The sequence below is a fragment of the Colius striatus genome, chromosome 4 (genome assembly GCF_028858725.1).
Source record: "Colius striatus isolate bColStr4 chromosome 4, bColStr4.1.hap1, whole genome shotgun sequence".
NCBI classification, from domain to species: domain Eukaryota; kingdom Metazoa; phylum Chordata; class Aves; order Coliiformes; family Coliidae; genus Colius; species Colius striatus.
Window position 1 is genome coordinate 62160438 of NC_084762.1, and position 288358 is coordinate 62448795.

The following is a 288358-nucleotide window of genomic DNA, read 5'->3' on the forward strand; positions in this document are numbered from 1 at the left end:
ATCTATAAAATGAAATAAGGATTGTAGCAAAGCACAATATAGAGACTATATTTTACTCCTAGTGCTCAGTTGCTCACACAAAAAAACTGGTGACAGTAATATAAATTTATGCATGTCCCAATCAGTAATTTTAATGCAAGAGATTTTTTTTTAATCTGTGATGCTTTTCCACTAAAAAGAAAGTTCATTTTAAAGGACCTGTATTAACACCATTTTTTTAAAACTAACTTAAAATATCTTAATTATATATATTTTTTAAAAAAAGTTAGCCCTTAACAACCGAGAGGACATAGAAAGGACATAACTATCTGTGCTCATTTGAAAATCATGGGTACTCATTGATAGCTACCTTATTGTAGCTTGTCTACAGTGAAGTTCCTTTTCCCACTCTATCATATTGCAGAGCCTATGCTCCCTGCAGGAGTCACCTGCACTCCCATGCTTCAGTACTCAGACAGCTCTCTGTCAGGGAGTTGCTGAGGACCTTCAAATAGGAACCAATAACACAAAACTCTTGGTAAGGAACTGTTCATGCTCATGTGTCCCTAAATCTTTATCAAAGGATAATCTGTCAGTTAAGTGTTACTGTGGGATTACAAAATGCATCTCTTCAGAAAGCTGATTCTGCATTCGGCCCTGAAAGCTTTCCCAGCCACAGCAGGACTGCTAGTGTGTCTCTGGAAAGCCTAGATTTTATGTCCAGGTGAGAATTCAGAGAGGGGAAAGGAGATCTAACGAAACAGGCAGCAACAATGAAAACAGATACCAGAAAGATCCAGCATCCTCAGAGACATTAAAAAGCCATTTGGAAATGGTGCTCAGCAACTAGCTCTAGGTGATCCTGCTGTAGTAGCAAGGACGTTGAACTGGACCCTTCCAACCTCAACCACTCTGTGATTCTGTGGGAGAAAACTAAAGACCACAACCAAACCCCTAACACTGAGAATTTAGGATCTAGCTAACTGCAAAACATGCAACCATGGAAAGTTCTGCTATCTTTAAAACCTCCTTTAATAAGGTTTGTTTTCCTATGTGTGTTGCTGATAGCCTCGTTGCTTTCCTTCAGTCCTCTTACTGTTCTACATAGAGAAGTGACAGCTTGTAGGTCCTGGTGTGGTCAGGTCCCAGCAGGTCTGGAAGTACTGCTGCTTTGAAACGTCAGGCTGTGTAGGGCTATAGAAACATATGTTCTCATTTTTGGATCATGGGAGGGAAGCATCATTTTGCAAAATAGAAGACTTTTATCTATCAGAGCAGTCTGGGTTCTGGTGAGATTTGTGAAATTTTACAAACATCCTCATCTGATGGGAATCATTAGAGCCAGAGAACCTGCATCACTGGCAATTACCCTTATGATTGTATGATCCTCATTAGGCTGATTAAACTAGCTTAGCACTGTATTATTTAAGTGGCACCAGGCAAAACAGCTGTACTTTGCTGAAGATGATATGCTAAAACTCTGAGCTGAATATTAGAAGACTACCAACACGGTAAAAATAAAAATTAAAGAAGTCCACTTTTTAGTGGCTACTACAGAAAATAAACACTCTGCCTCACTGAGCAGTAAAACTCAGCACATTCCAGCAAAACCATGCAAGAATTCTACAAGCTATTGCTTATGTTACATACTGCATTGTAAACTCTATAATACACTTACACCTGACATCCTAGGTAGAAGCATGAGTTTTCAGGTCAGTAAAGAGGACTTTGAAGTCAAACAACAGTCAATGACTGTGGGAGCAGAACTCGTGATCTTCTGACTCCTGACAAAATTCATCTTCTAATGGTTTCTGAATCGGGAGAAGCCTGTGCTCTTGCCTTTGCAGAACACTGCTTGCTTGGGAATAGGCATCCCAGTTCAGTAGATGTGCTGAATATTCACAATATTCTTCAAACCTGTTTTGTGCCTTAAAAAAAAAAAAATGTTATAAAACAATAAGATAGGTCTTTTTGAGTTTTTGTTTGTTTTTAAACAGGTGAATGCTGGTACAGTAGATTGCAGAACAACAGAAGCATCAGACCCTGAGAAGAATGTTTTTGTTTGTTCTTCTCTAAAGGGAGAGAGAGAAAAAAAGCTAGTTATGACCCCGCTTCCAGAAAAGGTGGCAAACTAATTACTTGAAGTGGAGAAAGAATAAATACTTCTTTGAGCCTTTAACTTAATACTCCCTGAACCCAGATGGAAGGTTTTCATTTACTACACTGGGTTTTGGAAAAGAGTCATTGGCTGTTGAAGGTAACTCAGCACAGCCTGCGACCAGGATGCACCTACATTGCTACTCGAACGATTGCATTATGATGCTACCATAAGAAAGGTAACATTTTAAGACTTGAAAAGAATGTTAATAAAAATTAAGGAAAAGCGCTGTCCGTGGGCCCTACAGCTCCACTCCCTGCCGGCCGAGCGACTCTTTTTCTCTCCCCCGCGACTCTCCACCAGGCGAAGTTTCCGAGTGCCGGTCAGGTCCCTCAAGCCGAGCGGTCCGCGGGGTCTCTCGCCCGCCCGGGTGGCCTCGGGCTACGGGAAAGGAGCCAGGCGGGGGCTCTGGCAAAACGCCAAAGCTGGAACTCGTCGCTGCCGGGGGAAGAAGCCCGTCCCTGGCAGGGCAGGGGAGACTCGGCAGAGGAAAGGAGGCAGACCAGCCCCCGCCTCCGCCCGCTCTCCTCCCCCTCCCCTCGCTCCCGCCTTTTGTGCGCCGGAGCCGAAGGCGTCAACGGGCGCCAGCGGCCGCGGCGCTGGCAGGAGCCCCCGGCCGTAGGATTCGGGAACGGCGCTGTCGTGCAGGCGGCAGCTCGAGACGCGGTTTTTCCCGTAACCAAGGCGCTGCCAGGCACCGGCGCGCGTACACAGGCACAGAGCGTGGAGCGGCTCGGGGGCCGCCTTTGCGGCTCTACCGCCTGTACCATGCTCCGCTCCAGGCAGCGCCCGCCCGCTGCTCTCTGAGGACAGACAGCTCGCCGCCGCCCCGCTCCCACTTAGGCAGGCGACTGGCACCCGGGGAACCCCTCGCCCTTCGGTTACCTGAGTTAGCTCCGTCCCGGGGACTTGGGGCTGCCTCCCCTTCGCAGAGCCTACCCCCGCTCCCCCTGTGGCAGCCCAAGCTTGGGCGACGGGGGAACGAGCCGCGAGCAGCCGGAGGGACTACAGCCGCCGCCGCCGGGGAAGAGGAGCTCCAGCCCCCGCCTCCGGAGCTCTTCATGGCGTCTCACCAGCAGACCAGGATCCAAGCCTACCTGGAGAAGAATAAGATCGGTCCCCTGTTCGAGGTAAGGCGCGCTCTTGCTGGCCGGCTCCCTCGCGGTGGGGGCGGGGGTGTCCCCACGATGGCCGCGGCTCCCCGCGCAGCACAGGTGAGCGCGGGGGCGAGGGCGCGTTCGATGCGCCGCATGGATGTCTGCCCGGCCGGGGAGGGGAGACCAGCGCCGGCACCCCCTTTCCTGCCGCCCCGTACCACGCGTGTGCACTCGCTTCCCTCCCTCACGCCTCTCCGAGCGTCGGAGCTCCGCGCAGCCCTCCATTCCCGGCTGTCCCGCGGGTATGCCCCACTTCTTCGCCCCGCCACGGACGCGGTCATGATTACAGGTGCCCCTTCGCCCTCGCACCCGCTGCTCCGGTCCCTGGAGGTGCCTCGGTGGTCGCCCTGCTGAGCGGTGGTGGGACGGCGGCGCGGCCCCGGCGGCGCGGTTCCCCTTTCGTGTTCTGCGAGGGGGAGGCGAGGCTCCGCGGGACACCCCCAGGGCGTCTCCAGGGCGGCAGCGCTGAGCGGCGGCCGCGGGGGCGGGCGCCGCACGGCCCACGGGCGAGCCCCGAGGAGCTGTCCCTCTGTGACCGGTTAGCGAGGAGCCAGAGGTAGATGCTTCCCCACTGGGAAACCCGCCCGCTGGACCGGGCGCTCGGAGGGAAACCTGTCCAGCGAAAAGTCCGTGTCGGTGGTGTTTTCTGAAATTTTTATCTGCAGTCATACACCGGGGAGCCGTATTTCTGTTATAGATCTTCCCTGGTCTCACAAAGATGCACTTCCTGGGATTTGTAGATGCACAGATGTGCATATTTTACTATTTCTGTGCATAAGCTATGAATACTTAGAATTTAAAAGGGTACTAGAGCAATCATGATTATTAACATTTTATCATCCTGTTTCTCATAGAGCTCTTACATCTAAATGCACATATATTATACACCGGCAGTATTATCCCAAGGCATGTCTCCCTTATTCAGTATTTAACTTGTTCTCAATCAAGCTTACTATGTATGAAATCTCTTTTCTTCTGGTGTTTTGGATGCCTTGTCTTCAGTGTATGTTTTGGCTAGCATTTGCCAGCCCTTAAAAGAAGAATTCAAATATTGTTAGAAAACTGTTCACCAAGGGTCAGTTTTTAATATTTTGCACGAGCTGAGACCGTTGTGACAGCTTATGTTGGGTTGGTGCCAGTGGTGTTAGATATTTTCTTTCTGCAGTAAATAAAAGCCCATTTGATGAAACAGGAAAAGAGTACTAGGAAATAGCAGGTGATTTTTCTACTTCTAGAGTTCACAGAAACTGTAACATTTGTGTCATTCAATTTCTAAATAAAATACTTGAATCAACACAATCACCAGGGCTACACACAGAACAGGCTCCTGTGTGTTTCAATGGGAATTAAATGCCTTGGGTTGCTGAGGAGTTAGGCTGTCATTTTATTTCAGATTTTCGTAACTGATTGTTTTACACATTAAAATTCAAACAAACTAATGTGTATCACTGTTGCGAGTCACTGTTTTACCATAGTTTCTCAGTAGTGTAAGATGTTAATCTCTGTTGTTTAAATAGCAGGATGTTTTAGTTATTAGTAGTGGAGGAAACACCCAAATAAGTTGTATTTGTTACAGTGTTTCATATATCACTAAATATTTCACTGATCCCTATAATGTAGGAATGTCATTGTGATAGAAAAAATCTTTGGAAGGCTCTTAGCATCACCTTTTAGGCTGCCTACAGGTTGTTAGTTCACTCCTATATACCACAAAGAGGTATTTGCATGAAATCCACTTAGACATGAATACTAGGGAATGGATTTAAGATATGTAGTATTCATGTAGCTGTGTAAAGTTATTTTAATCCATAACACTAGAAGGAAGAGGATTGTAGTTCTTATCGCCTCCATTTCCTGATTAGCCATTTAAACTCTACTTACATATTTCATTCTGGTGATGTGTTTTTATTCTCAACAGTTTTTTGAAGATCTACAACCTGTGCTTGATCTTGTAGTCCTTAGTAAGAGGAAGACATGTATTTGAGCTTGACAGAATTGATCAAAGATTGTGCATAGGGTGAAGGTTATACTCTGTACTAGTGTTCCCGTGCATTGTAGTGTATGAAGAATACCATGGGCTCACAGTCAGATGTATTCACTAATGCATCAGTTTTTCATGTCTGTAAAAGTTCTGACAAACAGAAGAGAGATCTGCTCTTTGCCTTTCATTCAGGACAAGCTAGCATTTTCTTACACCACTTCTGCTTTTCATGCTAATTAATAACCACTTGTCGTGGATGACAGACATCTCTTTTTCTTTTTTCTTTTTTTTTTTGCAGTGAGTACTAATTTTCTAATACCAAGTCAGAACAGAGTGGATTTGGATGCAGTTTTCTGCGGTGTTGTTTGCTGAGCAGGTTTGTGACTATAATTGCTCAATAGATGCTTCAAGCAAACATTTTAGGGAACACATAAAATAATATTGGGTAATTGAGGGCAGGAAAGGAGAAAGCGGAGAGGGGACATGCAGACATTCTGAGATAAAAGCAGATCCAATGATGTATAAACATTATAGAATCACAGAATAGAATAATTTCAACTGGAAGAGACCTTTAAGATCATGGACTCCAGCCTTTGTCTTAGCTCTGTCAACTACTAGACCATTTCCCTAAGTGCAACATCCAATCTTCTTTATTGTATTGCATAGTTGCGTAATGAATGATCGATGACCAGGAGGACTTTGCACCATAGACCATAGACAGTGATACAGGCACAGTTAGCTGATGGCTGGAACAGTCATTGGTGTCCTGATGATGAAGTACAGTCAAGAGCAGTAGATGCTATTAGTTGCTAATTGGTCATTCTATTCCAGTTGCTTGCAGTTATCCTGGTAGTGTCTCTTTTCACTGTTCTGGCCTGTATTTGTGGCAGTGCATGCTGCATATGCAGATGAGTTCTCTTTGATTTCTTTGCTGAAGTTTTGTATGGTTTGACAGAATCACAGAATGATAGGGGTTGGAAGGGACTTCTCAAGATCATCTAGTCCAACCTCGCTGCTAAAGCAGGTCCACCTAGATCAGGTCACACAGGAACATGTCCAGGTGGGTTTTGAAAACCTCCAGAGGAGACTCCACACACTCCCTGAGCAGCCTGTGCCAGCGTTCCATCACTCTTACAGTAAGGAAGTTTTTCCTTAAGTTTAAGTGAATTTTTTTGTGTTCCAACTTTTGTCTTATTACCCCTCGTCCTATCACTGGACACTGCAGAAAAAAGTGTTGCCTCATCCTCCTGACATCCACCATTTGTATACTTGTAAATATTAATGAGATCCCCCCTCAGTCTCCTCCTCTCTAGACTAAACAGCCCCAGTTCCCACAGCCTTTCCTCATAAGGAAGATACTCCAGTTCCCTGTTCATCTTGGTAGCCCTGTGCTGGACTCTCCCGAGAAATTCTCTCTCCCTCTTGAGCTGAGGAGCCCAGAACTGGACACAGGACTCCAGATGAGGCCTCACTAGGGCAGAGTAGAGGGAGAGAAGAACCTCCCTTGACCTGCTGGCCACACTTTTCATGATGCATCCCAGGATGCCAGTGGCCTTCTTGGCCTTCATGGCTAGTTTATTATCAAACAGGACTCTCAGGTATTTCTCTGCAGAGCTGCTCTCTAGCGGGTCAACCCCCAGCCTGTACTGGTGCATGGGGTTGTTTCTTCCCGGATGCAGGACTCTGCACTTGTATTTATTGAACCTCATGAGGTTCTTCTCTGCCCAACTCTCAAGCGAGTCAATATACAGCTCAATGACAGCACAGCCTTCTGGGGAATCAGCCAGTCCTCCCAGATTGGTGTCACCAGTGAACTTGCTGAGGGTACACTCTGTCCCCTCATCCAAGTCATTGATGAAGATGTTGAACAAGACTGGCTCCGGAACCAATTCCTGTGGAACTCCATTGGCCAACTCAACTCAGCTCTGTTGATCACCACCCTCTGGGCTTTATCATTCAGCCAGTTCTTGACCCACTTCACCATCCAGTCATCCAACCCACACTGCTTGAGCTTTCCTATGAGGATGTTTTGGGAAATGGTGTCAAAAACCTCGCTGAAGTCAAGGTAGATGACATCTACTGCTCTCCTCTCATCTAGCCAGCCAGTTATGCACTCACAGAAGTCTATCAGGTTGGTCGAGTACGATTTCTCCTTGTTGAAGCCATGTTGACTCCCTTTTGACTCCCCCTGATAATCATCTTTTCCTTCATGTTTTGAGATGGCATCCAGGATGAGCTCTTCCATCACCTTTCCAGGGATGGAGGTGAAGCTGACTGGCCTGTAGTTTCCCAGGTCCTCCTTCTTGCCTTTTTTGAAGACTGGAGTGACATTGGCCTTTCTCCAGTCCTCAGGCACCTCACCGGTCCTCCGTGATTGTTCACAAGCGATAGACAGAGGCTTAGCAATCACATCAGCCAGCTCCCTCAGCACTCATGAGTGCATCCCATCATGTCCCATAGATTTATGAGTGTGCAGCTTGCTCATTGGGTCTCTAACCCCGTCCTCATCCACCAAGGGAAAACCTTCAATTCTCTAGATTATCCTACTATCCTCTAGGAACTGGGCTTCCCGAGGGCTGGCCTTGGCAGAGAAGACTGAAGCAAAGGTGGCATTCAGTAGTTCTGCCTTCCCTACATCCTCTCTCACCCAGGATATCCTCTGTGTTGTCAGTGGGTTCACATTCTCCCTAATCTTGCTTTTGCTGCTGATGTATTTGAAAAAGCCCTTCTTGTTTTCCTTTACTTCCTTAGTCAGGTTTAATTCCAAAAGGGCTTTGGCCTTCCTGGTTTTGTCCCTGCATAGTATGGCAATGTTCCTTTACTCTTCCCAGGCAACCAGACTCTTTTTCTACTTTACGTAGCTTACTTTCTTCTCCTTAAGTAGTCCCAGTAGTTCTTTTTTCATCCATGTAGACCTCTTGTGTCCTTTTCCTGATTTTCTATCTTGGGGACACACTGATCTGGGGCTTGAGGGAAGTGGTCTTTGAAGATTGACCAGCTTTCTTGGGTACTTCTATCATCTAGAATCCTGTCCCATGAGATTCTTCCAAGTAGGTCTTTGAAGAGGCCAAAGTCAGCTTGCCTGAAGTTCAGGATCACAAGCCAGCTTGGTGTCCTGCTTCTTCCACCGAGGATCTTGAAACCTACCATCTCAGGGTCACTGCAGCCAAGGTTGCCTCCAACCTCACATCCCCAACCAGACCTTTATTTGTCAGCACAAGGTCCAGCAGCACAGCTCCCCTTGTTGGCTCCTCAACCACTTATGACAGGAAGTTGTCATCAACATTCTGTAGGAATCTTGAATTATCTGTAGGACACTTGAATTACCTTTCTAATTTGTGTGAAAGAGAGCTATTCAAGGTAAGTGCTGATGTAGACCCAGGGAGACTGTAGGACCTCCCTTAGTTAAAAAGTTGTTTCCATCTCTATAAAGAAAGTTTAGAGTAACCTTCTGCAGAAAAAAAAAAAAAAAGAGTTTAGACTGAGTCAGCAGGCATAATTCTTCTACTGACTACCATTACCTGCTAATGGATAGTAGGAAGTCCTATCCACTGAGCTATGAATGGTGACACACAGATTCACTTCATTCCAAACATTTTTACTAGTTAAATTCTTATTTATGGCTTAGAAGTGGGAAGGAAGGTGGGTGGGAATTAGGATGTACATCTGAGACTGTCAATTTTGAGATTTAAGACAGATTGCAGAACAGCTTTGATACTTCAGCCTCATTTCCCCCTATTAAATGTAGGTCCTCAAACAACGTTTTTTTTCCAAAACTGTTACTTCTCTGCCATTTCACATTACAGGTGGCTAAGGATTTTGCAGATAAAATTCCTGTGAACCTATAGGTCAATTTCTAAATGCCTTAGGCCATGCAGGTGTTGTTAGTGCTGACAGTAAGGTCTTAAATTAGCCCCTTACATTCTGTCTGGTTTCATGAACTGGTTTCTCCTGTTGTGTGTAGGTTTTGTGAATTGTGGTTTTGATGTTTTGCTGTTTTGGATTTTTTTCTTTGCTTTTGGAAGCGTAGACATCCTTCTGTTTGAGATTATTGACATCTGTGAATGCTGTTAGACACCAAGTTTAGATTTGAGGGATGCCCTTTAAAAACGCCTCTCTACTGGGATTTTTGTGGTAACACATAACATAGCACTACCTGATTTTTTTTTACATTTAACTTGGAATGCAACAAGAATTCTAAATGTGAATTATTTCTGCAATGAAGCTTCGCTGTTGGTTTTTTTTTTTTCTGTCTTTCTAAAATGTGAACAGGAGGTGTGTGCTTAAAATTGGCTGGGACAGAGTATTCAGAATCAGCACCCACTCATTTCTGTCTGAGTGAAGTACTGACCCACTTTATGTTTCAAGCATCCAATCCAACAGATTCTTTTTGTGTGCTAATAATCTGAATGAATAATTGTGCTGCCTGTGAGTATCCATACATCTAGACTTCTGTATGACTATATCTTTTCAGCATCCAGTTGTGTTCTTATTTGGGCAACCTGACAGTTTCTGTGAATTTGAAAGCTGGATCAGCACTCTTTAAGAACAGATTGCAATAAATCTTCAAGAGCTCCAAGATAAATTTACTGTTTTAGAATTTTCTTATTTATGGAACTACTGCTAAAAAGCATCCAGCAGGTACATTGTTGTTATGCAAACCAGAAGATGGTAATTTCTTTGAGTTAAGCCAAAATAGCTCTTCTCAAAATAAACATACCAAACCCCTGCTAACCTAAGATTTTTTTTTTCAAAGTAATGTGGATTTAGAGCTGTAATTTTTATTTTAAACAACATAGAGGCTGTGTTTATATTGCTACACTTCCTTTGTTTTCTTTTGGCAGCCAAAATTCCTGAAGCAAATATAGTAGGAAATTATTTTTTTTTAAGTTACAGTATTTTTGGTTTTTTTAGTAAATGAGATGGTATTATTGGTGTATATTATGAACTGTCTTCTAATATTGAATTTAAATAAAATAACTGTGCTTCTGACTTAAACCTTAGCACGTCCGAATGCAGTGGTTTGGTGACTAACAGTACTTATAGTGCACCTTGTGACTGAGTCAAAGTTCAGGGATGAATTTTGGAGTTTGGACCATATTCTGAAGCTGTATTTCTCCTCACTTCTTAAATACACAAATGTAGACATAATCAACCCGAGTGTGTCATTTACCAGTTTAAGATTCCTCACAGTATCAAATTTTGTTTTAAACTGCATTGTATGCATTGTGAATGTTAGAGATGCTCTCAAAGAATTGTTTTCTTTTGATCTTGTTCAAATCATCTTTTATTTTAGTGTTAGGCTTAATTGGTTAGATTCTGTTGCTAGCATGAAAGGGTCTGTATTCTGGATGATGTAAGTTTACATAGCATTTAATTTCAGACAACTAGATGGAGCTTTTGGAAGACCAAGTTTTCTAGTACCTGGACATCATGTACATCGTTTTAGCTACTGACTACCCAGTGACATTGTTTTATCCTGACAGTCCCTCTTTCAGAGCAGCAAATATTAGCTGTCTTTCAAAGGATGTGTGGAAACCAGCAGTTATCTAGAAATGCTGCAATGTTGCACAGTGGGGGGTAGGGGATCACCTACGAGTTCTAATTTTTTTCTGTGGCTTGCTACAGTAGGACTTTGTGGTAGCCTTGATGTGCACCGAAGTAAAAGACCTGCTTAAGGGGAATGAAAGTCAAATGGGAAAAAATGGTGCAGATATCTTCTTTGCTTTTTGGAGAATTCACCATGCATTCTGATAGCTGCTTTTAAAGTTATCTTTAAGGGAAAACAAATGAAAAACTTGAATTAGAACTATAGGCAGATCCTTTTCCATTGACAAACAGTTCTGTGAGCAATGGCTTTATGTTTTTTTGCTTGACTGTCAGAAATTTCCCTGTGGATGAGACATGCATAATTCTTCTCCCCTATGGAACTGGGGTTTAAGAAAAGAACTTGTACCAGAGTGAGGAAAAATCACATGTTTCGTTGTGGTACCTGGCTAATTAATCTCTGAACATTTGAAATAACTTGCTTTTCTGTGATGTCTACTGCTCTGGAAATTTGTCTGAAATTAGTTGAAGGTTTAAAAAGTACTGGAAAGAGACAGTGAAAGAGGTCACACATATTGGTATGCATTTATGTGGTCACAAACATATGATCACGTAAATCTTGTTTCCTCAGTGTCAAAGACATTACTTTCCTGAAAGGGAAATGTGGGCTTTCTTAATGTTTGTTTTGTTGTTTTTTTTTTTTTTAATAAATTCCTTCTGGGCACAAGACACATAAAGAAATAAAAATCAAAGGTAAGTTATCTGTCTAATTGTAATTAAATTTGAAGAACTGTATCTAAAATATGGAATGATAAAATTAAGGAGTCATAATAACTTCCTTTTGTTACATTAACTTTTAATGTTTTAAACTCTCAAAATAACAATTACTTTGCTTTTTGAGAGGAGGAGCAGAAGATATAACTAGCTTGTCATAAAAAATAGTAGGGAAATGAGAAGTAGTTCTCAGTTGAGTTGCTCTTGCTATCACGTGCCAGCAGAGCCTTGCTGCTCAATGGTAGCGTCTAGAGCTAGCAGATGTTCCTGTTTAAAATGAAATAAAACGCCATGAGTCTAATGTCTTTGCTCTAGGACATTCACTAGGACAATGGTGATTTTGATTTTTTCTCTGGCAACCCCTGTAGTAATGCATCAAAAAAAAAAAAAAAGAGTGCATTGCTACTGCTATTTTTCCTTTGTGATTTAGTGCATTATGAAGTCTCATCCAAGTTTTGGGTCATATTTAGAGCATGGTGTTAATTAAACCTGGAGTAAGCTCTTCAACAGTTCTGTTTCTTTTGATCAATCCAGTCTTTTGATCCAAAGGACAAATGTCAAATATTAAATAAGGAACTGTGATGGCTTTAGCTCCATCTTTAATTTTTTTCATTCTTTGCTGTTACTGATTTATGCTTTTCCAAGTGAACTAGATGCTATCAAAAGTCAGCACAGACTCAGCCTTACAGTTGTTTTGGAGCTTTTGAGAGGGAAGACAGCAGCTACTACTTAAATGGGCCTTTCTGCCATCTGTGATGTGCTTCTTTACTATTCTGGAGAAAGTAGGTGTCCTAGCTTCTTTATCTTGGCTTGACTAAAAAGACACACCTAGACTTACTTATTTTAAAAGTTTTACTTTGTAAACAGAAGCATTAAAAACTTGAATTAGAAACATTTTTGTTTGCATTTAATTTTGAAGGTCTAATCAGTACTTTTTTCCCTTCTCACTTGGTACTTTCCATTTTCTGTCTTGTTTATGTAACTGAAGACTTGGGGACCAATAATTTCTCATTTTCTTTTGTCTAGTGATTGATGAGTTTTTTGTCTACTGTTTTTTGTTTAGGTTTTTTTTGTTTACCTTTCACTTTCCCAAAGACTTAAAATTTCACGTATATTTGTATGAGTGAGGGGTAAATGAACTTCAGAGGTGGCTTCTGGCATTGCTATGTTCACCAACTTTTGGAACGAAGACTACAGAAACCTCTTAATGTCTGTAATATCAGACATCAATAAAATGAGATGTTCTTGACTATATTCTGTGTTGTCCCTCTTGCTTAGTTGCATACTTTCTTATTCTTCTAGCCGTGAATCGTGATATATCTTCTGTGTTAAGAGAAGATGCTTCTTTACCTGAAACCAGGGGAAACAGTTAAAACCCAGATGAAAATTGTTTTCAAATAGAATTATCATGAAGCTGTTGACTCCCTGACTAAGGCAGTGTGCTGTTTCGGACATTACTGATGCTGATGAAAAGCAGCACTCATTTGATAGGAGGAACAAGAATTCATGAATTTAATTCAAGGATGTAGCAAAAGAATATGATCACTTGAAATGCACATGTCTGCCTTTGCCAAGACAATCCAGCATCCATATCTGCTCTCAGTATAGAGGGTAATATCCTTTCAAAAAGCTTGCAACAGACACGATTTTGATGGACTTAACTTTTATGTCAAGTACCATAGGCCATGCTCTGTTAATTTCTCCTTTGGCTGCTCAGTTTCACTCAATACCTATTTTAAATTCCATCCTGGAATGTTCAGGCAGAGCTGTTAGGCTGTGATACCCCTTGGTTTTGCACTTCTGATGGTTTGGGTGGTTCTCTATCCCTGTTTACATAAAATTCAAGTATTATCTTTGTATTAATCATAGAGTTTCCAGTGAAAAAGCTCAGTTTTGAACAGAACTTTGCATAGCACCATGAGGAAATGGGCTACAATTATTGAAAATGCTCAAACAAAATAAAGAATGCATGTGAACTTGCTTACCTGTGGTAAGTACAAGGCTATTTTACATAGCCAACTCTTATAAAATTTCTATCCATTTGGAGAGTAGAAATTGTTACCTTTGTGTGTATTTACATTGAGTATTCTTTCTCTCTCCTCGTTTTGCCAGCTCCCTGTAATATTCAATGAGTAAAGTCACTCTATTCATGCACCAGATTTCTCTCTAGTAGCTGGAACAATATGCTTATCAAGCTCTTGTATTGTATTTTAGAATAATTGGTTTTTGGGTGCAGGAATCATGAGAGTTTGAGTCTTTCAGCTGCATTGGAGCTCTTTTAACTGAATCATTCCTCTTCTCATAGCTTATTTTCCTCTGGTGGTTCAGTATTCAGAACAGCAGGTTGCGAGGCTGATCTTCTAATAGCCATTTACTGCAGATCCTGTTCATCTTCATTGCTAGCTGTGCATTCTTACTGTCCTTGTTCCTGGCATTTGTCCCATACTACAGTTACCCAGTTTGGGAAAATGAAATAAAACTAAACAAGTCTGCAAAGAAGTAAGAAATATTCAGTTGGTTTAGCTTGATGGGTCACTGTGTAGTCTGATGAGATGCATGGGTTTTCTCAGGAGAGAAAATGTAGGTGGCCAGAGGTTGAGGGTAAGGAGAGGATCACAGATGCCTTTTTCTCCAGTACCAAGCTACTAGATGGGCATAAGTGATCTCCAAATCACTCAATGAGTTCTGACTGCTTAGCCCCACATATGAGGAGCTGGTGTGCTCAAGTTAGCTTCATATGGATCTTGCCTTTTAAATGTACAAGGATAATGTCATGGAGCCTTCTGTGAAGGAGCAGGAGAGGGAGTTGAATAATTGGGGAGGATGACCTAATGAATTAGAAGGAAATGGACCATATGAATACAGTGAGTTTGAAAATGAGAATGGATAGGAAATGGAAAGGGGCAAGATGACAAAGATTAATGCTACATTGCTAATGCATTCTTTTTTTGTTGTTGTTTTGTTTTTTTCTTTGTATAATCTCAGTGCCTGTAGTTAAATGGTTACCTGGGATCTATACTTTCTTTTTTAAAGAAAGGTTTCAGTGCTTGTGGTTGCTGAGAGTGTGACTGAAGGGTGAGAAACACATTGCAAATACAAGAAAATCTAACATCATTTAAATAAATGTGCATGTTTTCCAGTGTCTGACTCGTATTTCTAGTACTTCATCTTGGCAATACTGCTTGGGTATAGATTTACCAGAGTTAGAAGTTTCTTTAGCACTACTATTAACATTGGTTCTGTGCCACAAACTCACTGATCAAGATTGCATTACACTCCAATTTGTGTTGTGACTCTACTGACATTTGTTTGAGTAGAGAAGTAAACTGATGACTCTGAAGGATTCTTCTGGTCAGGTATCTGTCTCCAAGACAGGAATTCTGAACGGTAAGCTTTGTATTTCTTTTGGTAGACTAGTGCAGAAATGCTGCTCTGTATTGTCGATAGCAGAATTTGTCCTAAAAGCCTAAATAAGTGAAATCTGTCTCTTATGGAAACCTGGGAGGCAGTTTGTAGAGCTGAAAAGGAAGGGTAATTTCATCAATAGATGACCTTAAGAAAGAGCTTATGGAAGCAATTATGGATAGGGCAGTCAGGAAGAAAAAAATGAGGCTGATTATCGGATAGTTTTCTAGAGCTGGAATGGAGGGAGATAGATGTTGGTAAGGCTATAGTTTCTTTTGAATGAGAAGAAAAGAGAGATACAGAATAAGGTTAGTGGTTTTCTGTGGCTGGATTTACTGGGATTTCACCAACTGAAGTGTGTAGGCATGTGTGCCTGCTATGCAATGTATATAGGCACTCTGAAGCATTGAGCCACACAGAGAATCCTCTGTGCTTTAGACAGAAATCCTTCCTAAATGCAGAAGTGCTGTATATTCCCATTCAGACACGTTGTATTAACTCACATGTCCAGGCCAGCTGGGCAGGAGAGCAGGCTCCATACACCAGATGTGACCTGGGTATTTGCCTTCCTAAGCATTTTGAAGAATCTTGTCCTTCTTGCCTAATGAGGGCAAAGTGGAGATGTCCAGGGAAACACAAGCTGAGAACAAGGTTTGCAGATGCAGAAATTCCTCTGGGTGTGCCGTCACAAAACACCACCCATAACTGTGCTGTGGACAAACCCTGCACAGGACTAACCTTGGAGACACGACCGGCTCGAACTCACTGAGTTCAATACGTAGCCTCTTGGATGGTGTTGAGCTCACAGAAGAAAATAAAACAACCAAAACCAACAAAAACAAAACCCAAGTGTTTCAAATCTCCTCCCAAGTTGTTCAGAGGAATGCCAGTAGATAATAGTGCCTGTAGTCTAATACGAAGTGGAAGATCATGAAGCTATTTGGAGACAAAGGCTGAATGGAGTCTTACCAAGGCTAAATTGCTAAAGTAACAGATTAAAACTCAATTTCTTATCCTGTGAAGAAGGAATACCTGGAAGTAAAAAACAGCAGGGGAGAAAAATGAACAAAGGTAAATAAGAAACTCAAGAGAATTTATTTAATTCTGTTTCCCTATGATAACAGAAAAAAAGATTAGAAGAATAAAGTTAGCTAAAATGAAGATCGGTTTAACATTTACTTAAACAGAGAAGAAAAAGTTAAGAAGTCAGGAAAGGAAATATAATATAATATACTATCATGGTTTTGCCCAACCAGCAATGAAGCACAACAGTCTCTTGCTTGGCGCCCTTCATCCACCCCCACCCTTGTTAGGATGGCAGAGGCTCCAACAAGATGGGAGGAAAAAAGATGACCAAAGTTGTTGTGGATCGAGAGAAGGGCAGGGAGGGCTTGCTGCCAATTATGGTTCCAAGCAAAATAGACTCCAGTACTCGACTTAGAGAGGAAAGTAGGAAAGTTTATTCTACTACCTACAAGAAACAGATTGAAAGCAAAACGGGAGTAGGATGATGAGAAAATGAAAACCAACACTTTAAGATCTCTGTCTCCCATCCCTCCTTTCTTCCCAGGCTCAGCTCACTGCTCCCAATATCCCTACCTCCTCCCCCCTCAATGGCTCAGGGAGGCAGGGAGTGGATGATGTGGTCAGTCTCTCACAGATGAGAACAGCTCTGCTGCTTCTGTCTCCTCAGATGAGGATGACTACTTGCATTCTTCCCCTGCTCTGATATGAGGTCCCTCCAACAGTTTTAGGTGTGATTCAATTATCTGTCCTGAAAAATTACCATTACTACTCATTTAAAGTTTTCAATCACTAGTACTGCAGTACTTATTTAAATGTCCACTATAGGCTCTAGCTTTCTTTTAAAATATACTTGTTTAGTCCTTTATTTGAAAACCTAGACCAAAGGACAGCTCGTGAATGTTGCAGGTCATGTCCTGGGTGGGTTAGCAAGGTCGTGCTGACTAGATCTGCTGTGACAGTTTACATGGAGGAGATAATCAAAGTGCAAAGGACAGTTTTTAGAAATATACCAGTTTTGTGTATGTGTTGAAGTTACCTTGTTTGGGCTAGAAAAAAAATAAGTTGATCTATATGGTGTAATTATTAGAACTCATGTTTTTTGAGGACTTCTTTTAAAGCCATTTTCTGTGCTGTTTTTTTCTTGGAAAAATATTTATTCATTATCTTGTATTTTTTGTTACATAGATACCAATATTAATATTTTTTCTTATTTCATATTTATGCTTTGCCTAATATAGAAATGGCTTTAATATTGCAATCACATATCCCAGAATCACAGAATCACGTATATTAACTTAGCTAATCTATAACTTAGAGTAGAAAGTGTATCCTGCTTATATAAGATGATATTTACTTAGCTGCCCCCATTATCTCAGACCGACTCTATTTGTGGGCATGATATGATAAGTGTCAGCCTTAAGCATTTGTCCTCCCAGAGGCCAAGCAGAAGTGTCCAACATCCTCTCATTTCAGAGACTTGTTTTTCAGCTTGGTGTTGACGTAGTTCTCAGTTTTCATCTGCTATTCAAAGCTAGTGTGAGAGAAGTTTTTCGTATTACTTAGGTGGAGATTCTGTAAGGATATGGGCATAAAGTAACTTTTTAATGGAACAAATAATGAGTAATCCATGTGACAGAGCATAAAGGTAATCTATATACATGCTTCTACTCTTTTCCAGTAGCATTTCATATGAGTCTGCGTTTGAATGAATTTCACTTTCAGCCGTAAATGACAGTATTGTACTGAGAGATTTAAAAGAAAGAGATCAAAAACTATGATTAATAGTAGTCGGGCCACTTATATTGTAGCTTAAATCCTACATATAACCTACATTCAGTGGAACATTGAATTTATTTCTTCTAGCTTTCTATGATATCAAAATATGTAGTGACCTGCTGTGTATCAATAACATAACGTGTATGAATTTTTGGGAAAGGGAAATGCTTTCTATGCCTTCAAACTGATGGATGATTTTCACATTTGATCTGATACTTGAGTATTCTTTGTATTTTATACAAAAGCCATTCAAATAATGACATTAAAGTTGAAAGCCAAGCTGAAAGAGTGTTGTAGAATGTGCTTTTAAAGGTCTGTGTTATTACTGTGATATATGTGAACCACGATATGTCTATATGAGCAATTATAAACCAAACTTTCAAGTGTTTGTGGTGTTTTTTTTACTTTAAAATATACTTTTATTTTAACATAGGAAATGAGATTTGAAAAACAAACAGAAAATTTATCCAAATTATAAAGGAAAAGGGCAAAACCCAGTTATGTGTTATCTACTCCAGGGACAGTTACAGCCCCAGCTCAATTTGTTGTTCATCTTCAATAGGCTCTGTATTCTTCTGGGTTCAGACCTCAGCCTTCAGGTCTGTCTATATTCACACCTTGCCACTGAAGGGCCTACTTTTCAGGAGCAACCCAGATGACAGTCTTGAGCCATTTTTAGGTGGAGACAGAGGTAGTGACTGTACCTTCTCAGAGATCAGGCGGAGAAATGAACATGGTAGTGCCAGAAGCAAGCACTTTGGGAACCCTGGATGGAAGGTGGCTGGAGACAAGTAGACTGTGGGTAGTTCTGTGGTCAGTGTTAACCTTTCCATCTCACTGCAATTTTGTTACTGTGTCTCATACCTGATACTTCGTGGTTCATGCTGCACTCTAAACCTGAGTACTTCAAGTCTGCACTCTTTAGGTCAAAATGGACCTGCATGTCTTTTTCCCTATGTGTTGGGAAGTCTTCAAGTTGTTTTTCAGTTTGACTATGATGGGATAGTAATTTTCAGGATTCTCAGTTTCTCTGCTTTGAGCATCAGAAGTATCTATTTTAATTTGACTTGAAATAAAGAAAGGACAGAGAATGTTAGAAATCTGTCAGAAATTTGAAAACAATATTAAGAGTAAGAGGAATTTCTTTATCATCTTGCCTAATGATAGGAAAAATCATATAAGTATTTTGGCTTAACCGATGAATGGTAAAAATGCATATGGCAGAAATTGCAGGTGGATTTTACCTCCAACTGAACCAGAACTATTGATTTCCAGTTAGAGTTGAAGTTAAATTCGGATACACTGATGCCCAACAGAAATAAACCAGTTGCCAGTATGGTGTGGTGGCATGTAATAGGTGGTAATACTCAAAATTCTTTAAGATCCCCTAAGCTATAGGGGTCAGTATTGACTTTTTATTAGTTGACACAGTCATGGACTGATGGCTTCTGCATGGCAAAAGAGCCCTATATTCTCACATTAAAAGAGACCAATTATTTTCATTTTGATTTTGTTGTTGGCTTTGCTTATTTATTTATTTTAAGCAGCAAAGTTTAAATATATATATTATTAAGAAAAAACTCCATCAACCCCTAAATGAAGACAGGTTAAAACAACTGCTAGTAGAAAAGCGTTACTTGTAATAGTAAGCAAGGCTTTTATAATTTTGACTTGCAGCTAGAAAAGCAATGAGGATGAGCTAAATGTGACTGTGTGTTCTCAAAAGCCTTTGAAAGCTATCAGGTGTCTGCTTGCAGATAGTATGCAGTAGCTTTGGTGATTATTCTGACAAGACACTGTGCATCTTGTATTACCTGTGAAAAGCAAATCGGTGTGACCTTTCTTGTGGGGAGAAAAAACGGATACAAATAGCTTTAAGTCAATGAAGCAACAGCTTAAATACAAAATAACCTTTTGTCTTCTTAAAATGCTATATGAAAACTACTCATTAGTATTATATAAGGAGTTCCAAACACATTTGCAGTATAGAAATTGCACAGATATGAAAGTACCCATTGTATATTGTTGTGATGAAAATGAATTTCTAGATTTTTCTGTGGTAAAAAATTCTGACCTTTCCATTTTAGAAATCTCTGTTGTATTGGAGCATATTAAACATTTAGTTCTATTTAAGAAGCTGATTACAACATTGGTATGAAGTCTTATGAGACCAAGTCAATCTCTCAGAGGTAAATAAAAGGAAATTAAGATGCATATCTGAATAGATAGATATTCATCTATTAAAAGTGAATGAATAAAACTTATAATTAGAGTGAGTATTACCAACAATTATTTAGCTGCTGTACTAAAGGAACATCTCCAAATAACATAATTTAAGTAAATTCTAGCAGTCAGGGAGCATCTGTTAGCTTCATTGGAATTTGTTTAGTGATCATTACTTGGGCAAATTTAGGGTTAATTTATGTAGGCAGATAAAGTCAGGATAATTAAATCTGTGTTAGAACTTCCCTAGTCTGGACTCCGGTAACTGAGTCATGGCACTCTAATTGTTGGTTATCATTTCAACTTCTATGTGAATAGTTTTAAATTCTTGGTCAAGATTTAAAATATACAAAAGCAATTTTAATGATTATTTTAAACCATAGAATTGATACTGAATATTTAATAACTTTGGTTATACACACTGAACAGCAGAACTTTCTAACTTATTTGCCTTTTGCAAATAATGCAAGATACACAGTGCCTTGTTCCAAAAACTGTGTGCCTGCTGATGGACACCTGATAGCTCAGAGTTTTAATTTTTCTGCTAACGTGGATTTTACTGTCTGCAGTTTCATCATGTATATTATCATGGGGTTGGTATGTTAAATGTTAGTTGCATGCACTGGTGAAACTTGTGGAAGACATTGAAGTGGTCGTTTCCAGAGGCAAACTTCAAATTGTGGAATGAATATCAGACTAGGGTTCTCTTGAAAATAAGGCTTTGGTGTCTGAATGGAATTTTGTTGTATGAAAGTGATGCTAACTTAAAGGTTCCCTAATGTGATTCCAATGATGAGATTTTTCAAGGCCTCCTTTTTAAAGACGGCCAACAAAGTAAAAATCATTGAGGATGTGATCCAAGGAATGATGTGCATTCAGTTACAAGCCTCAGTAAGGTCTGGGATTTGTTACTCACATTGTTAGATACAATGGTAATCCAGAAACCCCACATACTAAGCAATAACTCATCCATAGTGCTAAATGCCAAAGCACAAAGCAGTGTTTGAAATATTAGCCAGATCTAGAATGTCAAGCTGGAGTAGAAAGCAGATGTGAACTGTGGAGTGTTTCAGAGATACTGATTCCTTGCTCTTGCTTCAAGTGTGACTAGAAGTGAGGGAGCTCACCACTGTATCAAAAGACCGTCTATATTTTAGCATCCATGTTACAAAGCTCCACAACTGTTTACATCCAAAGACGCTATTACATGGACAGACAATCCAATAGTGGCCTTATAAAGCCAGTATTCTAAATTACTTTTTGTGTCATTACATCTTCAACTTTAAATGTGAAATTTAAACATGGTAGATGTATTTTGTAGATATGCTGAATAGATCTCTAATCTATATGAATCCAATTCTATTCAGAAATCCAATGCCATTGTTACCTCTCTCTTCCTATAATTGAGACTGCTTGCCACAACTTTGTATGCAACAGAGGTATGGACTTTGTTCACATTAACCTAATGTTCATAAGGAACTTCCCAACTGCAATTTCACTTGGCCCAACATTGCCTTTTCATGGTTGTTATTTTCATGATACTTGATAGCATTTTATCCACATTATATTTGCATGTAGAAACACCATCCAAAACCTTAATTAAGAAGGCAAACCCCTTTTTACTCAGATTGTTTGGTGGTTTTATTTTTGGTTTTTATTTTAAAGCGCTCAGCTCACTCTGGAAGAATGGTGTTTTTCTAAAGCATACTGATCAAGACTTGCATTTTGAATCTAAAATGTGATCAGAAGAGATTGTCATAGAATCCCTCTTGTATTCACTTGCTCAGGGACTGTGAGATCCCACCTTCAGTATCCTATTCAGCCTACAGGGATTATACTCATGTCTCCCAGCTCCTTCCAGGTCAGTGTCAGCAAGCTGTAGCATAGCTATTCAGGCAGCTACATTATCAATACATTATTGAGTATATGAATTACTGTTTACCTCAGTTGTCACTACCATGATGTATATTGAGTATATGCAAAACACTAGAAGATATTTTTTCATTCTTTTACATGTATACTCATAATAATAGTAACAATAATAATAATAACAGGAATATATTCGGTATTTCCAGGTATGTGTGTTTTGCCCCTTTATCTATGTATTTTTTCTGCATGAGACCAGATATCCAATTCTAAATAGGAATTTAAGTTATTGTATTTAAGGCCTATTTTTAAGTTACCTGTTTATATATAACTGATTTATATATGAAATATTTCACTGACCATTTTCTGAGTTAGCCTGATACTTTCAGGATTTTCAATACTGTTGAAATTCAGCAGTGTGGAAACTCGTGGTGTTAGAAAAAAGTCTTTACCTGTGCTATTAATTTATTTGGGGTGTGGCTGAGCCCTAAGTTTTCTTGACATTGGCTTTTTTCAATTTCTTGTGCTCTTGGCAGCATTTCAGCAGCTGATGTGAACTACAAGTTTGTGGGAGCAACTGAAGGCACAGACTGTAGTTCAAGCATATTAGATTCATGCTGCCACTAGGTATTTTGGGATTATCTACAAAAACATACTCACCTTATTCACTTGTATATCCCTTATGTCTGCAATAGATAGAGGAGTATTAGTGAGCCATGTAAAATGGGGAAGAGAGAGGAGCACAGCACCAGTCTATCAAAATTATGTCTTACTATAAAAATTGGTTTGACAATGCTTTCTTTGGAGCTACGCCACCGTTGATGAAACAAACCTCAACACGCACTTTGTAGCTGCCAGTGCAATGAAGCAAGCAGGGGCATTAGAGGATGTTGCTTCTGCACTATCGCCAAAACTGTTCTTTGCCAATTTTAACATGGTTTCAGGTAATGAGTGGGATGGATGTGCACCTTGCTGTAGCATTTAGGTAGGACTAGGATTTTCACCAACTTTACACTAAATCATCATTTGACCAGTTCCAGATTTAGGGTCTTCTCTTTTCTGTTGGAAACTGTGTTGCAATCTGGGATTTTAAATACCAAGAAATTAGGAGATTTAATTCCTAGGCCAAATTTATCAATATTGTGATTCTGGTATTGTGCTTTTAGATATTATAATGTGACTGTAATTGAAAAAAAGTATAAAATCATGTCTAAGTAATTTTAAAGTAATTTAATAAAAGTAATTTTATTTAACCACTGACAAATCAGTTTGATTGCCCTAAAGTATGAGAACAGAAACTAGAAAAAAGCATGACAAATGATAAATATGCAATGTGTATTTTTTTTTCTGGTAATATATCAGTAGTACATCATATATATGATCTAATTTGGGTACATGTGTTTACATTTTTTAACTGTACTGGGATAAGTGATCTGGGACAGGGTGGGTAAGAAAGAAAAGCACTTGACAGGTGTGATTGGTTGCTGCACACATTTTGAAAATGTGTGTTGTGCAGGTTTTCCATGGGATGCAATTGAAAGGATTCCCATCAGTCTTCAAAACATTTGCATAGCAAATTTGCATTTTTAAAAAATGTTTTTTTGGATAGGGTCTTGGAAGGAAGGAAATGCATGTAATTCTGCAGTCACAGCAGTGATCTAATTCATCAAGGCATTTTAAGCATGCACCTGGCTTTATCATTATTTACTTCTCATGCATAAAAAATACCTAGGCTTAAGTGCTTTGCTAAGTCAATCCCTTAATGTACCAATTGTTTTTTTCCTGTACAGTCGTCTTCTGATCGCCACGCATAAACACTTAATAACCATACTGTAGTGCTACTGTACTGAGTCTGGTTGGGATGGAGTTGATTTCCTTGATAGAAGCCCATATGGTGCTATGTTTAACATTTGTGACTAAAACAGTGTTTGTACATGTTCCCCATACCTGCAGGGTGATGATGGAAAACTCAGAGGGTATAGCAAAAGAGAATTTTATTTTTACAGAGTAAATATGAATAGTGGAATTGGAAATGTATTTCATATACAGTTTCAGTCAGGATAAGAATATAGATTTTCTGTTTTATTAGGCAATGGGTTAGAGGAGCACCTTATGATATTAGTACTGTAGCTACTACTTATTGAATTAACAGTATAAAGCTAGCTTATTTTATAGAGCATACTTATTTCATAGAGGAAGATGTTACTCACTCATATCACAGACAGTGGGCAATTCTCTTTCTCTCAATTCCGGAGGGTAACCTTGGGGGCATCCTTGCTCAAGAGGGAAGATTTTCAGACACACTCCAAAGGAGGGTATGCAGAAATCCTCTCACACCCCACAGAAATGGGACTGGACTTTTACAGAATAAAGTGATTGAGTCTCAGTCATCTTCTTGTTGAATTTACATCTCTATAGAGGTAGCAAGGACGTCTAGTTTCCAGCAACAGCATTATCTCTGAGATGTCTCTTTCAATGCCCACTAGCCAGGATTTTTCTCATTCTACCAAGTTATTCTTTGAGATAGTCAGGCTGATCTGTAATGACCTTTGCCACTAGAAAGCAGCATGACCTTCAGCTTTAATCTTTTCACTGGGGAGAGTGCCCTGGTACAATACACCAGTTCTTTAGGTATTGCTGAGCAGTCCTTGCACACCGTCAGAGCCTTCTCCTTTGTTCCCTCTGCCGACCAGTGAGCAGGCTGGGGGTAGGCAAAGGCTGGCAGTCGACATAGCTGAGACAACTGACCCAACCTGAGAAAAGTGATATTCCTTAACACATAATGTTGACCTCAGCTGTAAAAGCTGGGGGCTAAATTTTCTGAAGTACCCCTTGCCTGGGGACTGGCTGGGCAGCAGGAGAGGGTGAATGATTGCCTTGGCATCCCTTGTTTGTTTTGATTGTTTTGGGGTTTTTTTTTGTGTTTTCTCTTCACTTTGATTATTAAAACTGTCTTTATCTTGACCCATGAGATTTTATTGGTTTTGCTCTTCCTATTTTCTTCCCCATCCTGCTGGGAGTGGGAGCGAGTGAGCGGCTGGTGAGTGCTTAGCTGCAGGCTGAGGTCACCTTATCAGAGATAACCACAAAAATATCTACTGCTTTAGTTCCTAGTATCACCCTCCCTCTGAACAAAATTTTGTGCCAAGTAGATAGAAGTGAAGTCAGTGAAGTTTAAACTGGAAATGTGATGTCATTTTTTTAACAGTTGCAGTAATAAATCATTGAACAAAGAGGAGCAAGTGGCTTCTCCTTAGACCTTGAAATTGGAGTATGATTACTTAAACTGATCAAAGATCAGCTCTAGCCTGTTGATTTAGCTTTTAAGCAAGGCAGTGATGTGCAGTCAGTGTTGTTTTATGGCTGTAATTTAAGGAAATCAGTCCAGCTTGTAATAGCCTTTCCTAGCCTCTATCTATGAGTATTCTTTTTGATGTAGATCCTACAGGCCTTTCAGAAAACCAGTAGTTTTAATTTTTACTCTTGGTTGAACTGTGATGTACCTCGCCTTCAGGGTAGAATTTCCACTGGTTGATAGAGTGAGTGGAAACAGAAGATTTCTGAATTACACTTTAGGGAAACTGTGCAGTGTTTCTGCCATAACATGAACTACCCTCGTTTAATAACTCCTTGTAGAGTTCAGATAATGATATGGTAGGTATAATTCTACAAGTATGAGATTGTTATGCAGAGATGCAGGATTGCTGAAAGAAATATAAGCTATTTTAAAAAATCTTTGTGATTTGAAAACCATGGGAGAGATCGTGATAACTATTGACATGCTTGACGTATCAGAGAGCATGTCTTTAACCTTTTTTCTTTTACTGAGAATTAATATTTTAGAGTAATTTAGTACCAGTGTCCTTCCTTTTGACAACATTCTTGTGTGAAATGATTGAAGGAGAGAAAGAAAGTATTTCAATTATAAAGTCAAAGAGCAAAGACATTTGAAACAGTTTTGTGAACTCAGAAGTGGTCTAATACATTTGGAACAATGATATTTTAAATGTCAAGAATAAAATAAGAAGGAAAACACTCTCAAAGGGTACATGAGTGAAAAAATATAGCAAGAAGTGCATTTATGATGTGCATGATGAAGTTTGATAAACTGTCATGAGCTCACTCAGTGAAACTTTGGAGTCGTCTACCAGACCTCCTCTATTGAAAATGGTTTTGTTTCTGGATGACTTAAGAAGAGTCACAACACATATTTTTAGCAACTATTAAAAACATTAATTGTATTTATATCAGAGCTAGTTAATCCAGCTCAGGAAACTGATAATGTGATTTGCAAAAGGTTTGTTGTGGAAAGAGTATGTTGTTCCATTCTGCTCTTCAGTCTCCCTAAACATATGGTTAGAAATACAGCCCCCTGTTATTCTGTTATTTAATTGGTACAGATGTTTAATAGATAAACATTTAAAGAGTACTGCTAGCTATTCAATGATGTTTGTTTTCAACAATCATTATTATTATTATTGTATGAACCAGAAGTTTGCTTTTTTCATGTATCAGAGTTATTTATCGTCCTGATTGGAGATGTGAAAAAACCAGTTTGAAGCTTCCAGAGGTGGTAGTCTGCGTCTGAAAATGTTACCTGTCTCACTGGTCCCATTTTAGGTTTTGCTACCAGTGCCACCTTTAGGGGAATCACCATATCAGGACCACTGTATCATCTTTGTGCTTTCTCTTCAGTGTATTTCCAAAGTAATTTCTTTGTGGGGTGTGTTCCATGCTGTGTACTGCAGTTCTGTGATGCTAAATTTAGCTGCACAAGTAGCTTAGAAGTTGGGAATGAGTAGTGTTTAGGCTTTGAACAAAGAAAAGAGCTAGTTGAATTTTTTTCAGTGAAAGAATAATATTGAAATATACTTTTATTTTTATTAATTTATTTGGTCTATTCTTGCAGAAATCGGAAGGGAATACTAAAGAAAAAAAAGGATCAGTGGAACCTGTATGAAGTGCTTAGCAAACCTAAATTTAGATATCTGCCTGTGTTCTAAGTGTTCGTGCTCCATCGTAGTCAATGGTTATATAGCTAATACAGTTAATGGAGCCTGGAGAGCAATTCTTCTTATCTTGAGTTGACATATACAGGCTAGCCTAAGCTCCCTTGACTTACTCATTGACAAGATCCCCATTGACATCAATGTGAAGACTACTGTATTAAATTGCCTTAATTTGTAATTGCTTGCCATCAAAACCTTGTAGTTTAAGCTAAGGCACTTAATCTGTTTGTGTGGTCAGGAAAGAGATAGACATCTTCTGAGGGTGACTTTAATCATATAATTTAAACCATGAAATGAGAGCATAATACAGCCAAAATCTGTGCACACTCTGCCATCGTCTGTAGAAGTCTATATAGTTAAAAACAAACCTGAGATTATCGTGTAGTTACTGTTATCAATTACAGGGCAAGATAGGATGTCTCTTAATTAACTTAATAACCTGATAGGTAAGTTTAGACAGAAATAATTAGAGCTTTCTTGTAATTGGGCCTATGATTAATAGACTGTGAAGACTGTTTCATTTGTATTAAATGCATGGACAGTCACAAGGAAATTAAAATTTGATCCTGCATTGAGTAACTAACAGAGGATCTCAGGATTGCAGAATAATGAAAGATTAGTCTCTTTATAAAGAATGTATATCTTTAGTTTTTAGTTCAGATTTGTTTTTTTCAAGATCTTTTGCAGCCTAATCAATATGTGCATGGATCTCTTTCTTGGAAGCACCCACAGAACAACTGTTTTTTAAACCAGTCTATCTTACATAGTTTAATACAACTTGTCAATGTAAAAGCATGTGAGGTACTATTACAGAAGAAAGTAGAAATAACTAATTTAATTTCTGATTTGCACAGTGCAAGGTGAAATCCTTGGAGGAGTTAACTGTCAACTTTTCTGGAGATTCTGTCATCTTTCTGCCTGTTCTTTCTTATTCTGGTCAGGGCAGAACCTAATTTAGGACAATACAGTGAGGTAGCAGAAGAAACAAATGTATTCACCCTAGTGCTCTAGTTTGTAGTAATCATGGAAGTTCCCTGTCACTCCTTTTCCATGCTGCTATGTCTCTTGTGAGTGTACAGGAAATTAATAGTTACATCTGAAGAAGCTTCTTCACTTGTTAGAAAGCTGGAAGGGAGAGACTGAGAGGAGTCCTGTCAACAGAAAAGACAAAAGGACGTAGAGTGAAAGGAAGACATAGCAGTGGAGAGAAGACAGAATGATTATGGGTGGTGAACAGTTCATCTGGCAACATGGAGAACCAACCTGTCATGACTTTTTGTTTGCTGTTATAAGGTAAACTGTGAACAGAAGAACATAGAATCATAGAACATGTTATAAAGATGGCCAAAATTTTTTATTTTTCTTATTTGAATTAGGTGAAATTAAGAACAAGTGGAAACCTTAGAAATTTGAGCTAGAAAGGCAAAAATATAGTTAACATTTTTAAGAGACATATATGTCTTGCATTTATGTTTTTCATGCACAGTTGAAATTTATCTGTTGAATTTTTCATCAAGAAATGAATCTCTGTTTCAATGATCTTGTGCCTTTTTTATTCTGCAGTTAATGCAGAGGTTGCTTCATTGAGACTAGTTGGTCTTTCTCCTTTTCTTTTTCTTGTGAAACCTTACCTACTTAGCACATTGTGAGTCAGATTCAACTGCTGCTAACAAAAAAGGAATTTTATTTTTGTAACTTGTTATACAATCCAGTTTTTCTTAATATCTTCACTTTTGTCATCTTTTTTTTGAAACGTTGCATTGTAAGGGTATATTTAGAGTACCATATAGTATGTTATTCCTGCTGTCTGTTAAGATGTCTGAGCAACAGATGAGAGCAGCAAATAAACTTTGGATATCTTCATTGGAACTTTGAGATAGTTTTACTAGGCAATGGTGCCAGGCATTCATAAGCTGTAATGTCTTTTCACCTTCAGTCAAGTGTGTGTTTTTGCTTGAAAAATGAGCCAAGTGCTCACAAGTACAGTTACTGCCTGTGAGTGGTTTTGCTTCTCTTGTGTGATTTGTGGTTTCGTTTTTTTTGTTTTTTTTTTTTTTTTCTTCCTCCTCCCAGTCCCAAGTGACCGAACACAGGCAGATAACATATTTCCTTGTAATTGCCAATTTTCTGGGGATGACAAGAGTCTCAAAGGAAGAATGAACTTGAAGAGCAAGTGTTGGGGGGTAGGTGCATGGAGTTAGGTTCCATACTGGACTGTGTGGCAGAATTTGGCAGGAGAGCAAAGATGATGAAGATCATGGAGCTGTGATCTTACTCTGGGATCTCTGACAGCTTGTGTCAAGATGATGTGGAAGAACACCTCCTGCACATGAATGTGGATTTATATGCCTGAAGCTGTTATCAGTGCTATTGTTATGGCTGGTAATGCTGGAATGTCTTCTTTGCTCCAGTCTTTCCAACTAAGGCCCACCCGTCTCTAGAGGACAGAGAGAAAATCTGGAGAATGGAAGACCTTCCCTTGATTGAGAAGAATTGGGTTAGGGAAGCTGGATATCCACAGGAAAAGAAGAGTGTAGCCTCAGCAGGTTTGCTGATGACACCAAATTGGGAGGACAGGCTGATTCCCGAGAAGGCTGTGCTGCCATTCAGCGAGATTGGACCTGCTTCTGCAAGGGGGTTGGACTAGATGATTTCTAAAGGTCCCTTCCAGCCCTTACCATTCTATGATTCTATGAGATCTCGATTGGCTTGAGAGTTGGGCAGAAAGGAAACTCATGAGATTCAACACGGACAAGTGCAGAGTCCTGAATTTGGGAAGGAACAACCCCATGCACCAGTACAGGCTGGGGATTGACCCACTAGAGAGCAGCTCTGCAGAGAGAGACCTGAGAGTTCTAGTTCTGATGGACAGCAAACTAAATATGAGCCAGCAATGTGCCCTCGTAGATAACAAAGCCAATGGTATCCTGGGGTTCATTAAAAAAAGTGTGTCCAGCAGGTTGAGAGAAGTTCTCCACCTCCTCTACTCTGCCCTGGTAAGGCTACCTATAGAGTTTTGCATTCAATTCTGTGCTTTCCAGTTCAGGAGAGAGAGGGAACCTCTGGAGAGAGTCTGGTGCAGGGCTACCAAAATGACTACAGGACTGGAACATCTTTCTTATGAGGAAAGGCTGTGAGACCTGGGGCTGTTTACCCTGGAGAAGAGAAGATTGAGGGGAGACCTTATCAATGTTTATAAATACCTTAAGAGTGGGTGTTGAGAGAATGGGTTGAATTTTTTTCTGTAGCATGACAGGACAACGGATAGACACAAACTGGAACACAGGAAGTTCCACTGGAACATGAGGAAAAACTTGTTTTCTTGTGAAGCTGAGGAAGCACTGGCAGAAGCTACCCAGGCAGACTCAGAAGCCTCTTTTTCTGGAGGTTTTCAAAACTACCTAGACATGTTCCTGTGCAACTTGATTGATGTGAACCTGCCTTAGCAGAGGTTTCAGACTAGATGATCTAGTCTAAGAGATCCTTTCCAACCCCTACCATTTTGTGATTCTGTGGTTGGGGTGGAGGTGTTCTTTGCAAACTTTGCAGACTTTGGGGACCCATCTGTGGGAAGCTGGAGACCGCTTTCACACCTTGCTTTGAACAGCTTGTTAAACAAATCTCTAAAAGCTTCTTCACTTTCCTTTTGCAATAGTATACTCATAATAAGGACTCGTGTCTTCCTTCAGTGGCAGGCTGCATCATCTGAGTCACCTTTGTGTTGGCTTGAAGTTGTATTTGTTTTAATGACATCTCGGAAGGTGCTTTATGCAAATAAGTAGTATTTTTTAATATGCATATTATTTACAGTTTATGAGGATTCTAGCAATTCTTTTGTACTTTAAGTGTACAAGCGTACAAGATTGGTAGAGCTCATTTTTAATTTCAAATAGATAAAAGTAATTCTGTAGTTTTTTAAAGTTTACTAATTGCTGTCACAGAATACAACTGATTATGCTCTGGTACAGCACAGATCTCTATAACACTCAGGCCTTATTATCAATGTTGTTACAGTAGATAAAAAAGTTTTCCTTTTGGATAGGAGCTAATTTCACATGACCTCAGAATGGCACTTTTTTTTTAATACTATGTGCAATTATGTAGTTTAGTTTTATTGCTATGTCTCAGAATAAGGTAAAGAATTTTATAATCACCAGTTGTATTTTATTAAGTCTGTTTCTGTTAATTTAAATACTGTTTCTTCCTGCCAGTGATGGCAACAATCAAGTAGCTTTGTCTTACATTGACACGTAGAGATTCTAATTTTTTTTGTCTCTGTGTTATGTTTTTTAATGCTACATTAAATTGATACTGTAATAGATTGTTGCCTGTGCATGTCTTACATTCATTGACACAATTATTTTTTTAATCTCAATTCTTATTTTTTATTTTTTATTAATCTAAGACAGAAAAATCATTTTCAAACCATAATTCAGAGAAATTATTTAAATTACAAAACAGCTATTACAGATTGACACTTCCTTTGATAATAGAATCCTCTGCAGTGGAATTCCTATGGCCATTATGGTCTGTTAAAAGCAAAAGATTACATCTTTCCACTTGTCACTAATTCTGCATTTTAGTAAGGAAAAGAAAGATTTTTTCATTAAGAGCAAACCAAAATATAAATTACTCCAGTTTTTAGATTTTTCTTGTATCATATATCTCAGAGGGTTTCTCCTACCTTGGTGAATGACAGCCTGGATGAATTTATGCTCCATAGCTTTACCATTTCTAAGATTAGTAAGTAGCTTAATTTCTCCATGTGGAGTTCCATTTCAAAACCAAAGACACTTTTATTTTTTGATTCCCTGTAGATAGTTATCAAAAATCATGTTGCAGATGATCATGTCTTCAGAAGACTTGAGATTGGGCATATTTTCTCTGTTTTCAAAGTTAAATTTCTCTTTCTGAAACAGAAAGCTTGTTTCTGTCTCATTTTCACTTGTACCTAATTGTCTATAGAGCTTGTTGAATAAAAAGAAGTCTTGGAGTAGACAAAGAAAACTTGCTATGTCTTAATAATCTTACATGCTGTTACTCATCTTTACTGTTATTTAATTTCTTTCCTCTTAATTATCTTTTTTCAGCACAATTAGCTGATGGTAATACCAATTACCTACCAATGTTTAAAAAAATATTGAATTAAGTGTGTGGAAAAGATGAAGTGGAGATAGACTTAAGTGTGTTGAAGTTATGGTAAAATTTATGCTTTGTGATGGATGAAGAGAGAAAAAACACTCTTAGTAAGTTAATTTTTTTGTCCTTTTGTTCCTGTAATTTTTTTCTTCTAATTCACTTTTATTGTAATTTAATTTTTTACATCCCTTCAATTTTACTTCTGTGGAGCTTTTTCATTTTGCAGTGGCAGACACAGATTTCCTGTGGAACTCTGTGGATTTCAGGGTCACCTTTCACATTATCCATGGATTTCCTCTCACATGCACAGCACAGAGCCACACCTTCATTCTGGATTCCTAATCTGTGCTTGATGTGTAGGGAGCCAGGAAGAACCTTAGCAACAATATGGAGAGTGCTTCTCTTTCTGCAGCCTTGCAAAGCCAGGGTGTGTAACAGCAATTAGACAGAATCAATGCATAGCATAGGAGATTGTTTCCCATTGGTTTTGTATTCATGTCTGCTACAGTGGAATAAAATATTTACTCAAGTTTATACAATAATATTTTTGAGGGCTTGCTTTAAAAAAAATGGCTACCTGTTCTACTAGAACTTGGATTTCCCAGATATGGCATATTCTAGCCAGATCATTGTTCCATGGGTGAAGTTAAAAATGCACCAGCTTTCCTGGTACATAAGTGTCCAATGAGAAGAAGCTTGGATGTATAGGTTAGTAAAGAGCTACTGGTTGCTCTGAAAAGATGCTTGTTATGAATGGCTAAATGAACAGTATTGAGATTGTTTTGGGTAAGTTTCAGCAGGTAACAGAGATGGGGTTGTTTAATCTAAGTTAAATTGGGTAAGTGTTCAGGCATGAACACTTCAAAGGGCAAAGCTAGCGGTACTTTGAGGAGATGGATGTTTCAATTGGTTTCCTTTAAGTTGAAAACAGGCTTTTCCTTTATAAATGCTCCATTACTTTTGGTAAACAGGATGAGTTTAGGTGCAATATCCCACTAATTTTCTGTTTTGTTTTAATTTTCTAAAGGAGTTGATGACCAAGCTGATAACAGAGACACCTGACCAACCAATCCCATTTCTAATTGATCATCTTCAGTCCAAACAGGGGAACCACAGTCAACTTCAGAGAACGTTGTCTGGTTCAGCTGCCCTTTGGGCAGAGAGTGAAACACCAGGTATGTTCTATGTGCTAGAAAGGACTAGTCTCCAGTATGATCTTCCCCCCATCTGTCTGTGATTTCCTTGATGCATGTGTACCTACTGAACAAGTAGTACTCTGTGTTTTTGAGCATGAACAATAAATCCTCTTTGTCTGGTAGATGCTGAATTTAATGTACATTGTTGGCTATCAGCTCAGCTTATGCCTGTATCAGGTGAGTATGGGTCAGAGTTACAGTGTGGAAACAATCCCAGTCTCATGAGAAAAAAGTGCATATAAAGGTCCTTTTATTCCCCTGCTGTCTTTTTTGCTTTCCTTTTCTCTTTGCTTTGTTTTCCTTTTCCCTCCCGTAGTGTATTTTTGCCTGATATTATCCTCTATTGAGATATTTTCTTTAATGATATACATTTTTAATAACCCATCATTCCAACACTTAATGAGAAGATGCTATTACTACTTTATGAACTCCAGTGTGAATAATTTATGATTGTAGATCTTCAGAAGCATTAAAGAAAACCCCTGAAATAGTATCTTCTCTGATTCTAAAGTAGAAATTTTATCTTTGATATTCTGGTACAAGCTACTGTTAGAACATTGATTTTTTTAACTTAAAGACTGGTGGTCTGTTTCAGACTATAATAGATCCCAAATAGTTGCTGATGAGCAAAATGTTAGTTTCCTGACAAATCACCTTTTTATTTCTGTCAAGTTTAAAGTTTTAAGTATAGGCAGCCAAACGTACAAGATGGTAAATGCAGGTTAAGGACTTTTTCATAACAAAAAAATGTTTTTAATGAAAAATGTGTTAATGAATGCCTCCATTTTTATGTTTAGGAAATGGAAAAAATTACAAAACTTTTCATAAATCAGAAATAGCTGAACAAAAGGAGCTGACTTTGGTTTGGACTGATGGAACCTGCTTTTTCTGCATTCATTGTTTATTAACTCTTTGGAAAATGACCCTTCAAATGATTGAATTTCTCGATTCAATTCTTTTAACAGAAAATAAAGGAACAAGGAGAGATTTTAGAAGTTATGATAAACCTTGGCAGGTAAATGCAAAAAAGCCTAAAAAGTCAAAGAGCGACCTTGCTGTATCCAACATTTCTCCACCGTCACCGGAGTCCAAGTCATGTAAGAAAGCTTCACTACATTATTAATTCATGCACACTTCCAAACTCATAGTATATTTTTGTGTTGAATTGGAATTAAAAGGGAAAATAATCTATGAGCAGTTAAAAGGGCTAGAAATACATTAGAAGAGTTTACCTCTTGTTTTACTTTCATTTGAATTATGAATATTTAATAGCAGCCTATGTTGTAATCAATAGATAGAATTCTAGATAGATTAAAAACATAGAGTAATATCTGGGTGCCGTGCCCAATTTAGTGTTCAGATACTGATTAGGGTTTGTAATTTTAGTTTGCACTGCCATTTTGCATGTGTAAAATCTGTTCTGTTGCTATTGATCCTAATAGATTTTTTTTCAGTGGGTTGGGTGATGCAAAACTGTGAATTATGAGCAGATACTGTTCAAGATGTGGGGACAGTGACAGCAGAATAGGTGTACTGGTCTGGGAGTTGCTGAAGCTATCTAAATGTACACTGAAAGAAAAAGCAGAATAGGAATAGATTAACTGAAGATAATATTGTCAATTACCTCTAAAACAGAAGTAGTAAAAATAGAGTCAGTGAGCCTTAATGAAATATAGTGCTTCCTGTGTACTGACTTTGAAAAAATTAAGTTTTTAAGCTTCATTTTAATGGATTTTTTACACAAGTAAATATATTTACAGTATACGTACACACATACATCTAAAGGTACACACATGCACAAGTGTATGTACAAATTTATTCTCCAAAATAAACTGCAATAGTTAGTCTTCTGCTGACTATTGTAGCTTTTTGAAATTTTTACAATAGCCAAATGTTTTTAATAACTTGGAGTGTCATTAGATTCATCAGATGAGTGCAGAGACACATAGCATGCCGCAACAGAAGGGTTGCTCTCTTTCCTGTAAAACAAAATGAAGAAGTGTCGGCTTCAGTGGAATCAAAGAAAAATCTCTCAGTGGCCTCAGTAGGTCAAAGTAAAACACAGCAATGGATAAAGTAAATCACAATAGATTTATGCAATGGAGACACTTTTGAGTAATTAACAGTCTTGTATATTTATGAAACTTTTGGTTGAGAATAAATAACTGTAACAAATGAAAAATAACTGCAAAGGTAGCTGTGTCTAATAGCACAGCTTTTTCTGGGCTGTAGGATCCTAGAAAGATTTATGGATTTTTTTTTTTTTCTGGAAAGGGAACATGTGTCTCTGTTTCTTCTTCATAAAGCATATTCCCTTCTTCAAAAATACTCAAATTAGACCATCAGTACCACTGTAGCTCCCTATGGGCACATGGCTTTTAAGTCAGTCAAAAATAAGCATGTGGATTTTAATTCACCTTCAAGGGTAAATAGAGATGTTTGGGCAAGTGTTCATAATCACTCATAATCTGAGTCTAATCTAACAGTCTTTGCTGGATAACAGCAGCTCATGGAGACACACTGCTAGAAATACTGGCCAAGGGTGTTGTGAGCTGTTTCTGTCATCAAACTGTGTTCTCCTCGCTCCCTGTGCTTGCACTTCAGACTCTGATATGCATCAAGTAACTTCCATTCCATCTTCTAAAGATCTCAAGTTCTCAAGTCTTTATCCTAGGTTAGGATTTGACATCATGTCACTCCCTTGATTTGTGTGCCTACTATAAATTTCATGCTTGTCGATCTCTAGGTTGTCCCTACAAAGAGGAGTCTGGGCTCACTAAAATACCAGTTTACATATCAAGCAAGGAAATAGCTTATATATCCATAATGAGACTATAGTCAAGGATCTATCCATGTGGACTGAAGGGTATCTAATAATGCTCTTCAGTTGGTAAGACTTCCTCTCAAGCTACCTAGGTCCCTAAGTCTGGCAGCAGAGTTTGTGAGAGTGTAGCTTTACCCACAGCAGAGGAATACAGAATTAGGGTGTGCTTAAGAACTAGACGTACATAAATACATGGCACTATATGGGATTCATTCTGAGCATGCTGAAGGAGAAGACTAATGTCATTGCAAGACTGTTCTGTCATCATTAGAAGATTATGATGATTGTGGGAGATTCCTGATGACTAAATAAAGGCAGACATCACATTGATTTTGAGGAAGGGCAAGAAGGAGACTTTGGGGACTACAAGCTGACTATAATAACCTCACTTTCTGGGAAGGCTATTGAAGTTTTCCTGGAAGATGTTCCCAGGTACAAGAAGGAGCAAAATGCAATTGTGAACAGCAAACATGGATTGATGAGATCAGAAGTGCCTGATCAGATCAACCTGATTGCCCCCTTAGATGAAATAACTGGTTGTGTAATGAAAAAAAGCAGTGGATGTTTAATCTCATGACTATAGCAAAGCCTTTGTCAGTCTCCCATGGTATCCTTGTAACTCAGTGAGATGTGGACTGGATATGTGGGAAGTTGGCTTAGCTGTTGGGTTGTGATTGGCATTGCAAAGTCCAGTTGGAAAGCCTATCACTAGTGGTATGATTAAAGGATTGGCATTGAGACCAATATCATTTAAGACTTTCTTAATGTCCTGCATAATGAAGTAGAGCATTCTGTTAGGTTTGCAGGTGAGACCAAATTGTAGGAAGTGTTTGGTGCTCATAGTAGTAGAGCTACTGTTCAGAGGGACCTCCACAGGACTGAGGAATGGGCTGAGAGGAGCCTCCTGAAATTTGACACAGAAAAATGCAGAATCCCTCATCTTGAATGGAATGACCCTGAACAATAGTACAGACTGTGGTCAGAATGGCTAGAAAGTAGCTTTGCAGAAGAAGACCTGTAGTGTTAATGGACAAGAACTTGCATATGAACCAGCTGTGGCTGTGTGCTCTTGCAGCACTGAAGTTGAGCTGTATATTAGGCTGCATTAGCAAGAGTATAGCCAACACTGTTTCTTTCACGCTTTTGAGATGACATCTGGTCTACATCATAATTGACAGTAGTGTACTGAAGCAAGTCCAATGGAAGTTCACCAAGAGCTAGAGCACATGATGGTCAAGGAGAAGCTGAAGGAAGCTGTTCATCCTGAAGAAATAAAAGAAATAAAAGAAATAAAAAAAGGGAGATTTTGTTGTCATCACCAACTAATTACACTGGAGATTGATAGAGAAGACGGAGCCAGATTCTTCCTGAAGGTGTGTAGGAAAAGTACAAGAGGCAACAAAAATTATACTGTGAAGGTGGTCAGACACTTGAACAACTTGTCCAGAGAGGCTCTGGAATCTCAATTCTCGGAGATACTGAAAACTCAACTGGATTAGTCTGAGCAATCAGTTTTGAGCAGCAGATTGGACAAGAAGACTTTCAGAGGTCATTTCCAGCCTCATTATCCTTTGATCCATGGTTTTCTGCTTTCACCCATTCCTACATTTTTGTCCATACTGCTGTTTTAAACCTTAATTCCTCTTTTTATTTTCATGACTTACCCCAGCTCAAAAAGCTACAGACACAAATATTTAAATACCTTGTGTATTTCAGCTACTTTTTTTTTTTTTGTAATTGCTGTCACAGAGGCTGGTTTCAGCCTCAGTTCCTTTTGCCATATCTTGCTTGTCTTATTTTCTGCCAACAACTAAAATAATACTGACCTTTTTTTGACATCTTTTTTCTGAATTTATGCAAAAATCAGTGGCTACTGTATGTCCCATCAGCCACTCAGATCAGCAGAAAGCAAACGTATTCAAAAACCACTTATTACTCTATCTAGTGTGCACAGCATATTCCATTTATTTTGTGCTTTTAACTTGTACCTTTTTAGTTGTCATTCTACACTTTTTTCCAAAGCCTTTCCAAAGGAATAGTAAGGCCTCCTCTGAGAAACAGAATTATTTGGACCTGCTGAGGCCCGAAGATCTACTCTCAGATTTGTGTTTAAAACAAACAAAAAAACCCCCTCACCCAACAACCTAAAATTCACCCAAATCAGACACAAAATTTAATGGAGTCCATCAGCTGTAACTTGTTTTGTTGCAGAACTTTTGTCTTATGAAAATGTTGTTGAAATGATCCCGAACTTTTTAGTTTATTCAGAACTAAGAATTACCATTTCATTGAAATCTTTGGAAAGATCAGGAAGCTGATCTATTTAATTAGGACCCTTTTTTTACCTTCAGCATAGCTGATGTTGATTGAAGTGTGCATGTTATTCCTGCACAGACATGTTTCCCATACGCATTCATTGTTTTACTGGACAGATTCCTCTAGTCCCTCCATCTGCCTCTTACATTCTCAGTAGCACATGAAATAAACACAGAAACGAGAAACACTAAGAAACCTGATGACTTGTTTGGTTTGTGCAAAATCAGAGTTGAGCAAAAGATACTGCTGTTGACTGGCAAGGAAGAGGCTTGAAGCTGGACCTGTGTGTGTGTATGTGTGTGTGTTTGTGTATTTATAAATATATTTAATTAAATGGTTAGATAATCACATTCTGTATTTGACGAATAAATTTAGAAGTTTCTAAAGAGTTTGTGTAACAGGCTTCTTGCTTTCCAGCCCAGTACTTTTAGGGAAAGTAGGTTGGTCACCACCTCCATATTAAATCAGGCCGTGGGTCATCCTTTCACTCTGGTTCAGTTCTCCATTCTCACTGTATCTCATTTACAGTTACAATGTTGTGTTCTTCTATTTGCCTTTGGTCAGTCTAGACCTGTAGGCCATTGTTCTCTTAGCATTTTAGTATCCAGGGATTATGTAAACAAGTTTGGCTATATTATCAAAGAACTCTAATCTGAATGCTCTTGGGAGTTTCAAATACATGAATAATTTTGTGCTTAAATATAACACACAGATTTTTGTTCTTTAAGATGTAAGATAGACATACAATGTAATAATAAAGTGTAGCAACTGATCTGATTCTGTTTGCAAGTCATATCTGGAAAGGACATATACAGGTAGATAAAGACAGTACTAATCGTGTACGAGCATCCAGTAGAAAATAAAGGTCTGTTGATTTGTGTGTTCAGGGCCACCAATATGATCAGAGGACTGGAACATCTTTCATACAAGGAAAGACTATGGGAACTGGGGCTGTTTAGAGAAGAGGAAATTGAGGGGAGATCTTATTAACATTTACAAATATCTAAATGGTGGATGTCAGGAGGTTGGGACATCCCTTTTTTCTATAGTAGCTAGCAACAGGACAAGGGGTAATGGGATGAAGCTGGAACACAAAAAGTTCCATTTAAACATAAGAATAAAATGTTTTATTATGAGGGTGAGGGAGCAGTGGCACAGGCTGCCCAGAGGGGTTGTGGAGTCTCCTTCCTTGGAGGACTTCAAGACCCACCTGGACGTGTTCTTATGTGACCTGATGTAGGTGAACCTGCTTCTGCAGAGGGGTTGGACTAGATGATCTCTAAAGGTCCCTTCCAGCCCCTACTATTCTATGATTCTATGACAGAATTCATACCACATCTGGAAGGAATCTGGTGTGCATTAGTTGGAAGGGTGCACCACTAGAAAATCAAAAAGACTGAAAACTGTCTTTGCAGTCTTCTAAGATGAGATAAAGAAATCTGAGTCCCACAAAGAGATGAAGCTGCAACAGGTAATATGATGAGGGATTAAAAATTACTGATAAAATAATTTTGAGGGATGAGTGAGCATAATAAAGAAGAAGGTCAGAGTATTATGAAAAGATTTTACATAAACTTCATTTGTGAAACACATTTTAATGTTTTCCATATGCATGGACGTGATATATGATGAGCTTCATACATGCAGAAGAAGGTCATGTATTTCAAAAGATTTCAAGGAAGGTTCATGTGTCTTTATACAGTTTTGCGTGCTTCACACAGAGCCATCCATTTGAAAATGACCAGTATTTGTTGATCTAATAGTTGTGAAGGTGTAAGTTTATGTTTTAAAAACATTTTTAAGCAAGCAGAAAATGAACGTTGAAAGGACAGACACATGCCACATGACGTAATGAAGCAGATTTTAGTTTTAACATCCATTCATTAGTTGGAAGAGTAGGTAAGTAAGAAGAACTGACTGTCTTCTCTAGAAGACATAAAAATGTCAATGAATCAAAAATTTCTAATTCTTCTTAACTTCCTTGTCAGTTTTACCCAAACTCATTGTTGAAACAAGTTCTATTGAAACTTGGGAACGTTCCATGTCAGCATATCTGTTTTGATATGTTTTCGCTGAAGTGCAAAATGGTTCACTTAAACACAGTACACTGGCATGCAGAGCAGATTTTCAGCATGTTGTAAGTGGTTTTCCATCATCCATGTAGCAAGAAGCAGTCTGAGCTTCCTGTGTTTGTGGGACATACCTCTGAAACAAGGGACGAGACCATTGTCTCTTGAGCAAGTTTCCCTACTGTCCAAGGATAGAGTCTTGATACTCTCATTTTCCTGGTGCAGGTCGGTCCATATTCTCAGCAGCTGCTGACTCTGGAAGCTCCATAGCTGAGGAGCAGTACTTGCATTTGTTTCATTCACCTTCTGTCCCATGACAAATTTTATTTCAAATTCATATACCTTCTCAAAAATTCTGTCTTTTGGTATTCTGAAAATGTAGTTTGTTTCAAATTGACGTGATATCAAATTGCAGCTTAATGAAATTTTTCTGCAGTCTGGAAGCTCTAAGGTTTTGTCATCTTTGCACATGTTTCTACTATATTAAATTACTGTCTGTTTTTTGGTGGTACTGTGAGATTTCTGTGGTGTGCTGAGTTCAGTATAAATACAGAAAGATAAGTCTGACAAATTGATAGTACACCAGAGTGAAGGGTGCTGTAGAATATAGTGTTAGTACACTTAAGTGAGATGATGAGGTGGTTGAAAAAGTGGGCAGTAAAGGAATATATGATCACAACATAAACTGAAAGTGAATAAAAATAGAAGGACCTCATGATAATATTTCTTTTCTAATTTACTAAATATTTCTATTTACAGTTAGTGAAAGTTTAGAAACAAATACCAGAAGAAACATTTTATTTCCTGTAAATAAGAAAAAGGATGAGAAATACTGAAATTATGCTATGTCATTTAATTGTGCTTGAATCTAAGAATGGCAGCAATTTTTGGTCACTCCAAAGTTTAGAAAACTTTCAATGAACCTAGTAGTTCCTAAACCAGGGAACTGTAAATTAAATGATTGGCATTTAAAAGTATCAACAAAAATTATAAACTGTCCATCTGAGTCAATGGTTGTCATACCATGTTACCTTAAGGCCTGTAACTATTCACTAGGAAACACCATAGCTCATTATTTCCATTTTTCTCAGAAGGAAGTACATGTCTTTTTTGAACACTAAGCAGAACTAGACTTCAGCCTTCCAACTTGCTTCTTTCTTTTCCCTGTTGAAGCTTCCCGTGTCTATGTCCTTCTACTGATCTCTCTATATCCTTTTAATGTCTCCTTTATCTTCTGTCCTTGAGAATGTCTGTAATTGTAGTCTAATGTATTAACTTCCCTAATACTTACCTAAGTTCCTGAATAGGCATAAGAGATCAGAATATCCTCTGGGTTCTAAGACTCTGTATAGATGTTCAGTTTGGAGATTACTTCATTTATGTTAATGGGAAATGGAATCACGTTCTTTGTGACAGAAGGACTTGAACATACCACTGTCCCATTTCTTTACCTGGAAAAGATGGCTATTGACTTAACTTCAACTTTTCCTTTCTGGAGTTGGTCCAAAGTGGAGCAGAGGATCGTCAGCAATGAGGCAAATTTCAATAGCAACAGTTATTTAACACTTTTTCTGATAGCTACCAGGACTTGGAGCTTGAGCATAATTTCCCCATATCATCAGAAAAGCATTCTAAAGTTCCAAATGATCGTAACATACCATTTGTTTTGCATGATCTATAGGAATCTGCAAGTTTCCTTCTTATGTAATGAAAATGAGGTTTGTAAGCATGAATTAGTTAACAGCCCTCAAAGCAGTGAATGAAAATTTCAAAGCCAACCAGGATATATTGGACATTATAGGCATTGTTTCTGAAGTTGTTTTAAGTGAGTAGTTAGTAACTATTGAGAATGTTGACTAGACATCATCGTCTTCAGACTGCCATGTGCAGTTCTCAGCACAGTAGTGCTGTGTTTGGAGATATCCCAACAATTGCATTTGGTTTTAAAGGCAGCAGATTGTGTAGTTCAGAATATTGGCCAAAAAAGCACTTTAAACTGGAGTCCCAGAAACAGCATTTTCCTTTTTACAGATTTTTCAAAATGTTCACGTTGGTCAGTGCAGCTGTGTTCATTGTGACTCCTATGTAACTCAGAAACTCCTTCTTCCCTGTGATTGTAGGTAAAGTTAGCTTGGTAATTGAGAAACTGTTATTTTAAAGCTAAATCAAGCTAAATCAAAGGTTTTAGTAGTAGATATTGAGTAGGAGACTGTAAGCTCAGGACTGTGCTTCCCAAAGATTGAATTTGTTTAAGTATCACACTAAAGATTTTAGCTGTACAATAGCAACATATTTTGTTTTGCTGTTTATATTAACTGTTATCTGCATGTCATGATATATTTTTTTAACTGTATGTACACGTAGTAGTTTTAAAAGTTTTGTTTAAAATACTTATTTTTTCCTTTTGATAAAATGACTAATGAAACTGAAAATACCTGTTGCTCATTTTTATTTCGACATTTTTCCTTCTTACCCCATAGGACAGACAATCATATTTTTATGTAAAAGAAGTCTCTTTGTAGGCAATATTTTTATTGCATTTTTCTGTTATTGCATTATTTTTAGTTTTTGTTGTTAGTTTTTGCTGTTTACTGATTAATTCAATTGCAAGAACCATCCCCAACTATGCATTTGTTCATAGATGTTTTCATTTTTATTTAGCATTAACCAAAGAAAATACTTCCAGCTGTTAAAATAGGAGGATAGTTACATAATTTCCACTCAACGTCCTTGAGCTTGTAAACTCACTGTGCAGCTTTTTTTCTCCTGCAGTAGTCTGAACTACCAAGTCTAAACTTCATCTATATATCTGTGTATATTTAGTGCCAAGGTCAATAGAGCATCCTAAATGGGATTGGAGGACAAAACCGGAGAACCATGATTTTGATGAACTAAATCATATTCTTCAGGAGAGCAAAAAACTTGGAAAAGCCCTTGAGAATCTGTCTCGCAGTAAGTTGATTGATTTTAGATTTTTAATGTAACCATGCAGCCTGAATTGTAATTTGGAAATATATATCAAGGTGGTCTTCTATTCAATGAAGACCAAGTTCATTGACATCAGCAGTTACACTCCTGTTGATGAGGTTTACAGAATGTTTGAGATAGTTTAGCAGCTCTCCTGCTGACTGAAACTACAGAAATCACTCTCTGCACTGCCTTTTTTGGTTACATAAGTTTTCTGCCAGTTTAGTGAGTTGAATAAAGAGACCAACACAATAGTTGAGTTTATGGAAAATTGTGGGGATATGCAGCAGTGATCCTGCTCCTTTGGGTGGTAGCTCCTTTGGTAGTTCTATCGGATTAACTTTTCCTTGTTGATGGAAATCACATCTGTCACTGAAAAACAATTAGGTATTTTTTGTCCTTGACCCCAATCAATTCCTTCCAGTTTTCAAGAGAAATTCAAATAAATATTTTAAAACATCTGAAACAAGTACTGAAAAATATGGTAGCCAATTATGTCATGACAAAACCCAAGTATTATCCCTTAAAAGACATAGTCAAACAGGAGCAGAGTTTAAAAATAGTATGTTTATGTAAGGGGTAGCTCTGAAAATTACTGGCTATGATGAGGAATAGCTTGCTGTTTTGTTTTTTTTTCTTTCTTTCTTTCCTGTACAAAAGAATTTTGAAGTACAAGGGTGGGAGAAAACACTACTAACAATTACCAGGGTATGAAAAGTGCTCTCTGCTATGGTACATGAAAACTAAGTGTGGCGTAGTCTGAGAGACATTTGAATGAGAAATAGTTTCTCCATTCATTAAATTTTATCTACGACATTTCTTGATTCGTTGGAGAAATTGCAGATAGTGAGCTGAATGAAGAATGGACAATCTGGTGGAGAATTTTAAGATTCAGCATTTTCCTAAATTATGTCAAATATCCCAAATTAGTTTGCCCAAATTTCCTCTCTCTGGAGTGTTTTAGGCTGATCACAACAATGAAAATTTTCATATTTCTATTAATTACAGCAGCATAGTTACAGGACTCTCTTCAAATACATTTCTAGTAAATTGATCTCTCTGCCACTAAAGAGCTAAACCATCTTGAGTCAGTCTGTGATTTGCAGCCCCACTATTGCCTGCCCATGCCTGCGATGGGTGTGAGTGTTGTTTTCAAGCCCTTCTTGATAGACTTGTAACCAAGATTAAAGTGGAGACAACCCCCCTCCTATTTTTTTAGTTTCAAAAAGGATTATTTATTCACTGAGAGGAGATACAAACCAATCAGATGTGAGAGTTTGATAATAAAAGACTAAATCCACTCTTCAGTCCTACATCTTTGTTTTTCCCTGTGAAAATCCACTGATCTCTGGCTTCCTTATACCTAAAATACAATTTGAAGCATTCTTTACCTCTCTTTGCCATGGAAATTTTAACTGGAGTGCAAAACATTGCAGATTTTCTAGGTCCTACACTTGAACTGGAAGTGAATGTATCTGGTCATTGTTGTTGCAATCAATTTTTCATGGAGTTCTTCACTGTTTCTTGCTAGTAGTTGATGTTTTCTGATGATTTGTCAAGATAATATGGAATTTTAATCCTATTTCCCAGCGTGCTTTAAATCACATGGAGCCTGATACCAAGTTCACTTTCGTGAATGTGCTCTGTTTCTTCATCCAGATCATTAATGGAAATATTGTCATACATCTTCATGATTCCATTTCAGGTCTGACAACCATCCCTTGAGAGCTACTCAGTAAGTGTGTTTTTCCCACCAGATGTTTATCTACCTTGTGGAGATTTCACTGTAATTCTCTAATTTGTTTACTGGAGTATCACCTAGGACAGTAAACAAAGTCTGGTTCAGCTGAAGTATTCTACATCTACTTCCTTCTCTTATCCACTAGGCAAGTTTCTCAACTGAGAAATCAATTAGACTGATCTGATGGTTCTTATCACCTTTCCTATCCATTAGATTGAGAAATTGTTTATTTAATGATTTTGTAAGATATCCTCGCTGTTGTCAGATTTAGCCTTGCTGGTTCTCCATGTCTTCCCTTTTTCTTTTCTGAAAATATGGTATTTGCCCTTTTCTGCCCTCTCCATTCCTGAAGGACCGTTACTAGGGGATTAGACATTTCTTTGGCTAGTTAGTGAAGTGCTCTAGATGGATTTCACAAGATTCTGCCAACTTGGATGTATCTAAGTCGTCAGAATGTCTTTGAGCTTTCAGTCATCTGGCTTGCCATTTTTTCTCTTAAGATCACTAGCTTTAAGCATCTGGCCACAATTTTTTTTTTTAAAGACTGAAGCAAGGAAAGTATTGAATGCTGTCATTTCTTTATATCATGTGTTATTTGCTTTCCTGCTCTTTGATGTAATATTTCTGTATTTTACTTTGTTCTCTTTTCCTAGTGTAGTTATAGTATCATGTGGCTTTTTTGTTCTTTGATGGTTGTTACTCATGATGCACTTTAGACTTTTTTGGTTGCAGCATTTAAACACTCAAGTCAGGTTAATTCTAATCCATACGTCCTTGTTTCCAGCTTTTGTACTCTTGATTTTCAGGGGATTTCAGGAAATCGGTTCTGTGCTGTGATTTCTTACATGTTAGGATGATATAAAAATAAAATTGAAAAGTAGGCAAAGTTTTTAAAAGAAAGTATAATTTTGAAAATAAATGTGGTTTCATTGTTCTCCAAACTTTCACAGAATCTCAAGGGCTGGAAGGGACCTTGAAAGATCACCTAGTCCAACCCATCTGCCAGAGCAGGACTGCCTAGAGTAGGTCACACAGGAACTCGACCAGGTGGGTTTTGAATGTCTCCAGAGAAGGAGATTCAACAACCCATCTGGGCAGCCTGTTCCAGTGCTCCCTCACTCTCACAGTGAAGAAGTTTTTCCTTGTGTTTCTCTAGAACCTCTTATGTTCCAGTTTATACCCATTGCCTCTTGTCCTATCATTAGGCTTCGAGTCACCCCTCAGTCTCCTCTTCTTCAAGCTGAAGAGCCTCAACCTTTCATCATAAGGGAGATGCTCCATTCCCCTAATTATCTTGGTGGCCCTGCACTGAACTCTTTCCAGCATCTTACTGTCCTTCTTGAACTGAGGGGCTGACATGTAAAACTTATTCTGTGCTGTACGCAAACAGACATCCCATGTGATACATTTTATAAAAGCCATTACAAGGTCCCGTAGCTGCCTTTTCCCGTGTTAATGCTTTTTTTGGGCAGGCTAGTCAGTGCTTTTGATTCTACAAGCACATCTGTGAAGTCTGTGAGAATAATGGTACAACTGATACTAATCTTGTTTCAAAGCAGCATGAGACAGACACCAGGCTCAACAAATAGTTGACTATGCAAATGATCACAACGTACTGTCTTACAGCACCCTCTCATTTAATTATTCTCTATTTTAACAGGAAAGAATAAAACCACATATTTGAAGTTAAATGATTTTTCTGTAAAGTCCTGGAATTCATTTCCATTTTTAAAGTAAGCTTTGGATCTTTTAGTGAGTTATCAGGACTTCATTGCCTGCTATGCAGCTTACATAGCCAGTTAATTAAACACTAGTTTCTGTTACTTCATTCACTATGCAGTCTAGACATCTGCTTTGAGACAAACATGTGCACTTCAGACAAAATTAGAACTGCCTAAAAGCCTTGGAAGGTGAGTGAGGCTCAGGCACTTGGATGTCTGGTCACTCCTACATTCAGTCTTCCTGGTGATTAAAACTGAATTACCTTATAATTGGCTCCTCCCAAGCCCCATGAAGGTAATATGTCAGTAATTCTGTGTTACAGTAGATCTGGGAAACAAGAATTGACTCCATACTCATTGTTAGAATTATGAATTTTGAGAGACTGGTGAAGAGTATTACTGTAATTACAGTCTAAGTGCATTGGAGCTTAGTGGTTTAAGTAGAGCATTTTCCAGAGGCCTACCCATGTAGGAAACCTGTGTTTTATTTGCTTCTCTAATCATCTGTGTGTCATTGAAATGGATTTTGAACTATCAAGTCAACTATTTAGGGGAGATTTTGATTTATGAAGCAACACACAGGAATACATTGCATTTCCCTTGGCCATGTTTCATTTGCTTCCATTGTAAGGCATCTCATCTTTATTGCTGTCATCCTTCTTCCTCAACCAATCATTACGAAGAAAAGTTCCATGCTGTTTCAAATGTCTGGTCTTCTATTTCTCCTTCTGGCTTGTTTGCCATTTAAAGAGAGTTAAATTCTTCGGTATAGTACAGGATCTTACTCATACATATACCTGTCTTCTCTCATTTTCTGAGGATAGAAAAATAGATAAGAGATGGAAAACAGTGAATTTGGAGTGTTTTGAGTGGGATAAAATGAGCACCAAATCAGCAAGAACCTGTAGGTGTGAAGTCCGTCTGCTTTGTCAACAACTTTACATCTTTTAAACGAGCAGCTAAGGTTAGAGTACATATTGAATGTATGTTGGATGTTTCAGTTTACATGTGGTAACAGCATTTGATGACACTTAATATGTTATACTGTGAGACATACTTTTTCATAATTGCACATAGCTTTTCAGTAGAGATAATCAACATTTTGTTAGTAATGTTTGAATTCTTTTAAGACCAGGTGTACACTACAAATAAAAGAGGAGAAAAAACAAATTTATCATACTTTTAATTCGATGAACGTTCTAAGATCAGAAATGCTAGTAAGTTAACATTAATAAAAGCTATTTGTTAACCCATCCAAGTCAATTTATTGGAGGGAATCCTGGAAATAATAATGGTATCTAGCTATAACCAATATGAAAAAAAGTACTGTTTTGTTTCTTAATTTGGAAGAGCACTAATAAATACATCAATCATCAATAAATAACAAAGCCCTCTGCAACGTAGTAGGAAATATTGTTGGAAACAATAAAGAATCGTAGTGTGATTGAAGTTGGAAGGGACTTCTGGAGGTCATCTGGTGCAACTCTCCTGCTAAAACAGGGTCACCTAGAGCCTGTTGTTCAGGACTGTGTGAATGGCTCTTGAATGTCTCCCAGAATTAAACACATCTGAGTCTCTCTATAGTCTCAAACAGATTTTTTTTTTATAATGTTAGAATCAGTTGATGTTATTTATGCATGGCTTAAGACAAGTATGTTCATATCCCTTTAAGAAGATAAACTAGTGAAATGTGAAAGCCTACATTCTCTTTATCTTTTACAGGAAAGAAGATAGGGAACAAGAATAAAACTCTCATAACAATAAGGGTAGAACTAGTTCAAAAAAAGATCAGAATATGTTAGCAAACCACTAAAGTCATGTCCTCAGTTTTGTGGATGAACCTGAGATTATGTGGGATGTGAGAAGTTTAATATATACATCATGAACTACTTCAGTGCATTTAGCAGTCTCTGAAACACATTAGAATGGGATTTTGTTTAGAAGTTTCTACAGTATAGGAAACTATTCATGACTTACGTTGTGATTATGGAAGATGTATTTGAATGGAATGCCACTAACATTTATCAGAGACCTGTGACTTTTCCTGTTGAAAACAGACATTTCTGATGATGATATAACTGAAAATACACATGTGCATAACATGTAACTAGTTTTTTATCAGCCACCTCATGAGAGGCATTAAGAGATAGTGCTACATTTTTTTTTTTCCAGTCATGCAGGGTGTTGATCTGAAATGGACTTTAGTTTGTAAAAATGACTTAATCATGATCAATGGAGTATCTAGCCCTAAATGTGTTCTGCTGATTGAACCACAAAACTAGACATTTGTATTCGGTACAGAATTTTTCCCTTCTTCTGTTCAGGCTGAACTTTAAAATTGCATTATTCTTGTGCAAGATCAATGTTTGTGATTTATTTTGAGATCGACATTTTAGATAAGCTCAATCAAACCTTTAAGGAAGATAATTTTATCTCAGTACTGCAGCTGTTATCCGATACTGCCTTTGCTCATAAAATCCTTTTGCTTTTAGTGTGATGTATGAGTAATAATACAAAATAATGATATTTTCTGAGATTGAAACAGGAAGAATGTGAACATAATTATTGCCATTCAATTATTAAGCATGGCTTATATGGCTGGGAGATCACTGTTACTTCAGTTGTAAGTATCTTTTTCCTTCAGATGTTAAATTTTTAATTACCTTTGTGCAGGTATTTGCCATTCTGACCTGGCCTACTCTAAGTTTCAGTACTAGTGTCTCTTTTTGAGTTACAATGCCCTTCTCTGGAAAAACATTTGACTTGCTAAAAGTTTTCCTAGTGCTGTTGCAGAACTTGGGAAGAACTTGGAGTTTGTGTAACTGTCGTCTCTGATATGATACTTTCTAGTTCTTAGAAGGTAGTAGAAGGGTAAGCTATGGCTCCATCTTTGTCTACTGGCTCTTATGGGCTACTCACCTTAACCAAACTACTGCAGTGTACACCTTTCAAGGTTTCTGAAAGATTCTGCTGCGTTGATTATTCTCTTCTGAGATAACCTTGGCCTAGGAAAATTTCTGGGACATAGTATTTGGTGGATACTATGCATTTTATTCTTCTGTATTTGCCTAATTTGTTACTCACCAAATCTAATTGTGAAACCTGTATTCTCCATTGGAGCCACTTGGATATAGAAATGCTGCAAGTCTGAAACACAGATTTTGATGGAGATTACTTATTTTTATTTTGTTAAAGCCACCATGGGGAGGAAAGATTAAATCCATGTTTCCTAGGTAGTGACTAAACTGATCTATAGTGTGCTGATATGTTAACAAGTGGTGCCTTGGAAAGGACACTGTTTCCCTTGTTCTTATATGGCTAGATCTTGGGAGGAGTATTATCCTAATTCAAGATGGATACCACTACAGAAACTTGATACACAATTGATTAATAATATAAGGACATATGCCCTTCATTGGCAAGAGCTCTGAGGTTTCAATTCAACATGCGTTCACAGAAAATCTCTGAAGTTACTACTAGAGGAAATATGTCTTAATTTTCAAAGTTTTAAGTAAATGAAACAATACGTGAATCTATGAATAGTCAATGGAAAATCTATGATAGTTTCTAAACAGAAGTGACTGAGCTGGTTTGGATGTTGTGTATGTATTTTCAGTGGGAAATGTTTGGTGCAACCAAGAGCAACCATTTTATGTCTCTTATAGTCCAAGGATGGTGTGAAATAATTTCCATTTGCTTTATGTTTAATACCCAGTGCAAACAGGCGTGAGGCTGGAATATACTGTGCTGTCAGCCGCAATTTAGTATGAGGTTTTGCCATGGGAAATGCAAGTACATCTAAGATGGCCTGTCCCAACAATGAGGGAACTTATGCTTCCCCTGATTTGCAATGGATAGGACAATGCATTGTGACAGTTAACTGCTGGGCATCTAGTACATGATATGATATACCTGTTTTCACGCCCAAAGCTACAGTGTAGTGGCCATAACGATAGAATGCTAATGCCATTTCTGTCCTGGAGTTTGTTACAGAGCTTGTGATGCACTATGTGATTGACAGTCCAGGCATCTGCAGGTTCCCTGGTTTGACTGATCTTGAGATTGAATTTTGTCAAGTTAGTCAAAGTTACATTGGGATTGTTTTTGTACGTATAAACTTTTTACGTCAAATGCAGAATACTTTGGCAAGTAGGAAAACTGGCTATTGGGAGCTCTGTGGCCATCTTCTGGATGTTTAGGGAAATGCATAAACTATTTGCTCCCATTGAGCCGATTAATAGTAGTCTGGCATACATTAAAGTAGTAGTGTTTTATTTTCTTATGACTGGATACATATTAGACTTATCACTAGCATGTTGTAAAAAAATGTATTTAAAAATTCTGAATTTTTATTTTGTGTTATCCATTAATATAATTATTTGAGGACCACAAATAATAGCAAAAATGGTAGATGTCTCTGAAGTTTCACAACTTTTGTTCTTACCAGAACATCTATTGTTTAATTTCAGATATGTATAGCATATGAAGATATTGGAAGTTTTTAATCTACTGTAAAGCAATAATGCAGCAGACAGGAACTGTATGACTTGCTGTTTCAAAAAGATCTGAACTTGTACGGTGCCTACTGTTTTGAAAATTAGTTTTGTGCTGTTGAATTGAGAGCACTGAAGTCTAAAAAAATCCCTCTTCAAAAAGGAATGATACCACTAAGTGAAGAGGCATTAGGTACTGGATTAATTGTATTTGTTGCAGGAGAGTAGCAACAAATAAAACTCTTCTACTAAGACCTGCATATGAAAGGGATAGACGTTTTTAAAACTCATGTAATTGTTATTAACAATAATAATTTTTCATTTGAAAGAATGTTCTTTTCCCGTTAAGAAAGAAATTAAGCAGAATATCCCAAGCAGACTCTTGTTTAGAAGATACTAATTCTAGACTCAAATGAGATTTTACTTTGTTAAAACATGGGGCAGTTTTACTTTAGGAAGGGGCTTTTTCATCAAAGAAGATATTATACTGCTGTAATGATCATCACCTTTATCTCTCTATTCTTACCATTGTGCTGCTGCAGATTGCTGTAGGGAACCAGAAATCTAAGATAAGCATATAAAGAATGGGTTTAATAGTCTAAGCTTTTTTTTTAAAAAGGCATGAGAACTGGTTTATTATTTTAGGTATAAAAAACCCATAAGGTACAAAGCTAATACAATGAGATATGTATTTGGACAATCAGCTTAATGTAGGCATGATAATAGTAATTACAATATTATAACTATTAACAAATTGCATTGTTACTATGTTGATAGTCATATTTCATTTAATCCTAGTATGCCAGACCTTTCTTGCAATACCTTGTTCTTCCAGTTCTCTTAAAAAAACAATCTGTTGACAGAATGGAAATGTTCCAGTTGAGAAAGGCTGTGCTAGCATGAACAGCCCCACTCCAGATTTGTTGTTGATCAGAGATGGCAGTAGTTGTGGAAAGGGCTGTGAATACATCTTCGTATCAATTCCTTTATTATTCCAGCACCCTTACAGCGTAGAGGGTCATTACTCTCAAAAGTAGAAACAAGTGCCCTGAATCTGTCTGTGTTATTCACCAGACAGCTGTGTGGGCTGAGTACTTGTGATGCCTGATCAAAATTCAGCACCCTTAATTACTTGTAAAAGAGAGGATTTTTAAAGACATAAAATTGGCAGTTAGATACCTAACTCATTCCCACTGTAAACGTTGTCTGTGAGCCTTAGCTGTTGGTGGCAAGCAAATCTTTCACCCTGTTAGTCACAACACTGACTTTCTCGTTGCAAAAAGTAAGAATGGTATGACTATTGTATAGCTGTCAATCATAGCATGATATAAAAGTATAGCAAATGTTGTCTGTGAGAAAAAGCTACTATGAGAGAAAGAGTAAAGCGTACTTGTTTATTTGTGAAGGATTCACCTTTGACATGAGAAGACCTTACATAACAAAGGCAGGAGAACTTTTCCAACAGTCCTCTTTTTATCCTCTCTGTAGTAACTGGAGTCAGAACAATAATGAAGTAGTCCTAAAACTTCCATTCTGTATGTTCACCATCATGCAGATGGAGGCTGTACATGCTTTAAGCTGAGACAAGTCAGAAACAGTTGTTCTTAGTAATTTATATTCTAACAAAGCCATTGAATTCAAGATTTAACAAACTAGATATGTCAATTTTTCAGGTGCTAGAGTTTTTTGGTGATCAGGATTAAGTTGTGATGAAAAAAGGCTAAATCGTTCGTAAAAAGTTTTTAGTGTATGTACAATTTGACTACACCTATGGATGTTTTGCTTGAAAGAGTAGTTTCATAGAAAGGGCTGCCTCTTTATCTCTAGTATTCTGTGATTTTGCAGTGACATTTTCCTATTTAGAAAATATAAAAAGTATAATTTATATTTCCTTTTTCACTTCATGTAAAAGCCACAGAGAAAAGAATTAAAATAACTATACAAGGTACAGGGGGCACAACCAATTATTTGTTGTCAAATGTATAAAGTAAGTGAAAATTGGGTTCTATTTTTGAAAAACTCTGATCTCTGAAAATTAACAATTACATGAACTGGAGACAGCAACCATTGTTACTATTACTTTGTAGGAATTCAACAATTTAAAAATATCAATGTATTACGTGAAAATAAGGTAGCTGATAGTAACCTGTTTGACTACTGAAAAGTCAAGAGTTTGCTAAGGGCTAAGAGAATACAGAAATCCTGAATACTTCTGCATGATAATTCTAACTGTGTTTAGTTGTGTCCACAAGATTATGTATTAAGGGATTTTGAGGTTTTTTTTTTTTAATGTTGTGGTAAATATGCAATGGGTTTAATTTTTTGAGGAACTACTTTGTCGAAACTGGAGTCCATAGTATTTCATTTGAGGTCTGCACCCAAAGAATGACCCCATTCTTATGATTTTCTGTCTACTTCGTAGAGGATGCAAGTATGCTCTTCTCTCAGCTTCAGCCATGAGAGTTTGTTAGTTTGACAGCTGCAAAAGATAATTCCTGAGTAGGCACACACTGAGTGCATGGTGCATGATGTGTTGGAAGAAATCAAGAAGCTTTTTTGCAATCACATTTTTATGGGTTAATTTATCCTAGTCTCTACTTATGGAGTTGTATAATCAGTGACTAGTGGAGTTTTGTTAATGTCAATGGGACTCCAGCCATGATCCATTTGATGAACAGCACGGTAAATCTCCAGAAGAATCACCATGCAAAGATGAAAAGCTCCTTAAGAAATTTCTTCCTAAGAATCTCTTTTCACTTGATACCCCATCGGAGAGAGAATATAAGAGTTTGCAGCTTTAATTCTGTGATTGTAAAGATAAAAGTTTTCTAAACTTAAAAAAAATTATTTTGGCAAGATGGCCTCAGAAACTGCTATGCCTCTGCATACTTATCTAAGAAATACAGTTAGTTTTGATGTCTTGCTACTCTTTGCAATTTAGTAAAGAAGAAATTTGAGGCATTCTAGTTAATTCAATTACTGAGCTTAGTCTTCTCTAAGTTCAGAGTAAACTTGAAAGTAAATATATTTAATGAGTAAGTCAGCACAGAGAAAAATTGCCCTTGCACTTGCTCCGATATTTCAAAGACCCATTCACAGAGCAGAAGAAAAGGAGACCAACTTCCAGTCAGAGGAAATAAACCCATATAAACCCAAAATCTTAACATTATGGGAAATTGCTGGGAAAAGTTAGTTTGTCTGTTTAGAGAGAATATTTGTGGTTATAAAATTGTTTGACTTTGGTTATGTAAAATGCATCCAATGTGATGGAGAGTTGGTTGATAGAAATCAGGTTGTTAAAGTTGAGATAAAGAGAACCTTGAATTAGTTTTTTAACTTCCTGATTGCTACCTAGTACAGTTATCTTCTCGCTAGTAAATGCCCATTTTGGATTGAAAAAATTCATAACACATTAAAGTCCTGTTGAATGATTCGTGTTGGTGCAACTCACTGCTTATAGTGTGTGGATATTGGGGTAGTGTCTGGGTTAAATAAAAGTCTGAAGCTATTAAAATGGGTTAATTACAGTGAGGGATAAAGTTAGGCAAAATAGATCTTTCTGAATATAATCTGCTTTAGAACTTCTGAATGACTGAAAATATCCTGTTAACTCCTGTCATGTTTCTTGTAAATTTATTAAATCTTTAAAATTATAATTGCAGTTCTCTTGCTACTTCATTGTTTTTTAAACAACAATAGGTACAAGGAAGACATCTAACCTTAGAATTAGCCATATAGAGTTCATGATAAAAAGTACACTAAAAACTCCCAAAATTCACTTAGTTATGATGTACCAAATAGTAAGAAATAGAAATATTATGCAAATAAGCTTATACTGCTGCAATCTTTAGTGGGGTTTTAGAAAGGATAACTCTCCACTCAGCTGATACTAAATATTTTGCAATATTATCTCTTGCATTCCTTAGGAGAAATTGTCTTGATAACATGATATGCATTAGAAGACAGCTTTAAAGTGTATGTTCTTCCTATACATGATTGCTTCTCCGCTTTCATCATCAGGAGATACACATCTTTGATTTTTGAATTGAAATTCTAGCCTGGAAATTTTTCTTATTAAATATTGTAGGAACTGGGAAATATTTGGTTTCCAAATGTATCAGAATTTTCCACATAATAGCATTATATGTATGGTTACTTCATCTCTCAATGTGATATGACTGAGTCATGTAGATGTGTTAAAAATTCTGAGACCAGCTGTGTGTATTTAATGTTCCACAGGATATAAAAGAGATGGCATGAGGGAAGCAAGCATAGCAAAGTCTCAGGCAGGCATCAGCAAAAAGGACAAGAGCAAATAAACAAGTTCTTGTTCAGAGAATTTAGAAAAAGTGGTTTGCATTCTACTGTGAAATTTTCCTTTGAGATTTTCCTCCTTTTAAATTTGATCTGTTTTCATAAAATCATTTCTGCATTGAACCACAGAGAAAGAGAGAAAAGTCATGTCCATGTTGCTCTGTAATTGCAACTTGATGTTATATATACTGGTCAGGGTGAGATTTGCATAATAATATGTCCATATGTAAATATTATGTTGCTGATTTAATTTCAGAAAGCAGGTAGGAGTGCACCTAAGTTCATTGTCACTTTACTGGCACATCGACTGTTTTCATTTCTATAGTTTTTTGAGAACTCATTTTGGTAATATTGCAGCTGAGAAAAGTTAAGAGTATATTGCTTCCAGGCAGTTTCAGTAATTGAAAAAAAAAAGTATGATATGTCATATGGTACATCAATGTGCAGAGAACAATATGTGAACTTACCAGGTTAAACCTTACTTTTACTTGCTGTAGTAAAAAACATTTATAGAAAGAATGTTTCTAAATATTTTTTTTAAAAATCTGTTTTGTTTTCAGGCATTGCTATTTCTGATGAAATTGATAAGGTAAGATTTATTGTGTGCTTAATGAACAGTACAAAAAGACAGTTGATTGTGATAATTTCAGGCAATGAGAGCTGCATCTCCCTGTCCTGGAATACATACTTCAGTTCTGATGAGTTCAGAGGAAGTTTAGTTATGGAAAGCTATATGGGTAAGTACAGTATATGTTGATACATTAAGAGCTTGATCCAGGATGGACTGTCAGCTATGGAAAAAAGGTCTCATTTTAGACTTGCCTGTGCCTAAACTACAAAGTCGAAGAGTCTCTTGGCAAGGCCACGGGAAGGCTTTTGGTCTTAAGGCTTCATGTAATCTGTTGGGTTACTTTGTGTACTTTTGGAAATATTTAGCTTTACGTACCTTTTATTACTGAAGTCATGAATTCTGCATTCTCAGATATGATTTGTGACAATATTTAGGAATCATTTTTGCTTCCTGAATTTGATCAGAAATGCACAGGACATAAAGATCAGTCTTTACTTCCTTGCTCGATGCAAGAAACCTCTTCTGTTTTGGCCTTTTTGATACATTACGCAGTTGACATGAGTTTTAGTTTGAACTGCAATAAACTTTATGCTGAAAGAATAATCAAGCTACTTTTTTCAAAGTTCCAAAAGAAACAACACCTTTATCTTCCTTATTCTCATCAGTGAACAGCAGTATGTTTCTAGTTCCAAGAATCTTGGGTTGTGTTCTTGGTGTCAGAAACCATTACTCTCAGGGAAATAAGATTAAAAGTTATATAAGATGCAGCAATAATGCCTAATATAGGAGAGAGATTTTAAAAAAATAATTTCTTCTGTCAAAATGAGGACACAAGCCTTTCTGACACAAGTGCATATAAAATACCTCCACTGAGTTTTCCAGGAAAGACCAATCGAGACAAGATTGATCACTGTTACCATGTAGTCATGGGCATGAGATACTGCCATTTCAAATCCATGGCCTTTACTTACCATTTTGCCCTTGATCTTGCTTTTTCTTGTTGTTTGTATTAAAACAGTATCTGAATCTTCTTACTGTTTCCTTAACTGCTTAGAAATGATGAGAAACATGATTAGACAGTCCTTCCATTAGAACCCTTACCCTATAGAACACTTACGAAGAACTCCTATTCATTTGGTTTTGCTTGTTGAAAAAAACTGAAATACTGTTTGTGGGATGAAAAAAAGACATTTTGGGCTAGAGCCTGTTATAATGTACTTTTTACATATATTTTTAGCACATACGTCAGTGTTCATTTAAAAAAAAATTATATATTATTGTTCAAAAACATTAATGTTTTTAAAATTTAATTTTTCAGTGTGGAAATTGAGATGGGGAACACCATTGGTAAATTCCCTCAGGATCCAATCTGAGCAAAGAGTTAATTTTCTTTTTGTTACCATATACTTTATTGTTTATGATTTAAAATTGGAATGTAGTGGGTTTTTTAAAAGAAAACTCGGCATTATGTTGGGCACATTCAGTAGTGTACGTTACCTAACACCTTTACAATACTACATCTGCTTTAACATCTGTTTCTGTTGAGGACAGGTAAATTGAATGTTCTCAAAATCAAAAGTTATTTGTGAAATATATAGAAAACCAAACAATAAAACTCTTAACGTGCCTCCTTCATGCAGCGTTACTCAACAGGCTTCTATGATAGATTTACAGAAGAAACTCAGTGTAGTGAACTTAATTTCTATTTCTTGTTATGCCCCTTTAGGATTTTTAATGGACATATATGCCAGTTCTGGTCTAAGAAACTAAGCATAGCCAAGACCATCGTGGTGGAATCCTGCCTCCTAGGAATGACCTGTTACTGGAGATAATTCCTGAAATGTTCCTGTGACTTATTTCTAAGTGTATTACTTAGCCTGGAGCAAAATCAATGAAATATTCCCTGATAATGGTTTAACACTAAACAGAATTCGATTCCATTTCACTTGAGAAAATTCCCATGCAATGTTTATTTTTCAATATAAATGTAGTCAGGTTCATTGTAATTCCTTTCCCATAAATACCCACTGATAGTACATCTTCCTTATCTGGGCTATGGCAGTACTGAATAATTTTTGAAGCCATGTTCATCTGTACTTTGAATTAACCATTTAACCCTTCTGGTGCGTGTCATGGGTCTAATACAGCATACCCAAACTTGGCATTGGATTGTGTTAGAACACTGGCATTTCATAGATGTTGTGAAAGACATAGAACTAAGCACCATAATAAATTCTTCCATATACTTTTCCTTGCTTTATGTTCCTGATCATCAAGGACATTCTTGGGGATTAGGACATAGTCCTGCTGTTTTATCAGTGGTTCAGATTATGAACCCAGAGAGAATATGTGCATATTTCCTTATTTTTGTTTCTCATTATGTAATTTTTTTTTTCCTGTCTGCAGTAACCTCTAGCTGCCTTTGTCAGGGGAGTACTTAAACAGTATTGCTGGTTGATGTAACTCCTCCTCAGAGTAATCCAGTTAATTAGTTAGTTGCTTAGTTACTGAGCATTTGGATTTGGAAAACCAGTTTTCTCTGAATTACAGTAGCTTTTGTGAAAAGGTGTTTAATTTAAACAGATTCTTGTCAAATATCTGCTAGTGTTAGCTTTGTGCCAGTACTTAGGGCTTCAGTCCAAGACAGAGGTAGAGAAAATACAGCCAGGCAAGGTTCAGTCAAAATGCAAGCTTTTGGTTTGACATAATCTAATGAAATTTCTGATTTCATTGGTATCATTACAAAAATAATCCTTAAGATTACTGCAATCAAACCAGATTTGTTTTATAGGTTTAAAATGGATTTATATGGTTGTAGCCATTTAAGTTCTGTGCAAAAAAATGAGTCATGCCCTTTACCTCTTGCCATGGTTGGAAACTGACTAAAATATTGTCATTTTAAAGCAATTTAAAAGAAGATTGGGGATGGTTCATTCCTTTTCTGTCTCTAAAGAACACTTAGTGTTTTCAAGAGTATTGATTTGGGTTTTTTTTACTGAAAATATAGACTGGAAACATTTTCTTTTTGAACAGTGATGTTTTTACATAATCTCGATATTCAATGGATTGGTGCTTTACTTAAGATTTATATAGTGGAGCTCTCACAGATAGTGTGGAGACCTGTCATAACATTGTGGAATTTGTCCAGAATTCACAAGAATGTCTTTCAGTCACTTTAAACATTAGTAATGTGAGACACCCAAGAGGCAGAGATCCAGAATCAGACTCAAGTGAAGATGATCTAATAATTTAAAACAGACTTTTTACCCTCGATGCTAATATTAAAACATTTTTTCTATGGAATATCTAGAGTATGCTATTTATAAAGAGAATTACTACAATGAACACAGGTTATAATAAAATAGAGGAAACAACTACTCTGAGTCATAAAAATAAACATTTTTTTCCTCACCCAAAAGTATTTTTTACTGTGGAGGCTCTCTCAAAATCCATACTGGAAGTTAGGAATTCTGAGCTTTTTAAACTACGCTTAAAAAATGGATAGATACATGTGCTTTCTGGTGGGGTTTGTGCACTGCAACCACATATCAGGCCAATGTGAAGATGAAATTCATCTGTCCTCCAGTCTTTCCTTTCTTCTCCTGGTATCACATAAAGGAAGCTTGAATGTGTAAATTTGGTAGCCTCTGATGTGGCTGATATATGAATGACACCTGGATTGCACCATAGAAGAGTCCTCTAGGTTCATTTAATGCAGTTTTAAATACCTACCTGTTGTGCAAATATTTCTGTGCACAGTAATGTCACTATCAATCTCTTCTGTTATTTATGGGGGAATATAAGTTGGAAATCAGTTAAGAGTCTTGAGATTTATATAAAAAGAACCTAACTATAAAAACTTGTTTGAAAACAGAAGACTTCATGTGAATTTATTGAAGCTGTTGAAATAAGGTGCCAAGTAAACATCCTGATGTTCTTATTAGGGCCCTCTCAGATCCTTCATTTACTATTTTCACTGTGGCTAATTCTATAGTTGAAAGGAGGAAAATAAATTACGTCACTGAAACTGGTATACCAATCTAACAAGATTCAAAAAGGAGAGCAAGCTGATAAAGTGAGGCAAAGCATGACTATGTAATGTAAATTACATTTCTACTAAGTAGAGTGTGAAAGTGCTACTTTGATTCCTAAAATGTCTAGAAGATAAATTGGCATAACAAGGATAGACACAGCATTCATGGTTTGCTTATTTATATGCTGATGGTGCAGTGTACAGTGTCAGGAACGGTACTTAGAAAAGGGCAAATTTTTAGTGCTTTTCATTTTCACTTAAGGGACTGAAAGCTTTTTGCAAGATTGACACTGCACATTGTTGCAGTTTTCACTAGCTCTAGGAACCATTTCTATTATTTTTATAAAATATTCTAGGGAGAAAGGGAAGGGCCAAAAAGGCTTGAGTAGTGGGAATAAACGTTGGAACGGGACAAATGGTTCTTTCTTAAAGAAACTAATGTAAGCACCTTGTGTAATGAGGGCATTGTGGGCGCTGAAATAATCTTCTTTCCTAGCTCATAAACACATGATAGTAGTCACACCTGTGACAGGTTACTCCTGTCAAGTGATCAGAGGCCACTGTCATGTAGTCTGCGTTACCTAACTGTGACACAGAACCAGTCAGATGCACAAAATGTGTGTTTGTTAAGTACATAAAGAAAATATACCAATGGTTAGGTATTCTAAAGCTTCTGCAACCATAGTGTTTTCCTCTCATTTCTCTCTTCTGTATTGGCTGCATTCTGTTTTCAGTGGTCCAACTATGTCACGTCAACCTTGTAGAAAACAGACATCGTTTAAAAAGTGAATTAGTCAAGTGATGGAGAACTATGTAGAGACATGTAGAGACTGAAGTGTGGTAATACACTCACAGGCTCACTGCATAAAGCAGAACAAAAGAATGAAGGTGAATGAGTCTAATCCAGAGCCTGGATCCCATTTTTCTCTGTCAAAATGGAAGCTCTTGGAGTTCTGCTGAGCAAAATTACAGTGTCTAGCCAGAGCAGGGTAAATATATTTATAGGAAAGCAGGTTGCGGCCTTGTTTGTGTCATTTCAGTAGAGTCTTCTACTTCAAACTCTGCGTTTACCATATCTGTGTCAATTAGGAAGAGACTTTAGAAATGGTTTGGTTTTAGGAAGATGAGAAAATATGGTTGCTAGGCAAAGTAATCACTGTGCTGTACTTTCTCCAGATGCTCTTTGTTTGGAAAGCATTGTTTTATGACAGGAATATGTACTGAGACATCGAGCCTAGGTAACGGCCAAGGATTTGTTTTCCTAAAATTTTCTTTTGCTAAAGGGTAGGAATAGAATATATCTCTCCTAATTAGGAAAACAGTATGTGAAATGTCTTTGCTAGCCTAGAAAAGAGTTCAGTTGAAATAAATATTCCCGTCCCATCAGCTCATATTTTTTTCTTTGCATACATGTGTGTTTTTTAGTTTGACTGAACTGTTGTACATACCACATTATCTACATCCATTCTACTAATGTTGAGAACAGAGATATCACTTCAAATGGCTTTTTCGTACAATTTTTAAGGACAATTTGTTTGTCTAATCTAAATTCCTTATATGATGATGCAAATTATGACTATTATTTTGTTCCCGTTGCATTTTGCTTGCTTATAATTATTTCCATCTCTCTGCTTTCAGTAAGTGTTTAAAATATAAGTACTAGTTTCAGAAATGCCTTTTATTAAAATGTTAGTACCATTTTCAGAATTGAAAGATATAGTATGTAAATCCCAGCAGGGTTATTTCTAAAATGCTGAATGTGAATGTACTTATTACTTTTGCATTAATTCATAAAAATGCTGGATGCAGATGAATTTATTACTTGTGCATTAATTCATAATGCAAATAAGAGTGATGCTATTAATCTACAACAGTCTTTTGGTTGGTGTGCTAATTATACAAATGACCTCATCTGTTACTTCTCAGAACTGACATAGTGCCAATTTCAAAAGTTATGCACTTATTAAAAAAAAAAAAACACAATTTTTCAAGATGATACCCCACGTTCCTACAGTTGCCATTGAAAAGTAAAGAGTATGAGAGATTTGAGGTATCAGAGTGGGAAAATCTCTGTAGATTTTTGTTAATAGGAATCTTTTCTTTATTCCACAATTGTTTCTAAGTATTTTGTAGTTCACTAAATTGATAATGTATTGTACTGCTTGTGTGCTTTCTTAGTGAATAGTTTTATTTTCTATATCTTCTTTCCTTTTCCTATTTAAATGTGTGGTTGAGAACAAGCAGTGCAGTATTTCAGTTTTCTTCTAATCTCCTTTCAGGACACAACAGGTTTTAACACTCCCCTTCTCAGACCTCGTGTGATTGGAGAATGGATTGGCCGTGAAGAGAATGATGCAGACCCACTGGCTGCTGAAATGCTGCAGCCACCAATACCAAGAAATAAAAATGAGCAGTGGGACAGTGAGGATAGCAGCAGCCCTGGAGGAAGGTGGGACTTTGGTTTGGACTAGAAATGTAATTTTTGATGCAGAGCTTTGTGAGGCCCCATTTCTGAGAGCAGAGTGTAAGGCTTTTAAATTCCCATGCCATAGTGTGGCAGCATGCAGAATAAATGTAAGACGCTAAAATGTGTCTACTTTCTTCTCATGCTTTTGTATACCATTAACTTTATAATCACTTTCAATCCAATGGTTTTATTCCAATATATAAAGCTAAATGTATTTTGACATGATTTGGGTCCATTGTGTAATAACTTCTTGATATATAGCTTCATTCATTATGAATTTCCATGATTGGTAGTAGCTGTTTGTTAATCTTCTTGACACTTCAGTGATAACTGTGATTTTCTCATTTAAAGGAAAGATAGACAAGGGAAACAATATCTATGTTATTTTAACAGAACTTCCTAAAGTAATCTTCAGTTCTTATACTATGCATCAAAATTCTTTCTCAAAGAGAAAATGATATTCCCTGCAGTAAATAACTTCTGACAATTTATTTGGCTTGGCTGAGGATGGGGGAGTCTGTCTGTTAATGTGCCTCAGCTGCATGAAAGAGATGACGATTTTTACAAGGAGTCAATTTTTCATGATTTAAAGATACCTTTTTATCCCAGATAGTGAAGTATTTACAGCCTTTCTTTAAAAGGGTCTTTCTTTTTTTTTTGAAGTGTAAAGCTTGTGCACTGCCTCTGTTAATTGGCTTAAACACCTACGGTTCTCCCTCAGCCTTGTAGTCTTTCTCCTTGGTTATGACTAGTATTCTGACTGCATCAGACACCTTTTTCTTCCTCTTTTAAGATGGCAGAAGCTCTCTGGTTTCTCTTTGAAAAGGTCTAAGGTATTCCTTCACTATGTCCTCCATGTGCCTTCAACATTGGAATTTACCTCCCTGTTACAAGGAAACCAGCCTGTCACTTGTACTCTTACTCTGTATTTTTTCTCTGCATTTGTTAACTTTCCTCACATGTTGAGAAGTTTTGTTATCCATGAGTAATTCTTTCGTCTTTTAATTAGATTATTGTGGGAGAAGTTGCAAGTACTATTATTTCAAAGAAATACCAGCATGTAGTAATGATCTCTCAGCCAGACATTGGACTGGAACCAACAGAATTCAGACACTGGGTCTTTCCAGTGCAGTTCCTGGGAAAGTGATGGAGTCAGCAACTGGCACTGCAGCTTGATTGTGAGGGACTGGGTTTCTTTTTCCTTATTTAGTAGTTCAATAAAGACACTGAACAAAGATCTGTTCCATGTTTCAGAGCAAACTGAGGGTATTGTATCCCTTCTTTCAATTGGAGGGAACAGAAATAAGCATCTCTGTCTAATCTCTATAAGGGAGCAAAGAGGTTTAGTTCTGAGTAACAAAGATGATTCAAAGCAGCATATTTTTCTCTTTGTAGAGGGTGGTACAAACTATGAGAACTCACAGCTAATGCTATAATTAAAAAAATGTGATTAATGGCTTTGAGAATAGTATTTGAGAAGTCTTGTTGAATATCATGACAAAATCATGTTGCCTAGTGTATGAATTAAGGAGAATAGGGAGTACTTGATGCCAGGAAAGACTCATGGAACACTGAGTCTCTCTAGTTTTTTTTGATGCAGTAAGTGCTGAAGACCTGTTGAAAAATGTGTTGTTAATTGGGAATACTTATTTTCAGTGAAATTGAATAACTACTAAATTATATGCAGCGTATGGTTTTACATTTGGATGACTGATTTTGTGTCTGGGATGATTCTTTGCTTCATTAGCATTTCATCAGCTTTTGTAAGGCTTTTATACAAAGCATAATCATAAAATTACAGAAATTCAAGATAATAGTGATGCTAAAATTGATGCTATGTATATATGTAAGTTTAAAAGACCCCTGTTGATCAAGGTTAATCTGAATGTTTAATAGTAATTCACTAAAAATGGGCACTTTCTTCAAGGTCTGATTCGGTGGTACTGGGAATTAAAGTATGTACTGTTAGCAGAATTTGGAATTGACTATACACCAAATATGAGACAAGTAATAGGTAATAATCATTTAGTTTTAATGTTGCGTATACCTGGTACATCCAAAAGTAGTGGGAATAGTATGGGCTTTATGAGATCAAATGAAACTCTGAAATGACTGAATTTGTAATTGTTTCTAAAGAATTTTTGATTACCTCATCTATATTTCATTCATCTACATCATAGTTAACATAGCCGAAAATAGTGCAGTTACATTTTTACCTGGCAACTGAGAGAAGGAGCATTAACTATTTCAAATTTATTGATCCCTGACTATCAGGATCTATGTGATAAAACATCAAACTCTCAAAATTAATCTTCACTTACAGCATGAGAACAGGAAGTTGAAAACTTCTAGATAATATGTTTTCTTTTACTTATGACTAAACATAAAGAAATGCTACATAAATGAAATCATGTATTCATCCAGTGAATTAGGATTGACAGGTCACTGCAGAGTAATTGGCATAAGTGTCTAGTGACTCCCTCTCTATGTTTTGTTTTCATAGAGCATAGCATACAGGGAGTTTTTGGTGTTTGGTGGAAGGGGAAGCCCTAGGTTTTTACACATTCATAACACTTTGTAGGTGACTGAATATGCTGCAGAGAACGGCATGTGCCTATGGACTGCTGGTCTGTTGATAACAAGCCCATTTTCAGTATTGCTCTTTTCAGCATAAAGTATATCATAGTGAGTATACATACTACATGGTATTTTGGAATCTGAGTTGTCTGCTTTCTATGTCTGCAACCATGAACCTCAGCTTTTGCTCCATTCAGTAGCGGACAGTAGGAAAGAACCACTGCTTCCTTCTTAAAAAAAATACATTCCTGTGAGGATGAGCAACAGAAGAAGATATGTTGTATATCTGAAAGCCAGGCACAGTTCCATTAAAAAAGAAGGAGAATTAACTTTGGACATCTAAAAGGACAAGTTTCACTGCTACTTTGACTGGGAAAGATAGTGTAGCCAGTCTGAGGTAGCTGTATTGGTGATGTCTTGGGAAACTGATGAAAGGTCACCTTTTTGCCCTTGATACTCTGTATTGCTAAAGAGGAAAGACTGTATTTGTTGCTGGTTTCAGGTTGGTCTCTGTTGCTGTCATAAGGGAGTGTGGCAAGGTATTAGTATGTGATAAGGGATGATATAAAAGTGCTGATGGCAATCCTGCTGGTACTGAGCTCATATTTCAGAAATTTGAAGACTGTGAAAATAAGATTTCCAAGTAATTGTTAGTAGTTTCCTACATGAAAAATTTCTTGTAGAAATTCCGAGAAGAAGCAAGGCTCTTAGGAAACTTCTTCAAGGATAATGTATGTACACAGTGGGGAATTGGACTGATTTTTAATATGATGCTCTTGTTTCTTAGAGCCCCAAGTGAAGTAGAGCTTGCAGAGGCCCCATCCATAACCTGATGTCCTAAACTCAAAGCCCTTTCTTCATCTCCAAAGTCCACTTTGTCTTATTAGTGTTTATCTTTGCAGTGGAAAAGAACTGTCCTTGATTATACTAAATTTCATACATTTTCAACAGTTGTGCCTTTCTGCAATAGGCTGTAAGACAGACTAAGGTGTTGCTGATAACCTCGAGTGGGGCACCTGAGGAATGTCTGTTCTGTTGTCTTTATCTTGGAATCAGAAATCACCAAGTCTAATCAAGTCCTGCCTTAGACCTTTCTGCTAACTTCTGTGCAGTTTCAGTTGTCTGTTACTTAGGTTAAGGTCAACAAACCATGAGAACTGTTTAACTATATAGTCCTTAATCCTGTGGGGTCCTGGTAACATAACTACTCAAAGGAGTAGTTCTTTATTTTCAGCTTTGTTGCTGCATGAACAATGCCTTAGCAATACTGATTAGTAATTGGCATCCTGCTGTTCTGTATATGTAACTTATTTAGACTTGATTAATGGCCATAAAGTCAACGGGAAATTTTTCCATCATCCTTCAATTAAAATTTTAGATAGGAATTGAAAATACAAACTGACTTACAACTTCCAATGATCAGGGGATGAACAATAACCAGATGGTTTATGTGTGGTCTGATGGCATTAACCTTCAAATCTGCAGGACGTCTTGGGCTGCAGTAATTTGACAAATGCATGACATGTTTTGTAGAGAGCACCAGTAAGAGAAAGTTGTACTTTCCTTCCTCACAGCTTAAAAATGGAGCCAAAGACCAAAGGACTTAAACAACAACAGCAGCAACATAAGAAACTGCTGGCTGCCATGCTTTCTCAGGACTCCTTTGATTCTGCTCAAAGCACAGCTCCATCTGTAACTGAAGAAGATATTGATAATGAAGATGATGCAATGGAACTGCTGGGTAACTGCAAAAATTATGTGTATTTTCTGATGCTTTTTAGTTGTAGACTAATCTGAAAAGTAATATCTGATCAAAAATAGATTAGTATGAAACAACTCCCTAGGTTTGAAGCTGTGTGGAGGTTCAGTTTCATAGGGTTGAACTTGTTACATTCAGGAGTGGATGTAGTAAAAACAGTCTATGTGTGTGAATAAACTGCCAACTGTACCAAAATCTTGTGAAATAGAAAACGTTTCAGGTGCTTAAAGTAATTAAGTTTATTTCCTACTTAAACCACTTGCAGGTTCTACTTTGAGAATGTGTTTATGTACAAGGATCAGAATCACTTTGACGGGCGTTCATCTGATTCTTCTTTTTCTTAGCTGTATCACAGTTCTAACTTCAGTGGGTTTCATTTGAGACTTAATAGCTACAAATAGCTTATACAATGTGAATTTGTAACCTCTGCAGAGGATTTTATTGTAATTTTCCAGTAGACTGTATTGTGTGTTAGATTGCACTCTAGAAGGCTCTATGCTCACTGCTCCCTCTCTTTCCTAGAGTTATTAGTTGTGAAAGGAGGAAAATTGTTGAAGAAAGATAATTAACAGTCTCTTTTCTGCCATTTTTAAAATCTTCAATATAAGATGCTTAAAAGATTATCATGGATTTTTATGGGAGAATTTTATGTGGGATCAAAGCATAGGAAATATGCGATCTCAGGATACATCAGCATTCTTGCATTTAGAAATTCTATCACAAATTATTTGTTTCAAGTTGGACCTTAATCTAAAAACAAAAAAACACATGATGCTCTACTCTCTTTCTGTTATATTCCTGTTGCTTCTTTTCTACAGTTTTCATAGAATCACAGAATAGTTGAGGTTGGAGGGGACTGCTGGAAGTATGTAGTCCAACCCCTCCCTCAAAACAATCAGCCAGAGCCGGTTGCCGTGAACATTGTTCAGCTCAGTTTTCATTCTCTCCAAAGACAGAGACTACAAGGCCTCTGGCCAACCTGTTGCAGTGCTTGACCATGCTCATGGTAAAAAAGTTTTATGTTATGCTTATATAATTGTGAAATAATATATACTTGATTTTTTTTCCAGTAGTTTTAATTTTGATTCATGTGTTTGTTTTTACAAGAAAGAAGAGATAATGGGCTGGGTCACACAGGTGTCATAGTGAGTCAATTAGTTCTTTGTGATTGGAGTAAGTCACAGTGTATGTGGCTCTGGGCTTACAGTGTTAATGGAATTAATTCGTATTTCCAGAACTAATCCATGGATTCCTGTGAAAGTCATAATTAGTCTATAGCTGTGTTACCTCCTTATTTCCCCCTGCAATTTACAGATCTTTCCAATTTTATCAATGTGGCACAAAAAGAAAGCTGAAGAGGTGTCTTTTGCTGTCATAAACCACAGGACTCCTCTAGGATTCTGTGGCATCTGAAAGGTACAGTAGGTAAGCGTGTGTGTCATGTTATTGGCCTCATTATATATTAAATACAGAGTAGAATCTTTTGTTACCTTCTGTGGAGTTAGTGAGGAAAAAGTGTGCAATAGGTATGTTGGTCCTTCCTTCTAGACACTCGGATCATTGAATTTATTTAGAACCAGAAACATAGCATGAAGAAACTTTTAGTGTCTTGACATTTGGGCAAAATATTACCTGTGTACAAACAAGTGAGTTTTCTTACAACCAAGCGCTTATTAGAAAAATCCATTCATGCAAGACCTGCAACATTTTTCTGTCATGCATTTCATAGGAACTGGCAAAGTTTATACAGAATCAACTTGAAACTCCAAAAGGTCACAAACAAGACCTCTGGTTTGGGTAGAGTGTTTCTGAAACAAAATCATGACATATCTGATGAGCAGTCATGGTTATACTGATTGTAATATAGCCCTATTATAGAAACTACCACTGATGGAAAGTTCAGTGTGAACATCTCAATGTTGAAAGTACTGTGCTTCTGAAAGAGTGGCTTTTGTTTTAATTGTCATTTTGCAATTTGCTGACAAAGGTGTGTTTTATATATGGTATAATGGTTAGGTTCCATCCTGCAGAACTGTTCAAATCTGAGGATATGACAAAGTGTTACACAAGAAGAGTATTTTATTTTCCTTTTAAGGTAACATGAAGAACTTCACTTTCTATCAGCAAACATAAGTATCTTTCATTGCTGTATTTTCCAGATCAGTAACTGCAAGATAGTGATTGATTTTTTTTTTTTTTAATGTACTGCATTAATCCATTAACTGCTTTAGTGCTTTTTACACTGCTTATATGCGGTATAATTAGTTTTCAAATCATGACTTTCTGCCATCACTGAATTGCAGGGCATAAAGTTCAATATTCGTTGCTTATTCACCCCTTTCCTTTAAAAAAATTACAAAACCTCACACTCCTAAGTCTGAATTCTTGAAAAACAAATTATACTCATTATAGCAGATGATTTTAATGCTAACTCTCTTTACAATACAGGTTTTTGCAGAACACAAACTTCCATCTTTATGTGTGTTCAAGACAATTTTTTTCAAGTCTTGGTTGATTTACTTAGGATGTGGACTGTTGGTTTAGTTTCTTAAAAAAAAACCAAACCCAAGTCTCCTAGTAATCACATCAGAATTCTTGAAGGTTCAGCAGGAACCAAACAATTCCAAAGAATCCATTAAAAAAAACCCCAAAACATGAGCAAAGATGAAAAAGTGTTATGGGACTATATTCTGCATAGGAGGAGTCTTAGCACAATGGTAACTTTCTAAGTGTTTTCAGTTATTCAGGTGGCTGAAATGGGTTACTAGTAGATAACATCATAGTGGAAGGGATCTTCCTGACTTTAAAAAGCTCAGGACTGTAACTGTACAATCACATGCATTTGTAAATATAAAAAGGTGATGCAATTGAGGCCTGTGACTGAAAATTACATCAAAAGGTTTGTATTATGTACATTGTAATGCCCAGTATAGTGTTTTGTGATTCTGCGAGGTGAAGTAGTTCTTTGATAAACTCTGAAGTCCTGTTGAAATTCCGTGGCATTTCATCTTAAGCTGTCTTTTGCTTTTGGCTAAGGTCCACTGAGACCTGGGAATCACAGAATGGGAGGGACTGGAAGGGACCTTTAGAGATCATCTAGTCCAACCCCTCTGCAGAAGCAGATCCACCTAGATCAGGTTGCATAGGAACATTTCCAGGAGGGTCTTGAAGACCTCCAAGGAAGGAGACTCCACAACCTCCCTGGGCAGCCTGTTCCAGGACTCCGTCACTCTCACAGTAAAATAGTTTTTTCTTATGTTTAAATGGAACTTTTTGTGTTCCAGTTTCATCCCATTACCCCTTGTCCTGTTGCTAGCTACTATAGAGAAAAGGGATGTCCCAACCTCCTGACATTGACCATTTAGATATTTGTAACTATTAATGAGGTCCCCCCTCAGTCTCCTCTTCTCCAGACTGAACAGCCCCAGTTCCCGTAACCTTTCCTCATAAGGAAGATGCTCCAGTCCCCTGATCACCTTGGTGGCCCTGCACTGGACTCTCTCCAGAAGTTCTCTGTCCTTCTTGAGCTGGGCAGCCCAGAACTGGACACAGGACTCCAGATGAGGCCTCATCAGGGCAGAGTAGAGGGGGAGCAGAACCTCCCTTGACCTGCTGGCCACACTCTTCTTGATGCATCCCAGAATGCCATTGGCCTTCTTGGCAATGAGGGTAAATCATGTCTTCCCTTACTATCTCAGTGACATCCAATGGAGAGGACTGAACTGTGTTTTCCCTGATATTGCTGGGAATATTGATTGAATGGTCACCAAAGCATGACCCATTTGGTTTTAAAAAATCAATTGTTTGATTAAGTGTAAGAATATTTGTTTAAATATATTGCTGTGCAGAAACACACATGTAGTAGAAGCGTAAGAATTTTTCTAGCACTCTTGGACTTATATATATACATTCTTTAGCTTTTAACAAGTAAGGAAGGTGAAAATAAATTCTGCATTATTTTATGCAATGTTGATATAGAGAACAAGACTTATGAGGAGCAGCTGAGGGAACAGGGGTTATTTAGCCTGGAGAAAAGGAGGCTGAGGCAAGACCTTATCACTCTGTACAACTACCTGAAAAGAGGCTGTAGAGAGGTGGTTGTTGACCTCTTCTCTCAAGCAAGAAGTGACAGGATGAAAGAAAGTGGCCTCAGGTTGCACCAGGAGAGATTTAGACTGGGTATTAGGAAACATTTCTTTGCAGAAAGGGTTGTCAAGCATTGTAAGAGGCTGCTCAGGAAAGCACCATCCTTGGATATATTTAAAATACATGTAAATGTGGTGCTTAGGAATGTGGTTTACTGGTGGATTTGACAGTATTAGGTCTTTTCCAGTCTAATGATTCCCTGGTTTGATAATATTTTATTGTAATGCTCTATCACATCTTCTCTTGTTGTCCAATCTTTGTGCATGCTCATAATATTAAAAAAAGTTAACTCCATGTTAACATATACTATGTAGTAGTTAACTATGAAGCACCACTCCAAAGATAAGTGCACCCAGAAAGCTCACATGGGTGTGGTTGAAGTGAAAGGTGGGAGTAATTGAAGTCCATTTATTTCAATTAATGCATGTGCCGGTCTATATGATTCTGAAAAGCCTCCATGATTTCAGTGTAAATAATAATTTATCTAAGCTACAAAAACTTAAAGTTTTAGCAGCATCAGGGCTTGTAAAACAATCTTTTCTCCAGAGCTGGTTTCATAGCAGTATTGCGGGGGTTTTTACTCAATACAGAAATCAATTTCAATATAGAAATGTAGAAATAAGTCTTCTTCTACTCTTTAGTATTTCTTTTTTCCTCAAAAACTTTCTAAATGTTAATTTCTTAATCATTGTAAAAATCCTGAAAGATTGATTGGTGATATGTTTACATTTTATAAACAGAATTTAATGGAGATGTCTCATCCTACAGGCAAAGGCAAATAACTCAGTGATAGTCTATCCCTGATAGTCTATACTTGCTTTTCTGCTGTATCTCAGAGCATTTTAATGAAAGGATGTCAAATCTGCAGTGCTTTCAGTGCATTCATAATTTCTCTGTTTCCTGGAGGTCTTTGGCTATATAGAGGAAACAGTCTCTAGACCTGACAAATTATTCTAATTTTAGCAGCACATTATTTCTCTTTGTTGTCCCTCTGAGCTGAACAAAAACTAATCCTCCATTATACGTCTAGAATACATCATATGCCAGAAGAGAGGACACAAGTCCTTGGGAAAGATGCGACGTGAGTTGTACTACATCTTCAGAAGTTTTCTGGCCTGCAGCCTATTTTGTTGGGGTTTAAGTAGAACTATTGTGTGGGGGAAAGTTGTGTGAATTGCTCATCATGGCCCCTTTTGCTGACTCCTCTTTTTTTGGAAGCTACTGGGAAATCAGCAACATTGCCAGTGAGCATCTGCTATGTAGTACATGCACAGAAGCTGGCACCACTGGGAGACGACAGGCCTGTTCTGCATGCAGAGACCGGATGTACTATACATTGCAAAATTTTCATGGCAGGCGTAATGCAGATGTGCAGATCTCCATTAGAAGGGCACTTGGACTCCATCAGGTATGGATTTAAATAACTTTTTGAGGTGGAAAAAAGGGACAGCATAATCTTACATCCCTTCAAATGCTAAGAACACTACGTTGTGCATCATAGGACAGACCTACAGTTGTGGCATGGTACACTGCACAGATCATGGCATGCTAAGGTCCACCAGAATTAAAGACTTTAGAGATCTTAAAAGTAAGTAATTTAGTTTAGTTTTTCCTGTAAGTAAAGAATTTCTTTCAGCATTTCTGCTGTCAAGCAAAAAGATGTTCACATGGCAATGTGGTGGTGCACTTTTGAGATAACACTATGCTAGTGGTGTAGTTGCTAAATGCCAAGTGGGAGCTGCCTATGACCTTCTCTTTTATGATTAGTGGGCTAGCTGTATCCTGTGGCCAGGTGCTTTGTGCAGCATGGCATAGCACAGCACAGACCTCCATCTACTTGGCTCAGTTGTTGTGTGGATTATGAACTCATTGTATAATGGTCCTCATTATTCAAATCATCAGCAAACAGGAAAGTCAGTGTAGCACAGTATTTTCATGCCCTTGGGAGAAGATAAGTTTTCTATGTAGACAGAAGTATTGATCACTGCTTTAGCCAAAGTCATGGGAAAGTGATAATGCCAAAGTTGTTCATCTTACAGTGTGTATTAAAAAGTCAAGTGAAATGTCTTTGTATGCATGACTTGACCATTTGCATCACTCCTAGTAAAATTTCTGAAAAAAATGTTACTATGTAAATAAATAGATGCAACTTTTTTTAAATGGCAGTAAATCTTCATGCTTCCATTTCTAATGTCTTACAGACAACTTTTATTTTCTGTTTTTTTCTTTTATTTTCTCTTTCCTTCAAATTTCAATATCTGGAAAGAGGAGGCATGCTCTGTATCTAAAAGAGAAAAAAAGCACTGTTTTATTGCTTCTTTTTTTACTTGCATTACCTCTCAAAGTGTGTAAAACATTTACATACTTTTGTTCTCCTTGGTAGTTATTATTGGAGCAAAAGAAGGATTGTAACATACAGACTAGATGCAATATATGAAGAGTTGGGGTTTAACTGATCTGCAAACAATATGGCTAGTATGAGTGAAATATCTTAAGCTTTACTTTTGTGAGATACCCACGACTTTGGAAGTCAATAGTATGTGACATTCAGTGGCTCTCTCTTTACAGTCTGATGTGGAAGATATAGTTCATCCCAGTTCGAACAGATCTATTTGATTTTAGGAAAATTATCAATAACTGCAATTTACTGTTATGACAGTTTCTAAAAGATATGATCTACAGTCTTCCATTTATCTTCCATTTATCTTCAATCTTCTTCTCTCAGTCTGGTAAGCAATTTCTGATAGTCTTGATTACCAGGTACTTTGAAACTCCTGAAAGGTTTAGCATTTGGATAGACAATAAATAGTTCAAGCCAAAAGTTCCAAAACGTGGTTTTTTCCTCTTTGTGCGTTGGCCCAACCAAAAGGTTATATTGACACAATAGAAGGGTTCTTCTGCTCTCTCTGGCATCTCCAGGGACATAATTCTAGTTTCTTTTAGATCGGTGTACAGTTAGATCTCTGGCAACTGTTCTCTAATTTTGCATTGCTATTCACTTGCAGCTTTCTGTTCTCTCTATAGGTATTTCAGACCTGAATTGTGGGCTCCAGAATGTCTTTCACACTTGCCCCACTCTCTTGTGTTCATTGCTTCTGAATTAGTCTTTGTTGTTGCAAAGGACTTAGCATAGCACTGAAAAGTGACCATAGCTGTCACAGAGGTAACAGTTTATGTACCAGCTTTACATACAGTTTTACATACCACTATGAGTGGTGGTATCTGACTGGGATTCCTGGGCAATTGTGTTATGTGTACTGTGAGTGGTAAGGACAGTAAAACCTGTAGACCTCAATAGAGAGCAATTATATTTACTATTCAGACAACTATTGGTATTCTGTGTACTTTCTCTCAGGAGGTTGTTATTTGTGGAGTCTCCTTCCTTGGAGATCTTCAAGACCTGCCTGGATGTATTCCTGTGTAACCTGATCTAAATGGACCTGCTTCTACAGGGGGTTGGACTTGATGATCTCTAAAAGTCCCTTCCAACTCCTATCATTCTATGAATCCTATGATTTGCAGTAACTTTTTTATCTTCTTTTTTAAAATATATATTCTGTTATTCCTTTACTGTAGCTGGTTTTGTGGCATTTACCTGTAAAAATCCATATTCAGGATCTAATCTTGAGAATGTATGGTAAATTTTGAAGTCTAATGGAAAGGGTAGAGCAAAAAGAGCATAAAAAACCCCACCAAGGTTATGAAAAAGAATTTCTTTTTAAAAAATGGGCAATTATGGATAATCAGTACTTTTATCTTCCGGCTCCAGTGATTAGCTTGCTCTGACTCTAGTAAGTCTCATTAAATATATATCTTTTTTGCTTTTAGTGTAAGATATGAATTCTTGTTCTGTGTTTCAAACAATAAAGTAAATGCTGATAATTTTTATGCAAATGTAGTATAGAAATTAGGCCAGGATTGGTAAATCAGTTGGAGGAATTACTTTTACAAAAAAGCTAAGGTGAGAAACAACCTCAAAGCATTTAAAATTTTTTTTATGGCTGTGTGATCTCTGGTGAGCCATCATTCCTACTCAGTTGTGTTTGTCCACAGATGGGGTTTGATACTGTAAATCTCAGGTCTCTGCATAGGACAGGCTTATTGCACACCAGGTATCGAGCCTCATGTGTGGAATAGTAGTTATACAGATCTGAAGTCACTGTCATTGTGATAGGAGAATAAGATAGATGCAGAATTATCAGGACAATTTTAGGAGGTGGCAGCAGTGTGTTTGATCTGCTTTAGTGAATTCCTTGGCTTTCGGGCTCTTTGAAGCTGCTGAGGAGGGACTTTTTATCAAGGTGGTAGTTAGGGAGGGGGCTTATTCAAAGAGACATTTGTGAATTTAATTAATATCAGGAGGCAAGGATGTGAAGGCAAAACATTATATCTAAATACAGCAGAACTTTATTCTTCATGTTAATTTGTGGCTGATTACTGTCATGTTTTTCTGAATTGCTAGAACATCCTTTCCTTTGACCAAATTGTCCTTTTGTTTTATATACAGACAAGTTGCTCACGGGAAGGTAATTACTGCCCGTAAATGCACTCAGGGAAGTAAAAACTTAGCAAAGTTTCTGTGGTTGACAGTATTTATTAATATATTTATTTGCCTATAGCTATCTGAAATAAAACCTATGTTTTATTTCTTTTTTTAATAGTGTATATTTAGTGCAAAAGAATTTCCTAGGCATTACACCCTATCATGGTTTAACCCCAGCCAGAAACTAGGCACCACACAGCCATTCACTCACAATATAAAAATACAAAGTAAGAATTGAAACAAAGTGAACCAAAACAAAACTATGGATGAAACAGAACACATTAATAATAAAAATATATATTTTTTGTTATATTTGTAATCTTATAAACTTAATTTTACTTGACTTTGTGAAATTATATTGGTACTTGTCAAGGCATGAATTTACATCTCTTGTGTGGAGTAATATGTCTCTTTCAGATGGATTTTTTGAGAACTAACTTCTCTTATGTATTAAACTGAGTGCTGAATCTATTTCTTCCTCTGCCATTAAGGAAAAGTAAAAAATGAGAAGAAAAGTGATATTAATATATGTTATATCTTAATGTAGATAAATATCACTTACCTGAGAACTTCTCTTTACGCTACCATGTATTAATGGATTCTGGGAGGGAGCAAAGTGTATTCTGATAAATAATATCCTCAAGTTGTCATAGAGCTCAAGAATCACAGAACTGTGTCCTAGTCTCAAAGACAGAGTCAGCTTTTAGGTAATGAGCCATGAAAAGGCTCAATCTGCTTGAATCTTTTACTTGAAACATCTTGTGAAAGCTATATGTGTGTGAAAACTCAAAAGCAAACAACCAATAGAAATGTGGGTCAAATGGAACATTTAGCTTTCCTGAAGCTCCATCTGCTGCAACAGATCTGGCTCCTTTGATTCATGGGATGTAGAAGTTTTGAGATAAGAAGCAGAGGTGTTGCCCTTTTTTTTGGGGCCTAGGATGGGGTGGGTTGCAGGTGGAGATTCAACCTGTTCTTATGGCTTGTATTTTCATGTTTCCTGAAAAAAAAAACCAAAAAACCCAACAAAAATTAAATTTATGGAGTACTGTCTGGGATAAAAGTTATGGCAGTAAGGAGATTGTGGAAGTTATACTACTGGAAGTCTAGCAGCTAACAGCAGGTTAATATCCCTTTTAAGATTGTCCAGCATCCCTAATTTAAGGGTCCTACCTATGTGGTGGAGCTGAGGGAACTCTGTTCAGAATGGAAAAGCAAAGGCCTCAGGGGAACCTAGGAGCGATAGAGGTTCCTGAGAAGGAGCCAGGCTCTTTGCTGAGGTGCTTAGCAGGAGGATGAACAACACTGTACATAAATTGAAACAGACAGAGTTCTGGTTAGATATGAAGGGGAGAAAAATAATCACAATGTAGATATTTAACTGCAGGAACAGATTTGCCTAGGGAGGTTTTGGAGTCACTGACCTTGGGCATTTTCAAGATTCAGTTAGATAAAACTCTAAGCAACTTTGGGCAGGAAAGCAAGACAGAGACCTCCTGAGGTCTCTCTGAACTTGAATGATTCTCTGAATTGCTAGTGTAGGGAGGGCCCTAAGCTCCTGAAATGTAATTCTGTTGTAGTCTACTTTAAAATACTGAAAATGAGACCATTTAGAAAGTAAATATTGTTCTATATCCAAGTAAACTGCTATGCTACAGAATGTGCAGACTGAGATTCCATCTGGGTTTCAGAAGGATGAAAAAGTGAAATAGACAATGAAATAAACTTTCTGTGTGATAAAAAAGCACACATGAGGGTTTAAAATATTAGATGATTTGGATAACTTGTATAAGGAGTATATCTGTCATGCAAACATCATCTTATTGCATTCATAACATATCTGTATCACTCAATATAAAAACCTAGTTTTAATCTGGAAACAAGTATTACAGGTGCAACCGGTAGCTGATTACTGGTTTGTATATTCAGAAGGGAGATTAATTTACTGATGAGACTTGTATTAGCAATCTGGTGCTGAAAAAATGCTGTCAGAAGAAAATATATTTTCAAGACACATTTTAGAAGTTGATGCATCAAAGTAATTAATACTAAACTTACACAGTCAGAAAGATAAGATAAAACTACCTAGACAGGTAATTACAGCCCATTACAATTGTTGCCCTTCTCTGAGCCCTTAATGTGGACTGAAGTGTCTGAAATTTCTAAATAAGTAGTAGTGAATGGCTTCCAATTCTTTAGTTCTCCTCTGAACAAATAACTTCTAAAAGACAATGACAGCAGGTTTTAAAGGTTAATATGTAACTTTGTAGCTGTAAGAGCAATAACAAGAAATTAAAATGAGAAGTGCTGTGAGTAAAAGGTATTAGAACTAATGAGTTTGACATATTTAGCTCTGAAAACACACCTAACTTTTCGGTTTTTTAGGGAAATAGGAGAATTATAAGATAGATGGAAAAAATTGTTCACTGAGCACAAAGTTGAAGGCATTGCAGTGATTTATTTAGCTGGAAGAAACAAACACTTCTTACGGGTTAGATGGAAGTGTAGTATTAAGACCTAGGCTCTATAGAACAGTCCTAAAGGAGAAATCAAAAGCATCAATGAATAGCCCCGATTCGTAATCCATATGGATTTATTTGGGCATGACTGAAAACTTTGGTAGAATAGGAGGTGATATAGTGTGCGTTCAGTGCAAAGACACGTTACAAAATTATACATGTAAGCAGACAGAATCTGTACAGACAATTGACAAGAACATCACGTCTCAAAAATCTGTGAAGCAGACTATGGACGGTGCACTTAACCATGATACAGGCAACAAGGCAATATTGTTTAAAAATGCAATGAATATAATTATTGCAAAAAGATATGTTGTTGTGACACAAACAAAGCAATCTTGGTTAGTAAATGAGTGATAGATGATGTCTTACAGTAGTATCTTACAGATAGATAAATGTCTTACAGTTAGGTGCACAACACCACTCACTGCTGCAACCTGCAAAGTACAGCATTGACATCTTGGGAAGTGGAAAAAGGAAATTAAAAAAACTAGAAAAATCTAGCGCTAGAAAAAGCATGTAGGAGTCAGCCAGAAACCCCTTGTCCCCTTCTACTGCTACATAGTTTAATGTAGGCTTAATCTTCTGCAGTACTCTTCAGTACTGACTCAGGCTAATAATGCCCTTTAACTATTGTTTTCCCGTTCCAGAAAGAAGTTTCCTGTGATGGACTGGAAATAATAGATAGAATGACTTGGCTTATGGATCACTGAGAGTCTTGAGATGTGACCTCAGATACTTTCTGCGTACAGATATAAACACAATTCCAGAAGGGACTGACAGATTCTGAGTTGGGAAAGTGCTTTTGACATACTAATTCCAGGTGCTGCTCTACATTTACAACTCATTTACATACCATTCTTTGAAAGCGTTATATTTGGGATACTGTGATTGCTGTTTACCCTGAAATTCCAGTGATATCAGTGGGACTTATGTTCAGGTGAAACTTCTGATAACCTTATGTTTTATGTGCATCTGCAATGGAAAAAACCATGCAAGACTAAGCTATGAACAAGCTTAGGCTTTGACCCTGCAAATAGCCTTACTAAAAGAAAGAGACTGCTTCTTAGTGCATCTCCTGTATATGGACTATTTTGTCCGTTTGCATTAGGATTGGATCTTACAGGTTCAGCCTGTCATTGTTGTGTTCTCAGTGTCATTTTGAGTTTGCAACAGTTTTCTACTTATTTGAGAATAACTATCCGACATGATAAATGTGATTTACTAGTTCTAGTTAATTAATGAAGTGGCTGTCTTTTAGACATGTGGCTGAAATGTAGATCTAAGCTCGTTTACAGATTATTCTTCATAAGCATGTGTCACATCCTTTATAGTAAAAATGGACACAAATGTGAACACTTGGGTTAAACAAAAGAACGCTTCTCGTTTACAGATCTACTTCCACAGTGTGTTGTATGATTAGAAAATGCAAATAATATCTATCAAAGAAATTAAATGTAATTATTGATGGAATGTGTGACCTACTCTAGGTGCTCCTGCTCTGGCAGGGGGATTGGACTAGATGTTCTTTCGAGATCCCTTCCAGCGCTTAAGATTCTGTGACTCTGTGAGTGAGTTCTATGTCATGGCTGGGGGGACGCGAAGCCTCTGCGTTGGCAAAAGGAAGCTGAGCCCACCAGGGGGCGCTGGCGCTTTTCTGTAGGGGTTGGTGAAACAGGCGGTGGATAAGATGGATCCGCTGGAAAGGCGAACAAAGTGCTTCACGCTGCCGGAGAAAAATATCATATGTACGGGGGAAATCGGTATACTGTAAACGTGTAATGTTTTCCTTTTCAAAGGCTGTAAAAATAAGAGATGCTTTATTCTTCGAAGAGATGTATGCAAATTCACACTGAAGGCAGTGTGACTGCAAGAGCTGATAAGGAATTTGTAACTAATGTGATGTAGCTTGCTGTTGAAAGCTTTGACAAACTCTTTTTTGTTACATCTTGCTATGAACATGTATCTACAATCACAGGTTTAAAATTCATGTACATAATTTAAAATAAACACGCAGAAGAAATGAGAAACATTTACGGGCTCTCCAGACGGGTTGTAGAGCTGCCTCCTCAGGAGACATTCAAAACTCACCTTGTCTGTGATTCTGTGGTTTCATTCCGGAATTAAAAAGAAATATTTTCAATATGAAGAAGAAAACACCTTATTCTTCTGTACAATCAGGAAATGCTGTAATGTGCAGCAAAAAATTAGGCTTTACAGACCTCCATTGTGGCCTGTGTTAAAGTGGCTATCTTTGAAACTGCCCTTTCAAAATGTTTCTTTTTGCCAAATTTTCCAAGACTAGCTCAGTGATCCTCTTGCATGACTCATTTAATCATTCAAATTGTGACTATCTGCCTTATGTCATCTTGATTAACATAGAGGCAAGTGAACTCAGAGAGCACACTTGTAAAAATGTGGCAGAATCACATCAACAGTTGTTGCTTGTGGAGACTGCTGCAGCCCACTTATAGTTATAATTGTTCCCAAATTTTGGAAACCTTCTAGCAAACAGTTACTTAGGCATAGGGAAGGAAATAAATGTGTAGGGAGAGAATAAATGTGTAGGTAAGATATTCATCTAAGGATGATGAGGTTAAATTTTTGCAAGAATTAACTTTGTTGTTGTTGTTGTGCATTTGAACTTAATTTAATTTTTTAGCATTTGCAATTAACTTAGCATGTAGTTAATGCTAGGTTTACCATTTTCGACATTTAGATGGTGCTGGAAAATGATTTATAGACCTAAATCCTGAAATAGTATATGATATAACTTGCTTAATCAAACATATATTAGCATGTACTACAAAACTACAGTTAATTGTGTCAGAATAAATGAACAAATTTGAGTGGGATGAAGGAGATGTGAAACACAAATTGGTCACCAAATGATAATTTTTAATTCATCCTTCTTCAACAAAATTTAGTGGATTCATCCCTGTTTATCTACAGTCATTATGATATTCTTTTCCTGGATATGAAACTAATGTTATTTCTACCAGATGTTTACCACAGAATAAAGCTTAAAAACATTTTCTGTTTAGAGACCGGAAAAATAAACTCTTTGAAAGAAAATGTAAATTCATAGAATTTTTAAAAATTGGTTCAGTATCTCCAACTTCAGCTGCTTAGAATTTTAATCAATTTGATACTCTCTCATGAAAATGAAATGGTTTTTTGTAGTAACAGGATTTCTGCTCTAATGGTGTCTTCAAAAAATATGCTGCAGAAGGAGCAGTTGGGGTTTTAGTTGTTTGTGGTTTTTGTTTTTTAATTAAATGTAGTGGTGTAGGGGCAACTTCTGTGATTAATTTATAGAGTATATGTTGGTCAATATAAAAATCAACTGTTTTCAACTCCACCTACTGAACTGAATATAAATTGTTTTCTTCTATGATACTGCAGGTTTAATGAAGTTAGAGCACTTCCATCTCTTTGGCAAAGCAAGTTTTTCATTATATATGTATTGCTTTCTCTTTTCAGACTTTACATCACTCTCTTATTTTGTAGCACACCTGGTCCTTTGTTCGAATCATGTGAAAAAATTAATTTTTCTAATCCTACCACTATTTTTCTGGTGAGTTAAGGTGTGATTCTTTTAGCTCCTGGGATTTTTTGTTGTTATTGGATTGGTTTATTATAAAGCTTACCTTAAATAATTGACTGAGTTAACTAGGTCTGTTAAAAGAAGGTAGTTTTCAGGCAACTCATGGTTTAAATGTAAAAAAAAAAAATCTAGTGCTTCCTTTTAGCTTGTAAGGGGAAAAATTGTTTTGAAGATGATTTTATAAATGGAAATGCAGCATTGGAATGTGATCACTTGTTTTTTAAGGGTATCTTTCTACAAAATGTTAATATAACTTTTGACCTATGAATATGGAAGGCTCAAAAGTCTATAGTTTGAAAGCCACTGTTAATAGATTACTTCTGTGTGAGTGATCACTTCATCATGGAAGATTAAAGAACAAGCTCTTGCTATTGAAAAATATGTATTTCTAGAGTATAGGTATAGCCCATCTTCGCTTCGATTAGATGAGATTATATGTCATAAAATGAAGTGTTCGTTATAAACAGGTACAAGCTTGCATAGAAAAAAACTACTGAAAAACATTAGTAGCTTGAATAAGACATTTCTGTAGAGAATAAAGTATTTACCTGATTGTATTGCTGCAATTCAATGGTAATTCCATGGAGAGAAGAGTGCAGAGTGGAGAACTGTGTGAATTATTTTGTCAGGGCATGCCATGTATTAACTGAAGTGAGCTGGAATGTGCAAGAAAAGAATGCAAGAGAAAAGAAAAGCATAATTATAGCTTAACAAGCCAAAATTAAAATGCATTTATAGGAAATTTAATTTCTGACAAAACTATCTACAGAAGTACCTCAAGGAACAATAACTATGAGCTCTACTATTAGTAAGTGGATTATCAAACATATAACCAAAAATAGTAGAAAACTGTGTGTATAAGTAAAACAGCAGGACATTTAATCAGAAATTGAAAAAACTAATCTTAGGTCTTTGTTGTATATGTCCTTTGAAGTTCTTGTGCATGTTACAAGATAATTTTTAGATATATGAGTACATTTTTTTTGTTCTCTGTGCTCATTTCCACCAAGCCTATGCTTCACTTTTCTTTCCATTTTAGTTGCACATCATCTTTTCTTTTTTCTGTGCTGATTGCCAAGCATAGTCACAGTTTTGAGAAAATGTTGACAAGCATCCACCAGAAAAATTGGATTATTGTCCAATACTGGAGTCTTTGGGAAGAATGTATTGTGTAGAGATGTCCATAGTCCCATATAGTATACAAAATAAGATGTTAACCTTAAGAGCTTTTACTAAATGTGGATACATTTGAACATTGGAGATACCTAGAAGGCTACATTAGCTGTGGTTTCCATAGAAGTGTCAATAAGATTCCTGAGAACTATGAAGTTATCATGACTTGCCACAAAATTTTGGTTTTGCTTCATTGTCTGAAGTATATAAACTCCTTGGTGAAACAGATATTTAATTTTGTTAATATGAGCAAACATACTGTTATGTTTCTAACCCTTAGAAATAAAACTATCAAACAATTAAATTCAACAATTAAAAAAAATCCTTTTGAGAGGTACAAGAAGTAAAAAAGTGACCAATTTTTTTTTTGTTACTGTTATGCAACAGTGAAAAATAATTGGATGCTGGAAATTGTTCAATATTTAAAGCATCACAAATGTCTCTATTTTAAATAACTTTTCTAAGGAGAAAGGACTGAGGATCATTCATATTCTGAAGTAATCTGCATAATCATAATCTCTGTTGAGAAAATATATGTAACTTTTTCCACCTGAAGTTCAGTCTATATAGATGAATGACCTCAATCTCCATCATAATAGTCTGTAGTGCACCTATATGTTTGTGTACACACACACGTATGTGTTTATTTCTATGACTATGGGATTTTACAGTTCTGGATGAATGATAATAGGATATTATTCCCCAGGGGAAGGATTGCTCTAACATTTTAAATTTGAAGTGAGAAATTACAGTTTAAGAATGAATATTGCATCGTTCTTGTAGTTTACAGCTAAAAAAAAGGATAGGATATTTCCCATGACAAATAGTTACATGGTTCTCTGTCCCTGTACCCCGGGGACCACTGAAAGAGGCAGATGCCTTTTCAGTGCACTTGTGTTTTTAAATTGCAATGTTTATAATGCACATGGTTATTTAGACATGCCTCAAAGAAAAGTGTGAATATTAGATTGGAATAAGTAGCAGACATGTACTTTTGGTTTCTTTTAAGTTTTGTTACAAATTGGATCGACACAGGATTTTCAATTTTTTCTGTGTCTGAAATGCCCAATTTCCCTGCTGCAGGCTGGTGCAATTAGCATTCCTGTCAGTATCCCTGCTAATAGTAGCTGTGGAATGGTCAAGAATATTGATTTCACAGAGGAGCCCCATGGGGCTTACAAGATCTGTGTCTTGGGGCAGCCACCTCTGTGGATTGTGCAATTACAGACCTGGGCCATCTATGTCAGAATTGACAAGCATAGTGTATGCCCAAACTCTGCAGTTGGTAGACAGTTATAATGACATTTTGACATGTCTGTAGCATGTAAATCTGTTACTGGGTTAGAGCTAGAGTGTCTTTAAACTGCAGACTTCCTTGGAAACTCCAAGGCCTTGTGCCTTGAGAAGCAGATGCTGACTGGTGCCAGATAGGCTTTCTTAGGCTTGTGTGATAGCAACAAGCAGATTCCAACATCACTGTCTCTGAGACAGTTACTGAAATGATTGCTGCTGGATAGGAAAGCTGGAGTAAATCTGTTGTGGATTAGACAGAGGTAAAGAAAGACTGATATTTTTTGAATGAAATATGTTTAAGCTTAATGATGCAATACTGAATATAGCTGAAAGAATTAGCATGGACATCTGAACTTCAGTCATCCACTGTTAGTGTGAAGACATTTATCACTGAACTAGACATTCAACTAGAAAAGATACTAGCATGAAACTTGGATGAAATACAGAACACATAACACCAAAGTTACCTTTTCATTATCAGCTCAGAATTGCTTTTTCTAAAAGATGGGGTGAGGATCTGGAATATTGTTAGTGATCATCAGACTACATTTCTGTTTTCATTGTCCCAAACAGATTCTCAATTCTGAAAAGCTTGTGCTCTTTTCACCTACAGAGATGCATTCCTTAACAAATAGTATAGCAAATACTTCAGTCTGTGGTTTTACTTGTTTTAATAGGATAGGCTCTCAGCTATTGTCCCTTTGCATGTTTCAGTTAACAAAATGAGCTGAAATGTAGATAGAAAATAAATAGTGTGTGTACCCCTAGGCATTGCATTGTTCCTTGAAGGCAGTCAGCCCAATACGAAATAAATGGATCTTGGCTGTGAGATAGAAAATGTTTTCTTGGTGTAATCAGGCTGCATTAAAGAGGAAACTGCTAGGATTTATATAACCATTTTAAACAAGGAAGATTTCTGCTGGCAGAATTGTGAATGTAAGGCAAAACCACATTTTGTTACTTGTATCTTTACCACAGAATTCAATTTCAGAAAATTTGTAACTCTAAAAAGTTAGGCTTTGACTCTTAGTGGTGTAACATTACATTTGTGTGGTATTTCAGGTCACTTGTATGTGAATCATGGAATGGTTTGATTTGGAAGGGTCATTAAAGTTCATCTAGTTCCAACTCCCCTGCCATGGGCAGGGAGACCTTCCACTAGCCCAGGTTACTCAAAGCACCATCCAAGCTGGCCTTGAACACTGCCAGGAATGGGGCATCCACAACCTCTCTTGGGCAATCTGTGCCAGTACCTCACACCCTCAATGTGAAGAATTTCTTCCTTGCATCTAATCCAAATCTACCGTTTTCCAGTTTACAGCCATTACCCGTTTTCCTGTCACTGCATGCCCTTGTAAAAAGTCTCTCTGGCTTTCTTGTCAGCTATAAGATTGAACAATCACAGCTTTCTCTCAGCCCTATCATTCCCTTCATTACCTACAACCTGCTGGATACAGTTGGCTTTCTGGACTGCAAGTGCACATTGCTGGGTCATGTGGAGCTTCTCATCAGCCAACACCCCGAGTCCTTCTCCACAGTGCAGTTCTCAATCCATTCATTGCCCATCCTATGTTTGTGCTTGGGATAGGCCCAAGCCATATGCAGGAGATATTTGGGCTTATTGAGATTCAAGAGGTTAACACGGGCCCATCTCTCAAGCTTGTTCAAGGCTGTGATATGCTGTCATATGACTCTGGTATAGAAGTATTCAGGAGCTTATGAGTGTCTCACTGGGAATAAATAGTCCTGTCCTGTTTTGTTTGGTTGTTAACATCCCCTGAACCACATATTTTATTGACATACATCAGAACACTTATATTGCACTTGCAATTGTCAACAATTGGAAATATGTAAGTATTCTAGCATGTTACTAGCATTAGTTTTGAGACATTGAAAACTACAGGCTTGTTTGTCAGCTTGCATGTAATGTCACAGCGTCATTAATTCCCACTGTCTTTCTACAAATATCTTTAAGTATTACGGAGACCAGCACTTACGTATTAACCAACATCTCATGTAATAAAAATAGAAAATACCCTTTTTTAAAGTAAATGCTTACTTTAAAATAAAGAGAAAAAAAATTACAAGAACATTTGTTTCAAGTGCTATAACTCACTGAAAGAAATGATGCTTAATTTTTTCTATGTTTAGTTTACTTATGCAGTTTGATTAATTTTTAGTTAGGTATTTTGTCCAGTTTTGAGAAAGGCAACATGAAAGACGTTTTTGTATAGCTGTTTCACAGCTTCTGCTGAGTAAGGGATGGTCAGGGTGTGAGCTATAACTTTGCTTCTGAGGTTAATACTGGGCTCAAACACCTAAATATTCATTGCTTTCTCTTTTCTCTTGATAGCTATCAAATCAGCCATTTTAGCAGGGGATTTTTACCCCTTTTTGATGGAAGTGCATAGTGATGCCAAGTTTATCTTTCTCCCTAGAAAGCTATAAAAAGGGGACTGTTATAATGTCTAGGCTTGAGAGCAGCTGTCTTTTCCTTTTGTGTATGTAATTATGATTGTATGAGGGTGTAGGGAAAATATTGCCTAAGGAGTGCCAGTAGGTATGACTTACTTTCCATTAAAAAACCTTTGTCAAAGCCTCTCACAAATGGATACTAAGAAAATATCCACAATGTGAGAAATAAAGTGTTGTTATGGATTACAAGCTACCTGTGTGGCAAAAGAATAATAGTGAAAAATTCACGGTCCTTTGAAATATTTATTATTTTAGCAATCCAGTAGCAGTGGAGTACCTCTGTTAGAATCTTAAAGTTTTATATATTATTGTTTTCCAGATGATAAGTAAAATGCTATTTACAAGATTACACAAAAATATCCAACTTGGTCAGGGTCATAAACAAGTGAAGAATTTTCTAAAAATGAATGTGACAGTAGGTGAATTTTCTGGCTGAAAAATATCAGGGGATATACGATAAAGAATGATTCGAGCTGTAGCAACAATTTTCAGACTGCTAAATTAATGTGAATGAATGTGATGAGGTGTTTCCAGGCCCATAACAGCTATGGAAAATAAAAGGCACCAGTTAGGTTTGGCCCATGCTATTATGTCAAAATGTAACATTGTCTGCACTGTTTGACTTCCCTCAGGTTTCTTTCAGTTGTCGCCATGTGTATCAAGTGAGCTATCTTGGTTTGGTATAAAGGCTTTCCATTCTAGTCACCCTGATCTCAGAGTGGATACAGCAGAAGGGAAACAGATTGGAAAATGTGAGAGGGAAATGATTGGAGACAGACAGAAGTTGAATAGTTTTATACATACCAGTTTGGAGAAGGAATGAAAGGGGCATGCAAAATCATTAGTGAGTATAAATTGGTTCTTGTTTGGTTTTTGACAGACTTGCAGCAGGAGATTGTTGGCTGAAGTTATTTCCACCCTCAGCCATCTGCCTTGCCCTGCACCTGTAATAGATATGGAAGCCTTGAGGGCAGAGACATCTGATCTGCTTGTAAATCAGCTTGTGGATCATTGTTGTTTTCAGCCCAGTGCATTAAGGAAGTCTGTTTCTGCCTAGGAGAGTAGTAATGTCTGTCAGAGGAGGGGAAGATGCTTTGAGTTGATAGCAACATCAGGCAGAATGAGTCTGCCAGAGACCTTATACATTCAGTATTTCAAGGAAAAAGCTTATAAAGCTGTAGCTAGTGAAATATGATAAAAAGGAAAATGCTTATGTGTATTTATATCCAGTGTGTATTTATCTGATGGATAAATATAGTAATGTAGTTGCAAAGCCGTGAGTTTAGTGGGATGTAAACCAGTAGTGATATCTGCTACATAGCATTTTCTGTCTCTGAAGTTTTCAGCCTCTGTTTTCCTGCGAGGCTGGTTTTCTGTGCACTTATAAGATTTTGTAAGGTGTGCCTGTCTGTCTTTGATTTCTAGTCCTAGTAAATTTTAAATCTACTGACCATTTTCAACAGAATTTGACAGGTCTCCAATATGTAAAATTCCTTCCAGTTTACTGGCAATTGGTATCTGGCTAGAAGACAATCTCATTAGTGTCACCCCCGAGGCTTCAGTACTAACTAAAGAGATACTATTGAAGATGATCAGTATTATGGCTCTGAATCAAACAAAGCATTGCTGACTTGCTCAAGCAATTTGAGACAAGCTGTGTAAGTCAATGAAGGAGAGGAAAGGAAAGAAGATGCGAAGAATTACTAGGGAGAGGATACTGTAGGAAATATGCAGGGAAACAGCTGAAATTAACATGAAGGAATTACTGAGATGTAACACAAATCCATAAGAAGTGAAGAGGCATTAGGTTTGCTGTTTACAGAATAAATGCCTCTACTGTTTTTTTTGTTTCTTTTTATGACCTGAGAGAATTTTTTATATTTGTTTCAAGATGAGTGCTCTTATCATTGAACATAATATCAAGTACAACACTGAGTTTAAAAATCATAAGGTAAAGCTAATGTTAAATGCTGCATGAAGTAAATAATACAACACACAGTAAATAACATGAGAAAATGCAAAATTCCTTACCTGTTCTTATTTGAAAAAAGTTGATTCAACATATATTAACGAGCTGTTACTTGGCTAGCCATTTTTTCTAATGATGTTGTGCATGTGAAGAGATTCTGAGAGTGTTCTGTTTTGTAAAAATAATTTTAACTGAAATATTTTTTTTTCCAATGACTGTAATTGCTGAAAGCAAAAAAAGAGGATGGAGGAAGAATAAAAATGGAGAAAAAGGAGTGAAGTAAAAGATCATTTATAGCAAAGTGGAAAGGGAACATATGCTTTTAGAGAAAGGGAACTCTTAATACTTGCAGTATTCAAAATAGTGTTCAGAAAGCCTTAATAAAAATGAGAGCAGAGAGATATTGAAAACAAAAATTAAATAAAAGCACCTCTAAACTGCTCTTTAGCCCACCTACAATTTCAAGTATCCTGTGATTCTATGATTTGTCTACATTGATTTCTGTCTTAGCAAATTACATGACAGAACTTTCATCAGGTAAAATTATGAATACTACAGTAAAAGCTGTGACAGCCCTGCAAACAAAGGATAGCTTCAAACAGTCCAAGTCAGAAACAACTAGCAGTGACAGCTTTTGTCTCGTGTGTGTGTAGGAATTCGAGTGACCAAGAAGCTCCTAACCGGTTGCTATGATTCCCAGGGTTGCTGTGGGACATCATACCTTAAATTTGCAAGTTCAGTGCTAGCTTAGACATATCACTGCAGTATTTATGATTGTGACATCATAAATAGCGCTACCAGCTTCTTTTCTTGTGTTTTTTTTTAATGACCTGGCATTCATGAAGACATAGTTGTTTGTATGGCACTATTACTATACGTAGGACGTTTTGACTACTAATGTAGTGAAGGTGAGAGACTGGCAAAATGTAGTAGAGGCTGTATTGGAAGAGAGGTGGAATCAGAGTCTATGGAGACTGAAAAGAATTCAGGGTATGAGGAATTCAAAACCAGAAATTTTTTTAAGAATGGGTAAATCAGAGATAATCATCAGTTTATAACATCTCACAATAAGAATGATGGAAAATAAAAATAAACCTAAAGCGTGTCTGTCCATTTTCATAAATAGCTACTAGATCCTTTGCATAATTAGTGAAGACTGTGAGAGTGAGGGAAGAGGCAAGAATACATCCAAATACTAAATCTAAAAAAACCTTAGTATGCCTATGTACAAAGATGGGAAAAGAAAGATAAAAGATGCTAGATTTAAATATAAGGATCTGAATTATCTTTCCTTTTAATCATTGGAAGCCTATAGAGCTACAGTAAGTACAAGCTGACCTTGTGTGCAAACCTGTTTTCCAAGTCCTTTCCTTATTGCACTTATTTTTTTTTTCCACATAGTCAGAAGAAGCTTGATATGTATTTTTGGAGGACATTTATATTCTGTTGTCTTTGGAGTTGTGAAAGTTTTGACAATTTCTGTATGTTGTCACTACACATACCTACTACTACAATGATCTCGAGATAACATGTACAATTCCAAAATAAGAGGTGTTAAAATAACTCCTGAAACTAATATCTAATATGTACTGAATATCTCCTCCAATTGTAGCCTACAGGATTTCATCTTCCAAGGGAAATAAAAATAGTGTTTTAAGGTAACATGTTATTGTTGTGTTCTATGAAGATCCTTCCAGGTGGTATCCACTATTTCTGACTTCCATAAGTAGCCATGAGCTTGGCTTAGTTTAACTAGTTTCATATCATCAGACACCGAAATGAATAATATTAAGCTGTATTTTTAAATCAGCTCTTCTGATTGCCTCTTTAAAACAGTCCATGTCTGAACAATAAACCTCAAAGAAGATATGGAAGAGTGAACCAACCCAGCAGAAAAGAGATAACCAAACAGAACTCCTTGGCTCAGCTCATTGTAGGCCACACAAATACTACTACAAGTGTAAGGATGGGAAGTATTAGCTGAAGTAAGAGGCAGGCAAATCTGACTTTTTCAGTGGCAGTACAAACACAGTTTAAGCTTAAAGTAGTTGTGAAAGTGCTCCTTAAATTGCCACTGTCTTGGAACAACAGGCTACTCAGGAGGCACACTTAAAAGAGCTAAATTCTAGTTTCACTGCAGTAAAATATGAATTTGACCCCTGATGCGTATAAAGTCAAGATTTTGCTGGAAAAGGATTTTGATGGGGGAAGAGAGAGGGGGTTGCCTTTGGAGGAATATATAAAAAGGAGGACAGAGATGATTAGCAAAAGATTGAAATATTGAGCAACTGCAAGAGAATGTGATGTTAAATGCATAAAGTGTATCCATTCCTGGACTGAGCAGTTGAGGTTACAATGCACCTTTGTGACACAAAAAGGTTACATTCACTGGCTTACTGTTTTCTGGGTAACATTGATATAACCCAGAGATGGTATATCTTTGAAGTGTCCGATAAAGAAAGAATAAAATAGAAATGAAAAGAATTATAGTAGTTCTATTGTTTTTAATTCTCGTCAGAGAAAGTTTACAGTCCTGGAAATAATTAAATATAAATAAATATGCAAATAAAAAGACTTTTCAGTTTTGGTTTTTAACCAGATGCAAAGAGAGACAAATCCAATTGTGGCTTCAAAAAGGTTTCTTCCCTTACATTATTAAAACCAGAAGTTATAAAGAAATTATTTTCTTTTCAATATGATGAGAATAAAATCTTGGCAGGATGTTGTAAGTGAAACAATAAGAATGCCAAGTTGTTCTTAAAGGCATAGGTCATAATTTAAAAGTGAAATTTGCCTTTTCCACCATAGGTAAAGAACATACTTTTTTTTTCTCCAAAACACTCCTATGTTATTGGAGGATTGCTCAGAAAATGAAAGTATTGTCCAGTATGGTGGAAAATGTAACATTTTAATTATATAAAATTTGCATTAATTGTTATTGTTTATAAATATTTACATTTGGTTTCTGTCACATACAAATTAAGGGTAATTAATTTTGTTCTCATGCATAATCTTTTGCCTAACTGAAATGAACTGAAAGCATAAAGCTTAAACATTGAGATGATAACCCATACATGCCATGTGCACATTTTTATGTAGAATATTCCTCTTGTTGTTTACAGATTTCTGAGCATCTGAACACAAATCAGTTATTTCCTATGTAAACCACTATGGAGGTGGGTGTGTGTCCTGCATATGCCTATAGAAGTTGCCATTCACTGTGGTAGTTCCTTCTTACAGTATCAAAAAAGTAACTGTAACTGAACATGTATTTCCTTCTTCGAACATTGAACTGTGGACCAGAGTCCACATTTTTCTCCCACACTTTGAGAATGTAGTCATTCCTAGTCAATACTTACTTGTGAAATTATTCCCACTTGCTCATCTGCCACTTTTCTAAATGATTACTCCAGTACATCAAAGTCAAATGCTTTTTGGTAATATATGGATTACACTATATTTTATTTAGGTTACTCAGAAGCTGAGGGAACGATTGTAATTTTTGCATATACAAACTTTAAGTATCATTTCATTTCTATTTCTGACTCTCAGTTAGTTAGTTAGTGTGTATATGGCCATAGGCAAATGTGGATTAATGACTGAGAAGAGACGATTCCTCAGAATGTCACAGATTTAATTATTCAGTCACTATCACCTAACTGCAGAAGTACTCTAAGTAATGTTTGGAGTAGAGGAGACTTGGCAAGGTGTCTGACAACAGGTTGCAGAGCTAGTTCTCTTTTTGGCCTTATGGGGAAAATGAGGGGGATTTTATCAAATGTTTTTCATGCTTACTTGGATGCCCTTAGAGAGAAAAGTCGTTTGACATATTTGAGTATTTGTAAGAGGAACTCATTTTCTTGATGTTTTTCAGGAAATGGATAGAAACTGGATTATGTCAGTCACAAGTAATTAGGCTGAAGTTATTGTTGCGGTCTTTTTATGAATACTCACACATTAATCTGATAAAAATAATACTTGTTTTGTGAAATTTGTTCCAATTGTATGTCCAAGTACCAGAGACAAACTGCTGAGCAGCAGTTATTTTTTAATTTTTCAATATTGATTGTCTTTTGATGTGTTCAAAAACACTGGTGAGAAGGCTTGAGTAATGTATTTGCTTAAGGAACCAGACCTCGTGTGTTAGGACTTCCAAATTCTAGAAACATGTTAATTATACCAGCAGTGCTTTGGGAATTATGTTCTGATAACCCATTCTTCCGAATTTGTTTGGATTGCTTTGATTTGATTTGGTTATAGTGGACATAATTTCTAACCTGTAAATGAGCAATAATTTGTCAATATTTCACATTTTATTGAATCTTCGCGTAGATAAATGTTTCATACCTGAAACAGAACACTGGACAGATGGGAGACTTTCATTGATGTGATGGGAAGTTATGTTAGCTGCTATGGACATTTATTCAAGGTTATTGAAACCTTGAATAGGTATGAGTATTATTGAAATGGTTATGAGAAGGTCTACAAAGTAAGCCGCTTAAGTGATGGAGACAAGTAAGAGTTGTCGACATCTGTGACAGCTTCTTGCTCAGGACTGTTTTCAGGTGCTGATCTGAAATAGAACTTTGTAGAGAGGTAATTGAAAATGTCATTTAGGAGCTGAAAAGCAATATTTCTGGGGATTTGATGAGGCATTATCAATTGTTACAAAACTATTTGGTATATTTTTGGAAGGTGAAGGGGCGTTGCATTTGAAGGAATGTGGTTGAATTGATATGACATCATTTTACAGATGAGCAAATGTACCTGTACGTTAGTTTCCGAATAGTATTTCTATCCATGATAATAAAACTGATAAATTACTAAGTTTTGAAAATTTCTTTGAGTATATGGATCACCTCTCTCATTTGTGATAACTTTCAAAGCAACTGCAATTTCATTTTTTTCTTTCAAATATTGGTGGAGCAAGACTCATCCATTAAATCTGTATTCATTTAAAATCTTTATACAGTCATAGCATAATATCCCAATTAATTTAATTCATGTGCATTACCATATTTCAGGAATTCTAAAACAGATGAAGAAAAAGTGATGAGAAGGTAAGACATTGTGTTGATAGCAAAAGATCTTAACATCTGTTTGATTTCTTTCTTCTGAGGCTTTAGTCCTGAAAAAAAGATATTTATATTCTGAGCTGTTAGTATTCCTTAAATAACTGGTGCTTTTACTGCTTAGGGTACAGCTCTGGGAGATGGGCTGATCCTAACTGAATATAATAAATTTCTTTCATTAAAGAAAGGAGTCCTACTTCTTCTTCTGTTGCTTCATGTTGGGCTATGTGCTCCTGCTGTTTCTTTTAAACCGATTTTAATTTTCTACAACCCTTAGTCTGCCAGATGACTAAGTCAGATGCAGAAAATTCCAGCAATAACATAATATTTTTGCCCTAAATGAGCTCATACCTTGGTCAGATAAGAATCAAGCACTGATATCACTAGGAATGGTAGAAAGGAGTAAGAGCACAGAAATAAGTGGGAGTTTCTTTTATCACTGGGAAAAAGCTACTTTTTGGGTTGTTTGACCAGCCTAACCTCCTTCTATGACAAGGTGACCCACTTAGTGGATGAGGGGTAGGCAGTGGATGTGTTCATCCTTGACTTTAGCAAGGCCTTCAGCACAGTCTCCCACAGCATCCTCTGGGAGAAACTGTCTGCCCATGGCTTGGATGGACCTAGTCTGTGATGAATGAAAAACTATCTGCATAGCCAGGCCCAGAGAGTGATGGTGAATGGAGTTAAATCCGGTTGGCAGCCAGTCACCAGTACTGCATTGGAACAGGCTGCCCATGGAGGTAGTGGAGTCACCATGTCTAGAGATATTCGAAAGACATACAGATGAGGTGCTGAGGGATATGGTTTAATTTAGTGACGGGCTTGGCAGTGTGAGTTTAGTGATTGGACTCAATCTTAAAGATCTTTTCCAACTATTAAGATTCTATTCTATGATTACAGAACTGCATCCTTAGTAACTGCTGGTTTACACCTTAGAGTTTGACCTCACTCATCCAACCACCTGAGCCAATAGTATTACAAAGCCAGTGAGCTTTGGTAGGACACTGAAGACTGAAAACCATGAATCACTTAGAGTTTTTGTGTTGACCTAACTTTCCTATTAAGTGCAATGCTTCCTATTTTCTTTTTGCTTGAAATAAATCTCCTCAGCTCTATATTGTTGGAAATGCTTTCAGTTTTCACTTCTTAATTTTTCAAAATCTCTCTCTTCCTCCTGTTCATATGGTTCATACTGCAAGTTTGACCCCGTATCATTTTTAGTTTATCTATCCGTCAAGCTGCCGCACTCTAGGAGTTTAGTATAGATGGTTCTTTTTGAGAAGGAAAAATAGTCTTCTATGTCTTCTATAATAGTCTTCTATAGAAAAATCTGTGGCATGATGTACTCTTTTCTGCTGCTTCCTTCTGGCATATGATGATTGTGCTTCCTAAGGTTTTGTGTTTCTTTTGTCCTTGTTTTTTTACAACTGTTTTGAGGAACATTTCATAAAATCATAGAATCATAGAATGGTAGAGTTGGAAGGGACCTTTAGAGATCATCTAGTCCAACCCCCCTGCAGAAGCAGGTTCACCTAGATCAGGTCGCATAGGAACATGTCCAGGTGGGTCTCGAAGACCTCCAAGGAAGGAGACTCCACAACCCCTCTGGGCAGCCTGTTCCACTGCTCCCTCACCCTCACAGTGAAATAGTTTTTTCTTATATTTAAGTGGAACTCATATGAAAGATGTTCCAATCCCCTGATCATCTTGGTGGCCCTGCACTGGACTCTCTCCAAAAGTTCTCTGTCCCTCTTGAGTTGAGGAGCCCAGAACTGGACACAGGACTCCAGATGAAACCTCACCAGATCAGAGTAGAGGGGGAGAAGAACCTCCATTGACCTACTGGCCACACTCTTCTTGATGCATTCAAGAAGATGTCATTGGCCTTCTTGGCCACAAGGGCACAAATTGCAAATTGCATCTTAGTTCAATAGAGTTGTAATTAATCTTAGCATCCCTTGAAAAGCAGAATTGTTAGCTAGCATTCTCTGATTTGTTTACAAGGTGGTTCTGTAGTTCTGAAATGAGTTCTTCTGGAGAACTGTAGGGTTCTAATTCGTTTCTAGAAGATAAAGTAATGCTGAGTAGAAGCAAGTGTGGTTCTATCATGCATAAGATAGTAAGTTGAACTAACATTTCATGAACTAGCATGCTTGCAACATTGATTTAAGGCAATGATCTTGTCTTGCAATAGTCAGTAAAAGTGTAGCAACCAGGTGTATTGTACGTACCACTAGATTATTTTCCATTTCAGCCAGCTCTCTGCCTTGTGTTGCATTGTACTTGTGCAATCATTGTGGCAAAACCAAAAACCTTCTAATTTGTTCTCATCCTAACTAAAAACATGAGCAAACATAATTTGATAGTGTACTGAACTGGTAGGATACACAAAGCAATCTAACAACCTATACAACACTCCCAAATACACAAGTTTTTCAGTAACCAAAAGTTTCTTTAAAAAGGATTTATTTCTCTTCAGTAAAAACTTTAAAAAATTTGAAAACTGTGGTTTATTTCAAACTTTTTTACCTGGCTAATCTGTTGGATGTGTGGGATGGTTTTGACATACCTGATATTTTTTTCTGCTTGACTGAGCCAGAGAGATAAAATTCTATTTAAAAATTTTGTTCTATCTTCCCTCAAAAGATGTCAGTGGTATGAATCTAATCAATGAATGAGGAAGAGCATATACTGTCAGCTGCGATGCTATTGGTATGCTGATGGTATCCAGCTCAGTGTCTGCCTCTCTGAGCGTAGACAGTGCAGTCTTCCAGATGTCCTAGTGTCTGGCCAAAATAAGGAGAGTGATACAAAACAGATGATCTTGTCTGAGGACAAAGCAGAGTTGATGGAAGCTGATAGAGGAGTGGAACAGAGCTTCACTTGTTGGACACTATCTTATACTCATTCATGTCTTTGATTTGCAGTTAGCAGAGGTAGTAAGGAGGGCAGTTGTCCTTTTGCAGCTAGGCAGAAGTTTGAAGAGAAAAAACAAAGATCCACAGTTTATTTCTTCTAGCTTATTATCTAAGAGTTTTGGTGATATCATGCAATTCCTAATATGTTACTGTCTTAGTCGAGACTTTAATGCACCTAGAGGATAGTAAGAACTTTCATATACAGCATCCTAAGTACCCTTTGCTAGATGTGCCTGTGTGCACAAAGAGTTTTGAGATTTATTTTCTTTCTGCCTGCCTGAACTGTCCAGCTTGAGATCACTTGTATACAAATCCTTAAGTTAACTGGAACTTTGCTAACACAGCTTGGTCTGCAGCTGAGTGCATTTAGGAATAGTGTTTGACTGAAAAACACTTTTTTTTAAAAATGGGAGATGCGCTTGTTTCTCAACAGAAAATTTAAGCTGTAAAGGCATCTTTCTTCTTAGTGTATTTCTGTCTTCATGAAGAAGATTCTCTGAAGGACAAGTAAGGTGTTTGACTACATTTGGAATATGATAATTTTAATTTCAAGAAACAAGGAGTTGGGGAAAGAGAGCTATTCCACCATTGGAATCCTTAACCTAGATAGGTTTGTGGGACAGACCATACAGAAGCTATAGTAACTAACACTCCCAGAAATGTTTGCAATAATAATTTTTCAGAAGAAAGCTGTTGGAAGGTTCACTGTTACTGGAAATGTTTGGTGTAAGATTATTTGTAATATACTTTGTCTCAATTTCCCTTTCAATAAAAGCTATATGAATTTCCACTGATGCCTTAACAAGCCAGCTAAGCTTTATTCTGCCAAGAGGCTGGGCAATTAGGTAGATGCGAGGAAATATGAATGTGCACCTCAATGCAAAAGTTGCTAAACAGTTTAATACTTTCTCTGACTGAAAATTCATGGTAGTTGTTTTATATTTAGTGAGGTGTTTTATTGAATTAAGGAAGTATTGTCCATCTTACCACTTTTGTGTAAGACCTCATATAAACAGCATGCCAATTATCAGCTTCATTCAAAATAAATCTAATAAATAAAAATGTAAATCACAATGTAATATGAAATTTAATTTTTGTAATATATATTGTAAGAAACATCTGTGCTACATTAATGAAATACACTTTAGAAACATTATGGCTATTTCTTCTTTGTTACAAAATAAGAAAACAAAGTGAAAATAAAATCAAAATGAAATCTGTTAAATAGACATTCCTTGCTAATGCTTTAATATTTTTATATTAATGAAAAAATAGTACTGTTTTAAACATGATATAGTCTATTATTATGACAAAGGTTTTTTTGGTCTTTTTATTCAAGAATGCTGAGTTGGACTAAGATCTGAATTGTGTATTCAAATAAATGTAATGATTGTCTAAATAAATGACATCAGATTTGGAGATAGTTAGAAATAACAATCAAAAGTTGATGTTAATTTTAAAAGTTGTTTTACTTAACACTGAAGTGCAGAAAAGAATAAGTTTGCCAAGGAAAAAGACATTCCTTTAGATATCTTCTGAAGTCCAGAATTTCTAGTTGTTTTGTGGATTTTCTCATTACAAACTCTTTGTGGTTCTATGTTATTAGAGCACAAATACTTTTGTGCAATTATGGCAGTTGCATTAATGCATTATAGAATGTGATGTGACAAGTGAAATATTCTAAATTTTTGTTGGAAATGTAGAAATAACTAGTGTGCTCCAATCAATAGTAGATTCCTGTTATTGTAAAAATAGTGTTTGAAATAACTCTTTAGTACTAAATGAAACTACCTAGTTGATAGTTCAGGCCAATGTGTTTGAAATCACTATTGGTGTGATGCAAGAGATAGTCAGTTACTGTTGCTAAACTAGTGGATGAGCAGTGGTTACTTGGTGATATTGTTTGTCCTAGGATTGCCAGAAGGGAATGATAAGACGGTGGTGATGCCAGTTCTTTTTGACTGTGGTTATGGTCTTTCTTGTTTAAATAAAATGAGACTAAAATGTTGCATTTAGTCAGTTGGGATATCCAGGACTTGTTTTATAAACTTAATCTATCTCATATTTCGAGCAAGGATCTGAAGCCCAGGCACTCCATGCTAGAGACATTCTCATCTCCAACAGCATTGTCTGCTCCATGACATCAGTGTCATAGATAAATAAGAAGAAACAAAGCAAGATGTCCTTTAGCCAGTGTGTTGCAGAAGATAACTCCAGTTTTGTTTCTATTTAAGTAAATGATTAAACATAATTTTCAGAATGTTCTAGATTAATTAATTCAAGTGTTCTAGATTAATGATCCTTAATGCAGAAGTTTAATTCCTGGTTGTCCCAAGAGCTCTTTTGGAATTGAGGTGGGATTTTATTGTGCTCTCTTGATGTTGGTAAGAAAACTTATCTAAACCATAGAGGGTTGGTTAATATATTAAGAAACATACAAGCATTGCGTATAAAGAAGCAAAAATTCTTGGAACACAAACAGAACAGCTGTCAGTTGTAGGATTTAATTAATTTGTTGGTTTTTTTAATTCTTGTTACTCTGTTGTTGTTTCTTAAATGAGAGTAATAGAGCATATTGAGAGTCTGTGCTTCAGTCAACAGGCCTTGACAAATCAATGCTATGTACATGGAATACATCTATGTCTATCTTGATGTAAGAATGTTTCCTTGAGAAATTAATTGCTGCAAAGAAAGCTGGATTATTTTACTGGGTCATCAGAACTGACTAGTGGCCTGCAAGAACATAAATCAGAATTCATTATGTGAATTCTGTACTCTCCCATGAAAACGGTTAGTGCTTTTCTTACCTTTAGGCTGATCAGGCAAATTCTGAGCTGATGTCATCTCTCTAAAGATGCACTTTTCCCAGCTTAGCACCTTATACTTTCAAATTACTCATGGGAAAGTACTCCATGTTTTATAATAGAGGCAGTTGAAAGTGAGTGGATCCTATCAAACAATGCAGCAACTAACCTCATTACTGAGCTTTCTGTGCAACTGAACTTTCACTACATTTAATAGGAGTTTTGCAGAAGAGCTCTGTCCTTAAAGTGAATGGTGTGCGAATCTTGTGCGAATCCACACCCTCTCAAGACATTAAGCAAACTTGAACATTTTCTACAACACTTGGCCTTAGCATCCCTTTCCTCCTCCTCCGCCCTTCTTCTCCAAAGAGAAAGGAAGTAAATGATTACAAACAACATCGTATTTAAAAACATTACCTTGTTACTGGGCTACATTCTTGTTTAACTGAAATTGATACCCTTTTTCCCCCTTTGCTTTTTGATGAAACTCATCTATAAAAAAATCACAGAGAATCTAGCTTAGTGCAGCATTATTACTATAACAGAAAACATCTGGTTCTGTGCTATGCCCTATATTACACTGGTGATCTTTATCTCACTTCTAAGTGTTTTCATGTATTGTTGTTATGGCAATGCATGAAGATTGCAGCTGTGTGAATTTATTTTGGTAAATTGCTGATCTGAGAAAAATGTAAGAATGAGATTTTTTTGTTTGTTTTGTAGATAGTTTTTTTTCCTATGGAACATACTTAGTGGAAATTGCTAGATGACCAAGGTGGGGTCTTCACATACCCTATTTGTGTAAAAAATAGCAAAGGATTAACAATAAATCAAAGGAATACAGTACTCAGTCAAACTTTTATAACAAACTTTTACTAAAGTAAGTTAGATTATTTCATTTTCATTAACTTCCAGCCTATCGTTGTACAAAGATAGGTATCAGTTTCTAAGGATGTGAGAAATTTCACAGTATACTTGTCTTCCATCACATAAGCAGACATCAACCTGCCTTCTCTGTCTCTCTTTTCTCAGTGAATTACCTCATTGCTGCTCAATAAAATCACTGAGCTGCCCAGCTGTGTCATCACTAGCTGGTCTAGCAAAGAATACAAAGCGAGATAAAAGATTCAGTGTTCCAGACCCTGTAACTGAATTGACTTCTTAATGAAATCCTTTTTTGCTAAGACTGATTCTTTCCTATTATGTTACATAGAAATATCTGAACCTTTGGAAACCTTTTTTAAAAATTCTGTAAGTGCATTATTGCACTTATAGCTTGTATTTATTCAATAGCATCCTTTTTTATGAACGAAAATTCTGCAAAATACACATCAATTGTTGAACAATATACACACAGAGTTTAGTACTAAAATTACTGTATGATTTATTGTTGGTTTTGTTTAATTAAGGGCCTTCGATAATGAATGTGATCAATCAGGAAGATTGCCAGATGGCATGTTTCCAAATTTATGGCTAATGGGAACCAAGCAGCTTCTCAAAGCCCAGTTGCTTTAGTGAGAAGAATGTGCAATATCTGCACTATGAACTTGAGGCATCTAGAAGAAACTGAAATGAATCAATATTTAGATAGAAGTGCAGTAATCAAAGTTAAATCAAATGCTGTAGTTATTCTTTAGATTTGGTAGATGGGGTTACTTGTCTGTCTAGTTGGACTATTAACAGCTTTTTGTAGCTTGCCATGGATGAATTCCATCCAATAATGAATGAGATCAATGAAAATTCTTTAAGAAAAATTCACAGTTGTTTGTGATATAGGATTTTTCTTTAAATCTGTATTTTAGCATGCATATAACTGCTATTGGTCTACCAATATGTGACAATAATTCCTTACTACCTAATCTTCTGTCCACTTCTCTGTTAGCTACAACTATAATCACCTCTGACATCTATGTTTCCTGCACAAAGTTGCACAAAATTTTCTCTTGAGAGAAAATGTTTATAGCTGACTAAAAATGAAGAAAGGCATTTTTTTTTCTGTACATTTAAAAGGAATGGGCAATTCTATTGACGCACTCTTAGTCTGTCAGAGAGCCAAAAATTAATCAAGCAGAGAACAGTTGAAAACCTCATTTAAAGAAGTCACATTTGTTTAGGGGGGAAAAAACCTGAGGCATATGCTTCAGTTTCATTTAAACTACAATCCATCCAGTGATTTACATCTGTACATTTTCACATCTCTTTAAAGCACTATTAAACTCTATTTACTTTAATACCTAATGTAATATATATTACATGTTATTACGATATATAATACCTTTTCTGAAATGACTCATACATGGCTGAATTGATAATTCCTTAATCATATAGCCTTCCAAGCACTTTGAATTAGTTTGTAAATGAGCCATAGATGAAATTTAAAGAAAAAGATGTGGAAATTGATGCCAGAAATTTCAGTTCAGTGAAACTGTCAGTTTATACCACCAAGCCAATGAATTTAGGGAGAGAGGAGAGTTTTCTTAAACTGTGAAATAAAACATTACAGATAAGAAAATCTAGTTCAAAGACTTAAATCACAAAAGTTTAATTGAACTTTAGTTTTGCTCTTCTTGAATCTTAGTTATTAAAATGGATGTCTCCCAAAAAGAGTATTGTTAACATGACATAATCCTGACAATCTGACTATACTACACAGAATTGGAAACACAGTGGTAAAGTAGTGTCTGTGAACTATAGAGGACAGCCAGAAATATTTCAAGTAATGATTGAGGGGATTGTATCTCAGTCTTTTACGTATAGCGAGGAGCCTGGTACCGTGTATCTATAATGAATACTTGTGTATTTTAAATTCTAATTGAACATTGCCTCTTCTGATTTTAAAGTTGTCTGTGATTTTCCCGAATCTGATGTCAGGATATAAAGTCTGCCTTTATACACTTTGTGTTGCACCCAGATCCTTTAACATAGGATTGCTTTTGTAAACATAAATATATGAAAATACAAGTGTATACTTATCGTATATCACAAGCTACATGCATCAGTCAGTATGTGCAGTGACTGCTGTCTATTTAATAGCTGCTAGTCAGTATTTTGCTTGTTTACCTTTCAGCTAGAACCTAACAAAATTATAAACAAAATCAGGCTTTATGGATACATTAAGTATACAGAATTGGTCTATTTTATGTTAGCAAAAAATGTACAGAACCTCCTGACTGTAAACCATGAGAGTATATTTACAGTCTGAGTTACACTATTCCAGTGTGACCTTGGGCAAAATATTTTCTGAGAGCCTCAGCTGACTTCCTGCAAAATGAGAATGATTTTACAATAGTAGAAAACAGAGTGACTATTATGAATTGCCCAAATATTACAATATGGTAGATATAAGTATGCACATTATGATCTCTTTCAATGTGACATATGTAACTATTTTACATTTTCTGAGTTCAGCAGAGCACTTTAGCAAAGTTTTTTTATGTCATTGCCAAGTGAATAGACAAGGAAGAAAAAATCAGGGGAGAAGCAGGCACTGAAAATAAAGAATTTTCTCTTTGATATGCCTTAAATGGAGCTATTGGACACCACTTCTTGATGACAACTTTTTAATAAATGAATCATAAATAAAGATCAAAAAATATGCAGAATTGTTTGAAGTGGAAACAATCCTAAATATATTTCAAGAAACCCCCCGTAACAGAGTGATAATATAGATTAATAAAAATCCTCTCAGATGTCTTTTTGTGACACAAGTAACTGTTTTTTCTTCCTGATTTTTGAGTTGTTAGCGATTCTACAGGTGAAGCATCCTTATTGCTGCAAAATTTAATCAAGTGTTCATCCATTCTGTCTTCTTGCAGAGGATCTTGATGATCTAAGAATGGAAGGAGTAACAAGTGTGATGTCTTCTGGGAGCAAATTCAATCAAACTCGAAGTGTTCATACAGCTGAGCCTCAAGCAAAAGTCACATTGAATATCTGTGCAAGATGTGCCAGGTAAAAAGCAAACCAAAACCAGATCATGCTAACCAAAACATTCTTTTTCCCATGTTTTCAGCTATGTATTGTGCTTATTTTCCTGGTGATGACCTCTTCTGTGCTAAAGTAAAAATAATTACTTAGCTACTGGCTACCCTATGACCTCTGGCATCTGGGTTGTGCAACTTACATTTAGGCTTGATAAGTCCCATCAACAATGAATGAAAGAACATAGTTAGTTTTAGACCTTACTTCACAGCTTGAAACTATTTTAAGCCTTTCTGTCACTGAGTTTCATTAGTTATTTGAGCTTCTGTGTTTTTTCAGGGGATGAATCAGGGAATTTAAAGGTTCAAATCCAATTTGAAAAGCACCTGTATAAATGGAGATTTAGTTGCACAGGTGCGGTTCGGGATTCAGGATTTCAAATAGTTGCTCCTTAGCACTTTATAATCTCATCCTGTTTCACCTCTGAGAAATAATTTAATCAGGTTGGACCCATTTTGGTTTTGACAGCTGGAAATAATTCTTGCATTTACAGTATGAGGGCCAAATAAACAGGTTGGTATTCCTGTAGCCAAGTCAACTGGAGAATGCAACACTAACAGAAACCCCTTAAATTTCCTAGATGCATTCTTCTATGTAGACAAAAGCTCATTTGGAGAAAGGATTTAAGCCTGTTTAAATGACAAAACTAGCCTTCTCACCCTTCTGTAATGGTTCAGATTAGCAAGAACAATACAGAGGCATGCCAATTTTATCAGCCTGCCTTTGCCAATGCCTGTTCTATTGTGTAGTTTGAGAGGGGATTAGCTGCTTGTAAATAAAAAGCAACCTGTGGTGAAATTAAGTCAAAAGTTTGGCCATATGCCACCCTACAGTTTCTACTTCTTTTTTTCTCCATTTTACTTGTAAATTATTACTTTTAAAGGGCACTTATCTAAGAAGAGAGGCTTCAAAACATTCTCTGATGCTCTGGGAACATAGCTACAGGCATACTGAACCACCCATGGGCTAGCATCTCTATCAGGGTCAAGGAGCCTCAGGGAACTTCGGCTCACAGTATCCTTGGAGCAGCAGTCAGTGGATGGCCCTGTAATTCTAGAGAGTTTTGCTGTCAGCAGTGCGGCCTTATGCTTTAAGAAAAGAGCAAAAATACTAACCATGGGATTCTTCCCAATTTGCTGGAAACAAATTATGTTGTAAAATGTTTCCAAATGACTAGTTACATGAAAGTGTGGCACCTACTTTCAGCTGGCATCAGTTGTCCTCGAATTAACAAGTAGGAAGGTAAGGAAAATAGAACTGTTAAGTTTTCTACATAGTGTTTTTGAACTTACATAAAATCTTGCATGGATTACTATGAAGGTTAATTAAATTTTTAATTCCTTAAAGTATCCACTAACAGCAGGTGCCAAGATACTATATATTCTCTCAATCCTCCACTCCAGGGAATGAACGGCTCAGATCTTGAGCCAAACCTAGCAACCTTGGCTGCTGCTATTGTCCTTTAACTGGCTGTACTATATGACTACGCATTCTGAAATATGAGTTGTGAGAGACTAACCTCATAAAATCCTCTTTTGTCACTTCACATATCAAAGAATGCAGAGCAGGGCTTTATTTCGCCTATACACCTTCGTTTCATTCTGCTCTGTGTAATGAAGTCAGTGAGGAACTGGATGATACCTACTTGACAGTGGTTCTTTTCATTCTTATTGTAGTTCAGCAGTTTCTTTAAACTTTGGAGGACTCAAAAAATATACCATCTCATTAGCAGCAAGAGAGGTCAAAAGAGAAATGGGTATTGCTGTTTTATTCAGTAGGGAGAAAACTAGCATTTATTCTTCAAAATGAAGAAGTCTATTCTTTTGGAGCATTCATTCCTTCTTAATGAGTCTGAGGACACCTTTCCTCTCTTACTTCAAGACAGAGTTATTAATGCAGTTAGCTCTCTCTTTTGATACCTCCACAGTGGATTTGTCTTATTTGCCTTACTGCAGCAATTGAAGTAGTGTGTGACTTCAAGGACATGAAGATAGGACTTTTTTCCTGTTTAATTCCAAGAGCAATGCAATTTTCTGTTACTCAGTGATAGACACAAAAAATTCTGTGCTACAGACTGAGTATTGGGGTCACCTCTATGAAAGTTTCTTAGTGTTGGCATTTATCTCCATTGTTATGACAAAGCCTAGTATTTATTGTAAGGTCATAATACAGAACCAATTAGTGAATTATTTTAGAAATGATATTTTTATTTCTTCATATTCTCTAAATCTTATATGCTGTAGAGTTTATACATAAATACTATGGGATTTGATTCTAGGCACGCTTGAATACAATTGAAAAAGAAATCGGTAGAAGTTATTGTTATGCACACTTTTGGTTACAATTAAATGCGCATCTTTCCTCTTAATTTTACCCACTTTTTGATTGTATAAAGTGATTTGAAATGAATGCAGCTATTTATGGCAGTGAGTGTTCTGTACATAATAGGGCTTGTCAAATCAAATTACCAAATCAGATTTGCTGAAAGTATTTGGACTGTCTGTAGGAGAAATATTACTTTTTACTTGAAATTTGATTGGCAGAGTTCCAAATGTTGGGAAGCATGCTTCTTGGCTCAGACAAAAAAGTTGAATTTTACTCTTCCATTGGCATAATCTAGTTCTTTCATTTTGCTGTATTTTTTTAAAATGCTCTGCTCTGATTACTCTCCAGTCAATTTATCTTCTATGATACCTCCTCCTCAAAGTTCCTCACTTCCGTGGACATGTTGGGACTCTTTTGAGAGGGATTTATTAAACAACTGAAGGTGTTCCTCAGTACTAGCTTTAACTTAATTGGCTTAATTGGAAAGGACAAATGGTCTTATTGAAATTCCACCAACTTCTTCAGTGTGGCAAGTTTTAAACCCTCCTGCTACTAGGATTCCATTTTCTTGCCCTTGATAGAGTTCTGTCATTATTTGAGAATTAGAGAGAACAGATCTGTCACTATCTGTAGGATACTTCAGCCTAAGAGGAGTGCTTGTTTAAATCTGTGTGTCCCCTGAGAGCACCTGCAGAAGAATACAGGGTAGCAACGTCTTATCTCTTCTGTGGCTTCTATAGCTTCCTGCAGATGGGCTAAACATGGGAGTGCAGTGACTTGTGAGGATAATGAACTGAACAAAGTTTCCCCCGTGCTGAGAGATGTGTTTGTGGATGTGCATGAGAAAATCAGGACTTAGATTCTAGAATGCAATTATAGGAGGACAATACTAGCAGCTTCCGTTTTCCCTCTTTCTCTGTCAGTACAGCCTTATTCCTTTGTTTCTGACATTTAGTTCAAGTTAGTATTAAATGTCCTTTGTAGCTGGTTTACTCTGACAGTCACTAGGCTGTTACTCTGCACAGTAATAGTTCTTTCCTTTGAACTCCTCTATTCTATTTCTGATGTAGTGTTTAACAATATCTGAGGCCGAATGGAAGTGACTCTACTTAGAGATAAAAATCTACTTTGCTACAAGACAAATTAAATCCAGTGTATATTGTGAGGGAAACCTGCAATGCTGTTGAGGCACCGCATTTGGCAAAATATTCTCCCTTGCTTTAGATCTCTTAGAGAAAAGAGCTTTTTCGTGAGCTGGCAGAAATGAGACTGAGAATGGACATAATTTTAACTAGAATAAATCCCCCAAACTTCTAACTTTTTCTTATTTTAGAAATTGGTATCTAATCTTCAATACCAATAATCTCACCCATCATCTTCAAATAATTGCTATCACAGCCCAAGTCAGGAATTTTAATAAAAGATGAAGTTTTTCACCCAGATATTTAAGAGGTAAAGATGGAGAATTCTTTCAAACTATCACACCAAGTTGTTTTATTACAACTTATTATTTAAAAAACAAAAAAAATCCCCTTAAAACCAACCAAACCAAACCAACTAACCCCCCCCCCCCAAAAATCAATACCCTTCAAAATCAGAGAGAAATAAAAAAGGGGTTAAATCTCCTGGAGTATAACTTGGTTCGTAGACTGGAATATAGCTGTATGAAACAGAGAGCTTACTGTTTTCTGTATAGATGTTTCACACACGATGAGCGAAATGCAGATGGATAACAGCTTTAAGAGGTTTTACAAATGGGAAAGTAGCTACAGAACAATGTTATTCCCATAGCTGCTCTTGGACTACAGTGCAAGTTAAGCACCATATTAGTCATCTAAATAAAAGGGTGACATCATTCACAAGGTGGAACAAAACAAGGTTTATAGATACAGAAAAAAAAGGCTAAAAGGAAAATGTATTTAGAAGGTTTGCTATTTAATCCAGAAAATTATCAGACACTTTTAGTACAACTGATCTGGATTTAGATCATTTGATCAAAATTACTATGATAAAAATTATGTCTTCATCTAAGGGCACAGCTAATCTGACTGATTTAGAGAATAGACCGACTCATTCTGTAACACGATTTTGTGAATCCTTTCTCATATACATGCAAAAGAAATGAATTTAAAGTTTGGCCAATGCTTCATAAGACACCTTCACATATAAGCAAAACTCATATGGGTTAAAGCTTTAAATGACAATTTGTAACAGCCAACACCACTTCCATATTTTCTTGTGTATTGTGACTTGCACGTTGAGCATTTTGCAAGAATGTAACCAGGCATAAGGTATAATATTAAAGTACTATTGAATGAATTTTAGGGGACTTTCTTTCTTTTTTTTATAAGGACCACCCATTAGCCTTGTATGCCCACTGCCCTGCTCAAAAGTTAAATCTTGTTCTTGTGGAGTCTTGCCAATGCATTCCTGGAAGTAAGAAGCTTTTTGTTTTTAATAGCGCAAGGGCTGCATTCATTCTTCTTAACATCAATAGAATACAAAAAAAAAGGGGTTGCATGTGATTAAAAAAGAAATGGGATTATAGAAAACATACTGTGCCACAAGCTTGAAGGCTTCTGAGCAAGAATGTTGGAAAGAAGCACTCGTCGCATACAAATGTAGGTTTGAGATGCAGTATTTTAGGTAATATTTTAAGATTAGCTAGAGCAAAAGGATTTTTATCATATTAGAGGGATCAAATATATAGATGTATATACAGGTATAAACAAAGTACACCTGTATGTTAAAAAATTAGATGTGGCTTTTCTAACCATCACCACTGCGATGTGGGGTACAGTCCAAGTGTAGTAATTTGTGTGCTTGAGCTGCTAATGTGGAATAAACGAACTGCTGTGTGTGTGCTACTATTTACAGATTCTCTCTTAAAATTTGGAAAAAAAAAATCAGAAATTCTCATGTCAATTTGTCTTGCCTGTAAAATCTTTGTTGTTGCTCTGCTCATTGTATTACTTAAAGATTGTTTGGAAGACAAGATATCTTAAAGTTAGCTTGTCTATTTACCAAGGCCATGAACTTTTCTTTAACCATCTAGATTTTTGCAGTATTTTAGTAAGTTTGGTTTTCTGCAGCGTAGTCTTCACCACTTCTATGTGTAGTGGGAACATAGTTATATAAACTATGTGGTAATTTATAAAAAATTAAGAATCATACGTAGGTTCTCTGACATACATCCCTGGACTTTAAGGAGATACTCATGATGTAGAGCCATGAGGACCATGAAAGTGTAGAGGAGGACACAAGAAAATTGAAGAAACCAGCTATAATTTCTGATCAATTGTAGAATAACAGTGGGAAGAATTTAGCTGTTGTCTGAATTGGCCATGATATATCTCTCTAGAAAAAAACAGAAATTATTTTTTAGGTAAGAGAATTCCATATTATTGATCTAACTTCAACCGTTTTATATTCTGACAAGGAAGAGTTTGTATGGAGATGCTTTATCTGAGTATCACAAAACTATAAGAAAGCTAATGAGACTTGAGGACATTAAGAGGCATTTGTTGGAAAAGTTGATAATGAGCTGTGCATAAAATTGTGTCTGAAACTTAACAAGTGGATCTCATTTGTCTATCAATATCAGAAAAACTGATGACTGTAAATAGAGAACTAAATGCTATTGAACAAGCTATGTTACTGCAGGTACTGTCCATGGGCAACAATATTGAAATTTCAGGCAACAAAAAGAAAAATTCAATTTGTTACTCCTGTGTGTAAGTTCATAAATACTGGCAAAATACTACATTTAAAAAGCAGTTAAAGATGATGGGCTCCTGGAATATTTCCTCAAGTGAAGGAAGGACGCAAACTGAGCTTCCTTAACCTCAACTGTTCACTGAAGTCCTTCCATGGCTAGTCTGCTTTCACTGTCATTGTGTTCCTTGTATGGAACCCATTGGCATGGCAGACTTGTCTTTTGAAATGGGATGGGTTCTCCTCTCTTGTCCAGGCATGTAATCCCAGTCCAGGTCCCCAGCTGGGGATGGGAAAGTGTCAGGTAATGAGTACTGCACTATGCAATTTGGGATAGAGTTTGATCAGGTAGAGTGAAGTAGAGGGGCAACCTCTGAAATCCCATGGAGATGCCATAGATCTTGAAAGAAGGGAAAATGCAGTTTGCTGCTGATGTAGTGACAGGCTTGTGTCTTAAACCTGACCCATAGTTTTGATTCTGATTCTTCTCAGCTTTCTTTGCTACCCCTCAAAATTCTCTGTAAATAAATGCATAGTGAGTATTCTGACAAAGCAAAAGGTCCAGAGCATCTGGATCTTTTACTGTGCTCCCCACTAAGTTTCTTTCTTTTTCTGGTTTCTTTCTTTCTTTCTTTCTTTTTTTTTTTTCTTGACTGCTTGATTTTGAATCATTATGACCCTTTTTCCCCTGCTTATTTTATTCGCCATGGTGAACTGTAGTTAAATTTGTCCTTTTGTGAGTTTTGATTTGTCTAGAGTGAAGCCTTTTACACAGAAATGTAACAAAAAGCATCCTGGATTTGTATTTTGCCTGTTTGTGGGTTTTACAAAAGTTTTAGTGTTTTGCACGTGCAAATACCTTTGAAATATAGGAAACAGCTAATTCCTGTCTAATGCAGCAGAAAAGTAGGAAACAAGATTATATCGTGTCATATAACTTATATTTCTAATTAGCAATATACAGATGAGTCAGAAAGAATAAAGTCTCAAATCCTCCATATAACCCCTGGTTTGGCTCTGTACACTGTAATGGATACAGGTATATGTGTCATTTGGTAGGTGTATTTGCATAAGGAATAGTTTTTGTATGTGTGCCCAGTAGTGGTAAAGCCATCTTAGTGACTCAGTTGTTGGCAGAAACTTCTAGTTTATTAATATTCTTTAAATTCTTTAAATTTTGGAACAAATGACTTCAAAGTATCAAGGAAAAAAAAATGTTTCCCAACTAAAGTGGTTGGTACAGATATTTTTGTGGAAAAATTTTCTGGTTGGAGTTTATGCACAGAATGTTAGGAAATTCAAAACTTTGAATCTTACCAAACCTTTTGATTATATATGCAATTTTTTTTTGCTTCTTGTCTTGCATCTTTCTGTCCATGTGCTATTTCTAAGTGGCTGTTCTTACAGAGGAAAAAGTACTAAATGCTCCAAATGACTGGTGTCACTATTTTTCATTCTTTTTTTTACTTCATGTTCATGTTTTTGGAACCTTAGTTTTATTGGACTTCTTGTTTTAAAGAGCTGAATTTTTATCATGTTTGTTTGTGCTAGTTTCACAGGGTTTGTCCTAAACAAAGTGTTTTACAGCTGAGAGCTGTCACACGGTCAAACTCTGTGGTCCTCATGGAGGACTTCAACCACCTTCATATTTGCAGTCAAGGCCACTCAACCGAGTGCACACTGTTCAGGAGATTCCTGCAGAATGTTGATGACAAGTTCCTATCACAGGTGATTGAGGAACCATCGAGGAGGAGTGTGCTGCTGGACCTTGTCCTGAAAAATGAGGAAAGTCTGGTGGGGGATGTGAAGGCTGCAGGCAACCCTGACTGCAGTGACCATGAGATGGTGGAGTTCAAGACCCTGTGTGGAAGAAGCAGGACACCAAGCTGGGTTGTGACCTCTTCAAAGACGTGCTTTGAGAGATCTCATAGGATAAGATTCTAGATGGTAGGAGTGCCCGAGAGAGCTGGTCACCATTTCACAATCTTCAGGCACCATTTCCTCCAAGCCCAAGATCAGTGTATCTGCATATGTAGAAAAGCAGGAAAAGAAAGCAGGAAGTCTCCATGGATAAGCAAAGAGCTGCTAGGACAACTGAGAGACACATCTATGAGAGGTGGAAACAGGGCCTAATTTCTTGGGAAGAGTATAGGAACATTGTCAGAGCATTCAGAGGTGCAACTAGGAAGGTTAAAGCCCTTTTTAGAATTAAATCTGGCCAGGAAAGTAAAGGAAAACAAGAAGGGTTTTTTTCATGTATCTCAGCAACAAAAGGAAGATGAGGGGGAATGTGGGCCTGCTGCTTAACACAGAGGGTGCTCTGGTTACAGAGGATGCAGAGAAGGATGAACTACTGAATGTCTTCCTTGCTTTGGTCTTTATGGCCAAGGCCGGCCCTCAGGAAGCCCAGACCAGCAAGGATAACAGGATGGCCTGGATAACAGAGGACTTGCCCTTGGTGAAAGAGGAAGAGGTTAAAGACTTGCTGGCCAAGCTTAACGCTTATAAGTCAATGGGACCTGATGGGATGAATCTGAGAGTGCTGAGAGAGCTGGGTGATGTGGTTGCTAAGCCGCTTTCTATCATTTTTGAATGAACATGGAGGACAGGTGAAGTGCCTGAGGACTGGAGAAAGGCCAATGTCACGCCAGTCTTCAAAGAGGGCAAGAAGGACAACCCAGGAAACTACAGATTGGTCAGCCTCACCTCCATCCCTGGAAAAGTGATGGAACAACTCATCCTCAGTGTTGTTACTAAACATATGAAGGAAAAGATGGTTATCAGGGGGAGTCAAAATGACTTCACCAAGGGGAAATCCTGTTTGACCAACCTGGTACCCTTCTATGAATGCATAACCAGCTGGCTAGATGAGAGGATAGCAGTGGATCTTATGTACCTTGACTTCAGCAAGGCTTTTGACACTGTCTCCCATAACATCCTCAGCAGAAAGTTCGGGCAATACAGCTTGGATGAGTGGACGGTGAGGTGGATCGAGAGCTGGCTGAATGACTAAGCCCAGAGTGTGGTGATCAGTGGCACAGAATCTAGTCAGAGGCCTGTGGCCAGTGAAGTTCCACAGGGATCGGTTCTGGGGCCAGTCTTGTTCAATATCTTCATCAATGACCTGGATGAGGGGACAGAGTGTACCCTCAGCAAGCTGGCTGATGACACCAAACTGGGAGGACTGGCTGATTCCCCAGAAGACTGTGCTGCTATTCAGCAGGATCTCGACCAGCTTGAGAGTTGGGCAGAGAGGAACCTCATGAGGTTCTACAAAGACAAGTGCAGAGTCCTGCATCTGGGAATGAACAACCCCATGCACCAGTACAGGCTGGGGATTGACCTGCTGGAGAGCAGCTCTGTGAGAGAGACCTGGAAGTCCTGGTTGATAATAAACTAAGAATGAGCCAGCAATATGCCCTTGTGGCCAAGAGGGCCAGTGGCATCGTGGTGTGCATTAAGAAGAGTGTGTCCAGCAGGTCCTCCTCCCCCTCTCTTCTGCCCTGGTGAGGCCTCATCTGGAGTCCTGTGTCCAGTTCAGGTCTCAGCTCAGGAGGGACAGGGAACTTCTGGAGAGAGTCCAGCACAGGGCCACCAAGATGATCAGGGGACTGGAACATCTTTCATATGAGGAAAGGCTGCGGGAACTGGGGCTGTTTAGTCTCGAGGAGACCACAGGGGGATCTTATTAACATTTACAAATATCTAAAGGGTGGGTGTCAGGAGGTTGGGAAGTCCCTTTTTTTCTGTTGTATCAAGTGACAGGACAAGGAGTAATGGGGTGAACACAAAACGTCCATTTAAACATAAGAAGAAACTTCTTTACTATAAGAGTGATGGAGCACTGGCACAGGCTGCCCAGGGAGTCTACTTTTCTGGAGGTCAACACCTGCCTGGACATGTTCCTATGTGACCTGCTTCTGCTGGGGGTTTGGACTGGATGATTTCTAAACATCCTTTCCAGCCCCTACCATTTTATGATTCTATGATCTTTTTAAGAATGGCAAGTAAGCATATGAAACTCTGTATAGTAGTGCTTTATAAGTCTCCTTTCAGTTCAGAAAATTGTGGAGAAACCTGATATTTTCAGTTTTTCAAATCAGCTTTTGCTGATTTGAACTTCTTGTAAGGTAGAAAATAAAAAAAAACTTCAAGAAAAGAAAATGTGGGCAAAAAAAAAAGAGTAAAAAAATTCTCATTTAGCTTTTTGACTGAGTTGAATGTGGGCAGTGATTAATTTGCTTAGCTTCCATGCGTAAATCGCCACAATACTATCTTCATTTTCTGCTTTCAATTTTTCTGGGTGTTAAATACAGCTAAAATAAGCAAATTTGTCTTTCCTTTTCTGGAGTGGTGAACCACTTATCAATAAACAGGAAAACACTAAAGAAAAAAGAAGTCAGAAAATTTTTTCTTGGTCCGAATTGTTATCAGCAACAGAGAACAAATTTTTAAGAATTAGGAGGTTGATTTGCTAAATTGTTAGAGTAACACACTGGCTTGCATTTTCTTTCACTGATTTATGTTTCTTTTGAATATCTTCCATGACTCACTATATGCAAAATAGAGAATATCTGTGTGATTTCAAATGATCCTTTTTTACTTTGTGTATTTGTTTGACCTCTAAAGCACACAGATATCATTTTTAACCTCAAATCTTAATTAGCTTTATGGCAAACTCCCAATCAATATGTATTTTAAAACAATGGCTAAGATCTCTAGATTTTCAAAATCTTAACCATGTCTTGGGAAGGAACAATATAAGACAGGAGATTTATGTCAAGTGCTGAGATAGAAATCCCAGGAGAATCAGACTTCTTTCCTCGCTCTTTTTTTTATCAGAATTTCTCACTGGATAAGTCCACCAAGAAATAATTTTAGACCTATCAAAATTTCCACCAAAGACTGTGATAATAAAAACATCTTGTGTTATAAAAAATGTGTAAGCTGTGAAAAAAATAGCACTTTCAGATGCAGCATAAATCTCTTTAAAAGGGACAGTGTGTCTGTGTCCTTGCCTTATGCAGTATTTTCAGAGATGAAGCATTTCCCTATAAGTTTGATTTAACAGGCATTTTATTTCCTTAAAGGCTGCATTTGTGAGGTAAACTATTTGTTTTTGACATAAATGTCAGTCATCATAAGAGAAATGGAAGAACTTTGTTTGAAGAAAGATGTGTTTGCATGTTACAGAAAAGAGGCGTACTTGAAATATGTGCACTAGGTACATAAAATTTGCATGTGAAATACATTTTATACATACATACTAGCATTGTTCTCAATGTTAGTAGCTAGGACTGGTTTTAGAAAAGTATCACTTAGTGCACCAAGTTCATCTGGAGATCATCTTACTGTATCTTCACTGACACAATTAATAACTTGTTTTGATTATGAAGGAACAACGCAGTATAAGATACCGTGAATTAATGATTTGTAACTAGAACATCTTTCCTAAGAATTGTTGAATAATAGTTCTTATAATTTTTTTTTTGTTTCAGGCAGATTGTAAAACGACAGAACTGGTATGAGGAGGTAGATACATTTTTTAATATTTTAAAATGCTTTTGAGAAATTCTAAGAGTAGACTCAAAGGATTTTTAAGTTCTTTTGAACATACCACTCTTGATTTGTAATAATGAAAGCAGAAGGAGCATATTTCAAAATTAAATTCATATTACATTGTCTATTCCTGAAATATATTGTACTGTTTCTCAATTTAATAGAGTAACATCTATTTCATCCTGTCCTTCATTTGTAAGTCTTGTCAAAACATCCTTCTCTTTTTCCCTATAAGACACATTTAACCCCCTCAATAATTGAAAAAGACAAGGGTGTTTCAAAGCCTTTCCCCCTTTTCCCTTGCTGTCTTTGATGTGCGCTTTGCAAGCTAATTCTTTATTGCAATGTTTATAGATTCTTTCTGTTTGGTACTACACTGTGATGTATATCAGCAATAGCTGTTGCTTCTGGATGCAAATGATATAGGGAAGAAGCCACGAGATCATGAGCTTAGGGAAACTTGTTGGTCGTAATTTCAGTCTCTGGATAACAGTTTAATATAGCTCTTAAAGACACACATGCAAACACACACACACACACACAACTTTCACAAGTCCTAGAAAAAGTGGTTCACAGGGGAAGAAAGAGTGTCGAGTCTGAAAAGACTGACAAAGACTGTAATTTTTCTCCTGTGAGATAATGGTTTGAAGCCAGCAGCAGATAAAAGATTGCCATAAGAATGGCTTAATTCTCCATCTTGTAAAAGGATTAGATAATTCAGTCTCTTTATGGATCCCTTACTCTGGGAAATATATTTCCACTTTCGGTTCTCCTCAGAAATAGCTAGAGTGTACTTATTTAAATGCACAAAGACTTGCATTCAGACATTTTGAAAAGGCTAACAGCACACAGAAAAGATTATTTTGCAGTCTGTGTCAATGTGTAAATTTTGCTCAGCAAGTGGATATTCTAGTTTTATCAGATGAAACTATTATGGCTATGAATTACATATTGTTGACATGGAAACTTTGCACAAAAATCTTTAAGAGTGATTGGAAAATAACGATTTTAATTTACAAAAAGAAAATAGACTTCAACCAAAATCCATTTTTAACTATATTTTAAATTAATTTTCAAATAATTTGCTGTGTTTTAGTGTGCAAGCACTGAGAAATTGTGTCCTTCAAAATGTGAGTGTGAAAGTAAGAATTAGACCGTGATTCAAATAATATCAGTGAAAATGGATTTATTTTAGATATACTGTACCTTAGATCAGAGTAAAACTCAAAGGATATGATTGCTGTATATCTCACATAAATAGAATTGGCAATGGTAACAACATACTCCTGCCTGAGAGCTTTGCATCACTTCTTTGAAATGGATTTAAAGGAATTATACATTTCTGTTGGGAAGCATGCTGAATGTGTCAGTTTATATTCCTACATTTTATTCAGAAATTTTGTTAAAGATCTGTATTTATTCATGTAGTCTTATAGTTTAATTTTGGAAACATCTGCTTTCCTGGATAGTGTTCTGCAGGATAATCCAATAGTTCTTATGCTTCATTTCTCTTCAATACAAATATTTCCCATATTTTAGTCTATTGTGAAAACAGAGCTACAACAGTGTTTTTTTTTTAATATAACAAGGTGACATGCTTCAGAGCTTTTGCACTATTACTTCAGACTTGGGAGGTGCCAGCCACCCTCTTTTTCTGAATTCACAGCCCTCTGTTCTTTGCCCCCACAGACCCAAGATATTTTTCTATAATTTCTTGATCTGAAATTTGCATGAACTTTTAAAAAAATCTGATCTTCAATAAGAAGCTAGAGTACGTAGCTAAAGCACACACAGAGTTTTACCATCAAAAGAATACTTTTGCCTGTATATTGCTTAATAAGTTCTATTAAAGATATTTTTACGATTATATTGACTAGCATCATCTATGCTGCGAAAATTCTTATCTTTTTGTCTTTGTACCTGTGAATACACTAAGAGTTTTACTGGTACAGTTTTAACATTTTTATTTTTGTAAATGACATTAATTGAACAAATGAAATAGGTGAGAAATTCCTGGCTATTTAGGTGCTGGATAATCTTTGGATTTTACACCATTATAAAGGAGTGCAGCGCTTACAGAGACAGTAAGTCAAGGTGCATGAGATCTGCATGTTTGAAAACAAGGAAATAAACTCACCATGTTATAGGCAAGTTAGGACAAATTATTAAAAGCTTGGAGTACTGTTACTGTTATGGTATTGAGGTTGCTAGGGAAAGGTGCAAGAAAATATTCAATGTAACCTAAAAGCACATAGGGGCTTTCAGGACTTTCATTGTCTGATTTCTTTTGCTATAACTTCCCTGGATTTGTTCTAGGGAAATTATAATTCAGTATTAAAGTTATATCAGAGAGAGATGTTACAAGTGGAAGTAGTGTTTTAAATTGCAGAAAGAACACAGATGATTTGAAAGGGGGGAAGAAAAAGCACCATTAAGTCCAATTTATCTTTCTCCTTATCTCTGACTGAAATTCCTTCTGGTTGCTAAAGAAACATCATCATTATGTTTGTAATGTTTCTTTTGTTAATAAGTTCATGATATTCATTAATCTTACAAAATATATGTTAACAAATTTTCATCCAAATTAATTACCATTTTATTAAAAAGCTAACTGAAGGATTTGTTATGATTTTTTCCAGAGCATAGTTAACCTACTTTGAAATAATGTAGGCAAAATCAGTGATTCAACAAGCCAAAAATCTCTTTAAGATTCTAATGCAAACGTGACAATACCTCTGTTTTGCAGAGTTGCTAACTACTTTTTGTGGTTATAGCTCTAGAAATATACACTGATCTTGAATGAACATGAAAACAGTTTTACTGTTCTTTTTGCTGAAAGATTTAGGGATTCTTTGCTGGACTTTCTCCTACTTCTCAATATGTTTGTCTAAAAGAAGTCAGATGAGTCTTCAGCAAAGCAGGTCAGGAATTTTCCAATGAAGTGTTTCACAGAAACCAAAGTGTTTTTCAGAAATTATTGAGATTCAACAAAATTTAGCTGTTTCAGGGCAGAACAGAAAGAATGGCTGGAGCTGCATTTCTCAGAACTGTAATTTCCCACTTCCTCTTCGGGCTGCCCTTTTCTGTTTTGGATCCTCTAGAGGAATTTTTCTTTATTACTAAAAAGCCAATAGAAGTAATTACATTGTCTTGAAATAACAGATTTTCAGAATTTCTTCTCAAGTGGAATTTAAAAGTTTCTGTTGTTCCAGGAGAACATCAGAATTTGAGCAAATTTATGCAGCTCTAGTTTGCCATGTTTAAAAAAACCCCAAGAAGTCTCATAGTCATTTACTAGAATTTGAAGGCCAGCCATGTGCACAGTAATTATGTAACTCTTGCCTGTTTATTGGGGATTACAGAAGAAGTTGTCAAAGAAAATTATAACTCTTCTTCTGTTTGTTGTTTTTTGTGGGGTTTTTTTTTTTTGATGGTTCATTGTTAGAGGAATAGAATGAGAATTTGATTGAATTGATTGAAATATTATTTTAGAGAGATAGTATTAATCTGAATATAATCCAAATTCATCTCTGTGAGTGAACTATCATCTACCTCTGGAGGTGAACCTTCTCTCCTGATAGTATTTGATTTGACACAAAAAATTTCCTAAAGCACAACCTCTGCTACACACTAGCACAAGGTAATTTGTAATGCACATACTTTGACCTAGTAATCTACGTAAAGGACAAATATTAAGGAGCATATATCTCAGTATTAGGTATCAGAAACATTTCCATTTCTTTGTTTTAAGGATACTTTTTTCCTTCTCATTAGTAAGTACTTATGGTTGTGGTTAAGCGTTTCAAATTATTTTTATGAATCTGAAATAGTCTTTTGAAGGTTTTTTTTTTCCTTCTGATCCATTAATTTTGCAAGAATGATGTTCACCAGTGAGGTTTTTGTTGTTGTTGTTGTATTCTGCTATAATATGACATAGAGAAAAATCATAGTGTCTACATTTAGTGCACTGGAGGAATTCTTAGGTAGGAGTTTGTCCTGCATCTGTACTTTCAGTTATGTATACACTCAGATATAGACATGCCTGTACTTGCCCTCAAAGCAGGACTTTGGTTTACCTTTTTAAAATCCATTTTTCTCAAGTATAAATGTTTCTGTGAATTTCAAATCTGAAAATGCATGTGAAATCATGGAGAAAAAAAACCCCACAAACCAAATACATTTTTAATTCAAATTCCATGATATTTTTTCCTAAGATATAGCTTAATTCCAGTGTCTTATTCTCTAGGAATTCTGCACCTATATGAGAGGTACAGCATTGTTTTAGAGGTGGTACAATTGGAGAAATTGTACGTCCTCCCACTGTAAGCACACTTTAGTAGGTACCCATTATAATGGATCATTTTAGGATGTTGTTAGATGGGTTTTTTTATTCAGATAAGGAATTGGGGTTTTTTTGGGATCATCTTGTTTAGTTCTTTTCAGTTTCTAAGCAAGGTCATCAATTCAACATTTTTTTCTAAAGCAACAATTACCATAAACATCAAGAAGCTGTCTTCTTAATAGCTCATCTGAAATGGATATTGTATCTGAGAGTTTTAGAAACAAGACCACTAGTTTAGCCGTACAAAAAGAATGGAGGAGTGTAATGATATGCTGTGTAACTCATTACAGTAAAGGAGCAATAAACTCAACTGGACTTTGGATATTGCTGACATTTATTTTCTTGTCAAATACATCAAGTTTTGGGAAGGACTGACTTTCAGATTAGGAGTGACAAGCTTCACCACACAGTCTGCTTAAGTAATATCAGTTTGATTAGAAGAAAAGATCACTGAGAAATATGTCTTTGTGAATTGTGTTAGAAAAAGTAGGTGTCATTTCAAAGTTTTAAGTATTGCAGAGAACAGACCTTCCTTATATAAGGGTCCTTTGTTGTGTCTACATCTATATAGCTGTAAGTAGATAAAATTATGTAGTGGCTCTAATTGTAAATTTTTTGACATAATTAAGTAGCACATGTAATAGTATCAGGAATTACTGGTAAATTTCAGAAACTACATGGGAAATGCTCTTAGTTTTTCCAAAGTCATCCAATGGGAAATATATTATGATTATGGAAATACCATTATTAACTGTAAAAAAGCCTTATATTGTGTATTCATTCATGCTACTTATTAATTTCTTCTTTAGTACTAAGACAATACTCTGTGTTATGCAAAAACATGGAGGAATCTGACTCTGTAATCTTATTCAAAGAGACAAGACAATCTAGAAACAAGAAATACGCTGTACGACTGTTCAAGCTCAAAGCAAAGCTTATCTTACAGAATGACTGCTCATACTGTACTAATTTAATTCCAGCTGCTACATTATGCTAGAAGAAAGATCAAGATGCATTCAGTGTTTTCTACTGATAGTAATGATTGGATTGTCACAGGAGTCATGTTGTAGCTTTCCAAACAGGGCAGGAGGATGAAGAGGTTGCTATGAAGGGAAATAGTCCATGAGGCATTTCCTCATTAAGTTGTGCCTTCAGAAAAGTTCAAGAGACTTTAATTGAGTGATAGAATTAGTCTTTCTGGAAGGTCAGGCACAAGACAAGCTTGAGATTTTGTAGCACTTGAGCAGTGCTTTTCCAGGTGGACTCCAAACAGCCACTCAACAAAACTCATCTACCAGTCTGGAAATGCAGATTTGCCCTGAATCCTTAGCCCACCTGCATGATATACAATGTCCCTGTCACTAAATTCATGTTACGGGTACTTGCTGCATCTTTAATCCGTTTAAAATTCCCCTTGAGCATAATGTCATCTTGAAAATGGGAGTAAATTGAAACATCTATGGCCATCAATCTGTGCTATTTCACTTTTTGAACTTTTTTTGGGCAATAAATGGAACTAGAGTAGGAACTAGTTCTGATGTTTCTGTTTGGTATTGCTTCTTGCAACACCCACGGAATGAAATGAGTCAGTGAGTTGTTTTCCACCTCTGTAACCACAGGGATTTACAAGTGTTTCATTAAGACTGTTGGTAATTGTGATACCACAGAACAATGTGTTCTGAGGTGTTGTCAGCCAATGTTGTCAGGGAAATATAGATGATGTTCAAAAAGTGGATGTCATATTAGTCAGAATGGGGTTTAATGTAGGTTATTTCACATAGGTGAGAGATTACGTTATAATCAATCATGAAGCTAACCTCATTTTCATGTTAGTTTAGTAACTGGGATTAATGTGATGGTTTCATCTTAGTATTTTTTCATTTGGTAAAATAAGTGACTTGTGTTGGCTGTAATAGCCTCATCTTGATGACATGCTCTCCTCTCCAACAATCTATGTTTTAAGAGGGAACATCCGAACTGATTGAGTTCAGCAATGCACTTAATGTGAGCATGATTTTAAAGCAAAGAATAATCTATTTAGGTAAATGTGTTACTGAACCAAAATTACAATATGTGTTCCATGTCATGTTTGTGCATGCTGAAGTAATTTTCATTTTTATAATGAAAAAAATAGCTGAACTTTTAGACCAAAACAAACAAGTTGGATTTTTTAGGTAGCTTACTCCTACTTCCTAGTACTGCATCATCACTAAAAGAATAATTAACATAGTAGATAAAGACAACTTACATGGAAATATAAAAACTTTGATAAGGTGATAAATCTTGAACATTAGTAGACATTGCTTATTCAGATATCAAGTCAAGAGGAAATGTTTTCCTAATCTGGATCCTAAGGGAATCAATGTGTTTTCTTTTTGATGACTTTAGTTACTGCCATTTCTTAGGTGACACTGTATGTGCTTGTAGATTGTTCAGGAGTGTGAAAAGACGTTTTAAAGTAATGGATGAACAAAAAGATATCTCTAATTTAAATCTTTATTCTAGTTGCTGTTTCCTTCTTCTGATGAGGTAATATAGGATTTTTATTATACTGTGACTCATTCAAGGAATGTAGATTGTTTTGTCCTCTTTTTGCATAATCTTATAGTATCATATTTTCTAAGTCATAGGGCAGTATGACTGTGTTTCACACAACCACGAGCTTGTTTGTAGTGACAGATCTGGTATAATGCTTTTGTACCCATCTTGTTGAACTCAGTAAAAAAGTCTTTGAGCCTCAAGTCCTTCACAGTTTTCTTGGAACAAGTCTTGTACAATGCATTTTTGGGTCAAAGGAAATTGAAATTGAAATATTTGCCTGGAGGCTGTTTGCCTTTGTAGCTCTTGAAGCTCCAACATGTAGCTGGTTGAATATAACTGAAACAATGACCTCTAAAGAAGAGATCAAACTACAAACATAATGTATATAGAACAAACTTTGGCTATCAGTTGTCAAGTTTAGACTCCCATAAAAATAATTAATAGCTGAAATAATGCTTCAGTTAATAACAGAAATAGTCCATAAAGTGCCTTTTTTAAAAAAAAAAAACAACCCACATTAAAAATAACAGCCAAGATTTTCAAAGCTACCCACCAATTTGAAAAAGTTCAGCTCCTCTTAGATTGCTTTGCAAACAAGATGTGACTCTCGTATACATTCTTCTCATCACCTTTTCCAAAGCAGTGGATGGAAAGTTCCTGGACACTTTGGTTTTGGGTCTTTTGTTTTTTTTTTTTTTGCTAAAGAAATTTCTGTCTGGTGTTTCACAATAAAGTCTGCCTTGGAGTTTACACTTCTGTGTACAACTACTCTGCCAGAAAAATAAGTGGAAATGAAAATGATTTTACAGTACAAGACACCAGATAAGTGGATCTCATAGCTTAGGCTTTCCAACATTAATGATGCTTGCAGCATGGTGCAACACACTTTTCTTGGAAGACATTCAGAAAGAATGAACCAGAGAAGTGATATAAACAAGGATAGATTAGAACAAACATCTCTGATGGTATAATGAGCTTCTGAAGTATTCAGAAGCTTTTCTAGATGCATACTTATTTCTAATATGTCGCTTAAGAATTTTTAACTGTTTTCATTTCACTGTGGAACTGTATTATAAATAGTATTATTATTGAAGAAGAAATTGAAATAGTCCAAGTAACTGAACACTATTGCTCACCAAAAGTATTTGTGACTTTTTTTTGCTGCTTGAGTCACACGAGAATCTAGTCCAGTATGAATCCACATGTAAGAAATATATAAGCTGAAAATTGTGTATGAAAATGAGGTCGAGATATATCAAACATTTTATTCATCCACTCACCTAGTTCACCCAAACATTTCCTCTTACAAAGAGGAATAATATAAATGGCTTTTCTGACTAGATAAATTGAAAAGATTTTTTTTGCATGTTTTTCATGAGGCAATGGGCCACTGAAATATATATAATTTCTAGAATAAGATGAAAATAATTTCAGTTATTCATGTATGGTTTGAGTTTACAAAAGCTCAGAAGGGGAATGTATTATAAAACATTTTTCCTTTTAATTAAACACAAACTAGCAACAGCTTCAGAGAAGAGTACATCACTTCAGATTCTTGCAATTGCATGCATACCCTCATAAGCTTGATCATGTATTTGCATTAAATATGTGTAGGATGACAGGTCAATTTTGATACAAGGGAAAATTATGTGGTTTTTGAGGTCTTCCTTTTTGAGTCGTTATTTCATATGTAATTTTTTTTCTCCCTATTTGAATATGTTTATGATAGTGCTGCAAAGTTATTTGCTTCTATTTGGCTGTTAACTTTAGAAGAGCCTGTTTGACAAGCTAGGCTTTTAAAGAATCGATAACACGTAAAGTATTTATAGAAGTAATTTTCAAAATTAAGTTTACAGGTTCTGAGTTTTACACTGTCATTGCCTTGAAGTTGTGTGTTCGAGGGAACTGCCTTCTCAGGAAAGAGCCATTAGTAATTTACATTGAGCTTCCTGTCATAGATATACCATCCAAAAGGCAATGAAAGGAGATTAATTAATTCTGTGTGTGAGGAGTGGTTTTAAGAAGGTACAAAGAAATAAGAAATATATTATTGGGTAACTGAGAGAACCATGAAATAAGAAATTCAGATAGAGCAGATATGAGGGTTCTGCTTGGTTTCAAAGATTAATTCAAAGTTTAATGTAAAGAAGCTGCAGAGAGAGAGAGAGAGAATACAGAGTGAAAGGAACTATTTTTTTTTAAGAGAGAAGTTATTTCTTTCCCTGAGGATTTACCTCAATACATTTTTATGATTCCTGGGCTTTGCAAAATTGAATTGCATTTTTCTTATTCTTTTTGTGTCTGAATAAATACAAGATAAGATAACCTTTATGTAAGCCAAAGTTATATCACGTTAAGAGCTACAAACTATTTATTCATAGCAGAGTCTGTACTCAGGATTCATAAAAGTCTGAAGAAGGGTAGTGAGACTGTTGGGATGCTTATTTAGAGGAAGAGATACAAGGACTATTTTTGAAAATTGTTTTCAAGGCATTGCAGTCAGCTGCTTCATGGGAAAAGCCTGAAGATAAAGCCTGCCATAATTACTGTAGTTTTCTTTTTAAAAGTAACAAAGGAGGAGAAAATATTCTTGCATGCATTTTCCTGTGGTAGGCTAACCTTGGCTGAGAGCCAGATCCCCACCCAGCTGATCACTCATTGACTGCCCTCAGCAAATGAGAAAATACAATGAAAAAGCCTGTGAATTGAGATAAAACAGGGAAGTTGCTTACCAGTTACTCTTGTGGACAAAGCAGACTTGAATTGGGGAACATGAATTTTCCTAAATCTATTAGCTATAAATGAATGAGAAACAAAAAGAAAAAAAAAATTAAAGCCACTTTTCCTTCCCTCTCTGCCAGGCCAGGCCTAACTTCACTCCTGACTGCCACCCTCTGAGCAGTACATGGGTTGTGGAGAACTGGGAGTTGGTCTTAGTCCATGATGGCTCTTCTCAGCCCCTCCTTCCTTCTATCTCCTCTGGAGTGTAGAGTACCTCCTCTGACCTTGGTGTTTCCTCTGCCATTTCCTGCTCTTTCTAGACCCCACCCTTCTGCCTGTGTAGCATTCTTTACTCCTCCTTAACGACTTTTTCTTCAAGGTTCCACCATTTTGGTGAAAGGCTCAGCTGTGCCCTGCTGTGGGTCTTTTGGAGACAAATGGAATCACTTGTGTACAGCACAGGGCAGCCCCAGCCTCTCCTGACCAAGGCCACACCTGCATCCCAGCCCCCACCAACACTTTGGCATGGACACTCAAAACAGTCATGTTAAATTAAAATATTTTTTAGCAGTGAAAGAAACTCGCAGCTTCATATGCACATGACCCCCCAAAAACCTCACTGTAAAATAAGGCTTACAAAAATACATTCAGTTGGTTGTTTCTTTAAGACTGGTTTTGGTTACTAGACAATCTGTGGTGATGTGATTATACCATGGCTGTTGATTTTCAGAAAAGCTGCGCTTTTAATTAGAACAATGTTTTAAGTAGGGTATGAGTCAGAGATAACACTCTTCCATGTCTTATCTATGGAACATAATAAAAAATGGTTTCATTTTATGTTTCCACAATTTAGATTGCAAGGAGATAATTTAGCAGAAAGGCCAGAAGATGTCTCCATGGTATCTCAAACATCTGAGCCAGCAGTGTTAGACTCTGATGGTAAGTTATATCACTATTTGTTGCTCATAAAAAACCCCTCCAAACAGTAACATTTTGATTTTAACAGTAGAGAGTATGTCTGTAAAAGAAAATTTTAAGAGAATGTTTTTGGGCATTTGAAATCAACCGTTTACACTTCAAATCTGTTAAAAGAGCCCCTAACATGGTTTTTGTCATGGCCAATTAGCACTCCACAATAATTTCTAGGCATGTTTTGGGAGCTGCTTTGGTCCAGGATTCATTCTTAGCAGACAATTAGCATACTAGTTTGGACCAAAGGCAGCTTGATAATATAGACATGAGCTGTCCATTGCCAGTTGGCCTCTATGCCAAAGAACAGTGTTTGAAATAAAACTGCATCCAGAGGATTCAAATAATATACAGTAAAAAATAGTTATAGTATTTTTCCCCGACTTTAAACTATCAGAAGTGCTGCTTTGATCTCCTGAAGCACTACTGACTAGAATTAAAACACAGTAAAAAAGAGTTTATACAGTAGCTCTGAAGAACATTTTTTCTTGTACAAACACAATTGTATGCTGTGCTAATCTGCAGTCAGGACACTCAGCCTTGCTTCAATTTCTGCTCAGATTTTTGAACAGAATAATCCCTGAAGTTTAATGGTAAATGCACTTCCTAAGGGATATCTTGCCAAAGAATGCCCTGCTTTCCTATAAAAGATTAAGATGATGAAGGCTAACTTTATCTTAGCTGTCATTGAAATTGAGGCAGAAAGGAACAGAGGTTTGGACAGGGAAACTTCAAAGATAGGTCTTTCAGTTCATTCCCTTACTTTGGGGCAGAACCAGCTGAGTCTATTAATTGGAGGATTTGGTTTACAGTTTAGTCTTCAGTAGCCATAGACAAGTTAGCTATGTTGCTTAATTAATGCAAAAAACATCAGAACTAACTTTTGTTATTTTTAATTAACCTGCTGCCTGCTATTTAGGGCTATTGTGTGTGCTATTGCATATGATATCAATCTTAACTTTCACTCATTTCTCTTGCCTCATTTGTAAACCACTGTATGTCAGCATTAGTAACTAGTATGTCTTTAAAGATGAATATTTTAAACTGGTTTTGTGGGAAATGCATGGCTTCATGCAGTCATGCCATTTATTTTTCTTTTCATCTGTCATTGATCACTTTATAAAAAAAAATAATAGAAGACTAAGAATCTCAAGATAAGATGTTCTTACAATCTTGATGAAAGATTGTCAGCAAGAAAGACCCAGATTGGTGACAGCACTCAGGCCCCATGAAAGCAAGGCAAAATTCTTCGGTTATGAGAGTAATTCCCAGGAAGGGAGGTGGTAGTGGCTTGTTTGGAATGAGTAAAGGGATATGCAAGCATGAGATTATTGCAGCAGAAATAGGTAGAGGGGTAAGACATACATGTACGAAAAAGTTCTACAGTTCCTGAAGCAATTTACTTTGAACAAATCTCTGCCTTCCTTTTTTCTTCCTGTGTACCCTTGTTCTTGAAAGTGGAAATATGCCCATTTTGCTATATAATTTTCTGAAGCTTTAGGCTTCAGTAAAATAGTAAGCTGTTGCAAAGTGGCAGAGACACCAGGATTAAATGTGAAACTGTCAGAAGGTGCTGGATGCTGTGTAATAATGAAAGTGGATCATTCATGGAGCCCAAGTCTGGTATCGTTATTATAACTTGGACCAACCACATTATATGCTTCTGCATATGCTGTAGTTAGTATGAATATAGAAAAGAGATACATAGGGAGAACACCTTCCCTAAAAAAAGAAGAAATGCTGCAGTAAAAATACAGAGAGCAAAAGTTGGATAGGTATGTAGGGCAGAGACATTCATGTTGTTATAAACACATATATATCATGCCTTTGAATATGCATGAACCTGATAGTTATTATAGCTAGAAAACAGCAAAGCCTCTAGGGCAAAAGGACTGAGGTCAACAGTGAGGTGCTGCCAAATTTCTGTCAAGGGGTACTCTCAGAAGTGTTCAGCCTTTCAAAATACTTCTTTTTCTTAAAATGTTGGCAGTAATACATTTTGATTTGAAAAAAACTGCAGCTGCATTTTACAAGTAGGCACAGACTAGAAACAGACATAGAACTTGGGCAACTGCCCATTCTATCAATTTTTCCTATAAATGCAGCACATTGCTTGTTTTCTGTGCATCTGATATTTGTTTCCAATAAATATTATGTATGAGATGATAAAAGAGACTCCTAAAGATACTGTTAGAAAACCTTGAGTAGTCAATGTATCATGTTGCACTGAATTTTAAATTAAGTCCTCTTAAAAATGCATTGTATCATGAAAAAGTGACTAACATGCTTCACTTACCAGGTTTATTTGAATGTATTATCTGCTCTTACTTATCAGTACCAATAATCTTACTCAAAGAAAACCATGCATTAGGAAGTGCTGATGTAAAGCCTTTGGTTCAAGAATATGCAAGCAAGGTGCTGATGCACAACGAAGTTGAGGGTAGCTTTCTTTAGATAATGATGTGTTTCTGGGTTTGAGGGAAATTGTGAAAATTGTTAGATCTGGAGCATCTCTCTTGTGGATTTCAGATTAACTAGGTTCAGAAGTAACTGGAAGCACATCTGATCAAATGGCCATTATAAATAAGCTGTACTAAAGCAATTCCACCTAATAAAGTCAATGTAATAGCTTATGTAAAAAAGTCATCTGCAACATCAGGCACTGTACGGACTCTACCGGCAATATGGATCTGGTTCTGATTAACCACTACACTGATTTCCCTCTGGTGTAATCCTGCTGAATTGGACAGAGTGGTTTGATGTAAGTACCAAAAATGAGAGATGGGAATCAGGTCTCAAGATCAGAGAACACAAGATGCTTTAATGCTGCAGTTTATTTTTACAGTCCTAGACTATACCTCTCAAAACTTTCCCTTTTCCATTGGACTACTTATAGGAAAGAATTAAGGGAAGAATTTAGTAGCTAGATTCTTGATTTTTATTGGAAGTATCTTCAATGGCCACACAGCAAGATTCCCCTGTAGATGCCAAGTCTATCAGGTTTGTCTCTTGGATCAGTCCTCCATGAACCTTTGCTCTTGTTCTGTACATATAGATGGGGAGAACGTCTGCGACTTCAAAAGACAGACACTGCAGCAGGATTGATTCAGTAAAAATCTGCAGCTGTCAGCCTCCTGTCTGTTTTTCAGGTTACGGGAATTGTAGATGACACCTACTAGTTGTTCTTGTTTTGTTTTCTTTTTTAAATTTGTGTACTGAGAAATAGTATCACTAATAGATAATTGTTTATTTAATCCCAATTGCCTACAAGTACCATAGGACCTTGTTTATCTTGCTTCAGTCCCTTTGGCTGTAAACTACCTTACCCTTTCAGTGAAAGCCATGATATAAGGCAGGAAAATAAGACATTGTTGCAAATAAGGTCTTAGCAGTTAGTGCATACTTTTAGAAGAAAGGTTAAAATACAATAAGTTGTTAGAGTAAACTCTTAATATTGGATAAATACTCTCAACTTCTAAACCACTCCTCAGTTTGTTAGAGAAAAGCTGTTTGAAAAGTGAGTTACTTTGCAGTGTAGTATGCCACTCTATGTTTGAGGTGAGGGCAAAGACTTCTTTCTTTCGTGGCCCTATCTGGAGTAATAAAATTGGACTGAAAATCTTTAAATGATTATATAGTACTATGCAACAGTGTTTATCTGTGGTATTTCCATATCTACTGTGTTATTAGGTCTACAGATCATGCTGTGATATATAATATTTGGTTTGCTAACTAAATTTTACTATGCAAATTTCACGAGTAGTTAATTCCTGTTTAAACAGAGGTCACTGGTTTTTGTTATTGCCATTGGTTAGCTCATGTTTCTATCCAGTAGAAAGACTAGGATGTGTAACAAAAATGGGTGTTTGCCTGTAGAGAAAAAGTTTGAAATTGGGGATGTTTGATAGAAATAAAAAACACATACAGTGCTTTTTGAGATGGAACTACATGACCAGGGTAAAAAAATTAATAAGAATGCAAATATGTGGGAACTAGAATTGAGAACTAGATATGTCAGTGGCAAAAATGTGACATCATCTCCTGAACAATTTTCTGGCAACTTTGCATCGTTGTCACCTTTTTTTCCTCTACTTCCATTTGTATTTGTAATTAACATGATAACATGAGTTGCCATACTTCAGTATGGTTCTGTCTTTTATATCAAGTATAGTCTAAGATGTTTAACAAATCAGGGCACTTTGGAAACATAAGGACCTCCCTGCTAAGTGTCTGAATAACAGCAGAACCTAGGAAATATCAGGGTATCTTGTATTCTTTAGACTGCTTATGAACAGCAGCTGAATGCTACCAAAGTGTCAGGTAAAGAGTGAAACTGCACAGCATGTTACTTGGAAATTGCTTTCTCTGACATAGGTACATAAATTCTGGTTTAAGTCATTACATATGTGTCAAAGAGGCATTCTAGACTTCTCACCAAATCATGTTGTTTTACAAATGTGGCAGTATGGGGAAAAATTATAGGTTACATGGCTTTTAAACATTGCCTTTTAAACATTGCCTTTTAAACATTGCCTAAAGTGACCAGAATGTCTTACTTCAAGGATTTTAATTGTAATTAGTTTAACAGAATTAATTAAATTCAATTTTACTGATTTTATTAAGGCTGAAGATCCACTGCTCACTTGTGTAAAGGATAAACAGTTTTATTAGTAAAAATAATAACCTGTGAGACACCCTAGCAGCTGAAGTAAGCTTGCTTATTACTCTTGTTGTGTTAGAGACAATGATCTACATTGCATTAAGCTTACAAATTAAAATGAGACATAAAGTCAGACATAAATTTAAATCCAATGTAAATTAAAATCCATTGAAGTGTAACTGAAAAGCAGTGCATTTACAGTAGCCACATTTACCATCCCACTAGTTAATTTATAGGCCTTTTATTTTCAAAGTGACTAACACTTACTTAATTAGAGCAATTTACTACTCTTCTATCTCTTTGGAACAGCTCAAGCACCCGAGGTTGAAACATTTACAGAAGATATTGATGAATTTCAGAGTGCCTCTCAAGTCACAGGTTCTGTAAGTATCTTCCCTTATGAATAATACTGTAATTTTTTAAAAATTTTGATAAAAATGAGATTTTGCATAAAGACAGAAGTTATGCTTGCCAGCACTGACATCCTAGAGAGAAAAGTTAATTAACCTAACCTTCCTGAACTTTCAGTTATCTGGCAGATTTAATTTTTTCATTCTAGGAAAGGTGATATTTTTAAATAAATTATTATTATAATATCTGCTGAGACAACTGGCAAGGGTGCTTAGCCACTGCCCATCATTTATCAGCAGTCCTGGCTGACTGGGGATGTCCCATGGGATTGGAAGACATCCAATGTAACACTCATATATAATAAGGGACAGAAGGATGATCCAGGAAGTAACAGGCCTGTCAGTTTGACTTCGGTGCTGAGGATGCTGATGGAGCAGATCATCCTAAGTTCTGTTATGCAGCACATGCAGGACACCCAGGTGATCAGGCCCAGTCAGCATGGATTTATGAAGGGCAGATCCTGTTTAACAAACCTGATCTCCTATTACAGTGACCTGCTGATTGGATGAAGGAAAGGCTGTGGATATTGTCTACCTTGACTTTAGTAAGGCATTTCACAGTTTCCCACAGCATTCTCTTTGAGAAATTGACTGTTCTTGGCTTGGATGGGCAGACACTTTCCTGGGTGAAAAACTGGTTACATGGTCGAGTCCAAAGAGTGGTGGGCTATGGAGTTAAGTCCACTCGGTGACTGGTCACAAGTGGTGTCCCCCAGGGCTCAGTACTGGGGCCACTCCCATTCAACATCTTTATTAGTCATCTGGATGAGGGGACAGAGTGCACACTTAGTAAGTTTGCAGATGACACTAAGTGTCAATCTACTTGAGGGTAGAGAAGCTTTAGGGAGAGATCTAGGTAGGCTGGATGTCTGGACCAAGTCCAATGCCATGACTTTCACTAAGGCCAAGTGCTGGATCCTGCACTTGGGCCACAACAACCCACAGCAGTGCTACAGGCTTGGGGAGGAGTGGCTGGAAAGCTGCCAGGCAGAGAACGACCTGGCAGTCTTGGTTCACAGCAGCTGAACATGAGCCAACCATGTGTCCAGGTGGCCAAGAACTCCAGTAGCATCCTGGCCTGTATTAGGAACAGCGTTGTCAGCACAAGGAGGTAGGTGATCATTTCCCTGTACTTGACTTTGGTGGGGCTGTACCACCTCTGTCCAGTTTTGGACCTCTCTCTACAAGAAGGACATGAAGGTGCTGAACAGGACACAGAGGTGGGCTACCAAACTAGGAAAGGATTTCGAGCATGTCTCATCTGAGGAAAGGCTGAGGGATCTGGGGCTGTTTAGCCTAGAGAAAAGAAGACTCAGGAGAAATCTTATCGCTCTCTACAACTGCCTGAAAGGAAGTTTTAGCAAGGCAGGGGTTGGTCTATTCTTTCTAGTAACAAGCGATAGAACAAGAGGAAGTGGCCTGAAGTTGTGCCAGGGGAGGTTCAGGCTGGATATGAGGAGGAATTTCTTTACTGAAAGGATTGTCAGGCATTGGAGCAGGCTGCCCAGGGAGGTGGTGGAGTCACTGTCCCTGGAGGTGTTTAAGAGATGGTTGGATGTTTCACTTAGGGAAATGGTCTAGTGGTTGATAGGGCTGGGAGAAAGGTTGGACTTGATGATCTTAAAGGTCTCTTCCAGCCAAAGCTATTCTATGATTCTCTCCTGCAAAAAAGTATGTTATTGGACTTATATGTACAGCTATTATTGAAAGTGCAACGATTTAAACTATATATGTATGTTAAATGTAAGTCAAATATCCATTTTAGCATGTAATATTCAAGTTTACAAAACTGAGATAACAAATTAATTAAAACTCTAAATTTCATTATGGAATGTGATGTTATATCTCACCTATAAGAGCTTTTCGGTAACATTTGCTTGGAAACTAACAAACAAGGAGCATCTAAAACATATAGCTATTTTGCTTTTGTGTTTTTACTGCAGTATCGTACTTGGCAATATTTTCATCAATTCTTTTATTTTGAAATTTAAGATAATCTTTACAATTTTACAGTTTGCAGAAAATTTAACCATCAATAAAGTAATTATGGAAAAATTATATAATCAGAATTTTGGCACTAGTTTGTATGTTTTCATATAGAATTCTATATGAAATTTACGTAGAGAATCATAGAATCACTACAGTTGGAAAAGACCTTTAAGATCATTAAGTCCTTATCATCAATTAATTCCCTGGTCCTGCTGACCAAAATATTTCCGATATAAGCCAGGATGCAACTGGCCTTCTTGGCCACTTGGGCAAACTGCTGACTCATATTCAGCTGACTAATGCTTAACATCCCCAAGCCTTTTTCCACCAGGCAGCTTTCCAGACACCCTGCCCCAAGCCTGTATCATTGCATGGGGTTGTTGTGGCCCAAGTGCAACACCTGGCACTTGGCCTTGTTGAGCTTTGTGCAACTGGCCTCAGCCCATTGCTCCAGCTTGTCCAGGTCCCTCTGAAGAGCCTTTTTGTCTTCAAGCAGGTCTATGTACCCATCCACTCAGCAAACTTACTGAGAATGCACTCAATCCTCCCATGTAGATCACTGATAAAGTTAGAAAACAGTACAGGATCCAACACTGATTCCTGAGAAACACCACTGGTGACCAGCCGCCAACTGGATTTAATTCCATTCCCCACTGCTCTCTGGGCCTCACCATCTAGCTGATTTTCCACCCATCTTAGAGTAGGTTTATCCAAGCCGTGGGCAGCCAGTTTCTCCAGAAGGATGCTGTGATAGACTGTCTTTACTAAAGTCCAGGAAGACCACATCCACAACCTTTCCTTTGTCCACTAAGCAGATCACCTTGTCGTAGAAGGAGGTCAGGTTAGTCAAGCAGGATCTGCCCTTCGTAAAGCCATACTGACTGTCCTGTATGTGCCTCACAAAGGTGCTCAGGATGATCTGTTCCATAACCTTCCCTGGTACCAAGGTCACACTGACAGGCCTGTAGTTCCCAGGATCTTCCTTCTGGCCCTTCTTGTAGATGGGTGTCACATTTGCCAACCTCTAGTCTGCTGGGACTGCCCTGGTGAGCTAGGATTCACCAGGATGGAGAGTGGCTTGGTAAGCACTTCCACCAGCTTCCTCAGCACCCTAGAGTGGATCCCATCTAGCCCCGTGGACTTGTGGGGCTTCTTCTGTGGGGCTTCTTCTTCCCCGTGGAGCAGCAATTCACAGCCCCATGGACTAAGGGGGCTTCTTCTGTCCCCCGTCTATGTCTTCTGGCTCAGGGGGAACAAGTGCCCAAGGAATAGCTGTTTTTACCATTGAAGACCGAGGTGAAGAAGGCATGAAGTACCTCAGACTTTTCCTCATCCTTGGTCACTGTGCTTCCCCCTCCATCCATTAAAAGCTGAAGATTCTCCTTAGCGCTCCTTTTGTGACTAATATATTTATAGAAATTTTTCCTATTGTCTTTTACAGCAGTGGCCAGTTTAAGTTCTAAGTGTGCCTTGGACCTTCTAATTTTCTCCCTGCATAATGTCACAACATCCTTGTAGACCTCTTGAGCTGCCTGACCCTTTTTCCAAAAGTCATAAATTCTCTTTTTTCTTCTAAGCTCCACTATAAGATCCGTGTTTAGTTAGGCTGGTCTTCTGCTCTACTGGCTCATCTTCTTGCACATGGGAGCAGCTTGATCCTGTCTACCTTGATCCTGTCTATTTCGTCTACCTCCTCATTCTGGTTGGGCGATCCATAGTAGACTCCTACCATGACATCAGCCTTATTGTTTTTCCCCTGATTCTTACCCATAGACACTCAGTTCTATTCTCACCAACATTGAATTCTGAATAGTTGAGATGCTCCCTAACATAGAAGACTACCCCTCTGCCTCTTTTGCCTTGCCTATCCCTTCCAAAGAGTCTGTAGCCATCCAGTGCAGCATTCCAGTTGTGTGACTCATCCCACCACGTGTCAATAATAGCGACGATGTCACACTGCCCTTGGTGCATAATGGCTTCCAGCTCTTGCTGTGCTGCCTCCAAGATTATCCCCAGCAAGCCTGGTTTTGCCTTTTTTCTCCTTCAAATCTAGCTCAAAGCTCTCTCAGTGATCCTCACTAATACTGAGAACGGAAAATCTTTTTTTATGAGGAAGGGCTGAGAGACCTGGGGCTGTTTAGCCTGAAGAAGAGAAGACTGAGGAGGAACCTTATCAACACTTATAAATACCTAAAAGGTGGATGTCAGGAGGATGGGGCAAGTCTTTTTTTCTATTGTGTCCAGTGATAGGACAAGGAGTAATGGGCACAAGTTGGAATACAAAAAGTTCCACTTAAACATGAGGAAAAACTTTTCTGTGAGAGTGAGGGAGCCCTGGCACAGACTGCACAGGGAGATTGTCAAGTCTCCTTTTCTGGAGGTTTTTCAAATCCACTTGAACTCATTACCATGCAACTGGATTGAGGTGAACTTGCTTTGGCAGGAGATTGGACTTGATCTCTAGAGGTTCCTTCCAATCCCTACCATTCTGTGATTTTGTGATTCTTGGTGTAGTTTGACTCTGTTGGTAGTTAAATGGATCATTATCATAGATTTCTATCTACTCCTGTATATTTGACAGATTTCTTTTAAAATGCCTTGTCTTTCAGAAGAGAATTGTTTTGAGAGAAATTGTGAGACACAGCAGAAAAGAGCTGTGTGGGTTCCTTATTTATGTCCTATGTATAGGTCCACATGTAGGATCTTTGATATGGAAAGTAAAGCAATCTCATTACCAGTACTCAAAAGAGATAGGAAACATCTATGACATGGTTTATGTAATTTATACTATGGTTATATTATGATTTTATTGTAACATTTAATATGTTTACTTTTCTGTTTCTGAAAAATCTTGTAGTTCCTGTAATTAGGCCTTTTTCCTTTAAACTTTTCTTAGTAGGATCTTTTACTACACTTTATTTTTCACAAAGAGAGCTTATATTTGAAAAATTAGAATCATAGAATCATAGAATGGTAGGGGCTGGAAGGGACCTTTAGAGATCATCTAGTCCAACCCCCCTGCAGAAGCAGCGTCATAAGGTCACAAAGGAACATGTCCAGACGGGTCTTGAAGACCTCCAAGGAAGGAGACTCCACAACCCCCCTGGGCAGCCTGTGCCACTGCTCCCTCACCCTCACAGTGAAATAGTTTTTTCTTATGTTTAAGTGGAACTTTTTGTGTTCCAGCTTCATCCCATTACCCCTTGTCCTGTTACTAGCTACTATAGAAAAAAGGGATGTCCCAACCTCCTGACACCCACCCTTTAGATATTTATAAATGTTAATAAGATCAGCCCTCAATCTCCTCTTCTCCAGACTAAACAGCCCCAGTTCTTGCAGCCTTTCCTCATATGAAAGATGTTCCAGTCCCCTGATCATCTTGGTGGCTCTACACTGGACTCTCTCCAGCACTTCCCTGTCCCTCCTGAGCTGAGGAGCCCAGAACTGGACACAGGACTCCAGATGAGGCCTCACCAGGGCAGCGTAGAGGGGGAGAAGAACCCCCCTTGATCTACTGGCCACACTCTTCTTGATGCATCCTAGGATGCCATTGGCCTTCTTGGCCACGAGGGCTCATTGCTGGCTCATATTTAGTTTACTATCAATCAGGACTCCCAGATTTCTCTCTGCAGAGCTGCTCTTCAGCAGTTCGACCCCCAACCTGTACTGGTGCATGGGGTTGTTCCTTCCCAGATGCAGGACTCTGTCCCCTCATCCAGGTCATTGATGAAGATATTGAACAAGACTGGCCCCAGAACCGATCCCTGTGGAACTCCACTGGCCACAGGCCTCCGACTAGATTCTGTGCCATTTATCACCACCCTCTGGGCTTTGTCATTCAGCCAGCTCTTGATCCACCTCACTGTCCACTCACCCAAGCCACACTGCCTGAGCTTTCTGCTAAGGGTGTTATGGGAGACAGTGTCAAAAGGCTTGCTGAAGGCAAGGTAGATGACATCTGCTGCTCTCCCCTCATCTAGCCAGCTGGTTATGCACTCATAGAAGGGTACCAGTTTGGTCAAACAGGATTCCCCTTGGTGAAGCCATGTTGACTCCCCCTGATAACCATCTTATCCTTCATATGTTCAGTGATAACATTGAGGATGAGTTGTTCCATCACTTTTCCAGGGATGGAGGTGAGGGTGACCAGCCTGTAGTTTCCTGGGTCATTCTTCTTGCCCTTTTTGAAGACTGGCGTGACATTGGCCTTTCTCCAGTCCTCAGGCACTTCATCTGTCCTCCATGTTCATTCAAAAATTATAGAAAGCGGCTTAGCAATCACATCGGCCAGCTCCCTCAGCACTCTAGAATGCATCCCATCAGGACCCATTGACTTATGAGCCTTAAGCTTGGCCAACAAGTCTTTAACCTCTTCCTCTTCCACCCAGGGCAAGTCCTCTGCTGTCCTGGCCATCCTGTTATCCTTGCCAGACTGGGCTTCCTGAGGGTTGGCCTTGGTCTTAAAGACTGAAGCAAAGAAGGCATTCAGTACTTTGGCCTTCTCTGCATCCTCAGACACCGGGGCACCCTCAGCATTTAGCAGCTGGCCCACATTATCCCTCGCCATCCTTCTGCTGCTAATGTACTTGAAAAATGCCTTATTGCTGTCCTTAACATCCCTGGCTAAATGTAATTCTAGAAGGGCTCTAGCCTTCCTAGTTGCACCCCTGCATGCCCTGGCAATGTTCCTATACTCTTCCCAAGAAGCCAGCCCCTGTTTCCACCTCTCATAGATGGCTGCTTTCTGCCTGGGTTGCCCCAGCTGATCCTTGCTCATCCATGGAGGCCTCCTACCTCCTTTTCCTCCTTTCTTGTGCATTGGGACACACTGATCCCGGGCTTGGAGGAAGTGGTGCTTGAAGATTGACCAGCTCTCATGGGCACTTCTGTCTTCTAGAATCATATCGCATGAGATCCATCCAAGTAGCTCTTTGAAGAGGCCAAAGTCGGCTCACCTGAAATCCAGGGTCACGGCCCTGCTTTGTGTTCTGCCCCTTCCACGCAGGATCTTGAACGCTACCATCTCATGGTCACTGCAGCTGAGGTTGCCTCCAACCTTCACATCCCCAGCCAGGCCCTCTCTATTCGTCAGCACCAGGTCCAGCAGCACACTCCTCCTTGTTGGTTCCTTGATCATCTGCGACAGGAAGTTGTTGTCAACAATCTGTAGGAACCTCCTGGACTACGTGTGCTTGGCTGTGTGGCTATCCCAGCAAATATCAGGGTGGTTGAAGTCCCCCATGAGGACCAGGGATGTTGATTGTGAGGCAGCTCTCAGCTGTTCCACATCCTCCTCCTGATCAGGTCACCTGTAGCAGACTCCTACAACAATATCACCTGCTTTGCCCTGGCCATAAATTTTTACCCATAAGCACTCTACTCTCTGCCCCACCCACGCACAGTTCAGTACACATTAATTGCCCTCTAACATAGAGAGCAACTCCACCTCCACGCCTTGGCAGTCATGGTGCTCCAGTCATGGCAGCTGTCCCACCACGTCTCTGTGACAGCAATGAGGTCGTAGCCCCACATTCGCACCCACATCTCCAGTTCCTCCTGCTTATTCCCCAGTCTGCGTACATTGGTGTAGAGGCAGTGCAGGGGCTTACTCACACAGGTTTCCCTGGGCAAGTGCAGGAGATTCCTCCCCGGTTTGGCTCTTTCTCAGGGTGGTCAGCCTTCCATATCTCAGCCCAGTGTGCAGATGAAGGGCACTTATCATTGCATTCCCAGTCCTGCCCTGTTTCCCAGCTAGAGGGGACAGCTTGTTCTGTTTTGCTTCTCCCTCCACCCCCCAAGTCCCTTAGTTTAAAGCCCTCTTTATTAAATTTGCTAGTCTACTCCCAAATAATCCAGTGCCTTTACAGGAGAGATGAATCCCATCCCATCCTATCAAGCTGTAGTCCCCAAGGAAGGATCCATTGTCAAAGTACCCAAAGCCTTCCCGCCAGCATCAGCCTCTCAGCCAGGAGTTCACTTGGCTGATTTTTCCATTACAAACTCCTCCTTTATCTCCAGTGAACAGGATAGAGGAGAAAATATCCTGAGCCCCTCTACCTTTTACCTGCTCCCCTAAGGATTTAAAATCCATCTGGATCCTGGAGATGTCATGCCTCATGACATCATTCATACCTACATGGAACACAAGCAGGGGGTAGTAGCCTGCACGAGCCATGGCACTCTCTTGGCCACATCCCTGATCTTGGCCCCAGGCAGGCAGCACATCTCTCTTGACTCCCTACCTGCTCCACAGATGGGTCTCTCAGTGCCCCTTAGCAGCGAGTCACCCACAACAAGCACCTATCGCCTCTTCCTGCGATGTCCATTACCTACTGCAGGTGGAGCAGCTGATGGTTTGTTTAGTGGGTTTTACCCTTTTGGAGCTTGCTCTTCGAAGTCCCTTGTCGCCAGTGCCTCATACTTATTTGTAGTGGGCACTCTGGAAGGAGGGCTTTGAAGATGAGCCTTTGTCTTTCTTTCTTTTGTAACCAGGGTCCACGACTTATTGGATTCACTGGAGGCTTGTACCTGATTGTGGCAGTCTCCATCTATCTCCACTTCATCCCCTCTGATACTACAGAGCCTCCTCACAGTTTCCGGCAGCTCTTTCACCAAGTGCCTCAGTTCCTGAACTTGAGGGCACCTATGACACATTTTGCCTCAGAAGCATAGGTCCCTAAGCAGTCTAAACACTCTCTGCATTCCACCTGGACCAAAGGTTCTCTGCTAACCAGCTCTGTCTGGGTGGATGCATTGGCCTTCACCTGGATTTTGTCCACCTGAGCCCTGGCTTTAGTCCTTAGGCGAGTGCTCACCATTTTGCTAGGTTGAAGCTGAAGCTGGGGCACTTCTCTGACTTGTGCTTCTCTAAACGGGCCGTGGGGTTGTTCCCTGCCCATCTTCCCTGCTCGCCCTGCCTGCACAAACTGCTGCGCAAACTCCTGCGCCACACCTGGGTGCCGTGTCACTCCCTGTTTGCTGGCTCTGTTCGCCATCCTGTTCTCAATTAAGAACTTCAGTTTTCAGTGCTTCTTCAAGAAAGGCACTTACTCACAATTTCATTTGATAAACCCCACTGGCAGGTGTTGTATGCATTGTGTGGTTAGTGCTTCCAAGGAGGCCTTTTATTGAACAGACAGAAGGACAGATGTCTTCTTGAGTGAAAATGCTCTAATTTGAAAACAATTAATCCTCTAAAATTTAATTTCAAATTGAAAGAATTTTTCTGAACTTAAAGAAAAAAAGAAGTGGGGGAAAAAAAAAAAACGAGTGCCTTGTTTTTACCTGTCAAAAATACGGGTACCTGACTAAAAGAAGATGGAAGCTTAGAAAAAAATATTCTTATTATATTTCAGAAACTGAAACAAATGTGATTCCCAGGTGCCTACATATTTCTTCTTTCCTTCTTGCCTGTAAACAGAAAAAAATTGTGTAAGTTAACTACCGTTTTTTTGGTGTAAGGTTTAGTGTCAAATGTGCTGGCTGACTGCCATGGGAAGCAAAAAGCTTGTAATTTCAATTACATGGTATTTCAAGTAGAACAGGCCCTAATGTGGAAGGTGGGGATTAGAAGTGGCTGCCAATATTGCAACAGAGCTCTGAGAAGATTATTTTTACAGTACCAAAAAACCATGCTGACTAGCTCACCTTATATCTTTGAACAGACTACTGAAGCTGAAAGATTAAACATTTGGTGAACTCTTAGAAAATGAGTGTTGTATAAAGAATCTTCAAACAAAATATTGCACAAAAAGTTCTACTGTGTGTATAACTATCCTTGCTGGCTGCCTGGTCAATATGGAAGGGACTCTTGCAAATAAATAAATTCTTTAATAAAGGGGACTTTTTAAATTTATTTGTGTCTATTTAAGATATCAGCAAAGAAGTGGTAAGTTATGCATAGAAAGCTAAGCATGGTGGTCTTTCTTACAGTATTAACTCCCGAAATAACTAATAAAATTTTCACTTGATTAGGAAAATTGTGTAGAAGAAAAGGTTCAATCAAAATGCATTGCATATAGTTACAGCTTGCCAGGAACTAACTCTGGTGAGGTAGGAACTGTTTCCACGCCTGAAAAGAGATTGTGTATGTTCATGTGTGTACCTGGGTGTTTTACTGTGAATCAAGCCAAATATAATAGAAATATAATGCTGCATTTTTTATTAACACTTTTTGTGGTCAGCAAGAAAGTGATTTATTTTCTAACAAGCACTTGATTCCCAAATGATGTTATGGGTAATTTGGAGGCCTTCCCATTGGCCTTAGCTATTCTGCAATGTTGCACCTCAGTAGAACTCCACAGGTGTCAGTGGATATTACACAGCCCATATCAAGCCAGCTCAATGATAAGATCAAGACATTCACATCTGCACTGGTGTTTTTTTAAGGATAAAAATTATACTGATGTGTGCTGTCAAACTAATGCTGTGCTGCAGATTGGAGCACATATAGTGATCTTGGAAAAGCTTTCTTATTCATGGCCTCCTTAGTTTCAGTTCCACTGCAGCATTTCCAGTAAGTTATGATATTTTCCAGAAGTTCAGGGAACGAGTGACGAGTGAGATTGCCTTGGGCTTTGTTGTTTGTAATTTCTTATTTTATCGGTAATTTGTCTAAGCCATCTAAGTAAAGAAAAGCATTAATGAATATATGTGAAGTGTGTGTGCATTAATGAGTTGTGTGTGAAGAAATGATGATATGGAAAGAAAGCCACACAGTTGACCTTAAAAGTTGACAAATGCATTCTGAGGGTTATGTTAACATAGATTTCTGGTGCAAAGAGACATTGCTTCGCTTTCAAATTTTGAAGGTGATGAACAAGACCCAGAGTTGTTTCTACAAGTTAGACAAGGAAGTCTTTCAGGAACTTCCTCATAGATACATCTCGTTAATGTAAATAGGCTATTTGTAAATTTTGTGCTAATATATATAAAGCTTAATGAATGATCAAGAGCAATTGTAGTTTGGAAGATACTGAAGGAATTGGAAGGATTTACATGCACATACTTTATACATATGTACTATATTTTTCAGCTACTTCCAGTCTACTGTCATTACCATTAAGGTCCAAGTTAACTGACATTACTGTTTTATCTCTGGAATTTTTGGTCAGTAGGCAAAGGATAGATTATGGTGAAATGGAATAAGAAGGTTTAAATACATGACTTATAAGCCTGAATCTCTTAAGTGGTGCACCTGAGCTGCTGCCATTCATCCCGTAGAGATAACAACCACCAATGAATTTTGCTAGAGCTGTACAAATTCATTTATCCTTGCATTTGAACCAACATGTTTCTAAAGCTTCCTTGATAACATCCCCTACTTTCAGCTGGTGTTTACCTTTTAGGAATATGGGTATTGCATATATTTTTGTGCTGAAGATACTGAGGACCTCTGTCTGTGTTTGTGTATTATTCATTTAGAATAACTCATAGTCTGAAAATGTTAAAAAAAAAATTAATGGGAAGTATTATTTATATATACATATATAAAAACATTACCTGAGCCAGCCTGCAAACATATTGTTGATTTTACCTCTGAAATATATAGCTTCAAAGATGGAACAAAAAAATGGTTACATCTCAGTTTCATAGTCTTAATATAAAACTCTTGTACAGTTTTTTTCTCAGATCATTATTTTCTATCGAGTGTTTCATTGGAAGGCACTATTATAAGTATATAATTTATAATGAAATTATGTTGCTAATATTCAATTTCTCATCTTCCATAACTAGTAGTTGATACTGTTCTGTTATGGTGAAGCTATTGCCTGACAAAATGCCATAAGCTTACAATATTTCATAGAACAGAAAATTGCACAGATATAGTTACGAAGTTTGGGGAACAAATTCGTCCAAAGTTCCTTCATTAGTTTCACAGGGTGTTGAGACTACATATGTGAAAGGGAGTTTGAACATATAGCAATATATAATAGTAGAGACTAAATATGTGTAAATGGTTTAAATCATATACAAGATTAATGTTCATTCTTAGAAAAAATGTATATGTCTACATTACATCCAGAACTGATCTGAAACTGTATGTCTTTATAGACGTGCGTTAACAGGATAAAGACAAACACAAATACTTTGTGTACCTGTATGTGCTTATACACAGGCATATCTATATGTCTTACATGAAGTTATATAAAACTTTAAAACCTATATTGAATCATACAAAGGTAATGCTGATGTTTGATGATCTTTGTGATTTGGAGTTTCCTAATTGCAAGTGATTTAATGTAAACATTACTCGTGTTTTTATAAATGTCTAAAGACCTATCATGATGGTTCCATTAAGGAGGCATTTTTCTCCATTTATCTTAGGTTCTACTAAAGATGGTAGAGAGCTGCTTTTACTCAGTACCCTTAGTTGTGTGTCCTACATGATTACTATGGATAAAGGAAAGAAATACAGTAGAGGAAAAGAGGACATGTAAGAACAAGCAGTAGAGATTTGTAGAAGAGAGAGATAACTCAGTTTCCTTTCCAGAAAACAGGACATGGAGAGTGAAACCCTCTCACCAGACTAACATATGGAAAACCATGTTTTTAGGAGGTTAGGGAATTCTTGAAAACTTGTAATAGTTTCCTTATGATAAACTTGAATAATCAAAATTCAGAATATCAGAAGAGCAGTTTGAGTTTCAAGTATTACTGTAGATCACTAACTAGTTTTTATTCTGTATTTCACCAGAGTTACATTGTGCATGAAATTATATATTCAAAAAGGATTTATCCTTATAACCTTGGGGATTTTTTCCTCCACAGTCATTATTTGAAGTCCTGCTGTTTTTTTCCCCTTATGGAATTATACACAATATATTTATATTAAAAAATGGCCTTTTTCTGCCATAAAAATCTGGGGACTCTAATAACACATAACAAAAAACAAATTGAAAATGAAAATATTAGTGTTTTATTACAGATTCTATTTCCCCTTCTCATCTCTTATTTAGTTTTGCTTATTTCAGAGGAATTGCTCATAGAATAAAATACCCTTCTGTCTATAAATAGATATTGGATAACTACTATCTATTAAAAATAAACATTTAGAAATGTGAGTAATTTAATACAGATTAACCTCAACAAACCCAATTATGATTTGAATGTAAAATTCACAACGAGGACTGAAGTGACAAATGCTCAAAATCTCTTGGGGAAACAGGTGAATCAGATCTAGTGATATGTCTGAAATAAACGTGTTTACAGGATCAGTTCCATATCTGAGTAATTTATTGCTTTATTCATCTGTTCCTGTGTATTACCTAGGATTATGGATAACTTTAACCAAAGTACAACTAGTGTGAAAAACAGTCGGCAAATCAAAAAATGTCATTAGTGTTCTAAAAATGCTGTGAGTTAATAACAACAGAAATATCTGCAGTTTGCAACTATTTTGTTTGCTAGTAAATATGACTAGGATTTTTAAGTAGACATGTGCGGCATTACACTATAGTTTTCACTTTATAAATTTAAATCTATGTTAACATATTTTGAAGCTACATGGTTTACAGTGACTGGTTGCATACAAAGCAGTGTTTATCTGTAACAGATTGAAAAGTTTGTAAAAGATATCTCACATAACATTTTACTGTTGTACAAGTATGCTTAATTTTCTAAAAGGAAAGGTAGCTATAGTGTTTTGTTTAGTGTTTATGGTTAAAGCAGATTTTTTTATTAATAGAGATGATATCAGACCTGTATTTTTATATTCATCCTTTGAACTGTGATACACCTTTTCCTATGACATGAGAGTCTGGCCAGAAAAGTACGATCACATGCTGCAGGTAACTGCAGCAACCCACATGTCTGCAGGTGATACAGTTCCAGACCAGCAGACTGCATAGCAGCGGAGCCCTGTATGACTTTGGTGAGTGGCATCACCACTTTGGGTCTCCCTCCTCTTCTCAATCTTCTTCTCACTGAAATTACATCAGCTTAATATCTTTGAAATGGTGACCCTTCTCAAAATTGGTTTAGCATTTACCAAAAGATTGAAAAATTAGTAAGAGGTGAAGGACAAGGGCACCATTGCATAAGCCTTGGTTCTTTAGAAAACCTGGGAAATCAGCAAAACCCTCTAGACTATGGATGAAGTGTTTTGGTAATAATGTAAAATTTATTTTGGATAGGCTGTTAAGAATGTGTTAATCAGTGTTTTGATTTGTTGTTTTTATGACTAACTCTTGTGTACCTGGTAACGTTTTCATGTGTGTGTGTATTTCAAATAAGCATTACAAAACCTTACGAAGTTTACCTCATAGTATATCTTAAAATCCGTTCTTGTAACTGTATAGAATGAGTTCCATAAAATGCAGATAGTTTTAAATACCACAGTGTTCAGTAGTGTGATGACTGGGGAGGTGGTCTGTTTGCTAGCATCCCTTCCAAACTGCTAGGTTGTCCTAATGATTTAGATGCCGTTCCTGAAAGGAATATTTCTTGCAGTGATAAGACAGCACTGGTAATTTTGATTAGGAAATTCTGTGGTATTCCCAGAAGTGCTGCTTTTCAGAGATACGGTGCCAGATGTTACAGTAATTTAAAGTAAGTGCAACTCCTACTAAGTAACTGGAACTACACAGAATGTAAATCATTGAAGAATTTGTCCTGTTATGTCTCAGTGTGGAACAAGAGCTTTTGTGAAGGTATATACTTGAATTACTGCTGATTTTAAATAATGCCTACTGCTTACATTATTTAAGGTAAGGAATGATATTTTTTAATATTTTGTGTAAATTCTATGTAAAAAGTACCAGATTCACTGTTCTAACTGAGGATACCATAGATTTTGTTTTTTCACTTGTAAATGTGAAACTACACTAAAAAGATATTCTCTTTTCTTTTTACTTGTGCAAGTCTCAGATGGTTTGGACTCTGGATGCCATAGGTGTCAGACCTGGAGGTTCCCCAAGACAGAAACTCTTAAAGGACTCTTTAGCAGCAAAAGAACTTCAGACTATGGAGAAACACTTAGCTGGTATGTATGGTATCAAGGGATCATAAAATGCATAGCAGTCCTCACCCAGCTAGCTTTGCCAGTATCTTAGATAAAGGAAAAATTTAGACGAAGAAAAAATCTGTCTCACATGGTGATGAAAACAGATAAAAACTTTAAGCTTCTCTTTTTCTTAATTGAAGAGAAACAGCACAGTTGTTGTGCCTGTAGATATAATGGACTTTGCTGTAATTACAGTAAATACAGTAATTAAACAGTAATAAAACAGTGTTAAATATACTGCAGTCTGACAGCTTAATAATACACCTTTTTTTTTTGTGTTCACATTTCACTAAGACTTACACAATAAGGAGGTACTGGTGCTTCATCTGCATTTAATGCTCTCAAGTAAAGGCTACATTGAACCTTTAGCTTGAGAATAGATTGCAGGGAAAGCTCACCTTGTTTGTGAGACTTGTGGCTAAGTGAAATCTGCTAAATTATGTGCAGTGGAATATCTGCAGTACCTTTGGTGGAGTAACCATTTCTAAAAGGTCAAACAAAAACCTCTATTTTTCAGTGAAAATGTTTCAGAGCTCTATGAAAAGTGGGAGATATTCCAGGATATAATTTTCAATTTGTTGTTCATTGTAATAAATATTTTCTTCAGCTTTAGTTATAAGGGATGAAATAGACCTATAGCATGATAGTCCTATATTATGCATGTTATTTGTCATGGTGAAAGATGCACTTCATGGCCAAACTATATGAAAAACAATGCAGAACTGGAACATATAGACTGTGTGTGTATGGTGGAGAGAGAAATCAAATTTATCTGACTCCTTTTTCAAGTAATTCAGAGTGTGAGGAAAAGAACTTACTAGTTTCATTAGAGTTTTCTACAAGAATTTGGACATTTATCCTACTAATGATATTGTTGTGAAAGGACTGGGAGCTGTATCTTCTTTGGAGAGAGGTACAGCTGTTGTACTTCTGTGTAGGGCCTTTTGCATTTGAAGTCAAGGCAGAAGACAAAGCTATGAGCACAATAAGGGAAGCACTTTTCAAAGTTTTTGTTTGGAATGGAACAAGATCTAAAAATTGTTGTAGCTATAAATGAAGAAATTTAGACAGTTTTTGTTTCTGACAGCAGAAACACTGTCATTGAGTTTTTCTTTACAGGTTAAAGTCACCGTAGCTATTAGAGATGTAGCTGCTGCCAAACTATTCTCTCCAAGCTGAAACTACCAGGAACATCTAGTGGGAACCAAGAGGCTTAGCTGTGATCATCAGGTTTCTGTGACATAGCAGGGTAGTGACTGGGGTAGCACTCACCTTCCCTTGTATTGCTGTTCTTATTGCTTAGGAGGGATCTGTTGAAGATCACATTGCTTTGGTTTCTGTCCTAACTAATCACACTTCCATAATCATATGAGCTGTTCTTATATGCAATATGCTCTGAAACATGCAGGTTCTTGAGATCTCCCTTGACAGAGCTGACCATATTAACTAACATATTCAACGGAACATGGAATTTTAAATACTAAATTGAGCTAACTGGTTGCATTCACTTAGTCTCCAAGATTCAGTCTACTGTTGTGTGACCTGTAAGATGGTTCTCTCACATCAATGCTGTTGTTGTCATTTGAATTTGCACCCATTATTTCTGTAATGCTGTAACATGGGTTCAGTAATTCTACCATTCAGTAATTTTTGTCTGCCTGAGAAATTCACAAGAAAATAGCCCAATTTTTTGACATTGCACTATTGTATTAATAATTCATGTCCTATTATAACACCAGTGCTGCTTGGGACAATTATTCCTCTCACAGACAAGCATAACAATTTCTATGAAGAATTAACTCTGAGGACCTCAGATAATAGTGCTGTGTTTTTACTTAGCCTCATTTGTCACATACATTTACAAAAGTTCAAGTGTCTCAGACATCAGCAAGTCTCCTTGTTTCAGTTCTCTTAACCGAGTGCATTGGCACCTATTAATTCTATACAATTCTAGACAGTCATTTAAATGCCTGAATTATGACTTGTATTACCCATGTAATGATGAAATGTGGTCCCTTATCCGATCACCTTCTTAAGGAGCCTAGCTTTCTGTTATGGACTACTTGCTGGATAAAATTCACTCCTAACATAAGGTACAGTTTGATGGCAGTGCCTAAATTAGGAGCAAGCACCAAATGGCAGAGACTTCCTCGGTACCTTGATATTTGAAAGCAACATTTCTACAAAGTCAACATTGAAGCATTCCGTTTTCTTCTCTGCTACTGTGGCTCCTTTATACCACACTCAAGTGGGGAATATTTTTTATTTCAGATAATTCTATTATTTTGACAATTTGGTTTGTTACAGTGGTTCTGTAGTCACTGGATACCTCTGGAATATATTTTATGACAAGAAATACTCTTAAATGCATAAAGAGTTTGTAAGCGCATTAGGAATCAGATCCTAATTCTAGTATTTCTAATATGAAAGTAAATTGTCTTTCTGTTGTTCTGCTGCCTGCATTTCATTTTCCTTTATGTGAAATTGACAAAGGATTTAAAAAATCCTAAGTAAAAATTCAGTTCTGGTATTTACTATGGATCAGATAACACCATAAAGCCAGATGTGTAATTTTTCTTTTTTCTTTTTGGTTGAAAAGCAGATATTGGGAGTTGGACTAGATGATCTCTAAAGGTCCCTTCCAATCCTCCATTTTATGTTTCTATGAAGCAAAATCAGATAGTGGATGTGTGCTAAATAAAACTGAATAATTACACTGTGGAAACATGTTATTATGTGGAGAAATGATTAGAATAATTAGTTTTTCTTCGGGTGTTATTATTGTATGGAATTAAGGAAACACAAACCAGAATAAAATGTTTATTTAACTCTTAGTAAATCATGCAATATTCTGATGATTTCTTAGCATACTGAATCATCATCCTTACAAAAGTCTGTAATTTTGCAAAGACATAGGCTAATTTGTTCTCCACTTGGTTTAAATTGAATAGCCCGCTTTGTTATTTAATGGCCCCTGAATTTTATCTGAGGCTTTCACAGCTCTTCAATTTTACCATCTTTTCCAGTAACAGCATTTAAAATGTGCATAATAACTTTTTATTAGACTATTAACATAGCTTATTTTCCTGTTTTCAAGGTGTTGTTATAGAATAAGTTAATGTTAAAGATGGCATGTCTTTAAGTATTTTATGTACAGTATTCCTTTTATATCTACTGGTAAACCCACATGAAAGAAAATCTATTTTTCCAATATACAGTTCAGAATCTGTTTCTTTTCAGACTTTTATAACATAATGAAATAACATAATGAAAAAATGAAATGTTTATTTGAAGTAAGTTCACTTACTAGATGTTTAAATCATTACAGATTTGCTGATTTACAGCTTCTGGGACTGTGACTTACACAGTTTAATGAGAAATGGTACTGCTTCTCTAGATAACCGACAGTCTCTATCAAAACCAAGTTACAGTGGAGTACATTCCAGTGAGAGAGTGAACATTCATAACAATTGTGTAAGAGAAAATAAACTTGAGAAGCTGTTTCTTAAACTTGACATTTTTACTTACAAGAACTTTCAGTATGTTAGCAATACTAACCTAATTTCTAGCTACCCTCACCCGACTTTTTTGAGTGTATCTTGTTTAATTCATTAGAAGTACTACTATGATTTCAATTAATACAGAAGACTCTTTCCATCACTACCCCATATCTGTTCTTTTTTTTAGCGGGATCATATTCTTTTATGCCTGTGAGAGAGACAGATAATAGAGCACCAAATGGTGGCCACCTTTTCACCTTGGATTCTAGACACTGGTTAACCCCTTCACCTGCTGTGGCACTGCTACCAGGCCAGCACACAAAATTCAGATTGAAAAATGTGAAAATCTGCAAATTCAGATGTGCCAAAGTTCAAGGATCATTTCCCACAGCATTTTGATTGGGCAATAGACAGCAAGGCTAGAAGCAAAAGTTTCACCTTGAACCAGTTTTGGATTGCCCTTTGCTGCAGCTGAAGATGGCAAGTCTAGCTCACTGCTCCATCTTGGTTTGATGCTAATGAGAAACTGTGCAAAAGCCACAGAGGGATAACTTTGAAGAAATTAGAGGGATTTTTAATAGCTTGTATTGTCATTCAGTGAAGTGTTTCTGTAGGATAGCTGTGTTTGCAGTAAAACAAATGTAAAAGTAAACTTTGAGGAAATTTTTGTCAAACATTTGAACTGTTAATTCTGATGCCATATATTTTAAGGGTGAATAGATTTTCTCTGCACAGTTTCAAGTCACTTACATTGGAGAAAATCATCAAGAGTTTCAAACAAGAGCGAAACAGAAAGTGAATTTCATTTTTTCTTTTCTTTGTTGTTTGTGTGTATACAGACATTGAGAAAGATCTAGCACTGTGGGAAGAAGCAAGGGTCTCGAGAAGCCCTAGTATCCAACATCACAGTTTAGTTTCAGCTGACCATCAAGGAAATCTTCAAGCTACACAGGCTCAAAACCTGAGGCCTCAGGTGTCAACTAAGATGGGGAAGAATATTCAGCTCCAAGGAAACAAATCACCACCACTGCCCACTAACAGCAGAACACAGGTCTCTAGTGTTGCAAACAGTAGGCCTTCAACGCCCAATACACAAACCAACAGGCCACCAACTCCATCAACTCCGGGGAGCAGACCTGTGACCCCAAATAGCTTGCTGTCACGGCCTCTTACTCCTAGCAACCAAGGAAATAGGGAAGGCATCATTAGCATGCAAAGAAGCAGATCTTTGACATCTAAGAGCCAAATGGGGAGGACCCTCAGCGCTGCTTCAGGGCTTTCTGTGCAAATGAGTGGAGACATTGTTGGAACTGTCACTACTCAGAGAAGCAGTTTATCAGAAGTAAGATTTTCAATTTAATGTTTTTGCTATGTTTAAGAGCTACTATAACATAAAGACTAGATTGTATTTTCTGTTTTAATAACATCAGTATAATGTAACTTACTATGAAAGAAACATGAAATACAATGGGAAAATTAGCAAGGAAATACTGCTCAGCCTTGAGAGGTACTAATTAGAGAATGACGGTATTACAACAGAAGTCATACTGAAACACCTGTGTCCCCCAGATTTTCTATGAGCTCTGTAGGATTTTGCCTGCATGATGCAGAACAGTTTTAATAGCCTTGCAGTTTCTAAGAAGTGCATACCTCTGTAATATCAAACACTTTATTTTATAACTCCAGCATATTTATTCCTGCCACACTGGCAGTGCATAATATTTCATTGGTCTGCTCTTTATTTTCATGTTTGGATACATTGAAAGGATTAGTTAGGCATCACTGAATGGACAAATTTTCTGAAACACAACTCAACTGCAATGAGAAAATGTCCAATATTATTGAATCATTGTCTAATACTATGTGCATGTTAACAAAGCTGATTCAGAGCCTAAAAATTTCCTGTCCCATAATAACGGCTTTCATAAGATTAGTCTTTGTTTAAATGAAAACAAAATAAAAAGTTTAAGTACCTTGTAAATTTTGAGTGGGATTCTCCTCTGCTAACCTTAGCTGCCTTAAAGACAACTTTATTGTGTAGGCAGTGGAAATAACAGCACCTGTGAAAGAATAGCCCTGCTGTCTATGTCAGATACATGCCTTACAAAGGTGAGTTTTTTTCTCAGGAAATGCCAGTCCTTCTATGCTGACTTGAGAAGGACTTATATGTCTAGATTGCTAATTTTTTTAATGGTGGAATACGTTGGTTCCCAACATTTATTACCAATCTCTTTGTAATCCATTTGTCAAAGCCTGGAGAGCTTTTCCCCAAGACTGAAAATATACCATATCTTTAGATATTGTTTCTGAGGAGTATCATTAGTTTTAAAAAATCTATTGGGTATGACACTTGGCACAATGTATTATCAGTCTAATGACTTCTTAAAAAATTTAAAAATGCTATTTATAATAATGTTGCTTAGAGATACTTAGAGTAAAATAAGATATTTGATATCTAGTAGAATCTTGCAATGAAGTATATGGCCTCCATTATTTGTTATGAAAGGAAGGAAATGAGGCACAGATTACTATACATGTAAAGAATTTGGGGAATAAATTTTACTTACCTTTGGTGGTTTAAAAAAAAAATCCTCATTTTGGTGCTTGAATAACAGTGCAGTAATCCCTTCACTCAAGCTGCTTCTTCACCTAGAATTGGATATCCAACGTAAAGACATGAGGACTGAAGGTGACTACAGTTCTGTTGAAAGTATCTTCACTGACAGTTGATATACTTTTACACCAGAAGTTTTCCATGTGAAAAAAAATTGTAACAAATATACTTTTTGACAAACAAAGTCCCTTTGTCTCCTGTGTTGAGAGGTGGGTGTCTTTGCATGTTGGAATTTTTTCACATACCAGAAAATGAGACTGGAAATTAATTTTTTACTAAAAATGTTCAGAAGAAATGAAGGTGTTCATTGTTTCCCACTAAACACTTAATTCCTCTTTTTTTCTTCTTTTTAAGCAGTACTGTTCTTAACTAATACACAGTCGTGTGATGCCAACTTGAATTATTTTATATACTCCTGAAAGTGCTGTGTGCGATAAGCACTGTCTCTCCAGCAAGATCCAGTCTGTCCATCACTCTGATCTTTCCCCTAACAAGGCAGGCAATTAAAAATGCTTTATTCCACAGCTTTTCTGTAGTTATAGTAATAATAACCATGAGTCCAATTTCCTTTGCTGTGACTCGTTACTTCTGTTTGCCAAATCGCAGGTTTTGCTGATAGCTCTTAAAAGTGTCCTATTATAGTTTTAATATATATATATATATATATGTCGCAAGAACTTTAAGAAATGAGAAGTTTTATTACCTGATTTTACAGTTAGAATACCATGTTCAGTTTCATCCAGCAAGCTCACTGGAAAGCTAGTGTTATATCTCAGCATTTCTGTGCAAGACCTTATCCTTCGTAATAATCTCTTCTAGAAGAGACAAATTCTTTTCTTTCTCTTTACTCACTGGGTACAATAGTACATTGGCTGCTAGTGACCCAGTTCAAACCCTATTCATCGTTTCCTGACATGCACAAGTGACCTTTGACTTAATGGAAACTTATCTTGGGACTGGCTCTGCTTCCAAGGCGGAAACTGCTAATATGATGTGTTCATACTGAAGACCTTCTCCTGCCAAGCTATAAAGGCTCTCAGATGTCAGAAAGCAGCTGACAGAGGTCTGGCCTCCTGGGATGTCCTGCTCCCAGGCACATCTTTGGAGTCTTATACTAGAAACTTTGAGAGCTCTTTTAAGCTCTCTTTACCTACTGAATTTACTGGTCACTAGGAGAAGTGGGTTTAGACAGAACATATCCAGGAAGTATCTCTGTTCAGTGACATTTTTTTCCCACCTTAGAGATGTCCCTCTATTAGTGGCTGTGTGATTTTATTATAATTTGTCGCAGCTTCTCTCTGACCATGGAAACAATTTTTAGAGAAGTCAAAGGTGGCCTGGAGTAGAAGAACAACAGAGTTGTCTTTGTAATTTTACAGATCACAACACATAAAACTCAAAGCTAATACTGTAAATAATTTTGCAACTTTCACTGGGTTCTGTATAACAAAAGTAAAATAAAGAGAAATTGTCTTTATTTTTCTTAGCCTTATGATGTGAACTGGGAATTTCCACTAGATGTAAATACACTGTGGGTATACTGCAAATCCTATAGAAATGATACTATGGTAGATCTTGCAAATAATTCTGCTTCCTTACTCTTAGGTGATGTTAATGGAATTAACCAATACAAAGTTGATACACATTTGATGAGTGTGAGTAAATTGAAAAGGATGCGATTACTTGCCACCAAGAGCATGTTTTACTGTAAGGAGCTTGAATGAAAGAATTTAGAGTCTACATTTATGCTGTCATTTGTTTATTTATCAGAATGTTTAATATATCTCTCAATGCCTTACGTATGCTTCCTAGGTTGTAATTTGTTTCAGGTAAAATCACAAGTCTAAAATACAAAAATGTTACTGATAAATACAATTCAGAGTTGTTCTTAAGTTTAAGTTCATACTGTAGCTCAGGATGATTTGATCTGCTTATAGCATTAATCTTAAATCATTTTGCAAGTACTGTACATATCAGCTGCTAAAACTGTTTTGGGGTATTTTGCTTAAGACTTAAAATGGCCTGTGATTTTGTGGATGAGTTTCTGCCTCTTGGTGCACATAATATTACAGAGTTCTAACAGGTATGTTTTATTATCAGCTCTGTTCAAGGCTGAAGTGAATTATAGCAAAGAAATGCTACCTAGAGAAATAGTTTTATTATCTCTGTAAAACTAATAAATTTGGGTTCCAAATCTTTTGGCAGAAATACTTTTATGCCTTTAGCTTATCCTGTGGTGTTTTGTGTAAATTAACAGAGGAATGTTGAATTCTGCTTATCTCTTTAGGATGGATTCTATTAAAGTGTCACAATTGTGTGATAGTTATCAATAGCTGTTGAGATGAAAATACTACTGACTCCCTTGTTTGCCATTTCATTTTCAGAACACTTCAAATTTTACGATCACTTTGTTTATCCAGATAGTTTAAATTGATATTCAGTACTCTTTATTGATCTGCAGCAAATTCCAGTTTATTTGAATATAACATTGATTAACACAGGTTTTTTTCGTAATTACTAGAGTTATAGAGCATAACTTGATGTGTCGAGGACTGTCTTTTTGGCTAGATTTTGTTCTGCTGCCTGTCTCAGTTCTTTGCTCTGTGTTTTTGGAAGATTAAAAAGTGTGCTGATCAGTATGAATGCCACTCGTACTGCAAGGACACTCTTCCACGAACCAAAACACTTTGCCTGGTTCAGTGCTCTAGTCAACAACTTTCTCAAATGCTGAGCACATTCAAAATATCAATATATGCATAAGGCCTAAAGCTCATGACTGAGCTCAATGTTGGGCCATTGCAGCAGTCTTTGAGGACTTTTTAACAGATTACTAACAGTGATATACTCTCTTCAGTCTCCAATAACTGATTTAAACAAGCCTGATTGCTGTTTTTAAATCAGATAGTCTAACACTGAAAATTATGCTGTAGTGCTGTGCAATACAGTTGAACTTTGAATATATAGATTCTCTTTTTCAGCTGGTGTAAAAGACGACAGGGCTATTACACTCTTTGTTTTTTCAGGTACTGGTAAGAATCTGGACAGTAATTTTATGATATCTGGTGAATGTTTAAGTTCTTTTTTAAGAGACTAGACTTGCATGTTTGAACTACTTTTAAAGATAAAACTATGCATTCCAGACTCATCTTACACCTTGAATATTGCAAAGGAACCTGTCAAAGTATTTTATGTGTCTGTCTATGTATGTGCTCACATACATATGTGTTTGTGTGTGTGGAAAATTTTTATATACATATATATATATATATATACATTGTATATAAAGAGAGGCAGTAAGAAAACATTTTTTAAAGCATATATTCATCTGTGTATGGATTTTTAAGTATGTGAAACATTTATATTTTGATGCTTCGAGTTTTATAGTATCTTGGAGACAAAAGCTTCAATAGCATTTTTTCTTCCTAGACTTTCTCCTTCTCCAATAAAACCATAGTTTCTAAATCAGTTTTCACGTTCTTATTGTTACTAGATTGGAGGCAGTGAAAGTTCTAATAAATCAAAGCCTTAGTTAAGCAAATTGTGCATGACATGTCTAGGCATAGTCCAAAACTACAGGGACACATGGAATATCTGCATTAAGATTTTGTTCTTTGTTGCTGCATTTATAAGATGAGTATGTATGTATTTGTGGCTATAGAAGATAGATAGCTAGTGAGACCTTTTTTATATATTATTTTTTCCTCAGAACAGATAAATAAACAAGAACTAACTTTCTGGGGAGTCTGCATTTTCTCTACATTCTGGTTTTGTTTCAGAGCAAAGGGAGTTTTTTTGTTAAAGGCATTCTCTCCTCTACTTAATTGAGGCTCGAGTGTTTGCTACAGTCTGCACTTACATAGGACCATTCTCTGTCATTTTATCTAAAATAGATCTATTTGTGGCAGGATGAATTCTTACAACAGCTTCAGCTTGCTCATGAACCTTGGATATTGCCGAGTGACACAGAAAGTGAAGGAGTGGAAGCTGACCAAGACAAATGTAAGTATATTTATAAGGACCAGATAATATGCCAAAACTCCTCAAACTTTTAACTTCTTTTCATATCTTCAAATGCCTGCTCACAGCAGCTTTTTTCAAAGTACCAATTTGTTTGGGGACTGAACTTGGCAAGAGTGATTTACATAAAATTTCTCACAGTCACAGAACAATTAGAAAATGATCACAGACACAGTTTACTTAGCCAAGTAGAACAATTTTTCCTGATATTTTAAAGAAACTGTTCCAGAGAAGTAGCATAAAGTTGAAATGGATACACTATTTAGCAAATATGTATTGACCAGAAAAAAAACCCCACAAAAAAAAAAAAAGCCAGTGGCTCTAAGTAGAGCCTTCTTCCTTAAGACTGTGACTCAATTATCTCTATTTTGCCTGTGTTCCTTTGAGTTCCTCTGTATGAAAAAAGTTGTCAATCACACAAGTAATCCTTAATATCCTATATTCTTTTTAACAGTTGTCTTATCATGAGAGGAAAAGTCAGAAGGATCATAACTTAAGTGACAGAACAAGTAACAAGTAACATGTTATAAATTGCAATATGTCCAAAGTGTAGCAAGTTCTATCTGTCTACAAGGTACCTGTATATAATCTTGCCCAAAATATTAAGTATTTTGCATTTTTTAAAAGTTTATAGTAGTTTTTTTGATTTGCAAGGGTGAATGTGCCAACTATTTCATCACAGGTTTTAGGTGATATACTTGAAAAGGACAGATGATTAAAACAGCATGTTTAGAAAATGTACTACTTTCTACTAAAACTACTTTAAAAAAGCAGAGTTAAGAAAAACTTCGCAGAATGGAACAATTGTGTAAGGGATTAATAATTAATAATAATCATGCCAGATAAGCATAAAAAAACTATATAACTTAAAACAAAGTAAGAATTTTCTCTTCACATACCAGTTTCACAATTCCATATGTAGCCTGGAGTTTGACTGTTGAGATTTCAGTTTACGGAGCAAGATACTGAAGAGCATGTGCCATTCTTTTTAACACTAGTACAATGTTAAAATGAAGTTCTATGTGTCCTACTGATTTTACTCCATAGCCAGTTAAGTCCAATTTGACTTGCACCTGAACCTTTCACATATCTTTGGGCTGAAGCTCAACTTAGGTGGCCAAAGGGGAGAGCCTGGTACCTGCCTTTTTTGTGCACATGAGTTTCCCTATATATTTTTTTTAATGAATTTACAATAGGACAAACACTCATAGGACTGGCGCTGCACATATAGACATGCTAATTATGTAATCAGGGAGAACGGTGCTTCTGAACTTATCAGATGCACCGCATAGTTCCTTTATAGTGGCTGTACCTGAATTGCATGGATGTGGGAACTTCTGAGCATCCAAGATCCTGTGCTATAAGAATCCTGCTAGATCATTGTCACTACCCAGTGTGACAGAGTGGTAAACTATAGGTAAAAGTTTCAGTTCTACCACGAGGTCAGTAGAGATGATAGTTACCAAACTAATCACAATTGCTTTCTGTGGACCTGATGACACTGAGAACAGAGAAGGAAAAGAAGGTAGCTGTAAGCTATAGTTTCTGACCAAAAGTTAAAGCATGATGTTAAGGACATTATGCAAATGCTTCTTAAATTGAGAGGTTTGAGACATTAACCACCTCTGTAGGAAACCTGTTCCAGTGTTTGACCACTCTCTTGGTAAAGAAATGCTTCCTTACATAGTCTGAGACTCCCATCTTTGAACCGTTCCCATGAGTCTTATTGCTACATCCCAGAGGGGGAGTGAGGATCGGCACCTCTCTCTCCACTTCCTCTCCTCAGGAAGCTGATTCAATGAGGTCACCTTTTCTTGAAACTAGACAAACTCAAAATCCTTAGCCACTGTTTCTAGGGCATTCCTTCCAGCTCTTCCATTAGCTTCATTTCCCTCTTCTCAATGCATTCAAGGATCTTCACATCCTTAAATTGTAGGGCCCAGAACTGCACACAGGACTCAAAGTGAGGCCATGCCAATATTGAATATAATGGGATAATTACCTCTTTTGACTGACTGATTGTGCTGCATTTGATGCACCCTAGGATGCAATTTGCCCTCCTGGCTGCCAGGGCACACTGCTGGCTCCTATTTAGCCTGCTGTCAATCAGCATCCCCAGATCCTTTTCTGCAGGGTTGCTCTCCAGCTGCTCTCCTAATTTACGGTGGTGCCTGACATTACTCCATTCTAGGTGCTGGATCCAACGTTTGGACTTGAAAATTTCATCCCATTGATAATTATCCAATGCTCCAATCTTTCTAGATCCCCTTGCATGGCCCCTCAAGAGAGTCAATAGCGTGTCTCAGTTTAATATCATCAGCAAACTTTCTTATGGTGCATTCAACTCCTGCATCCAAATAATTGATACGTGTACTGAATAGAACCAGCCCTAGGATTGAACCCTGAGGAACATTGCTGATGACCAGTTGGCAGCCAGATATGGTCCCATTAACTACACCCTGCTAACTCTGTGCTTCAGCCAGTTCCTCGTGCAGTGGACTGTGAACCCACTCATACCATAGTTGTACAACTTGTCCGGAAGGATACTGTGAGAGACAAGATCAAAACCCTGATTAGAATCCAGAAAAACTAAATCCATCACCTTCCCTTTATCCACTACATGTGTGACCTTATCATAGAAGGATATCAAAGCTGGTATTGCAGGAAAGCTGAGAAAGTGTGGACTGTGTGACCAGGTAGTGAGGTGGATCATTAACCAGTTGAAGGAAAGAAGGCAGAGAGTTGTGATCAATGGGGCAGGGTCTAGTCAGAGACCTGTGTCTAGGGGAGTGCCTCAGGAGTCAGTGCTGGGACTAGTGATTCTGGAAATTAGTTAACAGGACTTTCCTTTTGTAAACCCATTTTGATTGTGCAGTTACTGAAATTCAGCTAGCGGCTGCACTCTTTGTGCTTGGTTGGCATTTCTACTAATATAACTAAAGAAGTAGAAGAAAAATGTATGATCAAAGCAATAATTTCTGTATCTGATAATGATAAATGTTACAGAAAATAACAATAATAATGTTTCATTTTCATTTGAAGTTATACGTTAGTGTCATTGGCCAGCAGAAAGTGCAGAACTGCCACTACTGACAAAGAGAAGCTGCCAATTCCCAGTTGTAAAATGGAGTGTCAGTGAGGGTCTTGGCGTATTTGCTGATGCCAGTGCTTGTAGGCAGAGCAGGTGGCAAGGTTACACATCATTTTTCACCCTAAAGTTAATAAATTTCTGTGGATGTTGTGTGTGTGATTTAGTGTTGAGGGGACCCAGGAGTTCATAATTTATGAGTTTGAGCAGAAGAGCTGCAAAATTAGTCTTTACAATAGCAACACCTGTTCTTTGAGTCAGTTTTTCATAAATTATATTTGAATAATATTTACCACATTCTTTGACTACTTTAAGATAATGGCAGCCAGGTGTTAGTGGGAAAAATAACAATGCAAAAATAAAAGCTGTATGAGTCAGCTTGAGTTCTTTAATATCATATCAATTATGAGTAAATTTGAAATCAAATTATTTTGTGTTAATGAAGGAAAATTGTTTATTTTTTACGTGCTTATGTGCTTTGTAGAGTTTTTTCCGATATATCAAAGGCAGGTGTATGATTATTTCTTCTTGTATTGTAAGTTTTGTTATTAAAAAATAGGAACCAACACATGCTATTTTTTTGTTAAGAAATACAATAATTTAGTAACTAAACATCTTCTGCTTGTTAGACATGTTTACCTTTGATACCCTGTACACAATATGTAAAGAGAAGTGAAAATGGCGAAGGCGACATGTTCCAAAATCAAGGATTTGTGGTTTGATTTTAGTGTCACTAAAAAGCCTGTTCACAGTGTAGGCCTTATGTGGCTTTCTCTTCAACTGTCTTTCTGAAGATAGTTTGCTTGTGTGCTGATTCTCTGCAAAGAATTTTCAGAGGGTGCACAGAGATCACTTTTGGAAAGAGGAGAGATCTGGAAAATATTAACCCCTTCCACAATACTTCAGTTTCGTGTTCTTTGAGCTGGAAAAGTTTTTCTTTATGAAGTACTGATGCAGGGAAGCAGAAGAGCTGGATCTACAATGATCAGAACATTTCTAAGCCAGCTTTTACGAGAAGAAATTCAGGCTTTCAGAGAGACTAGCAAGACTCAGGATGAATTTTCCCTTTAGAACAAGTCCTACGAGAACTGCTGATTGGAAATTTATAATGCATTGGTAGCTTCCAAGGTCCTCAAAAAGACAAAGACAATCTTTTCGTGCAATTTAACCTACTACTATCTGTAGTCCTGGCATGCAATTACTGCCAGAAGCCCAAGTCTGCTTTCTGAGGTGCCTAACTCAAGAAGTAACAAAAAGGTAGATTTCCTCAGGTGTTTCTTGGACATAGAGAATCCTGACCTGCAGTCAGTCCATTTGGCAGATGTACATGATAGGTGAATAATGTAGACTTTTAGAAAACTTGCATGTACATTCATTTGCCCTGATCTGCTTAAGGCATGCCAGTTTCTGTAGTCAACAGCACACTACGTGATGTGGCTACTATCACTTCACTCTAACTTGCCAACAAGAGCACTAGATGCTCATTTTAGCTCAGCTGATCTGAGTCAAGACTTGAACTCTCACCAACTAACCTGTGTCAAGAAACTTTGTTTTGCACTATGCATCTGCAAACTCTCTTCTGAAATTTGCAGTGGAAGGTCTACTGCTCCAAGCTTCTTGTTAGGAAAAAGTGGGATTTCCACTCCATTCATTCTTGCATTGGTCTTGAAACTCTGCAGTTAAAAACACTCTATTGATGTCTTCTACAGATATTGAAGAAAACCTTTATTTTCTCTTCTTGCACAAAGTTCTCCCTAGGAAAAATATCTCCCTCTTATGAGGAACATCCGAGGACACAGCAACTGTAGATCAGAACCTTTATGACTATTACAAACATATTCCATTACCATCAGTCAAATTTGGCTATTTATATTTGTGTTCTTCTCACATGGATTTTATAGTAGTACTGGAAACATCTCTTTCAGTGGGTATGAGTTTAGAGCAAGGCTAGATTTGATTTCTCTAGGGAGTAAGGTAGTTATGAGGCATTGGTCAAACGTTGGTCAGTTATATGTCTGGTTAATAAGAACATAATATTTGCAGTTGGAAATCAGTAGACATATTAAGATTTATTCCAGAAGTGAATCTGGGTTGAACTGGGGGACTCTAATTCCAGATTCATTAATTTTCTGGAGAAACTTATGGTATTTTTCTTTAATATTTCAAGAGTGGTAATATAAACTGGAGTGAAAAAAGTCATATCTCCCTATCCATTATAACCTTTCTAAGGAGTGTTATAGAACTTTTGTCTGCTTGGAATGTGAATAATTTTCCAAGTTTATCCAGAAAAAAATATCTTAAAGAAAATACATTGTCTCATTCTCTCTACCAGTGGCTTAGCTAGGTATTTAGCTTGAGACCATTGCATGTCCACCTCAGAAATGGAATACCAGTGAGGATTGTGTTCCTGTAAGCAGAATTTCTCCAAGTCTGTTGATTGGTCTTTTAACACCCGTAGCTTAATCTGCACCATTCCATTTAACTGCTTTTTGAGCCTGAAAATGAGAGAGAACAATTGTCTAGCATGGAACTTGCCCACTTGGATTTGATTATAGATAGCGAAGCAAAAGTAGAGATTGATATTATTTCCACTGGAAGTTAGATGACTGCTGACTAGTGCGGAGAGAGTTGAAATACAGCTAGGGAAAGCTGGCAGTAAACTCAAGATCCCTGTTTTTTGAATGGACATGCTTAAATCCAAAGGTGCCATAATCTTCTTAAACTGTTAAGGCTTTTGCTTATGTCACTTTTTTTTTTTTTCCTTACTGACTAAGATTTGGCTTCTTCTTGGAAAGGTTCACACTGAACTAAATATTTGGGAGAAGGAGAGAATTTTCTATTGCTATGAGGAAAAAAATTATCAAAATTTGTTTCAGTGCAGAAAGCTATTTTCAGTACAGCTTCCAAATCTAATGATATCTTTTCCTGCAACTTGCATTATTATGGTAAAATTGGATTCCCAAAGATATTTAATGTAATAAAAGACAACACTGTAATTTAAAAATGGCATAGAGAATTATCAGGGCACACATTAGGTAAATTAAAAGCTGGCTTACTGAGGAATTAAAAACTAGAGTTTCTGATGGAAAGATGTAGATGAATGGGGCTCATTAGGATCAGATAGGTTTGGATAATTGCTGGAAAGGACAAGTTGAAGTTATTAAATGATATGAATCCCTTGGTATAATGGCCACATTCCAGTAAAATGCTCTTTATTATAACCAGATGAAATATATTTGAACCAAATGATATATATCTGACATCAGAGAAACAGATCTGTGTCTGCTGCAGAATAATGAGGCTTTGTCCTGGAAAGCAGTGACCTAATGGATTTAGAATGATCATACAAGATCATCTCAGTGTGAGCTCTCAACATAATGTTCTCACAAGGAAGGGTAAACCATGTCTTGAATGCCTAAAAAGTTAAGTAGCAAAGTAATTATTCTACATCATATCAGTAAAAAACAATGGTTTTGGTGTCTTGCCATTAAGAAAGATCAGAATTACTTGAGAAATTTCAGAAGATGATTAAAAACACCCCAGGGTCTGGGAAACATTATTAGGAGTTTGCCTCACCTAAAAACATTCAACTAGAAATCTCAGCAATGACTTGGTATCTGTAGGCAGACGTGTAAACAGAAAAAGATTCAACTCATCGGATTGTGACAAAGGAAATTAAATGCTATGTCCTAGCAACCAGGAACTGTAAGCATTGTAAGCAAAAGTTAAGGGAGATAATGAACTTGGAGTCATTAACACGAGGTGATGCTGCTTTCTGGATGACAGATGATGGATAATCTGATGGGAGATTCTGTGAGCTCTATATAGATATACAGAAGGTCAAATTAGATCATCACTACAGGATTTTTGTCGTTGTGTCTAAGATTATACTTACTCATAAAGTGCAATCTAGATGTACTATTATGGTTGCTTTCCTAACACTACATATTAGGAATTGATAAAAGAGGCACATGACATAATGATCATTATTCTACAGTTATGCTACTTGTTTTCTTACAAACCCTTGAAAATATACATAACAATGTACATGTAAACACATTTTTGAGGTTTTTATTCTAAGGTTTAAACTGCAATGATCCTCTCCGGTTTTTCAAATTATCTTCATTTAGACCTTAGAGTATAAAAATCATTTACTTGAGAAGGCAGGGTGCCTCTGGATAACGTGATGGTTGTCCTTAGTAACCCAAAAATAGATACCTGGGAAATATAAGGTATAACATTTAATATTGACCATAACAAATATATTAATAAAATACTGATAAATTTACTGTGCTCTAGATGGTCATAGAAGTCTGTAGATTTGAAAGCACAAAATATGTTCGTGCTAATTTTATTGATGTCAATGTGTGGTATTAAATGGCAGTGTATATAATAGCAGTGATATAAATTGCTTGCTTTTAAAATCCTTTATTGTTTTATTTCAAAAAACATTTGCAAATCAAGTTCTGTACTTTCATTAATAATATATAGGCTGGTCTTAATTTTTGAATTCCACAGAGTTCTATGCCTTGTATAAACCTCTCTGGATAGGTATACAAGTAAGTTCAACAGAAAATTGTCCATGATCATTACTAAGAAACTGTATTGAGCCTTATTAGAATTTTGATCCAAAAGAAGAATATAAACATATACTGATTTACATACGTCACAATAAAAATACTGCATTGGCTGTATATTGGTATATCAGGCTATTGGTTCAAAACTTTGATTTGATTCACAATATGGTGTATGTGTTGAAATGCAGGTTAATATGATGTTGTTAAAAGATGACTCTAAAAAGGATGATAAACTTCTAGGAAAGTAAAGTTCTTCTCTAATATTAAAGAATTTCAGAAAGTAAAATAAAATAAAACTTTTACTGACTAATCACTGGCAACAAGTTAACAAAGTTAGCCTTTATAGCAATGAGATATATCTTTTTAATGGAAATGCAGCCTGATTTACTGCATATCGATGGAGAAACTTTAAATCACTTGATTTGGTTTCGATTATATCACATTGTTCCATCCGCTTTTAGACTTTGTTCTTCCAAAACACTTGTTGAGTAAAGGTAACTTAGATGTATATCTTTTTGAATGCATTCAGTGAAATGGGGAGATGATCTTGTTGAAAAATCTCCAAGTAAAACAAACATTTTTATGTTAAACCAATCTTTTTATTTAGAGATTTACTTGCTGCATGCCTTCAAAAAGAACTGCATTTAAGTTAACTTTACTTAACAAATAAAGGATAAGAACAACATTTTTACCCAGGTAATTCAGTCCTGTATTGTTCCTCAGCCCTATGGCTACTTAGCATTTGTGCTGCTTGAATCAGGAGGAACTGTGGAGAATATCTGACAGTGGTGAGCTGAAACTGCTTCAACTGGCCTTCCAGTCAAAAAAATGCTCATGAAGCAATACCCCATGGCTTTTAGCAAAGATAAGTAACTGTAACCCTATGAAAATTCTGAGGTGCAAAGTCACACTGTGAAACTGCATCTCTCCTTGGAGGGGCATATCAACTTTCCAGTGGGAAGGAACTGGCCATCTCATGTGTCTTTCATAGTACATTGGAAAAGTATATAAAGCATTAGAAAGAGCCAGGGACCAAATTATGCTGATGGGCTCACACTTTCAAACCTGTCTTGATTCCTTTGTTTTTTGTGCTGGCTGACTGCTTTCAGTACAGGCTAAGATCTTGCTGCAAACCTGTTTGTGCTTTTTATTCTATTTAATTGCACAACATTTCAAGATCTATCAAACCCACTCATCTTTCACCAGTGCCTTGTGTAGTCATTACAGCAGTGAAGAAAGAGCGTGAAGTAGCATGAAGTACTACCAAAGCACATTGGTCATGTTCTACACTTAATTTCCCTAAGTTTGATGAATGCAAGTGACCCCAAGAAGTGCAAGACCCAGAGAGCAGCAAGCAGGGAGTATCTCCTTTTACATTAAATAAGGCCTTGAAAGACTTTTGGCTCCAAAACTGACTGATTGATTCAGCAGAGGAGCCAAATTGCTGCAGAAACCAGAAAAAATGTAGAAGGCTTCACTGTAATCCCAGGGTGCAAAAATAACCAAGAAGTGAGGGGTCTATTAAAGAAATCTGTTTTCTTTCTTTGGCCTGGTATTCTCCAAGCTCTGAAAAAGAAAAAAATAGCACTCCTTATTATCCTATTACTGTAGATGTGTTTTACAAGGCCAAGATTTATTTTAAGACAAAACTGCACAAATTCCTCTTTTATCATTAGGAGGACAGACTTCAATTTCAAGTAGGAAAAGCTCTGTGATGAGAAAGGTTAGGATTTTGTGCAATAATTACCGTAACTGTTCTTGGCCCTGTCAGGAAGAAAATCCGTGAATGTGGAGACTGGTGGACAGATAGAAGAGAAGAGGGTTGATCCTTGATGTGTGACTTCATTTGGTTAAGTCTTGTTTGCTGTTACATAGTGCCAATGAGAGTGTTAGAGCAGGATCTGGGCAAGAATTATTTTCTCCATGACTTATTTCCCCAATCTGTGAAGTGGGATGATAAAATACAATAACTTACAGCAAAGATATGACAAAACACCAGTTAATGTTTCTAAAGTGTGTTACAAGTCTGGACCACAATTCTAATGTATGTCTATATTTCTTTTTGTGTGATTTCATCAAATTTAACATGGCTGTTATTTTTGAGTTCTTTTCCCCAAGTCAAATCAGTGGTGGCTCCCAGCTTCTATTAACTACTTTTAAAATATTGACATTCTATTGGAGAAATCAGCCTGTCATGTATGACTCATCTCACCTACCTTCAACAATATAAGATTAAGAGACTCTAGTCCAAGCTATTTGTTCTCTCAAGTAAGGAGAGAAACAAAGGGGACAGCTAAAGGTCTTACTGAGGGACTGTGAAAGGTATACTGAATACTATTACCCCTCCCAAATGTTCTTCACCTCTTGAACCTCCATCTTGATGCTTTTCTGTCTCATGTCAGCTCAAAGTGGATTTGATCTTGCTAATATAATTTCTCATCAGTCAAGAATTCCAAAATGGATAAGGGATAGCAGGGAATATGTTTTCTGGCTGGCATCCCATTTCCTTCTGCAGCTAAGAAGACCACAGTCCCTGGAGTTTTTGTAACAGTCATAAGAAGAATCTGCAAGTGAAACACACTTACATATATTTGCTTTTCTTTTTCCCCCCTTAAGACAAATTTGTTAAAGATCAAACTGTGACAATGCTTGCATATCTGCTAAATGAAGTGCCTCCAAGGAAAACATTTGTTAAACATTAGGTATAAATGCAAAAACATACATATAAGGTTCATAAAGGATAATAGCTTTTGCTAAGGTTTCCTAGACTTAATTTCTTTTTTTTTGATGCAGGAGTTTTCCTGGTATGTATCTTGCTCTGTTGACTATCAATACAGTATTAGATACAAAGTCAAGGTTTTTCAACTGGGAAAGTGAAACTTAAAGATCTTGTTCCAATTGTATTTAATTGATTAACTGGAGATAATGGGAATAGTTTGTTCCTGTCAAGTTTCTTTAATCTCCCAAAGAGGGCTTGCATATTTATATGTTCAAAAGGAGTGAATACATGTGAAGCTGCTGTGCCTGATTTCCTTCAGTGTTTAAAAATGGCAAGGTGAAGGCTTCTAAGGTAACATACAGACTTTTATGCATTCAGCTGTGTAATTAAATGTGGTTGTGGTGTTTATTTCTGGTTTATAACCCTGAGTCTCTAACCGGATCCAGTAGCTCCAGTTGCAGCATTACATCTTTTACAAACATGGAAGGGGGGCAGGCGGGAGAGGGCACATTATATTATAGTTGGCAACATTTGCAAAAGCATCTATTTCAATATGCATATGGAAATCTTTGTAAAACCTCAATTTGTGTTTTGTTTTGGGGAAGGTTTTCAACCTGAACACAACTGGAAATTAAAACATTGCTATCTCAGCTAATCTGATTCATCACAGTTGCCTATTACGTTTGATGCTTTTTGCCACACGGGTCATTTGAATCCACAGAAAAACAATCCAAAACACTGAATAGTTGGAACAAATAATATCACTAAAGAAGCTGTGGTGTGCTTCTGAATATTTTATTTGTCAAAATACTGATCAATGTTGCATATTTTACTTTGACTTCAGCATTATAGAAAACTCCTATAAAATGCAAACACAAAGAAGAATTAATTGTCCCTTTTAGTCTGTTCTTCCTGTACATTAACTTATAGCCCTAATTTCTCTGTTTTTCTGTTTGATTTCACAGGTTTGTGAAATCAGTGGGATTGTTGAAGAATAATTAAAACAAAATTATGGTGATCAGAACTACACTTTGCTTTAGTTTATACATAATGGTTTAAAATAAAGTTATTTTTATAGTAGCAGTAGTACATAAATGGAACTGCTCTGATATGTAGATGCTGTAATGCACTGAATCAGAGTATTTAGTACAGTGGCCTTAGGAAAGAAGGATTACTGTCACCTTTTAGTATAAAGTTATTATAATGCTTTTCTTTAGTTTATACCCCTGTTCTTTTGGATCTACATTTGATAACCTAAACTCTGCCTGACCAAAATGAACTTTGCATAGAGATTTTATGTACTTTATCTTGTCTAAGATTTTCTACGCCTTATATTTTTGTAATCTTTACTCTTTTTTAGATTAATAAACGTAAAAGTATTTGCCCACGTCTGCCACCGTGTATGTCCGAGTCAGGTCTCACAGCAACCTTACTGTTCACTCATAGTCACCTGCAGGGAGAAGTCAGAAGGGGGAGCGAGTGAAAGAGTATGTGTATGGGTGGTAGAAACAGGTGTTGCTTGTGCCACATAGCTTTACATTGAGTTTATCTTCATCGATATTTAAAACAAGACTCTGTTAAAAAGGGAACATATCAGTAAGGAATGGAGCATGCATGCAAAAATAAAGCACTTTAAAGGAATTTCATATATATGATAAAGCATTATTTACCCATGTAGATTACTGAAACAAATTTACTGTTTAAAATAAGCTAACTGGTGTTCACTGTGTGCTTCGAACTTTAGAAGATGCTTTTTAAAGACATCAAACAAAGGGTTGTGGAAATTGCCTTTGCTGATTTCATTTATCTGTTAATTCTGTCAAACGTGTTCTCAGTTTCCTTTGTTGTCAATTAAGTACGCTTGGTTCCTGTATTTTAGACATAAAATGAAATTGCTTGTGACTATTAAAAACAAACCATGTATTTGTTTAAAAAATAAAAACGAATTGTCTGTCATGAGTGTTTCATAGAGTGGGTTTGGGTTTTTTTTGCTCTTACAAACATACAGTGCTAAATAGACAGAAAGTGTATGATCTGTCATAGTCATGTCAAAGGTAACATTGTGATGAACAAGTACTTCCTGTATGTATCATCATAGTGTAGATTATCTATATGTAAAATGTTTAGCATACTGGAACCCCATGGGAATAATTGCTTGAAGTTCATTTCAGGAAGTGGCTTCATTGATTGGTCATCAATAATCTGTTATGCTATGTGTATTGCACTGGAAGACTCATTTGCATATAGGAGAGCATATTATCAATGGCCATATTTAGTCAGGAGTGCTCAGTAAGGCATTCTTGCATGTCTCCTTTTCATGGGTCCCTTAGTGGCCTGTATTTCATATTTTATCTTGACACTACTGAAAAATACTGTCCTGGGTTTGGCCACGATAGGGTTAACTCTCCCCAGCTGCCGCCAAGGGGGCATGGCCAGGCTATTCAATCCCATGTGACCTCATGCTGAGGATATCAGGGCAGCGGTGGGGCCGGCCGGGATGGTGCTGTGGCCAGTGCGGGAACTGTGGTTCTGCTGTCGGGCTGTGTGTCAGGCTGCGCGTCAGACTATGGGCGGTGAGCATTACTCATTTTTCTGTGTCCTTTGGCCATCATTGTAACTGCCTACTCTTTGTGGTGTTCTATTAAATTGTCCTTATCTCAACCCAGAAAGTTCTAGAACTCTCTCTTGATTCTCCTCCCTACCCTGCTGAGGTGGGGAGGAGTGAGTAACTGGATGGTTTGGTTATTATTCAGCCAGGGCTAAGCCACCACAAATACGAAGTAGGTTTGCCTTTTTTTCTTCTTCTAGTTGCTTCACTAAACACCTGTTAAGCATAACTCTTTCTGCTTCATGCCATTACTGAGTGAAATTATGACCTTATCTATTCCCTGAGAAAAATCTCATTGATTTTAGTAGAACTGAGAGATTGCCCACTAGTTGAGAAAGAAATTAGAATTTAGCAGCATCTTGGTTCTGGAAGTTCTTTCACGTCAAAGAACTTGAAGACAGTTTTGGCTTGGTGGTGCAGAGAGATGTGGGACATGTCTGGTTTTGTATTTTGATTACGTGTGAAGAAACACAAGACAAGCTTTATGTGGGAAGACAGGGTATAAATCCGTTTCTGGTTTTCAGAGAGCAAAAGACTTTTAAGTTACAGGTATAGTGGGTTCCATCAACATTACAATGATTAATAATTTAGCAAGTGTGAAATGGATGCAAATGTCTCAAAGTGTGATAGGATGACTTGGCTCTTAAGTGGTCCTGGTAGTTAAAGCTGTGAAGTCTTGGACCACTGAGATCTGACTGTTCTTGGGACTGGACAGAATAATGGCATTTTTCTGGGACACTTTCAAAGCTGAAAGGCAAAGGATAAAACTATGGAAAATACTACTTCATTTTCATACTAAAACATACAGAAAATCCCATGTCACTTTTTTTGTTTTAGTTTTCATAATTTCATAATGATCTCATGGGTTTTTAAGACTTATGGTTGGCATTATGCCCTCTGAAGTGCACATTTGACTGTACTGCAGTGTTGACTGATGCTAGTGCTCAATCCAGCACCCACTGCTGGCATGGTAGAGGAGAAGCAGCCACCTGGTACCTTGGCTGCAAACAAGCAGACAATGAAGTGTAACAAGTCAGGAGAATTCCAAGGAGGAGCTGAGAAGCATGTAATAGACAAGAAGCAGCTGGGCTTAAGGGGCTGGGGAATATAGACAGCAGCTGGGAAGGCCATGCAGAAGGTATGTGAGATAAACTTGTTTTTACCTTTTGAGCTGCAGGAAGCCTTACTCATTTTCTGTTTGACGTTTTTGGCTTCAGGAAGTCGTTTCCATTTGTTAATTGCTTATGGAATAAACTCTGCCTTCATGGTGCGTAATTGAATTAAGAGTCATCTGTTCAAGTTCTTGTTGATGCTGTTCTGGTTAGTTTGGCAAGACTATCAAGGTAGGGATTTTTTTTATTTTATGTTTTGACACTGCACCAGGCAGGCATCCCAAAAAGTTCAGTGTAAGCTATATAGAAACATCCTTCTCTGTAGTTGCATGGAACAGGGTAGATATAGTGCTTTTCAGAAAGATATTTCATGGGTAATCCCATCTATTGCTTTTTGTTGGAAAAAGAGCCATGAGAAACAGATTTTTTTTCTGAGCCATGTGCTTACATCTTAGTTTTTAGAAGCATTTACTTATGTGATGATGTAATTGCAACTTGTGAATGAAAGAACCACAAATGAATCTCAGTAGATAAAAATGCATGTAGCTTGTCTAATAAGCAGCTGTCCTTTGTTTCAAATGCCAATTTATAATGGCTTTTATTATGAGTTTCTGCTGCTTCCTTTTAAGACCTTCACACCCTTGACACTTTGTCTGGATAATCTTAAAAGCAACCTGAGTATACCTCTATTAATTTCAATAACACAATAGTATTATTAGGTTCCCTTCTGTACTGCTCATATCAAGTAACTTCATTATTTGGCAGATTTGAAGAAGTAACTTCTTGCTACCCCAGTGTCTAGCTTTAGGGTGTGGCTAAGGGAGAAATGGGAAAGAAGTTTTATTTGCAGAAGATATTAAAATCAAACAATTTATTTTGAAATATTAGCCAATGGAATATTTCTCTGAGAATATATTTATCTTGAAAACCTAAATAACAGTTTAAAAACACTTACATAACAATCAGATGGGCACATATAGTATTAAAAAAAAAGCTTCTGGCTTTGTTGGAATATGGCTTTATTTGCAGTTTATGTCTCTTTCTTCTAAGTCAGTAATTACAGAAGAGGGAGGGACACTTGTTTCTTGCTCCCTGGAATATTGCTTCAGGTATGTCTACATTTCTCTTACAAAGGTAACTAGCTAAGTACAGGCAAAATTATATATTGCTACAATTAAACTCATAGAGACATATGTACTAAATGAAAGCTATCTCACACACACATATATGTGACACTACTGTTTAATTGTTCTGGCTATATGTGGACATTCTTTACATTTAATCCAATGAACCGTTAATGTAAAATGCAGTAAAGCTCCCTTGGGATAGATTACAGCAACCCAGACATCCCTCCAACAAGTATGCTAACCATGAAGATACCATGCTTTTAGTAGATTTATATGACTAGTTCCAGGCTACTTCCTAACAAAAAAAAAGGTGTGCAAGAATCCATGTTCAGAGGCAAGTGGTTCTTCCTGTGCTTATAAGAAGTTTACTGCTGTTAACTCTTGGCCCTGGTTTCTGCCTTGTTCATATTAGGCAGCAGCAAGTCAGGCAACACGAATATGTAGTTTTGTAGATATTTTTGCCCTTTACAGTTTTAGATGAAGGTACAAAAGCTTGGAGTGAGTCCATTCTAGTTTAAACTGACCACTGGTTTGACAGCATTAGCTTACTTAATGGTGTTATATCTGAAGTATCAACCAAATTAGTTTTAACTACTTTTCATTACCAAGTTGCTGATTAAAAGGTGGCACATCTTCATAAGTTAGAATTGTAACATGAGTGTTCTATAGGACTTTGGTTGCTATTTTGTTTCCTGGTGTTATAAAAGCTAAAATGTAGCCAAATAGAATCTAGTTTGACATCTTTTTTTTCTTCTTTTTTTTTTTTTTTTTTTTTCCCCTTTGGATACTGCAGTCAGATATTCTTTTTTAAAGTACAGGTGAGCCATTTTTTTTACGGCTTATCTGCCTAAGCAAACATGTAACAAATTTAATATGTACTGTCCGTAGAAGTTTTCTCAACCACAGTTTTAAAACTATCAAGGTGGTTCATCAAACAAAAACACTGTACCGGGCCTTCAATCAAAAAAGCAGTCTGGTGGTGTTTTCACTTACAGAAACACGGTACAATTGTCTACATTTCATTTTATTGAGAACTAGAATTTAATCTGTGAAGCTGCTTACATATCTCTGGTTTGGAAGAGAATAGTGCTTTAGTGATTAATATTGCACCAGCTGCTATTCTGGAAGTTCTACTGTAGAATTTGACTTACTCTCCAACTAGTGTGTCTTTGTTGTATAAATAGTATTGGTATTATACTTGAGCTTGACATTGTTTTTCTTTGATTAAGCCAATCCTGCAGAGAGCTTCTGGTTTTGAAATGTTGAAGTAGAGTCACTGAACCAATGTCTTCTGTAGATTCATGAACCTTTTTTTGAGACATTAGTGACAGAATATTGTTCTGAATTGTAAGAGAGATAGAAGGAATCTTTTTTGCTCACTAAAACCAGCTATAGCGCAGCCCTAAAGAGACACACAGGAAAGCAGACATAAATAGTTCCTTGTGTGACTTACTTGAATGCTGAGCTTCTGATTCTTGCCAGAGACCTTGTCTTTCAGAAATGTACACATACGTCTGCCTACAGGAGTGTAATAGGAAGTGGGACTTGGAAGGGCCTCCAGATATCATTTAGTTGCCAACCCTGAGGCAGCATGGCTGCTGCTAAACCATTTCTGACAGATGTTTGTCTAATGTGTTCTGAGAATGTCTGGAGATGGAGAATTTCCCTCCTTATCTTTAGGAAATCACGTACCGAAAGTCTTGTACTTTTGCTTGAAAGTGGTTTCTCAGAACAAGATTTTTTTCCCTTTGTATACATTCTTCTCATCTTAATTGTTTGCATCTAGTTTCAGCTCAGATAACATTTAATTCTGCCCAGAGGAGTTGTGGAGTCTCCTTCCTTGGAGGTCTTCAAGACCCGCCTGGACATGTTCCTATGCGACCCGATCTAGGTGGACCTGCTTCTACAGGGGGGTTGGACTAGATGATTTCTGGAAGTCCCTTCCAACCCCTACCATTCTATGATTCTAATTCAGATGCCACATAAAGCAACAGAATTAAATTCGGGTTCTGTAAAGCCTTTTGAATTCTTGCAATGATGTAAATGTGTCCAGGATTTCACCCCAGGGTTACAGACAGTTACAGAACAGGCATTGTTACAGACAATGAGATGTGTGAAACAGGTGGAACTGGGTGGGTATCTCTATGTACTGTGATGGGAGGTCTCCATGTTGCTCCCAGTGAACATCTGGACTTTCTCAAGTGCTTGGTCATATGTTTCTGAAGGACCCATGCCACTACTGCTGGACTACTTCATCGCTATGAAGAGAAGCTCTCTGAGTAAGGAGATTGCTAGATCAATTTGGGGAACAGAGGTCCTTGTTCACATCTTTTGATGAATTGCAAATCCTATGCCTTCTAATAGTTCCCTTGCCCTGTTGACAGCACTGTGGTTCTCTGATATTGGTGTTCCAGGAGAGTGCTCCGCTGCTCTCCCAAGATGAATCATCCTATCTCAGGTTCAAGAACACACTTAAATCCCCAAGAGAAGAATGTTGTCCTTATCCTTAAAATGGTACAATTTTGTATTGCTTATGCTGCTGCCAAGCAACTTTCAACTCTGGGGGCATTTAAAAATGCTTTCTGAAAAACATCTATCTGATACTGAAACACTGCAGAAAGTGCTTCCTCCAGTAACACAACTTACAGACAATATTTACTGTAATCCAGTTTTGACCTGCAGAGCTTTCAAACTGCCTTTTGCTTTGCGTATTCTGTGCAAGAGGTACCAGTTTTCTCTGTCATGAGGGAGGGAACAGTTATTCACACAGTGAGAGATACTGTAACTTTACAGAATGAGGAAATATTTTAATCGATGGCAGTGGAACACAGCATTTATGGCACAGAGAGCAGAGACACTCTACAATACATTATACAGAATTCTAAATTTATTACACACTCCCAATCTTTGCACGTTGAACATTTGTTTTTTATAGGATTTGAGGTTCTTATGGTGAAATATTTGGAAACTGAGGCTTTTTTTATTGATTGAATTGCTTTGAAGTTGACATTGTTCATTTAATAAAATATTCTCTTTATGTGTCACTGTGGAGTTTTCTTCTCAATAGAAAAACTTTCAGTGGCTGTCATACTGGCATATTTCAGATTAATGAGATTAAATAGAGCTAACATACAGAACTGTGGAAACAGGTAGAATAAACAGGTAGATACAATGTTTAATCTAAAGCTGTAAAATTTAATGTTTTTTATTTGTGTGAGGCTTAGGAAATTAGTTTTAGAGATTTAGCCCAGTGCAAAAATAAAACAAGTAGTGGCCTTTGGCCCTTTTGGAAAGTGATTGTGTGTTTCCAGTGTTGATAGCCAGCAACATTCTTTGATTTATAGCAGAGCAACTTTCATTTATTATTGACCATATGGCAATTTTCACCACCTGTGTTGTTCAAGACCTATGTCAGTAGCACGCAAAGCAGTGAACTTTATTCCCAGGCAATTTACCTAAGACAGGGGATGCTGCATTGTGGCATATTGATTGATAGCTTAAAGTGGTGATAATTAGATCTCTTTGAATCCTTCGTAAGCCGTCTGTGGGCTTTTGAACCTTATTGCATTAGTTTGACACTATTGAGTTATTGAATCTGCCAGCTTGTTTTAAAATTTTGTGTTTGAAATACGTGATGACAAAAAAATGCCATGGAAGAAGTTTATGTAATGTAACACACAGTCTTATTTTAATATATATTAATAGAGAGTTTATGAAAGAAATGTGGGGGATGTGTCGGGGGAGGAATGTTATTCCTGGGAATCCTTGACACTATCTCTCATATCTTCAGATGAGAAAATCCCAGATATTTTTACAATGAAAATTTTACTCCTGGCAATTTTTCAATTCTGATTGCTGGGCCACATATTGAAACTTAACTTATAATTTGGAAGGGAAATATTTTTTAAAAAAATATTTGTGGAAAACCCCATTATTGGAATTCATTCAGGTCAGTGACTTTGCTGACATGCAGTACTGTAGGAGAGCATTGTGGTACAAGTAAAGAGAGATCAGTGTACCCATCTTATTTATACACCGGTTCTCTATGACTAGATGGAAGGAGAAGTTCTTTGTGCCATCTAGTGACAACACCACCAGGCATGCTAGATATCTTTCTGTAGTGGCATGCTGGTCAACATAATTATCTCTATTTGGCAACTTTTTTTTGCTGAAGATGTGTGTAGAGCTCTGTCATTTAGTTGACTGACTCAGGATGATTTATTGAATACCTAAACCTTTATGTGTTAGTCATGACAGTTTCATTGAGTAGCATCTGGCTGTGTAGCTTGATTACCTAATGGCCAGTATGTGTATTTCTGGTCATCAGGGCCTGTTCTGTTGATACTGGGTCTACAACAGCTACTGCTGTGAAGCTACCCTTTCCATTGTGCCAGGACTAATGTATCACTAGCTGTGTGATGAAAATGAGCCACTAGCTTTTGTCAATCACAGAATCACATGCACATTTTAAATAATTGTAGGTGTTAATAAGTTCCCCCCTCAGTCTTCTCTTCTCTAGGCTGAACAGTCCCAGGTCTCATAGCCTTTCCTTGTAAGAAAGATGCTGCAGTTGCTTGATTATCTTTTTAGCACTACGCTGGACTCTATTTAGAAGTTCCCTGTCCCTCTTTAGCTGGGGAGCCCAGAACTGGACACAGGACTCCAGATGAGGCCTCATCAGGGCAGAGGGAGAGGGGCACCTCCCTCAACCTCCTGACCATACTTTTCTTGATGCACCCATTGGCCTTCTTGGCCATGAGGGCACATTGCTGGCTCATGTTTAGTTTGCTGTCCAGCAGGACTCCCAGGTCCCTCTCTGCAGAGCTGCTCTCCAATTGCCTTTAGCCAGATTGTTTCCTGGATCTACTGCCGTTTGCATTTGAACTAGCTACAGGTTTCTGTAAACCTCAATCCCATCTTTGATAAAAGATACAGATTTCATAATTGCACTATAGACGTGGAGGGAAGGTGAGGGGTTACAGGAAAAACTGCTGATCTGTTATGAACAGACAGTGCATATAAACAGAAAACACCCAAAATGGTCAGCATGCATTCTCTAAGACTGCAGCTTCTCATCTAGATCCAGCTCCTTTTGCAATCAATGATGAACTATTGACTTTACTAGGAGTTCTCTCAAGTCCTTTCTGGTCCATAATTGCTTCTATAATGGAAAATAGAATTAAGTGGTAAGAGACGAAGTGAGATTAAAACACATTTTCTGTATATGTGGTGAGAATGAATTACTGTGATGATAGAGCTGGGGAAAAAACAAGTTCAAGGATGGACAAGAGCCATATTTTTTGTAGTCAAGGAGAACAAAAATGAACTAACCTGATAGAAGAAAATTGTCACGTCCAACTCCTTCTGCCTCAAGAATGCTAATAAAGATTGGCTGGACAGTGCTTAGATCTCAGTGAGACTTACTCCAGTCTTTTCAGACATTCGTTTGCAGATCCTGCATACCAAGGTACCAATTAATGTATGCTGGGGACTGGCATTTTGCTTTGAATAAGTTTCCTTTATGATGAGTCTTACCAAAACTTTTCCTACATGTCTCAATGTAAAGAGCACCTCTCTGGGTTCCTGCCCCTTGTATTTCCAGAACACTATGTGTCTAACTTCCATGGATCAATCAGTTTGGTAGTGTTTCTTGCCTCTAATTTTCTCTAATGCTATACTTATATTAAAAATACTTCAGTCCTGTCATGGACTTATTAGTATCCTTAGACTCCTAAATTTATAACTTGTAAATATATAGTGTTTAAAGTGTTATTCATGTTTTATTTTACTTTAATATGTGTGATACAGATGTTTAAGGAGTTCTGCCCACATTTTTTGAGTTTGGATTTGAGATGCATTTCCTGTGTCTCCACTTAAAAGAGGCACGTTTGGTAGAAGTCAGTGTACCAACAACAGTTTTTTCACTGTCAAGCCCTTAATTTCTACAGGTTTCCCAATCTGGTTTGACATGAAGGTAAAAAATGTTGTTGTTGCTAACGATGATAATACTGGATATAATGTTAGTAGAATTGTGATGGGAATTCGTTGTCCTTGTCTACCATACTTTTCCAGACAGGCAATAAATTATTCTTGGAAAAAGAATCTTTAAGTTCTACCCAACTATGCCAAATATACCTATATAAATGTAACATATTCTGGCTTTGTCTATATTGAACACCAATGTTTAATGTCTGTAGAAACAGACAATACTGCCATGAAAATGAACAAATAAAGGAACTTGGGGTTTATTTCCAGTTCTTTGTAATCATCTATTCTTTACAATCAGGTAGGGCCGCTTTTTACTGCCTTTGATGAAAGTAAAAAGGGGATTTGTCTGATTAAAGAAATACAGTTCTTAGATTGAAGTGATGAGAAACTTCAAACTATAGACTGTTTCCAATAGCAGTATAAGAGTTTTGATACTGATTTTCCAGCAGTGGAATTTCACACCTTTTACTTTCTGATTTCATTAGTGGTCTGAGACTAAGTAAAAACAGAGAAGCTTCTCTTAGATGCCAAGAAAGTTGATCACAGTACCACCTAATAAAAGAGAGAAGAAACTAGTAATATCATTATTGCTAATTTGTTTGTTGCATGTAATCCCTTAAATTTAGTAATTGTGTTGTAGCAATTAAAATGATACATCATGCTGATGTCTCCTTTTAGCAGATTAAAAAGTCCGAATCTTTCTTATGTAAAAAAAATCTTTAAGTTGAACCTCTGAAGTCAAACTTTCTAAAATTATTTGATTCTGTCTAGAAAGGGAGAAGTTACTTTTCCTAGTTGCCAATTAGCTGAATAGCTTATCTCACTCAGCGCATTGAAAGATTAGCTAAAAGGGTCTCTGGAAAATCTCCAAGGCTTTTTTTAAGATAATGCCATCTATTTTTAATAAATTTTTTCATGGTATGATCTTCTTTACAGTTAACAAGCCGGAAAAACAGCTGTTTCTGTTTGTGCTTCCCTGATGTGATGGAGTCCCTGATCCTCTTCAACCAGGAGTTTGATATTACCAAGGGAGGCTGTAAATAAGAACCTTTCCAAACAGCTTGATAGAGGCATGGCTTGTGTTAAATTACTTGGGCTTGTCTATATTTTATCAGTTGTGATGGTATGAGTAGGAAATAACATTTGCCAAAATTAATTCCTAACATACTGACTGTCTGTGGTGGAAAGTATGCAAAAAATACACCAAAAAGCAAAAAGAATTTACTTATTTAAGTTGGGGTTTTTTTCTACCATAAAGCATACATTGTATGCCTGGGAAGAACAGAACTGGAAATTAGGGAAAAGATTAAAGTTTATGTAGTGTTCTTAGAACTGTCTGCAGTTAGTGTAGCTTCCCTACACATGGAGCAAGGACCACTGCATGTAATTAAAATGTGGACTGGGCACAGTTTGAGACACAAGCATTCTGTATAGGACTCTCCTGTTATGACAAGGATCAAATATGAGTTTTTTTGACATTCACTTTTGTTTGAGATTAAAAAAATTTTACAGCAATACTGATGAAGTAATTCTGCCCGTTGTTCCCTCATGATAAGTTTGCTACTACTTATGTGAGCTGCCCTTCCAATTTCGTTGGCAAAGCCATTTGTGGTAGTTGCAACGTGAGCTGGATTGGAACCAAAGAAAATGTTTTTCCAAGATGGAAGAAAAAGCAGCAAACCAAATGTGTGTATTTTCACAGTAATTGGATTTACTGTGCAATTCCAGAAATAGCCATGCTAGTGCAGTTGCATATTAAAAGATACATATCCAAGCTCCACATACTGGACTGCTCAGATGCTGGGCTTGATAGTGATGCTTCTTCCACAGCAGAGAAGCAAACTGAAGGAATAACAAATTATGACATTAAGAGAATAGTTACTTATCTTGTGAACCTCTTCAGACTGATTTGAATTTTGTTACCAGTAACACTTGTACATGAAGCTGCTTTTTAACAGGCACAACATGATAATTTAATGAGTGATGTATTGTGTATGAAGCAGCATATTCATCAGGAATGTCCAGAGAAAATAGGAGATGATTAGAAAAGATTACTTTTTATCAGGGATGCAGTATTAACCTTACTTACCCCTGATGGATGTATTCCTTTCCTTTCCTATGTATATGCTGATTGACATGAAACAATATAAATGAGTAGAACTCAATTTTGAATAAATGTTATCTTAGATGCACAATAGCAATAGTATTTTCTTGTCAGAGGCATGTTTAAAAAATGATTCATGATGAAATTTCACTTATGCTTTTTCTCAATAACTAAGAATGTAAATCTATTTAATGATATGGCCTTTTTGCTCCTTAGAGTACAGCACCCAACTAATCTGCTCTGATTTTAATGAGTGTACAACACAAGAAAGTCAATATATTCATTAATGACCTTGATGAGGGAACAGAGGGCACTGTCAGCAAGTTTGCTGATGATACTAAACTGGGAGGAGTGGCTGACACACCAGAAGGCTGTACTGCCATTCCATGAGACATGGACAGACTGGAGAGCTGGGCAGAGAAAAATGTAATGAAATTCAATAAGGGCAAGTGTAGAGTCTTGCATCTGGGAAAGAATAACCCCTTGTACCAGTACAGGTTGGGGAATGAACTGTTAGAGAGTAGCGTAGAGGAAAGAGACCCGGAAGCCTTGGTGGACAGCAGGATGACGATGAGGAAGCAACGTGCCCTCGTGGCCAAGAAGGCCAATGGCATCCTGGGGTGTATTAGAAGGGCTGTGGTGAGTAGTTCGAGAGAGAGTCTCCTCACCCTCTTCTCTGCCCTTGTGAGACCACATTTGGAATATTGTGTCCAATTCTGGACCCCTCAGTTCAAGAAGGACAGGGAGCTGCTGGAGAGAGTTCAGCACAGGGCCACAGAGATGATGGAGTGGAGCATCTCCCTTGTGATGGAGGAGTGAGAGAGCTGGGACTCTTCAGCGTGGAGATGAGGACACCGAGTGGTGATTTCATTAATGTTTACAAATACATAAAGGATGAGTGTCAGGAGGATGGAGCCAGGCTGTTCTCAGTGATGTCTAATAATAGGACAAGGGATAAAAAGTACAAGCTGGAACATAAGGGATTCCAAAGAAACGCAAAGAAAAAATTCTTCACTGTGAGGGTGACAGAGCACTGGAAGGGGCTGCCCAGATGGGCTGTGGACCACTCTAGGTGGTCTTGCTCTGGCAGGGGTCCCTTCTTTTGAGGTCTGTGAGTTCCCTTGTGATTCTATGATATGGCCTTTTTGCATCTCAGAGTTCAGCATCCAACTAGTCTGCTGTGATTGTAATGGGGGTACAACACAAGAAAGTCAGATCATGTTCAAATCTGGTTTTAGCAGATCTGTTAGGTATATCCTTCATAGTATCTCCCATCTATTTATATTAGAAAGTCTTTGGCTTTAGATGGCTGATAAAACCAGATATAACAATTAACAGTACACCCAGCTCAATGTATTGTTGCAACTCATCCATCAGTATCTTTCTGTGTTCATTGAAAAAATCTCTTTAGCATTTGTGTATTGCTAAAAAGCATGCACAAATGAACAGCTGAATGCTAATTTTTATGAACATGTAAAACATTTACATTTCAATAAACACTGAAAATCATTTTCATGCTATGAACAAGACTTTGAAAACCTTTGTCTCCATATTTTACTCCAGTTAAATATGAATGTTAAAATACTGAATTAAATTCCACTAGGATTAGTGATTAGCTTTTAATATTTTTTGTATTTTGACAGGTCAAATCAGCTGATACATATGTGCTGTTAGCTCTGATGATGCTATCTTATACTAAGAGGACAACCACTAGATAAATACCATGAGACTTAAAGTATGACCAACAGTTCCTGGTTTTAGTCTGCTTGATTTTAAGTGCTCCTTCTATTTGATTACTGAGGTCTTCAGGGCTTAAAACAGGATAACCCAAACTAAACTGAACCGTGTTTTGATAACCTAACCAAAGGATGAACCTTGCAATCAGTTTACTCTGTAAGTCTGATTACATTAAGTCAGCATTGTAGCAGTGACAAATCAGTCCACTGAAGTGTCAAAATTTGAAAATATTCATGACCTCAATGAGATCTACTTTCAAATATATTTTCCTATTCACAGTTTGAACATACAATATACTCACAGTGGCAACCAACTTCCCACCAAGGCCTTGGAGCATTCTGGTTTTATTTTAAAGAAGAGACTGCATAGACTATACCATGCTTCACATTGTTCACGTTAAACTATTTTTTTATTTAACCTTTTATTGATTAACAATGTCTGAACAGTGAGTTATTAAAAAGGTTATTCTTAACCTTAGCCAACATTGTTGTTAGGGTTTGTGGCCTCTCTGTTATTGTTTATATATAGCTATATTGTGAATCACTGCATGAACTATATTATTGAATTCCCCATGGAACCTGACTGGATTACAGCAGTACTTCTTTTCCTACCCATTATCAATAAAATCCCACAGATATCACGATAGACTTTTAATGACCTTTGCTTAAAAAAAACACATTAAAACTCTATCTGTCCAACTTGACACCTAGATAAAAAAAGTTTGTCTCAAGTCTTATGTGAATGTTGGTTAAATAACCTCTTCAAGCACCTTCATGCATACCTATCCTGTATTACAAAATAACAAAGTTTAATAGTTCAGACACTTTTCCTGTAGAGAAACCAGACATTTTATCAAAACTAAAACATTAGAAACACAAACCAGCATTGAAACTGCTGTTTCTCAATTTTGGTATGAATACTACCCTCTGCCAAGCAAAACTGTAGTCATCATAGCAAAATTAGTGCACTATTTCATCTATGCTAAAATCAAGTTTCATCTTTTATCTTTTAAATCCCTGTGATAAGTATTCCTACTTCCACTGAGGGCAGTGAGAGACATGGGTGTGAGACCAAACATTTTGCAAGATTTTTTATGTACTTTTTCCTGCAGACATACAGTTTAGAGAAACTCACTCATTCCTATCTTCCGTTTTATTTTTCTTCATTCCTTTCTTTTCAGTTGAAATGGAATAAAAACTACTGGGTGAATTTCTGACTGAATATAGATGCTGAAGCAATGTAATGCACAGAATACATGATTTCTGTAGGGAATCATACTAAATACATATGTAGCATCTCAGTTTCATATCCAAAACATACTGAGTTAATCACAAAGACCCCACTTCATTGAGCCTGCACATAAATGTTGAATTTTAACAGTTCTAAGTTAAAAACTGACACCGAATGTCCTGAATCTTTTCAGATAGAAATAGATCAGATAGGTGCTAAATCCATCAAGACCCTTGGCAGAAAAACAACTATCCTGTCTTTAGAAAGGCTGCAAATTCAGAAAGTGTCCTAGTCCTCACTGAGCTCAAATCAAAGTTATTTAAATGAGGGAAATGGTTATTTTCACTCTCTTGCTCACTCTGGTGTTTAAGATACTTCTCATGGAAATACAGCTGCATAGTTTTTGTGATTTTCAAATATCTTGACCAGGATAAAGGACCTATTTTTTTTTTTAATTGATTTTGCTCTAAGGTTGTAAATAGTGAATTTTTATGAAATGTGGAACTCCCCTACTAGGTAAAAAAAAAATGTCAGAATAGGTTGCTATGAAGATATGTGCTTGGATGGGTTCATGGACACTCACTTTTACATCCAAAATTATTGAAAGGGATGTATGTGTTCCTAGAGGAAGATTCTGTAAGTAACATTTTCCAGTGGTGAAATATCTCACCAGACCTTCTTGGTCCTTCATTACTTCTGAGTGCCTCCACAAAGGCACTGGTAAAGTCTCTAAAATTTGTTTGAAAGGGTTGAAAAATCAGTAACAACCCCTGATAGAAAAAAATAGATGCATGAATGGTCATCTTTCTGTTTTAAACTGTAAACAGAGTAAAATGTGGTCTTTTGTCATGTGTCTTCACTGAGCAAGAAAAACAACTCTAACAATGTCAAGACAATGTAAACTTTAGAAATTATTAGTATAGACATTTCTAAATGACATTTCTACGTTGCACTGTTGTCCTGATCAGTTGAGGTTACTGATAATCATTTGGTGTCATATTCAACTGTTTAAATTTCTAGATCTTACATTAGTTCAGGAAAGTGCCACACTGTCTCATTTAATGCATAGTAAAAACCAATCACAATAATAAAGATATAAATATTTTTGAAATGTTCTTTGGAAAGGCAATTTAGCTCTTCTGGTAAAGACTACAGAGCTATCTGCTGCAATATTGCTGTCCTTTGTATCACGGAGTGTTACTCTCTACCTTTGCATGCACAATCTCACTTGTGAACAGATGTAGTACTGATTTGAAGATCTTTGTAACTGGTGGATGAAATGCTGGTTTTGGAAGCCTGCTTCTGAAATTGTATACAGACCATGGAGCGAGTTTCCTACAGTCTCCAGAGAGGGCATAAGGACAGTTAAGATGCCACATGTTAAAATCCAGAAAATCTAGACAATGTTGCAGAAAGATACCAAAAGTGGTTAGACAGCGAGGAAAAATGCAACACAGCAATGGGTTTTAAGCCTGGGTCTGCATTCACTGATTGGCATTGCAAGGAGCTGTCTTCAACTATCAACTTGAAGGCAGCTTCTGGAGAGACTCATTAACACCCTCTCAAAGAGCTGAATAGGCCTCTTTTCTTTTTTTCTTTCTTTTTTCTCCCTTTCCCTTCCCTTTCCCCTTTCCCCTTTCCCCTTTCCCCTTTCCCCTTTCCCCTTTCCCCTTTCCCCTTTCCCCTTTCCCCTTTCCCCTTTCCCCTTTCCCCTTTCCCCTTTCCCCTTCCCCTTTCCCCTTCTGATGCATTTTTTATCTGGTAGTTCTGCTTATATTTGCTCCATATGATATTGTTTATACTGTGTAATCAATCACGATTGTCTCTCAAGTCAGCCTCAGAAGCTATGGCATACCTTCAGATGCAGCACAGATTAAATGTCTATTTTCATGTTATAGTTTAATCATAGGCTGTGGACCCTTTTTTTGTGTGAGCAGGCTCAGTAGTTACTTCTTGTGCTGTAATGATTGAACTGTGCTGAAAACAGCCTTCTGGTTATTGCACATATCCAGTTACCTGAATTGAGCTTTATTTGGTTTCAAAGTCTTGATTTCCTCATTAAATCTGTTTCAGAGGGAGAACTTTTTTTGCCATAAAATGTGAAGCTATCACAAAAGAAATTAAAAATATTAAATTGGCTTATTATTTGTTATGTGCATCTAAGTCTCTGTTGAGTTTCAAGGGAGTTTCACACTATGCAAAAATTTAAATGAATTTAATTAATTACTGATTGTATATAGCGCTGGATCACAAATCACATCGGTCAGAAAGGGTATGTTAATGGAGCTAATTGCTTTGATGTAAATGTATTACATATTGATTATAACTGATCTAAAAACATTACCCTTTTATAACAATTAGACACCTTAAATATCAATTGCTTCTTTTATGTCCTTTGATTTATTAATGTGCTGGAAAGGACTGTAGTCATTGCAGCTCTGTGAAAAGACTTCTAGCTGGTAGTGATACTATGCTTATAAACTTCTAAAATATGTGTTTAATTTGATATTGGAGACATACATTTAAAAGCAATTTTACTTAAAAGATGAAGTATACTGGGGAAGAACTAGCATTCAGCTGTTGTATTTTAAACTTCTTTCCATGTGACATCCTCAGAAATATGTGCCAGTACTACGTGCAAGATTTAATGTCTGCTGAACACTGTATTTTTCCTATGTAGTGCTGGAACCAGTATCCTTTCTCCACGAGTCTTGAAGCTATATCCATTGAAGCAATACAACCCATTTCCAACATTGCATTTGTGGAGGTGACTTAGATCTAAATCTTTCTGAACTGTTATTTTTGTACAATTTTGTAAGTAGTGAACAGTATACTTCTGCTTGGCTTATACTAAGTTCTGTTTTTCTCTCTCCTATACTCTTCTTTGACATGCTTTTTAAATGTTTTCTTACAGTTTATCAGTACAGTCTAGAAAATCTCCCTTGACTTTGTTGTTAGCAACAACAAGACTTTTGTGAGGGATAAAAGCTCACTCACAGGCTAAAACCAAAATGTCAGGATCTTGCAAAATATCTGCCCTTTCAAAAGGCAAACATCCTTTTGGTTGCAAAGCCCAGACCTCAGAAATCGATTTTTTGACTCTGCATTGCCCTCTTTCCCCTCTTTCTTCTTCGCTTCTTAGTACATTTTAGTGTGGAACAAACCTATCTTTTTCTTAAAAAAATGAAAACTGTAGGTCTTGCTTTCTTTAGTACTGTTGCTGCCTGTTACTCTGTAACTTCCTGGCTGAGAGAACATCCCTTTTCCAGATTCAGGAACAAGGATAAGGAAAAGATCAGAAAGCAGTTGTGAAGTTTGTTTATGCCTCTCAACAATGTCTGAATCTGGAAAACACGTACTCAAACGAGAAGTGTAAATAACAGTAAGTTCAGTGTTCCAACAGTGGTTATTTAGGATGCTGTTACTAAGGAGCATTTACAGCTACTAAATGAGACTTTAGTAAAGTTTGGTTTTAAGATGGTAGTAGTTATTGCATACTTGTTGGGAGACTGCTGGTCATGATGATGTTGATCTCAGAGCAATGTTTTCTTGGGCTGTTAGAGGCTTTTGGAGATTTTTTTTCCTCAAGTCCCTGTTGGTTAATGGAGACTAACACATGAGAAGAAGATATTATTTAAACCTTTGTCAGCTTTTTGAGTTCTACCTAGGTCACAGTTTTACTGCTAGCTTCATCTCCATTAACTTTGAACTCATCAGAGGTGGACTGTTTTGGAGCACCTTAATTTACATTAGTTTTGTAATCTAGCCCTCATGATCTCCTTGAAGCATCTAACTATTTAACTTAGACATGTAACAGTTAATGTAACAGTGTTTACATAGTTTGTATCTTACTCAAATGGATTACTTATCTTGGACAATCACTACCACACCACCAGTCCCAAGACAGCATTCTAATTCAGCACTCCCTCTGAAAACCCTATGGACATAAACATGCCCACCTGCACTCTGCATCTCTACACTGCCAACATGCCAGTGCTGAAGCAATCAAAATTTCTTTCAGCAAATTCAACTTTCAGCAAAATTCATTTTTTTATCCTCTCTTTATTTTTTTACTCTGAGAGGAACAGTGTGAAGACTGGATTTATTTGGTATTTTCTGAGTTTTCTCAGAATATAATTTGAATCAACCTTCTCTTTCTTTTTTTTTTAATACAGTTTTATTCAAATTTCTATTATTTTTAAAAATTTACTAAACTAGAATTTCATCTCCACTAACCAGAACTGAAATAACCTCGTATTGTCTCTCTGAATGTGATAGTTGACAACCTGAATTTATACATTTATATATTTCAAACCACAATTAAAATACATTATGTTGCACTTTAAAAGCTGATCTCATTTTCTTCAGTTGAGCTCATTTTTCCCTTCCTTCGCCTGTTGCCCCATTCCAAGAGTGGATTGAAACCAGGCTTTCTGGCTGCAGCCTTTTGAGATCTGAATTTGATCAGTGATAGAGCACTGGAATGTCAGATTTGAAGTAGAAAATATTTATTGCAATCAATGTTAGTACACGTGAAGTCACAACATCCTGTTTTGCAAGTTATCTACCTCCTCTCTCCTGTCTCTAATGCAAGCACTATACACCACTTACATCTTACTGTAGAGGAGTCTTACTTTCAGTCCTACTTCAAACAGATGTGTTTTTTGTTAATGATTCGTTCAAATAGGTAGTAATTATGATAAAAGTATATTCCACAAATTGAAATTAATCACTTTTTTAGGCTTGGCCTATGAACAATAAACTACTTCTTCTTGGGAGCCCTATTAGAGATTAGTGAAAGTTCAGAACTTAATTTCTCTTCAGTGCATTTTTGGGGAGTAGTAATTGATTTCATACATACTTTTTGGCTCTATATGAGCTTTCATTTTGGCACAAGTTTACTTAAAAACAAAAATGTAGAACAGACAGTAGCTGCATTTCATAAACCATTCTATTATTTCAAGTTGATTTTTTAATACTATATCTAAACTGACAGAAAAAAAAAAAAGCTTGACAAGTGATTTACTTAAATTACCTGTAATGCTTTTAATTTATGGGGGAATTTCTGACTCCTTTTTAAGCACAAAGTCATATTAGCACTTGGCAACTTTTCATGTCTGTTGATTTTCCTATAAAAAGTCACAGAGTAAATAAAAAGTGTACTCAGCAATCATTGAGAGAGTTTGTGAGGTTTTTCTTATTCTTTCTGTAACGTTATATATATACATGTAAAATTTAGCCTAGTGAAAGCACTTTGTTTCAGATGAAAATTGGTTTCAAAGGGCTTTTAAACATAGAGTGTGATTCTATCTAGTTGTGCTGTCACAGAGATTCTTATGCCATACTCACAGCGTAAAGATGAAATGGAGTTCCTTTCCTGAAATATGGGAAAGATTTCACAAACTGTCTGTTGCTCAGAATTGACAGTGGAAGAATAACAATTTACTGAGTAATAGATCATTTTGAAAAATGCCAAAATTCTGTGAATTATTTGAGGGATATGACCTTGCTACACTCTTATTGCCCCAGAGTATGATGGAAATAGAGAGCGTTGGTTTCATATATGTCCCTCATGCTTGTATTTATCATCAGCACTGATATAATCTTATTTTTTTTAATATGAGTTTCTAGTGTTCGCCAAATATTTTTGATCATTTCTAATAAAAGAGAAAGAACACACATGACAGCCTTGAGGGAACGTTAGCTGCTTTGTGAGGTAAGCACACAAGATGATGGAGCAAAATGTACAGCACACTGGAGCACAAAGTGTAACAAAAATTTTAAAAATAATCTTTTGGATATTCCTTTAGAAATGGTCTTTGAGTAGGAAAATAAATGAGAAGGGTTCAGCACAGCTCTTCATGTGTCTGGATTTACTGTTTAGTGAGGCTTTTGATACAGTGAAGTCCCAGAAATTCTAGATGTTTTCAGGATATGCCCACAAAGCCACCTATGGGTAGCTCAGGATCTTCAGGATTATAATTAATAAACTTTGCCAAAACTTTTCAGATTATCTAGAAGGGTACATTAAATCTGTATGTGTGCTGGTCTCTATCAGTGATGTGGACCTACATTTATAGGAATCTCTGCTAGGAACATGCTTTTGCTAGTGATTTTTCTGTATAAAACCAAGAACAAGAAAATTTCCAATGCCTTAGTGTGTAAGGTGTTAGAAATATGCATTGATGGCAGTGTGGTTGACCAATGGGGCCATATCACTCTGGCATCTGAGGGAATTATGTCCGTTACAGGAGCTGTTGCCTCAGAATGCATGTCCCACTGTACATACGGTCTCTGCACATGTGCCTGGGCCCAGGGTCGACAGAAGAGTCAAGAGTCAACAAGACATGTGGAATGGGGGGCCTCCAGAATTTTCCAAGACCCTCTGGAGACAGTGCTGGGCATGTACCAGTGAGAGACATGGAGAGGAAGGGAATTCTTTCCCCACCAGACTGGAAGAAACATCGGAAGTCTCAAACAAGTGGACTGCTGGGACGCTGTGGACTCACGGTGATGACTATTAGAACCTTCCCCCCACCCTGTGGACTGGAGGGAATGAACATCGGACAAAAAGACAGGTTGGCTGTGAGGGGACTGTGGATTCCCAGTGGTGGCTATTGTATCTTTTCTTTCTCTCTCTCTTTTCTCCTTCTCCCTTTTCTCCTTTCATTGTCGTTTGTTGTAAGCAAAATAAAGTAGTTTAGCACTTGACTCCGTTCTGAGTCTTAACTCTGTTCCCGAGACTATGTGAAACCTGATCACGACAACCTGTTTGATTGACATCACTCAGGAGTTAAGCTCAGCTGCCCCCAGCCTCCCAGAATTATCTGAGGTTGCTTGGAAAGCAAGGGAGTTTAACTTCTGCCAAATTAATTCCAACAGGGAATCGTGTAACAGTGGAAATCCTATTTTCTGGAGGAGTCATGAAATCCTTTTTTCCCTTTCCCTTTGCAGTGATGGCAGTCCTGTCACTTCATGTCCTACAGACCTTTTAAAATGAAAGAATGAAGCCTTGTGTTTGTACTGGGAGACTTTGGAAGTAGGTGAGCAAACGGGCTGATGGCCATACTGCTGGCTCATGTTCAGCTGTCTATTGATTAACAACCCCAGGGCTTTTTCCACAAGATAACTCTCAAGCCACTCTGCCCCAAGCCCCAGGCATTGCATGGGTTTGTTGTGTCCCAAGTGCAGCACCTGGCACTTGGCCTTGTTAAACCTCATGCAATTGGTCTTGGCCCCTTGATCCAGCCTGTCCAGGTTCCTTGAGGCCTTCGTGTCCACAAGCAGGTCAATGCTCCCACCCAGCTTGATGTCATTTGTGAACTTACCCAATAACATGCAGAGCTAAGACTGAGATAATCTTGAGGACTAGGAGTCTCTTCAGCTACTTCAGTGTATATTTAATTTGCATGTAATACAGTTTTCCTGCTGCTGACACTGGAGCAAGTGCTGATAGCCTAAAACTCTTAAGATTTTGTTTTATTCTAGAATTTACAAGTGAACTTTCTGACCCTTTTCTGAATCTTTTGCACTTCTGTGTGTATATCTGCCACAGCAAGTTCTACAGAATTAAAAGGGAAGACATTTTTGAGAAAATTTTAAGTTGTGTTTGGAAGACAGGTATTTATTAGGAGATGTTTACTCTTGTTGAATAAAATCGTATCCTTTTTGTGAAGACTCTACAGGAATTGTTTGCTAATTTTAACATCATGATTGTAGTGAAATGCTTTCAGATACTGAGCTTTATTCATTTTACCTGAATGTTAATTGTGATTTAAAAGAGCTGGAGTGCACTTGCTGTAACAGCTAATGGCACTACTGGTTCACAAGATAAAATTACTTCTCTTTATTTTCCTTTAATATATTTGAATTATATAATCTGTGCCATTCCCTCTTGGTTTGTGTTTACTAAGCTCAGTGGAGTACCTTCTCCACACAGTGGCTTGTATATGCAATTAAAAGGCATGTCTGGATGTATTTTAGTAGTTTTTCCTGTTGTAGGTGTGAATTATACCTTCTTAGGTCACAGAAGAAAGTCTGTTCAATCTTTTTCAGGCAGTTAATCTCAAAACATCACTTCTAAGATCCTCCTTCTAGTTTGTCAATCTCCTTTCCTTCTACTTTGTGTTGAAAAGTCTACTGACTCCTGTGATGGACACAGGTACCTATCTGCACCACTTATCCTATGGTGATTATCTTGTGTCTGACTTCTGTTTTGGCTAAACCAGCCTTAGTAGCCATCATCTACTGTCCTTTACTTGCATTTATGCATTCACAGGAAAACTCCACTGAGACATCCATCTTTAAATTCCTGCTGCTTTGCTGCAGTCTTCTTTACTGAGCAAGATATCAGTCAAACAAATAACTGTTCTTCTAAACTCATCAGCTAAATAGGCCTTCAAATCATATTTATGGCCAGTCTTGGTTTATTCTGGTGAAGGAGCTGCCTTGTCTTATTTCAATAACTAAAGTTGCCCATTGTACCTCTAACTTAATATTTATTTGGACAGCAAAAGGGAAGCTGACTGGGTGCACTTGCATAGCCTGAGTCACTGGAAGATGCTCATGAGTGACCAGAACACAAAGAAGGCCTAGAGGCCTCTTCAAGGGAAAGTCTGGGACTATGTGCAGAGCTTGCTATAATAAAGCCTTTATCCTTGCTTGAAAGTTGTGCATGCTTCTCTAATAGAGAAAGAAATACAGATAATAATAGCTCATCTTAACTCTCATACTCTTCTGAGCTTTGAGTTTGTAAGATATTAACATAGGCAGGCTTTGGAAAGTACATTTTTCATGTTTTCCACTGTGAAAATTAATGAACATTACATATTTCTGAAGTACTATATAGTCAAGAAACAGAAAATCTTAATTATTTATGCAGGGACAAAGTGGCAAAGTGAAGGCAAAGACTGTGACTGAGGTCCTTGTGCGTGTTAGATACAAAGCATGCTTGGATCAATTCCATTTAGACAAAGATATATGCATAGCTCAGCTCACCTACCTCTGACATACAAACCCAGGTGGATTTATTCTTCCAGTACGTATACGTCTTATTAATGCTATTAAAAATTATCACTCCAAACAAGATGAAAATATACCCTTAAGCTAGCAATTTAACATTTATTTCCAAACTTATTTTTGTTTTTTGGAAACATAGAAAAGAAATATTTCTTGTTTCCCAGGTGGACTAAAGGGGAACAATATAAACTTTGTATTTTAGTGTTAAAAATGTAAACACAGATGAAATGTACTTCAGAACTCATTTTGCCAAAGCTTTTCTTGGATGATTTCCATGAATGTACTTATTGTAATTATTTTCCAAATGTTACCCATGTGATTCTCATTTGCCATGTTTAATTCTCTACCTTAAATTGGGGCACTCAGGTATTACTAAAGATGGCAGACTCCTAAGGATTGTAGGTTCAACCTGCATAATAGACCCACAGTTGTCACATAGTGCTCATGTGCTTTTATATGAACTACCACAAGAACTGGTTGAAATTCTATGTATGGATTCAGTCTTGTGTCTTTTGAAGCTAAAAGCAGATGTTATACATGGCATGATACTTCATGTATAAATTTATTATTTAAAATTTTCTCTTTTTGATTTATTTCTGGTATTCCACATGCAAAAGCCTAAGGGTTCCCATCAAATGCAGCTAAACCAAGTCATTAAAGATCAAAGCCATTGCAGTATAATTAGGGCTTCCATTGAACTATATTATCCTCATAATCTACTTGTCTTATTCCTCCTACCCTAGACACCATACACATATGAACATTGTCTCTCAAATGTAGGTTAAAAGCCAAAACTTGTCAGCTCAGACAGTAGTTTATAAGTCATAAAAATATAGCTTATACCAACAATAAAAATTTTGCAGATAATGCTCCTTTCACTTATCTTTGTTCTATGGCTAAATCACTTGATTTGTTTTAATACCAACTGTCAGAAAAATTGCAGAATCTGTCCACTAAAGCATCTTCACTCTGCATGAACACAGCCTTTCTCCTCCTCTTTCACTTCCTCTCCTACTTTGGAAATACAACTGTTTGGATCACAACAGTGTTGACAGGTTATCTGGCAGCTGGGAATGCTGTAATTCTGACAAGGTTACTTTCTTACAATCCCAAAAAAATACTAAAAAAATCTTAGAAAAGGGCCACTCTAGTCAAAATGGTCGATGGAGATCAACTCTGTCAATTTTAGGCTACATCTCAAGACAGGTTACAGTTTTGAATATCCCAGCATACCTGTGTAATTCCCTGAAAAATGTTCTGTACAGAGCTTTTTTTGTTTAATAGATCTTCAATTTGTGTCAAAATATTTTTTTGATCTCGTGTAATACAATATACTGCCCCATTTACTAAGGCAGAGGGTAGAAAACAGAAAAGCCAATGGATCACATCTGTCAAAAAGTGACTTTTTCCATCACTATTCTTTTGATTCCTTCCAGGGTAAGAGACAGAGGGCAGCCTTGCATTTCTTTATTTTCTATCCTCTTTGGCTTTATTTATGTTTTAATTCCAAATGTTATGAGACACAAGGTAAGTTATTCAAAACTATTTATTAGCTTGTTAAACTGAAATGCCTTTGCTCCTTTGCCAAGTTTTATAGGATCCCACAAAACATTGAAGTACCTCACAGGCAGTGCCCTAGCTTTGTAGATGACATCAGTGCAACAGGACTTGATTTTTCAATATATCTTTAAATATATTTTTCTAACAAGTACATATTCTTACATGTATTTTGTTTCACTTAAATCAGCCAAGTTATATGCAGTCATGATTTATGTCTCCCAAAGGACCTTAAGAATTTAGGATCTATAATCCTGATCCTAAAGTCTTTACTTGGGCAAAATACTTGAAATAAAGTAGAGGATACATAAGGATTCATACAACATTTGGTCATGAAGAAAAAACACTGTTAATAAAAGCAGTTACAGGTATCAAAAGTGGGCTTTGCATCATATCTGAAAGTGAAGGAGTAATAATTAAGATACGCTGTAACTTATTCAATACATACAACTTTCATCAGTTTCCTTGGTGTACTTTGTCATTCCAGCAAAGATCATCTACTGCATCACAGCGAGCATTGATACACATATGGGAGTATTTTTATGGGCAGTCAATCACCCCTGAGGAGACTCAGTCCCACTTGCCATCAGTCTATGTTGCAGAGTCCTCTCCCAACACACAGGCTGGCTGCCTCTTGAGCTAAGCCAAGCCATAAAATGTGCTTCAATAGCTGAAATAAGACATCCTCGCTGCTCACTGACGTTTCTTCCACACGGCCAGACTATACAGTTCATGTAAACTAGGCCCCCATACCCCCACAAGGCAGAGTCTGGTAGTCAAATCCTTGACACCAGTCATTTTGCTCTCTATATCTGCCATGGGCCATCTGACTCACCAGGGTAGGTACAGCCATGTCATGTTCCTCATGATCCTACTATGAAGCAGACGGTAACTGCAGCCTCAGCAGTCAACATACTTGTCTGCTGCATGTCACTGCAGTTAAATGACATGTGGTATGACAATCTCAATGCTTTAGACAAATCTGATGATATTTGAAAATCTTTTATGTGGAAAACTGTCCCGTTCTTATGTTAGCAAGATTAATTTCACTAAAACCAACACAATTTAGGTTTGTCAGCTAGTGAGTTTCAGTGACATATGTAGAAGGTGTAGTCCCACAGTGGCTTGACCTGACTGAAATCCAGGCTGTTCCTGGTAAAGTGGCATTCTCTCCACCATAGGCCACACTGAGCTGCCCAAATGCTTGCACAAAGGAACTGCTCAGTGAGCAGTGGAACTGCTCAGTGGAGTGGTTTTCAGCAAGTCATCTAGCTGTGCCTACTCACTCTGCCACTTCCCAGCCACACTACTATGGCAGACTTTGGATGTAGCCTGGACTACAAAAATTAATTTTATACTTAATTAATTACTTTTATACTCCAGTGGAACCGCAGGCTTGTGCAAATGGACTGACATCCGTTTATAGCCAGTGAGAATATGACATGTAAAATTTAGTAAAAAATCTTAACTGGTATCTATTTCAGTAAACATTCACAACATATTTGGTATTAACCACTACAGAACTGGGGTTGTCCAAGTAAATGGAGTGAATTGTGATACCAATCCTAAAAAGCAAAACTCATTTTAATGGAATCTTTTCTCTGATTCACCTCTCTGTTACCCTTTTTCCTCTGAGTGGAAAGTTCCTGTTATACCACAACGTGAGAGCACTAGCAAAAGACTACATGTACTGTTTTGGAAGTTCCCTAAAGTGAAAAATTATATTCTTGACGATGAAGATTCCACAATGCCTTAAGGTACAGTACATTCTCTAAAAATGATGTCTAAGCATCTTTTTTAACTGTCTGTAATACTTTCAGAACAGTAAGATTACACACACACTTGTAAGGATTTGCTGGGAGCTATGAATGTCAAAACTTTCGATAAATTATCAGCACAAAATCCCAGTCTTTTACTAGAAATTGATTTAACACTAAGAAAATTATGCTTATCTTAATGAGTTAATTTGGTGTTCAAGTGCATATCATATACATTTCCTTGGGGCTTTAAAGAGAATCTTAAAATATCTGTAATAGATATTTGAAGTGAATTGTCTCTCTCATAGTATGGAAACACTAAGTCTATGTCTGAATTAATGCAATGGCTATTTAAACAGATGAAATGGAAATTTCAATGGAAATACAGAATGGACTTTTCAATATAAAAGCGTGTTAATTACTTTCCAGGACTTGATTTATGGGTTCTTTTATTAATGTATTTCAAATAAAAGGCGATAAAATTGGAAGATCATGAAGAATAGCTGACATGCCTTATTACTCTAATTTGCTGTCTTGGACACTTTTATTGATGTCTTAACTTTCAGTAGCTTTAAGCTACCTAACATGCTAAAACCAGAGATTGCTCTAGTCATTTATGGCTGTATATTCCTTAACTGTAGAGTGATACTTTTGGCAGAAAAGGATCTTCCTTAAAGCTAATCAGCATTTGTAATGACTTAAGATTTTAAAAGTGAATAATTAATTAAGAACTCATCTAAAAGTATTCAAATAAATTAAAAGGTCAACTTGGAGATGGTCAAACAGACCATTTTTTTATTATGAGTGACTTCTGCGAGTGAAGTCTGCTCAGGTGATGATGGCAATAACTAAAGCAATCGGCAATAAACCACCCTTTCAATATTGAAGAAGTAAAAGTTCGTTTCCTGAAGGTGTGATGTTCAAGTAAATATTAAAATCTTTAGCGCAAATTTGGTGCATGTTTAGCAATATTTTCCTCACCATTCCAAAAAAATTTTATTTACAGATTACATTTAAATTCTGATTTACATTTACAGTCTGATGACAGATTGCATTTAATTAGTAGTATTCTTCTCACCACAATTATCCCCAGTTCCTCTAGAAAGGTTAACTTTACTGCAAGCAGATCTATCAGGCAGAGACTGTATTCTGTGAGCAAATACACGCTCTCGATATCACAGTGAATTCACAGAAAAAAATCATAATATGTTCCAGGAGCATTTCTCCTAAAAATAAGGAGGTGCTCTACAAGTCAACATCTGTAGCATACATAGAGAATGTAGATGATAGCCACTGCTGAAGAGAAATCCTGAAGATTTTTTAATCCACTGTTCTGGAGAAAAAGTAAAATCATCTGATTTATTATTATAACCTGTTCTTAGCCACATGTTTTATTAAGCACAGACAAATCTTTTGAAATGATGTTTTCTGTGTTTCTAGGAACACCCAAACTACCTTGTAGTTTGCACTGCTGTTTTATTCTGTGGCACTGTGTAAATGAAAACAAAACTGTAAAGCCAAATAAACAGAACTATACTCAATATAGGATTCCAAAAATAAACAAAATCCTACTCAAAATAGGATTTCAAAATAAAACCAAACTGAAAATAACATTTAAATTGAAACACAGAAAAAATGTTCACCCAATGCTGTTCAAACAAAAATGGAGTAGAAACCTCTGGTTCCACCATATATAATACTTTACCTACATGTTTCTATTCTCCCATGCAGTTATTTTAACAGTATGTTTTAGTATATGGCAATACTAGTTAGACATTTATTTTAAAAATTAAGAAATGTCTAGGAAATGACATAGTTTTGCCAGTGGCAAATAAGCAAAATTAAAAGTTGGCCTTTTGCCACTGAAAACAGAGACATGCTCCTAATGTGTTGACTCAAAGCTCATAACGTTTCTGGCAAATGAAGCATGAAACATATTGTCAGATATGTAGAGACTGTTAGATCCAGAAAACTACACTACAGGAATGCTAAGACTGCAAGTCAAACACTCAGTACCTAAAAATTGCTGGGGTTAAAGCTGCCAAAGTAATATTAATTCCACCTACTTGTACGTGTTATGGTGTTATTTAATTAGATGATAATTGCAATACCTGTTAGCTGCACAGAATGTAGTGTGTTTATGAGGACAAGATCCAACTGTCAGTTCTGCTCTAGCTGGACTATTTCCATCCAGCCAGTTGCTGGTTTTCCATATGGCCAGATGCTTGGACTTTGCAGGGTCACCTCAATAACATCCATTTAGGAAGAGGAGCTGGGAGGCACATGTCTTTCTGCATAGTCAGGTTCTGAAGTCATGGTGCCAAGATAACCTGCAAAATGAAATCCCAAGAGTGTCTACAGATCTTTGGCCACCTGATTTATTGCATGAGTCTGCTTGTAGGAATACTTGATATGTTTTTGCAGAAGCTGAAAGGTGTCAGTGAATAAAACAGAGGCTTTCAAGAAGGGAAAGGACAATATTAGTACTACAAGAAGCTGAAAAACACTTCAATATTGAAATGGCCCTTATCTCTCTTTTTGCCCGAGTTCTTCATATGATGATGATTAAATGCTTTTAATTAAATTTCTCACAACTGCCTACTGCCAATCCCAGCATTAGCTGTAAGAAATGGAAAGAGAACTTCTTCATGAGAGTCATACTTTTTTTCATGAAAGTATTTCACTTTTTTGGGAAGCGCGACTGTAATGGTAACATTAGGACTGAACTTAAAACCCAGGGATATTTATCCTATGTTTAATACATCAGTCTGAGAAAAGTTACAGAGTAGATAGCTGTATAACAGTTGTTGTCTGTTCTATAATCACATTAAGGAGACTGCAGAAGAAATGGGCAATAGTGTCATTAGAGACTGCCATAATGAACATATGCAAAGGGTTGACTTGTAATGACCCGGCATTTTTCACTTTTGGGAGGGATTCCTTGTTTTTCTGGGTTCTATTTTGTACTGGTTTGTTTTTTAACATGACAAACTGAGGGAAGAAGCAGGGGAAGGAATGCCAGTCAACAACTGCAGGGCCAATGAGACGTTTGGAAACTTCAGAACTCAGCAAAGATCTCAGCTGTTCTCGTTGTTCATGATTGGAGTAGTAGGCTATAACGTAGTTTGCAGCCCTACATTTTAGCAGTGGTTTTTCCAGCAATGGGTTTCATTGTGTTAGAGGGACTTCAGATTGCTTCTTTTCTTCCCAGATTTCTGAATGGAGTAATTTCAACACTGATTATAGACACATTCATTTTTGCTTCCCAGCCCTTTCCTGCTCCCTTTGGCTTTTGGACCAGACTCAGCTTCTGGTTCAGACCTCTCTCAACACATGTCTTTGGGTCCCTTGTCATCTTTCCCCTCGGATCATGTTATGTCTTGCTTTACTGTCAGGACAGCAATGTGAATGACATGATAGAATCCAATTCTCTGTCTTTGGTTCTGGACTAATTGCATGACAAGACTACCCTAGCCCTTGCAGCATTTCTCCCAGGGAAATGCATGCATATTTCCAGTATTCTCAGCCTCAAGCATTTAAAAAATGAGAAGACAGACCACAACAAATCATAAAACTACTTTCACAGTCATAAGACTGTGTTAAAAAACTAAAAAAAAAAAAAGACTTCTGTTGTTCTTTTTATTAGACTTTTGATTGTTAAATTTATTTTCAAATCCTTTTTTTTTTTTTGAGGCTTCAACACGTACTCACATTGTATTTTCCAGCTCTTCATTGCAATAGTGAGTGCTGGAAAACTTCATGAAAAATATTATTGACAGCTGATATTCTCTTAAGATCAGCAGGTCTTCAGTGGTTGGCATTTTAAACAAAACACAATATGGTGCAAGAGATGAGCTAGAACCAGGAGCATTGTCAACTCTACCCCTTGGCCAGCACACAGCATATGTTTAGAGACAAAACATGCTCAAGGCTCAGAGGACTCATGGAGAACTTACTTGTCAGGCTCCAACTGAGTGTGCTGGGCGTCTAGCAATGTGCTTTGCAGACCTGTCTCCATCAACTTTTTAATTGCCACAGATTTTTGTAGGAAGAAATCTAATCAGCAGATTCATGCCCCTACTCCAAGTGGAAAGGATGCTAGATGTCCTTCATAGGGCAACTGGAAGCATTTTTACACGGACGGCACATTTTAGTCATCACTATTCCTGGAAATGGGTAGACCATTTAAGATTACACTTTCTAGAAGAACTCAGCTTGAAGCAAGTAAATGGCAGAACATACTTCAGCATGAATGACTAAAACATGGCAAAGTTTTGAGCAACTCAAACCAGAATTTTACTGGGAAAAAAAAAAAGAGCAATGGCATAGTTACAACTCATGTTTAATGTGGTGAACTTGGGGATTCCAATGACTTTATTCCATGTTTCCTTCAACGTTTGTTTCAGCATTTAGCTTTGTATTGATCCGATGTGACAAAGTTTATCTGCTACAGTTACATTATTGGATTTAAATATTCAATTTTAAATTATATCTCTAAATGGATCTGTTCTTTCATATTAATGGATTGTTTCTTTATTTTAAACACCATCTTTAAATGTTGTTTCAGGAGGTTGTCCTACTACAAAATTCTGGATTATTGAAAGATATCTTTCTGAATAAAGATACTATTCAAAATTTCATTTTAACATTTAGAGAAAAAAAAAATGGTATTAAGAACATGTCTTCATGTCAGTTTTGGAGCCAGATTCTGCCCTGTCACTTTGGAAACTCAGCTTTACTCTTCATGAGCTGGCAGCTTCTAGATTGGAGTAAAGAGGAAGTTATATTTGATATGCTTCAAATTTACATTTCTTGAATGCTTTCTATTTGTTTTTATACAGATCTGAATTCAGTTGTTAAATATATTTCTTCATAAATTACAGATATCACAGGTTCACTTACAACTCAGTGTTTGAAAATGCTGGAATCTTTGAATTGATGATGGGCCAAACAGTGCTCTGTTTTACTGGACTAAATCCCAAATCAGTAAAGAAAATGAACATTCAGAGAAAAAGACTTGGAACTCACACTTATCCCAATAAACTCACTCCAGATTCACGTTAAAGAAAGACTGACAGATCAGTAAAGTATCTAGCTGTGAGTGCAATTTAATGAATACAGCCATGACACAAATTATTCAGGAAGAGGACTTAAGAGAACATTGTTGTGGTACTTGTATCACACTTGTAATATGTGCCAAACATTACTTTCTTCTTTGCATCTTCTCTGAATCTGCCCCAGATACAAAATACTTAGACCTTTGTATCCTATAAACCTACAGTTAAAGCTCTCATAAACTGCAAGAATTACATCAGTCTTCTATGTACAACACAAGCTATTAAATGCCTACAGTATGCTGCACACAAGTGATAAAAGTATGTATGTGTGACACTATGTCTGCTCAGTAGTGGAAAATTAGAGAGAGAGATGTTGAAAAACCCAATTCTACTGTTTTATAATAACTTGCTTATGAGACTTACTGACCTACTAAATACAAACATCTGGTTTAAGTGTTCAGGACCCAAATGAATTACCCACCAAAGACTAACCAGGCATATCAGACCTCAGCCCACTCCCAACAACAAAATACCCAATATTTTAGCTGTGGAAAAAGTTAATGTTTTGTTAAAGGTGGGTCTAGTCACATAAAAGTTGATTTTTCCAGCACTGACAGTAAGGCTTTATGATTTGTGTTACTGTGTTCAGCTGCTTTCTGTTCCTATTCTACTAAACCAGCCAAACAACTTCAGATTTCTTGTGCTATCCTCTGTCACACTCTGATCCCATCCTATATGATAATTTATGATAACTATTTCACTGTGAGTTGTGGAGTCTCCTTCCTTGGAGGTCTTCAAGACCCGCCTGGACATATTCCCATGCGACCTGACCTAGGTGAACCTGCTTCTGCAGGGAGATTGGACTAGATGACCTCTAAAGGTCCCTTCCAACTCCTACCATTCTGTGATTCTGTGATTCTGTGATAAGGTCCTGTTGGAATCGGAAAAGAACAAACCTTGTAACTGTGGAAAAGGGTTTGTGTTGTTGCTTGACTATAAGATACACTTGTATGTGAGTCAGTATTAAACACGAACTTGTGTATGGAAGGTGTTGAGGGAGCTATGGTAAGTTGTGCCAAAGATTTTAGTGGTATTAATATGGGAACTAATTACTTGCAATTATGCTATTTTTAGGAGCCTAACAGGCATGTGTCAGGATTGGTTCACCACTTATATGATTTGTTGTGGCCATGCCACACGAACTTCTGTGGTATTCTGAGAAAGAATTGCACAAATCTCCATTCCTGATGATGGCTGAAGAGGAAGAAGCCTCAGTGTGCCTCCTTTTGGTCTTACTTTGTCTGATATCTATTATCAACATGTCGTTTTAATGATGCTGAATGGATTCACTGAGAGACAATTAGCCTTGCCTCTGGAAAGGCAGAAATCAGACCACCTGCTTTGTATTGCAGAGAACAAAGAAGGAAGTGTGCCACTGCTAGGTGTTTGGCACTTCATGAAATGATGTTTTCTCAGAAGCCTGCATTAAGCCTGTCTCCCTGGCAGGAGAAAGCTGCCTCTATGTGCAAACCAGGTGGCTGCAGTTCCTGTCTAGCCATGCTCAGATCTCAATTACCCAGTAAGACATCTGTGTCTCCTACACTTCTGGGTCCTTTAACCCAGGGGGAGAGATTGGATTGTTCTAGTTAGAGTAAATGAGCTGCCTGCAGAAATAGTCATAGCAAAGCTTCTTTCTCCAGCAGGTAAACTGAATGGTGCTTTCTAACATTAGCAGCAGTTGGACTCTGGCACTACCTGCAGAATAACATCTGCTAGGAGGCTGGCAGAGAGCAGTGGGAAGGGTTTGCTCTATGGATTGTAAACCTTGAATACCTTCTTACCTAAATTCTATCACATTCTCCTGTTAGCCAAGTGTTGCTGAAAGAGAAAGGAATATATTGTCTCACAGAAAAATGAACGAGAAAAATTCCCAACCCTAATGTTGACACAGCTAAGCTCTCCTTTCCCTAGAGAAACGCAGAGCTGTGTCTGAAGATGTGAGGATGGGGAATAGAGAACAGGTGGAAATATACTTTAGCAAATGCATGAGATCTGCCTTCTTACATATTCTCTAAGTAAGAGATGCCTTGTTAATGGCTATACCGAACTTCCTCTCTGCCCACTCCCCTTGTTCTACTCCTTATCTGCTGGCAATGCTTTGTAAAGGTGGTATAGGAACATATAGAACCACTGGTCTATAGATGAGCTACTTGCAGAAAAGTGTATAAAAAAGAACAGTGTGTAGAAAAGTCAGAAATTGTTGATATGTAAATGTTAACTTGTATCATCTTCTGTTTATGTGTTTTATCCGATATATTTCTGATATTTTAGACTGTTTGCATTCTGGAACTGTGTTTTACTATGGATTTTTAAAACTACATTGAAGTTGCAAAGAAAACAGTTTGCATGAAATGAGAGCCATGAAAACAAATTATTTAACAAAGAGAGATTGCACTGTACTTCTTTTGTGACCTTAAGTGACTTTTCAAGTACTAAACTAACTAAATCTGGACTGTACTGCAAAATTTAGCATAAACATATGATCACTTGTGTTAAGTGCAGCCATAGTTACAAAAGTATTAAACTCATCACAGTACATTTTCATCACTGGCAATGCAAAAATAATTTTATTTACAGACAGGAAAACTTCTTGGATAAACATATTAATAACTTTAAATATTTCCTGTTGATGCTGTTCCTGTTTATCAGTTACTCTTCAAACAGGTTGATTTCAAAATGTTAATAAGCATCTTAGTGTTGTGCCGTCAAATGCTATACAGTCTCCAAATATAGTTTTGTAAGGCTAAGCTAGTTCAGTAAACTAATTTAATAACTTATATTTAAATATACTTAAGGACAATGACATAAACCTAAACAATTCACATACTAGAGCTGTTTATCCTCCCTGAATCTGTTTTCAATAGTTGGCTGTTGTTTAACCAACATAAACAACTCTTTTATTAAATCATGTATAATTTTGGAACTTGAGTTAAAGCATTCCGACAATATTTGGTACAGATGTTATAAAGTTATAAAAATCTGCGAAATACCCTGTTTTAAACCTGGGTATTTTAAGATTAGGAACAAGATGGATAAATTGAAGAAATGTTGAACATGAGGCAACTGCTTTTTTGCCTTGTTTGCCTTTGTGGTGAGACTAAAAAGTACCGGGACAAATAAAAATCTGCTTGATCACAGAACATGACTTGCCATAGAATTTTGAAATATTATGGATTAAAGTCTAACACTGAATTAAGTGCAACACACAAATTTGTTCTACAAACTCCTTGTTCTAAAAGTGACACCAGTTCTTAGGTATCATGAGTGTTTCTTCCTGTGTGGTAGAGGTTCTGCCTCACACAACGTTCATGTGCTCAAAGCTATCCCAGTCCCTGCACCTACTTCTTCTCTTTCTTGAGTGAGATTCAGGACCTAGGGGGACTGGAGGTTTAAAAAATAAGCCAATGTCTGGTATCCTCAGTTCATGGCTTTACAGACAAAGCTGGAATAAACAGTCTTTGCTCTTCCTTGCTTCAACTGACTCTTCTCACTCTGCGCTGCCCTTCCAGCTCCCATTCCTTCTCCCAGCTTTGCTGTGTGGCAAAGGGAAGGCTGTTCATTGCTTCACCAAAATCTTCGGAAGAAATATGCTGTCCCTCGCAAGTGTGGTCAGCCAGTCTTACAGTAGCGAGGGTGGAGAATTTCTTTTTCTTGGTTTCAACCTCTCTGGTCCTTGTTAACTTGCTTACCTGAGTTACCAGCTAGATCTAATCCTTGGGGCCACATTCACACTCTGAGCAAGCCTGAATAAGACAAGAAGGGCCACACTCCGAATGCCACCAAGTAAAGTTTGAGGACTATGATATGATAATAAATTGAACAGAGCAGCCTCACATTTTGTATCGTGTTCCTGTAGTTGGGCACTCTGGAGAGGCCGTGCAATTCACCACTGATGCTGAGACACACCCTAGAACAGTAGGATCATTTCAATTACGTTTGAAATACGATTGATTGTAAAACTACCTTTGGAAATATTGACTGAAAGTGAACAGTGAAATATTGTTTATGAACTGTGGGTGCCAGGGAGCACTAGCTCTGAGGGGCATGAATCTTGGTTGCCTTGATGACATGCCAGCTTTGAAACATGGAGGTTGCCAGTAAGATACCATTTGAAGGTACAGAAACATTTTAGTGTCCAGCTCAAAATTTCCTTAGAAGCTGTGGAGGAGTGTTAGAAATCTCATAGCCTGTGTACCAAGGGAGACATTTATGGAACTCCAGTTGAAGTAGTGGCCTGAGCAGGGGGCTGGTGGAATGAAAAAAAATGTGAGGTATTGCAATAGCATCTCAACATCAATGATTTTGAGTTTCAGTTTAAACACTTCACTATCTTGATAATTTATTATGAAAAACCAAATCCTGAATTACAAAATCACAGAATCTTAAGGGTTGGAAGGGACCTCGAAAGATCATCCAGTCCAACTCCCCTGCCAGAGCAGGGCCTCCTAGAGTAGGTCACACAGGAACTCATCCAGATAGGTTTTGAATGTCTCCAGAGAAGGGGACCCCACAGCCCCTCTGGGCAGCCTGTGCCAGTGCCCCATCACCCTCACAGGGAAGAAATTCTTCCTTGTGTTTCCTTGGAACCTCTTATGTTCCAACTTGTACCCATTGCCTCTTGTCCTATCATTGGACATCACTGAAAACAGCCTGGCTTCATCCTCCTGCCACCCTTTTACATGTCTGTAAAAATTAATGAGGTCACTCTTCAGTCTCCTCTTCTGCAAGCTGAAGAGCCCCAGCTCCCTCAGCCTTTCATCAGAAAAGAGATGCTCTACTCCATCATCTTTGTGGCCCTGCACTGAACTCTCTGCTGTGGCTCCCTGTCCTTCTTGAACTAAGAGGCCCAAAACCGGACACAAGCCGATGCATTTACAGAAACTTTTCTTCCCGTCTTTTACAGTAGTGGCCAGCTTCAACTCTAGTCGAGCCTTGGCCCTTGAAATTTTCTCCCTCCCATGACCACACAACACCCTTGCAGTCCTCTTGGGCTGCCTGAGGGCTGTTTAAACCCCCACAATTGCCTCAGATCCACTTCACTCAGAAGGAATCAGAAACTGTCTTTTTATTTTTTCCCTGAGCACACATGGGTGTACTATATATGGATTAAAGTAAAAAGACAAAACCCTGTGAGCCATTCACTTTATAAACACTAAGTTACAGAAAGACAATATTAGATCATCCAATGCATCCTAACTTTGTCCCACATGTGTTATACAGTAATAGTTGGTTCCTGGTTGTGGAATTTCAGTGTCTGTGGGACAGCCTGGCTTGTCTGTGTAAACTGCTGGTAAAGAGCATGTCTGTGGGAGGGTGCTGCCTCTGATTTTGAGAGATGGAGCATGGGTGCTCACTCCTGCTACATGATCAGGATTTGGGTTTCTCCCTGATGATTAAGGCAAATTTCAGCCACACACACAAATTTTTCTAACTCTTGCCTTTGGCAGCCACTAGTTCTGCCTACATGTTATACTAGTATCTTCTAAAGATTCCCGTGATAAAATGAGTGGCAGTAGCTGCTCACAGTTAAGCAACACTCATACTTACTTCCCCTCGTGCCTGCCAGCCTTTGCCTGGTCTTTCTCTACTCCTCATCCCCTGACACACATTCCTAATTTTTCCCTCCGGTCACTGAGGCATACACTTAAAACAAGTTTCTTCCTCTTTCCTGCCTACTTTATCAATGGATATAGCGTGTGTGAGGATTTCTGAGAAGTATGTTATATACATCGCCACACTTTTTCCTACCAGCTGTAGCTGAAAGTTATGAAATAACACCCCCAACCCTTCTCTCAAATCTCATGCTTCAGATAAACTTCTTAAGAATTGCATGAAGGGTGACTATTTCCCATCGTGCTCCATAACAATAGAGTCAAATGCCCCTAGGGAGAAGGATGACCTCCTAACTGGTTAGGAGATGGAGGCAAGAGAATGTCATTAAGAACAAAAATAGGCCTGCCACTAACTGTTGCTAGAACCTAGTGCTCCTTCTCAAAATTAGTACCTATAAATAACTGACATTGGAGAGAATAAAGTCCAGACTCTTGCACACATACTGTGTTTGTACATCTTCTTTACTTATTTGTCTCTGTATTTTGACCTATGTAATTTTTCTCTAGATGTCTAGACAAATTTAACTTTAGCAAATTAAAACTTGAAATGACATTTATTTCTGTTAAACAAATATGTAGCTTTGAGAACATAACTTAATATGTTATGAATTATAACTGCAGTGCACTAAGTCACATACTTGCTTGACAGAAATAAATGTTGCTTACAATCAATTTGTAGAATTCAAAGTGTACTGCATTAAAAATAACTAATTAAAAACCCAGAATATTTCTTTGGGATGTACTAAACTGAGATAAAAGGAAGTGCATCTTTAGTGTCGTTTTATTAGTTTTCACATACTCAATTACAATTTTCAGACAGCAGGGAAGAAACCAGGAATATTGTTAAAAAGCATCTGCTAAGCAGATACTTGTGAAAGACTATGAATCGTTACTCTGCATGGTATACAGCTTTAAAGGAAGATTTCTGATGGATCAAATGTTGATCTATGTAATCCTCATTATCTTTCTTTGTCTTAGCTGTTTATTTCTAGTTGCAAGGTCATCCATCTCTTTTCTGTGTCTCATGTTGAATTTTAGATTAGATCCATGAAATGTTCATTTACTTTTATTTCAGATGCACAATTAAAAAAACCCCAAAACTACTGATGCAAAGTCTTTTGAACATTGAGAAAAATCTTAGCAGTTTTGGAAAAAAATCTTTATAATTTTTCTGCCTGATATCTTGCTTTCCATGATGCAATGATGACTTGGCTTTCAGGACCATTCACATTTAATCATGATGTTTTAAGTCCAATATTGAGATAAATTTGGAGCTTTTCTCACTTACTTCACTGAGACATAATCAGTTCCTTGTTGAAATAGATTTTTGCCCTGAACATTCTTTCTCATGTGATAATTTCAAAATAAATTCTTCATGTTAACCTAGATGACCAATTTGATAACAAATCTGTGGTCTTACCCAAGCAGTGAATTAGTACAGCACTCCACATTTTTGTTTCTTCTTGAAAAATACATTTTAAGCAGCATTGAAGGAGATATGTTTATTTTCCTATGACTTTTAGCTCCAGAAATTTAAACTGCAATCCTGAAAGCTGCATGTGCTGCACATCTGTGCATGTGCTGCACACTTCTCTTCAATGGAAACCATGGCTTTTGCTTTTTGGTGTGTACATTGTTGTTTTAGAAGAGCACTTAGTCACTTTCTGAGAAAGATTATATGTCATATTGCCTGTAATAGTAGTAGACTCAGTTTGATGACTTTGGAGATCCCTTCCAGTCTTGTGCTTCTATATTAACTCAGTTGGTGTTATTATTGCTGTTTGGATGGGGATTTCTTTGATTTCATGGCCAAAATTTTATTTCAAATATTGCCCTGCACAACAGCATGTGTATTAGACTTAAAATCTAGGCTGACAGGAATTCTACAAAAGTAACCCACTAAAAAAATTACTCTGTGATTACAAGTTTACTGGTATAATTCTACAGTGGCAAATAGAGAACACAATTGTATCCACTGCTATTTTTGACTTCTAGGTTATCCTTTTAAAAGTGTACCCTGTAGGTGTTCATGTTATCTGGTATTTCCTTTCAGCGTCTCCAGTAAGTTATCCTTTCATTGTGGGTGAGTAAGAGTTTGCAAAACTTTGCACCCTCATTCTTAAATTAAATACTGACAAGGAATGGAAGTGTAAAGCATGCTAATAAGCAAGACCTCCCTGTGGGAACCTGTGATAGAAGACTGTTTCACATTGAGAGGCAGACAGCACTGTTGACACAGGCTGTCAAAAAGGCTTCATGTCTTTGAAAGAAAATCTTAATCTTCTTTATTCATGTGTGAACAGGTCCAGGCCTTCATCCCGTAGCTCATACGCATTGACTGTTTAAACTGTGGGTTGCTAGGCTTTGGGTAGGGTTTGTTTGCTTGTGTCTACATTGTACGAATGGATGAGGACTGAAAATTAAAATCTGTCTGACACAGAGCATTGCTTTTCTGTCTCTGTTTGAAGAGACATGGCAACCCAGGGTGAAATGAAAAGGAATTTTATTGAGCGCAAAAACCGCTCAGTGTTTAAATGTTGGACGCAGGAACTGAATGGTCAATTTGGGAGGCTTGTAGGTTGTTTATAGACATTGGGATGGCTGTCAATCACAGTACAATGGTGAAATTTGTGTCGGAAAAAAAGTGCTTTTTAGTGGCTGAACTCCTGTTTCCTGTTAAAATGCTCACATCAACAAACAAAAAGAGGTTTTGTCTGAAGTTTACAAGCAAGAAAATTTCAGAATAACAGAGATGCTGCTACTGTTGTGGCATCTTTTGATCACTGCAGCACCGACTATTTAACATTTAAAACCGAATTTTATGGAGAAAGATCCTATTGCTCTGTGGATCAGATTCTGCTCTACTTTTGTGGCTTATAAATCCAGAATAGGTCAATTAAATGAATGGAATTGTGCTATTGAAAAGCAGTGTGATAGTGGACTCTGAGTCTTCACTCTACATACGTCTGTGCTATTAAATTCCCATAAAAAAGTAATCTCTTTCAGCACTTGTTAATAACAAGTACAGGAAAGGGGCTTATTTCAAAAGCAGTATTCCCCTTTCCAGTTACTGTTAAGCTAATTGGCTGCATTTTGGTACTTCATTTTAAGAAGTTTATATTATCTCAGCTATAAAATTTCATCCTGAAACTTGGACAAATGTCAAACTTGCCACTATAGGCTTTGGAACAATTAAAAAAAAAAAAGAACAACTGTGGAGAAAATGGAAATAAACCTGTTTTAACAGAACAGAATTTAAAATCTTAAAGCTGTTGGTTTTCTCTGGTTTTATAACATGAAAAAGCATGTTTTACAGAACACTGGCTGAAATTCAATCCTCAAAATCTGATAAAAATGTTGCTTCTGGGGCCCTGTAGAATTCATAGGAGGGAAGAAAAATAAAACTATTTTTCCCATTGTTTTCCCTTCACCTCAGACCATTGCAGCCCCCCAGCCCTAGATCTTTCTGCTCCAATGGTGAGGGAAGCAGAGAGGTCCAAATGGAGCAAGGCAAGCCAGATCTAGCATCCAAGTTCTAGGTCACATGAAGTTCTTCCCGGCCTTATTAGCATTCAGTACTTATGGAAATATAAGCACTGGGAGCTTGCAGAGTGTGGTAAATGTCACACAGTTTTCAGGTTCTGAGCAACAGAGCTCTTCCTTTGTGTTCCCCTTCATATTTTGACTAGCTTACTCAACTAGCTTACATGTGTTTACACTACTTTTCATGTCTTTTTGAGCAGTTTTTCATTGGCACATGCAGTAATAAAATTCTTGCCATTTTATATGCACAGGTATGTGTATACGTAGTCCTGGGATAACTTCCACCTTTTTTTGCTATCAAATGATAGCTATTGCCCAGATTATTTGCTTCTTGCTCCTTCTTATCAAACATATAATCTTAAAAATCTACTATATAGATAATGACTGAAGTATTTGTGATGAGGAACTTTCCTGTGAAATCTTTAAATGAGAGGGCACACGTGAAGATGGACTGAAAAATTTCTGTCACTCAAAGTTTCTATCACTCAGCAGATCTCTGAAATTTGTTGCTGTCTTTTGGAACTTTGATTAGTTCCTTCAACACCTTAAGTTATAGAACTCATACAAAACACAGAGAGGTAATCATGTCACTGCTTTCCAAAACAAGAGTTTCTCTTGTTTGTGATCCATCTTTCCCTCTCTCAATTTAAATTTAGCATAGTAAACCAAGTACAGCCCTAAACAGTGATTCAGTAATTAGTGATTTACAGCAGCTCACTCTCTTTTCAGGTTTTGTTGTCTTTGCAAACCTGAGGTCAACCAAAGGGAGTACTTAAATAGCTAAAAAAGTACTTTAATTTACAATTGGAGGAAGAATGAATTTTTCTCAGTCTGTGTATATAGCACTAAACATGCTAAATAGATAAGAGTAGAGAAAGGTCTCACCTGGAGGTTTATTTTCTCTCCTCATACAACCCACATTGCTCACTGTAAGAGTTCTCCCCCTGCATTCCCTTTAGCCATGGCTGCATTTGTCTCCAGTGGGAACATGGCATCTTGAGTGAAATGCTGTGGGATTTTCCAAGCATCGTGCTTCCGTTCTTGCTCCTGTACTACCACCTTCATTAGCTGTGGGTGATGTGAAATGGGAGCAATGACAAGGATTCTTCATAAAAACAATGATGAAAACTGATTTTACTAAGAACATAGTTGCGGTTGCTTATTACTACTTATAAGTCTCAGCTAAGTAAATTCTCTCAATTTCTTCATAGCTCCCTTTACCAATACATTCATACGGCTCGTGTTGCTTCTTCCCTGCATTTACTAAGGGGTAAATATGCCCTGTAGAAATCTAGAACGCTTATATTTGTGTTTTCACTTATCATCTACCATATTAGCTCTTGTAATGTCCTACTTAATATTTGTCATGTTCTAATCTCTTTGAAGTGTAGCAAGCTTGCAATATATGATGCTTGTGCATGATCAATACATTATTCTTTTTTATATCAAACCACTTCCCCTTTGCGTTCTTGACAGATGTAGCTGCCCCTGGAGACAGCTTGCTAATAGCCTCTCCTAGCTTTATCTTCTTCTGTCCAGCGTTTGCTCTTTGCAGAGCTTTCTTCATATGCTTATCCTATTCCCATCCCATTGATTTTTTCCTCTCTGCCGTGAACTGGCTTTGAAGTCTTGATTTGCCAAGGTCTTCCCATCTTAAAATGTCTCCTAGTAGACCAACTTACTCTCTAAATACTCTAAAAGGAAACAATTTTACTTGCTCTTTGTTTCTTGTGTGCTTTAGTCTTTCATCTGCAATGTAGAGCTCTTGGGGACAGGGACTGGGTTGGATTCTCTGCATGTGGACAAGTACTTCGTTTTATAAGAGATTGTAGCTGGCATAGAGAGACTGCTACAAGCTTGGCAGATAGTTGGGAACTGTACTCTGCATAAGGTGGTTGAACAACAAACTACATCTTTCAGGCAGTAAGTGTTCCTCCCCCTCCCCCCTTCCTCTAGGCTTTATTCTGGAGGACTAAGTTTATAACAAAAGAAACAAAAAGGTTTTTATATAAATGGAAAAGCAAATGGAGCCCAGCTCATGTTACAAGTCAGCCTTCTGACAGCCAGGAATGGAGATCTGCCCTACTTAGAGGCCTCTTTTTCCTCTGAACTGCAAGGGAACTCTTAATACTCCCTCACTTGCTCTGAGTGCTCTCTGATTAGACCTTCAACTCCAGCATGGTATTAGCCAAAACCGTACATTTGGCAAAGGTTGCTGCAAAAGATTTGTCTGTACAGTAGCTGCAACAGTGGAGCCATTATCCACTGCCTCAGAGCTATCAGGGTATAAATAAGATGTGGAGTATATATGCACAGTATTGTGGTTGCTCAGAAAACTCCACTGTGTTGCAAACCCTTTAAAATAATACACTGACAAAGTATTTTGACTTTCCATTAGTCATAAAAACCAACATTTTTTAATATGCATGATTAAATTTGGTCAGGGAGATAAATTTGTGTTGTTCTTTTTCTTTAGAGATTGATGGAACTTGCCCAACACTTCCAGTGTTGGTGCTTAGATATGCTTAAATTTAAGAAGGTGCTGTAAGTTAATAAAGCAGGTGCCAGAATGCCTTAGCAAGATGAAGGCTCAATTTAGACTTCTTAGATGCCTAATTTTAGGCAAGGCAGTATATGTGGGATTAAATATTCCTTGCTACACTGACTATTTAGAAAGACATGGAAGACAATTCATCTTCTTGTTAGGCATATACAATTTTGGAGAAATCATTCACATTTTAAGAGATGTTCTGACTTGAAAATAAACCACACTTTACGCTTCATTTCTTGGTGTAGACACTTTCTGCAAGCCGTGTAACAAAGGTGGAACAAAATTTTGAAAGGCAAATGTCTGGAGAAGCTGCAAAATGTAGTGAAGCCTGCATTGAAAACCACAAATTGCTGTCAGGCTTTGAGGTTGAATCATTGTAGTTACATGTTAAGCTAATTTGTAGGTATCAAAATGTTTTCCTATTTTTTAAATAATTTTCTTCTTTTAAAATGAGTTTTAAAAGTTTATGGTCTGTAAAATAATAAATATTTTGGAGAGTGAGATAAAAGAATAAGATCATGTTATGGCCCCAAGGCAAAATGGAAAGTGTGGTCACTGGCAGGAACAACTTGAATCGGATGCATTTTATGGAATAAATCACTATCTGGCTTCCTATAGGATTATCTCAGTACATAAAAATGACTGAAGAGAATGAAAAACTTGGGCAGGACTATTCAAAGTAATGCAAACATGGCATACAGAACATCCCACAATTCCTTTCCATGCAAAGTTCATCCAATGTCATCATTTCTTTTCTTGACATTCTTTAACCTTTGTTATGCTTTCTGCCTTTACAGGAGGGAAGTATGAGAAAATTGCAGGAATATTACTTTCTCTGGTTTTATAAAGGGACTAGGTACTAAAAAACACCCCAAACACAGGTGACCTTTAGAACTGCAGGTGACTCTGATGAGTGCTGGGCTCTTGTACTGTGACATGTCCTTTCTGCTTAGAGCACACAAAATCTAAATTCGCACAGCACATAGCTGCAAACCTGTGCCAGTGAAGAAACAGACGGATATAAATCATTGATATTTGGAGCCAACCATTTTACTGTGCCAACTTTCATGTATTGTAAAAGTAGCTAATTGCTTTTCTTTCCTAACTGCCTTTCACTTGCTGAGATGCCATTAAGCCTTTAGTTCTTTGTTTTTATATACCCGCCTATTTTGTTAGTGCTCCACTCTCGATACCCCTGCTTCTGTTTCTCAGGATGTTAGACAGTGAATTATCTATTCACTTCAGAGACATGCCTCCCAATTTTGAGAATGAATGCAAAAGGGAAGTTGGATAAGCACTTTGTTTTGCTTCTAATTCAGAATATACTAAAAATATTGTGCGTGGGCATGTGTATATAGAAGATCCTTCACTTTCTGCTAGCAGGAGAGATTTATGGGGGGAAAGACTTCTTTAGATGACTCTTGCTGTCTCCTGAGAAATACTATAAGTGGATTTACAGATCTACCTAATTTTTATGCCTGTGCACTCCTCCTTAAAAGGATTGCCAGCTTTTTCAAACAGTGAGGTTTGGGTACCGTTAGCTTTTCCTTCTGGAAATAATACATTGACTTTGACTGGTTTGCCCTTTGTTAGCCTGGTCTTTAAGACTCTGAATCTCATCCTAAAGCCTGCTCTGTAGACAGCAAAGTAGAAAACGAGTGTTCATTGCCTGAGCACTGCACTGCTTTAGCTAAAACTGAGAAGACTTCAATCTATATTGTTATAGTTCTGGCAAAAGGAAGCCAAGAGCCTCGCAGGGGGCCAGCAGGTTTTTGGTTCTCAATCTGAGTTTGCTTGTGAGCTTTTTCTTAATATCACAATAGGCTCTTGCTGTGTACTTCTAATGCCTCAGCAATGAAGTCAGGGTATATTATGCCATCTGTCCAGGAGTCAACACTGCAGGTCAAGCTAATTTAAACTAGCACTTTTCATCTCCCTATGCCTGTATGCATTACATTTAATAGTTTAAGTGAGTGATTGTATCTCCTGACCCTGCAACAAAGGCAAAAGCTCATGTTTGTGTATTTTCATTATCTTTAATTGTCAAGAATAAAGACATTTGATCCTTTAATGCAAATTATATTTAAATCAGTGACTGATATTCAACTTTTGGTTTAGAAATGGTTGATTTTTAAAAAATTGTCTTTTCATCCCCCCTTCTATCTTTTTTTTTAATTATTTTTGAAAGGTAAGAAAGAAGTGAAATTTGTATATGATGGAATTTCGTAAAATGAATCGTGGATTGAGATGTTTAAATGTAAAAATCACATCAACAGTTAAAAACTTATGGGGGAAACTGTTTGCCTTGTGGCAAACATAAACAGTTGAGTGATGATCCTGGACCAAAATTATGCTCATCAATACTTTGGATGCTATGAAAACAGCAACCTCTACATCATTAGTTCACATTTAAGCTTTGCAATGAGCTTTGGGGGGTTAAATGTATAGAGAGGATAGATGAATTGTCAGAATGGAGGTTTAATAAATGAAAAATATGCATAAAAGTCTAATAGATCTTGTAGAATCCAAGGAAACTACTTTGAAGATCAGTACTCAGTTTGATTTGTCTGTCATGTTTTTCCTCCTTCTTTCTGATGTTTCTCTCGCTTGCTCTTTCTCCAGGCCACCATGTTTCCCTCATTTTCTTTTTTCCATCCCTGGAGAAATAGAAGCATTACTGAGGAGAAAAGGAGAAGGACCACACACAAGTATTTCTTAAACACATCTGAAGTTTGGAACAAGAATACTGTTCATATGATTAAGTTGTCAATAGGCTATTTTCTCTCATTTACAAAAATGTTATATGACTATGGTAACATAAATCTATCTGCTGCAGCCTTACTAGCCCTGGGCAACAAAGTTGTGACTGTTCATCTGAAGTTAATTTAAGAACCAATTGAGGTATATCTATGCAAATTAACTGTGTAGATTGATATATAGTTTGCTGAAACAAAAAATCTTCTTCTTGGAGAAAACTGAATCTTATCTGATGGCCATGGCCAGCTATTGATCTAATATCTTTTTTGTGATGTGAAACTTTTTTTCATTAATCAAAGCTGTGGCATCATTCAACACACTCACAGAAGGCTGAATGTTAAGAAATTAGAATAAACACTTTGGTCCTCAAACACTACACTAGGGCAGAAAGAAGAGTCGTAGGGCCCTCCTTGTCATCTAAGAGACTCTGAAACAGAGAAACCAAAGGACAAAACATGACTGAGCCTAGAGCAAGCATGCAGATGTAAAGGTACAGGCTGCTCAAGGTAGTTTCTAGCTGAAAATATCTTAAATTACAAGATTATTGTTTTTACAGAAAGTTATTAATTTACACCTATGTTCCATACTAATGATGTATGAGGAGGACAAATACATTGAATTACTTAATAACGAGTTATTTTTTATATAATACTGAATGTAATTTCATACCGACTGGACAAACAATAAGATGTTAAACTAATATTAAAAAATGGGAAAGAACTATAGCTCTTTAAGAAACAATGGTAATGTTTTCAATATTAAACCTTCTATTTTAATACTGTTTCTCACATCTGCTGCATCTGAAATACACCGAAATTTGGTAATACTGATTTATGGTTTATTCATCAAAATGTTACTGTAAAGTGATTCTTACCATTACTGTGAGTTAAATATTGTATTCTAGATAAAGGTTACTTTCCCAGAAGCTAGAGTCATAATTGAGAAGTAGGACTAATGGCATATTAGACCATTGGTGAAAGAAGAAAATTATAAGAAGCTATAATGGTGACTTCATTGGCTGTTATAAATCTAGCAGGGTAATGATGTCACGTAGAGATGTATCTTTAAAAAGACATTAAATTAATCCAGTAAGGCAAGACAAAAGTGTCTTAGAATTACATGTTAATATTAATCCAGATCACACTGTAATATAAACTCAAAATCAATTCCTAAAGAAGAGCCTTGGCAAATGTAATGAAAAAGTACAGAAACTCTCATTACCAGTAATAAAACTATTTAAAAAAATGAAGAATGAACATTCATTAGTTTAAATGTGTTATAGTTACACAGCATGATAGAAAATAAGGTACTTATTCATGATTGTAATTCTAATGTCTCTAGATCACAGGAAGGACCATTGCAAAATATCATTTAGAGAGAAGAAGGAAGGGACTGGTAATAATTAGCAGGAAAATAAGTGAGAACTTTTTGTGGGAGAGACTGCTGGAAAGTGATTTGACCTCCTTTGCTTACAGCAGACTAAATTATGTTATTCTACAATTAAAAAATGAATATAACAACTGGGCATTTTTGTTTAATTCAGCTTAATTCTTGCCGAATGTGTTCAGCCCTTGCTGTCATGGCAAGAAATTTCCACCCAGAAAGCACCAGAGTCAGTGATAACAAACACCATTGATAGCGCATACTGCAACTATCCCTATGCTTGCTAGAGCACTATGTTGCACAGAAGACACACTGGATTTTGCTTTGATTGGCATGGCATAATGAATCCTGCATGAGAATCACGAATTTCCTACACAGCTTTCTGAGATCCTTTCTAGTTCTGTTTTTTCTATAATTTTTCTAGTTGCTGTCCAGGACACCAAAGTTCGGGGATCTTGGCCTCCAGAAGATGTTTTTAGAGTGCAAACCAGCAACCAAGTCCATGGCTCTCACACTGCTTGTCTTTGTCATAATTCACCTACCTGTTTTGTCTCTGACAGCCTTGGGTTTATGAAGTTTTACAATGTGTATTTACTTCAACCACAGATTTCTGAGTGAAATGATAATTTGAAACTCTGCAGACAACAGAATGATACCCTGCTGCATTGCACCCCGAAGAAATTATGTGAGTTGCCAGTTGGTATTATAGTCCTGCATTCATTTTTTCCCAGTAAATAAAAATGCAGCAGGACAAAAAAATTCATGGGATGAGGAGCCCACAAATCCTTTTAGTTTGCATAAGCTTTTGACAACAGAAGATTTTGTTTTCCCAGCACATCTGACTTTACATTTGGCTTTTTAGAAAATAAAGGACATTCTGTGGTTTGGTCTGCAGATGTCTAAATGGATGATCATCTCTGTGGGCTTTATAAACCAGACTTTTGGATTCGTTGGGAATACCTTCTTAGGAGGTAGATGCCAGGTTGGACTTTTTTCCCTCTACTGTATATGGTGCTCTGCTGATGTATCTTTGAAACAAGTCACATGCTGGTTGCCTAAGAAATGAACTATTGGTAACTGACATTACAAAGAGTCCACAGAAAATGAAAATAATACTGCTATTTCTTCTGCTCTTCTTTTATCTTCCTCTTTTATCTCAGAACTCTTGTGAGCTTATTCAGTCGGCAATGATACAGTATGTAATAAACAGGGATATTTTACAACAAACAATCTGACAAAAAATATACTAGACTTACTGATTCTTGATGAAATACGAAAGAAATAAAGTACTGTAATATTTAGCTAGGCATAGATACCAATAGACATTTCCTGTTGAAAATGCTTCTCAAAATCAGGAAATGATTGGAAAGAATCAGAAATCATTCAAATTTATGCTGTTGCAATATTAATGTATTTCCTCTCTGTTAAAACTTTTTAAAGCATTTCTTCTTATTATGTAGAAATTATAGAAATTTAAATCTTATATACTGTGCATGGCCAAGAAAAAAATTAACCAAAGAACACCTTGAGTCTTATCTCTTTTTTCTGAAGAAATTTAATCTAATGGAATACAGAAATTTAATTTAATGGAATACTTATGATATTAAAGGGAAAAAAGAAAAGGGAAAAACCCTCTGTATAGCTTTAGGACACAACAGCTTGAGCATTTTTTTCCAGTAGTGACCTACTGCCATGTAGTTGCACCTTCTTTCAATAATTACTCCTTTGTTTCAAAAATGTGTGGGGTTGTTGGTTTTTTTTTTTTTTCCTTCAATCATGTCTGGTAAGCAGATGTTGCCTTAAACAGGATAGCCAAAACCAAAATGGGTGCTAGAGGTTCAGAAAACTGTTCTGCCTTCAGAAACTGCAAAGCCCATTTGGGATTTGGGAGCATGCACACTCAATATAAATTCAGAATTGGAGATGAATTGTGTTCTGTGGCAATTTTCTCTTCCTGACATGTACTGCTTTGTGCTGTTGTTGTAGGGCTTGTTGTGTGCATCCAGCTTCTGTCTGTTGCAGTACAAATGCTCAGGATGACGAAGTTGCAGTTTAGTGCAAAAGGGCTATAGGGGTGTCAAATCCCTCTGCTATCTTTGAGACATTAGTAAAGAGGCAATTGTTGCTGTAGCATGTTAATGTACAGCCATTTTATACAGGAATATCTTTTGAGAAGTTTTGTAGCTTTTCTTCCATAAATGACTTTGCATGTTTAGCTGAAAGGGTTTTTTTACATACTCTGTCACTGAATTTTTTCCTATGTTTATTTTCTTACAAAGGTACAATTGACCTCACATATTTACAAGCAAGAGATAAAAATACTTGGATAATAATTAAGGATGTCATTTCTGTTCTGTAAACTCACTTGGCTTGATTTTAATAAGTGCTGAACTTGATCCATCTGGAAGTGAGGTCTTAGTTTCTTCAAACATAAACACACTAGAGACTTTGTACAGCTAAGACGTCTGTAATTTTTTATAATCTAGCAGAGGCTGTTTTATTTAACATAGTTAACATTGAAAATATGATTTGATTTTAAGCTTAAAAGAGAAGTGCAAATTCTAAACCACAGGGTTTGTTAAGGCTTTCTAATTCCACTCCAAGTCTTATGAAAGTCTGATGTTTGAATAAGGACAAGTTGTCTTTTAATTCCTAAACTGACTCCCACAAAAGGCTAGAAAGTCTTTGATCTATGTAAAAGAGAAGATCACCAGGGAGAAGCCTCTACTTCTGTTTATCCAAAAGTTGCAAGCAGATACTCTAGGTTATAGCTAACAATTCAAATGATATTTGTTTGTGTCTTATACAGTCTTGTTGATTTGCACATAAAAGGGATTTTAACAGCAATATCAGCTCTTTTGTGGGATTTGCAATGGAGGAAAAAGGCTGGTTAAATTTTGATCTAACAGGTTGATTTCCAATGATGTCATGTAATTAGTGTCTAGTTGTATAGATAAAACCTGATGTCATATTTCTAAAATCATCTGGTATGTATATACCAAAGTCAATAAAGGCTGTACAAAACTGGAAGGTAGAAGCTTTTCCAAAATTAGACTAGATAAATAGAATAGAATAGAATAGAATAGAATAGAATAGAATAGAATAGAATAGAACACAATACAATATAATACAATACAAGTTTTCTGAGAAAAGAAGAAAATATCTGGAAAGCTTATTCTGGGGGAAAAATAAGGGAAATTCAGCCTCAATAGATGTGTAAAGTTTGGAGATAACAGTTTCTAGCAAGGTTTTGTTGACTTTTTTATCATTGATCAGTGGAAATTCTGTTTGACCAACCTGATAGCCTCATACAAGGGCATAACTGGCTGCCTAGATGAGGGGAGAGCGTTGGATGTCATCTACCTTGACTTCAGCAAGGCTTTTGACACTGTCTCCCATAACATCCTCATAGGAAAGCTCAGGCAGTGTAGCTTGAATGAGTAGATGGTGAGGTGGATCGAGAACTGGCTGAATGACAGAGTCCAGGGGGTGGTGATCAATGGCACAGAATCAAATTGGAGGCCTATGGAGTTCCACAGGGATCAGTTCTGGGGCCATTCTTGTTCAACATCTTCATCAATGACCTGGATGAGGTGACAGAGTGTACCCTCAGCAAGTTGGCTGATGACACCAAACTGGGAGGACTGGCTGATTCCCCAGAAGGCTGTGCTGCCATTCAGCGGGATCTCAACTGACTTGAGAGTTGGGCAGAGAGGAACCTCATGAGGTTCAACAAGGACAAGTACAGAGTCTTGCATGTGGGAAGGAACAATCCCATGCACCAGTACAAGCTGGGGATTGACCTGCTGGAGAGTGTCTCTGGAGAGAGAGAGATCTGGGAGTCCTGGGCAATGTGCCCTCGTGGCCAAGAAGGCCAATGGCAACCTGGGATGCATCAAGAAGCGTGTGGCCAGCAGGTTGAGGGAGGTTCTGCTCCCTCTCTACTCTGCCTTGGTGAGGCCTCATCTCTAATACTGTGTCCAGTTCTGGGCTCCTCAGCTCAAGAGGGATGGGGAATTTCTGGAGACAGTCCAGCGCAGGGCCACCAAGATGATCAGGGGCCTGGAGCATCTTCCTTATGAGGAAAGACTGTGGGAACTGGGGCTGTTTAGTCTAGAGAAGAGGATACTGAGGGGGGATCTCATTAATATTTACAAATACCTAAATGGTGGATGTCAGGAGGTTGGGGCAACATTTTTTTCTGTTGTTTCTAGTGACAGGACAAGGAGTAGTGGAAAGAAGACTGAAGACAAAAAGTTCCATTTACACATAAGGAAAAATTATCTCACTGTGAGGGTGACAGAGCACTGGCACAGGCTGCCCAGGGAGTTTGTGGAGTCCTGTGTGGCCTGATCTAGATGGACCTGCTTCCGCAGGGGAATTGGACTAAATGATCTCTAAAGGTCCCTTCCAACCCCTACCATTCTATGATTCTATGAGTCTATGATTATAGATGTAAATAGAAAGTACAGAATGGTTCTGAAGAGCAGGTTTCATTATTTAATAAGGAATATTGATCTTATATATTTCCTTTTATGTATACTTCATCATATATTTCCTTTTATATATTTGATGTTGATGACATCTAGGTTTCTTAAATTAATCAAACAATTAGTTTGATTAATTTCATTTTGATGCCATTTAATTCTATTTTTAAGTGGGAGGTATAGTAGCATGAAACAGCACTGTTGCTTGTCCTATGACTGTAGTGGTTACACTTCTCACAAAAAGAAAGGTTATTTATAATCACCTGTAAGAATTAACTACAGGTAATTTTCTGCATAGCACACTCCTGTGTTAACCCTCTTTTTCCAGAGAAGGCCAAAGATAGTTTCATGAACAAACCTTCCCAGACTTTGTTTTCTCCATTTCATTGACAAGCTCAGGTGAGGGCTTAGATAGGAAGGACAAATTGTTCTTCCACCCAGACCTTTCTGTTTTCATCTTGAGGGATGCACAGTGACTATTTGTTACAACCAAGTGCACATATGAAAGATTGTCCTACAGTTGCTGATGATCAGCAACTATGTGATTAGGCTAGGCTGATGCTTATCTCTTCATGTCACTAGAGTCTTTGGCTACATGTTAAGGGTGATACTTGCCTTCTTCATTACCTTCTGTTTGACCGTTATCTTATTTCCCTTTTAACATTATGAAAATAGGTCATAATTCAGCTCATATGACTGAACTTTATCCCTGAAGCATTATATCTTACCTAGTGGTATGAAATATAGTAACTGCAGAGATAAATGTACATTTTTAGCTGGAACGGTAAAGATACTAAGTGGACTGGAATTTGTCTCTGGTGTTAAAGACAATGTCTAAGCATGTTAACTTTTACTGTTTCTGTGAGAATGATGTAATATCATGATCTCATATTAAAAACTAATGCAAAGTACACCTACTCTTCTCCAACTAACTCAGTCCTTTTAAACAATAAGGATATGTTGCTTTCCTGTTTGCTATTCTCACAAAGGCACATGTACCCCAAATATTATTTTTTTAAATTGATGTAGTTGCAAAAATAAAGGATGTAGTTTGTTCCTGCAAACTTTTCCTTTTTTATCTATGTAAAGAGTAATTGTTGGAATAAAGGGTCTGGATAATCTAGATGACATCTGAAAAATTCAAGTGAAAGACTCTAAGTTTGTTGTCACTGCTTAAGTTGTCAAATCATAGAAAATTGTCCTGGAAAAGACCTCAGGAGGTCATGAAATCTCTAAACTAAAATGATATATACCCATCTTTTTTCCTGAAAGATGTTTGTCTAACCTTTTCCAGTGATGGAAATTCCATGACCTTCCTAGAAAATCTATTCCAAAGCTCTTTCTTAATGTTTAACCTTTGATTCTGTCACTACTTGTTCTTTGCACCATGACTGAGTAGAACAGATGATTTTTTTCTTCTTGTCAAGAGCTTTTCATGTAGTTGAAGGATGCTATGATCTTTCCCCTCTTTGTCAGCAAACTATTTTTCTGTCTTTGTATTTTCTAATGTCTAACCATTTTCTTTGCTCTTTTCTGGAGAAATGATGAAGAAAAAGGTTTTCATATCCTCCTTCAAACCCTCTTAGCCTTCTTTGAATCTTCCTGCTAGCTTAGTAAGGTGAATAGACTGTCTGGAGTGTTGTGTTCTCTCCCAGGCTACCTGCAGAATTTGCCTGGTACTGTTGACTACTCTTACTTTTGTTTAGTTAGCTCTTTACTTTTGCTGCTATTTTTTCAATGTTTCTGTGTTGAATATAAAAATCATTGATGTCACTCTAAAATCATTATTCTTAAGAAAAGTTTTGTCACTTTTATCTTGCAGAACACATTTTCTTCTGGCTGAGTGGGACAAGTTAGACATGACCCTTTACATTGAAGGATTTACTTTGGTTGCCATATAATCTGAATCTGTAGTTATTATTTATTATTACAATTAGTTAAATTTGGTTAAAATATAATCACCAAGGCTCTGATTTAAGCCATTACTGTAATTACTTTTAGTAGATGTCATTAGGGACATCATATCCCTTTGGTTCCTGCAGCTATTTTATCCTAAAACATTTTACCTTGTTTAGAGCTTCAGAATCACCTTTGTATCAAAACTTTATGGTTACTTAGCAGCAGGGATTTTGGTTTTTTGTGTCTGCACTTTGTCTATTGACTGAACTCCACCCTTTTTCACTATGAAGTATGTGTCATTGCTTTTTTCTTTTTCCCTAAGCAGCTGTCCTCCTGGCAGTCCTTGTGGTGAACTTCTTCCAGATATTTTTCAGTCCCTGACCTTTACAGGACTGAGCCAAAAGCTTTGTCATATCAATCCTATTAATATTCATCTGTTTCTCAGGCTCATGGGATCAATCTTGTGTTATGTGCTTGGACTGGAAACTCCCAAAGCCATCCCTGACAGGTGATCTCCTTGTAACATCTGTTCTGCAACTATTAAGTCGTTATCAATTGATGTGTTGTTGTCTTGCTAATGTAACCAGTGGACAAGTCATTAGCTGGAACTGGTAAAACTGGACATTTAGTCTTTGGACTTTGGAGAAGCGTGGTACAATGTCAAAAGTATGTGTTAAAAACAAATGTCTGAATTAGATATTTAAATAACTTCTCCACCACCATCACACCAATAAAGTTAAGTAACACTTAGTATTTGAACAACTTTGTGACACAGAGAAAAAATATTTACTTTAAGCTTACTCTGTGGTCATATTTATTCTGTTTTGCTCTAGAAGAAAACCAAGGGCATATCCTAGCTATATTTATCTGGTCAGTTAGGCACCAGATTAAATGTGTGCTCATGAACAAGTTTGTTACCATTCAACAAAACAGTCACTCCCTAGCTATATAGGCTTTTACTGAGCTTTGAATCAGTCTCCCGTGGAAAACCTTAAATCAAGCACAGTACTTCAGCATGGGCTGAAGATCATCTTCAAGCACTCTGAATTAGCTGATTGTTATTCCTGTGTGACCTACTTTAGGTGGTCCTGCTCTGGCAGGGAGGTCAGACTAGATGATCTCAAGGTCCCTTCCAGCCCTTGAGATTCTGTGATTTTGTGATAAGGAGTAAGCCAGATGCTTCCTAGTCTAAAGTAGCACTTCTTAAGCGTGGTGCTCTCGTGACCTTGTAGCTAGCTGTGTGTGTTGGAACTGGATGAACATATAAAATATATTTTACATATATATATATACGCATACTTTCATATATATATATGTATATATAAATATATATAAACCAGCAGATTTTGGACTTCTGAGTTAGGCAGAGCACTTGGGAATATTTGATTGCTCTGCATTTTGCACTTCTGGCACCTATTGGAACACACTCATCCTGGGTAGGCATATCAGACTTCTTTCCGTACATAAATACGGCTGCATGAATTAAAGTAGTTTTGTGCATAAAAGAGCATAAAAATATTTTTTTAAGGACTTAAGTCACACAACAGTCTGGGGATTTGTAATTGCTTTAGCCTGGAAAATCAGTTTTTTGTCTTGAAACGACCTTTAATGTGACTGTTAGAAGTAGCTGCCAGTCCTTAAGGATGTCTGTGTGACACCTGTAAGGACTCTTTCTGATTCTCCATGAGCCTTGTCTGGAAATAAAGGCAGTAAGTCCTTCTTCTCCCCTTTCCCAATGCCTTTTGAGACATGAGTGTTCATGCATGGTCACCATGGTACTGAAGTCCAAGGAAGTAAAGCTTTGAGATCAGGGTCTTTGAGAAATGTCAGTAAAGCCATATATACATCTTTCTTTTATATGTGGGAAAAAAAAAAAAGATTTTCCTCTCGTGTTTGAATTCGAGGGGAAAACTGAAATTTCAAAGGCATGAAAGAGTTCAGTCTTCTGAGCATGAATATCTAAGCAAGATGTGATCCTAAAATGACAAGGAGTCAACATCTGGGTATGTTTTCCCACATTAACAACTGCAGTCCTAAACTGTGCTGTTGTATGTGATGTAAAACAGCTGTTCAGTTTCACCCCAGAGGTAAGAATATTCTGTATCTCACATTTTGTGTTTTTGAAATTTTGAGATGAAAAGCTATCAGAGAATGTGTAAAGTAGTAGCACTGAAACTGCACTGTACTTGGTACCTAGAAAATCATGTTTTAATTCAATAAAAAGCTGCTGACATATTATAATGCTTATTCTTGGCACTACTGTATTACATTATCCAACCACCGTTTCTCATTATCTACATACCAAATTGTTCAAGTCAGTAATCTGAGTCTGTCCCCACCATGTACTAGTGAAATACCATACAAATAGCTACCACAAATATTAACAGCTGGTCCATTTCAAGGTGCTGTTGCCTTTGTCTACAGTTTATAGTAAGAATGAAATTTATCCTGCCAACAGCATCAAGCCATCCCACATGCTGAAATGCCTCTTGGCTTTTGAAACCTTGTGTGCAAGTAGGGTTTCTTATCAATCTGCTTTTTGGGGAAGAAAAAGAGTTGTATAGGATATGGGAAAGAATTCTTTGGGAGTTGTTCATATTTAATAAAATTACACTCAGGAAGTTTAGAATGAATTAAAAATTGAAGGTTTTGTAAACGATGCAGGCATTCTTCCTGTAGCGATTGTACACAGGATATTGAAATGTAGCACACCAGTGTCTGTGGTTTTTGTCTTCATTTCTGTGTCTTAAATGAGATGAATCATGCTACTATGAAAAACAAGCATGACTGGAACACACCTGCACTGAGTGGGATTTTCACATCCTTAATTCCCTGAAATCTTTGAGACTTTGTATAAACATATTTGTAACAAAACAGAAGCACAATTTTGTATGGACTTGCACACAAATAAGATGCAATGGTAGTCTCTTATGGAAAAAATTGCTAAAGTGAGAGTTATGGGGGTGACTTCTTTCAAAAGTTTTGTGATGAGTTTCTTTTGAAGGTGATCTTGTTTTCTAAGTCTAGCTAGAAATGGTTAACCACTTTCCTGATTTCTAAGACCAAACTTAGCTCTAAGTGCACTTACAAAATTGATGACTCTGAAGTCAACTTTCTGTGAACTAATGTACTTCAAACTCGTTCTTTGTGCAATTGTATTATTTTTTTTTTCCTTCAAAATGAACTCATAACTTTATTATTGTGGATATTGTGAGATGCTGCTTTCCAGTTTGTCTGAACTGTATTACTGCAAAGGACCTGTTTTGTGGTATGAGAACTGTGTAGAATATTCATGTATTTGTAGGTATCTCCTAAAATCTATGGAAGAACATAACTGAGAATCATATGGTGGTATTTTATGTTGCTTATTAACTTTGTTGTGTCTGAATCATTACCATAAAGGAAAAGTTAAAGACTGGATTCAAAACGAGCTTACTATGGTAGCTGGAGATCTATTTTCATCTGATAGAACCCACTAGGTATATTAGTGTTGAGAGTCTTGTTCATCCACTTTTCCTCTCTTTTTCCCCAGCCTTTAATAAGGCTCTTGCAATAAGTGAGAAGGTTCACTTATTTACTACTTTAAAATAATGAAATAATTTGCAAACAACCTTAATTTACATGATACACATGTTGGTAAATTCTGCTCTACTGGGATGTTTACTTTCACTCATTGTAGGCACTTTTAGAATTGTGATTCAGTAATGTCAAATTTTACTCCACACTAAGTAGTAGTTTTAGAGTCACAAGAAAGTCCTACAAAGCATTCTCTCCCCATTTAGGAATATTGTTTTGTATTCACCTCACATAACACATCCTCTCTTCAGTTACAAACATCATTCAAGTCAGATCAGTCTGATAGTTACTCTCCTCTAAATAAACTTTCTTTTATTCCCCAGTCTTAAAATCTGTTCACTGTCTATTTTCTTTGCTCTTTTGTGTGCAGCTAAGATTTATAAGGACTACTGTTACAAGCTATATGTCTTCTTACATCAGTTCTTTTGGTCTCAAGGTCTTGGAGCAGAAAAGTTACAGTGTCCATAAAATGGAACCCCCCAAAATATGATCTGCCTTTGCAAGTGTTCTGATTTTGATGTAAATAACCAGTGGGATGAAAAGCTGTTACCATTATTCTACATGCAGAAAGAGGGCTTCTGACTACTGTTAAAATTAGCAATGAACTTACACCAGTTCTCTTTTTAGAAGTTAGAATAAATTCTCACCACTGTAAGAGTCTTCATCTATACCTTTGTAGAGCACCAATCTGGCCTGAGATCTGAGAATTTTTCATCTCGAGGAAAATTAAAGTATAACTCCCAGACTTATGCCTAGGCTCATGTCTAAGGGACCTGTATTTCTTCATGGAATGTAATGCAATATTCTAAAAAAACTATGAAAAACTGTTATAAAGAAACCTAATTAAACATTTTCAGATGAATAAACAGTAGTTTTATAACCCTTGGTATGAAATCTCATAATCTTATAATTATTTCCATGTTTAATATAAAAATGACAGTTTGATGGAGTTGATTTGAGGATTAAATAGCAAAATGTACCACATGCAGTTTTCCTTCTCCATATGCTATGGATTTTACATGGGAGTGACATCACACTAAATAAAAAGACTACCCATCTATCACCTGGATAATATGTGGTAAATAATTACAAGCCTGGTACCTTGCATATAATTTCCTTTTTCAGAACTGAGCTTCCAAAAGTTCTTTTTGTTCACATTTCCCAAAATTGGTCATCTCCACCTGAAGCAGCATCTGTATAGTCTATGAAAGGTAAGAAAGTGAAAATTAGACTTTGGTTTGCTTAGGATGTGTTCCAAGATTATGACTTCTGTGAGGTATGTTTCCCACTGTTGCTAGCACACCAATGAGATCTTAATTGATCTCTTGTTCTTTCTTTTCTGAGCAGAATGAAGTCTTTGAAGATGAATACTGGCTCAGAAACTAAATGCTTTCAGCTGTTGCTGCTGAACATAACAATTCCTAAGAAGATTTTTCTCAGTTGCTTAGATATTTCCTTGTTTTTATGGAGAAGAAAACGTTGTAGTTTAACCCTTAAACAACTCCTGGATAGCATTACAAATCACACAAATGTCTACAGCAGAAATTTAACAGCCAGAAAAGGGAAGCATGCTTTAGTAAGGCAAAGCATTTAGAAATGTGAATATATGACTAGATGCAGGATTTAACATGGCCTGTTATGCAGGAAATCATATTCATTGATTATATTGGTCTGTTCTATACATAAAAACTGTGCATATAGAAACTTAGACTTAAGTATTACTACTGTGTCTATATGTAGTAGCTAGGTGAGAAATAGTTGCAGGACAAGACCAACATGCAGCATACTTACACAACACAATGTTTCAAGCCATTTCAAGACTTCTTTCCTTTTTTCCAGAAAGGAATGATGTGCTACATGGTACAGCTGTCAGATTAGCTTGGCTTCATAATGCATGATCAGAGTCTGATGAAACAGTTTAATTGGAAACCCCCCAATACATAAAATATGCTAAATGAAAACCAGAAGCAAGTAGGGTAAGAAGTATGTTTAGGAGTCAGGCAAGCCTGAGTTGAAGTCCTCCTGTAGCAGAGCTTCACCTCTGCCTCTCTCCACAGAGAAGCAGAGTACAATACTGTCTGCCCGCCTTGCTGGAGTAACTGATGACAGTGTATTATTATATCTTCTAGCAAGCTGTTCTTACCAGTTAGTGTTTGTCTTTCTGTTGACATATATATTTAAATGAAGGCATTTATTTGTTTGAATAGAGGCAAGACTCCAAGTAAAGTTTACAGGTAAATTGCTGTATAATCAATCCACTGCTCAATCATCATCCTTGTCCTCCATCTTTCTGGCATACATCTTGAACTATGCACCCACCACCTACCTCTCATGTTCTACTGAAGCCCCAAACCCATTCTCTATATAATTTCAGCTATATATGTATGGCATAAGCATGATATATGTATGACATAAGCTACATAAGTATGACATTGTTGCTATTACAGAAATGTGGTGGGATGAGTCATGCAACTGGAATGCTCCACTGGATGACTACTGACTCTTTGGAAGGGAGAAGCAGGGCAGGAGAGGCAGAGGGGTAGCCCTCTATGTTAGGGAGTATCTCAATTGTGTTTACAGGTCAATGATGGTAAAGATAGGATTGAGTTTCTATAGGTAAGAATCAAGGGGAAGGACAACAAGAGGGATGTCATGGTAGGATTCTGTAATAGACCACCCAGCCACAATGAAGAGGCAGATGAGAGATTCTTTAGGCAACTGGGAAAACTCTCTGGATCGTTGCCCCTCATTCTCAGGAGGGACTTCAACCTACCAGGTGTCTGCTGGGAATACAACACAGCAGAGAGGAGACAGTCCAGGAGGTTCCTGGTATATGTGGAGGATAACTTCCTCACATAGATGGTGAGAGAGCCAATGAGGGAAGGTGTCTTGCTGGACATGGTGTTCGCAAAGAAAGTTGGGTGAGGGATGTGATGGTTGGAAGTTGCCTAGGACATAGTAATCGTTAAATTATTGACCAGGAGAACTGCTACCTTAGATTTCCAGGTGCCAGACTTTGAATTGTTTAGGAAGCTGGTGGTCAGTGTCCCTTGGGAGACAATCCTAAAGGGCAAAGGAGTCCAGGAAGGCCGGACATTCTTCAAGAAGGAAATTTTAAAGGCGCAGGATCAAACTGTTCCCATGTGCAAGAAAATGAGCCAACAGGGCAGATGAGCACTCTGGCTGAATACGGAGCTTCTGCTGAAGTTCAGGAGGAAAAAAAGAATCTATGATGTCTAGAAGGAAGGGCAGACAACTCGGGAGAACAAGGCTGTGGTGAGGTTATGCAGGGACAAAGTTAGAAGGGCCAAGGCTCAACTTGAACTGAAGCTGGCCACTACTGTAAAAGACAATAAGAAAAGTTTCTACAAATATAACAGCATCAAAAGGAGGCTAAAGGGAATCTTTCCCATTTAATGGAGAAAGGGGAAAAACTGTGAGTAAGGACGAGGAAAAAGCTGAGATACTTCATGCCTTTGCCTCAGTTTTTGATACTAAAACCAAATCTTCTCTGAGCACTCATCTACCAGAACCAGAAAACTGGAGACCAGAGCCTTGAGAAAAGAAGGCTCGGGGGAGACCTTATCACTCTTTACAACTACATGAAAGGAAGTTGTAGCAAGGTGGGAGTCAATCTCTTCTCCCAAGTAACAAGCAATAGAACAAGTGGAAAATGCCTCAAGTTGCACAGGGAGGGGTTTAGGCTGGATATGAGAAGGAATTTTTTTCTGAAAGGGTTGTCAGGCATTGGAATGGGCTGCCCAGGCTGCTGGAGGAGTCACCATCCCTAGAAGTGTTTAAGAGATGTTTGGATGTTGTACTTAGAGATATGGTCTAGCGGTTGGTAGGGCTAGGAGAAAGGCTGGACTCAATGATCTGAAAGGTCTCTCCCAGCTGAAACAATTCTATGATTCTGTGACAGGGATGGTGGACACTCTGAAGCTGCCTTAGTGGAAGGGGAAATGGTATGTGACCTGCTACTCCATCTTGACATGCACAAGTTGATGGGGCTGGATGGAAACAACCTGAGGATATTGAGGGAGCTGGCAGATGTTCTTGCCAAGCCACTCTCCATCATCTACCAGCAGTCCTGGCTCACTAGGGAGGTCTCAGAGGACTGGAAGATGGCAAATGGGACACCTATCTACAAGAAGGGCTGGAAGGAGGACCTGAGAAACTACAGGTGTGTCAGTCTGAACTTGGTGCCAGGGAGGATTATCAAGCAGATCATCCTGAGAGCCATCCTGAGGCAGAGACAGAATAACCAAGAGTTCAGGCCCAGCCGACATGACTTTATGAAGGACAGGTCCTGTTTGACCAATCTCATCTCCTTCTACGATAAGATGACCTGCTTAGTGGATGAGAGAAAGACTGTGGATGTGATCTTCCTGGACTTCATTAAGGCCTTTGACACAGACTCCCACAGCATCCTCCTGGAGAAATTGTCTGTCCATGGTTTAGATGGACCTATTCTCTGATGGGTGTAAAACTGGATGACTGGGCCCAGAGAGTCGTAGTGAATGAAGTTAAATCCAGTTGATGGCCTGTCACCAATGTTGTTGCCCAGGGCTCAGTGCTGGGGCCTGTTGTGTTTAACATCTTTATTGATTCTATGATTGAGTGCACTCTCAGTAATTTTGCTGATTACACCAAACTGGGCAGGAGTGTAGATCTACTTGAAGACAAGAAGGCTCATCAGAGGGACCTGGACAGGCTGGAGCAATGAGCCAAGAACAATTGCATAAAGTGTAACAAGGTCAAGTGCTAGGTGCTGCTCTTGGGCCACAGCAACCCCATGCAAAGCTACAGGCTTGGGACAGAGTGTCTTGAGAGTTGTCTTGTGATATAAGCCCTGGGAGTGTTAATCAATAGCCAGCTGAACGTGAGCCAGCAGTGTACCCAGGTGGCCAAGAAGACCAATGGCATCCTGGCCTGTATCAAAAATAGAGTGACCAGCAGGACCAAGGAGGTGATTGTCCCCTTGTACTCAATGCTTGTGAAGCTGGAGTTCAAATACTGTGTCCAGTTCTAGGCCGCTCACTACAAGAAGGACATGGATGTGCTGGAACGTGTCAAGAGAAGGGTAACAGAGCTGATGAAGGGTCTAGAGAACAAATCTTATGAGGAGCAGCTAAGGGAGCTGGGGATGTTTAGTCTAGAGAAGAGGAGGCTTAAAGGAGATATGATCACTCTCTACAACTAGCTGAAGGCGAGTTGTAGTGAGGTAAGGGTTGATCTCTTATCTCCAGTAACAAATAATACAACATAAGGAAATGTGTTTAAGGTGAATCAGACAGGGTTTAGATTTGGCATTAGGAAGAACAGGGGATTATTAAGCATTGGAACAGGCTGCTCAGGGAGGTGGTGGAGTCACCATCCCTAGAGATATTCAAAAGACACATGGACAAAGTAGAGGAATATGGTTTAGTGATGGGCCTGGCAGTGTAAGGTGACTGGTTAAACTCAATGATCTTGAAGGTCTTTTCCAACCATACCAATTCATCCTTGTTCATTTGCCTTCCAAGCTTATAATATATAGAGAGGGGGTTTTTTTCTCACTTTTCTACTATTTGATTCTCTTCAGTAAGACATAAATAGCTTCAGGTATTTTTGAACTCTATACACATTGTGATAACATTGCCCTTGGGCAGCAAGAGGCTGGGGAGCAGCTGATAGGACATAATTGGAGTATTGGAGCCTAGTGACTGCTGCCTAGAGTCATTGTGAGGTCCACAACCACAGAAAAGAGAAACAGGAAACTGAAATCTCCAATACAGCTGGAGTTGGACCCTAAGTTCTTTTTATTGTATAAATTTTTGTGGACAAAATGATAAGACCTGAAGCTTGCATTTTCATGTGTGTTTGCATCTCTAGAAGTCTTATTTGTTGGTAAACCACTTGAGCAGTCATTGAAAGTCTTGGATGAGGTGAGAGAATGTCTAGTTAGCTAAAGTAGGAACAAAAGAAATCTACAGAGGATGTGAAATAAGTAGTGAAAACTGGGGCAAATTTTGGAACAGCAGGAAGAAAATGCCTGTCACAACTAGGGGACTTGCACAGGTGCTGGGGAATACCTGGGGTTCTCCACTTTCCCTGCTCCTCTGCTGACAGCAGACACCTCAGCTACTTCTTCACCAAACTTTAGATTTTGTCTTCTCTGTCTGGTGTCCATAACAGCTGACACCCCACTACTGTTACCAGCTGTAGGTCAGACAATTCATGCTGTGAACTCTGGAATTCTTATCCTGATAATATACTTTTTAAGAATTCACAGAATTTTTACCTCTTTTACAGATTTAACAGCCCCTCATGTATGTAAATCACTCACATGATATTGTCTTTGAGTGGAAACTCATACATTCAAACAGACAACTATGTGTACGGGTTTGTTTTCCAAAATTAATTTAATCCTACAGTTATTTGCTTTTAGATTATTTACAACTTTTGTGATCCTGTTCATCTTTCCTGTGAGATCCCTGATTCATTCAGTGCAGAGGGTGCTTACTTTATGAACAGTTTTGCTGGGTACCACTTTTCTATAAAAACTAAGCTAGTCATTTCATGGAGTTTTCATAAGATTCATCCCTAAGGGTTTTCTTTTTAAAGCACTTTAAAAAAATGATCTTCTCTCTTTCCATTCCTGTGAGAAAAAGGATTAATTTAATGACAATTTTTACAAACTGTAGAAGTCTAAGATACATTGTTTAAGAAGTAGCTCATTAATTTTGGGATACTCAGTTCCAAACTCATAACTTGAACAAAAGCTGATAAACAGCTTCCACCAAGTGAACAGTTATGATGAATGTGAATAACACATTGCTGAGAACACCTAGGACCTCCAGGCAGGTTGAATCTAATTGTTCAGAGGGCATAAGTGTAACTTAACACAGTCTTTCTTTCACAACACTTTACTATATCATGTTTTGGGTTTCTTTCAACTTCTGCAGCACGGAGAGATCTTACAAGAAATAGGTACCTATTAAATATATACCTTTAAATTAGTCCTGGGTAATGGTCTTGCTCTGCTCAGTCAATTGGACAGAAGCCCTGAAGAAAAAATAGTACACTACAGTCTTTAATTTCACAGTTTCTTGAATATACTTGCAGGATACTAGCTTACAGCTATGTGGGCAATCTTATAATTAACTTAATTGTTACAACTTTGATTTTTTTTGTAATGTATTTTCTTTTATGAGTTCCTCTTCTTTTTCACAAGGTTTGCTAAATTAAGTGTGACTTTGGAAGTCAAAGAAAATGTTCTGTTTTAATTCTCCTATGTTTTTTTACCTATTTGTAAATACTTTGTAAATACAAAGCACAATCTTAAAACTGAGAATATCTCCACTGCTTCATGATTATTTTTAGTGTTTCAATTTTCATGCATAATGCACTCAAGAGAGTTGAGGTAGAAGTAGCAATGGAAAACTGTTTAGTAACTATAACTGGAATAAAATAAGGTATTAGTGTACTATTTTGACATTTTCCTTTCTACAATTAGCTTTAACACATGACACTATACTAAATTTGTGGAGTGTCTAACCAGCATGTACTGCTAATACATTGGAGAATATGCTGAAGATGTGAATTCTGTACTTTTTTTGAGAAACTTCTAGCAGTTCGTGACCAGTGCTTTGCCTTAAGATGTCACAAAATCAAATCCTTATTATATCCCATGAGTTCCACATTAGGCTGACATTCCAATGGAAAGTCATGAGGGACTTTCTGTCTGTGAGGTTTTGTAATGTGGCTATGAATACCACTAAGAATGTTTTTCTTAAAAGATGGATATCCACACATGCCCTATCGGTAAACCACTGGGTTGCTGAATTAAGATTTTATTTACCACTGGAATAAATATACTACCCAGTATACACATAGTCAGGAACCACATATGGGAACCATTCGTAGGCTATATCAACATCAGTTAAGTTGTTCGCTGTATTTAGTGCTGTACATTAGTATTGGGAACTAGGTGTTTCAAATCATTAACTTTGCTAGTTAATCTCTTCATCTCTTCCATTAAGCATCTTGATCCTTCTGAAATTCCAGTCAGTCATGCTTTCAACTTGTTTTTAGAGAAAATTCTACCATTTTCCTTGAATATTTTTTTTCGTAGTGTGATATTTGCTTCAACCTTCATCCTGTTGAAACAGATTTTGAAAACTTGAGGTTTTCATAAAAGGAAGACATACACAAGGCCAAGATGTATTGGTTTTTATTGAACTTTCTTATTTAACAAAAAAAAATTATAGTGCTTTTAAGCCTTTTAGTTTTCTCCTGCAAGAATCTATTACCATGCACTACATGTAACTTCTGGAAAAAAGGAGTAAAATGCATTGGCTTGACTTAGCATTTTACTTCCAATTTGTTAGCTGGTGATATGGGTAATGAGAAATGACCCTCTGAATAAAACATTTTTCCTGAATATTTTAATAAGCCGGTTAGGGTTTTTTCCAGCTTATTTATAACCATAATAATTTGATAGTATATATATTTTTTTAAGGTTTATTTTTGGCACTAATACACCTGTCATAATATCTATTTACATTATATACATCCTCTCTGCCAAGTTAGGTCATAGTTTACACCATGGTTAGTACTGAATTCACAACATGGCATGATTTTGTACAACAATCTGATCTTGTGAAACCAACTAAATGGTGGTAATCTTATAGGGAACTTTATTAAGCTGCAGCTACACATGGGGATATTGAAAATATGTTGCTGAAGTGAAGCTAAAATTATATAATTAATCATTTTGAAATGGATTTTCTTCTCTGTGTGTGCTTTTTTGTTCAGGATAATTAGCTAACCACAGTTTGTTTATATAAGGTGTGTGTAATCTGTTTATAGAGCGTGGCAGCTGACATAATGTAGCTCTTGGAGAGCTGTGACATTCCCTTCCCACAAGCAGCACTTGAAATGATAAAACAACATTCAGATAAATAACTCTCCACCAGGTAAAAATCATTACAGCCCACATTCTTCAATAAAATTTTCAATCCACCTTGTTAAACCTTTCCACGGAAGCAAACACAGGTACAACTGCATTTGCTCTAACTGTGGAGCAATTCTTCAGCTGGTCTGGGGCCCCACAAATGTGTCTGAAGTAAGTTTACTGTTACTGAGAAGTGTGTTTGTTGTAGACCAAAATGTTATGATATGATCCAGATGAACAGCATGAGATTTGATTAGTGGATTAGAAACATGAACACACAAGTCTCATGTCATTCAGTTGGACATATGACATATTAGGCCATGGGGAATATGAGCCAAAGTATTTACCATTGCTGAGACTCACATCATAGTGCCAAGGCTCTGAAAAGCTCTCCCTAAGATCACACCATGCTGTTCAGAGGAGAGTTTTCAGAAATCCTGGGATATCAAACTTTTCTTTCTGATGGCCCACAAAATATGCTTCTTTTTTGAATCAAGGTGTGTATGAATGTCTTCTTTCTGGACTGGTGTGTTTTCCTGTGGAGAATGATGTGGGGAGGGACCATATAAAGATAATTGTGGGATCTGCTCTGCATGTAAGTACTTCTGGAAGAGAGGTCATGCCAACAGGAGCTGCAGCTGATGTGAACTGCTGTAGCTTTAATTTGCAGAAGAACACTGATCCCTTTTGTAGAGGTAGAGTACAATTCAGCAGGTCTGTGTTTGTTGGAGCCAAACCCCCAGGAGAAAGGTAACCTGGCAAAAGTGATGACTCCTGAGGATCCAGTTTACTGGCCTTCAAACAGCATGAACATGTATAGTGGGAGAATCCAAGCTTGAATAAATTATCTAGTGGAGCAATCTGGCAAGAATCTGAGGGCTGAGCTGTGAATGTAAAGCCAAGTGGTAAAACTGGTAAAGCCAAGGTTGAAGAGGAAAGGACAGCTAAAACAACCAACTATATTGACAAAGCAGCGTGGAAAAACACTGCCTTTTCTTGTGCAGTGCCTTTTCCCTTGGATGAAGCAGCTTTCAGTTCTTCATGCTTTCAGCCTGGCTTTAAAGACACCACAGTAAAGCAATAAGACAAAGAACAGTTGCTGGCTTTTGCTACAGATTTCTGTCAATGAGATTTGTCTCCCACCCTGAAGGAGAATCATTGGTATAGAGCGTGTCTCAATATTGAAGCAGCACCAGAGTATGTATACAAGTGCAGATGTTTTATCTGAAATCTGTATTCTCTCCAGCCTGTGGAGTGTCTCCACAGTCACCCCAATGCACAGCCTGCAGGGTCCTTCTGATTTGCAAGGTCAATTTGTAATGTCCACTAACACTGTTCCTACCCATTCGTGACTTTTTAACATGATGGCTTTATCTTACGTCTGCTAGTTACTGGTGGTAGCACCACTTTTTTCTTACCTGGGTAGCACATTCCCTCCACTTTACTGAAAATGAAGTAGTTGTTCATCCCTTTTCCAGCTCTAAGGTGCAAACTCCCTCAACATACCCAAACTATCAATTTCTGCAGACCTGTGCCTCCAGTTGAAAAGCCAAAAGAGAGTGGAAAGGGTCATGTTCTGCAAATAAGTCAACTTAGTTCTGAGTTCTATAATGACAGTAAAAGTGGGTGGGTGATTGCAGTTAGCCTTACAATTGCCATACTGCTGCAATTCAAGACCCAGCAGACTCTGGTGAAACAGAACTGGGAAAGTTTTCTTTTGCTGGAAAGATATGTCAAGAAATATCTGATAGCACGGTTACCTTGAAGTGAACTGAGACTTAATTGCAAAGTTCCAGCTTTATTGAATTAATTGGAAATTTTGCTATTTAATTCAGTGATACAGTCTATCAATCCCAATTCCTTGGGACATAGGAAGACTGAGACATAGATTTATTTCTGAGAACACTCCTGCACAACAGTTATGTTTACACTAACAGTGTATCCTCAAGTCTGCAATTAAAATGTATATATTGCCAACATGTATTACTTCTTATTGAGAATTTCTCCAAATATGGATTAATATTTGCTGTTCTGACAGATTTTTGCAGTAATGTCTGTTTTACATTTATGTGCAATTCCTCTTATTAAAGAAAGAGAGAAAAGCATGGTGGACAATGTCTGGCTGGAACATGCAATGAGAGTATCAACTGTCATGATTTTGAATGGATAAATGATAAATAAATATGCCAGGAGCATGCAGTGGGTATAATATTGTTGTTCTACCATTTCTAGTATATTCAGGTGACACTTACATAGTCATGTAATGGTAGCGAATAGAAATTGGGTATTTAAATAGTCTACTTTCAAGCTATTTAATATGTTATGTACTCCTTAGAATCCTACTACAGTGGTAATATAGAAAAATAGTTAGGTGTCTTACATATTATTCATGGTTTGTTAATAAAATGATCAGATAAATGGCACAGAATGAATAGATAATATTGTTTAATAATTTAGAAATCACAAAATTCATTACATTTTGGGAATATTGGGAAAGGAATATTGAATATCTTCATCTCTGTCATCACAGAACACTCCAACCTAGCCTTTCATTTTTATTACTGAATCAAGTTACAGTATCAAATCTACCTCATGGGCGTTTATGGAAGTCATATTTAACAATCTTTATTAGGAAAAATGCTCAGATGGCTCATAAGAAATTGCACAATGAATGAAATAATATTAGGCCACCGATTTGGCAAGCGCTTTCTTTTTTGCCATTCTTTATACCATAAAAGGGCAAAAAGCCCAGTATCTGTGATGTTACTCAGTTTGGTAAATTTCATCCTCTTCAAAAGACTTCATCTCTCTGGACAACCAAAAGCCATTAATCTAGGGAAAAGGAGTCAGCACTTCATAATAGAATGTATCATTATTGAGCACTTAATCTATGGACAGGAAACGCAAATACATTCAAAGTCAACCCAGTGTAGTGAAGTGGAATATAAATGTAGCAAAGCTTATCTATGAAAGCATGTTGTGATTTTTCTGAGGTTTCTATCAAAATTTTAATCAAAACCATAGCTGAAATTGGCCCACATTACTGTGATCATTTTTGAATGTTCTGTTCTGTAAAGTCTAGGACACAGATTTATAACGTTTGAATACTCTTACTCTTGCCAAAAGTCACAAGAAAGTTGCAGGCTTCAGACACACATCATCAGTACATGTTATATATCTACTTCAGAAGCAAGGGGAAGTCCACTGGAGATGGCTACAAATACAATCCAGTGGCTAGAACCAATGATGTTGATAAAGTTGCAAGATGATCTGGGAAATGTATTAGTTCAATGAATAAGAGGAATGTATCCACAAAGACCAGCTGCAGACTAGGTAGGCTAAAGGCCTGTATTAGCTCTTGTAAAAGTCAGGTTGGAGTACCCATAGTTAGTTTTCAACTTTGAATTGCCCTACAGAATGACAGCACTGATTTAATATATTGCTTAGTGACGTGTGGTTTTTCTATTCACTCACTTTTCTTAGCGCGACTGGTCATTGTGCCTCTTACCTTTCCCAGATACAGCAGTAATGTAAGAATCGTACCAATGTATATGAAGGTAATCTCCATATATGGTCCATAATGCCAATTGCACATACCTGAAGTTCAATGTTTCAAACTTCTTCAGGTTGAAGGATCATAGTACTGCCATGAGCTTTATTTTAGGCTTGCTCCTTGTTTTATGGTCTTCAGTACATAAAACCATGCACTTGCATATGTGTTCTGAGAGAACATGAAGTCAGACTTGCCTGTTAGAAAGTGGGAAATTTTTGTTGCCCAATAATGCATCTGCTAGAGTAACTATTAATCTAGTGATTTCATATAGCACTAGATTGTATATACAGACATCAAAACACACATATCTCATATTTCAGCTATCTTTGGTTTATATTAGGAACACAGAAATGAACACAAAAACCTAAACGAAAACCAGAAGTGAGGTTTACCTAATGCCACAGCTGATACTTTTATACAGACCTTAATACCATAAAAAAGCTGTAAGGAGTATCAAAAGAAAGAATTAATACGTGTGCATAATTATATAATTTTAGTGAAGTGCTTATTTATTAAATTAGTTAAACATTCTTTCATTAAAAATTTTTGAGAAATACAGGTTGATCAGAAAATATAAAACATTATAGAGTATTGTAGTGGGTCTGGGACGGTAGTGATTTTCCACAGCAGGTCCTGCAGTGCTGTGCTTACTGTTGATATCAATATTATGACTACCGCTTGCACAACATCGGGGCTGTCCCTCCAGCATTCCTTCCCCCACCTTCACCAATAGCTGTGGGTGGGCATGATCTTGGAGGGACTATGGCCAGGACAGCTGACCCAGGCTGACCAAGGAGATATTCCATACCATATGACGTCAGCTCAGGAATATAAACTGGGGGAAAGGAGCAGGAAGAGGAGGCGAGATTCATTTCTGGCCTTCCCAAAGCAACCGCTACGCGTACTGAAGCCCTGCTTCTCGGGAGGTGGCCGGACATCGCTGCTGATGGGAAGTAGAGAGTAACAGCTTATCTGCTTCTGCTTTGCTTCCCGCGCGCGCGGCTTTGCTGCTTATTTATTAAACTGCTTTTATCTCAACCCACGAGATTCCCATCTTATTTTCTCCCCTTCCCTGGCTTGCTGAGGAGGTGGGGGATAAAGCGGTGTGGTGGGCACCTGGCATCCAGCCAGGCTCAAACTACCACAAGTATGAAATAGGAAAGGATGTACTATGATTATCATGTCTTGATACTTATTTTTTTTCCAAGCAGAACATTGTATGTTATTGTGTTTTAATACTGGAGTAAGCATGAAGAACTAATTTCATGTAAGAAGTAGTAGGCAACAGAAAATGCTAGGGTTTTTTACTAGTGGGTGGAGAAGTTATTTGCTTACTTCTAATTAATGAAAATTTTAAAATGCCAAGAATATGTATATGATGATAAAATAAAATATTGAATTAATTTTGTTAGGCATACCAAATTTGGAAAAAATGTATCCCCTGAACTCGTCTCTCATTGGGCGTTGGCTTTGGAGTAACTACATCCTGTACTCAATTTTCAAAGAATTTCCATCTGGTTTCATGATATCGGCAGAGTGCTTGAAAGGTAAATAGGCATTCTAGCACACAAGATACTTTGCAGAGTTAACTGACCATGATCAGGCCTTTCTGAGACAGTCACATAGTCAGTCCAGGGAAAAAACAACTCATTTAAATGAAGAATCCAGCTTCATTTTCCTTCATGTAGCCAAGACCCCAAATTACCCTGATGTGCTTGGCTATGTGATGAATAGGTTGGTTAGATGTGGAACTGGTACTATCTATAATTTCATGTACCTCTGGGAGGTCCGTGTGAGGAAATGTCAAGCAATAGTTTGAACTGTACAGTGACAAGAATTCCTGTCTAACATGTACTGCTTCCCTTTTGATTCTTACCTGGTTCCTCTCCCTGTAGCATCTGAACAACTTATGTCTTTCATGCCTCTATTTACAGCAGCCCTGTAAATTAAGGGGTTAATGGTGTCTATATCTAAATGGCTGGATGAGGGGGCTTTCCATGACTCCAGCTGACTCCTCAGTTTCTGAAGAAAGCAAGCCCAGGAGCTCTGGCTAGAAGCATTCAGCAGTGACCACTACCCTTTTTCAAGCCAAGACATGGTCCATGCCATGACCCACTCAGTCTAGATGCTGTAATAATTGCCAACTGTGCATATTCCCTATGAAATTCCCTGGAGGGAAACAGGGAAATAAAACAAGTTAGCAAGGAAGATAACCTTTAGCATACCTGTTGGTAGAAAAACTATTTACAAATCCAAACAGAAAAGGCCTCTCTGTTTACAAATGATACATGTTTTGTCTTTACAAAATCCATTGAAAACCATTAGGTAGCAGGGGTTACAGAACTGTTTTCAGCTAAGCCAGAAATACAAGAGTCAGCTGTTATTAATAAACTCCAATTTCAATTCATTGGATAATTATTTTATTCAGCCAGTTTTCTTTTGAAAATGGTTACATCAAATAGTTTGAAAACTTTTCCAGATGTTAGTTGTTCTTTTCCATTAGGAATGCATGAGCAAATGGAAGATAGGTCATTTGATCGATAAAAATAACATACATAAGTATGACCCCATATTCCATCTTAATATGTCTGACAAGCAATTTCACTCATAATGAAACTAAACATAAACTAAAGTAAGCTTTTCCTAATTTAAAAATTCAACTGTGATTCTATCTATAGTCAAAGAATACACTCTTGTGTCCCTTTCAGCAATGAGTACCCCTGGATTTTTGAAGGAGAAAGCTTTAATCCTAATACAAGTTCATCCTTCTTGATATCATTTAACTTAATGTCAGAGTTTACTGAAAGTCTTCAGTTAAAACTATTAAGAACACATTGGCTTTTGATTGAATGACTCTTTTGTGAATCACACTGTTTCCTATAGAAAATGTTGACTCTTGGTTGAAATTGCCGGAAAACCAAAAATGCTACCTTGGAAGTACATTCCCCATTCTTCCCATATCCCCATTTGCTTCTGTGTCCAGCTTCCTCAGTCAGATTACGCTGCCTGTAAAAAGTTTCAATATCTCTTAGAACAGTGAGATACACTGCACTGTGGAGGCAGAGAGAACAAAATGTCAGAGCAAATAGTTTGCAAACAATTGTTTTTCTTCCCTCTTCTCCTTGCTCTGAGATCTGTTACTTTGAAATACTGATTTACAGCAAGATTATGTTACTTGTTAACATATTAGTCATATTTTTGACAGCTTAATAAGATTCAATAGCACATTTTTAAAAGCCAACAAACATTTCAAAATATGATTCCTGACATGTAATTAAAAATAAGTCTATTTTAAGGTACAACATTTCCTTTAAAAAAATAAAACAGAACTTAAAATCGAACAACAAGAACTCAACATGCTATTTTAGGGCTTAAAATGGTGAATTTCTTTTCATTGCTATTTCAAGAGTTCTGAGACAGTATATAAAGAAATAATTTATAATATCTTTCTGTGGCCTGTAAGGAAGAAGATACAATAAATACTGTAGTTTAGAGAGACCAGCACAAATAATATGTTAATTTATGAAGACTGATTTGCTCTACCATGTAGAATTGCTCCTTAGAAACAAAAAGTTCCATATGAAATCCTGTCTACCTTGAACCTCTTGGGATTTTAATCACTGACTTCAATAGCTGTGACTGTACCATTAATTAAAAAATTGCGCAGCACTATCTGCACTGCTACATTCAAATTGTCTACTGGGAATAGCTCTGTGCCACTTCTCAAGCCATGCACTGGAGTTATGTGGTAGAGTATTAACTGGCCCAGGCCAAAGTCACGCCAAGACTCTTCTCACAACCAGCAGCATAAGCTAGTGGAGAAACAGACAGTAGGAATTTTACCTTCTCCATCCAGTCCCTTCTGTTCCTCCTATAATTTCAATAGCTAGAAGATTAGTTTGTAAGTATAAGTATTGCCTGACTTTTTCCAATACAACTCAAAGAGAACAAAATGCTTTCTAGTGAAGTAACTGGTTACTTGAAAGCTGGATTTAACTAAATTCTTCTCTCTCAAGGAAAAAAAAATGTAGAGTAATAAAATTTTAAGTGTCCTTAAAACTGTAAATGTTAAGCAACTGTTTTATTTAATTGCATACCATATGCCACATTTGGCACACATTAAAATCTGCAGGTTTTTTATGTTATTCTTACTACTCAGTAACTAGTACTTAGTTAAATATTTAATCTAAAACTTCTTAAATAGCCTACTTGAATTTATAGTCTACTGTCATGCAAGAAAGGAAAAGGTAAAAATCTGTAACTCTTTCAAAAGTTTAAATGTTTTTATAATCAATAGGCATCACCTTCCTGCTGAATCACTGAAGCTTACGTCATATCCTCCATCTAACATGACATAAATTGAATTGGCCTGTAGTACAAGCTTAATGCATACTCCTGTCTACCATGTATCTATTTGAAAATATTCAGTTTGCATGTGTAAATACGTACTCTTTCAGGTAAGAAAGCCTAAAAATGTTTTTCCTAAATCTGTAATTAGGCATTTAAAACATTTTTTTAAAAAAATCTTCAATATGAATTATCTCCTATTGACCATCTGTTATATATTTTCTTCCCTAAAATATGACTCCAAAGAGTTGAAAATAAGGCTTTGTTCCATATTGTGTTTGTGTTTTTTCACAATGAGAATTCTTATGAGATTGAAGACATAAATAGCTCTACCACATGCTAAATCACATTAAAAGCTATTACAAGTCATTTTTGTAACCTTTTTAAAAAAGAAAATTCCTGCCAGAAGGGAGAATTTTAGACCACATAGAGGAACTGCTGACATTTCATTCCCTCTCTTAGTTTGCAATGCCATGAAGAAATTTTTGGGTGATAGAACAAGAGCAGAAGTATTCACTTAATAAAATCAGTTTTAAAAACAGAAAAACTCAACAAAAACAAACCCACAGTTTGCCTGAAGCTAAAGGACTAAGCACTACTGCCTTTCCTCAGTAGTGACAGGAGATTTTGACAGATGAGATGCAAAACTATGGTAAACATTTCACTTGTATGTTTCCCCAATGACTTCTTGTTTTGTATATTTTTGTTTCTTGAAAGTGACTCCATTGGAAATATGGAAGGACAAGAGTATAAAATGTTATTTTGGCTGAAAAAAATCAATAATCCTTAGAGAAAATATTTGTACTTGGGTACCTTCTCAAGGTAAATTGGAAAATATGTTTCTCTGGAATTTATTTATGAATTTTTTTTTAGGATGGATTGAAATTATAATTTTTAAAATTTTGTTAACAAGAGCCCTCTTGAAGTTTTCCTTGACTCTGATGACATGTAGCATTCTTTAACTTTTAGTCTCTGTGATCACCAGGAGCATTAAATCAAGCCATGATCTAGAGTCATCAAAGGAGTAATGTGCCATGAAAAGACAAAGTCAATTCCATTTCAATAACTTTATTGGTAGTATATGGTGCCCAGGTACAGGAGAAATTAATCAAGAAGATAAATATCAGGCATTTGCTCACTGAAAATAATTTAGTACTAATTCATTGTGCATTTTACACACACAGAGTGAACTTCTACAATAAAACATCAGCTGTTTCTAATGATGCTTAATATGCAAAATCAGCCCATTAGTTTGGCACAGATTTCTAATGGAGCAGTCTGACCTTGTATCAAAAACTAAAAGTGTGATTACACAGAGAAAATAATTGCCTTCAGAAAGTTTGACATTCTCTGATGATAACTTTTAAAACTGTGATGTGTTTATCACTGGGAAAAGGGTCACTTGACATTCAGAATTTGTTCTCTTCTTGAACAGAGCAAGTGGTTTTTATTTTCTATTTGTGGTTCCAAAATACTGCAAATAGATAGTCATCTGTTGTATGCTTGCTTATCAAGAAATTCAGCTGAAAAGTGAGGATTCAGAGTGATTGTATTGAACTTTCAGCATAGAGTATTTCCTTCTCATTGAAAAAAAAGTAAGTACTAAATGCTTTTAATTGAGATTCTAATGAAACAGATAATGTTCACCATTTCAGTTGGTTCCTCTATAATTTTTAAAACCTTCTTGACAGCTGTGTTAATGAAGCATTCTTTCCAGTGAATTGGTTTGTTAAAATATTTCTGCAAACAAAACAACTGTAAAGGCATGTTACAAATATGAGTCAAGTGGAAACTAAGTTTTTTTAAGTGTGTTTGAAAAAAACATTATTTATAAGTTATCTTTGCTTTTTTCTCAGGATATTCCATCAACATTGTAATTTCTGGAAGGATAATATCCAGGAATGATTCAAAGTTTTACCTAAACTACCTTCTGTTAGCTAATAGTGGACTTTTTTCATCAACTTCTAGTAGTGCATTAATTAATGTTTAGAAAACAGTGAAAGAACTCAGCATCATATATATCCAATACATATCAGAATTATTGCATAATAAAATATTAGTCGAAAAGGTAGCAAAGAGAAGGAATCTGCAGATATGTCTAAAACTTCTATGAGCCTTTGAGAAAAATGCATGGTAATGAGTCCTTTTCCCTCTATAATGGAAAAAGCATGAAATGGTGCATAAATATTGTGTCAATCGTAGATGGGTTTCTTTATGACTAATTAACTGTTAGAGCTGTCATGTATGTGTATGTCAAAAGGATGAGGCCGCCTTTTTTTTCTGTAGTGTCCAGTGATAGGACTAGGGGTAACAGGCAAAAGCTGGAAAACAAAAAGTTCCACTTAAATGTAAGGAATAAATTATTTCCTGTAAGGGTGACAGATCCCTGGCACAGGCTGTCCAGAGAGGTTGTGAAGTCTCCTTCTCTGGAGGGTTTAAAAACCTGCCTGGACATGTTCCTTTGTGACCTGATCTAGGCAGACCTATTTGAGCAGAGAGGTTTGACTAGGTGATCTCTAGAGGTCATTTCCAACCACTACCATTCTGTGATTCTGTGTGATTTTGTTTACCTTGACTTCAGCTCTACTGCAATTGCTTTTTTAGAAGCACAGAATCACAGAATAGTAGGGGTTGGAAAGGACCTTTATAGATGATCTAGTCCAACCCTGCTGCTTAACTAGGTCCACCTAGATCAAGCCACACAGGAACATGTCCAGGTCAATTTTGAAAACATCCAGAGAAGGAGACTCCACAACCTCCCTGGACAGCCTGTGCCAGGGCTCCCTCACCCTCACAGTAAAAGAGTTTTTCCTTATGTTTAAATGGAACTTTTTGTGTTCCAGCTTCACCCCATTACTCCTTGTCCTATCACTTGATATAACAGAAAAAAAGGGATGCACCAACCTCCTGACATCCACCATTTAGATATTTGTAAATATTAATAAGATCCCCCCTCAGTATCCTCTTGACTAAACAGCCCCAGTTCCCACAGCCTTTCCTCATAAGGAAGATGATCCAATCCCCTGATCGTCTTGGTGGCCCTGCGCTGGACTCTCTCTAGAAGTTCTCTGTCCGTCTTCAACTGGGGAGCCCAGAACTGGACACAGTATTAGAGATGAGACCTCACCAGGGCAGAATAGAGAAGGAGCAGACCCTCCCTGGACCTGCTGGCCACACTCTTCTTGATGCATCCCAGGATACCATTGGCCTTCTTGTCCATGAGGGCACATTGTTGGCTCATTCTTAGTTTATTATCAACCAGGACTCCCTGGTCCCTCTCTGCAGAGCTGCTCTTCAGCAGTTCAACCCCCATCCTGTACTGGTGCATGGAGTTGTTGCTTCCCAGGTGCAGGACTCTGCACTTGTCCTTGTTAAACCGCTTGAGTTTCCTCTGCCCAACTCTCAAGCCGGTCAAGATCCCGCTGAATGGCAGCACAGCCTTCTGGTGAATCAGCCAGTCCTCCCAGTTTGGTGTCATCAGCCAACTTGCTGAGGGTATACTCAGTCCCCTCATCTAGGTCATCAACGAAGATGTTGAACAAGACCGGCCCCAGAAGCAATCCCTGTGGAACTCTACTGGCCACAGGACTCCTCTTGTTGCTGATTAATTCCTGAAGAGGCATGAGCACTGCAGCTCTGATAACTTACGGGTAACAGGCTCAAGAGACCAGCAGGCATAAATCCTGTTTCTTAGGTGTCCTCTGTGATGCTGACAAACCTGGAATCAGAAACACTACAGTAGTGTACGTTTAAGTCTATGGATGAACCTCAGCTTTTCTACTTAATGGCATGTATTACTTTTGTGGAAGTATACAATAGAAACTGAGCCATGTATGTGTGTGCTTGATTTTATGTGTTTTTAATCCATTTGTTAAGTACCAAATTAATTCTCTGTACAAACCTACTCAATTAGTCAGATCCATAAATAATATATTAAATCTTGTTCTGAGTTTCCTAATGTGACATGTCAAATCGTTCCTTTTAATATTGCCATTATGACCTACTAGATTCACTGCTCCACTCCCAAAAGACTAAGTCTACTCAAAAAGCAAGCAATGTTATATCTATAAATTGAACTGAGCAGTTAGAAAGAAATTGCTGATTTGTTAGCATAGCCAACGAATGTCCTTTGCAAAAAAAAAAACCAAAAAACCCAAACCAAATATTGCTCTTGGTTTAAGGTTAAGGATTTGTATTTTATTGTGGGATCAGATAATCAGACTCTTTAATTCCTGATACATGCTGCTTCCAGTCTACTTCCAGTCGTTTTTTGTAGCCAGGAGTGACAGACAGCGTTGGAATGATTTTCTAATAATTATTGGTTTCAGCAGACCTACAAATTGTGCTTTGGCCTAAAGATTGAGATTCCAAAGACTCTTCTTGGAATTACAAAGCTAAAGAAACACAGATAAAGTCATGGGCAAGTGCAACCTTTTTTTTTTTACCTGTCATGAGGAAACACTAGTAATAAATTACTACAACAGTTATTGCTTTCAGTGTAAGAAGCTATGAGATCAAAGTAATAGAACATCCTCCAAAGGCAGAAAAAAGGAGAGTAGAAGCACTATTCAAGTATAGTGAAAGAGAAATTACCAAGATGGTGATCATTCATTTTAAACTGGATGATACTCAAGGAAAGAAAAAGACCATAGTTGGGATCTTTGGGGCATTATAATCACAGGCAACTGAAGGCTGTGAGTAATGAACCAGACGATACTATGTGAAGGTGCCCATCTAAGCTTCCCAGCAGTAAGGAATTTACTATAACAATTTATAGACTTTGGTTCCCATGGAAGGAAGTGTGTGTATGCCTTCTCTGATACGACTGAAAGTAAAAGCTGAAAAGTAACTGTTCCCAGGGCTTTTCACATTAAACTTGATTTCTGCATTAATCATCTCTATCACAAACAGTCTTTGGCTATAGTCCATGAAGACAAGGGAATGATTTCACAAAGCAAAGGAAGACATTTTTCATTTACTTGTGGATGTCCTCAGTCTGAAAGATAATTTTTCAATAGCAGAGAAAACTAATGCAAAAGCAATGTTATTGACAAGTAAGGTTAAATGGACTGAAGGAATGTTGAGCTTCACCTAAAGACGCTTTTATTTTTGCCCAGAGTGTTTAGAGCTTTGAATCCTCGAAAAGTAAATGCTAATCTTAACTTTCTTTTCTTTCCTGGCAATTCCTGAACTGCATAAACCGATAATCATGCTTATCATGTCACTTAAATGGTGTAATACAAGTAAAAGTGTCACAAGTAAAAGGTTTGAGAAATATCAGCCTGTATTAATGCACAAAGTAGTTCACAGCCTTATTGCCCACAGCTGGCTGCTGAGATGCACGAAGCCTGGAATTACATACACAGCATATCCATGAAAACTTATGTCTGAAGTCAAAGACAGCTGATACAAAGTGGGAATTTATTTTCATGGAGAAATCTGTAGGAATTACTATTTAGGCAGTATCCATAGGGGTTTTTTTCCTGTTTCTAGTGGGAACATTTTGCTCTGTGAAGCTGAAACAATGCAGACACTAGCCCTGTTTCTCTCATTCTTGGGTGCCAGGTGGCCTAGGAGCACATTCAACAATGACCAGCTGCAGGGCTTGGAGCTGGATTCACAGATCTGCCTATCCACTGGAACACCTGTGGCATAAGGAGTGCTCCTAGTGCAGACAGGAAAACTCTGGGAACCTAAGAGGTGAGTTGGCAAGAATTTAGCCAGTTTCTAATAGAACTCATTTTTCATACAAAGTTTGCCTGACTAGCCTAATATCACAAAGTATTTTGATGGCTATATTTTTAAGAATAACTCCCTTTCAATGTTCAGTGTTGCAATGTCACCTAGATTCTATTCTATCTTTTTTGGGTTTTTTTTCCATGGAAACATCATGGAAGGATTGTGATTAGGAAAGTTTTCAAGTGCTAAAATATACCTTGACATATTTTTAATTGACATATTTTCCTCTGCAAGATGAGGATAAAAAGCTGATGAATTAATGATTCTGGTTGCCTTTTTAGCCTTTTTGAGGGGTGAGGGCAAGTGTCAAAACAGAATAGTTTGCGGATCTCTGGAGGTCATACCTTCACAGTTTGGCAAGGTTGCTCAGGGCTTATCTGGCAAAATTTTGAAAATGTCCAAGGATGTAGATTCAACAACCTTTCTTAAGCAATTTACTGTTTTTCCCTGGCTACTGCTTGTGTCTGTTTCTTCTTGTATTACCACAGTGTGTCTCTGGCACTGTCTTTTATGTAACCACTTGACAGGTAGTTGAAGAAGAACAACAATATTTCTGCCTCTAGCTTCCTCTTCAGATGGAACAATCCCTGTTCTGTCTGTTATTTTTCACATACCATATGTTCCAGCCCCCTCATCATCTTGGTGACTCTCCTCTGGACTTACTCCAGTTTGTTAATGTCTTTTTTGTACTAGGGAGCCCAAAGGTGGAGATGTTACTCCAAATGTCATCTCACAAGAGCAGAATATAGGAAAACAAATGTTCCTTTTGACCTGCTAGCAAGAGTATACTCTTGCTAATACAGCCCAATAAGTAACTGTCTTTCATCTCTGTAGAGGTATATTGCTAGGTCTTGCTCACCAAGACCCCTAGTTCCTTGTCTTCCAAGCTCTCTCTCCCATCAGTTAAAAGTCTTTACTCTTGCATGCTGCTACTCCAATGCAGGACTATGCATATATCCTTGATTTCTGAAATACTGCATGAATAAGTTCATTCTTCTTCATCACACTTTAAAACCCAGTTTGTAGTCATAGGCATACTACTTCAGTAATATAATCCAAATAATACTGCAGTCTTGAAGTACTTATAGCTGCGACTGGTTTCAGACACAACATATGGCTGGGAAAAGGAACCAATAACAGACTCTAGAGATAATAATTTAGCTTTCTGAAGTGAATGTTGTACAGGCAGAGTGAAACATATAACCCTTAGGATAATGCTTTTTCAGTGGAGTTTTTGTTTTAGCACCTAAAACTTATAAATGTTAAATGAACATCCACATTTATTGCAAATGTTACTGGGCACGTATTTGGACAGCTATATACTTAAATATGCCTGAATGAGATACAAAATACCTTATTTCTCTAAGTAAGCAACACTAAAATTCCTGCTACATATTCAGGCACTGGATCTTAGTGAAGGCTTCCAAGACATGATCAGCAGTTTCTGGGCTTAGATCCCCTTGCAGACTCAGCATTCAAAAAAGCAGGACAAAGAAGGAGTCTTTACCAGATAAGGGAAAGAAAAGTATCTTATTATTAGGATGCACAGGTGGGGAATAAAACAGCAACCTGAATAAGCCTGGGTAAGGGTTGGCAGGTGGATCCAACAAACCAGCTTTGTAAATGTGACTTGCAGACAACTGAAAGTAAAATGAAAATCGTTTTGATTGCTTTCCTGACACCTCTCCAGGGCACTACAAGGGGCCAAAAATGCTGTAGCACCTAAATCCTATTAAAAATGTTTTGATCTTCTTAATCTTGGTTAGCTTTTATATTTTTTTGCATTTAAGACAGTAGGTGGGATGGAGTCTTAGCAGGAATTAAATCAGTAGACCTTTTCTCTGTGCATTTTCACTCCAAGGACGGAATCAACATTTGGACTCAAACTTAAGCAGTTTAAAACTGACTTGTCATTTCCAAGATAGCCATCTGGACTTTTCTGCTCACAGTGGTGAGAACAGAGGTATCTAATGTGCAGGGTATTCCAGCAGCTTAGAAACCTAACTTGGAGAGTTACTCTGCTTGTTTCAGTTTTCTATTTTAGAAACAAAACAGCTACACGTAGACTTGTTAAAGTGCATAGTTAACACAATTTTGTGGATGTGAGAGTAAAGTGCTACTTTTTTATATAGAGTAACTTTTTTAACAGATATGAAATGTGATTTTTTTTCCCATCTATGATTTGATCATAATTATTCAATAGCAAGGTAGCTGAAGGTCTGCATCTACTCTGTTTCACTGCGTAATCTTGTTGCTCAATTTTAGTCTATCACAAAGATCAGGAAAAAAGCTATTACAATAGTGGATGGGGTGTGTGTATGTCTGTGTTTTTGTGTGTGTGTGTGTGTTAGAATTTTCCTTGCATCTGATCTTGTTCTGAATCTGATGAGGTTGCTTTAGCCCCCTAGTGTAAAGGGTTTACATTGGGCAAAGAGAGCTGTTAACAATGGTAAAAAGTTTGACTGAAAAAAAGCTGAAATATCATGAGTTTTGCATGCACAAATTGACCTGATAAAGAGTCAAATATTTTCTAACCTGCTTCTGTATTTGAAATCGTTCACACAACTGTTCTTTAATACAAACTGCTTTGCTATGGAGTTGGAAATTCCTTGTGCTTCTCCCTTTTTTCTTGTATGTTTATAGTAACTCTTTTGATAGTGAAGATCCAAAGCAACTACAGCCAGGAATAAGGCCCAGGACTTTCCCCCTAGAATCACCAGAACATTAAAAAAGTAATTCTGCTAGAACTTCTGAACAACAATAATAATAATAACTTGTTTATTTTTTAAATATTTTTTTAATATTTAAAGTGAGCTCAGAAACATAGGCTGCAGAACTCTCACATCAGGCCTACCACTTTGTTAACAGATAAAAGTGGACTTCACAGAGAACCAAAAACCTAAAAATCCTGGGAACTTGGCAGATCATAGGTTTCTACTTTGTTTCAGTGATTACTTTTGAACTCATAGTGCAACTGAGATGAGTCTGGATCAGAAAAAGAGAAGTAAAAGAATGAACAAACAATGAACTCAAACTTTAGGCACTGGAGCACTCCTGCTGACTTACTGTAGCTGAAAGGCCCAGGAAAGCTTTAAAACAGCTAAGCAACAGATTTAGTGATCTGTGTAGGGCAGGCCAAAATATGTAAAACGTTTCTCAAATACATACTCTTCTAGAGTCACAAAACTTTTGCACGACTGATTGCATGAAATGACTAGTGAGCAAAGCAATTAAGTAAAACCTGATTATTTTATTGAGTCTGGTCATAAGACAGTGATTTCAAGCCATTGTCTTTCATATTTCATTTTTCTGGAGCCAGAAACTCATGAGAGAACTAAACCATAGGAAACCAAAAGCAGAAAACACATTTGTGTATGTGGTAGTTTAGCCCTATAGGTTTGTGAGTCAAAGTAAGGACAGGGTGATCACTCAGCAATTAGTGTCACAGGTAAAACAAACTCAACTTGGGGAGGAAAGGGTTTTATTTATTAATAAACCAACGGAACAGGAAGATAAGAAACAAAATCGAACCTTAAAACTCTCCCTCCACCTCTCCCTCTTCCCTCAACTCCCCTTCCTTCCCCTCCAGTGGTGCAGGGGATGGAGAATGGGAGTTACAGTCAGTTCATTACAAATGGACTTTGCTGCTGTTTCTTCTCAGGGGGAGGCGTCATCACACTTCCCACTGCTACAGTGTGGAGTCCCTCCCATGGGAGACCGTCCCTCACAAACTTCTCCAACTTGAGTCCTTCCCATGGGCTACAGTCCCTCATGAACTGCTCCAGCACGGGGCCTCCCATTGGGGCAGCTCCTCACACTCTGCCCCAACGTGTGTTGTCCACCGGGAAAACAGTCCTTCAGGGACAGACTGCTCCAGCCTGGGTCCCTCACAGGATCACAAGTCCTGACAACAAATCTGCTCTGGAGTGGGCGTCTCTCTCCCCACAGGTGCCCAGGTCTTGCCAGGAACTTACTCCAGAGTGAGCTTCCCATAGAGTTACAGCCTCCTTCAGGCATCCACCCACTCTGGTGTGGGGTCCTCCACAGGCTGTGAATGGATCTCTGCTCCTCGGTGGCCTCCATGGACTGCAGGTCCACAGCTGCCTCACCATGGTCCTCACCACAGGTCACAGGGGAGTCTTTCTTTCAGAGCCTAAGCACCCTCCTTTTCCTCTGACCTTGGCGTCTGTGGAGATGTTTTGACATTCTGACTCCCTGTTGCTGCTGTTTTAATTTTGCAACTGCCCAGCAACTTCTTCCCCTTCTCAAATACATTATTCACAGAGGCGTTACCTCAGTCACTAATTGGTCAGGCCTGGATCAGCTGTGGGGTTCATCTTAGAACTGACTGACATTAGCCCTATCAGCTACAGAGGAAGCTTCTAGCAGATCTTTCTTTAAAGAAGCCATCCCTGTAACCCCTGTCACTGCTACCAAAATCCTGGCCCAGGCAAAACCACTACAGTGTACTTCAAACATCTTTCCCTTATCCTTCCCCATGGCTGTCTTGGCTTGCTCAGCACTGCGCCATCCCACTGCTGTTCAAGCACCAGTACATCACATTCCTGGCCTGGCTGACAAGGTGTGATGTTGTCAGATAGCAATGCAAAGTGCCTGCCCGATTAGGAGCTGGCCTGGTGCCGAGGGCAGGCCAGTGATATATGCCTCAATTCAAGGCACAGGATTCCCAGATGGGAGTGCGGCGCTGGAGCAGTGCTCCAGCGTTGGGATAAGTGCCCTCATTACTCACACTCTGGACAGCATAAGTGCCCCCATTATTCACATGTGTGTCCATTTTATATTGAGCAAATATGTAACTTTGTTGTTTACTCAGTCACAGTGCAGCCCTTTATCAAGTTTAATGTTACTGAATGAAGTATGCAAGCACATGACCTTTTTAACCTTTTTTTTTTAAGTTGTTCCTGTCTTCCTGGTAGGTGATTTCAGGACTAAAAATAGTGACCGATTACATCACCAAAGCTGTGATATCACCAAAGACTTTAGGGAGAGCTGAATTAGATATAATCAGATGGACTTACTCTTGATCATAAAAAAATAAAATACTACACCATACTTTGGATTTTTTTTAACATTTCTAATCTGAGAGCCAAAATGGAAGAATTGCAAATGAAACCAGCACAGTTTGAATTTAAAATATTGTACTAAAGGAAGATACAAATATTTTGAAAGGCTGTATTTATTTTCTTATGTAATATGTGGATGGTGTGTGTCATGGATGGTATACAGCCATCTACTTTACTGTTATAGGTAACTGATTAAAGTTTTTATAACAGCCCAAGCATATCACTTTGATACCTGTCAAAATAAGGCAATCTGTGTTCAGACTCTGAAATATGTCACTGAAGCTGTTCACAGCATTTTTTGTATATAACAAAAACTTTGAAAGGTTTTAGGCAAAAGCCAGAGAAGTCAGTGAAAAGTCCCTTTGCAGCTGTTCGCATCAAGCTTCATGCCAGTGGGGACACCAAAGACTGAGTGGCACCCACAAGCACAGCTTAGTTAGAGGCATAGCCCTTCAAAAGTTACAAATTCACGTTCACTAGACCAGAAAGAAGAAAGATGAAAAAGAGCAGGAGATCAGCATAGCAATTGGGAGACTGATCTTCTGCAGAATAGTATCACAAATCAAAATCTGTCCACAGAGAATTCACCCAACAGACAAGAAAGAGATGTTAACTCAACCAGAAGAGTTGATCTCTTAAAAAAAATAACACTAAATTGTTGGGAGCAGGGAGATATGTCATCTTTTCATTAAAATTAACCCAAAATGTCTATAAGCTTTTTTAACAGCACTTAAAAAGTAACTTAAGGGGCTTAAAAAGCCTCGTTAGGAATTACTTCATGATGTAACTCTATCCATTTTTGGCATGCACAAATCCTGTTCATCGCTGTTACCCTAATCATGGGCAAAAACTGTGGAAATGACTGGATACATTTTCTAATTTCACTTTGAAGTGGAGTACGAAATCTACCTGAAATGACTGATGTATCTGTTAGAATGATAAAGTGGTAGCAGCTTAAACAGCTTCTCTTCTGCTATGAACAACTTCGTTAGGACTAGTCATGTGAAGAGACAGATGTTGTTTTTTTCAATTCTAGCTTTAGTCAGTGGAAAGATTCATATCTAGATAGTATGTGAAATATCTCCAAATTTATCACAGCCAAGTTGTGCTGACCGAATACACACATTAGGGAGGGAGGGCTGTGAGTGTGTGAGGATGTTTAGAGTACATAGGATTTATTTTTCATGTAACAAACAACTGTTTAGAGTTGTTTCTTAGAGATATTTGTAAGAGTTCACTTAAGAGTCAAAGCAGAAAACTTGAGATCTCAGCCTCTAGTGTTCTGTATAACCTGTATCCCTATCTTGCTGTGTGACCTGTCCTGAGCTATTTAGACTTCGGCTCATTACCGTACCCAACAATACAATAATACTCACTATCCTTCTCTGAAGCCTTGTTAAGCACTCTGATACCTTTAGATGAAAAACAGGCTATGTGAGAATTCTTTCATAGGATAGAAATGCCAATTTCTTGCTAACAATATTTGTCTCACATGCTTCTGTGTTTTTAAACCTGTCAAAGTCTCCTAGACCAGACATAGATTTATTGGAAAGTCTAACAGACCATGTTCTCATTGCTACATTTCCATTTAATAAGTCAATTTCATTGATTTTCTTGTTATTCAGGCACAATATCAAGCACAATGCACAAATCGGGTTTTAATACCATTATGTTAGGTGCAATTCTTAGCACAGGAGCAGAAGAATTACCCCTAGACCTAAAAAATAATCTTTTCTGCCCTCTCCCCTTCAGTCTGTATTGGGGTTGCGTCTGGTGCTATTTCTGTCAACGAATAAGCCTGGATAATCTTGCTGCCGGTCCTTCTCTTGATTGGTATTGATTACCCCTCTCACCTGAACAGGAAGAGAAGTATGCATTTCTTTATTGAACTCACAAGGCCAGATGCTGAGAATACAAACATCCACTGCTCTATCTGCAGTAATAATAAACATTCAAAATGGCCTAGAGCACAGACTTGTTTCAGCCTATTTAAAGACATAACCAGATAACTGCCCATGACACATTTGAAGCAGTGTTCAAACTGGTGACAAATGAAGAATTACTATTTGCAGAGCCCAGGCAATGCTAGTGTTCATCTGGAGAAGTACTGCAGCTCTACTCGGGAATATAAAGCAGAGGCAATCAAAGGCAGCTTGACTGTGACTAGCAATGTATCGTGAGGTTTGTCCCAATTTACTAATGTAAATTAGTAATTGACTTGACCAAAGCAGAATTTTTCTTTCTACCCATCCTTAACTGTGTCCTGTGTAAACAGACACAACATATGGAATTCTATCACCAGCATAAAATAGAATATGTATTTTCCATAATGTTTCACTTGGAGAGGAAAAGAAACTAAGAATTAAGTGATGAGTGAACTGCTACCTAGCTGAAAATGCTCGTTATATTTCAACAATAAAACAATTAAATGGAAAGCTATAAAATGTAGGTATTGAATTCACTCTGTACTTTTACAGTTGGAGGCTTATAAATTTCTTCTACTGGGAAATATTAATCATGCTAATCTTCCTCAGCAAAGCTGATGGAGGGTAATAAATGCAAGAGAAGAGAATCATGAAGCCTGAAACTTGAGCTGGCTCAGGTCGCTTGTTTTCTACTGCTTTTAAACAGCCAAGTTACCTTAATTTACAAAGTTGTAGTTTGCATCTTAATTTCACCTTGATAACAGCCATGGCTGGTGCTGTTGATGCTGTTGTTATTGGCAATTTTTTGTATCTTGCTTTGTCACTCAAAACAGTTAATATGAGCCATCTCTCCTTCATGCATGTTTCTAAGCAGAATCTCACAGTGCTCCAAATTTCACCTTCCTTGTATTAACTATCTTGACCAGGGCCTTACTGTTTCTTTTCACAATTATATCAGCTCTCTCTTTCATCTGCCCACACATAAATTGTTTGAATGTTATACAATTTCCCTAGCTACTCCAGCTTGTTCAAATCCTTGTCTTCAGTTCTCCCCATATACAGACAGTGAGATGGAAAATTATAACTATCTCATTTTCACAGCTTTCCCTTTGCTAACTATCTGAATGGATCAAACAGTTCATTTTTAATGTAGCACTCAACCTTTATTTTCTTCTTTGTCTTTTTTTCCTTTTCCTTTTTTTCTTTTTCCAAAAGTCTCACCACATCTTTGCTGTTTCTCTTTCTCTATATAAATTGGTCCTCTAACTTGTGATCTGATCCTTCCAGAAAGAAAGGAGGTATTTGTGGAGAGGTAATAAGACATTTGGAACTGCTGTTTGTTTGCAGGTGAAGACTGGTAGACTGATTTGTGTGTTAACATGGTCTTCTTACCATTGCTCTTCTCTATCCCCACTTCCCTTTCTTTCCTTACATTTATTTGTGTTTTCTTCATTAAAATAATGTTTTACAGCATCAGTAGTGGGGAGTATGTCTGCTGCGGCAATAGTAACAGCAGGTAAAAAAATGATGCTGGATCCTGACTGGGACCTTTGGCTACAGTGTCATAGAAATATAGAAGGTAAGTTTCAACTAATTTTTAGTATTTGAATGCCAAGAAAGCTTGGTTTCAGCTCATTAAGAGCTTCTGCAGAAACACGTTGACATAATCCCTTCTGATTGCAGGCACAGTATTTACTCCCCTCCTTTAGAGCACAGGTATGTATGGTTTGTGGTACAGTACTGAGATACAGCAATAGAGAGGTAAATGATCAGAGGCAGAGGGAGAGAAAATTTCATTCTAAGTACCATGATTTATAGTTTGAGAGCATATTTATATAAAGGAGCACTTGTTTATATTATATCATCACTTTAAAAGGGTGTGCCAGAGATCATAGAATCATAGAATGGTAGGGTTGGAAGGGACCTTTAGAAATCATCTAGTCCAATCCCCCTGCAGAAGCAGGTTCACCTAGATCAGGTTGCATAGGAACATGTCCAGGTGAGTCTTGAAGACCTTCAAGGAAGGAGACTCCACAACCCCTCTGGGCAGCCTGTGCCACTGCTCCGTCACCCTCATGGTGAAATATTTTTTTCTTATGTTTAAGTGGAACTTTTTGTGTTCCAGCTTCATCCCATTACCCCTTGTCCTGTTACTATCTACTATAGAAAAAAGGGATGTCCCAACCTCCTGACACCCACCCTTTAGATATTTATAAATGTTAATAAGATCACCCCTCAATCTCCTCCTCTCCAGACTAAACAGCCCCAGTTCCCGCAGCCTTTCCTCATATGAAAGATGTTCCATACCCCTGACCATTTTGGTGGCCCTGCGCTGGACTCTCTTCAGCACTTCTCTGTCCCTCTTGAGCTGAGGAGCCCAGAACTGGACACAGGACTCCAGATGAGACATCACCAGGGCAGAGTAGAGGGGGAGAAGAACCTCCTCGACCTGCTGGCCACACACTTCTTGATGCATCCCAGGATGCCATTGGCCTTCTTGGCCATGAGGGCACATTGCTGGCTCATATTTAGTTTATTATCAATCAGGACTCCCAGGTCTCTCTCTGCAGTTTGACTCCCAGCTTGTACTGGTGTGTGGGGTTGTTCCTTCCCAGATGCAGGACTCTGCACCTGTCCTTGTTGAACCTCAAGACGTTCCTCTCTGCCCAACTCTCAAGCCAGTCAAGATCCCGCTGAACGGCAGCACAGCCTTCCGGGGAATCAGCCAGTCCTCCCAGTTTAGTGTCATCAGCCAACTTGTTGAGGGTACACTCTGTGCCCTCATCCAGGTCATTGATGAAGATGTTGAACAGAGATGTTGAGACATCTCTGAACTGTTTTGATGTGGATCTGAAGTTTGTCCCTGTGTTCTAGTTTAGCAAAATTCTTGAGTTTCAAGGAGTTTTATATCTTGTGAGACATATTGCGTTTTACACGCATCTCCTCATGGAGTGGCAGTTGTTTATGTTATTTTCAAAGAAACTGAAAATTTTAATCCAGGCTGATATTTATGGTTTGACTGCTGTCTGATCATTGCAACAAGTAGAGCAATTAAAATTCAAACATCCTAAACTTCAGAGAAGTTGCCTTTCAATACTGTTATTCTCTAAATAGGATGCCAGTATCATTAGATGTATCTAATGTACCTATGACTAACGGTTCCACTAAAGAGGCTTGAATTTGGCACGTGATATGAATTTTATGAGCTTGAGTGTGGGTGAAATTCTGACTCTTCTTGCCATAAGCATAGATTTGAACACCTTTACTTGTTAAGTGCTCATAGGAAGATCTGTCAAAATAAAACAGCTTGAATGGTATGTTATTTGGCTTGTGCCAGACTCTCTTTCCATCAACCTGTTTTTCCTCTAGAAAAGATCAAAATCACATCCATTGGGTTAATGCATATGTGCTTGTAAAATTTGTTTTTAACACCAGAACAGTGAAATTGAAGGTGAGCTTATTAATAATTTCTATATAATAAGTTTGCACCAGCTGATCTGAGTAGAAACCAGGCTTGTTGTGTAATTAGCAATGATGAACAGTGACTACATGTGTTTATAAGGAAGTAGGATTTTGATTGTGAGCGGAGAGGTGTCTGTAAAGTCCTTCATCAGAATGGGACTAGAAATGGACATGAGATAAGGAAGTCATAGGGATACCCAACTTGCATGACTTCCCTGATTAAGGAAGGATTCAGCATGAATTAGTATTCTCAAGGGCACATCAGTGGATGTTGATGGTGGCTCCAGAAGTGGTGGAGATACTCTCATACCATGAGTGACAAGATGTACACCTTGCCTCTCTGCTTAATGGTGTCACATTGTCATCCCTCAACAAAATCAAGCTGACTGTAGAGAAACAGAAGCAAAAGAAAATGCAGGTCTCTGTAATAACATCTTTTGAGAATAAAAGTGAACCATGCAGTTCACTGTATAATCCTTTTCCTGTAGATACCTTTTTAGTCTTTTGATTTTCTTCTGCCAGTTGTCTAAATCAAGTCACTGGAATAGTTTATTTACATGAGTGTTTCAGAGAGATAGGGAGTGTCCAGTATCCTGCATCCCAGTCTGAAATTATTGTTCCTTAGGGGCAATTTAAATGAAGCTGAAAAACTGAAGCACTCCATATCACCAATCCCTTTGCAAAGCACAGGCTTTGGTGTTTCATCAAGGGCAAATGCAAAGCACTGCACCTGACTAACTCCTGCATCAGCCTGGGTTTGGTGACTGATTGGATCACAGCACTGCTGAAAGTCACCTGGGCTCACCTGAGCCAGCACTGTGTCCTGTAGGTGGTGAAGGCACATTGGGCTATATTAACCAGGAGAGTAGCCTGATAAAAAGTAATTATTCTGCTTTATCCATTTTTTGTGATGCATCTTATTGACTGGGTCCAGTTTTGAGTCCCTTGGTTACAGGAAAGAGATCTAAAAACTACAGCAAATTCAATGGAGGGCATCCAGGAGGCTGGATAACATGCTCTGTGATGGGAAGCTGAGGGAACTTGGCTTGTTGGGTCTGGAGAAGAGATAGATTTGGGACCTACAGCTATGTCATCAAAAAGATAAAGCCAGGACATTCAGTGACAGAAGTTGGGGAAATTAGAGCAATGATCATAAATTCAAATGAAGGAGATTCCAGAGGGATATACAGAAGTAATTTTTCATTATGAGGATGAAGAGCCATTGAAACGTGCCACTTGGGGAGGCCGTGAGGTTTCTATCTATGGAGTTTTTCTAGTACCAGCTAGAACAACCTGGTCTGACCACAGTGTCAACCCTGCTTTGAGCAGGAGGTTGAACTAAAGACCTCTTGAGTTCCCTTCCAGCCTGGTTGTTCCTATGTTCCTATTATATGATGACAAATCCTGAAATTTAGCTCTTCTATTTGTCTTTTTTCACTGTCAACTTTTATTAGGAAATTAGTACAAAAGTATTTTACATTTGCCCCATGTGCATAATTTTTATTGTGGAATTTTCACATGCGGTGTTTTGAGGGTGTACACTGGTTCACTCTTGAGAAAATTAGCGTTCTGAGTTGATTTGACCTGCAACATTCTGTTTTAATCCGGCTTCCTCTTACTTTCTTACTACAGTTATTTGTTTCATTAGAGTTTGTACTTCAAATATCTTTTCTCTCCTCAGTCTGGACTCGTTGGAATACTACATCCCCTTCCTAGCAGAATCACAAGAAGCACTTCTGCAGCTGCATGGGTAGGACTTCAAAAGTAATTCACTTTTTCAGACACCTTCTTAGAATAGAGTTCATGTTAACAAGTAGTGATTCTAGGACAGAGTAAATACTTTCTCTAGTGTGAATGAAAACTACTGCTGCACTGAAAGGTGTTTTCTTCTTTAAAAATTAGGAAGCATTGTGCCATTTTGTATGCCATGGTGTATCTTTCTTAAGCCAACCATGATTTTAGAGATATTAATTATAAGAGCCATTTAAAAAGGAAAAGAAAGAAGAAAAGAAAGGAGTAATGAAGGCAGAAAAACCCCATTTCTAATCTCTTATATTTCAACTCACATGTTTATTGCAAGAATCCAAGGCTTCCCACTGAGTCTAGCACTTAACATCAGATACCACAGCACCTCTTCTGTCATCAGAAGAGCAACGTTTAAGAGGAAATATGTGAAAATTATGGATATTTTATCTTCTCTAATGTTACCCATAGCCCCCTAAGAAATTGCAGCACTTCAATCTGATAACAGCACTGGAACACAAGTTGATTTCATGAAAAAGTTAAATCTAATTTAGTAAAAATATTAAATCCTGAACAATTGGATTTTTTTTTTTAATTAGGATTTGGGAAAAAAACACCCTATTTATTGATCATATTTGAGATCATAACTCATTAAACTACTGAAAAAAAATGTTCAAGGATTTTAATTTTTTTGGAGTGGAGGTACTAGTTTGCATTGACAGTTAGCTGGGAGGAGACGTGGACATAATTTGATGTTTTCCCTTTCTTACTAGTGCAGTAAAACCAAACTATATCACTCTCCTCCAAGTCAGCTTATAGCTATATTCATACCTTTATTTCCTGTCTAACAAGTAATGTCTTAACTGTAAAATAGCATATTTACTTTAAGTGGAAACCTAGTATTAGAAAGGAATGGTTTTCTACTGAATGTTTATATCATGCTACACTTCTTCTAAATAAAGAAAAGACAGTATTTGAGTACAAAAGTCAGAAGGGAATTTTTCTGGTGTCTGTGTCTTCCAGAGAAAATGAAGGCATCAGTCTTTTTCCTTCTTTTACTTGCTAGCAGTATGTATGGGGCACTGTGTATGCAGTAACCAGCATTTTTATTCACTTCACACATTGTCAGTCAGAAGAATTCCACTGTGTATTAAAAACGTGAATGTGAATATACAGAGTTTTGCAACTATAAATTGAAGTGATTTGATGTATCAATAAAATAATAATGGCAAGCACTAAAATCCTTTGGCTGTGTGTCAAGCCTGATGTAAGAGTTTCAAAGAATGACATAGTCCATTTTTCTTGCCTGTTTATTACATTAACCCCTGAGGCTGCAGTTACCAGATGTTACTATCTGATGTCTGAGGTACTCAGACACTAACAAATAGATGCAAAAATGTCGGTATTTCTGCCTTTCATTTGCGAATTTTCTGTTCAGGACTTAGCACTGGATTAAAGAATGTACACATTTGAAAACCATTAATATCATTAAAATAAACAAAGAAATAACTATTTCTAAGTTTTCCTAAGTTTCATGTAGTCCAAACTGACATATTAAGTCCAATAAATCTTAAAAAGCCCCATAGTTAAAGCAATTATGTATTATTTTACCAAAAATTCTTTCATACTTTACCAAGGGCAGTTATTGCAAAATTTAGTAATTTTTCTTTTGGGAGGGGTGGGGAGGTGGGGAAGAGGTGTCATTCGTTTAATACAGTAATTCGTTAAATCCCCTCAAACACCTTCACTCTTTGTACTAGAACATCCTTTGTGAAATGGTCTGGATTGAGGCACTAAACTTTCAAAGTGACCTTTCTAGATCTAGTTCCTCAATCCTTCCATCTTCATCTAATTCCTACAAACTAAGATTTAACTCTGCTGCCCATGTACTCTTCATGTTTCTAACATGTAAAGCTTCCTATTAGAGTATTGTCTAACTGACAAGTCCTCCCAGTGTAGGTAGGTCTGCTTAAAGAGAGTGAGAGGTTAAGAAACAAGTTAATTTGATAACATTCAAACAACACATAATTGGAGTAAGTGTTGGTTGTTAAAAGTCTGTTATCCTGCAAGGTGTTTTCAGAGTTATATTTCCTGATTACAGGTAGCAATGGTTACAGTGAGCTGGAGATTGGCATGCTCTTAAATTAATAGCTCACACCAATTAGATTCTTCATGGACAATAAGAGTTACTAAAGATAAGTGTGACTGACAAACAAATCTGCACTACAAATTGTTCACGTGAATAGTCAGATCATCTTGTCAGATGCACTCACCAGAACCTTTCTTCTGCCAACAGCTTTATCAATTGCTGTGGCATCGGTTCTCTGTTATTTCACATGACTTCTTCCTCAGAGACTATAACAATTAAATCGCTATGCTCATGTCATAAGTATTTTAAATGAAATGAATCTTAGGGCATTTAATTTGATATTACTTGTAGGTTCTACATAACCTTAATGAAGTTTAAGGGAATGAATAACCTCAAGTGCTTTACTGCCAGTTCACTTATCAGGCCTTGTCCAACAGTCAAATGTCTTACCCTAGCACTAATTTAGAAAGTGTTTAATTAGGCGGTCTAGCTGGAATGTGAATTGGTGTATTAAGTTTCCCAGTTTTATTTTACACTATTTTTCAAAACTGGAGTAGGAACGTTGCATGGATCTCTCCCTCAGAAAAGGGTCAATAGAAGTATTGAAGAGGTGTTATTAGATATTATTGCATGTACTGATCACTGCTTTCTTCAGCCTTGATGTCCCTTGTTACAGTTGCTTGAGTCTTACTTTCTTTCAGACAGATAAATCCTACTTTTTGAGTTCTAAAATAAAACCTATATGAAGATAGTCTTTCAAGGATATAAGAACAGCTGCATACATATGTGTGAATACCACTAGCAACAGAGACCCTACAGTTTTACTTCCTTTATTTATTACTGCTTTCTCTAGGGACAGATCATGCTTTTTTCACTTTCTAGGGTTTGTTTGGGATGGATTTTCATGTGTTTTCTATCTGAAAAAAAAAAAAAAAAGAAGAATGTGCCATATCTTTTTTATAGTCTTAGGTAACTAGATTATGCAGCTAAGTAATTGCACTTCACCAAACCAGTGTCAAATATTTGGGTAATCTGGTAGTCTTCTTCAACTACTATCTTCTTCCACTCCAATTCCTTCAAGCTGCCTCTGCTGCCATCTCCTGCCCAGACCACAACCAAGGACAAGCTGTTCATCTTGCCAGGTGGCAATAGGAATAGTGTCCAGACATTTGAAAGGCTGAAGGCACTGTGGCTTTAGTACTTAATTTTGCCAGAACCCTAATGAAGAGTGCACATGCCTGGAACAGAGAGAGGTAACCTCTCTAAGGGCATCATTGTCTTAGGCTACTTAAGTGGAGGAAGTAGAGAGAAAGAGGAGAGACAAAAATACTGGGTCTAACTGGTCTCCTGTGTTTTCAAATTGTGCTCTTTCATGAGCCAGAAAAGCAACTTTTGGCCAAAAATCCCAGATGCAAAGAACAAGTGATAAAGATACACACTCTCTTGTAACAAACCATGAAGATCCTTCTCCAATACTGGGAATTTGTCCACTGTAAAATCTCTTGCCTTTTCATATTACCTGTGCTATAAAACCAGTCTTATAATCTTTGTGTGTATTCAGAGATAAAGTTGAGGTGAAAGGAAGAATATAAAAATTTGTTTGATATAACTAGAAGCAGATAAACCTTTACGCTTCTTTTTTGGGTGCATGTCATCTTTTATAGGTGGGGCAGTTATTTCAAAGACAAACTGTGCTGTACTCATAAAAAAACCAAGAAAATGCATCTTTAAGATAATTAGGTTCTTGGGGACTTAGAGATTCAGTACACTATTAACCTCTCCTCTCCTCTCCTCTCCTCTCCTCTCCTCTCCTCTCCTCTCCTTCCATTAAACCTGGAAAATGTATGTTTTTGTAGAAAATCTTTTAAAAATTGAATTTAAACTTTTTGACAATTCACTTTTTACATGGGCTATTTATTCTACAATTGTGCAGCCCATGGTTTATTGCAGTTTATATGGTTGTACTGAAATTTCATGAACTGGGGCACCTAAGGAAATGTTTCTATTTCAGGGGGAAAAAAAAAAAAGTACTAGATTGAAATGCAGCATGAATCATAAGAGAAGTCTAGAAACTCATGAAGATTAATGTGTCCCTAGTGGCTTAACAGAGAACATCTGGTAGATGAGATACTGTATAAATAAATACCTGAAAGGAGCTTGGTTTTAACAAATATCAGGATAACATAAAATATACTTTAAAAAAAAATGAGAAATGTATAATATTTTATTAATTTAGGAAGGATACTGTATGTTGTGTATTTGTCTGATAATACTGGGAAATTCATGGAGCTGACAGAATAGCTAACTAGGAAGAAGTCACTCCAGAAATCCAAGGTTAGCTTTGTAGAGATATACTGTACCAGTGCAGCTATATGGCAAATATCTGAAGTTTATACACATGGCAGCCACACTGACTACTAGAATCTTCTGGGAATCTCCTCTCAGAGGGCATTTTTAGAGTGGGTATACAAGTAGTTGGAAACAAAGAACTGTCCTGAAAGTGTGGTGGGACCTTCCCTTCTCATCTGGCTCTACTTGGTTTCTTCTAGCCTCCACTCTTTGGTTCTCCCAACTCTAGTTTCCAGCTGGGAGGTGGAAACATTCAGGTGCACACTGAAAGAGGACGTGCTCAACTCCTAAGATCATTTCCAAGCCTGTCTATTTGAAGAAAGGTCAATTATTGAACTAGCAGATTTTAACCTGATTACAGTTTGCAAGACTGTTCATTGGAAACCAGTTACAGGCAGATAACTCAAACTAAAACCCAGATTTCCTTATAAAATATTTTCACAGAATCTCAAGGGCTGAAAGGGACCTTGAAAGATCGTTTAGTTTAACTCCCCTGCCAGAGCTGGGCCACTTAGAGTAGGTCACATAAGAACTTGTCCAGGTGGGTTTTGAATGTCCCCAGAGAAGGAGACTCCACAAGTCATCTGGGCAGCCCATTCCAGTGGTCCCTCACCCTCACAGCGAAGAAATTCTTCCTCGTGTTTCTTTGGAACCTCTTACGTTCCAGCTTATATCCATTGCCCCTTGTCCTACCATTTGACATCACTGAGAACAGCCTGGCTCCATCCTCCTGACATCCACCCTTTATTTATTTGTAAATATTAATGAGATCACCCCTCAGTCTCCTTGTCTCCAAGCTAAAGAGCCCCAGCTCCATCAGCCTTTCATTATAAATGTGGATGCTCCACTCCATCAACTTTGTGGCCCTGCGCTGAACTCTCTCCAGCAACTCTCTGTCCTGGAACTGAGGGGCCCAGAACTGGACACAATATTCTAGATGAGATCTCACAAGGGCAGAGTATAGGGGGAGAAGAACTTCTCTCAACCTACTCACCACAGCCCTTCTAATACACCCCAGGATGCCATTGGCCTTCTTTGCCAAGAGGGCACATTGCTGCCTCATGCTCATCCTGCTGTCCACCAGGACCCCCAGGTCTCTTTCCCCTACACTACTCTCTAACAGTTCATTCCCCAACTTGTACTGGTACATGGGGTTATTCTTTCACAGATGCAACACTCTACACTTGCCTTTGTTGAATTTCATTAGATTTCTTCCCACCCAACCCTCCAGTCTGTCCAGTTCTCCTTCAATGGCAGCACAGCCTTCTGGTGTGTCAGCCACTCCTCCCAGTTCAGTATCATTGGCAAACTTGCTGATAGTGCCTTCTATTCCCTCATCAAGCTCATTAATGAATATATTGAAAAGTATTGGTCCCAGCACTGACCCCTGAGGGATTCTGCTAGATACAGGCCTCCAACTAGACCCTGCCCCAATAGGTCTCCTTACTTGTGGGGGTTTTTTTTCTATATCTGTCACTATACAAAAAGGAGAAAGAAACATAAAACTTACAGATTCTGGAAAGAAATAAAATTTGGATTTTGGATTTGTCACTTGAATGAGAGTGAGAAGACTTTAGTTTTGATCTCCTCAGATTTCTTAATGTTTATTTTGAAGTAAACAACTGTTGAATAAAATGCACAAACATGTAATGGAAGAGAAAAAAGTGCCACAAGCAGTGTCTATTCTAGGAAATTAGATGTGCCTGGAACTGTTTGCTGGCACAGAGACCGAATAGTACAAGAATGGTCTGTATTCATACTACTAAACACTCTTAGCCTTCAAAACAGGATAGCCACTTCCAAAATGCCTTGTGGGAATTGTTCCTGGCACACATGAACTCTTAAACCATGTCCAGGATCTGTTTGGAGGAGAGAAAATTAGCCAGTGCCAAAACCATCTGTCTGCACAAACCCAACAGACCATCCCAGAGCATACTCTGACAGTGCAACAGTGTGGACACTCCAGCACTGGTGCCCAGGAATGCTTCCTAGTACGGGTTAGCTTATTGGCGTAGGCAGAACTAACACATCCCTCACAGGAGGATTCCACTGGGATAACAAATGCTGTGGTTCTTTTTTTCTTTCTTTTTTCAGCACACAGGGAGAAAATTACTCCCTCTCCACACTCCCACCATGACAGTCTCAGACCAAATGTACTCTCTTGAATGAGACTGGTAGATCTGAAATGTTTTTCACTGCAGCCACTCATTCCTCCTCTGACTGATTTTACTTTTATAGGGTTTTTTTTTTTATACACATCAATTTTGTCTTGATAGTCATACAATAAAATCCCAGCTCTCTATTCTTACCAGCATTTTCTTAGCAGCACAATCTGATTTAATCTGGTGATGGTGTGGTCTCACTTTCCAATACATTGCACTCTGAATCCCACCAAGACATACTTTCTTTCCTGCCTGAACTGGTCCTCATGTGAGTGTCTATGTGAGTTGGCTCTGGGAATTGATCCAGCTAAAACTTCAAGTCTCTTATTAAGTTTTTAGCCAAATCAGAACTGTCTTTTTGTTACAGTTCATGTGAAAGAAGTAACAATAAATGCTTGTAGACAGATCTTAATTATACAGACATAAGCTCAAATTTAACTTTTCAAGTGAGTAGGCAGAAGGAACAATCCCACATCAGGATTTCATGTGAGAAAGCAAGCCAGCTGCTCTACCCTCCAGGATGAAAATTGCTGAAGCACAAGCTGGAGCAAAAGCTAAGGCACTTAAGAATTTTTATGTCAAAACCTCCCTTGATTACAACCTTTAAGCACACCAGACGTTACTGGTGGTTTTCAGTGTGACACTTTAGGAAACAAGCATATAACTGTTACCTACCACCAAGTTCATCAATTTAGGCCTTTGAGCCTGTATTCTTCATAATGAAGCTGAATTCCCAAGCATTCTGAGTCTCTATTTTTTTCTGGAGGTCTTTGTAAGAAAAGCTTTCTCAGACAAGCAAATTATGTTGTATGTTTTATAGTAAGTTATTTAAGCACTGCTTTTCAATATAAACAAAGCATTCAATATTTTAGTTCATATGAGATCTTAAATTCTTTCAATTTTTTTGTAGAAGACTGGATGTGCAATTGGACTTAAGCTATGTGTTTGGTCACCAGGAAAGAGAAAAAACCACGATCTATTGTCTGATTTATTTACCTAAGTATGTAAGCAGAAGGTTTTATATGTAAAGAGCTAAACAAGAAATCAACAATACAGTATTTGCATACTTACAGACAGGAATGGCAGCTTATATTTGGAATGTCTTATATTTAATAACCACCTAGTTTATTTGGAAGGCATGTCTGAGTCTAGTAATCTGAAGAGATATACTAACTCTTTTTACCTCCAGTGTCTGAAAGACTTCAGTTTATTGACCCAAAGGGAAGGAAAAATCCTTATCCTTATCCAAATAGGCTCTATCCGTGCTAATTCACAGTGTTAGTCCATGAACATTTTTTAACCAATAAGAGAGAGAACACACACACAAGTATTCAGCACAAAAATACTGTGGGTATAATTTTCTGTAAACATTAATCCCCTAATCACATGGAACTGTCCTTCATGTGAATCCAAAAAACTATGTCTGAGCAGAGACTACCATTTTCTTTTCCGTGAATAGTCAAGTTTTTTTTTTTTAACAAATTCATTCTGGATATATTCATGACAGTTCTCTATTTTCTTTGTGTCAAAATTCAGACAAATGCTCTTATTGTCCAGCAAGCTGGCAGAAACACAGAATATTGAAGGAAAATGCCATGTGACCGATAATTCCAATCAAAACGAATGCTACCACTCAAACGGCCTATCCAAAGCCTATTTTAAGTCAGTGGGAGATTTTCCATCAGCTTCAATAGGCTTTGGATGAAGTCCATGCTGCATACTGGCAACAAACAGCTCATTCACAAACTACAGACCACTTCTTGTTTGCTGAAATTTTGGAATGAATAATTTTGAATAATGAAGAAAAAAATCCTCAAAATTGTAAGCAGCTTATGTGCAATTTGTGCACATGAAAGGGAGAGAAATTCTCTATAAACAGTTACTGTGCATTAGTAAGCTCACTTTGACTTAACAAAAGTGCAGCAGTGAACTACTTGACAATTGGTGTCTAAGCTCAGTGATCATCTATCAGGTGATAGGAAACATTAGATATTGCTTCACTTATTTTTCAGTGCTACCTTACATGTATTTCAAATGGAGCTTTAGAACAAACTTGCAAAATAGTTGGTGGCTCCTGAAACTGACAACTATTTAGTCTTTCCTCATACCAACATCATCAGGCACCTGCGTCACCAGCAACTCACTAAACCACTTCTGGTCTTTTGCAGATTCCTTCTGTTCTTGTTTGATGAAACTTCTCACCCCTCAATCTTGTAAGCATATAGTCAGTCACGAGATAATTACCGCAGGCAGATTGAAGCCAATGGCATATCACAGAGTCCTGGAATATATAAAGCTGGAAGTCTTCTGAGAAACCTTCAGCTCAAAACAGGATCAACTTATTTCAGTTTGCTGACAGTCATGTCTTGTTCAATCTTGAATATCTCAAAGGCTGGAGAATCTGTGATCTCTCTGGGCATCTTGGGAACTCTATCCTAATAGCAGGTTACTCCTATGATTTCAATTTTCCTTCTCTGATAACAAATCAAGGTTTTCATTGTTGCATCTTGTGCCTGTGACCTTTTGTCTTATCACCGTGTACCTAAGAGAGTCTGGCTCTGCTTTTTCTACATTTTTCTATTTGGTCACTGAAGACCTGCAAGGCCTCAGCCTTCTCTCTTTAAAACTCTCCCTGTATGCTGAAATCTAACTTTCTAGTGGCCTTCCACTGGACTCAGTCTAGTCTTGTAAGAGAAGCTCAGAACTGGATGGAATACTTCAAATATAGTCTTTGCAGTGCTGAACAGAGGGGAAAAATAATCTGCTGGCAATGCTTATACTATTCTTGAACCTCATGAAGTTCTTGTCAGGCTGTCAAGATCCCTCATATCTCTTCACTTAAAATAGGCATCAAAATGCAGCCAAGAAAAGCAAATGGCATATTTTCTGTTGATGAAGACCATATGGGATCCATTTATTGCTGGTTATATGATTAGGGTCTGCCAGAAAATGATACCTGCTTTCTGTCTAACTTTTTGTTGTTGATTGCCAGGTCACCACATCTTCACCAGTAAAAACTATGGCAATAACATGGCAACAAAGTCCTATAATGTCTAAAGCAGCTTATTGAGTCCTGATGTGTCTGCTGAAGCAGTATGCCAAGAATTAACTACATCTCCAAATAATCTGATTATCACCTGTAAAACCTGCTCAGAAATCTTTGACCAAGTTTGGCCACTTGGATATTTTCTTGTGCATCTCACCTTTAAAGATTATCTATCTTAGTTAGCCAAACCCCAGTCATTATAATAATAAGAACTTATCAACTCTATCCATATATGTGTGCAAAAAATATTGCAGTTTCAGCAGTATTTTAGTTGGTTATGAGTATATACTGCAATAACACTGGAAAGATTTAGATCTCTGTACTGCCTTGTCTTCTTACTACCTTTTCCTGGGCTGATCTCTTTTCAGGATAGAAAGAAATTTATATATTGTGCAAAATAATTAATTAAAAGTGTTCTGTTAAACAAGGTGAAAGGGGAAAATTCATCAAGGATCTTGTAATTCATTTGGTTTAAGAGTTAATCAGATTCTTAGATGCGACAACCACACCCCCATTTCAGACTGATTTAGGAAACCGACTGACCTTTATGTGGTTATTTTTACTGTCTTCTGTTTTGGATAAATCTTGTGAAACTCTTTAAAATGTTTAGACATTTTGTGAGCTGCTTATAATGCAAAGCTTTGTCAACCAAAGCTGAAAGTATGATTGGTTGATAACAAAGCCAAGAGGTGACATTTTCTTCTGGGCTATTTCTCCACAGTATCTAGAGCTCTGTGATTTGAAATGTTTCAGCCTACCATAGTCTAGACTTTTCCCTATAGTACATATTATATAGCAAGTAAGAAGGTTTTCCTGTGCAGAAAAATTTAATTTGAGATACTCTTGAAGAGGAAAGTCTGAATCCACACTTGTATCAGCACTATTCACTTTACAGTTGTAGATACAACTGTTACTTAGTGATAACTGTGACTAGTTTTGGTCACATTCATGAAAACCATAAAGAAATCAGGGACTACGATTCACAGGCAATGAAACTTTTTATTTTGTCTAAAAAACTGTCTCAATTTCCTTGCCTTTACCTAAACTATTTTTTGGACAACTGGCTTTCTTAAAAATGTAGTGCCTTTTCATTCAAAGAAGATTGAATGGTGTCATTTTGGAAATAGATTTCTTTCTTCCTTTACTTCAAAAGAGATATTTAACTTTGAAAGCTGTACATTGACTGGTAATTTAACTTTCTTCTCTGTCCAATGCCACTGTCACAATTTGAGGTTACTACTTTATTTTAGTGTTTCCTCACTATCCTGACTATCAAGTCTCATTTATATCTTACTAGTTTTCTTAAAAGCTCTTAAGTTGTGTCAATATTTCTTTTAACCAAACTCTGATGATACCTTTGCATATAAATGTCACTGTTACCTTCATCTGGAGCTGCATTATGAACTTTTATGAGTTATCCATATATTTTTTAGTCATGCATCTGATCAGAAACTTAGTAGACTGACTGTCCATGCTTTCAATATTTTAAAGAGAAACACTGGTCTATCTTTAGGCGTGTGCACACAATCATTAAGTATTTCTCCCTATGCCAGAAGGCTGGTTATCTATCCCATAATTCTACTAAGATTCCATAATCTCTTCTGTACTGCAGCCCACTAAACAGTGCACAAGAATTGTTGTTGTGGACAGTTATATTACCTGATTTCATAATAGTCCCTTCCCTTGAGATGGGCTAGGGAATTGTGACTAAACAGAGGTGAGCACACATAAACTCATCAGTGAAGGATATCTCATTTCCTGGTTTGTCTATGTACTCTTCATTGTCCTCTGATGGATTTGTCTTGGCATTTATTTGGGCAAGAGATGAACAAATTGGATAAATATATAGCAACACTGAAAAGAAGTGCAACAGGTCCTAGTGAGGCTTTTTGGAGAGTTTGTGTTAGGTGTCCAGGCAACATACATCTTCTAGAGGCAAAATGCCTTACCTTGCAAGAACAATTCATAGTACTGGAAAGGATTTGATTTCTCATTGTGGAGCTGTTTATAGTGAGCTTGAAGGAAGTACCTCAATGAACATAACATGTACTGTGTTCAGTTTTGGGCCCCTCCCTACAAGACATTGAGGTACTGAAGCATGTCCAGACAAAGGCAACAAAACTGGTGAAGTGTCTGGAGAACACGTCTTACAAAGAGGGACTGAGGGAGCTGGGATTGTGTAGTCTGGAGAAGAGGAGGCTGAGGGGAGACATTAAAACTCTCTACAATTACCTCAAAGGAGGTTGTAGTAAAGTAGACTTTGATCTTTCCTTGTGAGTAATGAGTGATAGAACATGAGGAAATTACCTCAATTTGCAACAGGAAAGGTTTAGATTGGATATTTGGAAGAAGTTTTTCACTGAGAGGGTTGTTAAATGCTGGAACAGGCTGCCCAGGGAGGTGATGGAGTCACCATCCCTGGAAATACTTAAAAGACATGTAGATGAGATGCTGAAGGACATAGTGTAGTGGCAGGCTTGGCAGGGTTAGGTTAGTGGTTGGACTTGATGATCTTCAAGGTCTTTTCCAACCATAATGATTCTACGATTGTGTGTTTAAATTTCCATGTCATTAAAACATTAAATCATATGATTCCATTCAGTTACTGTCTATGACAGGGCCCCACTCTTGACAGGATGGCAGCTGGTAAAGTCTTCAAAACACAGTTGGGTGAGGAAGAGAAAAGACCAGTCTTCTACAATCAATTCATCTAATAGTCTAGCAGTGAAAACATTTAAAAGGGAAACCTGAAAGTGACAGTTGGCTGGATACCCAGAACTTGGAGAATGGGGATGAGACTCCGCAAGGAACAAAGCCACCTCTTCAGACAACAGGGATGCTTAGCTGGGAAAAAGGCACATTCTTGTTCAACATGGAAAAAACCCAAACCCAACAAACCTCAGACTGCTGTTGTGGGAGCCTGAATTTAAAGATTTAAAACAGGAGAACTTTCAAGACAAGAGTAAAGAGTTTAGTGACATTGTTTTCCTACAGGGGTTACTCTTTCTAGATATTTTTTGTGAAACTGAAGCCTGCATCTTACTGAAGTGGCCACCTAACTTCTGAGGCTAGCACCTTGCAAGCATCTGGCAGATATGACTCATGTAGTGGAAAGATTGCTGATTTTCTTTTCTGTTTCATATATTTTTAATAACTTCATGTGTTAGGAATACGATTCTAAGTTCTACCCTATATGCTAGTTGTGGTTTAACTCTCCATCTTGGTGTTTGTCTTCATATAATCAGGGATTATGTGGCAATAAAATGGCATCTGATCCTAGATCTTCAAAGTAGATGATGTTCATGCCAAATCTCTCCCCAGTGCTCACCCCACCATTCAAAGAGCTTTGTTGCTCCGTTGCCAACCTGTCTTTTAACATAATGAGATGTGATTGAAGTGAATTATTATTCCCTTCTTCTTTTCTACCACACTGTCAAATACTACCAATGAAGGAGTAAATGTCATGATGCTGACTAAGTTAAATTCAGACATTTTAGCAATAATAAGAGTATTACATGAAATATTAGATCACTTCCTGTTACACTAGGCAGCAGCCTTTTCCAGAAAAGAAAACATTTATATTTCCAGCATAAAGAAGTGCTCACAACATTTTAATTTACTCTCAGGGTATTGCAAATACAGCACTAGACTGACAGATGAGCCTACGAAATAGCACCTGGCCACCTACCTTAACTAATAAACCAACAAACTGCAAGCATTAAAAATGCCATCGCCTTGCTCTTCTGGCTTGAGCTGTGAAAATTGTAATTATGTGGGAGCCAGACCAGTCAGGTTGGATGATGTCATTTTGTAGAAAGGGAGACTATAGTAGGATAGTTCTGCCAGCTCTCTTTGCAGCCATTCTCGTGCAGGATTTCAATGTAAAATCAGTGTTCCTTAATTGAATAGGATATATTGAGATATCTGGGACCAAGTGAAAATATGGTGCATTTGACATATAGACATGTTAAAGCTGTATTTCAAAATGCTTGAAGAAGAAACACAAATCTTATGACATATGAGGCCAGCTGAATAGGGGTTTGCAGTCATTTGTTTATGTTATAGTTATGTCTCTAGTAGAATAAAGGTCTGCTTTTACTGAGACACAGAGGTTCTTTTAGTGAAAGAAGCAGGAGTGAATGCACTTCAATACAGTCGTGTTGTTGTTTTATCCCTTTGCACTTTTCCATATTGTTACATTTGCCTTTTAGGTATCCTCTCCACACAACATAACATAGCCTCCTATAGTAATAGCTTCTGAGAGATTTTGCTGAGGTAATTAAACATCTTTTGGAGAGTTATGGGAAATTTAGAGATAAATTAACATCCATAGCTTTTGGAAAAACTGTTTAATTTCCTCAAGAACTTGTACATTTCTCCTTCCAGAAAAAAAAATTTAAAATCCTATTCTTGTTTTCCAAAGCAAATGCTGGCTTGGAGACACTGCTTTCACTTCTTCCACTGCTACATGGGGTTTGCAAGAACTCTTAAAAAGCACTCTTGAAGATTTGGAGAGATATACAGTGAGAAAAATCACTGGCAAAATTCATTAGGAACAACATCTCTTGTGCAGATAGGATCTGAGCAAATAATATTTGTTTCATTGGATCACTCATGTTAACTTGGTTGGAGACAGGGGAACCATAGAGTGACAAGACTTATGTGTTGGTTTTTTTTTTATACTGTGTACATACAGAACACTGGTAAGCTGCACCATTGTCTCATTCTTGTTCCTAGGTATGTCCTCTTAATACAGAAGGACTTCACATCTCATGCTAGCTGTAAACACCTTCTTAACACAGAGCTTATGGCAATACACAAAATGAGTAAGATCTGTCCATGGTCCTCGCAGTTAGCTCTTTCTGAGAGTGGTTTAACTTTTAAAACAACCAATGTCCTCCTGCAAAGTAGTCTCCATTGAAATTAATTCTTCTCCATCAGATGATAAGAGGTAATATCATTTACATTTCAGTGAGATGTACAAAGAGAATTTCTACAACGCTTTCATATGAACAAAGAGTTGAACGTAATACACTGCATCATCTATTGAAAATAAGTGCAGTAGTTACAAGATGGTATATGTATGACTTTCATCAGGAAGTCCTACTAGCAGGATTAAACCCATGGAAGGTCACTGAGGAGCTTCCATTCTCAACATAGCTCTACAGATGAATAAGAACTGTTGCTGAATAAACAGCAGGGCCACCTGCTGTGGCACTTGGTGGCACAGGGCCACCAAGATGATCAGGGAACTGAAATATCTTTTTTCTGAAGAAAGGCTGCAGGATCTGAGGCAGTTCTGCAGGACACTGAGCAGGGACCTCATTAATACTTACAAGTATTTTAAAAGTGTATGTAAAGAGGATGGGACAGCATTTTTTCTGTAGTGTCCAGTGATAGGACTATGGGTAATGGGCAAAAGCTGGAACACAAAAAGTTCCACTTAAACTTAAGGAAAGACTTATCTCCTGTAAGAGTAACAGAGTCCTGGCACAGGTTGCTCAGGAGTCTCTTTCTCTGGAGTTTTTCAAAACCCATCTGGATACATTCCTGCATGACCTGATCTAGGCAGGGAGATTGGACTAGATGATCTCTAAGGGTCTCCTAATGGCTGCTGTTCTGTGATTCTGTGTGATTCTGTGACACATTTTACTTTTTTTTTTTTTTCCGCTCTACTGCAATTGCCTTCTTCCTCATTAATTCCTGAAGAGGCATGAGCACTGCAGTTTTTATAAATGACAGGTAACAGACTCAAGAGACTGACAGGCATAAATATTATTTCTTAGGTATCTTCTGTGGTCATTTCTGAGAACATTGGGATGGACTTCCTAGATATATTTTACATGTAGCACTTCATTTATATTAATGTATTATTTTATACATATATATATATGTGAGAAATAATATGGGAAAAAAGGCAAAAATGAGAACAAAAATCTCCTGGAAATTTGAGAACAGTAGTAGTTCATGTACTGAAAACACAATGTTGAACCTCATGAAGTTTAACAAGGGCAAGTTCAGAGCCCTGGATCTCAGGAGGAACAACTCCATTCACCAGTGCAGGCTGGGGACTGACCTGAACTTCTGGAGAGAGTCCAGAACAGGGCCACCAAGATGATCAGGGGACTGGAACACCTTTCTTATGAGGAAAGGCTGTGGGATTGGACTAGATGATTTTAGAGGTCCCTTCCAACCCCTACCATTCTGTGATTGTATGATTATTTTTGAGACAGATGTCAGAATGTAAAAGACATTAACATGCAAAACATAGCTACTATGTGATTACAGGAACAACTATTCTTGTGTAAGCGAGTGATAATATGTGAATTGGATAATGCCAACTGCTAATAATACAATGGAAATTATGTTTACTTTAAAGTTACAAAGACAATCCAATTTTGATTGCATTACGTGTTTTATGGTGGCTGTTAGAGACTGACCAATATTTTCTCAGATACGATTTTTATTAATTTACTTAAAGCTAGAAATTAATAGATCTCTGGACAAAAAGGCTACAGTTACCCACTAAGTAATGTTAGAAGTTCTACAAGTTTACTATGAAAAACAGAATAAAGACTCAGAAACATGGATTGACCTGAATATATTGGAGCTCCTATATGTTGGAAAATATTCCAAATGTTTTTCAATTGTTGATTTTGATAAGCTTGTTGATAATAATTAGTTGGTGAAAATCCAGCGACACTTTGCTTATGGTGATTCCCAAAATAAACATAAACTGAGCCATACTGTAATCTACATGCAACTATCAATCACAATTTTGCTTGAAATACTTTTCTTTATAAGAAATTGGCATATTTCATTGTTCCACTGTCTATGGTTGAAAAAAAGAAACATGATTTCACTTAGTGAGATTAGTTCAGTAAAAATTTGTGGAGAATGCAGACTCACTACAGAAAAAAATTCAGGTTGTAGTGATTTCAAGAAGTTAATAGAGAATAATGAATCAAACTTCCACTTCCTATTTCCATCACTGAAACATCTCTATAGAGAAAACTATGTTTCTTTCTCTCATAAGAGCTTCTTGTTTCCTGAGAGTTTCTGGTTGCTTGAATTAGTTATAGCATACCTACTTGAATCTGACTTCTTCATGTTACAATTAAAGTTATTTTTCTAAATTTTGTTAATGAGATGTAGCAGAAAGCTAATGATAAATCCAGTCACTTAGATTGCTTCTATTTGAAGTGAATTCATGCTATTTTTTCATTGGAGAATTAGAAAGGAAAATTACAAACAGCAACAAAGAAATATTTGTTGAAAAAGAGCATATCCGAATGTCAGGATACTAAATACGTGATATCATAGAATCACAGAATGGTAGGGTTGGAAGGGATCTTTAGAGATCATCTAGTCCAACCCCTCTGCAGATGCATATTCACCTATATCAGGTTGCACAGGAATATGTACAGGCAGGTCTTGAAGACCTCCAAGGAAGGAGACTCCACAATCCCTCTGGGCAGCCTGTGCCACTGCTCCCTCACCTGAACAGTGAAATAGTTTTTTCTTATGTTTAAGTGGAACTTTTTGTGTTCCAGCTTCATCCCATTACCCCTTGTCCTGTTGATAGCTACCATAGAGAAAAGGGATACCCCAACCTCCTGACACCCACCCTTTAGCTATTTATAAATGTTAATAAGATATTGCCTCAGTCTCCTCTTTTCTAGACTAAACAACCCCAGTTCCCACAATCTTTCCTCGTATGAAAGATGTTCCATTCCCCTGATCATCTTGGTTAAAAGGAGCTTCTCTCTACATTCTTAAATTTAAAAAGGCCATGAATTTAGCAGGATTGAAGAAATATAGAGAAGTGCAGTTTAAACAGTCAAATATGTTATCAATAGTTGTGACATGAGATTTTTTTTGATGTTAGGTTTTTTTAAACAGTATGAAATCTTATGTATCATGTTATAATTTGAGTGTATCAAGAAGAGTGTGTCTAGCAGGTCTAATAAGGTTCTTCTCCCCCTCTTTCATATGAGGAAAGACCTCATCTTTCTTATGAGGAAAGGCTGTGGGGACTGGGGCTTTTTAGTCTAGAGGAGACTGAGAGGGGATCTCATTAATATCTACAAATATCTAAATGATGGGTGTCAGAAGGTTGGGGCATCCCTTTTTTCTGTTGTATCTAGTGACAGGACAAGGGGCTGGAACACAGTCATTTCAATTTAAATATAAAGAAAAACTTACGAGGGTGAGGGAGCCCTGTGAGAGTGAGGGAGCCCTGGCACAGGTTGCCCAGGAAGATTGTGGAGTCTCCTTCTCTGGAGGTCTTCACAACCTACCTGGATGTGTTCCTGTGTGACCTGATCTGGGTGGACCTACTTCTACAGGGGGATTGGACTAGATGATCTCTAAAGGTCCCTTCCAACTCCTACCACTGTGTGATTCTGTGATAATTCAGCTTCAAGTTAGCAACATTTAGTTAAGAAAAAAAGATCTTACAGACAAGTTACTTTATGACAGTAATTAAGTAGATATGCATATAGACATACACTAATCTCCCATGGCCTGTTCATGCAATCAAATCCCCATCAGTGGAAAGTTCTTTCCTCAGTCATTCTTCAGGAAATCCTTGTATATGAAGACTATCATAATAACGCAGTTCTTAAGAATTTGAAAATGATTATTTAAAATTCTTTCTACTAATGGAAAGATACATCAGATTCTGGCTTTTTCTGATATAGCTGCATGACTTTTTTTCCTTTTATCTTCAATGGCAACAAGTGGATATTTCATTAAATAAAAAATCTGTTGTGCACTTCTATTTCAAACTTAGGATATATGAAGAACATATAGGAAATATAAGTACATATGGGATATACATGTTATATATTGCAGGACAACCCAACTCTGCCTTTATACTTCCCCCTACCTAATAACTTGTTTCCATCTGGCTGTTTCTGATCAATATTTCTAAAGTTGAGGTGAATTTCCTGTGTGCAACTGTCAGTAATCTGAATTGTTCAGCTCCTTTAGTTCCAGTCTGTGCTTCTCCATTAAGTTATGAAGTATCATAGCTTTGTTTATAATTTTTGTTTTGCATTCATTGGCCCTCTGGAAAATTTAATAGTGTAAGTACCACTTTGAGCTATCTTGTATTTTGTCTAAGCATGCTTGGATAGCAACTGGCTTAATCAAACAAAAATAAATTCACAAAGCAGTCTTCCAGATCCACAAAGAGACAGATAGAAAAGAATTGGAGACAAGTACCTGTGAAAAAGGGAAGAAGCAATCCCTACTTACAAGCATCCTTCTTTTTAGGTGTTTGGTGCCACTCCAGCCAAGCCACCAGTTAGAATGCTGACAATCCAGCTCATGACTGTTCATGTTCTTCTGCAGTGTTTTTGAAGAACTACCTCTGAAGTATATCGTTTGCTAACTCTAATAATTTGCCTTTTATGGTACAGGTACTTGCTGAGTTTACTCCTGCACCAATAAGCGAGAACAATGCTGCAGTTTGATTCATTCTGTGCAGAAAGGAAGAAATTGAGAATCTTATTGAATTGAATTTGAACAAAACCCTATTTATTGACATTCCTAAGTGATCTGAAGGATTAATTAGTGGGGAAAATGGTGCATAGAAATTAAAAATAAGAGAAAGACTTCAGTTCAGCTTATAGGCTATAATACTTCTATTTTTACTTCTAAAAGAAGCTTCTGTAAGGAATTAACCTTTGTACTGACATTTTTCACTCCACAAATAGGTTTTAAGTTACACTTAAATGAGGCTTCCATTGCTGACTGTGGAAGTTAAATAGTGAATGAGCAATTCAGCAGAAATTCATAAACATGAATGTTACAAGTTCCAGGTATCATATTCTTGTTAGGAAAACCTCAGTACTTACAGTTACTCCATAACATTTTTTCCATAATTGACCTTTAAAATCATGATGGGGAACAAAGCATTGGCTGACATTTAAGGTGAAATAGGAGGATTTCCTCATATTTTATTGCTAAGTTTGTTTTTCTTTTATTTCAGACTGTGAGAGGAATAATTTGTGTCTGTTTTTAATCAAGTAGTATTGGCATAGAAAATTACTAAGAGTACCACTTCACTGGAAGTGGCAACTATTTGTTTCCTTTTAGAAAAAAAAATTCATAATAATTTATAATTTTGAGAAAGGCACTCAGAGAATAACACAATAGCAATGATCTACTTTTTTTCCATAGTGTCAGAATTGCTACTTCTATGTTTGTGCTTATTTGAAGATGAAAAGAGGACTCGTGGCTCAATTTTGTTTCTTCCAGTTGTATTTGCTCATTTTATTTTGGGAAATTACCTGTTCTAGAGTTCTGTAAGGATTCCCAAATTCATCACTCTATCCAAAGACAGTGTAAGAAAAAGTCTGAAGTAAAAATTTTTGGGACAAGTTAGGCAGGCAGTATGAACTTCTGGGTCTCAGATCACAGGTAAAACTACTCCTTTGTGTAGCACTATTAATAATATGTGCTATCAAAATCTCATTTATGACACTCAGTCATAAGACCAACTCATGAGTTATTTCCTATTAATCCAGTTCTCAACGTCTGGGCTGTCAATGCACATGGGCAGGAAACAATTCACCTACACAGTCTGTGTGGAATGAATTGAAGAATAAAAGCATGTAACAATAAAAAAAGTAGTCTAAACATCTCAGAAAAAGAGCAAGATTTAAGAGTACAGTTAGTTGATGGTTGCTTAGACAAAATGCAGTAAATTAGAGACTATAAATAACAGAACAGTTACAGGCTTTGTAATAATGTCCTGTAACACAATTTTGGAGGCAGTGGTTTACTGTTATTACCTCTAATGACCAGACTCTCTATAAAGAACAAAAACTGAAAAGCACACTATACCTATAAATTTAATGAAGCAGATTTAGTCTACAAACGCACACACACACAAATATAAATGGTTGTTTATAGTAAACGAAGGAAAACAGAGACACCCTGAAACAGAGAAGAAAATCCAAAGCTGAAGTCTGGCAGATTCAAGTTTATCAACAACTCCTCTTTGTGCCTGTCTCACAGATAACATGTGCTGCCACTTGAACCTGGTGCTAACCCTAATTTGTACACAGAAGTTAATTTCTTTATTTCTGGAGCTTATCGGTTGGATTTAATTCCTGAAGTCTGGCCTGTATGTGTGCATGTGTGTGTTTGTAGAAACGTTTCCGCTTTTCCTGGTCCTCAGAGAATTTCAGGTATTGCAGATCCTAGTTGCAGATTATTCACCCTTTACCTCAAGTTGTATTGGCTAATACTCTTCTGTTCTCAAGTTTCTGCTTTATGGAGCCCAGAAATTACTATAGCTTTGACAGCATATTTATCACCACTTCCAAAGTCAAAATTTTCTCTTCCTTAAGCATTTAGCATCTCCTTATATCTATGGCCAAGAAAGTGGGTCATATTACAGCTTCAAGTTTCTTTCCAGTTCAGAGGCTCACTTGATGGCTTATAAGATATCTCAATTTCTATTTTTTGTTAATTGTATAAGGTTTTGTGTTGTTTCATGTAGTGAAGTTATGCTGCCTACTGATGGCTCTGTGACTGAAATGCTACCATATGTTAGGTAAGGTGGGTCACAGCATGGACCTACATGCTGGGGAGCACCTGGAGCATGAGAGCTGGAGTGAAATGTACACTCTCCCATGGACACAGGTCAGTACTGTAGTCCCACTTCTGCTCTGGGGCCTGACCACATCAGGTATGTAGAGTTGATGTGTCTGTTCCTGGAAGGTGGTAAGAGGCTGCAACACATCCCAGGAAACAACCAGCTGAGAGAAAAGTCTGAAAGAGCTATTTAAAATTATGAAAAAAAGACCTACTCCCATGGAGAAAATCTTCCTCTCCAAGGAAAGGTTATATGAAGTTACAACTCAGAGCAAACATGTCAGTTTTCTCAGACAAACTACAGACTCAACAGTATCTTGCACAGTCTCACCTGACAGTCTGATGCCCTTTAAGGGATCATGTCTGTTTTTTTTGAGCAACAAGTCTCCCTTAATGCACTTTTTTTGTTTTCAAAACACAGCTATCATCTGCTAAGTACAATTAGTCATGATGATGTCTTGCATTGCCATTGTCTTGCTGAAATTAACTGATGATCTCACTCGGTGACCATAACTAATGCTGCAGGATAGCTGCCCAAGTTGGGCTTCTTCGTCTCCAAAACAGAATCCTACATAACAAGGAAACAGTTGATGTAAAATAGAACTTTGTGCCTTACCCTTTATATTTAAGACACTACATAAACAGATGGTTTAAAGACGGATAATGTAGCAATTCTGGATATATTTATCAGTGTGCATATTGAAGGAGAACACGTTTATATTATGTGTACGTGATCCCCAAAATGGCAAAGTTGTCGTCTCTTTATACAAATCATGGGATCTCTGATAACTTATCAAAGATATTCTCCTGTCTAAAACCACTCCTTTCTCCACGCACACAAGCTCCAAGATTTGAAGCCATTCCGTGACATAAACACTTTTTTGTTGTTTTATAGAGACAGTAGCACTGAAGGATTTGAATTGTTTTCCTTTTGAAATGAAAAAAATCCCAACTTTATTTCAGCTCTATTACAGTAAATTGTTCCTTAACATCCAGGAAGCTTATGATAGATGCCTGAGTGTCTAAGAGAAAGTGATGTGTTCTAAGTAAGTACATTCCTGAGTGATAGCAGATTAAGATAAATACCAGCAATTTATCACTGCATTATTCTACTGTACAAGATTTTATTTATTTATTTGTTTGTTTGTTTATTTGTTTGTTTTAGTGGCAAACAGTATAGGGAGAATGAAAGCCACATGGCAGCATTTCAGTTTATTCAAGAGAAGATTTCCCATAACTATTTATTTAAATACTTCATTTGATACAAGGAAAATATTAATTGTTCTCTAACTAATGAGTTTTTATATTAATTGCCTCTTAAAATCTGTCTTTGATTTTCTAAGAAACTCTGTTAAAACCCTGGGTTAATTTAAAATAAAGCATTTTTTTTCTTATTTTCCATTTTACAAAATTGTGATTTAAACATTACTGATCTCTTTATTTCTAACTTGATTTTTAAGGCATCAAATTACATAACTTGTACAAGGAAATAACTAACTTTACAGAACTGCACAGAAAGATGACAGTTGGTTACAGTTTCATCATTTCAATCGGACAATTATTCCATTAACTTTGAAATTAGTTTGAAATGGTACCTGCATAGTACCTGCTTCTGAATCACAGGAATTCAGTAGGCGAAGTACTCCAGGACCAGAATATCTCTTCTGTTTCTTTATCATACAGAAAACTGGTAAGAGTTTCTGTTCCCCTTCAGCAGCCTCCACTGTTGTCTGTGAGACACTGTTGTCTGGGAGAAGAGAAAAAAAGAGTAGGGAAGGTTTTGCCTGCTCTCACACTTTCCTTCCTGTGACTGTATGATACCTTGGCACATGTAGCAGCCCTTTCCCAGACAGTGATTTAAATACATTTTTATTTAAAAGAAGAGATAGTTGTGAAATTGCATCCTAGTGTTCAGGAGGCAACCTCATGTTCTTGGGAGCTGTAAGTTTGTGTCTTGGAGCAAGACTAGCTAGTTTTTTAAGTGAATGTCTGCTTTCCTGGAGACTTGGGTCTCAGCAAGAACAAACCTATAAACATTTTAAGCAACAGAGAAAAATCCATAGATGTAGATGGAAGTGTAACTTCATCAAAATTTGTCACCAATGGGATGGGAAGCTCTGTCAAGTTTGCATGATGAGAAGAAAATGGGAAACCTTGATGGCTTAATGCCCTCCTCTACCCCCGCAGGAAATTGTTGCACTGGAAATTGACTGTGATGATCCTAACTACATATCCTTATCCCTGCATGTCAGCTGAGTGGAGAAGACTAATTACTGTTTGGGGATTTTTTGTATTTTTAGTATACAGGACCAAAAATAATTATACTTGACATTATTTTCTTGTCTTTTTTGGTGAGATATGTGTCTGTGTCTGTGTGTGAATTTCCTCTTAAGTGCAGCGCTTCAAGAACATTCTCCACCTTAAAATTAATTCTAGTATTTGTGTTTTTCTAAAAACAAAACCACTCTGTGACAATGTGGGTGGTTGGGTACGTCATAATCCTGTCATGCACTTGGGTGCCCAGACTGCAAAGACTCTCTTAATTTTCAACCAGGCAGGAGAATTTCTCCACCTGAATGGAAAGCAGGCTGCCTCCCTGGCTCTGGAAGATGCCACCCAAGTAGGCTGAGAGGAAAGGGCCAGTAAGCCTCTTCTTTTAGTTCAAAATTGCCTCTTGACGAACCATTTGATTTTGAGTTGTATTGTATTGTTGTGGTATTTCTGTTCCAGAATACGGAATACTGTGCTGTTATTAAAAACATGTTAGTAGACCCAGCACTTGATAGTAAAGGGGAAACAGTAAGCAGAGCAGGCTATTGAAGTGCACTTTGAATGCCAAAATGTGCTATGGAAAGTAGGAGTGTTTGAGTGTGTGATCCTAGGGTTTTGCTGGGCTGCTAGACAGTTGGGGAGCAAGAAATGCTGGATAAGTTGACGTGAGACAGGTTTTGACTGCAACTAAGTGAGTTGATCCAGATGACTGAAAATCTATTTTGCTGATAAGATTTAATGTGTGTGACAATATGGCAAACACATAGGAAAACAGCTTGCAAGGATATCTTACAGTATCAGCAAGCAAATCGGTTTTTTGTTCAAAGCCATGAAAAAAGTTGCCTGTATATTCCAGTGGGACTGTCTTGTCTGGGGTTTGACTGTGGGAAATTAAAGCTATTAAAGTTGAAAAAGTATCTTTTATAATTTCTCCTTCAATAGCAAAGGAAGGCAAAAAGCTGTGCAAGCAGATAGATCTCTTCTAGGTGGATAGGGTGATTGGTAGTTCTCTATGGTTTTGGTATTCTTTTTTTCAGCTCCGTCAGGAGAAATTCCCCAAAGCAATAGGCCAGATTCGAGTCTTCTCTTTTGGTGGGAAGTTTAAGTTCCTCTAAGTCAAATAGAGTGAGAAGCTTTCTTAGCTCTCTAGTTGATGTGTCACAAAGATTTACTGTTTGTATTTTATTTACAAAGAAAAATGAGAGCTATTTGAACTGACTGATGCTTTAGTGAGAAATGAATCCAATGAATTGACTGACATAGTTACACAGATTTATCCAGATTGAAGGAGTTTTAACAATATACTTGAATCCTGTAGTGTGACAGTGAGTTACGCATCCATTGTATTTAAGCAGTTACTTGCAGCTTTGGCTCCATGGCTCTTTGTGTTGGTTTTGCATTGCTGTTTTTCTTGACTGGAGACAGATAGACTCTGCAATAATATATGGGTCATGGCTGATTCTTTTCTATCTCTTGCTTTCTTATGCCCTCAAAATACTTTTATAACAACTGGTACTGATTTCACAGTGATGTTACTATAGGTGGGGAGTTATTGGGCACCTACAGTTTGTGCATGTTTACAAAGTCATATCATGTCATTTAACTATTTCTGTAATAGGCATTCCCCATTGACAAACTGTTATTTCTTCAAATGCCTAAACACAATCAGATATCTTTTCTTGTAATTTTGTTGTTTGTTTGCAGCTAAGATGATATCCCCTGTGTCATTTTAACATGCATCTGGAAGTCACACATATTCTCAAACAAAGCCAAGTTAGATCATGATGGAATGTCATTAAAAAGTGACTTTTCATTCCACTGCTGAGGCAAACCTATTCACTTCTGAATACTCCTCATGAGTATTCAGAGCAGCATGGAATGAGACAGGAAAACTTGAAGGAACAGCAAAACACAACCTTCATGATTAATATAGAATTGCAAACCACTGGAATCTAGTGCCAAACTGGGGAGTTTGTTGCACTGTGATAGAATGCTGTGAGGTGGGTTAGTATTGCCAAGTATTAATAACAATCAATTCCTATGTGAGGAATTAAAAGTTACTTTGAGAAATGGTTTGCATCTGTTCAACATTATCTAGTTTAATATGGCATTTTTTTCTTTCAGATGCAGTATGGCAGTATTTTCACTTAAAAGTTCAGCTAACTTTTCAACATATGAATTGTATGCTATCCTTTGTATTTTAAGACATGGACAGATAAAATCAAATTTTATAAACTTTTGTTGACTGCTAATGACAAATTTAACTACCAAGAAATTGGCAGATAATAGATCTTTTTAAGCAGTGAGCACACTTATTAGAACTAGAGGTGTTTCTTCACCTACTTGATCATGAAAGGAAGAAGCAATAGCCTTACAAGTCATTGTTCATAATTGTTCATAGCAATTTGGCCACTCATTTTGAAATAAAGACATATCTAATCAGTGCAGAGAATAAAGTTTTAGAATATACTAACTGGACAAATAAAATAAATCAAGCCAATGTAAGATGGGAAGAAAAATTCCTCAGAAAAGTAACTTTGGATATGGTTAGGCACTGCCATGAGAGCAGCAAGTTATATAGTGCAGTGGTAAAGAAAATTTAAGTGGACTCTGGGAGATAAAGTTTGCAAAGATCCCTTTTGATTTAGGAACACCTAATGAGCAAAGGCGGAGGGGAAGGAGGGGAAGAAGGCAGACAAGGAGACATGCCTCATAAGCTGCAAAGTATGAAGGGAGACAGGAAGAAATAAGGAAAACAAATAAACTTGGACAGACATTTAACAAGAGGCATTAAGGGGCAGATGAGTGGAGCACAGTGGTAAGCATTTTGGCAGAATGATACAAAGGAAGTTTTGGAAAGTGTTGAGAGTGTGAAAAAGCATTAAGCTAGTAACAAGAGAGTAAATTTTGAAAACAAGATGGATAACAACATCAGTATTTGGTGCACAAATGGGAAGTGGTAGACCAACAAGCTTTCTGAGGAGACAGTGGTACATTTGTAAGACAACTGAAAATATGGGATTAAGCATAGTGCAGAGAGTGACTTGTAAAGTAGCAGGAAATGCAGTAGCTGAAACCCAGATGAAGTAACAAGATGGTATTCAAGAAGAGCTGACAGGGGAAGAGGGGGTGATCTGATTCTCATCTTGAAGTATTCTATCGTGGGAAGGCAACTAAAGAGTCTGAAGCATCAGCCTTAAGGACCCATAGAGAATAAGAGATTAACTCAAGTCAGTTATAGGAGGCCATTTATGACATTTACTTCACTTGTAAAAAGAGTAATTTCTTTTTATGTAGTGAATGCATTGCCTACACTAAACAGAAATATTAGTCTCCTGAGCCTTGTGGCTGTTTTGACAAGATAAGATATTTATTTTTAAATTGCTATTATTTACTTTAGATGATGGTGTATTCTGGCCTTGCCTTTAGATGACTTGAACATTCTCAGTCTGAGGTAAATGCAGACTTTATCATAATTTTTTTTGCTGCTGCTTTTGCATATGAATCCTTTTTGAGTTGTTTCATGACTCCCTGCAGCAGTGATTGTAATGATCATATATACACTACAGTGACCCCGGCTACAGGAAAAAAAAAAAAAAGGAAAAAAGTTCAACATTTAAAATTCTCCATTCCTTGACTCTTTAGGTGTTGGAATGTATTGCTAAATTACATTAATTTAATTTTTAATTCCCGTAATTAGTGCTACTGAAGCAGTTTAAAAGAACAAAGGTTGTGGTAATCCTAGTTAGTATAATTAATATTGCTTTCACTGTAGAATAAACACATTAGAAAAAGTTAAGTATTTTTTTTGTAAAAGGGTCCTATTCCACTTTTCTGTTGGTCCTAAAATGACCTTAAGTTTGCTTAGACCAGAGATTATTTTGGTCTATTGGTATAAAAGTTTTGATGAACTGAAATGCACAGGAACCAGAAAAAACATAAACAAGGATGCCAGAAATACAGTAATATCAGCTGGGTGCATTGATATCCAGAATAATAGTGAGGATATAATAAACAATTCACTGATGTAAACTAAATGACAATGCATGAGAGCAGCACATTATATAGCATGAAGCCAAAAGAATGATGTAATAAATGACCAAGTTTAGATAAAAATACTGATTTTACTATTGAAATATATGCAACATTGCCAAAATCAAATGCTCAGAATGACTGTTCTGAATTTAGCTTGATCACGATATCTTTTATAAGAAAAGATATCTGTATTTTTTAAACCATTTTTATTTTGGGGGTTGTGGCATTTTTCAGTTTTTTTGTGTTTAATAAGAACAGGCCACATTTTGAAGATTTTCTGTGCAATTGTTACAGACTAAAAACTTCATTAAAAAAAAAGGACAAGGTTCTTCTAGAATCTCAGAGCAAGCAGGAAAATAGCGAATTGTTATGAAATATGAAATAAGATCTAGAAAGCCTGCAGCATGTCATGGAAGAAACATCATTTTCCATCTATGCATTCTACTTTTTAAAGTATGATAATATCAACTTCAAGGATGATAGTACAAGTCCTGCAAGCAGGGCCA

At 37.3% G+C, this 288358-nt stretch overlaps 1 protein-coding gene across 1 annotated transcript; it reads left to right on the forward strand.

Moving 5' to 3' along the window:
• The first annotated feature begins 3198 nt into the window (after positions 1-3198).
• Positions 3199-167366, forward strand: C4H8orf34 (chromosome 4 C8orf34 homolog). Its single transcript, XM_061995680.1, has 14 exons — positions 3199-3267; positions 33068-33215; positions 34202-34333; positions 43269-43397; positions 56242-56270; positions 62565-62734; positions 66904-67070; positions 103423-103558; positions 125644-125729; positions 130729-130802; positions 145680-145800; positions 150161-150663; positions 155841-155934; positions 167302-167366. Exons 1-14 carry the CDS (start codon positions 3199-3201, stop codon positions 167307-167309), a joined length of 1866 nt encoding a protein of 621 aa, XP_061851664.1. The 3' UTR covers positions 167310-167366.
• Positions 167367-288358: the final 120992 nt, after the last annotated feature.

What these genes read in the sequence shown, in the direction of transcription:
- C4H8orf34 (XM_061995680.1), top strand. Translation starts at nt 3,199, where the DNA reads ATGGCGTCTCACCAGCAGACCAGGATCCAAGCCTACCTGGAGAAGAAT. An exon ending in GGCAGAGAGTGAAACACCAG is followed by an intron (nt 33,216 to 34,201) that starts GTATGTTCTATG and finishes TTCTTTTAACAG; the next exon opens with AAAATAAAGGAACAAGGAGA. An exon ending in ATCTGTGCAAGATGTGCCAG is followed by an intron (nt 103,559 to 125,643) that starts GTAAAAAGCAAA and finishes TCCACAATTTAG; the next exon opens with ATTGCAAGGAGATAATTTAG.